The sequence below is a fragment of the Lepus europaeus genome, chromosome 10, assembly GCF_033115175.1.
Source record: "Lepus europaeus isolate LE1 chromosome 10, mLepTim1.pri, whole genome shotgun sequence".
In the NCBI taxonomy this organism is placed as follows: domain Eukaryota; kingdom Metazoa; phylum Chordata; class Mammalia; order Lagomorpha; family Leporidae; genus Lepus; species Lepus europaeus.
In genome coordinates, this window is record NC_084836.1 from 115,835,031 (window position 1) to 116,115,602 (window position 280,572).

At 59.7% G+C, this 280,572-nt stretch overlaps 2 protein-coding genes and 1 long non-coding RNA gene across 5 annotated transcripts in view; all 3 read right to left on the reverse strand.

The window, feature by feature from the left end:
• Window positions 1-59,481: 59,481 nt before the first annotated feature.
• Window positions 59,482-67,944, reverse strand: LOC133769139 (uncharacterized). Of its 2 annotated transcripts, XR_009867109.1 has the most exons (4): window positions 67,596-67,944; window positions 61,199-61,344; window positions 60,250-60,723; window positions 59,482-60,148 (listed from the first exon to the last, which is right to left on the reverse strand). It is a non-coding gene; the product is annotated as an uncharacterized LOC133769139 (long non-coding RNA). The 2 variants fall into 2 exon arrangements; XR_009867108.1 differs by lacking the exon at window positions 67,596-67,944 and having other exon boundaries at window positions 61,199-61,429.
• A 35,725-nt stretch (window positions 67,945-103,669) lies between these two features.
• NFATC2 (nuclear factor of activated T cells 2) lies at window positions 103,670-223,148 on the reverse strand. The gene is made up of 10 exons (XM_062204365.1): window positions 223,019-223,148; window positions 205,252-206,266; window positions 200,004-200,175; window positions 169,055-169,257; window positions 167,774-167,946; window positions 156,727-156,867; window positions 142,411-142,466; window positions 141,886-142,012; window positions 139,259-139,948; window positions 103,670-106,109 (listed from the first exon to the last, which is right to left on the reverse strand). The coding sequence occupies exons 1-10, from the start codon at window positions 223,146-223,148 to the stop codon at window positions 106,054-106,056; spliced, it is 2,763 nt and encodes a 920-aa protein (XP_062060349.1). The 3' UTR covers window positions 103,670-106,053.
• A 44,833-nt stretch (window positions 223,149-267,981) lies between these two features.
• The window catches only part of ATP9A (ATPase phospholipid transporting 9A (putative)), a 132,452-nt gene continuing 119,861 nt past the window's right edge, over window positions 267,982-280,572 (reverse strand). For both annotated transcript variants that reach the window (XM_062204366.1, XM_062204367.1), the window contains exons 24-28: window positions 278,077-278,141; window positions 276,854-276,962; window positions 276,013-276,070; window positions 274,221-274,424; window positions 267,982-271,428 (exon numbers count right to left, since the gene is read on the reverse strand). In XM_062204366.1, coding sequence (XP_062060350.1) covers window positions 271,292-271,428; window positions 274,221-274,424; window positions 276,013-276,070; window positions 276,854-276,962; window positions 278,077-278,141 — 573 coding nt within the window. In that variant the 3' untranslated portion in view covers window positions 267,982-271,291. The remainder of the gene's footprint in view (window positions 271,429-274,220; window positions 274,425-276,012; window positions 276,071-276,853; window positions 276,963-278,076; window positions 278,142-280,572) is intronic.

The following is a 280,572-nucleotide window of genomic DNA, read 5'->3' on the forward strand; positions in this document are numbered from 1 at the left end:
GTGGGTGCAGCGCCATCCTCTGTTGCTTTCCCAGGCACATCAGCAGGGAGCTGGATCGGAAGTGGAGCGGCTGGGACTCGAACTGTCAGTCTGAAATGGGATGCATTGCAAACAGCATGTTAACCCTGTGCACAGGGCCAGCCTCCGCCTGTCTGGTCTTGGAGCTCTCTCTGTCCTAACAGCTATGTGCTGCATCTCCCGCAGGTTTAAATTTTCATTCCCTGATGACTAAACACGCTGAGCATGTTTGCACAAACGTTCTGGCCATCTAATTGTTTGAAATGTCTTCAAGACTTTTGCTCATCTCATTACTGATCTTCTATCTTCTTATTGACTTGCGAGAGTTCGTTATGCAAAGATATTTCAGCAGTCATGGTTCAATATTCAAGGCTCATGGAAGATGGAATTAAAAGATCAATTTTGGGAGCAAACAAATTTGGAATCTATGCAAATGAGGAATCTCCAAAAAGTTCATGCAAAATGCATATTATGAAAAAACTGTAGATTTCAAAATTTTTGCACCAAAATTAGCTTTTTAAAACTCCTTTAAAATTCCATGAACCTTTTGAAGTTCCCTTGTGTGCTGTGGCTACAAGTCCAGCCTCAGAGGTTTGCATCATGAAGCGCTCCTGCTGGCCGGTCCTCATGAAGCGCTCCTGCTGGCCAGTCCCTTGCCTTTATATCTTCATTGGGTCTTCCCGTGAGCAGGTTTTGATTAGGATTTATCCTTTTTTTTCCTTGATGGTTGGGACTTTTGTGCCACATTTTAAAAACACGCTGTGCACCTGCTATGTGGGTAATTGGAAAGCGTGTGGGCGACCGGCCCCCCTGAGGGCAGCAGTAGCTTGCCAGGCCGGGGAGACACAACCGTCCTGGGCTCCATCTGGCGTTGGGCGGCTGCCTCCCCACCTCGGTCTCCTGTTAGTGCCAGGCCTGAGGCGGCTGCAGGGCCGTGTCCCGGGTGTGAGTGTGTGCACTGGGGGCGGGGGTGGCTCTTTTCTTTGCCTAAAGACGATAAGGAAAAGGAACACAGGGTCTGTATGCCTGCAGGTGCAGCGTCGCCAGACGCCGACTCGGGCCGATCTGCTTGGGAAGTGCTGCTTCATAAATATTGAGCCGTGCCGCCACCCCCTGCGCACGCTGCCGGCGGCTACTTCCTAGAGACGAATTTGGAGCCGCGCAGTAATTACCCCCTGGAAATGTTCATTCGAGTCGGAGAGCGGATTAAATAATGAATAGGAATGTCATTTAGTCCTTCCAATTTAGAACCCTGAGCTCATTCATTTTCTGGATGAAATTGAACGCCGAGAGCGACAGGGAGAAAGACAACGTGGGGACAGAATGAGAAGAGGGTGGGCGCCTCTGGCTGTGTGCCCTTGGTGGGGGCAGGGGCTCTGGCAGGGGCCCCGAGCCCCATGGGAGGCCTGCGGGGACGAGGCGGGCACGGTGGGGACATGTCTGCAGGTGCCTTTGTCCTTGCTCCCGAGGTTCACCATTTCTCCCTTTTTGACATCTTTTCCCCTAGAGAAAAATTGTGAACTGCAAAAGAGCATTCAAGAAAGAAAGTGCATCCGATGTGCTGCTACCCCAAAGCAACCGCCCACCCTGCCCCAGCACGCGCCCCTCCCCCAGCCCCTCTTCGCCACCGAGCGCTTCGTTCTGAAACACGAGTTCAGACCCAGACCGGAGCACAAACACCGTGGTGGTCCCTGCCGTGGGTGTCGGTTCACCCTGAGGACCCAGGACAAGAGAATTTCCGGCCAGGGCCGCGTGGACTTGAGGAGAGCGAGCTCCCTGGGTTCTTGGAGTCCTGCCTCCTATGTCAGGCACCCCCGGTGCCCGGCAGGACACCTGGCCCAGTGCTGGCCCCCAGGAGCACAGGCCACTTTGCACGCCTGCGTCCAGTCCTTAATGACGGCAGCCCAGAGCGCACATGGGTGCTCGTGGTGCGCAGGCACGTGCCCAGAGCTTCCACCTGTGCGCCGCCCCCTTGAGAGCTGGTTCTTCGGGGAGCTGAGGGCGTGTCCCTGGAGCTGGCCTTCTGGGAGGTGTCTGCCCCGAGAACCCGGCTTTCGTGCTGGGGAACCTGGGTGTGCGCCCAGAGCCGTCGCTTCCTGGCTGTGTGACTGCAGGTGCACCCCTCGGCCTCTCTGAGCCTCCGTCTCAGCAGGTGTAAAAAGGCCCCATGAACAGTACCCACCTTGTAGGGAGGTCAGAAGAATCCGGTGAAATAAATCGGGACCTATCAAAGAGAAAGTGGTTCAGAACTCGCTGTGTGACCTCGAACTAGCCATTTCACCTCTGGGCCTTAGTCTCCTCATCTGGAAGATGGGAGAGGTGTACTGGCAATGTAAATGAGAAACGCCATGGGAAGAGTTGAGCCCAGAGCCTGATACACTACAGGAGCTCAAGGGTTACTATTATTCTCTTAAAAAGCACTATCTGTCTAGCTCCTACTTCTCCTTCAAAACCCATCCAAAGGGTCACTGCCTCCAGATGGCTTCCTTGATTTCTCTAACTTCTTCTACCTTCCTGTAATATGTACTATCCTCCACTGGGGACTTCCTAAGCTGCCTTGTCTGTCTGTCTTTTTTTTTAAACTTATCTGGTTACCCCTCCCATGCCCCCGACTCTTGGAAGGCAGAGATCACCCACTCAGCACTGCTCCAGTGTCTACAAAGCGTTCGTGGCGTGAGGCCCAGGTTGGAGCAGTGTGCAGAGATGGTGGGGCAGCCAGACGGAGGGCAGGGGCTTGTATTGAGTCATCACCAAGGGGCGACGGCGGCAGAAGCTCGTGGAGCTAATAGCCACTGTTATAAATGCCAACTCTGGTAATGTTTAGCCAATCTGTCTTCTTCTGACTTGATTCAGAATTGGACGGGAGGGAAAGACATTTGTCTGGGTGACTCCAAGCTAAGAGACCGTAATGATGCCCGGGAACCGTGTCGCTGCAGGTCGTCAGTGTGCAGGGAGAGATGGCACCAGGCAGAGGCAGGCCAGGGCAGGGCTGGGGGCACCGGGTTCTGTCAGCGCTCCTGAGCTCCGAGTGCTCCATACCCCTAGGATGAACCCGATGGCGGTACGGTTCACGTACAACACGGCACACTCACGGACCTGCGCAGAGTGGACCCCGGGGAGCCACCACCCTGGGCAGTACACAGAAGGCGCCCTTGGTCCCAGGACGATGCGCCTCGCACCCTTTGTGGTCAACCTGCCCCCGCCCTGGGCAACTCCTGGCACCCGCTCTGTCCGTCACTCCATGCTGGCTTTGCCGGCTTCAGGATTCCATAGAAATGGAATCGGAGTGTGGGCTTCGGCACCTGGCTTGTTTTGCTTTGCAGAAGTGAGATCTGTCCCATCAACGTGCAATCGCTTTTCCGGATAAGGCACTCAAGCTGGAGTCTGTCCGAGAGCTGACGAGGAGGCCCTGTCCCTGCCTGCCTCCCCTCGTGGTGCTGGCCGAGTGAATGACACCGCCGGTCCTAACCGCCATGATGAGCCTTTCCCGCGCTCGTGAGCATTTGCTTTATAAAGGTTTGTCTCTCGTCACAACCTTGATCTCGGGTGGCTACCATCGTTCCCAATTCAGAGGGAGGCAGCTGAGGCTCAGAGAGGCTGAGCACATGAGCTCACGCCACACAGCGGAGGAGGAAGAGAGCCAGGGTTTGAATGCAGGACAGCAACCTCAGGAACGATGCCTGCCGCTCCAGGGCCCCGTGGGGGTGTAGGCGTGGTCTGTACCCCGCGGATCCCCCTTACAGCCCCTGTCCCGCGGTGTCAGAGTTGACCATTTCCCTGCCTCCCCCGGCGGCCAGGGCTCTTAGTTCTTAAGGACAGAGTCCGTTCTTGCCACTGAAGCTGGAAGTGGCAACTTGCAGGAGATCGGGTAACGCACTGACTCTCCAGGGGTCCGGAGTCGGCTGGGGACTGCGGCCCCCAGGATAGAGCTGAGGGGTCTTCAGTACCCTGGCTCTGCTGTCCCAGAGAGATGCACACCCTCCCCTGGGAGACATCCTCTGCACCTGCCTTCAGCTGCTTGTGTCTGAATGGAGGTGTGCCATGACACTGATTGGTGGGTCCCATGTCACGTGACTAGACCCTGGAAGCCAGGGATGCTGGGAGAATGAGTTTCCCGAGCAAGGGAAAAGTATTCCCAAGGAGCAGAGCAGCCAGAAAAGACAAGTGCCCAGCGCGCTTCTTAGAGCGCGACTTCTCCCGGCCGGGGGAGAGAACCGATTTATCTCTGTACCCTCAGCGCCTTGAGCAAGGCCGATACGCTGTAATCAGTGGGCGGTGCGTGGTCACGTGGTCGGTGAGTGAACGGGAATGGGCGCTGACTTTGGATCCGACACGGGGCAGACCTCCACACCTCCTGGTGCGTGTGTGGAAGACGATTCTCTGATGTTTCAGCCACAACTCCGGGAACTGATGGTGACTCAAGCAAGGCACGTGTTTCCAAGACTCAGGGTGTGGAGAGCCCCTCTCTGCAGGAGGCAGCCCCCAGGGCTGATGTGGGCGTGGAGGGGGGGAGCCAAGCCATGTACTCCACGTACCCCAACTGCAGGTCAGGGCTATAGGGAGGCAGTGTCGGCCCGAGGTCGGCTCTGTGCCCAGCCCTGGGTCAGGGGTCAGGAGCTGGGGAGAGGTGGGGCTGCCGCTGACCACTCCTGTGCTCTGGGAATGCTGTGCTCTGACTCAAATCCTACATCAACCCTTTGAGGTGAAGGACTGACACTTGGGTTTTATAGATGGAGAAATTGAGTTTCCGAGGGACCAGTTGTTTGAACAACTTGCCTTCTGTGGCTTTGTGGTTTCCTAACTCTGACTTTTACAATACTTATTTGAGAGGTAGAGAGAACACTCCTGGTCACTAGGTCACCCTCCAGGTGCCCACAGCGGCTGTGGAGCTGGAGCTGGAAACTCAATCCGGGTCTCTCATATGGTGGCAGGGACCCAGCTTTCTGAGCCATCGCTTGTGGCCTGCCAGGGTCCCTATTCTAGCAGGAAGCTAGAATCCGGAGCCAGAGCTGGGCGCCGGAGCCAGGTTCTCCATGTGGGAAGCAGGCATCTTAATGGGCAGCTGAACCCCTAAGGCCAAACACGCCGCTGGCCTTCCGTCCACTGCTGGGGCTTTTGATCGAAACCTTCTCTACCCCACAGCCGCGGCTGGGTTCCAGCGAGCCCCCTAGCCTCAGCGTCCCTGTCTCAGCACTAGAGCTAGACACGGTCCTGACCTTCTAGTGTGCGATACTGATTCGGCACCGTGATGCACGGGGACCGCTCCGCATGGTGCCTGACCCGCGGTGAGAGCCTGGCGGCATCAGTCGTGCCAGCATGAGCTTGGAGAGCATCGCACTTTCTCCCCGGAGTCTCCACCTGCGTCAAAACCACGTGACCGTGTTTCCGGGGGTCAGTTTCTGGGTGCCCTGTTGCGGTCCAGGGAGCAGCAGGTCTCTCCTTTCAGCAACACCGACCCGACTTGATGGCTGAGTTTGTGATCAGCCTTGAAGGAGAGCAGCGGGGCTCCTGCAGTGTTGTCCTGCTTGTGAGCACCGCGGGCCGGCTCTCGGTTCTTGTTTATCCATGTAGGTTTTAGAATCAGCTTAGCAATGCCTAGAAAGACTTTTCTGGAATTTGGTTTTGGTTGACTTGAAACTGCAACTCCAAGTGCAGAGAATCCCACTGCGGTGAGCCCGAGTCTGCTGCCTGGCCTTCACGTGTTTGGATCTTTGACCGGTGTTGTCTTAGTTTTCGGTGTGCAAATCCCTCACGTGCCTGCTGGACGTATACCTCGGTGTATCGGGTCGTGGGTGCCGTTGCAAGTGGCATTTTTGAAACACTCTCGGTTGCACTTGTTCACTGGCTGGCATGGGGGAGCTGCGCTGGCTTTTGCACGTGGCCCTTGTCTCCTATGGCCTTGCTGAGTTCACTTAGTTCTAGGAGCTCCGTGATCATTTCATTGGGCTTTCTACATAAACGATAAAATTGTGTGTAAACAGGGACAGTTTCCAAGACGTGTGCCATGTATGTATGTATGTATGTATGTATGTATTTGCCTTACTGGTTTGGTTAGGATGGCCAACAGGATGTCTAATGGGAGCAGTGAGAGAAGAATCCCCTCCTGGCACTGCGTCTTAGAAGGGAGACGGTCTCTCTCCACTGAGCACATCAGCTCTGGGTTTTGTATCTGTGCCCCTGCTAGATTAAGGGAGTTCCCTTCTGTTCCTAGTTTGCTGGGAGTTTTCAGTTGTGAATGAATGTGGGGCTTTTGCTGTGTCTGTTGTGTTCCTGTTTTTTTAGATTGTTAGCGTGGTAAATTACATCACTCGATATTTGAAAACTAAAATAGTGTTGCATTCTTGGGATAAACCCCACCAGTGGTAATATCCTTTTCAAGTATTTTATATATTGTGTGTCTTTAAAGATCTAATTTATTTATTTGAGAGGCAGTGTTACAGACAAGAGAGACAGAGAGAAAGGTCTTCTAGCCACTGGTTCTCTCCCCAAGTGGCTGCAATGGCCAGAGCTGGGCCGATCCAAAGCCAGGAGCTTCTTCTGGGTTTCCCATACGGGTGCAGGGGCCTTAGAAGGGACATGGTCTCTGCTGCCTTCCCAGGTCGTAAGTAGAGAGCTGGATTGGAAGTGGAGCAGCTGGGACTTGAACCAGCGCCCATGTGGGATGCCAGTGATGCAGGTGGAGGCCTAGCCAACTATTCCATGGTGCTGGCCCTGTATTATGCATCTTTTTTTTTTTTTTTAAGATTTACTTATGGGGCCGGCACTGTGGTGTACCGGGTTAAAGCCCCAGCCTGCAGTGCCAGCATCCCACATGGGTGCTGGTTTGAGTCCCCATTGCTCCACTTCTGATCCAGCTCTCTGCTATGGCCTGGGAAAGCAGTAGGAGATGGCCCAAGTCCTTGGGTCCCTGCACCCATGTGGGAAACTCAGAAGAAGCTCCTGGCTTCGGATCAGCTCAGCTCTGGCCATTGTGGTCATTTAGGGAGTGGAAGACACCCCCCCCCCCCGCTCTGGCTCTACCTCTACCTCTCTCTGTAATGCTGTCTTTCAAATAAATTTGAATTTATTTGAAAGTCATCATTACACAGAGAGGAGGAGAGGCAGAGAGAGGTCTTCCATCTGCTGGTTCACTCCCCAGTTGGCCACAACGGCCGGAGCTATGCCAATCTGAAGCCAGGAGCTTCTTCCAGGTCTCCCACATGGGTGCAGGGACCCAAGGCCTTGGGCCATCCTCTACTGCTTCCCCAGGCAATAGCAGAGAGCTGGATCAGAAGTGGAGCAATGGGGACTCAAACCGGTGCCCACATGGGATGCCGGCGCTGCAGGCAGAGGCTTTACTTGCTGTGCCACAGCGCCGGCCCCTATTATGCATCTTTAATTTTTTTTTTTTTTTTGACAGGCAGAGTGGACAGTGAGAGAGAGAGACAGAGAGAAAGGTCTTCCTTTTGCTGTTGGTTCACCCTCCAATGGCCGCCACAGCTGGCGCACCGCGCTGATCCGATGGCAGGAGCCAGGTGCTTCTCCTGGTCTCCCATGGGGTGCAGGGCCCAAGCACTTGGGCCATCCTCCACTGCCTTCCTGGCCACAGCAGAGAGCTGGCCTGGAAGAGGGGCAACGGGGACAGGATCCGGCGCCCCGACCGGGACTAGAACCCGGTGTGCCGGCGCCGCAGGCGGAGGATTAGCATAGTGAGCCGTGGCGCTGGCCCCCTATTATGCATCTTTAAATTGCATTTGCTGCTCTTCTGTTGAGGATTGCAAACATCTGAGTTTCTGTATGTCTTTGGTTTTGGTGTTAGGGTGATGTTGGACTTACATTTTGCCTTCTATTTTATTTTCTCCTCTTGATGCTACTGTGTAAACTGGGCATTATCTTCTCTCAACGTCCGGGGGAACAAAGCCGCCGGGGCCTGGAGTGTGCGCTCTGTTGGGTCGGTCTGGGGCTGCACACTGAGCATGTTTAACAGGTCAGAGGGAGGTTCTGCTGCTTCTTGCGTGGCCTCTGCGGTGGGGAAAGCCCTCTGTTTCCTTCCAGACACTGCTCACTTGTTGCCTTCTCCTCTGTTTCTTGGCCATCTTTGAGAGACTCGTCAATTTTATGGCTCCGTTCAAAAATCGGCTTTGGCTTCATGGTCTCCATTTTCTGTTTCTGATTTCATTGATTTTTACTCTATCATTTCCTCTTTTTGCTTACTTTGAGTTTAATTTGATTTTCTACTGAGGAGGGACACTTTGGTTACTGATTCTTCACTTTGTCCTTTCAAATATAAGCGCTTCAACACTATAAATGACCACTGAAGGGTTGCTTTAGCGTTTTCCACAGATCTTGACATTTTCGTTTTCATCCAGCCCATATACTATTTTTTTAAAGAGTTATTTATTTATTCAGAAGTCAGAGTTACACAGAGGAGACGCAGAGAGAGAGGGAGGGAGGGAGGTCTTCCATCTGCTGGTTCACTCCCCAATGGGCCACAATGGCCGGAACTGCGCCGATCCGGAGCCAGGAGCTTCTTCCGGGTCTCCCACGTGGGTGTAGGTGCCCAAGGACTTGGGCCATCTTTCACTGCTTTCCCAGGCCATAGCACAGAGCTGGATCAGAAGTGGAGCAGCCAGGACTCGAACCAGCATCCATATGGGATGCCGACGCTTCAGGCCAGGGCATTAACCCACTGTGCCACAGCGCCAGCCCCAGCCCATATACTTCTAGTTTCCCTTGTGGTTTCCTCCTGAGTCGCAATGAATTAATTAAATGTTATTTCAAATATTTGGGGGACTTTCCAGATACCTTTCTCTTATTGGTTTCTGCTCAAATTATGTAGCGACCAGGACTAAACTTGGTTTGGTTACCAATTGTTCAGGTGTGTTCCGGGGCCCAGGCTATGGCGTGTCTTGGTGAGGGTTTCACACGCGCACTTCAGACAGGTGTGCACTCTGCTCTTGCTGGATGGAGAGTCCAGCAGTGTTGGTTGGATGGGAATCGAGGATGGGAGTGCACAGGAAAGCCAGCTCTGTCGGCAGAGGAGGCACCCACACAAGGCTACGGCCGCTGGAGCCCCGGGTCTGGGGCTGGGTTTCTCAGAGTGGGATGGGCGTGGTGGACGGCCACCGTGGCTTTGGATGCTGCTGTCCCCTAGGGGTTCAAAATCACTATGTGCTTCCAGCCTCTGTCCAGCGTGGAGAGGCATCCACACCCTGGGAATCCACTTTCTAAAGTGGCACATGGCGTGCGTATGGGAGAAACGTGGAACGTTCCATGTCGGGTGCACTGTTTTAACAGGCAGAGATTTTCTGATGTGCACGGCTGTGTAGCTGCTGGGTGGGCCGTGCAGGGAAGGGAAGCGCTCCAGGACTCACACAGGCAAAGGCACCAAGGTCACGCCTGAAGGAGCAAGGTGACCTCCACGCCCTGGCACCCGGCCGACTCCTCCTTCCTCCTGTTCTCTCAGCAGGCGCGGAGAGCGAGAGGGAGGGGAGGGGATGTTATTAAGGCACTTGTGTGTATTCAGTCACCAAGAATAGCCTTCCAATTCTAACTGAAGATAATTGGGGACAGAGCCATGCTCGCGGCTGGCGGGGAGCTGAAGGTCGACCTGCAGAACCCTGGGCTGGGGGGGTGGGGGAGCTGGGGAACCCGGAGAGGGGGCTGGGTTGGCAGAGGGGAGAAGAAAGACTGTCAGCTCAGGCTCTGCTCTGTCCCTGGCTGTGCTGTCAGGCCTGAGTGCAAATCCCACCTGCTGTGTGCCTCAGTTTCCTTATCTATAAAATGAGGGCAACACCATTTTAATCACATTTACAGATGTATTTATTTAAAAGGCAGGGGAGAGAGCAAGCGATGCTCACTGGTTCACTCTCCAAATGCCCACAACAGCCAGGGCTGGTCCAGCCTGAAGCCAGGAGCCAGGAATCCATCCCGATCTCCCGTCTGGGTGGCAGGCTCCCAAGTCCTGGGACCATCTGCTGCTGCCTTCCTGGGTGCAGTGACAGGAGGCTGGATCAGAAGTGGGGCAGCTGGGACTCAAACCAGCGCTCTGGTGGAGCACGCAGGTGTCCAAGCGGCGGCTTAACCTGCACAGCGATGCCCGCCGCGCTCGCATGTCCTGGGAGCACAGCGGGGGGGACTTGGGGAGCAGAGTCTGTGCAGGGTGGTTGGGGGAGCTGTGAGCTCTAGGGCTCACCCGTATGGCTGGTCTGAAGGCAGTGCTAAGAGAGAAGGAAGCACATGGTGTTAAGGAGAAGGCAGCCTCCGGGGCTGGCCTGGCCCTGTGACCTGAGCTCTCTCTTCCTGTGTGTGTTTTTGAGGAATACGGCCAGTGTGTTTGGTTTGGGTTCTCATCGACCCGTAGCTCCCTGTGCGGCCCTGGGAGCGGGGAAGCATGGCTGCCTGGGCCCTGTGTGCTGGGGCGGTGCCAGGCAGCCTGAGTGCTGCTTGTCTTCTGCCATCCTCGCCCCGCCCGGAGAGACATGGCCTTTCCGTGGCAGCTGGGTTTTCCGTGGCCCCTTCCCCACCTTCCCCAGGGTCTTCCCACCTCCCACATAAACCTGAGCCATCTGCGTTCCTGTAGCTTTGAGGACCTCTGACTTCTCTCTGGGGTATTGTGGCTGAGTTCCCTGGTCCTGCCTTTGCTCCCCACCCCCTCAACACCAAGATCACCCTGGGCAGGGCATGTTAGCATTTGTTAACATTTGTGAATAGACAGCTGCTGGCAACTTAGGTCTTATTCTTCACATGCCCCCCAAGGGAGCCCACCATTGAAAGAAACCCCACCGGGAGCCCTTCTGCAAGGCAAATAATTGCCCATGAATTCATTCATTTTACACAGCATATTACAAAGCGGTTGAGCTGCTGGAAGCTGTAGTCTTTCATTAGCAAGATTCAGGGGTGTGGGGGTGGCGTGGGCGGAGTCACCTGCGGAGCCTTAGTCTGGAGCAAAGAGGTAGCAGGTGGAGTCCTTCCACGGCCCTCCCTGGGAAGAGCGCCCCCTAGAGGGGAGCCGCCCTCTACGTAGGTGAACTGTTCTTGAATTGTGGAGTTGTGCACTAAGCGTCCCCTCCTGTGCGGCTCCTTTCACTGGCTCGTCCATGTCGGTGTGTGTGGTAGCGCTGGTTTGTGTCGTATTGCAGCACTCGGTGCACTTGGCTGTAGGTGGGCATCTGGGTGGTTTCCACGAGCGTGATTTTTTTCACGCTTCGGTGCATAGTTTCTGTCAAGGGTGTGTATCTAGGCGTGGAGCGCCTGGGCCCCTGGGTTTGTTTATCTTCCACCTTAGCAGCTCCAGGCAAACAGGGGAGGGTTGCATGTTTCCAGGAGAAGCTTCTAGAACCACAGGTTCCCAGATTCCTCCTCCGACCCAAGAGTTGGTTCCCCTGGAGAAACCAGCATTTTCTTATCAAAACTCAGTGGGATTTCTTTTTTTAAAAAAATATGTTTCTAAAAAATATTTGAGAGGCCAGCATTATGGAATAACTTTTAAGCCACTGCCTGCCATGCCGGCATCCCATATGGGCACCAGTTTGCATCCTGGCTGCTCCACTTCTGATCCAGCTCCCTGCTAATGTGCCTGGGAAGGCAGCGGAGGATGGAGAGGAAGAGAGAGAACCCCCATCTGTGTTTCACTGCCCAAATGCCTGCAGTGGTTGGGACTGGGCAAGGCTGATGAGGGAGCGGGAACTCCATCCAGGGCTCCTTTATGGGAGATGGGGACCCAACCACATTAGCCTTGACGCACCTGCTGGGAGTTCTGCAACCTGGAGGGAGATGGCGCTCGTTTGTGGTTTATGATCTTGGACTCTGTCTGTTCTGGGCCAGCCTGTCTGTTGCCAGTGCTGGGGTGTAAGGGTCATCTTCAGGCCCTGGAATTATTTTATGGGGTTCTCCTAGGGTCCTCCCCTCTGCCTGCTGCCCAGCTCAGCCTCCTGGTATACAAGACTCCGCTGCCAGCACAGCCTCTCTGAGCTCCTAAAACGTGAGCGTCCTCCTGGGGAGTGGCCTGCGACCCCAGTGCCGGGGTTGGAACAGGACCGTGGCCTGTGACCCCAGTGCCGGGGTTGGAACGGGACCGTGGCCTGCGACCCCAGTGCCGGGGTTGGAACAGGACTGCGAAGCAGACACGTGACTGCTGATGCCCCACAGAGCAGTCAGCCCTGGTCCTAAGGTTATCGTTCTGCTGGGCACAGACCTCTTGTTGCTATGGATAAAAATAACTTACAATGGATCTTTCCAGAATCCTGGCTTCAATCAAGAAAAAAATAGATGGATGAGGCTGCATCTCGCCCAGGCCAGTGGTTCTCAAACTCCAGCGGACATCGGAATGCTCTGGAAGGGAAGGCAGGCTCCATGGGGTTTCTGATGCTGCGGGGTGGGGGGGCATGTCACGAGTTCCCAGGGGACACGGATGCTGGGGTCCAGGGACCACATTTGAAAACCACCATCCAGAGCCACAGGCAGGATTCCCTTAGTGTGACTTCCAGGGGTGTTCGCCGTCCACCGACGTGGCTGACAGCCGCTCTGTCCGCCCTCCCCACGGGCTGCAATCCCCCCACTGCCTTGCCTGCGTGGGATGACCTGGGAGCCATCAGCCTCCTCCTCTCTTGGCAGCCATGCCCTGATTTCTGTGACAGTTTGGGATGCGGGGGGACTTTGTCGAGACGTTTCTGTTTCCGGTGTGTGTGTTCTAGACCAGAATAGCTGGTTTCTATAGCTATCGGTCCTCAGGCAGAAGAAAAAGGAAGGAACAGGTGAGCCGGAGCCACGGCTTCTCTTTCTGACGCCGCTGAACCTTGGGTTCCCAGTTCACGCCGGCCCTGCGTGGAGGCCACGGCAAAACAAGAAGAAAGGAGTTTGCTCCTCTGTGTCTCTTTCTGGAGGCCCAGATAGGGAGCAGGGGAGGCCCAGGCAGACCTGGAAGCCGTGACTCCCGGGGTCTGAAACCGCCAGGGACATGGCCTGGCTCGGGGACCATCCTTGGAGGGGGCAGATGACAAACCAGGCATGCTGGCCTCGAAGGGAGGCTTTTGTCTTAATTCTTTGAGCAGAATCCTTTTGAGGTCTGAAGGTTTTGTAGGTTTCCCCGATTGCCTTCCTTTTAGTTTTTACCAGTTGAGTTCATTGGGAGACAGAGAGCTCCCAACTGCTGGTTCACTCCCTGAACGCCGACAAGGGTTTGGGCTGGGCGGAGGCCAAAGCTAAGAGCCAGGAACTCAGTGCACATCTCCCATGTGGGTGCCATGCCCCAACCACTTGAGCCGTCACCGCTGCCTCTGAGGGTCTGTGCCAGCAGGAAGCTGGAAGCCGGGACCCAGAGCTGGGTAGCCACCCCGAGGACTCGGATATGGGGCACTGGCCCTGCCTTGTTTGTGCTACAGGCTGCCCCCTAATCTCCCCGGTGGACACTTCTCCCTCCCCACTTAGGAGCCCATCTTCCCCTTATACCGTTTCCCAGGGAGATTTTCCCCAAGTCCAGAGTTCCCCACAGCAGCAGGTGCAGCATTTCTCTTTAGAACATGTTTTGGAAATGTTCTGCTTCTGACGCTCATGGACTGGAGCTGGGATATAGCATGATCCATCTGTGCACACAATTTCACGTAAGCTTGCGTGCGCCCTCGGTATAACATACTGGACAAATCAAAACATCTTCTAGTAACCCATCACCGCTGGCAGACAAGGCCCCCGCGTAACCGCCAGGGGACACGGAGCAGCACTGAGAGGCTGCCACCCTCTCCGAGCGCCAGGGAAGCAAGACAGCAGCTGGGAAGGCAGCCTGGCCCCCGGTGCCACAGTGGCCACCCCAGTCATGGCGTGGGCGTGTCCATAGGCGAGGTGCGGTTCCAGAGCAACAAATAAGCTCCTTGGAAGTTTGAGGACAGTGGAACCGTCTTCCGCAAAGTGACATCTGTGTGGTGGTCACAGGCGATGCTGGTCCAGGTACGCAGGCTGGGGGCAGGTGTTGTGGCAGAGCGGGTTACGCGTCCCCTGCGACGCCAGCATCCCATGTAAGTGCTGGTTTGAGTCCTGGCTGCTCCACTTCCACTCCGGCTCCCTGCTAATGTGCCTGGGAAAGCAGCAGCAGAGAGCACAAGTGCTTGGGTCCTTGGCACCCATGTGGGCAGCTCGAATCGAGATCTTGGCTCCTGGCTTCAGCCTGACCCAGCCCCAGATGTTGCGGCCATCTGGGGAGTGAGCCAAGAGATGAAAGATCTCTCTTTCCACCTCTCTCTCTCTCTGTAGCTCTGCCTTTCAAATAAATCTTTAAAGACTATAGGCAAGCTGGGGTTAAGGTCTAGGAGTGCATCGTAACCAGGGTTTTGTCAGGGAGGAAGTACGAGTAGACAGGAGAAGGCAAGGGAGACACCAGGGACACCTTGCGCGTCTCCACCTGGAGCACCTGGGCAGGTGCCTTCCCTGCTTTGGGGGAGCCTGGAGGGGGCTGGGCTGTGGGCAGAGAAATCGGCAAAGGAAGCTGAGCCTGGGCAGGCCGCCTTCATGAAGGAAAGGTTTGTTCAGAGTCGTGTTGGAGGGTCAGTCCCAGGCCGGGCAGACCCCATCGGTTCAGCGGCTGGGGAGGGTCTTGTTGCTGGCAGAGGCCCGAGGCAGTGAGGAGCGTCCCCTGGGAAGACAGGACGCGTGTGTCTGTGTCGCCTCCAGCCCTCTCTCTGTAGAGTTGCCAGGATTCACCCACGGGGGCTCCGCTTTAATGACCTGGTCCAACCTAATCACTTCCCAAAGGCCTCTAAGCACCACAGCTGACTTAGCTTTGCACGCTCAGCACCACCAACGTAACGTTTAGACCCCTGCATGAGATGCCTGGGAAGGACCGGCACAGAGAAGTCCAGCACACGCCTGGGTGTGTGACTCCGGGCATAGAGACCCAGTGAGAAGCCTTGGGGGTGCGTGAGGCCTCCTAGGAGCCTCTGCCTTCTCCTTCCCCTTTGGGCCTAGACTCTGATCGACATCCTGAGGTTGGGCCGGGGAAGGGAGTGCAGTCACCCACCCCCCCACCCTGGCCACTGTGTGCAGCAAACCTGCAGGTCCCCATGGGCACATTACCACACCTCCTGGAGCTACCAGCACATTGTATCTTCGGGTGGCGGGGGAGGGGGGCTCAATGGCTATTGGCCGATTGGCTGTCTAGAGTTGTGTGGGGGTCACGTTTCACATTTGTATATTCAATTTGCGGACAGCAAGAAGCCGGTCTGTGTGTGTCATTTGCTTCCCGGCCCTGATGGCACTCAGAAGTCCCGAGTGCGAGGTTGGCACCAAGCCGGAGCGCTTCCAAACGGAGACGCCCGAGGGTGCAGCCGTGGGGTCGTGGCACTGCCTGGCGTGAAAGCTTTGTCACTTGCGTGGCTTCCTAACTCACGTGAGGAAGCGCCGCCCATCTGAAGTTCCAGAGCCTGCAACGTCACGAGGTTTCGGGTGGAAAGAGAAGTCTCTTGTTTTGGGGCCTTGGAGGGTCCTGGCCACTGATCTGGTGGGGTCCTGTGAGATCCTATGGCAGCAAATGTCACTCAGCTGTCGCCACGCACTACTGTGTAGCTGCCCCTCCCACAATTCAGCGGCCACTAAGGATGCCCACATGGCCTTGCCTGCGTGCTGTGGGTTGCCTGACCCATCTGGGCTCCTGTCAGACCAGTGGCTACCCAGAGGTGTGTGTCTCGGGACCGTGGCCAAGGCCGGGAGAGGAAGTCGGGTACACCAGCCCCTGGCTGTGCTGTGTGCGCCCGATCCCACGTGCTGAGCCCAAGGCCGAAGGGTGGGGAAGAGCTCCACGCGGATAGTGGGAGGGTCTGTGTGTGGGGCGGGGCTGGGAGCTGTAAAGGAAAGAATTGCGAACGCCTGTGGCAGCCCGGCCAGGCAGGCCACGATGAACCACTCGCGAGCTGGCAGGTACTGACGCGAGCGTGTGCTGAGTTAACGAGGCCGTGGGTGTGTTCACGCCGTTCATCAGACTTAACGCGGTCTGTCCCACCTTACTGGCGACCTCTGCCCTTCAACCTCGCATTTTTCCATTTCTGAAGGAGGCGTGAGTCCAGGGAGTGACTCCTGTAAGGATGCTGCGAGCGTTGATCACAGGCAACAAGGAATCGTGGGGTCTGTGGCAAAGTGCGGAAGGCAGGGCTGGAGCCGAGAGGGCAGCTCTCCCGTGGTTCCCCGTGGCCGGGTCTCTGCAGTCTCGCGGTGCCAAGGCTAAGATGAGGGACGAAACCCATTGGCACGTGGGAGACGGGCTTCTATAGGCCGCCGCCTTCCTGTCACTTCCGTTCTGGAGTTGGAATTTATGGGGCTGGCGAGAGCTAGGGAGCGCTTCGCTTCCCCTATGCCCACGTGGCACCGAGGGGACGGCGGTTTGTGGACGTCCCTTAGCGGTCCCGGCAGGGGTGAGGGCAGAGCGCTCTGCCGCCCTCACCACCCTATTCCTGCAAAGACCCAGCTCCATTGAAACCACGAGGCATGGTGAGGCTGATTACTGTATTTACGAAAATGACATACAATTAGAGCAGGGTTTCAGGAACAAGGCTGACTCCCCCAGAGAATGCACACTGCAAAGCCCGTTTGAAAAGGACAAAGGCGGCTTTGCACCGAGGGCTCACGCGACTCCTGGCAGGGCCGTTTGGGCCCTTTGTGTTCAGGGGCCGAGTAGAACTTCTTCCTGGGCTCTTTGTTCTTGCCTGCACCCAGACTGTCCCGAGAAGGTCGGGCTTGCTTCCTGGAGGTTGTGGGTGGAGCAGCTGCCCTTCTCGGACCCGAAGTCGGGGCACACGGTTAGCGGAGGCTTTTTGTTGGAGACCAGCAAAGGCAGGTTTGGGAGTGAGAAGGGGACAGGACACTCCCTGGTGGGTGGCCATAGAGTCTCCGGGTCCTCTCCAGGCTGTGTGACCTGCGGCGAGAGGTGTTGGGTGATGTCCTAATGATGGCAGGGTCAGGTGGCTTAGGCGTCTCTCTCTGGCCACTGAGGCTGGTCCATGTGAGAAGCATGGACCAGAGGCCAGTGCACCTCCCTGTTCATAAAATACTGACCTAAGGGCTGACCGCTTTTCCAAGCAGGAACCTGTGGAACATTCACCCCAGCCAGAGCGAGAAAGAACGTTGCTCCTGAAGCCAGGTCCGTCCTTGGCCTCTCGCGAGCCCTCGCCTACATCCCCCTGTGTCTCACCTCTACCCTGGCCTCGGTGTTCATGTGGGCTGACGCGCTGCTGCTCGCACAGCCCGTGACCTTGCACCCTTCCAGATCTTTCCATGACTTGCGTCCTGCTGGGGATGTCATCTGCTTTGCCCGTGTGTCAGCACCTAGTCGCCGAGGTCTGATCGGGGACATTTTTCCCGACGCCCACCCCGTGCAGAATCCGGAGCTTTCTCCTCTTAGCTCACACAGCACGGAACTTCTCAGCAGATGCTACAGTTGGCTGCTGGAGGGTGGGCGGCTGTGTCAGGGGCTCAAAGCAGCAGGGACTTGAAATGGGTGTGTCTGTTTCCTCCCACCTCTCGTTGCAGGTGAGCGGCCTGGGGCTGGCAGGCCCCCGGTGCGACCACTGCCCCAGCATTCCTGGGGCTTGTCTGTGTGGCCCCAGATACCCACCAACACCACAAGGAGACTTGAGCCAGTGCGAGGTGGGAGGGAATGGGGAGCGTGGGGAAAGTTGGGTCTCTTCCTCAAAGGCACCACTGGAAGCCTCCCTCATCCATTCATTCAGCTAATTGAGTGTTTTTCATGGACCAGAAGCTGTTTTGGATACTGGGAATGTAGCAGTGAAAAATGCTAACAAAATCTCTGACCATAGGGAATGCTCTATGGGGTAGAGGAGAGGTGGTGGTAATAAAATAACTACAGCATGTTTGCCAGCTGGTGCGAAGACGACCAGGCAAGAGGGAGCTGACGTCTTAGGAAGCTCCCAGTGCAGAGGGCACTGCGGCCGAGGGAGTTGTTTGCACTTAATATGACAGAGGCATCGCTCAAGGTGGGGAGAGGCGGGCAAGGTTTGGCGAGGATGCAACCCACAATGCAGAAGTTCTGGATTCTTCCTGCAGGTGGCGCACTTGAGCTCATGCACCTGCCACTTGTCCCCTGCAGATGGAGGACGCTGCCCCGGGCTCCAAGGCCCCAGGCTCCAAGTCCCCGGGCTGCAGCCTGGGCATCTCTGGGAGTCGGTGCTTTTTATCTTCCACTGGGGACAATCCGTTTTCCCCAGAGTCTTGTTTCATTTTCCAGGATCGGAGGCTCATTTGTTGCTTGGATTTAAGGCACTCTTGTCACTTCGTTTTTATGTCCTCATTTGAAAGAGCAGGCAGTTCCAATTTGTTATTTTTCTATTTGTTCCCAGATCTGCAGAGTGCTGTGTGTCAGCATCACAGAGCTCCCCAGGTTCTCCATCCCACGTAGCTGCACCTCGCAGCCATCAAACGGCCGTAACGATGCCTGCCTCGTGACAGCCGCATAAAATAGTGCGTGTAATAAATAAGACAGTGTAGACAAGCAAGGCTGCTGGGGCCAGCAAGGGAGAGTACAGGACACGTGTCCCACCAGCGGTTATTTTAGCATACGTCCCAATATTGTATGGGGATTATTTATACTAAGAAGACTATGAATTTTTATACGAAATGCAACTTGATCTTTTTAAAGATTTGTTTATTTGAAAGGCAGAGTGACAGGGAGAGAGAGATCTTTCTTCTGCTGGTTCCCACCCCAAATAGTTACCATGGTTGGGACTGGACCAGGTTGAAGTCAGGGAACCACGGACTCCAGGTCTCCCCTAAACCTGATTTGCACCACATGGGTGGCAGGGCCCCAAGCACTTGGGTCACCATCCACTGCCTCCTCAGGCTCATTGGCAGGGAGCTGGATTGAGAGCAAGGTAGCTGGCACTCTGACGTGAGATGCTGACGTGGCAGGTGGCAACCTGGCTCCCTCTGCCACAGTGCCGGCCCTGTATGGTCTGTGTGTAATCTGAGAATCCGAACATGCACAGTGTACGAGGGCGCGGCATGCAGTCACAGTGTATAGCGACAATGGTGATGAGGGTGAGGACTTTAGTGCCCTCCAACAAGCACCAAGGCCATAGCTGGGGTGAGGGTGGAGTTCACAGGTCTCCTAGAGCCTCTGAGGCCTAGGCCGAGTCTGGGAGGGGTCCACTCATCTGGATGACAAATACTGAGCACGTGTTATGTGCCAGGCTCTGTCCTGGGAGCTAGGGACAAGGCAGTGAGCAAAGCAGATCAAGTGACTCTTAGGAAGTCGTGGGGGAAGTGGGCGGGAGTGGCCTGTCGGGCACAGCTTGGGAGAAAGTACGCAGCAGGAAGGCAGGGCGTGACGCTGGAGATGAAGTCTTGGAGTGGGTACGAGAAGCTGACTGGAGAAGGTGGCAGAAGAGGCCGACGACTGGTGCAAAGGCCCTGCGGTAGATGTGCCTGGTCCCTCAGGGAAACAGGAGGCCAGTGTTGCAGGAGCTGGGTGATGGGGGGAGGGGCACAGTAAGGACTCTGGCTCTTACTCAGGGTGGGAGGGAGCCCCCAGAGGCTGTGACCCACATAGTCTGACCCATGTTCAGTCTCCCAGCTGCTTGTGGGGACAAACTGGGGCTGTCACAGGCAGCCACGCTGTCAGCAGTCAGGTGGAGACAGAGGCCATAGGCACGATTCTCGCCGTCTTTTAATGAACTTTGATTTGAGGGACATGTATGGGGCAGGGGAGGGAGGGGAGGAGAGCACCCACCTGCAGGCTGGAGCCAGGCATTCAGTTCAGATCTCCCATGTGGGTGTCAGGGATACACAACCTTGAGCCGTCGCCCGCAGGCTCCCGGGGTGGGCACCAGCAGGAAGGTGGAGTTGGGGGCCAGAGCCACAGCCCAGAACTCGCCTGCGGGAGGTGGGCGTCTTCTGTCTGAGCCGAGAGGCCAGCGCCTGCCCCCGCTCCTCGATGGTGATGTCACAGCAAACGGCTCAGCCTTGCGGGAGCTTGGCAAGGATTTCACACCCATGAATGGCGACGTTTGCAAACACCTTTTGGAAAATATTAGAGATTGCAGGGTAATTTAAGGTTAATCATTAGCCTTAACCACCTAAACCTAATCTTATTTGTTCCCCATCTGGAAAGAGAAAAGTCATGAATCGCTATAAACAAGTCAGGATGGTTCAGTTCCGTGAGGCGGAGATGGCCTGAGGGCTTCCACACCTTCTCTAGCTCATGTACTGGAGAGACTTCCACGGCAGTCCATACAGGACCATGCCATATTCTTTTTAAAGTTTAATTTACTTGAAAGGCAGAACTACAGCGAGGCAGAGAGAGAGAGGTCTTCCATCCACCGATTCACTCCCCAGATGGCAGGAGCTGTATCGATCGGGAGCCAGGAGCTGCTTCTGGGTCTCCCACTCCCGTGCTATGTTTTTAATGGCTGCATAGTATTCCACATTATGGCTAGAGCACGTTTGTCTGGGTTGATTTATCTGAAGGAGGCTAATGTACCTGTGGCCTTTCACAGAGAAGCAGTGAGGGATGTTCACTAAGATCCATCGGTTCCAAATCCTCGCCGTGTGGCCTTGGACTCGTTTCTCCACCTTTCTGTGCCTCGATTCCCTCCTCCGTCAAGAGGGGGCAGCGTTAAGGGGCGAGAACACAGGTGCAGGAGCAGCTGGCGCGGCGTCGGGCGCTGAGAGTTGTGGTTGTCAGGATCAGTGATCAACACTGGGATGCGTTTTGCCGCCATCAGGAGAACTTCACGCTGCAGCAGTTGTGTGTGGGTTTCCTTGTCTTTGTGGCTCCGGGAGTAGGGTTGGAAAGCCGGCTTTGAAGAGCTAATTCACTGGTAGCGCTTGTTGATCACGGCAATAGTTAGAAGTCCAAGGAGAACAGTTCCCAGGCAGTGCCGTTGCCATGTTGGGGTGGTTTGTTCCCAGCAGTGGCTCTTGGTGGCTTTGGTGCTCTGCTCCGTCCTATAGAGCAGGAGGAGGGGGCAGGTGCGTGCACCCACAGCCGAACACGCAGCCAGGGGCAGAAACAGCAGGTTCCCACCTGCCTGCACGCAGGTGTCTCCCTTGTGGAGAATGTCAGGGCACCGCCCCCAGCAAGATGGGCGGTGTGGCGCTGCTGGTGGGCGGTGCCCCCCCTGCAGTTCACAATTCAAACATCCACCCCATCCCCCACCCCGCCAGCTGCATACAGCCGACCCCTCACGGAGCCCTCGTGTGCAGAAGCAGACCGATTTCGGAGAATGCACGGAGCCCTTTGCAAAGACAAGTGAGCCTTGGCCGCCGAACAGGCAATGGGCCTCACACAGGATGCGCGGCCTTGGGAAGTGAGGGATACAGGCACCACACAGCCGTGGGGCTGGTGGAGGAGGAGGGGTCTGGAGTGCGTTCAGAACGAGCTGGCGCGCTCTCCACTCATGTCCACTTCGCCAGGCTTGCAGAGCGAAGCCCCAGCCTGGGGGCTCGCTGGGTGGGGGGGCACTGGGGTGCACTGGGCTGGTCAGAGGGCGAAGCCCTTGCACGTGGCAGGCACTGACTACTGTACGCAGCCGTCCAGGCCTTTGAGGATCTTATTTTAGAGCCTTGGCCTTGGCTGTCACGTGGCCAATGCAAACGCAGCTGAGAAAGCCCAGAGCCGAGTGTGTGGTCCGGGGGCCTCCCCTGGGCAGCGCTGCTCTCAGCCCGATCAGGAAGGAGCCTGTGTAACCCTCGGCAGCGTTCCTAGAGCCGGGGCCTCCGCTCACTTCTGCCATTGCCTATCACATCGTGGGGACACTGGACGACATCCCAAGCCCTGAGCTGCTGACCGTCGTTTGTCTAGGGGCGGGCGATGGGGCACAGCTGGTGAGGCCGCCACAGGGGATGCCCACGTCCTGGATCACCGTGCTGGCTGCACCTGGCAATCCAGCGCCCTGTTAATGCGCCTGGGGGGCAGCAGTAACTCAAGTCCCTAGCGCTGCTCTGTGCTGCTGTCGCTTTTGGCCGTCAGCCTCAGGGTGTCAAGCAGTGTCCGGTTTCTTCCCAGTCAGCGCCTTCACCCCTGGCTGTGCTGTCTGGCGCTGACACCTTCCACCCCCCCATCCAGCCACCTTTCACAATGACGCTGTCCCGGTCAACAAAGTCCTTCCCAACACCACCCACGGCCCAGGACGCATCCCATCCCAGGAATTGTGCCACAGCCTTATCAGGCCTGGGAACAAGCGTTCGTGTGGCTGCCCCGCCTCTCGTGCCAGGCCACACAGCCCACTACTTCAGCAGGTGCACACTGAGCACCTGTCAGGCTGCCACACTCGTCCAGGTGGGGGCTCTGCGGGAGGGAGCCCTGTGGACTTCCCTGCTTAGAAAGAGCAAGAGCAGCCACTACCCATGCGGGAAGTTTAAGATGGAAAACTTGTTAGCCTGCTCCCCAGGAAGAATTCAATGAACTCTAGTTGTTGTTACGGTTTCTGTTATTAGGATGTCATTATTGGAAAAAACCCCGAGTAGCCTGAGCAGAATGTATCTCTAGGCCAAATCCTGCTACTCTGTTGCAAAGCAAGGGAAGGAAGAGACCAGGAGCTGTGTGGATCGTGGCCCAGGGCTCTCTGCCCCACCTGCTGGCCTCTGGCTTCGGATCCGTGTCACTGTCATACGTGCACACGTGTCCCTGTAGCCGTGGGTCCCCTGTCACCTCCCAGGCTGAGTGCCTCAGGGAGCACAGGGGAGTCCTCAGAATCTGTGCCCTCCTGGGTGGGAGCACCAGGCGGGCCGCTCAAGCAATGCACGTGTCCGTGGCTTCACATGTGCACCGTTCTGAGGTCAGGGTTCAAAGCAGGGCGGCAGGGGAGTCTGACACCAGCCTCTTCCAGCTGGGGGCCGCCCACCCGCGGCTTGGGACCCCTCCCAGCTTCAGCATCTTCCGGCTGCTTCGCTCGCTTGCTCTCTCCATGGGCATGGCCCCCTCTTTGACTCTGCCCCTCTTGCCGTCCTCTCTCAGGGTCCCCGTGGCCACGTTGGCCCCACCCAGACAATCCAGGATCTCGCCACTCTCAAACACTTAACTACATCCAGCTGCAACGCCCTCCTGGGCTTGCGAGTGGCACACCCCCCAGGGATCAAGGTGCCATTGTTCTTCCCGTCCTCAAAGATCAATGAGTACTCAGAGAACAGCAGTGCCGATCCAGAGAGGAGGTGGAACTGCGGCTGCCAGCATCTTAGACAATAGGGTAACGCGGAGAGCATTGAATAAAACGGAGCAGAAGGGGCAGTGGGTCAGAGGGTCTCCATGGCTCCGTCCAGCTCTGAGACCATCTCTAAGGCTGGGAGTGGTCCCCGCTAACCCCGCCCACCTTCCCTAAGGCAGAGAGCTGTCCCCACTCGGGGTCAGGACTTGCTGGTCCCCACTAACCCCGCCCACCTTCTCTAAGGCAGGGAGCAGTCCCCACTAACCCCACCCACCTTCTCTAAGGCAGGGAGCAGTCCCCACTAACCCCGCCCACCCTCTAAGTGTGGGAGTGGTCCCTACTAACCCCACCTACCTTCTCTAAGGCAGGGTGCTGTCCTCACCCCGTCCACCCTCTCTAAGTCTGGGAGTGCTCCCCACTAACCCCGCCCACCACTGCAGGTGACTGGGCTGTCTGCCATCTCTCAGACTCTCCCTTTCCACCTTTGAAATCTTTCTCTGGCCCCCAGGTGATGTTAAAAGTACCGGTGAGTGTCCTCCCTTGCAGGTGCAGGTTCCCGGAGGCCCAGGGCCTTGTGCCACCCCAGTAGTCTTGGGCAGCGCCTGTCTGGGTGCGTTGGGCCTGCAGCGGTGCTGTTGGGTCCCCGGTGTGGTGCTGTGAGTGCGTTCCTGGATCCAGACCTTCCAGAGCAGCTTGGGGAGAGTCCCAGGGGAGGCTTTAAACGAGCTGATCCAGGCTCTCTGTGAGGACGGCGGGGAGAGGGGTTTGCTGCTTTGCACTCGAGGCTTGGCCCCGCCCTGTGTGCCCTGTGCCCTCCCCCACAACCCCCCACGAGCCAGCCCCTCCGGCATCTCCTTGTGCTACTTTCTCTCCAGGCCTCTGCTCTTGCTGTTCTGTCCCTGGAAGGATCTTCCCAGAGTTCTCTGGGGGTCTGGCTCACCTTGTCTGTCTGTTGTTTTTATTATTTAAGATTTATTTATTATTTTGAAAGTCAGAGACACAGAGAGAGGAGAGGCAGAGAGAGAGGTCTTCCATCTGTTGGTTCACTCCCCAGATGGCTGCAATGGCCGAAGCTGCGCTGATCCAAAGCCAGGAACCAGGAGCTTCTTCCAGGTCTCCCCCGTGGGTGCAGGGGCCCAAGGACTTGGGCCATCCTCCACTGCCTTCCCAGGCCACAGCAGAGAGCTAGATCAGAAGTAGAGCAGCCAGATCTCTAACCAGTGCCCATATGGGATGCCAGTGCTTCAGGCCAGGGCGTTAACCCTCTGTGCTACAGCACCGGCCCCTGTTTTTTTAAGTTTTACTTATTTAAAGGCAGAGGTAGAAGGAGAGAAAGTGAGAGATCTTCCACCTGCTGGTTCACTCCCCAGATTGTGGCAATGGCCAGGCTGAAGCCAGGAGCTGCTTCTGGGTCTCCCATATGGGTGCAGGGGCCCAAGCACTTGAGCCATCTTCTTCTGCTTTCCCAGGCACATTAGCAGCAAATCAGATTGGAAGTGGAGCAGCCAGGGCTTGAACTGGTGCCCATATGAGTTGTTGGAGTTGTTGGCACTGTAGGTAGCAGCTTAACCTTCGATGCCACAGCAATGGCCCCTTCCTGGGGTCTTGACGCATGAGTGTCACGTCTGTGTCCTAATTTCATTGCAAACCTGCCAGCAATGGCTCAGGGCCCATCCTAGAGTCCTTGGTTTGACCTAATTGCCGCTTCGAAGGTTCCATCTCCAACTACAGCCCCAGTGAAAGGTACCGGGGGTTAGGGCTTCCTCCCAGGGAACTCAGGAGGACACAGCTGGGCTGTGCGTGGACCGTGCGGCCTGTGGAGCTCCCTGGGGCCTGTCACTCTGCACCCGTGTCTGGTTCTGTCTGCTGAGCATTCGTCACTTCCTGGAGTCCCCTGAGCCAATGATTTACAAAGGTCCCCCACGTATAAGTTGACATCTTCTGCTAGCCACATGGGGAAAGGTAAAAAGAAACACGGCTATGATGTTTTTATTAATCCAACACATCAGCATGTTGTATCCCACACGTCAGCAGCAGGAACATCTTTGATGAGGTTTGGCCTGGCCACGTGTTAGATGCCCAGTGGCCGCGCGTTTCCCGAGTGGGCGGCCCAGCTCTGAGAGTCACGATTTCTCCTGTTCGGTACCACATTTCCCTGTGCCCGCACGTGCGGAGGGCAGGGAGACAGATGGTAACGGAGTTAAATGTGTGATGCGACAGTTGTGCAAGTCAGGAAGGAGAGGATGCAGGGTGCCGGGGACTGCTGGGCAGGGCGGTCAGACAAGGCCAGCAGCCGTGGGCAGGGTGGTCAGACAAGGCCCACAGCTCTGGGCAGGGCGGTCAGACAAGGCCAGCAGCCCTGGGCAGGGCGGTCAGACAAGGCCTTACAGCTCTGGGCAGGGCGGTCAGACAAGGCCTTACAGCTCTGGGCAGAGGCGGTCAGACAAGGCCAGCAGCCCTGGGCAGGGCGGTCAGACAAGGCCTGCAGCCCTGGGCAGGGCGGTCAGACAAGGCCTGCAGCCCTGGGCAGGGCGGTCAGACAAGGCCTTACAGCTCTGGGTAGGGCGGTCAGACAAGGCCCGCAGCTCTGGGTAGGGCGGACAGACAAGGCCTGCAGCCCTGGGCAGGGCGGTCAGTCAAGCCCTTGCAGCCTGGGTAGGGCGGTCAGACAAGGCCCGCAGCCCTGGGTAGAGTGGTCAGACAAGGCCTTGCAGCTCTGGGTAGGGCAGTCAGACAAGGCCTTGCAGCCCTGGGTAGGGCGGTCAGACAAGGCCTTGCAGCCCTGGGTAGGGCGGTCAGACAAGGCCCGCAGCTCTGCGTAGGGCAGTCAGACAAGGCCTTGCAGCTCTGGGTAGGGCGGTCAGACAAGGCCCGCAGCCCTGGGTAGGGCGGTCAGATGAGGCCCGCGGCTCTGGGTAGGGCGGTCAGACGAGGCCCGCGGCTCTGGGTAGGGCGGTCAGACAAGGCCTTGCAGCTCTGGGTAGGGCGGTCAGACAAGGCCCGCAGCCCTGGGTAGGGCGGTCAGACAAGGCCTTGCAGCTCTGGGTAGGGCGGTCAGACAAGGCCCGCAGCCCTGGGTAGGGCGGTCAGACAAGGCCTTGCAGCTCTGGGTAGGGCGGTCAGACAAGGCCCGCAGCCCTGGGTAGGGTGGTCAGACAAGGCCTTGCAGCTCTGGGTAGGGCGGTCAGACAAGGCCTTGCAGCTCTGGGTAGGGCAGTCAGACAAGGCCTGCAGCCCTGGGTACGGCGGACAGACAAGGCCTTGCAGCCCTGGGTAGAGTGGTCAGACAAGGCCTTGCAGCCCTGGCAGGGCGGTCAGACAAGGCCTTGCAGCTCTGAGTAGGGTGGTCAGACAAGGCCTGGCAGCTCTGAGTAGGGCAGTCAGACAAGGCCTTGCCTACTGAGAAGGTGGATTTGAGCCCAAACTTTCAGAAGGCAATGGAGTGGGTTGCGTGGGTCTCTGGGGGGTGACGAGTGCCTGGAGACAGTTCTGGGCCTGACCAGTGTAAGGACCAGCAGGGAGACAGGTGTGGTTACAGCATTGGAGCTGGGAGGGGAGAAACAGGAAATGAGATGGGAGAGTTTGGGGGAGCTCAACCGACTCGGCTTTGAGGGCCTTGTAAGGACTCCGGTGGGAGCCATGGCAGCATGTGAGCAGTATAGGGAAACACCATGGTCAACTGGTATCTTTGAGTGACAGGGAAAAACAGAGATCTTCTGTCCTCTGATTCTACCCTAAACGGCCACAACAACCACGCCTGGGCCAGGCGGAGGCCAAGAGCCAGGAACTCCACCCTGGTCTCGCACATGAATGACAGGACCCAAGCACTTGGCCGTCATCCACTGCCTTCCCAGGCACAGTAGCAGGAAGCAGGCTCATATGCAGAGAACCTGGGACTTGAATGAGCGCTTTGATAAGGATGGCTGCATTGCAGGCGGCAGCTTCACCTGCTGCGCCACAGGGCCAGCTCCTGGGCTGGGGTTTTGATGAGATCGTCCTGCCACGGGCTGACAGGGAGGAGGCCAGTAAGAAAGGAATGGGTCTTGGCCGGCGCCGCAAGGCAGAGGATTAGCCTATTGAGCCGCGGCGCCGGCACACCAGGTTCTAGTCCCGGTTGGGGCGCCGGATTCTATCCCAGTTGCCCCTCTTCCAGTCCAGCTCTCTGCTGTGGCCTGAGAGTGCAGTGGAGGATGGCCCAAGTGCTTGGGCCCTGCACCCCATGGGAGACCAGGAGAAGCACCTGGCTCCTGCCTTCGTATCAGCGTGGTGCACCGGCCGCAGCGCGCCGGCCGCGGCGGCCATGGGAGGGTGAACCAACGGCAAAGGAAGACCTTTCTCTCTCTCTCTCTCTCACTGTCCACTTTGCCTGTCAAAAAAAAAAAGGAATGGGTCTTGGTTTTACGAGGCAAAAAAAGGGGAGAATGTCCCAGGCTATGGAACTCGCTTGTGTGTGGTTGCAGCGGCTGGCAGTGTAATCATTGAGCTGAAAACCAACAACTGGGGTGGGGCGGGCAGCAGCCCCAGTGCGGCCATCCAGCCCCCAGGAGTGTGGTCCTCAGGTTGGTGGGGGGAGCTGGTGCAGGATGGGCAGCTACTGACACACTGGAGGGACCCACAGCAGGTGGCAGGCCCCTCCCACTTGGCCAAGCTGCCCAGAGCCTGGGTTGGCTGCAGGTTGCGGGGGAAACCCCCAGCGTGGTAGGGTGGTAAGGGCCGCAGTCTCGTGCCTGTTTTGTGGAGCCGTTAGAAAGTTTGACCATGAGCAAGCTCCTTGCTTCCCGGCTAGAACACTTCTGGAGGAAGACACGCTTGCAAACCCATGTCATGTTTTACCTTGTACCGCGGAGAGCCCGCCACGCTTGGTTCTGCTTGATTTCTTCGCCCCCACCTTGCCACGTTGTGCTTGAACCATCGTTCAGCTCTCAACTAGGCCTCCACAATCCGATTTCCAGGCTCCACAAGCAGTCCCAAGCCCACACATTATTTATGAATCTAATTTAGCTCATCGGCCGTGCGGCCTTCCTGCTGGCGCCTGCAGTCCAGGATGTCTTTGATCTTGTTTGAGCTTGTTTGTGTGCAGAACTGGCCATGTGTGTGACAGCCCGGAGAAGCCCGGAGCTCAGTAGTCCCTGCTGTGCTATTGGGAAGGACCCCTGACTCCGGGGCTCCATGGGCCCCTCGGGAAGCAGCAGGCTCGGCAGGCCCTGGAAGGGAAGCACTCTTATTCTAAGTGTGCCAGGATGTCAGGGCAGCACTCTGAGCAGAGGGGGACACGACCCCACAGGGCCAAGGTGGAACATGGCTGCAGGGAGAGGGAAGTCACAACGGGTACGGGGCCAGGTGGCCGGCTGAGGCATCCCGCCCAACCCTTCCCCTCCGCTTTTCTGGACGCGGGAGGGGTGTCGCGCCCACCCTGTTGCAGTATGGGAGCTTTCTGAGCAGCCTAGGGGCACTGTGTGCGATCTGCCTGCCAAGGCTTTTCTGGAACGTGCACAATAAAGATGAATGAGCTGCCTGCTGGCAGAGTCTCTGGGAAGAGGGATCTTAGAACTGCCCTGTGTGTTGTAGAGAGTCGTCCGTGATCTCCAGCTGAAACAGGCTATACCGAAGATCTGAGGATTATGCGAGGACTCCAAAGAGGGAGTCAGTCAGCCTGGGGAAGTGATGGAATGTTCTAGCATCCTTTGAGCTCCTTGCGGCTGCCTGAAATGTCAGCCTGAGACCCCCTCGGGGCCAGGCATGGCTGCCTCGTCCTTCTCCTCCCCTCCACCCTGGCCACATTGCAGGGCAGACACTGCCGGACAGGTGACAGGGACACAGAGCAGGGGGCAGGACATGGGGGCTGGTCAGCAGGAGGGGCTGCAGCGGGCAAGAACAGACCCAGCCCTCCGCAGACCCTGGCATCGTCCTCTGTCGGGGTCGTTCTCGGCTGACCGCTCCGAGACAACCTCATCAGGCTCCGTGCTGGAGTCCCAGGTCACTGCAGAAATGGTTCATCGAGCTGTATCCGAGGGGAGACCCAGGCCCTGGGTCCTGGGAAGGGGGTTGTGCAGGAAGCACTGGCAGAGCCATCTTCTCTTAGACCTTGCAAGGGCACCAGGACCGGAAGCTGCAGCAGTCTAGAGGCTGGGGCAGTGCGGTGCAGTGGTCACCAGTGTGGACTCAGTCTGCAGTCCTAACCCCACTGTCCAGCCCCGTAACAGACTGAGACGTGTGAGTCCAGGGAAGCCCGCTGGGAGTTACGAGAGGTTAATAATCCAAGGAATGGGTTGAGCAAACAAAGCACAGAGAGGGCAAGTCACTTGCCAATGCCACTCAGCAGGTGCTTGGCTTCGCCGTGACTTGAACCCAGGCGGTCTGACTCCAGAGTCCACCTGCTTAATGGCCATGCCCTGAAGAGGAGCTTGTAAAAGCACAGCCACCGTTAAGTGGCCTGGGTTAGCAATCCCTGGCCTGAGAACTGTTACTAATCCTGTAATCACCAACGACATGGAGCCCTGAGGGGGCCGTGCTCCCTGGATAAGCCTCCTATCTTTATCCTCCACAGAGGCTGGGTGGACACAAGGGGGTGCAGCCATCACTGAGCGCCTAACCCAGCGCCTGGGAAACAGCACCTGCTCAGACAGGGCCGTTCCCGTCCACCTGCTGTGGCCCCCTGAGCATACAGGACGCACTGGGAGAACGCCATCAGTTGGGGTCTTTGAGGAACTTCACTTGGTGGTAGCCCTGTTTTGTTTTTGTTTTTTTGTTTTTTTTATTTTTTTTTTATTTACTTGAAAGGCAGTCATATAGACAGAGGGAGAGGCGGAGAGATCTTCCATCTGCTAGTTCACTCCCCAGGGCTTGGCCAGGCACAGCTGAGATCCAGGATCTCCATCCGGGTCTCCCATTGGGGGCAGCAGGGAGTGCGGCCACCTTCCGCTGCTTTCCCAGGGAACAGGAAGGGGAGAGCGGGGACACAAACCGGTGCCCACATCAGATACCCACATCACAGGCAGCAGCCTCACCCGCTGTGCCGCTCGGCTTCAAACCTCTGAGCGGGCCGCCTTTGCCGCATGCGGCTGTTTAATGAGAAGGAGACCACACTCGTCAGGTACTGAGCCGGCCCGGAGGCTGCTGGCCGCGGCGCACACGTGCTGAGCCGGCCCAGAGGCTGCAGGCCCGGAGGCTGCTGGCCACCGCGCATGTGCAGACCTGCCCGTCTTCACAGAAAGTTCTATGGGCGACGCGGTCTGACCACGCTGCGCACTGGGAATACGGGCACGAGGCGGGGCCGAGACACTGCCGCTGACCACGCCGCGTGACTGAGCGCTTCATGCATGTGAATATGAACGGAGTCCTCCTGTCCTCACTGGACAGAGGGAGAAACTGAGTCACGCTGAGCCTAAGCGAGCTTGCCAAGGCGGTGGCAGTAGGCAGCCAGCCTGGACGCTGAGGTTGACAGTGCACCCAGACTGTCCGCCCGCCACCTCTGCTTCTCCCCACGAAGAGTGGACTGGGCGGAGGCAGCGCTGTCCTGTCACCCACCGCCCCCACCGTGAAGGCTGCAGCCCGGCGGATTGACCACCAAGGTCCCCTGGGCCCGCTCGGAGGTGACCTCAGACAGCACCATGGGGTCTCGCAGAGAGGGCGCCGCTGGCTTGGGGCCTCAGGCCAAGACCCTCTCTGGCTCTTGCATGTACATTCCACCTCCAGAGTCCATCTCAACCTCATCCTGCCACGGGCAAAGAAGCCACGTCTCTGCCAAGATGGTGGCCGGAGCTTCAGAACCGGCTAGCTGCTTCCGGGCTCTCCTCCCTGCCCTGGGCTCACCTCAGTGCGCTTTCAGAGTAAGTGCAGGGGCCGGAGTTGTGGCTCGGCGGGTCCGAGCCACCGCCTGCGGCTCTGGCACCCCGGATGGTGCTGGTTCAAGTCCCGGCTGCTCTGTGACTGACCCAGCTCCCTGCTGATGTGCCCAAGTGCTTGGGCCCCTGCCACCCTCGCGGGACGTGGGAAACCCGATGGAGTTCCAGGTGCCTTGCTCACCTCCCCCGGCCCGAGGGCACTGCAGCCGTTTGGGAATGGAACCAGCAGATGAAAGATTGTCTCCCCCTCTGTCTCTGTAACTCTGACTTTGAAATGCATAAACAGTCTTTAAAAATAAAGAGAAGTCTGAGCGTGGACCTCCTCTTCTTCACTCCCTCCAGAACCTTCTCGGCACCCTGGATAAGTTCCGAATCCCTAGCCGCACTGCTGGGCCCTGCAGGCCTCCGCCCTCCGCCCTGGCCCAGCCACGCCCACTTCACCTCTGCTCCTCGAACCCGCCAGGCTTGTTCCCACTCCGGGGCCTTCGCTTTTGCTGTTCCCTCCTCCTGGGATGCTTTTCCCTCATCTCTCCACGCACCAAGCTCGTCCTGTTTTTTCCCCCTTAGCACGCATGGCTTTTCTGCCAACAGACCCCCTGCTCACCTAATTAAAAGTGACCACCCAGCCACTCGTCACTCTGTTCCCTTATAAATAAGTCAATCTGACTACTGCATTTATAATGGACGAGCAACGGGGAATAGCCGATGGGAGGGAGGACTTTGTCTATTTCTGACCCGCTTAGTGCGCTGATCTGAATGGGCCTCCCAGAAGCTCTGTGTTGGAACTTAATCCCCAAAGCCAGACTTAATGGGGCTCGGGGTGGGGCCTCTGGGAGGACCAGGATTGGATGAGGTCGTGGGGTCATGCCTTAATGGTTTGGGGAGTGGGCCCCTTGAGGCCATTAGTGGCTCTGTAAGAAGCGGGGAGAGACCTTGGGCTCTTGCTGGCTCTGTGTTGCGACACTGCATGGAGGCCCCCACCAGGGGCTGAGCTGACGCTGGCTCCAGGTTCCGTCTGGGCCTTCCCAGCCCCCAGAACCGTGAGCTAGATATGCTTCTGTTATAGAGCGCTCAGTCTGTGGAGTTCAGTGATGGCGGTGGGCACCAGAGCGCCCCGGGCTGGCAGCTGTGCCGACGAGGGTCTTGTCTGTCGCGCTCATCTCTGAGAAGCAGGGGTGTGGAGTTAGAGCCAGTCGGCATCTGCAGGGTGGATGCATGCACGCGTAGCTCTGGAACCCCCACATCTGTCGATCAGCTCACTGTCCCTTGGTTCAGTGCTTGGGGGAGAGAGGTTCAGGCGTGCTGTACCGAGGTCACTTGGTGCCTTTCTGTGGGATGGGGCGGGAATGCCTGGGTGCTCTCTGACCTAACCTCAGCTAGAACCCGCATTCAGTCCCGTTACCCACCGTGTCTGCCCTGGGCAGTCTCCACCCTGTCTCAGCCTCTGATCCAGCCCTGCCCACCTGTCTTCCCTCCTCCCTCCACGTTAACTCTCTGTCTAGTTACCACCAGTCTGTGCCACACGCCCTGCCCGGCTGACACCTCCTCTCTAGCCTCACACACGAGCTCGGAATTCTTCACTTCATTGTGTCTTGGATGAGCTGTGGAAGACAACGATGAATTCTTCCCAGAGTGCTTGAAAGGACGCACCTACAGAACCGGCTGGGCCTAGAGCTTTTGACGAGGGGGGAAAGATCTTGAAATACCTTTTAATATTTTTCTTGAACATTTTTATTTTTGACAGGCAGAGTTAGAGAGACAGAGAGAAAGGTCTTTTTCCATTGGTTCACCCCCCAAATGGCTTCTACAGCTGGTGCGCTGCACCAATCCGAAGCCAGGAGCCAGGTGCTTCCTCCTGGTCTCCCATGGGGTGCAGGGCCCAAGCACTTGGGCCATCCTCCACTGCACTCCCTGGCCACAGCAGAGAGTTGGCCTGGAAGAGGGGCAACTGGGACAGAATCCGGTGCCCCAACCGGGACTAGAACCCGGTGTGCCGGTGCCGCAGGTGGAGGATTAGCCTAGTGAGCCATGGCGCCGGCCTTGAACATCCTTAATCAAAGTTACTTCAGGGGCCAGAGTGCGTATGCATCCCATGTGAGTGCCAGTTGAAGTCCTGGCTGCTCCACTTCCAATCCAGCTCCCTGCTAATGCACCTGGGAAAGCAGCGGAAGATGGCCCAAGGGCTTGGATCCATACACCTATGTGGGACATCCAGGTGAAGCTTCTGGCTCCTGGCTTTGGGCTGGTCTAGCCCTGGCCATGTGGCCATTTGGGGAGTGAGCCAGTAGATGGAGGATCTCTCACTCTGTCTCTGCCTCTCCCTCTCTGTAACTCTGCCTTTCAAATAAATCAGTAAATCTTTTTAAAAATTATTTCAAAATCTATGCCGTTTCCCATCTGGATCGTTTTGGGTCTCCACACTCTGCCATTCCCCTTAGTCTTGTTTCTTGGCATGTCTGGTGACTTTTGATTGAATGTTGGACATTGTGCATGAGACAAATGAAAGTCCGTGCCTTGCATTTTCATCTCCGTTGTAGGGAGCTGATGTGGGAGGGATCCCTTCCATACAGTCAGGAGCTGAGCTGGGTGCCCTCCTTCAAGGACTCGGCCTGTGATGTTATCCAGGGCCCACTGTCCCTGGCAAGCCCTGAACTCAGTTAGTTGCCTCCCCAGTATTGCAGCACTGCCCCAAAATGTGGTCTGTCTTCAGGCTGTTTTCTAGGACTCCGCCTTGTGCAATTTAAGAACCCAGTAAGGGTCTCGGAGGAGCCACATAGCTCTGGGCTCACTGCTGCGCTTCCTCCTTGCAGGGATGCTGCCCCCGGGGCCTGGTGTGTTGATTCAGCTCTGTGAGATCCTGGGAACTCTGCTGTCTGTCCTGCTGTCAGCCGCTGCCCTCTGCCTGGCCTCTCGAACCCTGTACACAGCAGACGTACGAGGGGAAAGGCAGAAGGTTGGGTTCACCTCCCGCACCTCTCTTTTTTGGGGGAAGTGCTGGCTGTGTCAGTCATGTTTTGAAAGCTTCAGAAGCTGTTTTATTTTTCCTTTTACCTGGCCATGCCAGCTGTTGCTGGTGTGAGCAAGGAACCACTGCCCGTCACCACACCGTGGCCGGGAGCCGCAGCCTGCCAGGATGGTAAATACTGGTCTCTACAGTGCTTTATCCTTGTTGCCAATTTAGTACCTCTGCTTTTCAGGGAATCTGCCCATGCTTCAAGTTTTCCTTTCTCTCTGCTGCCTGTGCAGGGGCCGTGTCTGAGCCACACTTGGCTTAGAGCCCCTGTCCACTGCCCGGTCCTGTGCTGTTCTGCATTGTCTTCCGAGCAGCCGCAGTCGTAGCCGTGGTGCTGTCTGGAGGATTTGCTGTTCACACATTGTCATAGTCCATGTAGCAGTGCAGGTACCATCACTCCCATTTCACAGATGGAAAAGGGGATGCTGGGTATTAGTAAATGAGATGCCTGAGGTCGCCCAGCCACTGGCAGAACTGGCATTTGAGGCCCAGCCCGCCGGGTCGAGCAGCTGCCAAAGTGGAAATGGGGCGGTTCAGCTGGCAGCCCGGTCTGACGGCGTCGTTAGCGCAACTGGGCTGCGTGAGCCCGGCTTCCCCGTCGTCTAAGTCCTTTCATTAACCTCCTCCTCCCCACAGGAACCTCTGATTCTTCTTCCACGGCGATTCCTTCGCGATAACATCTCCTGATCGTTTGGAAGAGAACGGGGCCTCTGACCTCGCCGATGGGTGCTAATAAACGTTTCATCCCCACCTAAGGCAGCTGAGGTCACACAGGTGACATGTGTGGCGCTGGAGTTCAGCCCTGGGCAATGCCACTGATCAGCCAGGGAGCCTAGGGCAGGGCAGGTGGCTTCACCCCGGGGCCTCGCGTTCCCCAGCTGCGGAGTGGGGTAGTGATGACCCCTCCCTCCCCGGGAGTGGCTCAGAGGGGTTTAGCCCGGTGCAGGGCACACAGCGAGTGCTGGATACGCTGGGCGTGTCACCGTCACGGCCGCGTGTGGTTACGAGCCCACTGGCTTAATTCTGAGTGTCGTGGGCGATGGTATTAGCCCGTGCCTCCGGAAGGGGGCGCACGCTCTGCAGATTACAGCTCTGGACCAGCCTTCCCTTCGGTACTGCTGCTCTCTGCAGTGAGGATTTGGTGGCCCCAGCAGCATCGTAGGTTGGTGATGTAGAGAAATGAAACAAGGAGAGCGGGTGAGTGTAGTGGGGCCCTGGTGGCCCGTGGAAGGATCCCGGCCGTGTTCTGTTCTGGCATCTGCCACTGGGAGCTCACAAAGGCCTCGGCTCTGTTTTCCGTTTTGGCATTTGAGATGGCGCTCAGGCTGTGGGGATGCCTGGGTGGCCCTCGCCATCAGCGACGGCTCACGTCTGCTCACGTGGCCCGAGCCTGGCTTCTACCTCTACTGAGAAACGTCACAACTCTCCCTGAGTGCCCCTGGGCGCAATGTTGGTGTCACTTTGCTACTCTGGAGGGGGCCAGTGGGAGGAGCTAGAAGGAGGAACTTGGGAATGGCAAGCTTGGCTCCCACAGGCTCTGCACCCGGTGGGAGGTGGTGCTCCCTGTGCAGGCGGCTGCTCCACGCTGCCTCCCCCGTGCAGGGGGCTCTGCTCCCAGCCCCACACCCGGCTCCTTCCAGCCTCACGGTGAGGCAAGCGGCCAGGCTCCATTTTACCCGGGGGAGCGCGAGCAGTTTGTCCAGGGACACGCAGCTGGGAAGGGCAGGGACCGGGGTCCACCCCTGGGCTGCTCTTCCTGCCGCACGTGGCCTCGCTCTCTGGAAAGCGAAGGTGGCTGTGGGTTAAGGAAAGGGGAGGTCTCCCCCAGCTCTCAGAGGCCACTCGCGCCCTGGGATCCTGCGAAAAGGCCCTGGCTGCCCACTTCCCTCCCGCGGGTCACAACAGCTCCCCATGTTGTGTGCTCAGATGTGTGGGCTGTCGGGGTGTGAGCAGCTCCAGCCCTCGTGTCTGAGCACACAATACAGCGGGCCGCCTCCCCACAGCAGCGAAGCTTTCGGCTTCACCCCTGCAAACCCCTTCTCTCGGCCTCCACACTCTCCCCTGCCTCCCCAGCGAGCACTGTGTGACGCCGCACCTCAGAGCGGCTGGGGGCGCACAGCTCACAGGTGCGGTGGGGCCGTTGTTCTAAAGCTTCTGGCTCTTTCGATGCTATTTTTTTTTTTTTTTGGACAGGCAGAGTGGACAGTAGAGGGAGACAGAGAGAAAGGTCTTCCTTTGCCGTTGGTTCACCCTCCAATGGCCGCCGCGGTAGACGCGCTGCGGCCGGCGCACCACGCTGTTCCGATGGCAGGAGCCAGGTGTTTATCCTGGTCTCCCATGGGGTACAGGGCCCAAGCACTTGGGCCATCCTCCACTGTACTCCCTGGCCACAGCAGAGAGCTGGCCTGGAAGAGGGGCAACCGGGACAGGATCGGTGCCCTGACCGGGACTAGAACCCGGTGTGCCGGCGCCGCAAGGCGGAGGATTAGCCAGTTAAGCCACGGCGCCGGCCCTTTCGATGCTATTTTATCACTTCCGAGTCCCTACCAGAGCCCCTGGCGGAGGGCGGCTATTTTAGGGATGGTGGTGTTTTCTCCTGGGAGATTCGTTTTGCCACCTCTGTGCTGTGTGATCTTAGGCATGAAAAGGACCCCTCGTGTCCTGGAGCAGTGCTCACGGCCCTGGTCCCCTTTCACGCACATCACCGCGTGCGCCAGAGCCCTGCGGAGGACCGGTGTGGTGTGACTGGATCGTCTGATTTTTTTTTTTTTTTTTTAGATTTTTTAATTTATTTGAAAGTCAGAGTTAGATCTTCCATGGGCCGGTTCACTCCCACAACGGCCAGGGCTATAATGGCCAGGTCCGAGCCAGGCCAGGTCCAGGAGCTTCATCTGTGTCTCCCACGTGGGTAGCAGGTGCCCAAATACTTGGGCCATCCTCCACTGCTTTTCCCAGGCAAGGAGCTGGATCAGAAGTAGAGCAGCCAGGACACGAACCAGTGCCCAGATGGGATGATGGCATCGCAGGCATCTTTACCCATGACGCCACAACACCGGCCCCTGATTCACCCATTTTACAGATGATGAAACTGAGGCTGGCAGAGAGGATATCAGAGTTGAGCTCCCCTGATTAAGGTGGGCTGCCGAGGCATTTGTGCAAGGTGACATTCAGTGGTGAAGAACTGGCATGGCCCAGAGAGGGACAGGGACTTGATTGTCACACAGCAGGGTGTGAACCACCATGCTAGCCAGGGCAGTTAGCAGGGGATCCTTTTTCCTGCAGATGGGGGACTTCCTGGGGAAATGTCGCTTTGGCCAAAGCTCGGCCTTCAGTCACACGGCGTCCGTGCGGTTTACATAGCGACGATGGCTTCCTGCTCACTTGCTCTAGTGGGACTTCGGCCTCGGCCACCGTGGGTGGATTTTTGAATGGACTCATTCTTGCTGTGCGGCCACCCTGGGCATCGCAGCGTCTCTGACTTGTACCCGTTAGATGCCAGCAGCACCCCCAGTCCTGGCCATCAAAACCGTGCCCACATTGCCAGATGTCAAGAGTTGGTGGGACAGGGGCTGGCACGGAGGTGTAGCAGGTAAAGCCACCACCTGCAGCGCCGGCTGCCCACCTGGGTGCCGCTTTGAGTCCCTGATGCTCGGGAAAAGGCTGCGGGATCTGCGGGGTCGTCCTTGCGCTCCCTGGGGAGCTCTGCCCTGGCTTCCGGAAGCCCCGAGTCTGTCTCGGATGGGAACAGAGGGCGAACACAACCCCACAGCCTGCCTGCGCGCGAGCCCAGCGGCCCCCACCCTCTGGGCTGCGGGGCTGCTCCTGTGCCTGTTGGGCTCTGACTTTGCAGGGCCCGGATCAAGGCCCCGCAGGGAGGAAGGGGCGGAGTCCGGACCACGTCTGGGGGCAGCAGGGCCTCCACCCAGGGCCTGGGTCACTGCAGGGCGGGCTTTGTGCTCCCTCTACTCCCACTGCTTAAAGGATCCGCCCCCGAGCTGAAGGTGGTCCCCAGGGATCCTCCCCCTGAGCTGACCAGGTCCCCCGGGGCAGCAAGGTTGAAGCACTGCTTGTTTTTTTGTTTTTGTTTTTGTTTTGTGAATCTTAAACACCGGAGGCAAGGGGCAGGCGTCGTGGCAACGTGAGTGGTTTGTGATGAGGGCGTCAGGTGTCCCAGCGGCTCTGTTCTCGACCCAGCTCCCTGTTAGCGTGTCCGCCACGACAGCGGAGGATGACCCAGTGCGGCCCGTGTGACAGCCCCAGGTGCCGTTCTCGGTTCCTGGCTTTGGCCTGGTCCTGGGTGTACAGCCAGGTGGGGAGTGAGCCCGCAGATGGAAGACCTCTCTCTCTCTCTCTCTCTCTCCCTCCCCCTCTCCCCCTCCCCCTCTCCCCCTCCCCCTACCCCTCTCCCTGGGTGTCTCTCTCAGTTACTCTGCCTCCCAAATACCTACACGTGTACATTAATCTTTTTTCCAAAGAGCGGGCAGAGGGCGGGGCGCAGCCTCCCCGCCGCCTTCTCAGGGCTGGCTCTGCCCCACGTGTCAAGAAAGATCCGGAAAACGAGGCCCTGGCCGGGACCCTTCCAGGTGGGGCTTTCACAGCCCCGAGCAGCTCTCCTGATCTGGGACTTCTGGGCCCCGGGGTCGGTCGTGGAAAAGCCAGTTCTCGGACCTCTGCCCCCTCCCCGGGGGACGCCAGCGCCCGAGGCCAGCAGAGCTGCCCATGGCGCAGCTCAACCCTTCCGCGCTGCGGCTGAGCCGCCTGCGGTAGCCTGAGCCGGGGACGTGGGGGTGCGCCTGAGCTTCGGCTTCTGCAGCTGGGGCGGCGTCTCCCTCAGGACGCGGGCCTCGCCGTCCACCCCCGCCGTCGGCCCCCCAGGGCCCCCCAGGGCCCAGCTCTGCCAGGCTTGGAATGCGGCACCGCACCTGTCTCCCCTCCGTCTTCCCGCCCCCACCCAGGCAGCGCTCAGGTGGGGCGGGGTGGGGGGCAGACAAGTCCAAGTGCTGGGGAGCCCAGAGGCAGTGACGGAGTGAGCAGGGTGGGGTGCGGAGGGCGGGGCCGGTGGGGGTGCTGTTCCCTGGGCTGGAACATGGCCGTGAGAGATCAGGCCTGGTGGCAGGCGGGCCTGGTCGCCACGAGGACTTGGGACTTGTGGCCCTTGGGTGCTAGGGGCAAGGGATGATGGGCGTAGAGGCAGGAGGACCGGAGGCCGTGGGCGAAGAGTGGACGCGGAGGGCGGGGCCTGAGCCGAGCCGGGAGCGTCCCAGCTGGAAAGGGGGGGCAGGGGAAGACACAGGGGGAGGAGGGAGTCCGGGTCTCCAGACGGTTCTGGCGTGGCAGGCCCGGCACCCAGGGTGCTCACAGCCCACGTGCCTGGCACACGGTCGGCTGCTGGGTGAACACAGTTGAGCGAGCTGGCGAGCTCTGGTGCTGCCTGGTTACGATGAAAAACACTGGAAACTCAGGGCCGGCGCTGTGGCGCAGCCGGTTGATCTGCAGCCTGTGACGCTGGCATTCCATGGGGGCGCCGGTTCGAGTCCCGGCTGCTCCACTTCCAATCCAGCTCCCTGCTAATGGCCTGGGAAGACAGCAGAAGACGGCGCAAGCGCTTGGGCCCCTGCTACACACATGGGAGACCCGGATGAAGCTCCTGGATCCTGGATGTGGCCTGGCCATTGCCGTCCTGTGGGGAGCGAACCAGCAGATGGAAGAGCTTTCTCTGTCTCTTCTGTAACTCTCTTTTTCAAAGAAATAAATATATCTTTAAAAAACACTAGAAAAACATGTGCGGGTATTTCAAGAAGTTCATGGAAAACGCACGTGAACTTTCAGTTCTGTTTCCGCAAACTTTCTGAAGTGCCCCTGTGTAACCGCAGAAAGTGGTTCAGATATTGATGTGGAGTTGCCAAATAGCAATTCCACTTCCCTCTCTTCCCGAGGGAGCCTGCGCGTGCCTAAGGGGTGAGCAGGCGGCTGCTCGGCCATCTGACACCCAGGCTCTGAATCTCTTGTTCTGCCATCTTCCACTCACGTTTTCTACCTCATGGCACGGTGTGGCTGCTGTAGCTCCTGCCACCACCACTTCATTCCAACCATTGCTTCGTGTCTGCTTGCCTGCCAAGGGTACATGGAAAAGAGCATACACTTCCCTTTAAGGGCATGACGCGAAAGTTGGACACATCACTTTTAGTCCCATACCATTGGGAAGTGCCCAGGTACAAGGCCATGCTCAGGTGCGGGCCAAGTTGCAATTATTTTCGTTCTAAAGATCATGTTCCCAGCTAAAATGTGTGGTTTCTACTTCAGGGAGAGAGGAGAATGAGTTTAGCAGATTTTAACACGTGCTAAATCTGGCCGGGCCCCGAAAGGGTGTTGATGATAAGATCTTCACACGCTGCCGTGGGTGTAAAAGGCTTCGTGGTAATGAAAAGTGCCGTACAGAACCGTTCATCGCTGGTCTCCATCGGCTCCATCTCAGTCGCTCACGGTGTGATGCTGGCCTCAGTCTCTCCATCTGTGTCATGGGTTTGTGGTGAGGAGTAAATGAACACAAAACCTCCCCAGACAGCACCACGTGTCTCGGGGGGGGGGGGGGGGGCAGGTCGCCCCGCTGAGGACCTCTGCTCCAAGGCAGAGGGAAGGCGAGGAAGCTGTCCCCCGGGGACATTTGTGTCTCTTCGGGGAGCAAATCCTGTCTCAGATCGGCCCAAGCACGAGACCCGCCTTCCCTGCTGAGCCTCCGCGGGCCCAGGGGAGCCGCGTGTCCGCTGTGTCCTGCCAGGAGCTTCCCTGGAGGAGGTGGGGACGCCGCGCTGTACGGCAGAGGCCACAGCGGCTGTGGAGCACAGAGAACCGAGGCCGGCGGCGCGGTCCCAGCCCCAGCGCCGCAGGGCAGAGCCCAGGCTCGGACTGACTCTCCGAGCTTCACTCCACGTGGGAGGCTCGGGGGAGCCGCCCGGGTGGGGTCAGGCTGGGAGCTGGGCCAGGTGACTGCAGGGCCTCCAGTGCTCCGAGGGCTGGCCTGAGAGGGAGGCTGTGGGCCACCTGTGCCCACGCCCCCCGTGCCGCCTCCTGTGTCGCTTTCTCCTGGCTGTCACCATCTGGGCAGACCTGCTGCTGGGTTTGCCTATGCTGCAGCGTCTAGACAGGGAAAAAAGAAACAACCTATCCCCCGCTCTGCACCCCGAGTACCCCGGATGTGAGCCGGTGCTTCCCGGTGCAGGGCAGTGAGGCCAAGGCCATGTGCTACATCAGGGTCCCACGCTGCACTTGGGAGCTGCCACCAGCTTCCTGGGAGCGAGGGCCTGTGGCATGGGGCTGTGACTGTCACAGCTGCTGCCGAATGTTCTGGAAGCCGGCAGATCCAGCACGGCCGCTGGGACTCCACGTTCCCGCCAGAGGCAGGTGCACCTGCTTCCCGGGGGCTGCCTAGAGGATCCTCACAACTTCCGGCGGTCGCTGTAAGCAACCAGTGCCCGGTGCCGGTTTCCTTTCTCTCTGGTGTAAGTCGGGCCGCTCTCTCCCTGCCGTTGGTCCCTGATGGCTGAGATCACGCCTGTAACCTGCACGGCACCGACTCCCTGCTATGGAGGAAGGAACTGTGGGAGCCACACTGGTGGGTCAGGGTCAGAGGCACCGTACAAGGCCAACCTCTGTCTTCCGGCTGAGCCTCCCCTGGAGTGAGAGTGTGGTCTGACCCACGTTGGATCTGTAACACATCCGAGCCCCGACCCCATGTGTTTCCTTGTGAGCTTACAAAGCAGTCGTGGTCCTCCCCTGGGGTCTGTCGGGGACAATGGCTGTGACCCCCAACACCCTGCACCTGCACACCAACTCCATCGCGCTGTGGGGTAGGTGACCCGGGCTCCCGACTCTCTCCCTGACGCTGGCACTCAGGCCGCCTCATGTAGCCTTTCCAGATGCATTCTCAGGGAGCCGGATCAGAAGCGGGGCAGCCGGGACTTGAACTGGCTTTTCTATGGGTGTCAGCGCTGCCAGTGGTAACAGCCCCTGCGCCACAACGCAGGTGCCTGCTGTCTGTCCTAACGCCTCCACGTTGCTGTTGTAATGTGGAAATGGCCATGGACAGCAGCCAAGCCAGCAATGGGGCCATCCTCCAATAAAACTTTATCAATCAAAACAGGCAGCCTGATTTACAAACACAAGGCTGTGTTTGCAGACCCTGCGATAGAGTTTTCCTTTGTACAAACACAGTAACTGATGTATCTGCTCTACGATTGATGAGCTGGGGGTGGGGTTTCAGTCTGAGACCACTTACTAATGGTGCTACTAGGAGCATTCTTGTCCAGTTTTAGTAAATGTAAGTCTGTATTTCTGTCACCCTGTCTGTAGGAAATAGCCTCACCTACCCGCCCGAGGGATGGACTCGGGCTCAGAGAGTGCAGGGAAAGCGAGACTTGCTCATCCGTCGTGCAGGGTCGGGTGTCTGACGCGCAGGCACGGCTGGAGCAGTTACACGAGCCGTTTATATCCTAGCGCGCAGGTCCCTTCCCTCATTCCTCACTGGCTGCGGACTATGGGGTGTGCAGTCTTCCCCAGTGTCCCCTCCGTTACAAAGTTACCTTCCTCTTTGCTTCTCTGTGATTTAATTTTGTCCTGGGAGGTGGCCACTCTGTAGCATCCTGTTTGCCTGGTGAGATTCGCTACATCTGCAAGTCAGCGGGCAGCCATTTTCCATTGTGACCCCCAGACCTTTTCTTAGGATGTCTCAGTGGACCTGCTAGGTCAGAAGTTGTGTATCTGCTGCGCTTTGGGAGACACTGCCAAACAGCTCTCTGCTCTCCAAACAGCCCCTGCCTCCACCCCCGGCCAGCAGGGCATGGCATCCGGCGCCTCACCTTGCCAGCGCTTGCTATTTTCACACTGACCTTTCGGGTGGTGTGTGGCGGGATCGCTCTATGGTTTTCATTTGCATTCCCCTGCTACGTCGTGAAGCTGAGGACTTTTCTCCATGTTTTATAACCATTTTGGATATCGCCTCGCTACGGTGCCTGTTCCAATAACATTTTATGCCTTTTATTTGCATAAACTTCTTTCCGTCTTGGTGATAAATCTGGTGCATTCTCTCCTTGGAGAGTGGGGTCTTCCTTCCCACAACCCGAGTCTTCAGGAGCCTGGGTCCTGCACGAGTAGCTTCTTTGCCCTTCATCACGGGGTCTGTGAGATGTTCGCGCAGTCCGAGCTGTTTCAGGTTCACTTCCTTTAAGAAAGTCTGAGCTTGCCTTGCATGTGCAACTGCCTGTTTTAAAATCCAGACACCAAGAAGCTGAAATTGTCGGAGGTCAGGATTACCCTGAGCTCGGAAGGTGGGCCTTTCTGGTTCTCAGACCACGGGAGCACAGAGAAGTGTCCCGGCACACAGTGATGTAATTGGTTGTCACCGAACTTGACCCCACGGACCTGGCCCAGGTTCCTTGGTTCCCCTATCATCTTGCACAGGACCTCGCTCCCTAAGTCACATGGGAGTCAACCATTTTTTTAAAAGATTTATTTGAAAAGCAGAGCTAGGGAGGGGAGGGGAAGGTCTTTCATCCACTGGTTCTCTCCCCACATGGCCCCATCAGCCAGGGCTGGGCCAGGCCAAAGCCAGGAGCCTGGAACTCCACCAGGTCTTCCACATGCGTGGCAGGGCCCGTGCGCTCAAGCCCATTCGGCTATGTTCCCAGATACGTTAGCAGGGAGGGAGCTGGGCTGGAAGTAGAATAGCCAGGACTTGAACCAGTGCGCGTATGCGATGCCAGCATTGCAGGTGGCAGCTCAGCCTGCTACGCCACAGTGCCAGCACCTGCTGGCGTTTCTGGAATAGCATCTCAAAGAAGAGCCCGTTCCGAACACACACGAAAGCTACTTCTACGAGTCCCTTCTCACTTCTCCCTTCCGTGCAGGGTAGGGGCCGGGAAGGCACGTGCTCCTCACCTCCCACGTTCACCCGAGGTGAAGCAAAGCCACCTCCAGTTCAGTGTCACAGCTCTCTGACTCTGGCCCCATCCCCCATCCCCCATGTCTGTCTCTCCCTCCCTCCCCTTGGCTGTTTGGTTTTCCTGCAGCCCCCTCGCCAGCACGCCTCGTGTTGATCGGTACAATCCCCCGGGGTCTGTCGCAGTAGAGGAAGAGCCGAGAGGAAGCTGGTGGGGTCGCCTTCAGAACTGGAGAGGAGGAGGCGGGGCCTGCGCCCACTGCCCCCGCTCTGTCCTTGCCACTCCGGGGCCCTGGGTCCGGGGGAGTCAGTATCATTCTACTTTTCTTTAAAGGGAAGACAAGTTGCTTTCCGAGCAGAGGGGCGTCTCTGTGGTCTTGAAGTAGGGACACTGCCCACAGCTGTCAAGAAGCTCACACTGGAAGCTTCTACCGAGGACTCACGGTAGGGGGCTTAGGGCTCCTGAGAGAGTGCCCCCCCAGGTTCAGGGACTTCCTGGGAGTACGCGGCACCTGGTGCCACCTGTGGCTGTGGCGTACGGCGAGAGGAGATGGGGCACGAACAGCCCAGGGAGAAGTCATGTGAAGCAGAGTCTCGCCCAACACCCCTGGCATTATTCTGCACACCGGGGAGCCCAGCAGGGCCTCTGCACCCAGGGCCTTCTGGGGGCTGATCCCCAGGCACCCCCTCCCCGGCATGTGTCAAAGTTCCCGGAAGGAAAGCAGGGGTTCGGCGTGAATCACAGCGTTCGTGCAAATGGGTTTGGCACAGTGAGTGCCTCTGGTCAGGGCATAGCGGGGCCCCCAAAGCGCCTCCCACCAGATGCTGGCGGAAAGCTGTCCCAGGGAGCGCCTCTTGAGGGGACAGCAGTCGGGCCCGCCATGCTCCTTAGTTCCCGCATTTAAAGTGAGTGAACCCATCCGCCACCCGTGGAAGCCTGACCCTCGGTCCCCATTTGGAGGGAGAGAAAGCAAGGCTGAGAGAGACGGGAGGTCCTGCTCCGAGCTAGTTCGTGATCGCCCCAGGTGGGGACTCTGAGACCACAGCCGTTATCGTAGTACTTAACCACGTGGCAGCCAGCCTTCCTGAGTATGTGTCCTCACCCTGCCAGATGCTGTGTTGTCATTACCCGCGTTTTACAGAACAGAAAACTGGGGGATGGGGCGACTGGAAGCCACGCTGCTCACGCCACGTGGCCGTGGTGGGTGCTGGTAGGTCCAGGCACCGCCAGGACTCCTTTCCGGCCGCTCACTAGGTCTCGCCTGTCTCTGTCGGCCGGCTCTGTGGCAGCCCCAGAACGCACAGGATGGACTGCTTGGAAGGAGCCCTGAGGTTTCTCCGGCCCCACCTCGGATGGAGGAGACCCAGTTGTTGGCGTGGGACAAGGAGGCAGGTGTGCGGACCCTTGCAGCCATCCACAGGGCCCCCCCATGTCACGCACGTGGTGGTCCCACCGCTGTCACCGTCCTGAGGGGACACGCGCCCTGCCCACCCTGGAGGAAGTCGCTGCTTGGGCCCGCGTGCAGCAAGGTGTGCTCAGCGTCCCCCTGCTGATGCGTTCCATGGAGTTCTCATCCATCAGAGCGCCGGGGGTCTGACGGGGCCCTCGGTTCTCCACCCTGCAGCTTCCAAACCGCTGGGTGAGGGGCAGGGAGGGGCTGCCGGCGAGGCCCCCGCAGCCGTGCTGGTGCTGCGGCACCGTCCACCCGGCCCATGTGTCTCCAGTACCTTCGCGGCCCTAACGCACCTGACGCTCTGGCCCCGGCCGCCCACCCTGGGCAGCTTCAGTTTCTGACCCTGTAGCAAGCCCAAGTCGGGGCGCTGCGGTGCCCTGCACTGGGAGGCGGCCCCCACGCCTCAAGGACTGCTTCTGGGCCCGGCCTGTGGCCGTGGACTCTCCTGGAATGTGGGGGAAGGCCTGGTGGACCGGCTCAGCGGAGCCTGGGCCACTCCTGCCTCTGACAGCGCTCTAAGCCCCCTTTCCCCACGTCCTCTTCCAGCTTTGGGTGCAGCTGACCCCACCCCTTTGTCACGTCCTGGGTCCTGATTGGTTTATGGGCCCATTTTCCTGCACAACCATTGGGTCACAGGCGTGCATGTGACCTTGAAGGTCCAATCAGGGGGCGTCTTGTTTGGAGCGGGCTCTGCTCCTGGGAGCGTGGGACGCAGGCCTCTGTGCTGAGGGGTGGTCATGGGTTGGACTGTAGCAACTCAAGCTCACCGAGCCCGGGAGCCTGCTCTGACCCGCGCTTTGCACGAGAAGAGTCCCCAGTGTGGCTGCGTCACTTGCAATAGAAAAGTCCTGTCGCTGCCATGTGCCGTTGTGGGGCCACACTTCCATGTCTGCCCTGGAGCGGACAGTGGCTCTCGTGCCCCTGGCGTCTCGGACGCCCCAGGCCTGTACACTGTGGAAGTCAGGATGAGACTTCTCTCACGGACCGTCCAGTCTCGCGGCCCTCCTCACAGCGGCTTACAAAGGGCAGACGGCAGGTGCCAGCATGCGCACAGGGCCCTGCTGGGCTTTGGTCAAAGGTTCATGGGACAAAAGGGAGGGAGTTTCCTTTAAACACGAGCTGGAGGCATTATGACAAATAGGAGACGGGCCCCAGGCAAGGTATCCGTTACAGCACTTTTGGTTTGGATATGAAAGAAAATTGGCTGCAAACGGCATAGGCCAAGATTTAAAAAAATGCCAGAAGCCACACCCAGAACTTAATGCTTTGGGGCATGAAGAGTGCAGGGGTAGGAGGCTGTTCGGGGACCAAGTGATGCGAGCAAACCTTCCACATCTCTTCACTCACCTGTTGCCCTCAGTCTCCTGCTCTGCCTGGGGGCAAGGTGGTAGCAGAGACCCCCACGTGTTCATCCTCAGGTGGGAGGGAACAGGAAACTGGCCTCTCCTCCTGCCTTGCTGACCCCAGTGCCCATCACAAAACGCACCCTGTGACCAAGGCTTTGGTCATGTGCATCGCCTGTTAGGTTGAGCCCTGTTGCCCAGCTGGTTTCCTAAGACCCCAGGGGCGCACATGAAGAAAGGGGAGTGGCTCCTGGGAACAGATGCGGGCGCTGTCCACCACCCACGGGCAGGAAGATCTGCCGATTCTCACAGCACGCACCCTGAGGGTCGGCCGCTCATCAGCTCCTGTGCTGGAAACTCTGGAGCAAGCGAGAGGCAGGGGAGGTTGCAGCCCAGCGGGCAGGAGAGTGTTTTATCCCTGTGTCCCGTGGGGTGAAGATGCTGCAGGAGCCGGGCAGGAACACCAGTGCCCCAGCCCCAGAGAGAAAAAGCCGGAAGGAGCCCCCTTCTCACGCGAGCTTGCTTAGTGCCGGAGACCACGGGTCTTGTCTGTCTGTTTCTTCATTTTAGCTGTGAAGTTGTAACAGCCCCTGACTCCCAGGGTTGTCCAAGGAGAAAAGATGTAAGAGGAGAGCCCGGGGCCCAGCACTGGCTTCCAAGTGAGAGCTCGGTCAGTACTGTTTGGCTGGGGTGAGGCTGCTGGTACTGATACTGGGTCCATCTGTGTGGCAGTTGCTCCTTGACACAGCAGAGGGTGGGTGGGGAAGCCGCTGAAGTCAGACTGTCTGGTTTTGAACTCGTGTTCTGCTACTTATTAGCTGTTGGCCACTCTAACCTCTCCAGACCTCAGTTTGCACGTCTGGGCAATGGGAATATTTCTGGACTCACAGAGTGAGGTCCTTGGTATGTCTCCATTGTTTCCCATCTTCCAGGCCTTCCTCACTGTCAAGCAAGGATTTGGTTTCTCTTAGCCACCGCTTGACAGCATCTGGCTCAGTGCCCAGTACACGGCAGGTGGTTAAGGGCTGATGCTTTCCTGAAACCGTGAAGAACTGCACAGCTGACATGCGTGATGGGCTGGACTTCGGCTGGGGTGGTGAGCACAGGCCACTCGGCACTTAGGTTGGCCAGGACCCAAGTGCAGCTCTTGCTAACAAAGCAGTCAGCGAACAGGGGCTGAACCAAAGCCATGACTGCTGCATCACCTGGGAGTCCAGACGAGCCTGTGCAGAGCTGGGAGAGCGGCTGTGTGGCATGAGAGGCCCAGGCTCTCTGTCTCAGGCTCTCCTCTCGCAGGAGGGGCCCCGAGGGCTCCCCCTTGTTGCAGGCTGTGGGGTGGTGAAGACGGACGAGGAGCACTCCTCCGCCCTGCGAGCCCAGGTGTGCAGAGCCTCTGATCCGAGCGCCTGTGTGCCCCCCCCAAAGTGGTGAGCAGTCTGTGCCCCAAGAGCAGAGCGCTGTCTCGGGGCTGAGCCCAGGGAGGGGGAGGAGGTGAGCGAGCCCCGGCCTTCGACAGGGTGAGGCAAGTGGGGCAGGTGCTCTGTGGTACCCACATCACCTATGCCTTTGGCCAAGGACAGCCAGGACCCAGGGAATTATGGAAATGAGTGGCCATGGCTGTGTGCCAATAAAGCCTTCCTCCTTCAGGGAGGGTCAAGGCCCATGAGGGCCCCCCTAGCCCCAGCCCGGGCCCTTTGGGATGAGCCCCTTTGCATACAAGGAAGTACAGGCTTGGAGAGGAGGAGGTCCGAGACCTGTCACTCACCTGCTGTGCAGCCAGCACTGGAACTCAGGTCTTGGCGACCACCCAAACTCTTCCTCCTCCACGGAACTGCCTCTCCCCCAGCGCCGACCAAAATAACCCCCACGCGGCCCGCGAATGGGGCGCCGTCCAACGTGATTCATTGCCTGCCTTGCTTCCCGCCACCCCGCGTTTCCTTTCCTGATGCCACGGTGTAGAGCTGAAACAGGCTGGTATTTAAACTTGCCAGTGGCAGATGGGGGTGGGGGTGGCGGTGGGGGCCGTCTTGGCCCCCTAGAGCACGAAGGATGGGAGGCTGGACCCCACCCCCTGGCTGCCGAGGCTGGCAGGAGCCCCCCCAAGGCCAGATGCTCCCCCAGCCTGAAAGGGGAGGGGTGGGGGCGCACGCCCACGTCCCCCGCTTCCCCAGCTCCTGAACCGGTGCTGGAGCAGGCGGGAAGGTATGCTTTTCCTAGCACGTAAATGTCACTTTACTTCTTGCCTTCCTTTTATATCGGCCCGATCAGAAAGTGGCTGCCGTCTCCAAAGGCAGCGTGCCGGTTCCAGCTCCGTAGCAGATGATCCTGACAGCTTGCGTCCTGCCCACCTCTGCGCCCTGCCACCGTCTGGGCCGGGCGCGGGAGAGGGGAGCGGCAGGTGGCCCTCCACCTGCCCGGTGGGCCCTGTGCCACGCAGCCTAGTCTGGGCCCCTCCTGCTGGGACTGGACTCCTGGAATGAATTCAGGCTTGGGGAGTCAGCGGCAGAGGTGCGCGGTTTTTCTTCCAGTCCGGCAGTCAGCAGTGTCCGTGGATTTTTCCTAACCTAGTTGCTTCTAAAAACAGACCCTCAGTTCCCCAAGGGGGCTGCTACCACCTCTGGGTGTGGGTTGTGGGTTTTGGGAGGGGCTGGACTCTTCCCCTCCCCCCAAGTTTTCAGGGGTGGTCTGATTACCTAGGCCTGCCGTTCGGTGCGTTCTTTCTCTGAACCACCTTGGCGCTCCGGGTGTGAACAAGAAACCCTAGCGGGCCGCAAGATCTGGCTTGGGACTTTGATGAGAATTCCTGGATCAAGGGAGTGGGGAGTGCTCTACTGAGAAGTGGCTGGGAGGAGAAAGAGGAACCCGGGAGCTGCCAGCAGGGGGCGTACTGGAAGAGAGGCTGCCTGGCACTCAACCTGGCAGGCGGAAAGGTGGGGGGGAGGGGAAGGAGGGATGGAGCACTCGACCTGGCAGGCGGAAAGGTGGGGGGGGGGGTGGCGTTCTGATGACATCACCTGAGCCCCTGGATCTAGCCGTTCCTGAAGTTACTGCATGCCGGATTTGGGGTCTGTACGCGTGCATAGCGTCAGTTCTATGGCAAGAGTGTCGCCTGATGCCTGTCTTCTGTGGCCCTGGCCGCATAGAGCAGCCTCATCTCCTGTCCCTCGCAGGTCACAGCTCCCTGGGGGGAAAGGAGTGCAGAACATAGACCCGTCTCTTCCCGCCCGTGAGGGTCATCTGGGGATCCCCTAAAGGACACTCAGAGTGTGAGGATCAGAGCTGGACGGAGCTGGCGGCGAGGGGGAGGGGCAGGACTCTGGGACCACCGGGGAAGAAGCCTGATGGCGCTCCCTTGCCTCATGCGGGGGCTTCAGCCCTGCTGGTGGCTGTCAGCAAAGGGCACCACCCTCCTGCTCAGTCACTCCCAGAATCGCGCTGACAGCAATCCTGGATGGAGGGCTGGGGGGAGGGGGCGTCTGCATTGCTCTGTCCCATAGAGGACCCCTGTGGTGTGGCGAGATCTCTAACCCTCCTTGTCTGTAGCATGGGAATAGCAGTGCCACCAGCTTCCAAGGGTGGTCAGAGGGCCTGACATCAGCACCCAGCCCACAGACGTCTGCCAGCGTGGTGGTTCCAGGGATGTGTGAATCCCAGTTCCGTGGGGCTCCTCAGCGTTACACAGAGCTAGAGCAGCAGGTTGACTTCAGGTTGTGTAGGTGCCGATCGGCAAGATGGGCAAAAGCCAGGGCAAGAGGCTCTGGGCACCCAGGAGAGGCGTCCACCCTACAGGTGTATTCAGGGCAGGCTTCCTGGAGCAGGCGGCCGCTGAGCAGCACAGGAGGCCCAGCGAGGGCGGCAGGTATGCCCGCTGCTGTTCCTAGTGGGAGGCGAGGAGCGTGGAGAGGCTTCAAAGCCTGCAGGGAGATACGATGGCAAGGGTCGCGTGGAGCCCGGGGGCAGTGGGAAGTGCTGGGAAGGGGCTGCACAGCAGACTAAGCAGTAGCAGGTCCATGCTGACACTGGGGGGTCGGGGGCAGCAGGATGCATTGCCATGGGGTCCCAGGCCTGGGGGGGACGGCCATCTGGAGGGGTGGGGTCTCAACCCCACAGCGCCAGGGCACCACAGTGCCCTCTGGTCTTCAGCTTCCCTTCGCTGGGATTTGCGATGGACCACACGTGTCTTGTAGCATGGCAGGCTGTCTTCCAGGGTCTCTAAATGCTGATGTCATCTCTCCCCAGATTGGCCTCAGCCGCCTCATCCAGGCGGCCAGACCTGGGCTTGTTCTGCCTCGATCGGCTGTTGTCTCATTTGCAAGTTGTTTCCTTCCCAAATATTGAGCCCAACTCTTAGCCACGGACCTGATTCTCAGGTTCTCCTGGGATCGTGGCAGACGCTTGATCTTCGAGTGGTCCCGGCCCACTTCCCGGGTGCTCACAGAAGCCCGGGGGGGCCAGGCTGGATGAACGGTGCTCGGTTCCGGGACAGCAGACGAAACTTTCCCAGGATCGTGCAGCAAACGCTGCAGTGGGCGTTCAACTCCTGGTCTTTTCCCAAATGAACCTCTGGACAAATCAGACACAGGGAAAAGTTGGAAAGAACACTTTCCGTGTGGTCTCCACCGAGCTCTGTCCATGGCTCACGGCTTACGTCTCCATGGTGCTGTGTCACAGCTAAGGAGGGCGCGCTGGGGCGTGCGAGGCTGTCACGGTCCCCAGCGACATCCTGGGTTGTTTTTTTTTGTTTTTTTTTTTTTTTTGACAGGCAGAGTGGACAGTGAGAGAGAGAGAGAGAGACAGAAAGGTCTTCCTTTTGCCATTGGTTCACCCTCCAATGGCCGCCGTGGCCGGCGCACTGTGCCATTCCAAAGGCAGGAGCCAGGTGCTTCTCCTGGTCTCCCGTGGGGTGCAGGGCCCAAGCACTTGGGCCATCCTCCACTGCACTCCCGGGCCACAGCAGAGAGCTGGCCTGGAAGAGAGGCAGCCGGGACAGAATCCGGTGCCCCGACCGGGACTAGAACCCAGTGTGCCGGCACCGCAGGCGGAGGATTAATCTAGTGAGCCATGGTGCCAGCCCCTGGTCTTGACCTCGGCACCTGTGCATCCGTGACCCCGGATGGCAACCAAAGGCCTCCGCACGCAGGTGCAGCCCCGTGTGCGCGGCACCACAGACGGGGAGCAGGGGAGGGGCTGCCTACCTGAAGGGCACCTGGGGGTCTGTGATGATCAGAGGTGGGAGGAGAGGAAAGGCATTGCCACTTCTCTGCACAGTGAGAGTCCCAGCGGTCCATGGGCAGGCGGCCGTCCAGACACGGGCATCGGGTGTCCTTCCTGTAGTGGACACTGTGGTGACGTGCACAGGGCTGTACCTGTGTCGAGAAGGACTTCCTGTGGTGCGCTCGGCTCACGTGGCCTCCGATTCTGTGGGCTGTCCACGGCCGGCGCCCACAACACTGAGCAAGGGCAGCCCAGCAGCCATCGGGCTTGTACTCACCTTGATGACCCAGGCAGTGTTTTGAAATGTTTATTTTAATTCATTTGAAAGGCAGAGAGAGAGAGACAGACAGACAGACAGACAGGAAGACTCCTGGTTCACTCCCCAAAAACACAATAGCAAGGGCTGGGCTAAGCTAAAGCCTGGAGCCAGGAACTCCATCAGGGGCTAGCCCAGGCCAAAGCCAGGAGCCCAGAACTCAACGTGGGTGTCCCACGTGGACGGCAGGAGCGCAAGAACCTGAGCCATTGTCGGCCGCTTCCCAGGGTGCGCGCCGGGAGGAAGCTGGATCGGCAGCACAGACGGGGCTGGAAGCCAGGCCCTGAGATAAACCGGCGGCCCGTCCCCTGTCACCACAGCACGCACCCGTGACTAAGACAGCGTCACGGTCATCTCGGCGGTAAACACAGCCGAAGCAGCACGTGGGGTGAATATTCAGGAGCCCCCAAGGGTCGCGATCAGGGCGATTGCTCAGAGCTCCGGTCTCCTGCGCGGTGCGGGCAGTGGAGCTGGCCGACTCCAGCCTGCAGCTCCCTCCCTCCTGCTGCCTGGATCTGCCCATGACCGTGGAGCAGCCCCGGGGAAGAGATGGGCGTCTGTCTCCTCGCTCTCAGGACCGGGACACCTGTAGCAACAGGACTGCTTTCCTCGGGTCAGAAGCTCGGAGCCCACAAGGATTCTGTTGGACAGCACCTGTGAGCCCCTTAGCTCTGTGCGCAGCCCTGAGCGCGCTCCTCGGTCCTCCTCAGTCACCCGGGGGGCGGGGGGAGCGGGAGCTGCAGGTGCAGCCACAGGAGCCCCCGACACACAGGTGGTCACAGTTGATAGGGCTTTTTAAAAAGATGGAGTTATTTGGAAAGCAGAGTTATGGAGAAGAGCGATCGATCTTCCATCAACTGCTTCACTCCCTCAGTGGCCTCAACAGCCAAGGCTGGGCCAGGCTGAAACCAGGAGCCTGGAACTCCTTCCGGTCTCTCACGGGGGGTGGCAGGGGCCCAAGCACTTGGGTCGTCTTCTGCCTTCCCAGGTGCATTAGCGGGGAGCTGGATCAGAAGCGGAACAGCCAGGACTTGAACCAGCGCTCATCGGGGATGCTGGCTGTGCCTGGTGCCAGCCCATTGATTTGATTTCTACACACGAGTCAGCTTTGTTTCAGTTAGCCCCGGCTGGGATGGCCTCCCCTGTGTTATAGCAGAATTAACAAGGGTCCAGCAGGGCCACACAGGCAGCTGAGGCCACGTGGATCTATCGGTACGGAGCCAGGCCTGGACACGGGCCCCCACTCTCCCGCCTAGGGTCAGCAGCAGGGCTGGGCCTGCAGGCATCAGTGGGAGTGCTAACTGCAGGTGTGAAAGATAAAAGATGCAAAGAGCTCAATCTGGAGGATAAATTATATCTGAATGCAAAATTTTTAAATCAAAATTAATGCAGAAGGAATCCACGGTTAAGATCCCTGAGGCAAAATAGCACATTTTAACACCAAACCGGATTGTTCTGGTTGGCTTTCTGCTTAGACGCCTGTGCAGCTCAGCATGGCGCCTGAGCCCGCACTGGCTGCGTTCCCCAGCAGGCAGGGGTGGTCGGCGGCCCGAGCGTCCTCCATATGAGGGAGAGGTGCCCCCCCAGATGCCAACCGAGCAGCGGGCTGGATTCTTGCTGGCCTGAGTGAGTGGCCACCTCTGGAGCTGCGAGTGGCCTGCAGCCCCCTCCATGCGCGGGGCCAGTTGGGGAGGGGTGGCAGCCCCCAGATGTCAGGAGCTGCAGTGCTACACAGAGGACCGGGCGTGGCGTGCCACAGGTCCCCCACCGTTGCCGTGGGCAGTGGCTTCCTTTCTCCTTTCCCAGCCTTGCCCAGCTGCTGAGCTTTGAGTGCGGCGTTCTAACCCGCAGGTCACTAGAGATCTAAGCAGAGCAGGCTCTGCAGGGGCCCTGGCCTGCCTGGGTCCGGTTGGGTGACCTCAGTCCCAGCCGTCAGTGGGTGCAGGGGTGGGAGGGGCCCCTGAGACAGGCAGTACCCATCGCGGTGGCCCGTGATCCTGCTGCTGCCCCACCTCGTGGCCTTCTCCCTCCATCCGTGTTTCTCCAAGGAGGAGCCTTAGAGCGCTCAGCACAGGATGACCTGGACCAGGGAAGGCAGGGTTTGTCAAAGTTCACATTCCTGGGCCCTGAGTTGGGCTGTGGGGGTGCGCCCCAGAATCTGCATTTTAACCGTCTGCCCGTGGTCTTAGGTCTCATGCACGCTGGCCTGGCTCGCCCACTGCTGGTGGTGTTAGGGCCGACCCGGCTTGCGAGGCCTCCATGGTTCCCCCGTGGCTTCCTGTAGCCCGTGAGTGGGCTGGCTGAGCTCAGAGCTGATGGAGCTGACCTCAGGGGTCATGAGGGCCTCCTGTTCTCAACTGCGCTCTGAATTCGAGCCTCAACTTCTGAGATGAGCAGAGAAGAGCAGCCGGCAGGGGGATACGGTGTGGGCTTGTGTCAGGACAGGTGAGCAGGGAGAAGGCGTCTCCGTGTTCAAGGTCTCGCTGTTGACCAGGAAGTCCCCCTCGCTCCATTACTTAGGTGCTTTTCTGCCAATTGATCACTTGCCGGGAACAGGTGTGCTAGCCTGGCGGTTAAGATGCCCATGTTCCACATTCAAGTGCCGGGTTCGAGTCCTGGCTCCGGTTCCTGGCGCCAGTGCGGACCCTGGAATGTTGTGGAGCTGGCAGCAGTCATCAGGTCCCTGCACCCACGTGGGGGACCTGGATTCCATTCTCAGCTGCTGGCCCAGCCCCATGGGTGTTTGGGGGGTGAACCAGCAGATGGGAGACGACTTTGTGTCCTTCTGCCACTTCCATAAAAATACAAAGTTGATACTTGCCAGAAATCCAGGAAGGCTAACGACGCACAGCGCGAACTCCACCTTTCCGCCGCCTGCCAGGTGGGTCCCGGTGCCTGCCGAGGCCTTGAGCCCAAAGCCCCAGCTCCATGTTGTACAGGAGGGTGGGATAGGGAGAGGGGCTCAAAACCTGTGTGCGCCAAATGGACACGGCGGTTACCATAAGGAGCGGCGTCCCAGGAGGATGGGAGAGAGGGGGAAAGAGCATCACTTTCCCACTGGGGGCCTGGGCAGCCGGTTCTCATTATCAGTGAATTCTGTGGGAATTCACCTGCTCAGAAAAGCACTTGTCTCCCCCAAAGCGATGCTTGCAATGCAGTCACTAGGGCCCCAAGCAGCGAAACCAACCCGTCACCCTGTGGCGCATGTTCCTGGCCTCCCTTCAAGGCCCTGAACCGAGACAAAGCCCAGCAGCCCTGAAGGATGCAGAATCAGTGTTCCAAACCTCACCTCCGCGCTCCACTGTGCCGCACGGCCTCTGCTGGAACCTTCTGGAAAGAGGAGCAGGAAATCTCCATCGCAGCTGCCTAGTGGCCGAGAGGTAGACTACGGTGCACACAGATAGGCCCGGGGGAGACAGAACGGGTGCCAGCGTGGCAAATGCCCCTGAGTGCGAGTCTGCCATGATGCTGCCCCCTGGTGGGAGGGCAGGTGGCACACATTCGTGGGGGAGGGGTCTCGTTTCCCAGAAGGGAGTGGTGCAGTCTTCCGTGGCTGCCATCCTGTGTCCTGCTCCGTGGCTCTCTGTGAGCCACCTTTCTGTGGCATCCTTGCGTCTTCCGGGGAAAGATTTCCCATGTGGCCCTGGGGCCCTGCTCCTACAGAAATGAGATGAGCAGCTGAGGGAGCTGCCGTGGGCTGTGGTTTAGAGCCAGCAGCCCCGTGTGCAGGCTGAGCCTCCACTTGCTCATCTGTGAAATGGGGGTGCGTCAGCCACTCCCAAAGCTTCAGCACAGGTGCACCCACCTGTGATTCATCCTTGGGGTGTGGGGGGTGGGGGGGCATCCCAGGGGTCCGGGCGCATCTGTGGCTGTCACTGCTCCCCTACCCACATATGGCGGGCTGGCCTGGCAGGCGTGTTGAGGAATTGGAGGGTTCCGACCTTGCCCATGGGCAGCCAGGACTCCACATGCAAAGGCCTGGGGCCTTGAGGGGTTCGGCTGGTGGCAGGAGTGGCAGAGGCTGAGAGGCGGGCACAGGGCTGCACGGGGAGCTGGGCCTGTGCCCCCCTGCTGGGGCCGGAGCACTGAGCCGGCCGCGCCCGCTGCTCACGGCTCACCCAGGTCGTCCTCGGCCTCTGCAGTCAGCGAGCCCTCGGGGACCCCACTTGTCCCACCTGCCATTTCTGCAGTGTTTGCTTTACGTCGGAAGGAAAACTTCCATCCTGCAGGAACCGCTGACTGGTCTAACTGCTTTGTGCCACAGCCTTCTACACGCAGGTCAACCTGCAGCCTCGGGCGGCTTTACCTCGTCAGAGCACGGCCATGGCCATCCGCAGTCCCCAGCTGCCCTCGGGGAAATGCTGGGTAGGAGAGCAGACCACCAGCCACAGCACCATCACGCTCAGCCCTCCCAGGCTGGCTCAGCTCTCAGAGCTGGCGAGGGGCAGCCCTGGGGCCGAATCCTGACTGCAGGGCTCTGGTGCGTGGGACGGTAGATGTTCCCCAGTGCGCTGGGCACTCCTGCCCTGCCTGGAACTGTCCTGGCCCTAAAGGCAGGCGCCCTGTAGCCGGCCGGGGTTTGAGGGACTGGGTCACCTATGAGTGAACTCCCTGTGTCTGGATGACCTCTGTCGCACCCCCAGCACTCACTGTGACTGCATCTGGAGTGAGGATCTTTTTAAAATACGTATTATAAAGATTTATTTGAGAGGTCGGTCTTCTATCAGCTGGTTCATTTCCCAAATGGCCACAATGGCCCAAGCTGGGCCAATCCAAAGCCAGGAGCCTGATCTCCCATGCAGGAGCCCAAGCACTTGAGCCATCCTCCATTGCTTTCCCAGGCCACCAGCAGAGAGCTGGATTGGAAGAGGAGCAGCTGGGACTTGAACTGGCATCCATATGGGATGCCGGCACTGCAGGCAGAGGCTTAGCCCACAACACCACAGCACCAGCCCTTGGAGTGAGGGTCTTTAGGTCAGTCGGGGGTCCTACCCCAATGTGACTGGTCTGTAAGAGATCAGGGTGCAGGGAGACAATGGGTGGCTGTGCGGTGCAGTCCAGGGAGCTGCTGGACTTGGACAAGGGGCCACCTGGGAGGTGCCCCCACATTCTCTGAGCTCAGCTGTCCCCCAACCTGGCAGAGGTGGGTGGGGGTTGCATTCAGAGAGGACCTGCATTTTACACCTCATTGCATTGCTTCTCCACCCCCAGGTAGCTCCAGCTGCCATATGCACCTGTAGAGGGAGAAACTGAGGCACAGAGGGGTGATGGGTCAGGGGTCACCTGGGCTTGTACCACCCAGGTCCGTGGGACTGCAGGACCAGCCCTCTTGGCTGTGGGGCAGGAGTGGAGATGGCCGTGGCCACTCTGTGTCTGTGGGCGTGATGGTACCCCGGCTCCAGGGTGTCCCCATGTCTTGTGTCTCGTGGGCTAGAAACCAAGTCCCCACTGCAGCATCATTGAGAGGTAATTGGGCCATGAGGGCTCCCCCCTCTCTCCCCTCTTCCACCTTTTTCCTCCCCTCCTCCTCTCTCTCCCTCTGCCCCTCTCCCCTACTGTCCCACTCCCTGCATGGGATGACTGGAAGAAGACCCTGACCATGAACTTGGCCATGTCCAGGGCTGAGAGAGAGAAACCGCTGTTCTTTCCAAGCCGCCCAGCCCGTCTGCAGACAGACACGCGGCCGGCAGGGGTCTTCCCAGCAGCCGCTGCACAGAGCTGCACGAGGGGGTCAGGAGAGCCCCTTCCCTGCCTGTCCCAGGATTTCCCCACTTCCTCTCCTTTCCACGGTGTGACCCCCCCAAAGCCACCTGCTGGGAAATCGGCACTCACATGAGCTGAGGGGACGTGGTGTGGCCACCGTGTCCCTGTGTTGTGTTAACATCAGCAGGGTGGGCGCTTGTCCCCTGAGGATGAGTGTAAGAGCCGGGAGTGACACTGCAGGGGAGGGGCGAGGACAGAGCTGGCGCCTGGGCCGGCAGAGCACAGGTGTTTGCTGGTTGGTCTCCCTGTCCCCCGATCTTGGGCAAGGATTCTGTACGCGCAGGGAGAGAGTGAAGCAAAGACAAGAATGGGCTCATGTAGCAGGTGGTCCTCGTTTCTCTCCTGTGGAGCACTCTGGGCTCTCAGAAAGCCAGGCTCCTGCGGGGGTGCACAGGGGAGCATGGGTGGCGGTAAGTGCCGTGAAAAGATGGAGACGGGGCCCTGCTCCTGGGCAGGTGGAGGAGAGAGTCCACGAGGGGCCTGGGGAGGTGACGGCTGAGCCGAGGGTGAATCGTGACAGCCAGCAGCTTGGAAATTCGGGTGAAGAGGGAACAGCAAGTACAAAGGGCCGGGGGCAGGAATGGACTTTGTGTGGCAGAGGGGAGCGCGGAGAATCGGGAGACCAGGAGGAAGCAGGCTCTGAGGCCTCTGTGGGATTCACGCTACCAGCCGTGGCAGCCACTGCACAGAGGGGCCGGGGAGTGTGAGGACCTTCCCAAGACGGGCAGGAGGTCTGGCGTGGGCCAGGCTGCCCCTCTGCCCCCTGTCTTGTCGCCCCCACAGTCTCGGGACTGCTCCCACGGCTGCCCGTGTTCTAGGCACGGGGACAGGTGAGGGTGGCTGCTGACTCCACGGAGCAGACAGGACTCCAAGGGCGGGAAGCGGCCAGGAGCCCCACTGGGGCGGGTGGAGGAGGAATGGCAGGCCCAGGTGCTCAGGCGCAGAGCGGAGGCCGGGCAGAACACACTGAGGACAGTGCTGGCCACTGGGGGGGAGCAGGGGTCAGGGAGCCCAGGTCTTCAGTATCCTAAGGCAGAGGCGGCACTGTGGCCCTCTGCGTTAGGAATGGCACGTGCGCCCTCTTGTGGCAGCTTGGAGAGGCACCTGCATCCTCCTGCCTCTTGGGGGACCCAGGTCTTGGACAGGCAAGAGCCTTGATCCCCTCCTTGCCTCCTGCTGGGTCCTCGGGGCCTGGAAGGGGGTCCATGATGGGGAATGGGCCAACCCCGACTGGGTACTTGCAGGTGCCCTCCTGGGCCCCCTGGGCAGTGCTGGAGGGAGGTTCTGTTCACATGAGGTCATTTGTCCCATGGTACTGGGATGGGAACTGGACCGGACCTGTGCCGGCCTCACAGACACCTCCCTGGATTTGGGGACCATAGGACACTCCCCTAAAGGCTGCACCTGGGGTTCACTGCATTGATCATGAATTATACTTGGATTTTAAAAAACGTTTTATCTTCCATCCACTGGTTCACTCCCCGAATGCCCATATAGTCCAAGACTGAGCCAGGCTGAAACCGGGAGCCAAAAGTGCCATCCAGGTCTCCCATGTGGGTAGGAAGGCACCAAGCACTTGCACCGTCACCTGCTGCTCTCCGGTGCGTTACCTGGCACCTGGATGGGCGGCAGAGGCGGGACTCGATCCCAGGGACGCCCCACGGGATGCAGGCCCCCCAAGGGTGGCTTAACCTGTGTCCCGCCACGTCCCCACCCCTTGACTTGGCTTATTTTTAAAAATCTCAGCTTTGTTTTTGTTTTTGTTTTTTTAAACCTGGGGCTTAAGGGGCGGATGGGTGGAGTCTGGGAGTGGCTGACGTTGGGGGTAAAACGCGCACTCGCTGCCCTGCCCTCTGCTCGTGTCCTTTGGCAGAGGCGGGGAGAGGCCCTCAGGTGGGCAGGGCACTGGGCTCCGGAGGCGCGGAAGAGGCCGCCGTCCGTGTTCCCCGTGGCGTTCCTCTCGGGCGCTGGGAGGGAGCCGTCGGACGATGTTTGTCACCGAAGGGCGTCTGGGCCCTGCTGCCGTGATGCGCGCACGTTTTCCATCTTTGTCTTCCACCTTTGTTGAGCCCTGGGAACCTCTTGCTGGTGACGCCTGCTCGGGGCCTCTCACAGGTGGGGGAGGCCGAGACCTATATTACAGATTTTAAAAAGCCAAACAGGGATATGAGAACCGTGGTAAGTTTTACCTATGTCCCAGTAACGCTGCTCATATGAAATCCAGGGATCCTACCTGTAAGCGTGGCGCCAGACACTGTCGAAGTCTGGTCGGAGGATTCTGACCACATGGCCCACAGCGTCACAGGGCGCCGAGGGGCGGACTCCACCTGGGTGCTGGTTGTGCGCAGACAATGAAGCCTGCGGCGTCTCCCCAGTTCTGAGAGCAGAGACAGGGTGGGGGGCGGCCCCCCTTCAGGGGAGCAGGTACATCTGGAGGCGCCCCGGGGTGGGGCCGGGGGCAGTGGAGAGCAGCTGAGGACAAGGCCACGGTCTCTGGGCTTTGTTCCTCGTGCTGTGGCCCACGTGCTGAGCTTGGCAATGAATCCCCAGGCCTCACCCCACGTTCCGGGGGCTGTGCCCTCACTCACCACCAGTGGTCAGAGTGTGGGCTCTGCGCGTGGGCTCTGTTGCTGCTGCCCCCAGGCTGTGTGGCTCTGGGGGACCTCTCAGCTTCAGGGTGGGGGGATGCCTGTCCCTTCCCCGGTAGCTGCAGGAGTGGGTGGGGTTGTGCAGCCGTCACTGGGGCCGGGCCTGGGAGTGCGTGGCACCCTCACCTGACCCTGCCTGGGCGCCTGGAGGAGGGGACCCGTCCCCGAGGGCTTTCGGGAGCAGAGCAGACTTCCCCAAGGTTTAAATCGCGATGGACGGCCATGCACAATCAGGGATCGGCCTGCTCTCAGCTGAGGCTCCCGGCTCCCAGCTCCCAGCTCCCAGCTCCCAGCTCCCAGCTCCCAGCTCGGCCCCGCGGGCCAGCTCGTCTCCAGCTCACCCCTCCTCCCCTCGCAGCAGCTGCCCCTCTGCAAGGCCTCCTTGTCTCTGCACGGAGCAGGTCGGCCCTCTGTTGCTGGCCTCACTGCCCCACCAGCTGTGCAAACACAGCCGCAATCTGCAGGCCGGCCCCGCCCACCGCCTGTGTTTATAAATAAAGCTTTATTGCAACCCAGTTGGGACGGCTGATTTACTTGTTGCTACCCAGCTGCAGCGTTGTCAGGTGATGGAGATGGCGGCAGGCTGACGATTTTATCCAGGGCAGAGACCACCAAGGGGCTGGTCAAAGGTCACCCGCTGTCTGATCTGGCCGCTGCTGGGACCGGGCCGTGGGCCCGGCCTGGAGGTACAGAGGCGCCTGGTGACTCCTGCAGGTGGCCAGGAAGCTCCAAACCAGGTGGCTGAGACCATCACACGCTCCTTACAGGCCCAGTGCTGTGAGCAGGGCCCACCCTGGGGGCGTGTGGAGGGCAGGGGGCAGGAGGGACACTGCCCCAATGCGGCCATCTGGGCCCACAATGGCACGCCTGCCCGACTTGTCACCCAGAGCCATGCCTCTGGCCTCTGTGTGAGAGCTGCGGGCCTGTAAATATTGGCATTTGCAGCTCAAGTATCATGCAGGCTGCACAGCTCCGCGGGCTGCCGAACGGAGGTCCCTGACACTCTGCCCGGTTTGAAATCACCACGAGTCTGGTGCGTACACGTGGCTCAGGCCAAGTTCAAGGGCCTCCATGTGGGGGCAGCCAAGGCTGAGTGTCAGCCTGGTGTCAGCCAGGAGGCTGCAGGGGGAGTCCAGGAGGCTGGCGGCTGGCGGTGGCGGGCACAGCAGGGGCGGAGTGAGCCGCAGCCCAGCGCGAGGCCTGAGATGCCCGCTGGGTTTGTCTCTGCAGACCCCAGCAGGCGGGCGGTGCCGGCTTCACCGAGGCCCCACCTGCCCCGCAGCCCACACACTCTCGTCTTTGAAGCCTCCTCACCAGCGCACCCCAATATCGCTTCTCCAGACTTCTAGGAATTCCTAATCCCATCAAGTTGACCCCGCAAAATTAACCCTCAGACACCCGGAGCTACAGATGCCCCGGTAAACCAACCCCCCACCCCTACAAGGTGCAAGGCCGCACTCAGGGTGTGTGCTGTACAGCCCCGGACGCTGGAAGTCACAGGAACAGGCTTCAGACTCGGACGGGTCCGGCCCTGAGCTCTTCACGCTGCCTTGCTCAGCCTCAGTGTATCCATCTGGCAAATGGGGAGGCTGAAGCTCACTGTGAACTGTGACGGCCTCAAGGCCGGGGGCTCCAGGGCTGAGCTGGGAGCAGAGAGCTGGGAGTGACGGGGTGTGGGGGTGCCGGGGCAGCCATGTGTGCAGCTGAGCGCTATTAGGGGCCGGCAGGTGGCCCGTCTAGGAAGCAGGTTCGTTCCTCGTGTGCCACCTGGCACCCTTCCCTCGGATGGACTTGGCACAGGCTGAGTGCGGTGGAATACGCACACAGCGTAGAGCCCGGCGTTTGACAGTGGCAGGCCGTGATGGGAAGGTGATCGGTCGTTCAGGAGGGCGGGCTCACACCGAGCTGGGCAGGAGGAAGATTCCAGGGTGCTCCGGGCAAGCTGTGAAGAGCAGCCGGAACGGGGGCTGGGAGTGAGGCCTGTGGCTTGGCCCCCCAGAGGCCACTCGGTGAAGTCTGGAGATGTTTGGGCCTTAAGGTTGGGGAGGTGCCACAGGTGCAGCAGTGCACAGGGTGGCCCTGCACCAGGACATGTGCGGTCCACAGGGCCAGCAGGGCCCACGTTGAGGCCTCTCGGCAGGGCAGAGCAGAGAACAGACGTGCAAATGGCCTGTTGCCACTGGAGGCAGTGTTGGAAGGGCAGCTTTTGGGGAGTGCTGAGGGCAGAGGAGCACTGCCCCACCCACTGCTGTCACCAGGGCCTGCGATTGGTGAGCGCCGAGGAAGGGGCGGGCCCATCAGCCAGCCTGGCTGCCTAGGGGTCAGGAGCTGGTCCTGGGGGACAGACAGCCTGGGGCCGTCCAGGGGCAGCACGGTGCACACTCTGGCATCAGCCGCCTCGCTCGCCGCCTGCTGATATCTGGGGCCCCCTGGGTCCCAAGGCCACGTGTGCCAGACAAACTTGAAGGATGAGCTTTGGCCCCGTCTCAGCACTGCTGCGGGACAAGGCGCCACCGTGGCCTCAATCAGTGCCGGGTCCACGGCCGAGAAGCCCAGATGGCCACAGCGGACTCGGCTCAGGGTCTCACAGGCTCCCAGCAAGGTGCGGGCTGGGCTGAGCTCTTGCCTGGGAGCGGGGAGAAGGGGCCCCATCCAGGCACATGCAGGCTGTGGGCAGAACCCGGCTCCTGTGGCCACGGGGCTGTGGCCCCGTTCCCCTGCTGGGCGTCCTCAGACGCTGCTCTCTGCCCAGGCCTGCTGGGCGCCCGTCCTCAGGGGCCACTCCACCCCTAGCCCCCAGCCCCTTTCTCCGGCTTCTTCCCCGTCAGCCAGGGCTGTTCCCTGCTTCCCTGAACCATCAGCTGTGGCATCTGATGTAGACCGGGACCGGGGTCCCCTCAGCTTCACGGGCCTGGCTGTGAGGGGTTGGGGGGCAGCCTCGGGGGCCGTGCACAGCCCCTTGCCCAAGACCTGAGGAAGAGCGAGATCTTGACACAGCCTCCCATTCGCGCCACGACCTCAGCCGCCGGCTCAGGTCGCACTGCCGCAGGCGGCTCAGGCGGAGCCAGGTGCTGGGGCCTGGGCTCCGCTCTGCTTGGCTCCACCTTCCTGGCCTCGGTTCCAGTCCCGGCCTGGACTTCCCAAGGACGCCTGGCCCAGGGTTTCTGCCTGGCTCTGTGTGGCCTCGCGCCCAGCAGGTGCACGCTGCTCCCTGGCTGGGTGGCGGCTCCGCTCCATGAGGTTACCAGGGACCTTCTTCATCCCCACGTCCGTCATCCCTGGCTACACAGCAAAGCACCCCAGGCTGAGTGGCCTGGAGCAGCGCACGCCTGCTGTGGCCTGGTCTTGGGGGTCCCCTGCGTTGGGCCTCCTGGGGGGCTGCAGCGCCATCTCAAGGCCGCGTTGTGGAAGGATCTGCCTCCGGGTTCACGCGGCCGCTTCCGTGCCGTACAGCTTACGGGATTGAGGGTCTCGGCTCCTTGCTGGCTGTTGCTGGCCTCCGTTCCTGGCCTGGGGCCCCTCCCATGTGTGCCCTGCACCCCCAAAGCCAGCAAGCCAAGAAAGAGACAGTCACTCAGTCCAGACAAAACAGAAGTCACAGTCCCTTGGGTATTCTTGGCAGTGACGTCATCACTTTTGCCCCGTCCTGTTGGTCAGCAGCGAGTCTGGAGCTGCAGCCACCTTGGCAGGAGTCGCCAGCATGTGAGTGCCGGGAGGGACCTTGTCAGGGCCAGGGTCAGACGCTGCCCCCCACAGTAGCACCCTTGGGGACCCCCGGGGCCCCTGACAGCGACGGCCTGGCTGTCACTAGCACCTCCCGGCGGCGGGGTATGGGGAGAGCCGGCAGGGGTGCCCCTCCTTTCAACGCACAACCCAGACCTTGCAGGGGCCTCTTCGTGTGCCCCGCACTGGCCAGCCCCAGCAGTCTCCCCCGCTCCCGGGCCCTGCCTTGGGGGCTGGGGTCAGGGCTCGCGCTCCCCTTGTACTGCGTGGGCAGCAGCCTTGCCTTCCTTGGCCGCAGGCTTCCCCGGGGTGCTGGGCGCCGGGCAGGGTATCTAGAACCTGCTGTACGGCTTGGGTAGATACTGAGTGGCCCGTGCGGCGCGTATGAAGTGTTGTCCAGGGAAGTGTGTGAGCGTAGACAGACTCCACCCAGAACAGCATCAGGACTGGCCCCTGCCTCTTCAGTGGCAGATTTTACACTCAAAGACAGCCCGTCACCGTCTCACACCCCGCGCTTTCTTACCACCTAAAGGAGCCCGGTTCCCTCCCCTCGGACGTGGGCCAGTCTTGGGGATTGGCTTCGAGTCCCTAGAATGTGCCAGGAGGACTGCCCTGTGCCTCTCCAGGTCACAGTCTGTCCTCCGTCCGGGGGACCGTCTGTCTGGGGACACTCGCCCTGGGAAGCTGGCCACCGGGCTGTGAGGACGTTCCCGTAGCCCACATGGACCAGAGCCACCGTGCTGCCGCCAGCCCTGGGAAGGAACAGGCCCTCAGACGGGCCAGCCCCAGACGTCCTGGAGCAGAGACAAGCTGTGCCAGTGTGTCCTGCCCGCCCGCATTCCTGCCCCACAGCATCAGCGAGCAGAATAAACGGTTGTTTCATGCTCCTGGTATTTGGGGTAATGTGCTACACAGCCACAGCAACCGGAGCTGCGTCCCTGGGGTGGTGACATTTAAGCAGCGCCTTCGAAGATGACGAAGCATCAGCCAGGCAGAGAGAATGGAGGGGTGCAGGGGGAGGGGGCGCCGTGCAGGGGAAGAACCTTCCAGGTGGAGGAAATGGCCTGGGCAAAGGCCCTGGGGCAGGCGCGAGCTCTGTGATTGCAAGAGCAGGCCAGCCTGCGCGGCTGAGCTCAGACCCTGGTGGTTGGTGGTGCGGCCCAGGCGGCGAACTTCAACTGTTCGTCTTCCCCGGGGCGGGAGGGAGAGGGGAGGAGTGCGATCTGAAATGGGCTTTGCTTTTTCTAGAGTCCTGGAAGCTCAGAGTGGAGGGATGATGGCAGGGGCAGGGGCAGGAGAGGGGACGTGGCCGTGGAATGATCTACCCAAGGCCACGTGATTGACAGTGTGGCCATGGCCGTGGCTGGAGAGGGAAGTGGCCTGATTTGGAAGCAGGGACAAGGGAGGAAGACCCGAGGTTCTGAAGAGGAGAAAGGGTCAGGAGGCAGCAGTGTCCCCCTCGCGGGCTAACACTGCCGTTGTCAGACAGCTGCCCGAGCCTCGCCCTGGTCGGCGCTCACGGCGGCTGCGGCTGGCTGAGCGCTGTCCCGTGCAACGTGGCAGACAAGGCAAACCCCTGCTCAGATCCCATCACTCAGAGACACTGTGACTCACGTGTGGGCCCCGAGACCAGAGCCACCTCTCAGGCCAGCGTCCCCAGGGTCAGGACATTGGGGCAGTGTCTGGGGGCCGGCAGGGGCAGGTGCCGGTTGAAGAATCTAGGAGTCGGTGACAGAGGTGGAAGACGTAACTGCCGTGACGTGCTGAAGCGGCTTACACAGATGACGTCACTGTCCTCCTGGGGACACGGGCGGAATGTTAGTGGTCACCTCCGTGTCCCGGGAGGAAGTACACCGGATGCCTGCCCAACATGCCCCACACTGGACGGGCTGGAGGCAGGATTCGAACTCGGGTCGCTGATTCTCTAGCTGGGTGCCTCCGTTCTGCTCAGATCTGCCTGGAGTCACCGTGGCCACAGGTTGGGGCCACCTGGGACACTGCAGCCCTTGCTGGTGGATGGGTACCTGGTGAGAAGGAAGTAACCAGCAGGTGCTCATTGAGTGCCCAGGTCTTAGCTCTGTTCTTAGCGTCTGTGCCACCCTGAAGGCGCTGTCCCTTTTAGAAGGTTTCAGAGGACCAGTGCTGTGTACATGTGTGTGTGCACGCGTCTGTGTGTGTGTGCACGCGTCTTCCACCTCCTCTCGGAAACCCACAGACTTGGACCTCACTCTCTGTCTACGCTGAGTCCGGTTCCTCTCCACAGTCCCCAGATCCATCTCCCATGGGTGCCAGAAGCAGAGGCGCCTGGCTGTGGCCGGCGGACTGAGGGAGGCTTCCCATGGATCCCCCGCCCAGCATCCTCGGGGTTGCCCTCCAGTCTGGTGCAGAGGCCAGAGTGAAATCATCGACGCCGCAGTGCGGGAACTCCCCTCCGTGCTGTCTGTGGCCAGAAGTGTCTCACTCCCGGCCCTCCGTGTCCTGATGAAGTCAGGCGGCCTGGGCTGGGGATTCTGTGACAGGTAATTGCCTTGCGGACTGACGCAGGCAAAACAAATCTTTCTGGAGCCTGGAGCCCGGGGAATGTGCACTGCTGCGGGGCCACCACGAGGGGGCAGCAGTGAGGCTGCCACGGGAGCCAGCGGCCGCCACTTGGGTTTCCTGTTCCATAGGGCCCTAGCGCGCGCGCGCACACACACACACACACACACACGGGGAGGACTGGGGTGCTGAAGGCGGGGTGCATCTGGCTGTACCTGATTTCTAACTCCAGGGCCATGAGAGAGGGGGCTGGGCGGGCCTGGGTCGCGGGCACCACCCTCCTCAGGCCCTGGGGCGGCGCAGCCTAGCGTGTGGTTTCCACGCTCACGCAGAGAGCAGATCCGGCAATCTCAGGGCCCCCTGCCAGGGCGGCGGTGAGTCACTCTTTCCGATAGGCGTCCCCTGCCCGTCTGCTCCCTGGAGCTGTGGTTGCTCTGGGTGGGGGCACAGAGCCTGTCCTTGGGGGGGGGGGGGTCAGCCCCAAAGCCTGGGGTTGAGGGAGCCGGCTCCTTCCCTCTGGCCAGGAGAGAGTAGAGCAGGGGGACCCCCTGCCCCGCCCCGCCAGTCCTGACCAAAGAAACCAAATGTGATCATTGAACAGTAGGGCCTCTCCATTCACCAAGAGGATAAAAGCCACGTTCCCACAAGGCCCTAGGTAGCAAAGCCCTACCTGGCACACACGGGAATGCTGGCCTCTGTCTGTGGGTCACCTCCTCAGGGAAGCCCCCCAGGACCACACTGTCTGAGACGCTGTCCTCATAGCGGTCTCCTAAGCTCTGGCGCTGTGGCGTGTGTGAGTGCGCGGTGCACAGCCACGTACTGTTTGCCTGTTGGCTGCTGTTTCCCCCGCTGAGACACTGTTCCCGTGGGAGCTGGGGTTCTGGCCGTCTCCTTGGCTGTTACATCCTCAAGCCTGGAACACAGCCGGGGTGAAGGTGTGGATGAGGGTTGGGCACGCAGCACGTAATCCGAGAGAAAGTCAGAATCGAGGCTGGGTCGTGGGGACCATGGTGCCAAGTCGTTTGCTTCAGGCTGGGGAGGAACCGAGGTGCCCGTCTTGCCCCCTGGGGGAGGTGAGATTTGATGAAACTTTCCGTGCTGGGAGAGCGGTGCGCCAAGGGAGGGTGTTAGGTCTGGCTGTTTGAACCCCAGCCTGCTCCTTCCTTGCCTGGCCACCCAGGGGAGTGAGCCGGCCCTCTGAGCCCGTCTCCACACTGGAGCTGGAGCCGACACTGCTAACCGCCTCACAGAAACATCCGGAGTGGGCAGGGTTCGGGTCACACAGCCGACCCGTCTGACCCCCAAGCCAGGCTCTCAGCATTCCTGCAGTCGTAGCTTTAGGAGGGCTCTGCTGTGTGAGGGGCTGTGTGCTCTAGGGCAGGTTGCTTACCCTCTCTGGGCCCAGCAGCTTCCCATGGACATGAGAACCCCGGGTCCTCCCAGCTCCCCGCGTTGCATGCGGGTGGTGCAGGCCGCTGGGGCTTCCCCCCGTCTGCTCTTCTCCCTTAGATCTTCATCTAGCTCCTAGGAATCTCGGTAGCTTGGATTGAAAGCAAGAAAAAAGGATCTAGTTAGCGGGTCAAGAAGCGAAGACCCGAAGTAGCTAAGTGTGTGTTGTGTCCTCGGGACCCAGGGGCCCTGCGGATCCCGGCTTTGTGTCCCCCAAGGAGAGGGGTCCAGAGAGCTCAGTCCCCACCCTGCTGAGCCAGAGCAACCTGTGCTCACCAGTGCCCTCTGGTGGTGGTGAGGACACCGGCCGTGATGCAGGGCTGGGTTTGGCACTGGGACTGACCCCTCCCCCCAAGGGAATCCCAGAGTTCTGAGATGATGGGAGTGGGAGGGAGGAAGCAGGGGCTGAGGGGCGTCACTGGTTTATCAAAAATGGGAGAGGTGTTTGGGCACCTCCGGGGCCCTGGAGGTGATGGAGTAGCCCGGCGGTCAGCTCACCTCGGGGGCCGCGTAGTGGACAGCCCAGGCTCTGCAGGCTGCCCGCCCACTGCTGGAGCATCAGGGCAGCCGCGGACCAGAAGCCGAGGCCACGCGTGGCTGGGCTCCACGACAGCCTTGTTTAAAAGCACCGCCGGCCAGCCCCGGGCCACAGTGTGCCGACCGTGGGGACAGCCAGACGAGGCCGCCCTCCCACCGTGGTCAACTAGGGGCTCACGTGCGGCTTCGTGCACTGGTGCCCTCCTCAGGGTAACTGGTCTCTGGCTATGCTCACCGCTGCCGCGCTCCGTGAGTGGGGAGCTGTTTGTTGTTCTGCTACTGCACTCTCGCCGGGCCAGCGGGGGCTCCATCAGAGGTCTCCTGATTGCTCATTCTCCGGTGAGTCCCTGCCGCTTCCCGTGCTGGGTGGACACGTGCACATGCATGCTGAGTTAGACATACGTGCACACATGCTGAGGAATGTGCCAGATTGTAAACGTGAAGCTGCCCATGTCCTGCGCCCAGGGCTGGCAACGGTTCTGTTTCAGATCGTATCTGCTGGCCTCGTCCACGGAGACCCGTCACTTCCTGTGGTTCGGGAGCACCTCCTCCAGGCTGGCCGCAGGCTTGCGATACAAGGCCCAAGCTGGCATCAGATTTTCCACTAGACGGGCTGCATTCCCCAGGGGCCAGCTTAGAGAGGTTCTCACTCTCAGAGCGTCAGTCAAGGGCAGGACTGCGGCAAGAAACCGCGGGCTGATGTGGAACTGGGGCGCTGGGGCCCAGGGCCCAGGGCGTCCTCCCAGCCTCATCGGGAAGGTATTTTTTCAAACCTTCAAGCCTAATTGAGATGATGAGCAGCACTTGTAGGTGTTCCGTCCAGGCTCCCAGATACGAGCTTTGAAAACGATGAGGCAATGGAAACGGGCTCGGGTTATTCTAGTTACGATCCATGAAACGAGACTCGGCTCCTGTGGTCGCCCCAGGATTCGAGGAGAGCGCGAACCAGTGGGAAGGGTTGATCATAGGGATTTGACCTTGAACTTCCCTGGGAGCCGGTCCCCCATTCTGAACATGAGGCAGCATGGCCAAGTTGGCCACCAGGAAGGAGGGGTGGGTGACGGGGTGGGGGCGGCCGGGAGCCTCATCCGTGTCTCCCACCTCCCAACGTGCATCTCTGAGGACCGCCGGGGCGGTGGGGCCAGAAGAAAGGTGGCGGCCTTCATCACGCAGCTGAGCGGGTCTCTGCCCCATGAGAGACGCTGGTGGCAGTGCACAGGCCCTGCAGGCCCACGAGGTGAGCCAGGTGATGAGCGCCCACCTGGAGGAGCTGGACCCGCGTGCCTGGCACCACCTGCCACATGTGACAAGGCCCATGCTAACCAGAAACCCCGCTGGCTAGGGAGCCCTGGGGATTCCAACTCAGCCAGGCTGACGCAACGCCAATCCCGGTTACAGCAAAAGACACAGCAGTGAACGAACCAGCCAGAGCACTTATTAGAAGTGTCACGCCCTTGTCAGTTTATATTTATTTATTTTTAAATTTATTTGAAAAACTTAGGCAGAGGCAGAGAGAGAGGTCTTCCATCTGTTGGCTCGCTTCCCATTGGCTGCAACAGCCAGAGCTGTACTGATCTGAAGCCAGGAGCCAGGAGCTTCTTCCGGGTCTCCCACATGGGTGCTACTGCTTTTCTAGGCCACAGCAGAGAGCTGGATCAGAAGTGGAGCAGCTGGGACTCGGTGTCCATATGGGATGCCAGCACCACAGAGGCTTAGCCTACTGTGCCACAGTGCTGGCCCCTCCCCTGTCAGTTGAAATGTGGACATTTGGAATATCCAAAAGGAAAAGTTGCAGTGTGGTAGGAGAGGTTTGGGAATCAGAAAACTTGGACTCAACTCTCCAGCTGTGTGGCCTAGAATAAGTCACTGAACCTCTCTGAGGTGGCAAATGATGAGGTGTGGGAGAGCGTGCAGAGGCCTGGTCAGTAGGTGTTCCTGGGACGACAGTGCCACAGACGGCCTGGTGGCCTGGCGCCCTCCCGGGGGCAGGTGGAGGGGGCGGATGAGGAAGGGGAGCCCAGAGAGGTGACAAGTGGCCAGGCTAAGATTCCGTGAGGATATGATGGCCCTGGCGACCCCTGCTTCCCAGCCCAGGTCGGCGCCAGATGCCCCTTCCCCTGCACCTGCCGTCTTTACTCCCCACAGACTAGGTAGGCGCTGCAGCTGTCCCATTTGCCAGATGAGAAAGTTGAGGGCCACAGAGGTTATGCAAGGGAGCTGCAAAAGTTTCATGGACAGCATGCGTTATCCTTAAACTCCGTGTTTCCCGGACTCTGAAGTCCCCTCCTGTGACTTCGCTGGGGCCACGTGGGGAGAATGCAGGGAGCTGGGTGGAAGCCAGGCAGGTGTCTGGCCTTGCGGCTGACCCCGGCTAACGTAGCCTCACCCCACATCCGAGTGCCGGGGTTCGATTCCCAGCCCCGGCTCCTCGCTCCAGCTTCCCGCTGTTGCAGACTTAGGCAGGCAGCCGTGATGTGCCAGGAGTCGCTTCTTGCCACCCACGTGGGAGACCTGCATTGAGCTCCTGGCTCCCGGCTCCTAGCTCCAGCCCTCCCCCGGGGGAGGGGGATGAACCTGCAGGCAGGAGCTCTGTGTCTACCCCACCTCCCAAATGAATCAACATTTCTGAAAGTCAGGTCCGAGGCGCCCCCACTGGAATTGGGTGGGGCGGAGGCTCTGCTGCCCTGGGGAGTCCCTGGGGTCCCCGCGGGGCTCTGCGTGGGAGCTGGGATCTGCTGAGTCCATTCCTGGAGGTGGGCAGGTGTGGGTTTTAGGTCCCGGAAGCAGCACTGACCAGGCATGGCCACCAGGGTGGGCCCGGGTTCCGAGGAAGAGCAAAGCAGCTTGGGGGATCCCAGCCCTGGCCAGGGCAGCACCGGGAGGCCCCCTTGGCAGCCGAGCGTGCGGCCTGGGTCCCGGCTCCCCACAAACGCGCATGAGTCACCGCGGGCAGGCCAGCCTGCTCCGCCCGGGACGCGCCGTTCCGTGGGGACCACACTCCGCTGAGAGCGGGGCCAGGCCGGCAGCAGGCGTGGAAAAACGCTGCGGCGGGGTCCACCCGGGGCCCTGGGCTGAGACCGCATTCCCACGTTCCCCCGGCCTCCTGCCAGCCGAGAGGCAATCGCTACGGTGGTGAAAAAAATGCCGAGGGAGCACTTTCGGAGCAGCCGGGCCCAGATGTCAGAACTGCTGCTCTCGCCCTCGGGCCATCAGCACGCTCTCGGGTGACACTGAAAGGACCCGAGTGCCGGCCTGGCCCCCCGTCGCTTCTCCGATGCCCCCCACATGACGCAGGCACCGTGCCCACCTCCGTTGGCCCTGGGGAAAAGCCAGTCCCTCACACGGCCTTTTCACCACAGCTCCTCTTCATTACCATCTTGGGGCTGGACCCACCCTCTTCCTGCTTTGCAGGAGGGGAAACTGAGGCCTGGGAGCAGATGGCTTGGCTGAGGTATAGAGGGTAGACCCCACTGTGAGTTTCACACTGCATGTGCCGGCACTACCAAGCCCTCTGGGATCCTTGCAGGGTCACCGGGAAGGGGGGACACCCACCAATCCCACTTGCATCGGAGCCCAGCTGGGGAGCTGGTGCTCACCCCATCCTGTAGCACCCATCCCTGCCGTGTGCCCTGGACCTGGGTTTCCCACTAATGTGGAGGAGCCAGCAGGAGGATGCAATGCCACGGCCTAGGTCAGCTTCCAGTGGCTGAACATAAATGAGCTAAGACGTAAAGACTCCATGGGGGCCGGCGCCGTGGCTCAACAGGCTAATCCTCCACCTTGCGGCGCCAGCACACCAGGTTCTAGTCCCGGTTGCCCCTGTTCCAGGCCAGCTCTCTGCTATGGCCCAGGAAGGCAGTGGAGGATGGCCCAGGTCCTTGGGCCCTGCACCCCATGGGAGACCAGGAGAAGCACCTGGCTCCTGGCTTCGGATCAGCGTGATGCACCGACCGCAGTGCGCCGGCCGCAGCGGCCATTGGAGGGTGAACCAATGGCAAAAAGGAAGACCTTTCTCTTTGTCTCTCTGTCTCTCTCTCACTGTCCACTCTGCCTGTCAAAAAAAAAACAAAAAAACAAAAAACAAAGACTCCATGGGAAAGAAAGAAGGTTCATACATGCGCAAGCAGCTCTGTGATCTGCATGTCGTGTGTGACCCGTATGTTCTAGGCGTCGTTTTTAACACAAGCGTCCTCAGTATCTACAGTGTAGTTGGTCCCAGGACCTCCCCACGCACGGCTCCCAGAATCCCCAGACGCTCCAGCCCGGTGTGCAGTGGCACAGTTTTGCCTGGAGCCTACCCAAGCCCCCACCACAGAGACTTTTTAAAACATCTCTGGGTGAGTTACAGCGCCCAGAACAACCAGAGGGCAGTGCACCTGCTGGTGAGGCCGACTGTTTGCAAGGGGGAAATCCACCCGCTCATTACAGGTGCAAGTTTGTTATCCTTGGGGGGTGGAGCCCATGGGCCGACCTGTGCCACACCCGTCCTGTCCCACACAGACACAGTGTGGCCACCGGGACAGGGCCTTGCTCTGTCTCTATCCGTGGGAAGAAAGAAGTGACTCTGGAGAAATGAGAACTATTTCCAACTCTCAATGGAAACTCGCTTCTGCCAGCTGCGGCGAAGCAAATCACATTGGGTTTCTGCTGCCCTCTGCAGACGGCGTCTCCTGGGAATGGGCTGTTCTCTGAAATCAGACGCCAGGCCCGCCGCCCCTGACATCACCGGGGCTCTCGGTGTCCCGTCGCGCCGCTGCGGATGTATGGATGCCGGGGCTGCCAGCGCTGACGGAGGACGCCGCATACTTGTGGGCTGTGGTCGCTGCTGGGCGCTCACATCACTGATGCTGCAGGCCCCTGCCATGGCTGCTGGCCAGGCTGTGCGTCGAATGTGTGCTGCATCAGTCCCCGGGGTGTTTTTGTGCTCTGATCTCAGGTAGTTGGGTGAGTTACCAGGAGGTCGTGGTGACCACGGAGACCAGTGTGTTCTCCGCCCCAAGTGATGGCTGGCAATACCTGACGCTATCTCGTTTTCCAATTATTTGAAAGGCAGAGAGAGTTCCCATCCACTGGCCCAACCCCCAAATATGCCCACAACAGCCAGGGCTGAGCCAGGCAAAAACTGGGAGCTCTGGACTCCATCTAGGTCTCCTGCCAGGGTGGCTGGGACCCAGGTACTTGCGCCATCACCTGCTGCCTCCCCGGATGTGCGCTCGCAGGAGACACTCTGCTGCGGGATGCAGGCCCCTTCACGGCTGGGCCAAGTGCCTGCCACAGGAGACCGGTCTGATCGGTCCACCAGGGGGACGCAGGTGCAAAGATGCTTCCGCCCTCTAGTGGCTGGGGGACGCCGCTACAGCCTGCAGTGCCCAGGACCGAACACCCACCATGCCGAGGTGGGGAGTGCCTTCTCTAGGCTGGCTTGCCTGTTAAAGTGCCTACTATGCGCCAGGTTCGGTTGGGTCCTCAAGAAAAGACTAAGACTGGGGCTGTTCCGCAGTTTCCTCATCTGTAAAGTGGGGCTTGTCGCAGGCGCCTCCCTGTGGGGTTATGAGGGTGCGATGAGAGGGCTGTGTTCAGCGCCGGGATCCTAAATGCTCATGCAGGTGCTCGGTGAGGGTCAGTGGCGCGCAGCCCCTCATCTGCTCTTGCCATCCTCGCCGGGAGTCGCCGAGAGTCACCGGGAGTGGCCTCGGCTCCCACCCCTTGGTGTCATCTCTGCCGTTCACTCTGCCAGTGCCTGGCGTGGTGTGGGAAAGGATAGAGACAGAGGGCCTGGGGGAAGTGGCTTGACGGAGGGCGGTCCCCAACAGAACCGGGGAGGGCACAGGTGCGGCTCGGGGCCCTACAGCTTCCAGGCTGCCAGGCTGAACCCGGGTGGGGTACGTTTCTATCCTGCCTAGCACCTTCATGGCTGGCCCAGGTCCCGGCTCCCTTCTGAGCCCGAGCGAGGTTTTTTCTTCTGATGCCAGCTGCTTCTGATGTTGGCCAGTTCCCAGGGGACAGGCCTGGGGTTCAAGGTGTCCGCTCTCCACCTGAGTGAGTGATGAGCCTCTCGGTTCGAGGTAAAAATTGGCGTAAGCCAAGAAAGAACAAGCACAGGCCCGTGTAGCCCAAAAGCTGGGGTGTGGCTGGATTCGGGGCACCATCTCTGGGGCGCTATCCCTTGATCTCCCGCTCTGGTTTCCTTGCCTGGGGCTACATCCCTAGGCGAGTTCTTCCCAAGTACAGGCTAAGCCTCCCCACCCGCAACTCTGGACTCCTGGGTCCAGGACCTCAGCTGAAGGGCAGTCTCCCCCACCAATGGTTCCTGCAGAATTCCTAAGGTTAACTCTGATTGGTCTATCTTGGCTCATGCATCCATTCCTGAACCAATCCCTGTAGCCAAGGGCATATGGAGTTTTGATTGGCTGGGCCTGGGTCAGGGGACTCCTCTTTGGTATGGAACGGGGGTAACTCTGCCCGTGCAGCCTAGGTGGAGGCTGGAGGAGGAGGTCCCCAGGTGACAGCCAGGGCGCTGCTGCCCAAAGGCGTCAGCCCCGGCAACAGATGTCCAGCACCGTTGCTGTGGGCGCAGCCCGAGGGCTTCAGCTCCTTTCTAGTTCAGCCAAACGCTGGTTCACGCCATCCTCTCTGGGGAGCAGACAGCAGCCCCGGGATGCTCTGGCACATGGGGCTTCCTCAGGGAAGACAGGGGCCCTGGGGGAGAGCGGCCTGCTTTACATGTGTCCCCCAAAACCCATCTGGGGACACGATCCCCAAACCCACATGTAGGTGGTGGTTGGAGGCGGGGCCTGGGGAAGTCGTTAGGGTTGGGGGAGTCGAGGGGTGGAGCCCCAGGGTGGGGTTCACTGACTTCACAAGGAGAGGAAGAGACCAGAGCCGGTCCGCTCCCGGGCCTCTCCACGAGGCGCCCCTGTCGCATGGTGCCTTTGTCGGCTCTCAGACCTGCAGCTTCCAGAACCGTAGGCGTGGAGCCCTGTCCCACGTGACTCACGCTCAGGCATCCTGTCCCAGCGGCAGCAAACAGACAAGGACTGTCCCGTCCAGCAGGGCCCAGCAGCGTCCCAGGCCCCAGCTGCCTGCAGACCCTGCGCCCCTCCGGCTGCCCTGTCACCTGGGAGAGGAGAGCTCTTCCCAGGCCTGCCCTGGCCTTTCGTGGGGTGAGAGCCCCTTGCACGACACCCACCCAGACCTGGGCAGACTCACGAAGGTGGCCCCGTGAAGCAAGTTCAGCATAAACCCCGGCAGCAGCCTGCAGGGGCGGGCGTGGGCACGGTGCCACTGCTTTGCAGAGCTGTTTAAAGGGACACGTCCAACCGTTCTGTGAGATGCTTCCACATTTCCTCCAAAGTGATCTGCTTTAAAATAAGGATAGTAGGGGCTGGCGCTGTGGCGCAGCAGGTTAACACCGTGGCCTGAGTGCCGGCATCCCATATGGGTGCTGGTTCAAGACCTGGCTGCTTCACTTCCAATCCAGCTCTCTGCTATGACCTGGGAAAGCAGTGGAAGATGGCCCAACTCCTTGGGCCTCTGCACCCATGTGGGAGACCTGGAAGAGGCTCCTGGCTCCTGGCTTCAGATTGGCACAGCTCTGGCCATCGCAGCCAACTGGGGAGTGAACCATCGAATAGAGGACCTCTCTCTCTCTCTCTCTCTCTCTCTCTCTCTCTCTCTCTCTCTGCCTCTCCTCTAATAAAATAAGGACAGTGGCAATGACTATCTTTCTTTTAAAGATGGTTTATTTATTTGAAAGTCGGTTACACAGAGGGAGAGATAGAAAAAAAAAATCTTCCATCTGCTGGTTCACTCCCTGGGTGGCCACAACAGCTGGGGCCAGCCAGGTCAAAGTTTCTTCCAGGTCTCCCATGTGGGTGCAGTGGCCCAAGCACGTGGGCCAGCCTCTGCTGCTTTCCCAGGCCACAGCAGAGAGCTGGATCGGAAGTGGAGCAGCTGGGGCTTGAACCGGTGCCCATAAGGGAAGCTGGCATTGCCGCACCACAGCGCCGGCCTTGACAATGACTTTCTGATCTTTCTCCTTCTCCAGCGTCTAAAGGACCAACTCTGAGAACATCTCTGCCAAGGGTCGTGCAGTAAAAACGACTTTGTGGAATGCTGACCTTGCACAGAAGGTGTGGGGCAGCCGTGCCATGGGAACAGCAGCGGGTCACGGCTCGTCTCCCACGTGCGGGCACGGCTCCTGTGCCCATCGTACAGATGGCAACACGGCAGCCCTGGGGGGTGCAGTCACTTGGCTAGTGATGCTCACAGAGCGGAGGGCTCCATTTGCCTCCAGGTCTGGGGCCCGGGCCGCGCACGCTGTGGGAGGCTCAGGCTCCCGAGCGCCTTGTCCTCAGGTGACCTCACCCTCCTCGGCGGCTGGAAGGCCGCACCGGAGGACGCTGGCTTCGGCCGCCCGCAGTGGCCGTGTTTCATGGCTGCTCGCTGTCCCGTGGGTGGAGCCCAAGACCCGTGCTGCTAAACGAGGACTCTCCGGAGGTTCCTGCCGCTGCCGCCGAGGCCCTGTGGGCTTGCGGCCCTCCAAGGCGCTTCGCCTGTGCAGAATTCAGAGCCAATGACATCCAGCGCGACGTGACCCATTGGAGGGGTGGGGTCTGCCCAGGCCTGGCAGACACACAGCCGGCGAGGGCGCTGTTTTCAATGATGCTTCATTTTGATCAAACCAGGAAAACGCATGAGTGCCTGGAAGGCTGTTTGCTGGCGCTCGCCGCGGCGCTGCCCTGCCTCTGATCTGCCCATCACGTACACACAAGGGTTGGCCCCACTAGAGGGATGTGTGGCAAGCTCGCCCCTGCCCCCACCTCCCCCACCCCCACCCCGGGCCCAGAGAGCAGTTTTCTTTGCCTTCACAATTGCTGTAATGAACGCTGACACAGCAGAGCCAGGCCTGTTTTCTCTGTTGCTCCCGGCCTCTGCGTCGTTAAGGCAGAGCTTCGGCTTCTGGTGTAGTCTAAACATCCAGACTGCACAGCTGCACTCGTAAAAGTGTCAGGGGAAGAGTCCCCGCCGCGGATGTCCATGTAACGTCGAGTACCGTCTGTCTGGTCTCACGAGCGATAACGGGACAGAGAACGCAGCCAGGCTAAGCCTGAGGTGTATCGTTATCCTGTCATTTACAAAGCTCACTCGCGACTGCGCCACTCCGGTTCTGCCATCCTCAGCGTGTGGCTCTGTCCTCAAGGCTGTCTCAGGGTTCAGGGTGGCTGCTGCAGCTCCAGCCCCCCCATCCACATGCTGGGCTGGCGGTCAGAAGAAGCTGAGGAGCCATGCGGTCCTCACGGCTTCCTCTGTACAGAGCCTGCCTCTTGTTCCTCATTAAAGCCCCTTTTATCTGTATAGACCAAACCATAGTCTCAGGCTGTGTGACTGCATCTAGCTGCAAGGGATGCTGGGAAACGTGGTCTTCAGTCTTTGGCTGGCAGTCGGCCGTCCTGGTTGCCTTCGGCGATGTCCCCAGGAACGAGCTCTGAGCACCCATCACCGTGCCGGGGGTCCAGGGCTCTGCTGCCTCTGTTATTTCGTTCACCTCCGAGACTTCGTTCCTTGGGACAAACTTCCTTCTCCCAGGAGGGCTGCCATCCAGGGCTAAACGGAAGGGACTCATTGAGGTTGGCTCAGCAAAACCTCGGGAGCCTTGTGGGTTCTTGGGAGAGCCCCTCCAAGCTGTGCCCCAGATCCTGCTAAGCTTGCAGGAAGCCCCACAGCTGAGAGCCTGGCAGTGCCCACCCCCCACGGACCGTGCACCTGCCTTTACCCCGCCTCCCCGCAGAACAGCCTCCCAGGGCTCGCTCGGAAACAGTGGCTCGGCCAACCTCTCAGCTCTACTGCCATCCACCTGGCCGGTCTTCTCTCCCTTCACTTCTGGCCCACGGCTGCCTTCTGTTCTAGAGGTCGCGGGGGGAGAGCGTGGCCCCGGGAGCCTAGCTGAGCTGCCCCTGTGGCTTGGGTCCATCCCACAGTAGAAGCAGGTGGACAGCGGAATTGGGCCTCAGCGCTTTCCTAGCAAGCAAGAGGAAGGAGTCGGTGGGGCCAGGGGACCAGGGGAGTGGTCTTGGGCTAAAGCGGTGATTCTCAATGGGGTACAGCGTGGCCCCTGGGGGAGAGTGGCAATCTCTGGTGACATTCTGGTTGTCGCGGCTCAGCGGCAGGTGGGAGTGTTGGCAGTGTCTTGTGGTAGAGGCCAGGATGCTGCTGAACACAGTGGTCACAGGACCGGTCCCTGCGGCCAAGAACTGTCCCACCCCAAGTGTCGGTGTTGAAGCGGGGAGTCCCTGGCTTAAAGGCACTGGCCGTGAGCAGCGTCACCATCAGGGGCAGGTGCTCTGAGGGCTAAAGGTTGGATTCGGATTCCGGCATGGCCCCCTGGCAGTTGCGTTGTTCAGGACGAGCGGCTGACCTCGCTCGCCGCCTGCACACCTGCGGTATTGTCCCTGGGATAACCCCTGCCAAGTTCGGTGTGCCATCCCCGCCACCCGGAGCTCTCCGAGGTGCAGAGCATGGCAGAGAGGAGCCACAGTGATGTGTAAATGACTTCCGTGCCAAGGTTTAGACACCGTAAATCCTGTCCCCCACTAGGAGGAAGGCACAGCTCGCGTGTGTGGCTGGGAGGAGAAGCTGGGCAGTGCTGTTCCCTGCAGGATGTGAGGCTGCCCCAGAGGAAGCACATGCCAGCCCCTGGGGTTGTACCTGAGCCGCTGGCAGGAGGCGGGGGAGCCCACGCCCCTCACAGCTATTCCTGGCTCCAGACAGCACCGCACTGTAGATGAGGTGAGCTTGGGCCAGGCCTCTCCTCCACCAGAGTTCTTGTGTTTGGCCCCACCCACAAGGAACCGCGTGGACCCTTTGGGAAGGGCAGTCGGGATGGAAGATGCAGCAAGAAGTGGGGCCCGAGCAGAAGCACCTGGGGTAGGTTCAGGGCCAGGTGGCCAGCGTGGGCAGGTGCAGGGTGAGGAAGCAAGGGGAGCATGGGGGTGGGGGGCAGGTGGACCAACCTGGCCCGTACAGAGCGCCGTCCTGTTGGTGCGAGAGGCTGCTGACACGGTTTGAGCAAAGGAGGGACAGGACTTGCTTTGTTCTTACAGAGTCCTTCCACTGTCATGTAAGGCCGCCTGGGGAGGGGGCGCTTGGAGACAGAGAGGGGGCACCTGGGATAGGGAGGTTATCAGGGAACAAGCAGCACTTAGGGTGACTCTGAGAGTCTGGGCCTGAGCAGTTGTCAGTGGTTGGGTGGTCGTGAAAGAGATGCCAAGTCCCACCCCCGGCACCTGTGAGGGTGAACTTAGCCCGGAAAAGGGCCGATGTAGTGAAGTTAAAGATCCCAGGATGAGATCACCCTGGATGGCGCTTGGGCCCTAAACCCAGGGACAGGTGTCCTTGTGGGAAAGGAGGGGGCCCGAAGACACCCCGGGGAGGGCCCGTGAAGGTGGAGGCAGAGGCTGCAGGGACTCCTGAGGCTGGGAGAGCCCTGGAGCGCTCTCCCCTGGTCGGTCCGCTTCCCACCACGGTGACACACGCCCGAGAGAAGCCGCGGTGACGGCACCAGGTTCCGGTCCCAGCTCAAGCAGGTCCCACTGGTTGTGCCGTCTGGTGAGACCAGCGGTGGCCGTGGTAGAGTGAGTGGAGGCGCACCCTGTGGCGAGCTGGGAAGGAGAGAGGGAGAGGTGGTGCAGGCATCGCCCCCCCCGAGAGGGAGCACCTGTGTCTGCCTCTCCAAGACTCCGGCATGAGGGCTCCTCCCTCCCTCCCTCCCAACACGTCCCGTCCCTCCCCAAGACCCCACCTTCAGACACCTCGACTGGACTTTGTGTCTACCCTTGATCCATTCGCCATTGATAAGACTTTGGGGCCCAAGCTTTTAACACACGGACTTCAGGGCATTCCCAGGCTCACCCCCAAACCTTAGCGCCCCCTTCAAGCCCCGAGAAGACCCACCTGGTGCCACCTCCCACGGGGGTGTTTTAAGCCCCCTGGGTGTGGTACCTTGCACTGCGGCCCGACTGGGAGACAGATAGGAATGGAATGATGGTGTCACTGCTCACTGGAACAGAGCCTGGAGGGGGGAGGAGGGGGAGGGGGAGGGGAGGGGGAGGGGAGGGGAGGGGGGAGGGGAGGCATTTGAGGATCAGGTTAGGGAGCAGCAGAAGCTGGAGAGCCAGGGGCCGAGAGGGGGGTACCCAGTCCCTGTTGCACCCTGTGATGAGCAATTAGGGCCTCTGGGGTTTCCGGAGCAGCCCACATGCCAGCCGCTGGCCTTGTGTTCTGCTTCCCTTCAGTGCTGGGGTGAGAGGGAGGAGCTCTGGGCTGGGGGTCAGGGGCCTCTGCACCTGCTCTGCTGGTGCCTACCTGTGTGACCTGGGGCTGGGAATGCGTGTGTAGCCCAAAAGCCACCCGCCAGCATGGCAGGAGGCTGAGAGAAGCCTCCCCTGGGACACTGGGCCCCTTGGGACTTCTCAGCGACTCAGTAAGCACCCTCACTGCTCTCGGACCCCAAGACAGAGCGCCCGTGTCTCCCCGCCCTCCACAGGAGTCCCCCGCCTGTGACCCCGTGTAGGGAAGGAAAGTTGCACGCAGCCTGAGGAAACTGCCCGTGGCGGACGCGTGTGAGTGTGGACGCGTGCTGCAGGGCTGCCGGTGACACGGGGAGAGCAGGCGTGCAGGAGTCACGAGCCACAGCGCGGCCGTAAAGCGGAGTGCGTGCGCGTGTGCGTCCAGGTCGACTGCGCCTGTTGCGACTTCTTGGCACCCACCCCTGCCTCCTTCCTTGCCTTCCGTTTTCTGTGGGCGTCCAACCCCTACTGATGCAGCTGCCGGGAAACATGTGGGCTCCCATGGGCCTCAGCCAGGGCCCAGCAAGCTCCGACCCAGAAGGCCTTGAGGGCCCTGTGGCGCCCACCACAGAGCGGCAGCTCGCTGTTTTGCAGGAAAGTAGCCATGGCTGACGCAAAGCAAACAGGTGCAGCTGTGTTCCAATACCACTGTGCTGTGGGCGCAGGCACTGGGCCGGAGCTGGCCCCCGGGCGGTGGTGCCCACCCCAGTCTAAGGCACTGACAACGCTACGCACATCAGCGGTCAGTGTGGAACCCCTGTCTGGAGGCCGTCGGCGCCAAGTATGGAGTTCCTGGTCCCATGTGTGTGGAGGAAGAGCTGGGAGGGGCCCAAAGCAGGGGACGCTCGCGCTGAGAGCCAAGGGCAGCAGAGACAGCCGCAGGGGCAGCGTGGGCACGGGACCGCGGGCATGCAGCCAGAGTCAGGAGAGCCGGTGTTCTGGGAGCAGGAAGGGGCCTGCGCACCTGGAGCAGAGGGTGGGGGGCAGGAGGCGGCCCCAGGGCCTGCTGCCCGGGCAGGGGTTAGTAGAGGCTCTGATGAGCGATCCTGTGACTCGGGCATGGAGAGCGTCCTGAGCGTCCCATGGCCACTGTACCCGGGGCGCTGGCTGGGCAGTCGTGACCCTGAGGCAGCCGGGGCAGCGTCGGCACAGCGACTCTGCTGTCCTGCTGAGAGCAGTATGTGCACGCCGGGCAGTGAGGCATGAGTGATTCTACCTACAGGTTAGAGGCGCTGGGGTTTGTGGGTGTTTTCAAAAAGTTATTTATTTGAATGACAGAGAGAGAGAGAGAATCTTCCACCTGCTGGTTCACTTCCCAAACAGCCACAACAGCCAGGGCTGGGCCAGGCCAAAGCCAGGAGGCAAGAATTCCATCCGGACCTCCCACGTGGGTGTGGGGGCCCAAGCACCTGGGCCGCCTGCTACTGCTTTCTCGGTGCATTAGCAGGGAGCTGGATTGGAAGTGGAGCAGCCAGGACTGGAACACAGCTCCCATGTGGGACGCCCAGGTCACAGGCAGCGACTTTACTGGCTGCACCACAGTGCCGGCCCCTACTGTTGGGTTTAAGATTGAGTTTGTACAGTATCTAGAAGCACAGTAAAACTTCATCCAATAACTTAGACGTTTGCACTTAGAACAACACTAGACAGCGAATACGGACGAGGGGAGCACCCCGGCGTCCGAGCGCCGGCCCGCGCCTGCCCCCAGCGCTTCGCCGAGCTGATGTAGCCAGTGCTGGGCCCGCTGCTCGGAGAAACGAGAGAAGCAGAAGCCAGGCGCAGAGCAGGATGTGGGGAGTGTGGCGCTGGCCCCCGTCCAGGCCCTTCCTCCCCGACCCAGATGTGCGGGAGGAAGGGGCTGTGTGACTTGTTTGCACTCAGTTCAGTCCATCAAGCGGCTGGGCGGCCATCAGCAGCGCCTGGGCTCCAGCACAGTGTTTGCTTTGGCTCCAGGCCTCACCTTGAAGGTGAGGTTTGGTGGGGGCCGGGCTCCGAGCTGGCTCCCTTGGGTCATCCTGTGGGCCTGTGAGCACGACCAAAGCTCGTTTTCTACTCTGAAAACAATCAGGTTCTTTCCCCCTCTTATTTACTTTCTCATTTCAAGTCCCATTTAGCAAGGGCCAGGCCCTGACTCAGTCCTTCCCCGGGCCCCTGGCAGAGGCCACGGGAGCCGAGCCGGCTAATCTCCGGGAGCCATGTTTATGACCTGCTGGTTTTCCTGCCAGGGGATGGGAGCCTCGGCTCGGGATCAGCCACACCAGCTCAGCTTTTCCCAAGGGCTCCAAGGCTCCTGGAGCTTGTGGGGGAGGGGAGCTGTGCCCTCTCCAGGCCCTGGGTGGTGGTGGTGCCAGCCAGACCCTCCAGTGCGTCTGTCGCCCCCAGAGGACGGCCCGTGCCCGTGGCCCGCAGTGAGCAGAAGGGGACTGAGAGAAGGACTGAGAGGGGACTCCTGCAGCTTTGCCACCTGCCCCACAGCAGCCCGAGGGATGATGTCACTCCAGAGAGGGGTGGAGCTTGTGTATGCAGGGACGGGACCATTCTGAAACTTTCCCTAGTGTGGTCGCTCAGCGTGTGGGCAGGGCAAAGAAGGGGCTGGGGGACTTGGTTTTGGCTGTGCTTGGGTACAAACGTGAGCTCCAGCTCTGCCAGCGGCTGTGGGTGATGCTCAACACCTCCTTAGGCCTCGGTTTTCCCTCTCTGTGTAATGGGTTGGCAGGAGATGATGAAGGTGAACACACCTGAACGAGCCAGCACACATAGCACATCCACCGGCCACCAGCGTGGGGCCTTGACACTGACCACCCTGGGTCTGGCACTGCGCCTGGCGTCAGAGATACAAAAATAAGGGCGTATGGTCTGCATCCCGGGAGGAACACTGGCTCCCTGGCTCCTCTCGCTTTTCTCTGCAGGGGTGGGCACCTGCCCGAGCCCAGGGGGAGGTGACACGGGGAAGGCACAGTCGGCACTGTGGGACTCTCCATGGCTCCTCACCTGCTCAGGAAAAACAGTCTTCCCCATGGCCGCAAGGCCTGGGGCTTCTTGCCCTGGGGCCCTTCTGGCCTCGTCCCCACCCGCTCGGCCTCCTGCTCCTTGAGCAAAGCCGTGCACCTGCACCGCAGGGCCGGGCGCTTGCTGGTGCCACTTCCAAGAAGATTCCCGGATGTACACGTGGCGCCCGCCCTTCCTCTCTCGGGCTGCCCAGCGAGGCCTCTGCTGACCCTCAGCCCTCCCACCCCCTCTGCTCTTCAAGTGCCTCAGCCTCCCTGGCACCTTCCGTGACCTCTGTGTGTCTCTTCTGTGACCTCTGTGTGTCTCTTCCGTGACCTCTGTGTGTGTTTCTCTAGAGTCAGCTCCACCAGACGAGGGCTCGCTGCCTCCTTGGCCGCTACCGTGTCAGCAGCACATTTCACACCATTGCCAGGTGCACAAATGTTTACTGGAGGGATGGGTGGATGGATGGACAGACAGGTGGACAGATGGAGGGATGGATGTATGGACAGATGGATGGACAGATGGCCAGAGGGATGAACAGACAGCCGGAGGGATGGACAGATGGACAGACAGAAGGATAGACGGAAGACAAATGAACAGGTGGAGGGATGGATGACTGGGTAGATGAATGGACAGATGGACAGATGGAGGTATGGATGAATGGACAGACGGATGGATGGACAGGCGGCTGGAGGGGTGGACAGATGGACGGACAGAAGGATAGACAGAAGACAAATGGATGGGTGGAGGGGTGGACAGATGGACGGACAGAAGGATAGACGGAAGACAAATGGACGGCCGGAGGGATGGACAGATGGACGGACAGAAGCATAGACGGAAGACAAATGGACGGCTGGAGGGATGGACGCACGAATATGCGGGTGGCTGGGTGGCAGATGCTGGGCAAAGCGGTGACCGAGTCAGAATCTCCTGGCAGCCGTTGGCTTTTCTCAGGAGAAGCTGGCTGGCTCTGTGGTGTCTGGAGCAGCCCCACGGCCCTGCCTTCTGCACCTGCTGTGCAGGCCCCCACAAGCCTCTGTTTCCCCGTCTGTAAATGGGTTTAGTGACGGCCTGGTGGACTATGCTAGGGACTAGGATTCAGTGGCTTCTCGGCGCCATTGGCCTGGCCCACGGCGGTCCCTCGGTGATGCCGCTGGTTATAGCTGTCACTCGGGGCTGTGTCTAGAGGGGGAGGCGGGCGAGGCACCAGAGCACGTTCAGCTTCTTGGGAGATTCGGGAGCACGCCCTGCTGAGGGGGAGCCCAGAGCGCAGGCTTTGGGATCCCACCTGGGAGTGGTCCCAACCCATGCACGTTGCAGCTGTGATTTGGGGCGTGTGGCGGGGGTTCGTGCAGCCTCGGTCACCTGCTCAGTGGCTGAGATAAGGACAGAGCGGGCCGCACAAGCTGGGGCGAAGTTTAGGTGGGGTGACCCCGGGGTGGGGGGTGCCTGGTGCACAGAAGTGCTCAATGCTGCACATGGGGTCCCAACTCGGCCTGATGCCTCCTGCTCTGTGGTGTCACAGACAGCTTTGTCCTCCCCTGGATTAGCTCCTGCCCTCTGGATTCCAGGGGGGCTGTGGCCTCCTAGAATAAGCGACACCTGCAGCAGCCACACTTGGCCAAACGACCAATTCGGGCCACGGGCTATGAGGAGGTGTGGGAGGGGTGGGGGTGTGGGAGGGGTGGGAGGTGCTGGAGGGTGTGGGGGGGTATGGAGAGGGTGCGGGGTGTGGGGGGAAGTGTAGGGGGAGGGGAGGTGCGGGGGGTACAGGGAGGGGTGGGAAATGCTGGGGGGTGCAGGGGGGTATGGGAAGGAGCAGGGGGGTACAGGGAGGGGTGGGGGCAGCCGCCAGGCCCGACCCTTGCAAGGAGGTCGTGCAGCAGCCACTCCTTGTGTGCGGGCTGAGATGATGGCCCAGGAGATTTGATGCTGAGTCTCCGTGGGCCTTCTGGGGAAGCATCTGGAAAGGAGCAGAGCCACAGAGGAAGGGAGCCTCGGTCCCCCTCGCCCAGAGCTCCGTGTCCACCTGCTCATCTGGGACAGCTCCGGCCCAGGACGCAGATGGAGTCCAGGGAAGTTGGAAACCACAGACACCCTCCGCAGGGCGCCTGGGGGCAGGGCTGCCCCTCGCACTGACCCCTCCTGAGCCTTGCATGGTTTCTGAAGATGGAAGCAAGGTGTGGGGCAGCTGGGGGCTCTGCCACTTCTGGCTGAGTGCCCCTGGGTGATGTGCATACCCTCTCTGAGCCTCAACCTGCTCATCTGTGATGTGGAGGCCGTGGAAGGTAGCTTCCTCGCAGGGTGCCGAGAGGACGGCCTGACAGCTGGTGCAGGTGGGGCACTCTGCTCTGCGCAGTCTCACTCGCTCGTGGAGTGGGTTGAACCCCCTACTTGCTTCCTGTTGCTGCTGTGACGTGCCCACAGCACTAAAGGTCCGAAACCACACAGTTCTGCCGTCTCACGGTTCCGGAGGCCAGAAGTCTGCCATCAAGGGTGGCGGGCCTGCCGCTCCTGGAGGCCCCGGGGGCAATCTGTGTCCGGGTTTCCAGCCTCCGGAGGCCTCTGCGTTTCCTGCCTGCTGCCTCCCGCTGCTCGCTCTCTGGCTCTCTCGCTCTCTACCACACCCCTGCTCTGCTCGGTGACGTCACCAGGATGGAGAGGCATCCATCACGTCCCCTCTGCACATACGCACTCCCTTCCCTGTGGACGTGACCCAGAGTTGGGTCCTCTGGTGCCAGCATCCCACTTCTCAGGACTTGGTCACACAGGCACACTCGAGGCAAGGAAGGCTGGGAAATGCACTTAGTATCATGGGAATTTCAAAGTGGGGGAGATAATCAGAAACGGGAAAAGCCATTTCAGCGCACGCTGTGGCTTGAGTCTTCGGGTCACACGGTTCTACCGGGTGGCAAATGTGACGGACACGCCAGAGTGACAAGTAGAAAGCCACCCTACAGGCTTTGGGGAAGAATAAGTTGAAAAGTGTTCAGCGAAGAAAGTTGACAATCCAGACTTGTCATCTGCCTGGATGCCAGATGGTGATAAAGACCTGGCTTCCACCTTCTGAGGGTAAAAGATTTTTAACTGGGATTCTTGAGCAGCTAAACAAAACAGTGGCACTTGTAGACATTCAAGAATTTGAATGTTCACACTGGACATACTCTATATGAGAGAATGGCCTGGGGATGTATGTGCATTTCACACAAGGGAATCCAAGAAAGACGGCATGACTATTTTTAAAGGGGTGGTTGACAGTTACATGGAAGATGCCAAGGATCCTAGAAAGACACTTGGAGGTGTCTGCTCTGAGTAGTGCGGCTGGAGCTGGGCCAGGCTGAAGCCAGGGGTCTAAGAATTCCATCCAGGTCTCCCACGTGGGTGCAGGGGGCCGAGCACGTGGGCCATCTCCTGCTGCTTTCCCAGGTGCATTAGCAGGGAGCTGGATCAGAAGCGGAGCAGCCAGGACCAGAGCCAGTGCTCATATGAGATGCTGGGATCGCACGTGGCAACTTAAACCTGCTTAGCCACCATGCCAACCCCTATTGCTAACGCTTTAGAAACTGGTTCAAGTGTGAAAACACTCAGCTCCATAGTCATGGCCTGGAGGTGAGGAATGTGAGTGTGACATCCATAGCCAGGGTGGAGCCCACCCGCTGCACCTGCTCCACCTGCTGTGTTGAGTCTCCCTCCCACCCCCAGGAAGGTCGGAACTTGGCAGACACAACCTTGCAAAGGGGAACCCCCACGCTTCCGGGGAAGTCACTGGGCTCCCTCCTCCTCTGGCAGGTGGTGAGAGTCGGTGACGGGGCAATGGGGCTTCAGAGGAGTCCCTGGCGTGGCGGGTGGCATTCCCAGGAGGGCACTTTGGCCATTTGCAGAAGCCTCGTCCAGGCCCGGCATCTCCTCTGGGTCCCCAGAAGACAGAACTCCAGCTCTGGGGACTTTTCCACCCTGGAGCCCTGGCACCCCTACCCGGGAGTGCTGGCTTCAGCCCCTGCCAGGGTTCCAGGCCCCACCTCCACGGGCCACATCTCTGTGGCTGTGCCGTGAGTCACAGTGGCTGGCTGGGCGTCTCTGCTATCTTGGGGAACCGGAGATCCCCCTTAATTCCCTCCAGCTGTGTCTCTGCAGGACTGAGGTCACCCATCCTGGCGCAAGGGAAGAGCAGAACTTGTTGTGTCTTCGTTTCATTCAAATGGTTTGGATGACGACGCACTCAATTTCTTCTCTCTTTCTTTTTAAACCAGGGCACCGTCTGGGAGTCACTTTTGATTAGACGCTGACCTCAGAAATATGCTTGCGTCATTTTGAAAACATCTCCCAGCGCCGCAGAAATGCGCTCTGCCGGGGAAGGGACATGGGGTGGCCAGCGCTGGGCGTGGGCTCTGCTGATGCCTGGGCAAGGGCTGCCCAGGGCCCCCCGGGGGGTTGCTGGCCTGAACCAGAGCTCAGGTGCTGTCCCTGCCCCCCGCCCCAGATATGTGTAGTGACCTGAGGCTCAGGCTAGGACCACCACCACCATCATCACTATCACCATCATCAGCCTCGATGACTTTGCCAACAGCAGCAGCCAATGTTGTCAGGTGCTTGCACTTCCAGGCTGTGAGTTTTCCGGGAGCGCCACACTAACAGGTGCTCAGGAGGTCAGGGTGTGAGGTCAGACCTTTGACCCACTGGTGGGTGGAGCCAGGGCTCCCACAGGGTAGGAATCCCCTGGGTAGTCGTCTGCGGGTGAATACACCGTGCTGGGTCAGCACCCGGCTCTGGGTGGACATCTGCAGGTGGCTACACTGTGCCGGGTCGTGTCGGGGCCCTGGGTGGCATGGCTGCGGACCCCTGGGTGGTTGTTTGCGGGAGGATACATCATGCTGGGTCAGCGGCATCTGGGCTGAGCTTCCCTGACCCACGGTCAGAAACTTGGTCTGTTCCAAAGCTTCCCGAGCATGGACGTGGTGCCGCGAGTGAAAATCCCACCGTGACGTTTCGTTCCGTGCACGGAAGCATTCGGAGACTCGTACAGAATTACCTCCCGGCTCCGCATGGAGGCCACCTGGGCCCCACTCCCAGGACCTCTCATGACGTGGATGCAAATGCTCCCAAATCCGACAAGGTCCCGGATCTGACCTTCTGGCCACGGGCATTTCAGACGAGGGGTTCCTGTGCTCACTCCCTGCCGTAGCAGTGCCCACAAACTGGTGACTTGAAGCAACAGAGACTTGTTCCATCACCATCCGGAGGCAGGGAGCCCGAAGGCAAGGTGTCAGCCGGGCCCTGCGCCCTCGGAAAGCTGCCCGGGGTGCCTTTGCTGGCCTCTGGCAGCTCTGGCGGGGTGGGGGAGGGGCTTAGCTTGTGGCTGCAGAACCCCAACCTCTGCCTTCCCGGGCCTGGTCCTAGCCTGCTTGTCCGCCTCCTACACGGACACTTGGCCTGGCGTCACGCCCCCCCACCCCCTCCAGCCGTCCAGGATGTGCTCATCCTGAGGTCTTGGTTGCATCTGCTAAGATCTTGTTCCAAACAAGGTCACCTCACAGCTTCCCAGCGGTGTGCGTCTGGCAAGGCAGAACGGTGCGGGGCAGGGGTGGGGGTCATCACCATTGAGCACACCGCGGTTAGCAGGGGCCGTTCCCCCGGGATGGGGGAGCCCCTGGAGAATAGAAACCGTGTCTTCATTCATTCATCCTGCAGACGTGGGTGGCGCTCTACCGTGCTCCAGGCGCCCAGTGGGAACTCAACAGATCCAGGGCCTGCAAGGGGAAGCAGAGACTCCGGTACGCTCTGGGGGCAGGGCTGTACAGGCAGCGAGCGAGAGGCGAGACGCGTGGGCGGGCGTGGGCAGGCGTGGGCGGAGGACATGGTCAGAGAAGGCCTCTCTGGGAGTGTGCGTCCGGGCCCCTAGAAGGCCCAGGCCCAGGGAGAGCCCGCCTTGTGTCCTTTGCAGTCTCTGTGGGCCAGTGCCCAGCACGAAGCCCACCCAGACACAGGCATACTGCCTGAGGAGTCCCCCCCAGGGGGCAGAGGGGTCCCCAACTCAGGCGCCCATGGATGAAGGACGTGGGTCATGGGTAATGGGACAGCGCAGGGCAGGCGATGGCCAGCTGGAGAACACGGGCCCAGCAAAGGGACAGCGGCCTCTCAGCTCTGACTCCTAGTCCCTGGGGAGCACGTGGGTGAGTGTGGCCAGATCCTCCAGTGCTTTTAAAGCAAATGGAAATCAAACACTTTGGTGAAGAGATGTGAATTTCAAGTGGCTTAAAAATAATTAAGAAAAGGAAATAACACTGTGTACAGAACAAAACCTCTCTGTGGGCCAGGTACAGCCTGAGGGTAGAGCTCGCAGCCTTTGGGTCGGGGATGGGTGGGGCCGAGTGCAGTCCACGTGGAGAGGGCCCCTGGGGAGAAGAGCCTGGGTGGGGGGCAGCTGAGGAACTGAGCGGTTGGGGTAGCGTAGCGGGAGCCTGAGCCAGAACCCTGCTTACCCCGGAGGGGTCTTGGCAGCCTGGATAGTAAGGGTCTCTTCCCCAGGGAGGAGGCAAGCTGTCCAGCCCTCTGCCTGCCTATCTCTCGCTCGCTCTCTCTCTCTCTCTCTCTCTCAAGATTGATTTATTTATCTGAAAAGTAGAGTTGGAGAGACGTCTTCCATCCTCTGTTCTCTCCCCAAATGGCGGCAACCATTGGAGCTGGGCCAATCTGGAGCCAGGAGCTTCTTGCAGGTCTCCCACATGGGTGCAGGTGTCCAAGGATTTAGACCACCACTTGCTGCCTTTTTAAAACAAAAATTTTATTTATTTATTTATTTGAGAGGTAGAGTTACAGACAAAGGGAGAAACAGAGAGCAAGGTCTTCCATCGCTGGTTCACTCCCCAAATGGCCACAATAGCCGGAGCTGGGCCAATCCAGAGCCAGGAGCTTCTTCCGGGTCTCCCATGCAGGTGCAGGGATCCAAGCACTTGGGCCATCTTCCACTGCCCTCCCAGGCACACTAGCAGGGAGCTGGATCAGAAGTAGAGCAGCCGGGCCTCAAACTGTGCCCAAGTGGGACGGTGGCACGGCGTGCAGAGGCTTCACCTGCCACAGCACAGCACCGGCCTCTGCTTGCTGCTGCCTCGCAGGGGGAGCAGTAACAAAGCCGGAACTGGAGGTGGAGCTGGGACTCGCTCACAGGCGCTCCAGCGTGGGGTGTGGGCATCCCAGGCAGCGTCTTCAGTGCGCTGCCAGGTGCCAGCCCCTCCCCTGTGTGTCCAGCAGTGCAGGGCAGGGGCAGAGGTCCAGTGGGGGGACACGGGTCGGGGGTCACATGACAAATGTCCCACCTCAATCTAATGAGGTTAGGTCAGGAGGGCTTCCTGGAAGAAGTGACCAGAGCTGAGCTCAGAGGACCCATGGAATTGTCCTAAAGGCACCGGAATCATTCGGAGCTTGTGCAGGGAGTGGACTGCTGGTGTGTGCTGTCGGGAACGGGCTGTCGGGAGCGGGCTCGAGGGGCTGGTGTGGCCATCTGGCGAGAGAGGACAGGAGTGGCCCTTGGCATGGGCTGTGACCACGAAAATGCAGAGAGATGTAGGCAGGGTCCTGAGACTCCATGCAGCCGAGAAGACTAAGCCATAGCATTGCATCCCCTCCTGGAGAGAGAAGTGCCTGGCGTCAGAGACGACCCAGGTCAGAAACGAGACATGTGGCCTGGGGGTTTCGGAGACCCTCGGAACGCCACACTTCTTAGCTGTGTGATCCTGGGCAAGTTCTTAACCTCTCTGTGCCTCGGTTGCCTTGTATACAAGCCGATGATGACAACAGAGTCCCGGCACCGAGCTGCGGCTTGGCCAATGCTCCCAGAACCTCGCAGTGCGTGGCCCTGGCCCCGGCCAGGAGCTGCCGGAGCGCGTCCGAGCAACGTGCCCAGAGGTTCACAGTGTGCCCGGCGTCTTTCTGGTTCATCATATGAGGGACATTTATTGTGAAAAAAACAAAACGACACCCCCGTGCTCAGTACCCACCACAGAAACCTCGCGGACTTCCTGCACTTTGACAGCTCTGGGTTCGCCGTGATTACACAGGGCCGTGAGCGTCCTGCTCTCTCCAGGGTTTGTGAGCCGAACGATTCTCCCTGGCAGAGTCCCGTGCACGTCAGCTGTCGTCCAGGCCAGAGCTAGCGGCTTCCTCAGGACTGAGCCCGCAGTGCAGGACCTGACTTGGCCTGGGGGCTGCTGGGGGCTCCCACACCCTCCTGATCCAGCCAATGGCCTGAGATCCGCTGGCCTGGGCCAGGGGCCAGGGAGCGGCAGAGAAGCAGGCGGTGGGGGGTGGAGGCGCTGCTCCTGCATGGGGTTAGCCGGGATCCCCAGATCCCAAGCCCAGACCCAGCATCCCCAGCTGGGCTCCGGCTCCTTCCTCTAGGGGGCAGTGGGGCTCCACCAGGAGCGCCTTCCTCCATCTTCCCCAGGGCCAGGAAAAGCTTCTGGGCTCCAGGTTCAAGAAGGGCAGTTTCTGGACTCCCTTGGCCTGGGCTGGGTCAGGTGTGCGGGGCGGGGGCCCGGGGTGGGCGCTCAGTAGGAAGGGGCGGTGTTGTGCTGCGGGAGCTCCGGGCCATTCCTGACAGCTCTGGCCCGGGCGGCCCGGCTTCTCCAGGGGGACCGCCAAGGCTCGGGACATGCGCCGAGATGTGTATCTCCACGCTGGTGTTCGGGGCTCCGTACAGGGTTCCAGACCCTCAGAAACAATGCTCCTGGGTGAACCCATCCCCCCACCCACCCAGGCAGCCAACAGGCAGCTCCTCCATCGGTTCACTGCCAGCTGCGGTTGCAGCTCACAGAATCCCCGCTCTTTGTGAACCAGAGGAGACATTGAAGGTCTCCTGGCTCAGCACACCAGGCAGGGCGTCCCCAGCCTTAGCCCAAGCGATGTTCTGCTCCAAAGGCTCCCGTGGGCCGCGGCCTCTGCTACCTCTTCTGAGCCAGCCACCATGCTCCTCGGTATCCTAGGGTCTCTGAGATGTCCTGCTGCAAAATGGCAAATAGGCTTTGAACTTGAACTTGAACGTCCAAAGACCGTGATCATAACCTACTGCCCCTCCCCCCCCCCCCCCCCTCTGTGGGGCCTGCTAAGGAAGCATAAAATGCAGCGCCGGGCGGAAGGGCTGATTTAATCAAACCTATTCATGTGACAAAGGGGAAGCCAAAGCCCCAGGAGGTGTCACTGCCCCAAGAAGCAGTGGGGCCCTGTAGGCAGAAAGTGGCTGCTAGACCAGGAGACCGGCAGGGTTTGCAGCCTGGCTGTGCCACCTGCCGCAAGCCCCAGGAGGCACTGCTCTGCTTGCAGCCTGAATTTCCGGGTCTGTGAAATGGAGACGGTGCCTGCACTCACCTTGCGTAGACGCACCCACGGCGCTGCCGGGCAGGAGTCGAGGGAAGACCAGACGCTGTTTGTGCTGGTTTCCTTGGGTTGCCATGACGGATCGCCGCAAACAGAACGGCTTACCACAACACAGGGGTTTTTGTTTTTTGAGAGGCAGAGAGAGACCGATAGAGCCTCCTGTTCTCCGGTTCATTCCCCAAGTGCCTGCAGAGACCCCTGGATGGGGCCAAAGCCAGGGGCGCCGGGAATGCGACCCAGGTCTCCCCCATGGGTGGCAGGAACCCGACTACCTGGGCCACCATGACGGCTCCCTGGGTCTGTGTTATAGGAAGCTGGAACCAGGAGCTGGAAGTGGGACTAGAACCCAGGCACTCGGATGTGGGGTGCGGCTACTTAACCACCAGGCCAAACGCCTTCCCCCTGTGCGAATCCAGAGCTCAGAAGCCCCAAGGCCCCGTGTCTGCAGGAGAATCTGCCGCTCATCCTTTCCAGCTCTGGAGCTGCCCCGCCCCTGGGCTCCCGCGCGCTGACCTCTGCCTCCAGCAAAGGCCCTGTGGCCACACCGAATCCACCTGTGTGACCCAGGGTCCGCTCCCCACCTCAGAGTCCCGTGCTCACTCCCATCTGCGCAGTCTGCTTTTCCTGGTAAGGCGTGACAAAGCCACAGGGCCTGGGCCGGGGACCTGGACGTCTTCGGGGACAGTTCTCCCGCTGGCTGCGCTGTTCCTGTGACAGCGCCCTCGGGGCCCTGTGCACGTCCCACTGCGCGGGGTTCTGTCTGTGGCCACGGCCTTGACCCCAAAGGAGGGATTTAGTTCTCATTGGGATTCTGTTGGACAAACTATAGGAGAAAGTTTGTGCCCCCCAACACCCCCAAGGACGCGGAGGCAGGAGGAAGCTTTTTAAAGGCAAAAAAGGGCGAAATTCATTCAAGCTGCTTGCACGTAAAGTTCCCAAGGGCAGAGCAGGTGTCACCCTGTCTGGGTTGTGGGCGCTGTTCAAGATCCACTCTGCCACGGAAATCAGCACCTGCCTGCAGGGTGCGCAGGGCGCAAGGTGTGCTCTCTGGATGCCTGTGCGCCCTTCCCCCAGCTGTGACAGCCAAAGTGCCGGGAGGGTGGGGCAGGAAGCCCCTCCACTGGGAACTGTTGTGCAAGGAAAGGAAGTTCACAAGAAACTCGGGAGGTGAGGCCACGGAGGCTGGGTAGCCCCGGGGGCTGCACACAGTGGGCAATCAGGCAGCCCGTGGGGGCTCTGATGCTGCGGTCACTTCTGAGCAGGTCGCAGGCAGAGAACGAGGGACACAGTGAGCACGCAGGGCCTGAGATCTGTCCACCGGCACTGTCCGGGGTGAGGGAAGACTGGAGTCTCCATGGAATCAAAGCTCCGGGCTCGGCTGTGTGTGAGCGGGCAAGATGACCCGCGTGGCACCTGGCGGGGCGGTGGGTCCCTGTGGGAGCTGCCAGGGACTGGGGGGCAAGGCTGAAGCAGGCGAAGGCAGGCAGCACCATGTCCTGAGCCCCGAGGGCAAGGCCAGGGCCGCAGGAAGCAGGGCGGACGGTACGGCCCAGTGCTGGTGCGCGGGCCGCTGGGGAAGGAAGGAGAGTCAGGAGCCCAGTGCTGCAATGTGGGGGGCGCCTGCGGCCTTGGCCTGGGCAGCAGGGCGTGAAGGTGCTGGGGCTGCACCAGAGGACAAGGCCAGAGAAGAGATCACTAGCTCTCCCTGGAGCCTCGGCAGGGAGGGGCGGAGGGAGGCAGGCATCCACCAACAGCAGGTGACAACCCCAGGCCAGAGGAAGGGGCAGCCGCAGGGAGGTCTCCGGACTGGGGACTGGCGGTCGACACCTCTGGCTGGTGGGTGTGGAACAGCAGCTCCAGGTGGGCGGGGCCAGGTCGAGGGTGACCCCAGGACTCCTGAGTCATTTCGGAAGTCAGGGTTGGATTTGAGCTTCAGAGCCGTCACCACCAGTGGCGTGGGACCTGGGTGAGAGGCATGAGGTGGTCAGAAGGCAGGCGGGCTGGCCCTTCAGTGCCCACGGGGTCACCTTGATTCACCTGCTTGGCGGAGAGGCCGGTGGCAATGACAATCGTCACACAGGCCGCAGAGTCTGAGAGCTGCTCTGGCAAGCACAGCTTGGGGTGGGCACTTGGCCCCGCAGCCAAGACGCTGCTGGGAACCCCCACACCCCACATCGGGGCGCCAGCTCCCAGCCCCTGCCGGTGCACACCCTAGGAGGTCCCTGGCCCTCACGTGGGACAGTGAGTTCCTGGTGCTCAGTTTGTACCCTGCGGGGACGCAGCTACTGTAGGCACTGGGGGACTGAGCGAGCGGACTGGAGCTCTCTTTCCCTTTCAACAAATAATTGTTTTCAAGTACAAGTTCTCGGAGACGGACTGGGCTTCTTTCTCGACTTCTCGTGCTCGTTGCTAGACCTCGCTGTGTCGTTTGGTTTCCGTTGCTCTGTAACACCTCACCCCCGAACCTGGCTGCCTAATACACCCCACAGTTACGCTCGGATCTCGTCTGCGGGCCAGGGGTCCCCGGCTCAGGGACCCTCACAGGCCGTGGTCAGCGGTCGGCCGGGAGCCCTCAGTACAATGAGGCTCTCCTGGGGCGGGGCCCACTTCCAGGAAGGCTCAGTGGCTGTGGAAGGGACTCGGCTCCTTCTCAGGCCGTGGCCTGCACGCTCAGCTCCCCACGTGAGGTCTACCGGCCGTGTCGCTGGCCTCCGACGGGGCGGCTGGCTTCAGAGGGTGACAGGAGATAGAGCAAGACGGAGCTGGCCAGACACGGCGCGGCCATCCGCCGTCTCCTCTCAGCACTGACACCCCTCCCTTCTGCCAATTTCTAGTCACAAAAAGCAAATCCCTCGGTCCAGATCACATGAGGGCCTGAATACCAGCTGCCGCGGCAAATTCCCTGAGAGACAGGACACCCATGGGGCCTGCATGGGAGGCCGTGTGAGCGTGAAATCGGTGGGAGTGCACAAAGCGCCTTGAGCAGCACCTGCGCTGTGGTGTTTATTGAGCACTTAGTACATCGCACGCCAGATACCAGCGCAGCAAACAGGACAGCCACGGTCCCCAGCCCTGGCACCTGACGGTCACTTCAGGGTGCTCTGGGGTCTGGAGAGACTGCCCCACGGGCTTGGCAGAGCCGAAAGCTGCAAAATGAGTAGAAGTGTTTACGCAAGAAGTGCTCGGTGTGTTCTAGGTGCTGGGGAGAGGGACCATGGTGAGTGGGTGGGGCTGAGGGCGTCAGGAGAGGAATCGGTGCGGAGTTAACAAGGTGCAGACTGGCAAGGTATTATCAGGTCCAGATCTGGGACCCAAGTCCAGCCCGAGAGCAGCAGAGAGCCATCGATGAGAGCGAAGGGAGGGAGTGACCGCTCTGCTTGTTAGAGAATCAACAATGGCAGCTGGACGGCCGGAGACCGGCCCAGCCACGCCCAGCCACGCCCAGCCACACCAGGGCGAGCCTGGGTGCGGCTCTCCTGGTTTTCTCTCCTGCAGTAGCTCCTGTGTGTCAGGCACAGAGTAAGGCTTTTGGGAGGCGTTTGTGAAACGAGTGACTAAGGCACACATGGTGGCGGCCAGGGGTGGGCGTGGCCCGTCCTGGTGGGGAGGTGGTGGCGGCCAGGAGTGGGTGTAGCCAGTCCTGGTGGGGAGGCGTCTGTGTGGCTGGAGTTGTCAAGATTGCCTGTAGCTGGTGACAGGAAATGCAAACTCTTGTCCCGTTAGTGCTTTAAGATTCTCTGTGGCTGGTGCAGGCGCTGGCTGCCTGTGTCCAGGTGGGTCTTTGTCACCGCCCCTTGGCAGGCCACAGGGGAAGCAGCTGAGGGGTGCTGACCAAAAATGCACCAGATTCCCAGAGGGTCAGTTAGTGCCTGCTTGGGGAGGGAGCAGGGGAGATGCCTTGACTGGAGCCCAGAGCTGTCAGATCTGAAGGCAGAGACTTTGGGGGGGGACGGGTGAGCCTGGCTCTGTCCCAGGAAGGGGGAGGGGTGGGGTGGCAGTCACCCAGGGATGGAGCAAAGCAGAGCTGGAGTGGGGGCAGGTGCCGTGAATGGCAGCAGCGCTCAGCAGGCCCCTTCCAGATGATTCCACCCCCCCGGAACGAGCGGCAAGGGCATCAGGAGAGCGTGAGGGTGGTGGAGGGGGCGCCGGGGGTTCAGGGAGAGAGGCAGAGGCGTGGAAGAGGCGTCGGGAAGAGCGGAGAGCAGGGGACAAGGAGAAAGGGAGCTGGCAGGAGCCGCCTCTGGGGTCAGGTACTACAGACAGGAGCTGCGAAGTGTGGTGGGGGTGGGGTGGGGGCTGAGCAAGGGAGCAGTGGAGGGCGAGGCCACAGTGGGGGGGAGGGGCATGTGGAGGGCAATGCCACGGGGGTGGTGCTGAGCGAGGGAGCAGTGGAGGGTGAGGCCAGGACTCCCCAAGGGGCCGGGAGCATCAGCCTCACCTGAGCCCACTAGAAACACAAGGTCTCCATCAGCCTCAGACGCCCTCCAGGTGCACCTCGCTAAGTGGGGGGAGGGGTTGGGGGAGGGGAACATGAGATGGAAGTTGCCTGTGCCAGGACCCTCAAGTGGATGGGCCCCCCCGAGGTGCCGACATCCCCGAGGAATGAGGAGGAGAGCTGGGGCATGGCCCGGCCGGGGCTCTGGGGCACAGGCAGCCGCCCCAATCCCTGGGAGCAGGTGCGATTCCTAATCGCGGGCAGGGCGATGAGCCAGGTGTGTCGAAAGTGCTCCTGGGAGTTCCCTGGGCCTTCAGAGGAGGAGGTGAGTCGGCTGAACCAGGAGGTGAGAGCAGTGAGGGGCCCACCGGCCCGCCTGCTCCCTGTATAGACTTCTGCCCACTGGAACTGGATGCTCGCGAGTGGGTGTCGCTGTGAGTTGTGGTGAGGGTCACTGGGGCCTCGAGCTTCTGCGTGAACACCCAAGGCAGGGGTGTTCACGGTGAGCGGAGATGCAGAGGGCGGGGGGAGCAGGGAGGAGGGTTCTTCGTGGGGGTAGAGGGTGACTTGTGAGTGACATGAGCTCGTTCTTGGGGGAGGCTGCAAGCCCTGGGGGCTGGGCAGCCAGAGGCCGGGGATCCCACGCCCTGGCTCTGAGCCCCGGCCCACCCCTGGCCAGTGCTGGCCACTCTCAGAGCCTGGGAAGTGTCCATGGGGGTAGATCTCAGAACTTTATGTCCTCGGCCCTCTGGAGCCTGGAGCCTAGGCTGGGGTTCCAGGCCTGGGGTGAGGCAGGGAAATGAGAACGCGGGCTCCTGCTGGCCTGGCCGCAGGTGCAGCTGGGGAGAGCCAGATGGCGAGGGGTGGAGCCAGAGCAGCCTCAGGGCACCTGGCTTCCCTGCACAAACCCCTCCTTCCCCATCTCCCTGGGGCCGGTCACGTTTTATGCTGGCAGGTGAGGGGCAGCTGCACGCAGTGCCATCGCCCACCTGTCCCCCAGGGGCTGCTGGTCCCCAGCTCTGGGCACTGTACAGGCAGGAGGGCCCCGGGCAGCCGGGGACAGAGCACAGCCTGGCAGTGCCAGTGCTCTGGGGATGCACGGGGTTGACTGCCGCCTGCAGCAAGGAGCTCCGGCTCTTTCTAGAAGACAGGCGTTTGGGAAGGAATAAATGGAGCCGCATGGGAGAGAAGGAAGCTCGCTCTCGAGTCCGAGTCCGTTGTTCACTTTTTTAAAAAGTGTGAAGCTTCCCATACGTCCCGGGGACTCCGTTCTAGGGGTGCTGTGTCTGAGAGTTAGGCACGCAGTGACCGGGGCCTGCTGGTGCGGAGCGAGGACGAGCACTGTGTGTCCTGCTGGACTTGGCAGGTTTGGCGGACAGATGGGGATGGTGAGAGAGAGCGAGCCTGCTGGGCGTGCGTGTGTCGGGGCAGGTGCAGGTAGAGCCCACAGGACGCCTGATCTCTGTCGAAGGACATTTGATCTGAGACCCGAAGGATGTGGAAGGACCAGCAGGTGCGTGGGAGTCGGGTCAGAGCTTCAGGTGTTAGGGAGAGCAGAGACGGGCGGGAGGAACTCGGGGAAGACTTAGGAGAGAGAGGCGGGGCCACAGTTGAGTCTGGAGAGGTGTGAGGCGCCTGGCCTGCGCGCCCGGTTTTATGTGGAGGGCAGCCCTGGGCGGGGCAGCAGGCAGGAGCCGGGTAGGAGCCCAGGTCTCAGGGGCTCAGCCTGGCAGCTCTGTGAGGGGGAGGGGCCCTTCTGCCATCCAGGCAGGTGGGATGGGCTTCCGAGACTGCCACCATGACCCCCGGGGCAAGAGAGATGGGGACTGCGGAGACCCAGGGCTCCTGCCAGGTTTCTGACCAAGCCGCTGCTCTGCAGCTGTTGTCAGAGCTGATGTGCATGGTGGGGGGGTCGGGAATGAGGGGGCAGCTTGGGGTCAGACCCCGTGTCTGTCAAAGTGGGCAGTGGCAGGTGACCTGGAGCGTGCGCCTGGGAGGCGTGTGCGCTGTGTCAAGATGGTCCAGTGACTGCTCCCCCGCCCCCCGCCCCAGAACTGCCCCATAGATGGCCTTAGGGGCAGAGAGCGCTTCCTCCGGACCCCGTGCACAGCCTCGGGTGCTCTGAGCCAGTGGAAGGCGCAGGCAGTGTGTTTGGGGGGCAGGGGTTCAGTACAGTCTTCCCCTAGCACCTTGCTGCAAAGGGCAGGGGCCCCGATTCCCTGATGAGGACTGATAAGGGCGGCAGGCAGCTTGGGCTGTCGGGCACTTTGTGTCCTGAAGCCAGTGCAGGGTTCAGGCTGGGGCTCGGGCTGGTCACGGAGCTGCACCAGGAGGCCGGGCACCAAGGCCCAGCGCTGGAGGCAGTTTGTCCTCTACCGCAGGGAGGCGTGGGCTTCACCGGGCTCTGCACGCATGCGTTCCTTGAAAGTCCTTCCTTGGGGTTCTGTGATCCTCCTCGGGGGCCCTGCCTGATCCAGGCTGTTTGATATTGGGGTGATTGCCAGATGAGAGCTTGTTATTGGGGTGACTGCCTGATCCAGACTCTTTGCTACTGGGGTGACTGATGAGACTGTGTGTTGCCCAGCCTGGTCCTCCACGGAGCCTGTTTCTTTCCAGACTGTGACCCTGAGAGGCGGGGCAGAAGTCGACAGTGCTGTTTCCTCCCACAAGCCCTACTGCTCCTTGGGTTCCTGCTCTAAGATCCAGTTAGAGTCAGACCCCACTGTGGGAGAAGCCGGTTTTCTTCCAGGCCCCTGCCTGAGCTCAGAGCTGAGTCTGTTACACGGTGGCTATGAGGTCAGCAGCTGATAGCTACGAGGCACTGTGCACCTGCCCTCATGCGACATGGGGGGCCCCGAGGCCTGGGCTCTGTGTTCACGGCCAGCGGCTCACGCACAAAGGGGGAACACAGCCCCTTTTACCTTGGTCCTCTGCTCAAGACGATTCTGGTTTTTTGTTTTTGTTTTTTTCCAGAAGGCACAGGCTTTTCAGAGAGTGAATGACAGACAGGTGTGCATGGCTGTGGAAAGCATTTTAGGGGTGCAGAGTGGCCTCTAGTGGGTGTGTGTGGCCCTGGCGGCTGAATTTCTGTGATTTGACTCACTGGCGAGTCGGCTGGCAGCACCACTCTGCTGGCCCCACCTCCCACGGTGCTAGAAAGATTAAAACCACAGCAGCCGTCGTGGGGAGCAACCTGCTGACAGGGGTGCCCTGCTGGGATGGGCCTCGCCCCTGCGGTGAGAGTTCTGGAGCTCCTGGGGGCAGCCAAATGGGAGGGACGGGGCCCCAGCTGATCCCACCACAGAGGGACTCAGGACATCCCAGGGGTCCCTTCCAGCCACAACCATGGGGTCACCTGCACACATGATACTGCTGGCTCCAGGCTCGGGCAGGGGCCCTCAGACATTCCCAGGAAGGCATCCCAGGTGTGGGGCTGAGATGGGGTGGGTTCCCAAAGCCTGGCCTGGGCAGGGGCTCTTCCTGGGGATCGGGGGGCAGGGGAAGCTCGGACTTGCGAAGGCTTCGCCAGCAGCAGTTTCTTGCACACTGCTAGGGGCTTCGGCTCTAGCTGAGGAGCGGGGAGGCACCGTGTTAAGGCGGAAGGAGGCCGGAAAGCCACAGTCCTCTGGCTCTCGAGTTCTGCTTGTGGGCTCAATGGTGAAGGTGTTTTGTTTTTGCTTTGACCTTGAAATTTTTGCAAGACGCTCAAAACAAATAGAACGTCTGCCTTCCAAGTGAGCGGCTGGCCCCGTTAGCTGCAAGCCCCCTGGGACGGTCTGATGGCCGGCTAAGGTCGATACGATCAGCCAGCTTACGCAGGCGGGCTAGGCCAGAGACGCAGCAGAGCTGTGATGCAGAGAATCAAGCAAACGCAGGTTGAGCTGTGGTTCTGTCTCCTCTGAGACAGGGCAGCACCTCCTGGGCCGGTGGGGGTGTGGGCACGTAGTAGGTCCACAGCCATGAACATTCCCTGCCATAGGGACCCAACTGCCAAGAAGGTGCCCCAGGGTCCCCAAGCACAGCAGAAAAGGTGCACACCAAAGTTGCTTCCAACCGTTTTATTGCTAAACTATCATGATACAAGCCGTATAAAAATACTTTACATATAGCAAAAATAAACTGCATTAAACTGGAGATTAAAAACGTTTTGCATAGGAATGTGATGTACTCAAACTCGTCTAACAGTCAGGATTTTCCAAAGCTAAGCCTTCAGCACTGCCCTTTGGAGAGACTTGGGTCTACTGGAGCACCCCACTAGAACTCCCCACGCCTCCTTGCCTCTGAGGGCTGTGGAGGTGATGGGGTGAGTAAGGCTCTGTCCCCAGGGTTCTGGGAGGCTGCGCCTCTGATCACGCCAGCCAGGCCCATCAGACACTGACCGAACCCCCAGCACGTGTCCTGCTCTTGCCCCTTGCCCTCCGCCTCCTGTCCCCCGCTCTCACCCATCCAGTCGGCTGCTTTGGTCCCAAAAGACTTCACGCCCACACCCTACGCTTAGGAGACCCCCATGAAGCTGTGCTGGGTCCCCCAAGAGCCACCTCTCCAGGAGAGGAGTTTGGGAACACGTGACACGGCCCCCATCCCCACCCCAGCCACTTGGTAAAGGAACCACATGAAATTAACATGGTTGCTCTGTGGACCCGGAGGCCTCTGGGCTGTGAACAAAATGGAGCAAGTGGAGATCGTGTGCGTTTGTCTTTTTCCTTACATGGAAATAAACAGATCCAGCCTCACTGTAGTCCAGAGTGAGTGACAGTCAGAATACCCGGGCTTCCGATCTGCGTGACAGCTCCCACCAGCTCGCTGGGCAGACGTCTCGGCTGCTGGACGTGAACGAGCTGCGGGCCGGGCCGCCTGGGTGTGAGAAGGCGTCCGCTCCGCCCACCACGGGCTGTGTGTGCCGGATCGCCCTGCGGGCAGCCAGCGATACCAGGACTGGTCAGCCCTCGAGGACGCGGGTCGGCCTGGGCAGCGGCTTTGCCAGAACGTCCTTCGAGCCTCGGGATGGCAGGCTGGGCTTTGTTGCTGGTTTTTTTTGTTTGTTTGTTAATTGAAGTCCCGCTCTGGGTTGCTTGTCTTGGTGGGGAGCGGTCTGGAGGCCTCACAGAACGATTCCGTCGGTGACGAGACCCAGACTTGGGGCTGAAGAGGCGAGGAAAAGCTGGTCCCGGAGCCGCCCGGCCGGCCGCCCCCGTCCTGGCCACTCCTGCCGGGAAGGTGGCGCCGGGCTCTGCGGCGGGATGGACTGTTTGCTTTTGGTTTCCTGGAATGATCAGCAAATGTTTCAAGAATACATCATTTCTCTTAAGGAAAAAAAAATCCATATATGTAAAAAGAGACATTTAAAAAGACTTCTGACCATTTATAAATATTTTCTAATTCCAATAAGGGTGTGATATTCTGAGGATAGATAAAAAGCAAAAAAAAAAAAAAAACAATACAGGTAAGAAAATAAATTTTAATAAGATACTAATTAATTTGGATTGCTATATATTACGAAGCAGCAGTATTTTTGTACAATACAGGAAGACTTGCAGACTGGAAATATACTCCATTCGGCAACGTGGCAGACCTGCCCGAGGGCTACCTATTTACACGAACTTGGACGCTGCGAGTGCAAACCTCGACGTAACCGAGCCCTTCTCCCGGACGTGTGACACACAACACACACCCCTCCTCTCCTGAGACCCCTGATGGCCGGCCTCGCGCCGTGGACGGCCTCGTGGCCTCTTCGCGAACTGAGCAATCACTCCCGGCAACACTGCCTCCTGGCATGTGCAACTCCTCCAACTTCCTGATAGCCGTCTCCTTCACGTTCCTTAACCCGTTCGTCTCAGCGCTGTGGCTTCTTCCTTTCCTTGGCTCTTTGGTAGAGCCGGGGATGAAAGCGCTTCCTGTACTATCGCGTCGCGACGTGGCAACAGAGGTGTTCGTCCGTGGGTGTGTGACACACCCCCAGACACACACGTCCGTCCGTGTGCAGGAGCTGGGGCAGCTGCAGGCCCCACACGCTCACCCGGGTAGGAGACAGACGGAAATCGCACCCGGAGGACAATGGAGCTGAGCGGTGTGCTACAATAGCAGGAAGGCACTTGGGTGAGACTCTGAGATAACAGAGGAAGGGCCCGATCCCCTCAAGTGCGGGACCCGGCCCCGAGCCAGGTCAAGTGCAAACAGATCGCCTGCCACGTGGGAGGCTCTCCTCCCCGGTGAAGCCAGCACTGGTGCAGAGAAAGTTCCCAAGGTCAGAGCCGCGCCTGCAGGGACTCGCTTGGCTGGCTGCGCGCTGGCGTTCTGTGTGCTGACAGAGAGAGGTTCTCAACTCCACGCTCGGGGCAGGGGGACGGAAGCTGCCCCGGTTCATGGGGGAAATCAATGCCAGATGGTAACCAGAGGCGACGCACGAGCGAGCGCACAGGCCCAGCTCTCAGGTTCACCGCTGAGTGAGCTGGGCAGGGAAGCCAGACTTGGGAGACCCGGCCTGGGCCCCTGGGCAGCGGGCTGAGCGAGCTCCCTGCGTCTTTGGAAGCGGGCTGAGCGTTTCCTGGGTGCCACAGGTGACGGGAGAGGAAGCCCCAGCTTATCCTGGAGGGTGTGGGATTCAGACCTCGGAGCACAGCTGCGCTCAGAAAATTCACCTGCTGGGAACTCAGTTTTGTTTGCAAAAACTGCCCCAGTGGAGGAAGACTCGAGGACCAGGAGTGAGCTCAGTGGCGAGAAATACTAGGGAGAAATAACGTACAAAAGGTTTTCAAAAAAAAGGTGTATTATGGAGGGGGGGACTATGCACAGATTAACTTTTTTTTTTTTGTGGTGAAATTTAGGATTGCATTTCCACGTAGCGCACAGGTGGTCTGTGCAGAACTCAGTCCGTGGTAGCGTGGCTTCCATTAGGACACACCTGCTGGGGACACGGCTGCAGCGCCAACACTTGAGGGGGAGGGGGAGTCCAGCAAAAATGACCACTGAGTATTGGGGCCAATACTGAACTTTCCTGACCTGCCTTAGGTTGGTGGTGGAGAGGGAAGCGGCCCCTCCTGTCTGTCTGTCTGTCTCTCTCTCTCTATGGAAATCCACTTAACGAAGCACTTGGGTCCTTTTTCCTTAACAAAAACACTTGCACTTTTTTTTTTATTGCTTTCGCCCTTCTGCCAATTCCTCAAAATCCCACGCACGAGCTGCGTGGGGGAAAATACCCCGGCTCTCTGGCTGCTAGGAAGAAGGCAGGCAGGGCCCCTGGGGACGAGGTTGCTGGTGGCCTCAGCCAGGGCCTGGCTCCCGGGAACCAGGGACATGCCTGGGTCTGCGGAAACCACACGCCCGCTGCCCATGGGCTGAGGGGCAGTTGGCTAGGAGGGCGTCACCCCAGTCGCCTTCGTCGGCTTTCCGAAGCAGAGCAAAAAAAGAAGCTAACAAACTTGTACACATCATAACTTAATCCCGAGACGCTGTAACGGGTGGTCCCGGCTGGGAAGGCAGTTTTGTTCCGGAAGGAGGAAATTCAGGACTAAAGCTTTCGCGGAGGCATGAACAGGGCCAGCCCTAAGGACCATGGTGTGTGTGTGTGTGTGTGTGTGTGTATCGAGGACTTGGGACCCGCGGGCCGTGTTCCTGCAATGTGCTCGCCCTGGGAGAGGCACGGGGGCGTGAAAGCGAGAGCTGGGGTTTTACTGGAGCCTCCGTCTGTCCCCAGCGTGTCAACCCAGGCTCTAGCCACTCAGGTCGCAGGCGAGCTGCAGGGCCCCGCTCGGTCCGAACGTCGCTTTGGTTGGCAGGCAGGCACTTAACAGCTGGCTGGGACGCCGACACGTTCAGCCGGGGATGCTCCCGGGGATTTGAAGCGAAGATGCAAAGAGCAGGCGCTGGTGTCGGCAGAGGCGGGCGGCCAGCTCCCGCGGGCGGCCTCCGGGGCCGGGAGCCGGGCAGCAGAGGGCGCGGGGTGGGCAGCGGAGGGCTCCGAGGGGTCCGCTGTGGAAGGCGCGCTGCGGTGACGGCTGCTTTTACGTCTGGTCGCTGGCGGGAGGTCCTGAAAACTCCTTCCTGATAATCTCGTTAACTAGGAGAGAAAGGAAGGAGAGGGGCACGTGAGAGGTGCCGGCCGCCCACAGGCGCGCTCCAGTCTTCACGGAGCTGCCCTTTAGGGCACACGCGGACTCCCTGGGTTCACGCAGCGGGCGGTGTGTAGCACAACACGTGCCTCCCCTTCGGGGTCTCTGTTTCTGGACGGCAGTATTTTGTGCAACAGCTCTGCTAGTGAAAATCATTCCACTGGCAACCTGTGCACCTCTCTGGCAGAAATGGCTCCGGGCCAGGGGCAGGGGGCAGGATTCAGTCACTTCCCACCGCGCCCCCCCCACTCCCCGTATCTTATCTGATGCACTTGAGGCTCTCAAGGGCCAAATGACTGCCGTGACTACAGCACCCAGAAAACACCTGTTCTGCGGTGACACAAGCAGGCTCCCCGAAACCCGCGTATGCAGTTCTGACAAAGCCCGACCCGCCGTCCATTTAAACAGAATTCCTCTGGCGTGGGCACAACCGGGAGTCTTGTCCCCCCCCCCCGAGCGCCCCCTAGAGGTAGGTGTACGGGGCCCGCCCCCGACCTCCTGGAGTCTGCGCTCAGAGCTGCGTGGGGGGCGAGCGGCGAAAAGCTTCCTTCCCTGTGCTTGGAAATGGCAAGTTGCCAGCAGCGCCACATCGCCCCAGAGGCGGGCTGGGCACGTTCCCGAGATGGGGGGCTGCGCAGTGCGGCCTGGGAGAGGAGGGCGACCCTGCGGGGGTCCCACCCAAGGCAGGTCATGAACCCGTTTCCTGGTTCTGCTGCTGCCTTTGATGCAAAACTGGCAGTGAGGGCGGAGTGTTAACGTTCCCCCAAGTGGGGCAGCTGCTGCAGCAGCCAGGCTGGGCTCCTACCTCCCTCGCTCAGGGAGTGTGTGGCTTCATCACTGGGCCTCAGTTTTCTCACCTGTAAAATGGGGCTCATAATGGCGCATACCTTCTAGGGCTTCTCAAGGACTCTAAGCGCGCAGGCACCGTGCCTGGGGGACGTGTGCAGTGGCTGTGCCGACCCAGCGCATCCTACTTGGGACCTGGTGCCATGCTTTGTGCCCGCAGGTCCAGCCCAGCTCACTGCTGCTCAGTGCGTTCCGAGAGCACGCGCAAGGGGAGGCAGAGCGTCTGGGTTCCAGCGTCAGCCAGCCATGCTTAGGATCCCACCTGTCACTTCCCCGCCTGCAAGACTGCGCCTTGGGGACAGAGCTGTGCCTCCGGTGGTGGCCTATCTGTAAACAGTACCTCCCTCCGGGTTGTTGAGGGGCTTGGATCAGATACCGCCAGCAGAGACGTGGCCAGAGAGGGTGACACAGTTAGACCACGCAGACAGAGGTCCCTCGGTTCAATGGCCCGGCGCTGCTTGGGCACAGCCTGTGTCCAGGTACCCATGGACACCCAGGGAACCCCCCCCCCCCCCGATGCCAGTTGGTGCTCGTATGCAGAGGGACTGAACACAGACTGCCAGGAGCAGGCGGGAACCGGGCGGCTTCACGCGGCGTTTTTCAAAGCCCGGATTCTGCAGGGCTTCCTGTTTTCTCGGTGTAGGAAGCGAGAGGAGTGGATCCTTGATGGAAACTTTCCACAGCCTCAGCTTTCCAAAAATAGCGGAGGCAGAGCCGCTGGCACCGCAGCCCTGGCCCAGGGGTCGCTTCCCTTCTCAGAACAGGGGGGCGGGGAGGTTGGGAAAGGTGCCCAGCGAGTGGCTTGTCACCCACCCCCACCCAGGGTGACGTCTCTGCAGGTGGAGTGCGGAGTGGCTCTCGCACTCGGTGCATTTGGACCTCACGGGGTGGGGGTGGGGGTGGGGGTGGGGGGGAGCCTTCTCTTTCGGAAACCTCAGCGCCTGCTCTCTTGGCTGAGGGCAGGGAGAAAGTTCAACGGCAGAAAGGCCTGCAGGGCCTGGCTGCGAGCCTGGGCCCCAGGTACGGAGAGTTGCAGGGTAGGGGTGGTGTGTCTGCCCGGCCACTTCAGCTGGGTCTAATCTCCTGTTGCAGACTCGGGTGTCGGGGAGAAGAGGGGGCATAAGTGCCCTCCGAACCCAGTCCACGACATTCACCAGGCCCTCCTGCCCCCGGCCCTGTCCCTCCCCCTCCATCTCTGCCCCCCTCTGCCCCTTCCACGGGCCCAGCAGCTCCCCAGGACCTGCCCCACCTCAAGCAAAGCCCCCAGGTCCCCCCTGGCCCGGCCCCTGGGACCCTCAGCCCCTTCCCACAGTGGTTCCTGCAGCTCTCACACCCCTGGTTGCCTCCTGTGTCGTTGTCCTCGCCCTGAGTTCTCAAGCATGCCCACAGCCCGGGATGCAGCGGGTGCCGAATGCATGCGGCCTGGCCCGAGTCACGTGGTGACGGGCAGCTCTGCTCCTGTCCCCCCCGCCACCCCTCCCCCCGACAGGCAGGCTGCTGCCCTGCGCTTGTCCTCTCGTTCGGGAGGGAGGGGCTGCTCATGTTGACCGAGAGCCGGGTGCTGGGTCCCGTTCAATGCCAGGGCATCCGTTCTCACGTCAGCCCTAATAATCTACTCCCCACCCAGACTTTATCAATGGAAAAATAGAGACAGGAAGGGGGATTAGGGGCCCTGGGTTCAAATTCTAACCTGGATACTAAACGGCCACGAACCGGTAAAAGACTTTGTTAGGAAGTTGGGTGTTCATCACCCTTCCTCCGAGGTCCCCGAATCCCGGCTCCTGTGGGGGTCAGGGCACGGAGAGGCAGCCTCAACCTGGTTAACAGCAGAGAGGTTACACGGCGAGCGGCCAGAGCAGCTGAGCCGGTGTTCCGTCTGCCCGGCGCTCCTGCCCTCTCCTCCCTGCGGGCCCACGGGGAGGCGGCCGTGAGTGTGTCTGCGACCTCGGGGGTGGGGGGGTTTCCTAAGCCCACGCTGAAGTCTGAGGCCGGAAAGGAACGAGGGCAGAGGTTAAGACGACAGAGAGCACACCCTTCTCACAAGTCTAGAGAAACCCGTGTGCTTCACGCAGACGACATTTAGAGGGGACTTCAGAAAGCTCACGGGCAATGGAGTGGACGCATCGCTTTGGTGCACGGTTGGAAATCCAGGCCCTAGTTTCCTGTTACATTTTCCGTGAACTCTGCGGAGCCCTGGTATACAGAGAGCGCTGTTACAGCTCTGGGAATGTTCCAGAAAAGATGGCCGCAGGCCCAAGAGGAGGACAAGCCGGGGGCAGCCATTGTTCTCTGTAAGTTTTGAGCTTTGGGGCTCTGTGGCCTCTTTCCCTGCTCCCAGGCGTCACAGCAGCCACAGATGATGGATAAGCACACAGGCCTGGGTGTGTTCTAATAAAACTTTATTGACCCAGACAGGCTGGGGGCCAGGTGGGGCCCATGGACAGTGGAAGGAGGGCGTTCTCTGTCCCTGCTTTTGAGGGGTCGCAGGGGGCATTCCAAGAACCTGGACGTGACCGCTAGGCAGCCTGATGGGCTGACTCCCTTCTGAATTGGGGCTCAGAGGTCCCCATGCCTCGGCCTGCAGCAGGCGGGAGGGGCCAGGCCCAGTCCTGCTTCTCCTGTAGCTGACAGCGCCTTGCTATCAAGACTGGCAAGCTTGGGGAGGGACAGGAGGGGACCCGAAGGCACCTGCCGGGCTCTCTGCGATGCCCCGGGGCCGAGGCCAGCCTTCCCCAGGAGCAGCGGCCGTGCTGGCTCGCGTAAGACTCGCGGCAGAGGCCACGGTGCTCCTGGGGCCCTGCTGCTTCCTTGCTAAGCAACCTTCTGGCCTTTGTCTTCCCCAGCTATCTCCGCGAGCTCCAGGGAGAAGAGCCTTCCAGAAGGACCAGGCCAGTGAAAGCAACCAAACTCCCTTAGCAGGTCTGTAGCCCAAAGCGGCCGTGTGGATGTTCACGGGGTCACATGACAGCGACTCCCCTCCCTGCTGGTGACCTTTAGGGGGGGAGGGGAGGCCAGAGCCCTGACCTGGGCTCATTGAAAAGGCCTCCCCTTGGACAGTGAGGCAATCAGGCCCCAAGGCTGGGAGTACAGCCCGGGGTAGGTACATGGCCCGTGTGTGCTGCGATTCTCGCCTTTTGATGATCCCTGTTGGAAAATGCACTGGGCCAAGTCCTGGCAGTTCTGTACCATCAGCGTGGTGCTGTCCAGGACTTCCGGGCCTGGAAGGAAACCACTTTCCCCAGCAGAGGGACCGTTCAATACTAGTGGCGCTGCCGGGGGACCGCAGAGCGAGTTTCAATGTTCCTCTAAGGACTTCATCCCCCAAGAGCCCTGTGCTGAGCTGAGCCCTGCAGTCTTCCCAGGCAGCCCACCTCCCACAGCGGGGCTCCCCTGAGCACACAGTGAGAAAACCAGAGCTCCAGGCTCAGTTTCAGAGTAGCAAATTAATGTCATCAAAAACACACGACAACGGGGCACTGCCGGTTAAGCCGCCGGCGTCACAGGCTGAGTTCGGGCTCCTGGCCCACTGCAGCTGTCTCGGGAGTGAACCAGCAAATCTTTCCCTCTGCAACTTTGCCATTCAAGGAAATCTTTTTTTTACAAAAAGCAGCACACTACGAGAAAGCCCCTGGTTGGACGGGAAGTTACCTACGCTTGGGGTGTGTCCTTCAGAGTGGGCGTGGTTTTCTGACCTCCCTGCCCACTCTGGGGCCCTGTGCACCACCCCCACCCACGCGGGACACACAAAGCCCAGAGGAGCAGGCCCGTGCAGGCCTGGGACGGGGCCGGCCCCGGAGAGCATGCAATTCCCCAGTGCCTCCCCCGCTCCGCGCCCCACCCCAGCCTTGCTCCGACCTCCCAGATGGAGAAACAGCGATGTCCCCACAGGGAGCCGGCCCGTAGGAGCAGAGCGGGCTCTTTGGATTGTAGAGGTTTTGTTTTTTTGTACTAAAATTAAAACACTCAGACACACAGCTGGGAGACAAAAGGAGAAGCAAGAGATCCCAATTACCTTCGACTTTGATTTCTTGGATCAAAGATCAGTCATTCTGTTTCATAAAATGTTTTGTATCCAGCTAAGGTGTGTGTCTATCAGCTCTGAAAAAGATTTGCAAAACCATTTTTGAGAAGAAAAAAAAAATCACCTTTGATCTCTATCATGCTTCCGACTCCTGCCCTCATCCTCCATTGCTTGGTGACCTCCAGCCACCAGAGACCCGAGACAGCGCCGCCCCCCACCCTGCCCCCAAGATGGGTGAGCAGGACACCAGGATTGTGTGCGTGAGTCCCTGAGCTGGGCCGGGGGGCTCTGCTGCAGGTGGGTCAGGGGCTTGGAGTCCTGGCCAGCTCCAGAGGTTAAAACAACAAAGCTGGCTTCTGCTCCCACCAGGAGAAAGAGAATTTCCTCGGGGACCTCCTCCCATGCCATCTTCCTGCGGGCTCCTCCTGTGCAGGAGATCTGGCCGTAGCGGTCACGTACACTCGGAAGACTGCACATTTCCTTCTGGGAAGTTTTGCTAACAATGCAAAAACATTGTTTTTATAGCCCCTGTCCAGCCGGCAGTAGGAAAGGACCAGGCCTGAGGCCGGGAGCCACGCGCTCATCGTCCATCGCCCGTTTCAAATAACAGCAGATTCCTCTACGTGCGACGCCGACAGCTGTCAACACAGCGGTCTCGTCCGCCCCCTTTGAACAACCTGATCCCATGCTGCGTCGCGCGTGCCGGATACAGAACCGGTCTCGGGGTTCAGTTTCTTACGGGGCGTGCCGTGGCCGCCCTGGAACCTCGGTGGCCAGGGAGAGACCCTCCGGGAATGACTCTAGCAGCGCCCCGGTTGGCACCATGCATTTCAGGCCAGTCCCTGAGCGCGAAGACCCACGCTCCAAAACCCCAGGTGCTCCGTGGTGGCTCCCGCCTTTTGCTTTGCTCCAAATCCCGTCCTGTCCCTACAAGCACCAAACTCCCCGTTACCCCATCCCAGCAGGCCTGACCTCGGGGCTCAGACACGGATCTACCCCGACAGCCCACGCCCAACACGGACAGAACCAGCCTCCGCGTCCTCACTGCAAGCAACGCAGGGCTGCTCGCTCTCGCCCCTCCTTCCAGCCACAGAGCGCACACCAGCGCCCGTGTCAGGAAACTAGCAGGCTCCCCGGCCCCCGTCCTGGCGCTCCCACGGGAACCTAAGTTGTCCCAGGGACAAAGAGCACCCGAGACTTTTTCATTTTATCTGTTCGCACTCACGGAGCGAACAACATGCAGAGTATCAGCGTCATATCCGGTCTGACGTCACAGCCCAGGTGGAACCAGGGGCCCAGGCTCTCAACACCGTCCACCTAGAACCAGGGTTCCTTCTGCAGACCTCCACCCAGCGAGCCGCCTGGTGCTCAGTGTCGGGGCCCCCGGTGAGCCCCGCACTGTCACACAGCAAGAACCTGACCTCTGCCTGCGGCGCGTGGAGGCGCGGCTTCCTGTTTACTCGTGGAGTTTCGCTCTGTGTGCTTTGCGGGTGCAAAGAAGCACCCAGGGCTGAGGGCAGCCGCCTCCCCAGGTTTCATCCTCACAGCCGTCCTCGGGGGGAGGCTGTGTGACTCCCGCTCCCAGCTCAAGGTCGAGAGGCAGCCAGAGGGTGACTTGTCCAGTCCCAAACCTGGGCACTGGGCAGAGCTGCCTGTGGCAAGGGTTCCCCAACTTGAAGGACCTGTAGCCTGCCCCTGGGGCTCTGTGACCTTGCAGAGGAGCACCGGAAGCTTCTGGAACAAAAGCCGTCCACCAGTGCCTTTGCATAGGTCTCACAGCTTCTTGCCGAACCCCAGCCTCCTTGGCCCTGGGATGGGGGTGAGGATATTCCAAGGGCAAGGCTGCGGTGAGACAGGCCAGCGAGCTCAGTGATCATGAGAACCGGCCCCGGGAGGGAGGGACAGGACGGGACGGGAAGGTCCACTCTAGTAACCAGGACACCACCTCTGGTCCTGCCTGGTCCTACAGGGAGTGAGCACCCAGCCGTGGGACAGGGAGGGCGTGAAAGAGGACCCGGAACTGTGCCCTTCGGGTGCGGCCTGCAAATCCTCAGCCACGGGACACCTCTGTCCTGAAGCTCGCTGCCCACTGTGGGGTCACTCACGAGGCCACCGCTGGAGACCCAGACAGCTGCGGGTGAACACGCCCCACCTGCCCTGGCACTGAAGGATACCCAGGGTCCCAGAGTGGAAGTGGCGCTCTGATGTGCTGAGTCAGGCCGACGGTTCCCCGACAGCACCCGGGGCAACCAGCAGCCTCTCCAGACCATGGCAGCGCGGCCGCCATCCCGCCCGCCAGGGTCCCAGACCTCCAGGAGGACCTGGGCGCATCGGTGGTCCAGCTCGGACGAGCATGGACACTGGCCGAAGGCCTCCATGGTGACGGCCAGGTCCCTCCCTGGGGCAGGACATGCTCCCACCTGCACCGCTTGGCCAAGCCGACAGGCCTTCCGGGAAGAAACAATTGGTGGTTTTCTCCTAAGCCAAGCTGCTCTGAAAGGAAGGACTATGAGCATGCAAAGTCGGAGGAGACTGGCTCCTGCCAGCGCACAGCCACCACCGGCAAGACAGGAAAGCACCCCGACCCGACCCCAGCGGGTTTCCTGGTCCTGCCTGCTCATGGCAGCCTTGACCCCAAACCTGCTGAGCAGCAAGAGCTGCTGCAAAAAACCTCACTGCCTTTTAAAAAAAAAAAGCAGAAGGCCTGCACTTGTTACTACATCGCGCTGAGGTTCAGGAAAGAAACAGTAAGCCAAACCCACAAGTCGGCCTGTGACCACAAATGAGATGATAAAGTAAATAACTAATTGCTTGAGAAGCTGCCGCTCTCCCTGGAGGCTGGAAGGTGGGAGGCTGGAGCCGCATCTCTCCTGACAGCTGAGGCCGCGGATCCCCGCCTCGCCGCAGACAAGGGCTGGGCCAGCCGCGGGAGGCAGGTGAGACCTGCAGGGGCACGAGCTTCCCATCCTTCCCTCGGGTCACAGAACTTCCGGCCTGGCTTCCCGCAGCCTTCCCTTGGAACCCCAGCTGGGCACCTGCTGTCTGGGTGTGTGCTGGGTCTCCCGGCCCAGTCGCCAACTCCCCCACCCGTCAATTACCTTCCGGCGCATTCCGTGTCTTCCCTCAGCTCCCAGCACAGCCCCTGGTTCAGGACCCCCACGGGCTAACGAAGCCCCACTTATGCGCAGCTCCCTGGTCCCCTGTGACACCCCCTGATGTGGCTTTTGTACTCTAAGTCATGAATTTCCCAGAAAAGGTTTGAGTCACACCTCGGACTCACGGCAGGAGAAGCCGCCGCCTGCCTGGAGAGACGCTGCGGGGATTGGACAAACCCCTCCCTGTGGCAGCCACAGGCGGGCACTGCAGGCCCAGGACGAAAGGCCGCGGGGGTTGACCGGCAAGGAGCACTCGTGTGACACTGCACCAGGTGTCCCTAAGGGACAGTGACCTATCACGTGGTCGACTCTTCCCGTGACAGTCCTTGCTGTCGACCAAACTGTGCCCCGGTCCGTACCCTGAAACAGTACCCCACATTGTGACGGCATGGGGAGGGGGCCTCAGGATGGGATCGGTGCCCTCCGGGGAGCGGACACCAGGCCAAGTGCTCTCATACCAGGACGGCGAGCAGGCGGCCACCTGCTACTGCAAATGGCCCTCCCAAGGCTGACGGCACTGGCACCTGCTCTTGCCCGCAGCCTCCAGCACTAGGGGAGACCTCGGCCTATGCTGTTCTGTCTGTGGCCTGAGCTAAGACCCTCAAGGCACTGTGTTGCCCATGACATTTCTCTCGTGGGTCCCAGTCTATGCCCGTGTGGGAGGCACCTGCCAGTGACACTGTCACAGCTAAGTGAGCTGCCCAGTATCCCACAGCCAGCTGGGCCCACCTCCGCCCTCTGCAGTCCGACTCCAGGCTGGTGGGGGGGGGGGGGCTTCTTTCTCCACATCTCAATCCCCAACTCCCGCCTGGGTCCTCAGCTCCCGGCAGAGCTCACAAAGCCAGCCCCTGCGGGTGGGGGCCAAGCAGAGCAGCAGGGGGCTCCCATGTGGGGCCGTGTCCACTGCACCCCTTGTCCATCAAAGGTGGGCAACAGCTGTCACTGAGTTCAGGTGTCCGAGGGAATCGGCGACCAGCCTGTACCAGGTGCCTCCAGCAGGGCTGGGCACGCGGCGGCGCTCTGGCCGTGAGGTTCATCGAGTGAACCCAGACTGCTCTGTGTCCTTGGGCCTCCGTTTCCTCGCTGGTATCACGGAGGACACCCGTGTTTGCAGCTGCTGCTGCTCTTTGGTGGTGACGATGGGGTCCTAGGCCAGCACCCACAGCGCCCAGAGGCCGTGCAGCTCCGGGCTGCGCCGATGTCAGGTCAGGCCAGCCTCCACCCCAGCACTTTCACCACGCAGCTATTTCTGCATGCTCAGAGTGGGTGGGGCTGAGGTCAGCTGAGCTGCCGGCAGGACTTTCCACATCCTGCAGAGACGGGCCCCCTCCCAGCCCTCGCTGCGCCCACCACGCCGGGCCGGCGCCACGCCCAGCAGCGCTCTGACTCACCCACCCTCTCTGCAAACGAGGCCTCCGGAAGCCAGCGCGGCGGCAGCCACCTTCTGAGCAGGGCTTTGGGGTTTACGAGAAAGCGCGGTGCCAGGCCGCGTCCCAAGCTGTCCCCGGCTCTCGGGATGAGTAAACGCGGCGGCTCCGAGGCTGGTTCCCAGTGAGGGGCAGAGGTGCTGATCGGGAGGGGAGCGGGGTGCGGGCAGAGCGGGCACGGGGGAGGGCAGCTCAACTTGCAGCCAGGAGGGCCCAGGCTCCGACGTGGAGCGGAGCTGCTGGCCCCGAGCCAGCCTCTGGGAGACGACCTCACCACCCACCAGTGACCTCCCGGCACCCAGACCAGCGGCCTGCTTGTCCTTGTCCTCCCCCAAGGATGCCTTCCAGAGCCCCAAGTCCACGGAGGCCCCAGAGCGTGGTGCCATGGGGGAGGGGGAGGAGGAGGTGCCACATGCAGGGAAAGGTGGCAGGGGCCAAGGTCACGCCAGAGTGCCTGCAGAGCCGCGTGCCGGCCCCGAGCCTCTACACAGCACTTCCCATGCTGCCTCACCAGCACAGCGACAAGCATGGGCTGGGGTCCCCAGGGGCTCGGCCTCTGCGGGCCAGAGACAGACAGAGACCCTGGGCTGTGGGGTGCCATGGGGAGCAGTCTCGCTCTTCTGGGAGGGGAGGCCCGGCTTGGGCTACCGTGAGCCCGCCTCTTGAAGCCCATCACAGAGCACTGCCAACCCTCTGCTGGCAGTAAGAGCCCCGGGAAGCCAGGACCAGCTCTGCTGTGGGATCCTGTGTCTCTCCAGGGCCTAGGACAGAGCCTGGCAGCTGGGGGGCTCAGAAGACTCTTTGAGGAGCGGTGATTGAGGGCAAGGGGGAAACCCACCCTCCCCAGCTACTGCATTGAGCCAGGAATTCTCACACCTGGGTGTGGCTTCCACCTGCCTCCAGATGGCCTGAGACCCTGGCTGGAAGGTCATGGCTGGTGGGCGGCCGAGGGGGCAGCAGTGGGGCCGAGGAAGGCCCGGCCACGGGGAGGCTCGGCGGAGGAAGGGGTGCTCTGCTCGCACTCCGCTCGCTCCCAGCCCCTATGGCCACAGAGGCTGAGGGGTGGTCAGAATCAACAGCACTGGCCTGGACTGGCAGGGCGGGGCAGGGTGGAGGTGGGCAGGGGAAGAGACTGGGGGCAGGGGTGCAGGAGGAAGCATCTCGGGGCAGCTGTGGGGCACGAGAGAAGACACAGGCTCGCGTAGGGGCCTCAGGGGCGGGGTGGCCGCTGCGTCTCCACAGCTGGCTCCTTTTCCGCAGAAGCCAGGACAGGGGCCACCCATGCGCACGACTTGTCCCCCAGGCCTGTGGGAGCCCATCTGAGCGACGAGCCTGTAGGGGACAGCTGCAGGGAACAAGCTGCTGGGGAACTGGGGGAGTGGAAGGGGGTGGAGCCTCCCTGGTCCCAGCCTGGAGCTGCACGGTCATCGGCAGAGGGAGGTCACGCTGGGACACTGCCGGGCACCCCATCTCCTCCTAGCCCCATATCCCAGGAGGCCCACACATCCGGGGCACCCAGGCAGGTACATTAAACCACTCAGCCCAATGTGAAAGAGAAATCGTTTGTCAAACGGCCCCAGACAAGACGACGGCATGGGCCAGGGAGCTCGAGATGCTTGCTGATGGCAAGGGCAGCCTTCCAACCAAGGCCCTGGCTGCTGCACGCCCCAACCACCCATCCGCTGAGGCTGCCACACTGCAGGGGGCGGGGAGGGGCGGGCTACAGGTGTGTCCAAGACCACATGGCAGGGCTGGAAGTGACGGGGAGCCCAAGGAGAGGCAGATGGCCTCGAGCAGGCTTTGGAAAACCCTCACAAAAATAACACTGCAGTGTCCATTCACCGACTGAATGAGCCAGAAATCTGAGCTGAAGTGGATTGGAAAATCCACACAGTTCTGTGGAGCCTGCTGAGCACGCTCTAACGTGTGTGAGAAAGCCATGGGGAAACAGCCAAGACACTCCCAACAGCAAGCTGTGTCTGAACCTGCCAGACACTGGGCCTTTCCACAAAGCCACTGTCACCAAGACAGCCTGTGTGATGCCCCAGAGACGCACGCCATCATCGTGTGCCAATTTAAAAGCGACAGCGCATCATCGGCTGAACACAGACTGGCAGCTTGTGGAACAGAAGCGCTGGAAGAGACCACGCTACTATGGAAAACTGTGGAGCCCAGGCTGGTGGGGAGAGGGTGGACTTCCCGTGGGATGGCGGGGGACAGCCGGCTGGCCGCCACACAGAGAATGCTGAGCCCGGGACCAGAGTCTGCGGAAGTTGACACACTGGGTGTGCAGGAAGACAGCAGCGAAGAACCTTGCTCCGACACGGGGAGGATAGCGCTTTCCAAAACCAGTGCTTCCAGCTGGAGGGAGCCCAGGACCCCCGGAGGGTGGAAAAGCAGGTGTGGGGCCCCACACCCAGCGTCCATGATAGAGCAGGTCTGGGCGAGACCAGGCAATCTACACGTCTCACGAGCTCCATCCTGGGGACACGGATGCTGCCAGCTGGGTGGCACATTTGAATGGCCACATCCTAAACCACGCTCGAAAACCCCTCACCTTCAGGAAATAAATTTAACTACAATGAAAAGTTTCTCTTCAGGAGCCAGCATTGTGGTGTAGCTGGTTAGGCCACTGCTGGCAGGGCTAGCATCCCATACGGGCACAGGTTCGAGTCCCGGCTGCTCCACTTCCGATCCAGCTCCAGCCAATGTGCCTGGGAAGGCAGTGGATGACAGCCCAAGAACGGGGTTCCCGTCACGCATGTGGGAGACCCAGATGGAGTTCCAGGCTCCGGGTTTCTGTGTGGCCCAGCCCTGGCTATCGTGGGCACTGGGGAGAGAAACAGTAGATGGAAGACTTCTCTGTCTCTCCCTCTGTCGCCACCTTTCGATGAAACCATTTTTCTTTTTCTGGAAGTTCCTAGTTCGTACCCACCAGCTAACAAACAAGCCGCCCATCTGACAGCATCAAACGTGAGGACGCCTCGCTGACGGGCGCGTGGCTGGCGACCACTGCTCAGGAAACTTGGTGGCGTCCACGGAAGGGAACGTGAGCAGCGCGCGTCTCCTGTGTGCCCATACCAGGAGACAATGTTCCAGGCAGCACTGTCACCCCCAGACGTCACCGCCGCCGGAGGGACGGGTGTGCCCTACATGTGACGTCACACAGCAGAGAACAGGGAGGAATCACAGCAGTGGCCACCGTGACGCACGGAGAGGCTCTGCTCCCGTCAACCTCTTGGGCACGCGGAACTCACTGGGAATGAACTCCGCGCTGAACCAGGAAGACAAGGAAGGGACACACACAGAATGCCAGGCAGCAGCCACTCTCGGTGGAAAAGAGGATACGTCCCAACGTCCAGGCACCGAGCGCCATGGCAGGGACCGTCACGGGGGAGAGACAAGCTGCCCCCGAGGGCCGCCAAGGCATCCGAGCTGCGCCCTGTGGAGCACCAGTGCACAGGAGATAGCAGGGCAGGATGGTAGGTGACGACCCTGCGGCAGCCAGAGGAGGGGAGGGCAGAGCCCGCAGGACCGATGGCTGCTTTCTCGGCCAGGAAGCGCCCGGCACCGCACGGAGACCCGGAGCAGCCTGGATCGGTCCCAGCCTCTGCGCCCTCCCTGGGCTCAGGGTCACGCTGACCGGTTCAGGGCGCAATGGAAAATCTGAACACTGGAGTGTGGTAGGAAAGACTTCTCCGTTTTTAGGTGTGCGAATGGTATCAGGGAAAAGAGTTCTTAAAGTCATCTTTTAGAGAAACAGAACCGAAGGTTTGCAGATACCATGTTTTTAAAAAGATAGAAGAGCTGGAGCTGGGGCTGGCGCTGTGGCACAGCGGGTAAAGCGGCTGCCTGTGATGCCGGCATCCCATATGGGCGCTGGTTCGAGTCCCGGCTGCTCCACTTCCACTCCAGCTCCCTGCTAATGGCCTGGGACAAGCAACAGAAGATGGTCCAAGTATTTGGGCCCCTGCACCCTCATGGGGGACCCGGATGAATCTCCTGGCTCCTGGCTTCCCCCAGCCCAGGCCCAGCTGTTGTGGTCATTTGGAGAGAGAGCCAGCAGATGGAGGATCTCTCTCTCTCTCTCTGTCTCTGTCTCTGTGTCTTCCTCTCTCTGTAACTCTAATAAATAAGTCTTTTTTTTTTTTGACAGGCAGAGTGGACAGTGAGAGAGTGAGAGAGAGAGAGAGAGAGAGAGAGAGAGAGAGAGAGAGACAGAGAGAAAGGTCTTCCTTTGCCGTTGGTTCACCCTCCAATGGCCGCCGCGGCTGGCGCACTGCGGCTGGCGCATCGCGCTGATCCAATGGCAGGAGCCAGGTGCTTCTCCTGGTCTCCCATGGGGTGCAGGGCCCAAGCACTTGGGCCATCCTCCACTGCACTCCCAGGCCACAGCAGAGAGCTGGCCTGGAAGAGGGGCAACCGGGACAGAATCCGGCGCCCAGACTGGGACTAGAACCCAGTGTGCCGATGCCTCAAGGCGGAGGATTAGCCTGTTGAGCCGTGGCGCCGGCCTAATAAATAAGTCTTAAAAAGAAAAATACAGAAGCACTAAAGGTCCTGGATTGTGTTTTCCCTTACACCTGGGGGCAGCCCAGCATGCACTGCCCCACGTCCACGTCCACTCACAAAAGCAACGTAGAGGGAGGAAAGCACGGAGAAAGGGAAGGGAGGGGAGAGAAGGTGGGCGGGCGTGGCCCCTGGCTCTGTGGGACCCTATGGGGCTGGTCTGTGCACCCCTTCTGGGATCAGCCTGCCCGTGCACGCAGCAGGCACCTGGCACTCGTGGGGCAGCACCCGCCCAGCACCTGCCCGTGTGCCTGGCTGGCAGCAGACGCCCACGAATGCAGAGGCTGGGGGTGGGGGTGGTCGTGGCAGCTGGCACCACGAGCGGGTCTAAGGAATCCATGGCGTTAATCCACTCGGCGGTTGACAGGAGGGGGCGGTGGTATTCCCATCGTGCAGCTCAGCAAATCAAGGCTCTGAATGGGCCTGACCCATTTCACAGCCATCTGCTGGGAGAGCAACGGTTAAACCCAGGCCCACCCTGGACTCCGGCCCTGCCGACAGAGGTTCGCTTTACAGGAAAGACAGAAGCTTTTTGTTCAGGCCGAAAGCGATCCGAGCTAACCGCTGGCGCTGCAGGGGGGCCTGGGGAAGCTGCTGCTTCCGGCTGGGCACCCTGGCTGCTGCGTGGCCGACCACGTCTGGCCACGGTGCAGGCCACGGGCCAGGGCACCGCATCAAGGCTCTGAGACCACTTTTCCGCTTGGCACACAGTAGGCACTCAGCAAACGCGCCGGCAGAACGGCCTGAGGTCCAGGGAACGGGCCAGGGTCCCAAACGTTTGCCCGGTGAGAGGCCCGTGCCGGGGAGCTCCTGTTTGAAACGTAAAGCGCCCGCGGGAGGGGCCCTGGTCCTAGCCTGGGCTCCATCCCAGCAGGAAACTGCTTCTCTCCCTGCAGCCCCTGGGCCCACCACAGCTGTGCTCTCGGAGGGGACCCTCGGCGGCTAAGTGACCAGGGGACATGAACTCTCTCTACAGTTCACAGAGCAGCCAAGAGGCCACCCTGGGTGCACCCTCTGCAGCAGGGCGCCCCAGCATCACACAGCTGGTGACCGGGTGGGGACCAAAGGGGTGGTCCCTGAGGAGCATCCTCAGAGCTTAATCCCCAAACAGAACGGATGGCCTGGTGGCACGGAGGCAGCTGGGGTCCCTTTCCCCATGGGAGCAGCGGTTGCACAGGAGCAGGGAGCTCATGGATTTCTCAGAACCCCGGCAGCCGGGAAAACACAGCAGGTTTCTGTCTTCCACCCCCAGAAACTGCCGGCAGCCACAGCAGGAGGGAGGCCCAGCCGCGCAGGGGCGCAAACACCGCAGCTGTCTACCCAGGGAAGCCCTGGCCGCCCCTGTGCCCGATCCTGGGCAGCCCCAGGCCCCGCGTGCTCCCAGCCAGCCGGGCCCAGGGGATGCTATCTGTAGGAGGAGCGGGGAGGTGGACCGCAGCAATCAGAACAGGGTGCGTGTGCCAGCCGGGCTGGCCTCTTGGCATGGGAAGGGGTGGCAATCCCGCGGGTCCCCCTGCAGAGGGAGCACGAGTGTCCAAGGTGCGCCGAGCCAAGCACAACAGAGCAAGGGGGCCCGGGGGGAGGAGCACGTGGAGCAGCCGCTGGGCTGCGAGCTGAGGCTGCCCCGCCCTCCAGGCAGCCTCTCCTGGTTTCACAATCCTCTCCATGGCATTCAGTTTTGCTGTCACAACAACCTCGGGATGGCCCAGTGCTAGGAGCACTGCTGGCTGTAGACGAGAAACCCTTGTGCTAGTGGCCCCGGCGGCCAGCGCGTTTCCGAGGGCTACAGAGGCCCCGAGCATCCGCCCGGGCGAGTCCACTGCACATTCCGAGAGCTTAGCCCGGAGCTTCTAACCCTGCAGGCTTCCAGGCATCCCTCCGAGCGGAGAGAATGCTCAACACCAGGCCAGGACCCAGGCTGCGGCCCCCGCTTACAGGCTACTGGGCCCAGCTCACAGATGCTGTCGAGTTTAGTGGCACTCCTGAATTCCAGACACACAGGGTGACTTTCTAAAAATTCCATCTGTCAATTCATCAATCAGCTGTGTGACCTTGAGCGAGTTACCTAACCTCTCTGGGCTACACACTGTGCACAGGGATCCTAACGGTGCTTCCCTCAGGGGCTGCAGTCTTAGAAGAGTGCCCCGGGTGTGACACACCCCTCGGCAGAACCAGCCGGCTTCTGCTTCTAACCCTGGCACCGGATACCAGCCTCAGGGTCCCCTCAGGACCAGACACCTGCTCTTCGCGTTTGTCTCGGTTCCTCCTGAGTGACGCACGCGCACTGCATGGAAGAAGGAAAGCCAGGGCCTAAAACCACCGCAGGAGCCTTCCTTCGGTGCGGGCCCGGCCACTCGCCGTCCCTCAAGCGGCTGCATCCCGAGCAGGCACTCGGTCGTTCTAGTCTCCCGCCACCTGTTAGACTGCCGTCCACACCCCAGGCTGAGCAGGCTGTCGGGATGGACCCAGCCAGGGTCCCTGTAGACAGACGGGGCTCGTTCTGGTTTAAGCAAATGGCCTTCCACTGTGTCCAGTGACCAGGGGGAGCAAGAGCTCCGGAAGTCACAGTGTGGCGTAAACCAGCCAGCCCGACCCCACGCGTGTGCCGAATCAAGGCGGAGGGACAGAGCCTGAGAGGCGGGGACTCGGGGGCAAGGGGCGTGTGCCGTGATTTCACCGTGGGGTTTTCCCAAGCTGCCCTCCAAAGAGGCTCCCCCCACGCCCAGGCCCCCAGCGCCGTCTGAGGGCACGCACGCCACCCCGGCTCAGAGCTCCACACCGCACCGCGCCAGCCTCCCCGCCTTTCTCTCTTGCCAACGTTGCCCATCTCCCAGGAGGAACAGTTAGCGCTGGTCTGCACCCGGCCCACACCCAGCACAGAAGATGCTGCTCGGATGGCAAGGTCTAGAGCCAGAGAAGGGAGCAGGAGTTTGGAAAATCAGAGAGACAGCCAAGGGACTTGGCTCCCAAGGGTGCCAAGGGGAGGGGAGGCTGCCCACTGAGGCTGGGAGGGCGCAGCCCCTGGCTCCTCCCCCTGCCAGGAACAAAGGGCCCATCACTTCTGGTCCCTGTCGCCTGGGAACCAGGCAGTGGTCGGAAGGGACAGAGACCACGATCTCTTCACGATGGAAGACGACAAAGAGGAAGAAGAGGAGGCAGGGTTGCCCCCGGAGCGCTGTGTGGCCAGCGCCGGGAGATGCGCTTTCTGGGCATCGCTCCCCAGAAACTCCAGGCACTGCTGCCATCTCCATTTTAGAGACGGGGAAGCTGGGGCCGCAGACGGGACACGGCTCACCTGCGGCCCCGGCCCCTGGTTCCACAGGCAGCGCACTGAGAGGGGGCCTGGGAAGGGGGCAGGGCTCTCCCAACACCCAACGCAGACCGAGCCTGAGAGAGGGTCTAGGAGGCGGGCGGAGAGAGGGGTGCCTGCAGCGAGCGCCAAGCGTCTGGCGTCTCGTCCCGTGGGGGAGGGGACGGGGCCTGGTCTGAGACATTGACCCCTGCCCTTTGCAGATCGGCTCAAGGTCATTCCTCACACACTCTGGCCTTGACCCACTCTGCTCAGTGGCCTCCAACACCCCACCCCCACCCACGTGCCGCCCTCACAGGGGTGCACGGGGATGCTGACGGGTCCTCGCTCTTCTGAGGTGCTCCTTAAGCGGGAGGCACCACGGGCATCCTGTCCCTGCCCAGCCGGCAGACACACAGCCCGAACTACCACCTGCCACCTCCTGCCAGCACTTCCCCGGCCCCCCAGAATACAATGCAGGCTCAGGGAGCTCTCTGTGCTCCGGCTTGCCCCGCCCCCAGAGCCTCCCTTCCACCCGCCCCACCCGCCGTGACTCTTAGCTGCACACAAACCACGTTTCTCCCAACCCCGGCCCTTTGCACCTGCCAGTCCTCTGCCTGGAACCCCTCCCTCTCCCCTCCCCATTCAGGTCTCAGATCGAAAGTGGCTTCCCTGCAAGGCTGTCCCTGACCACAGCCGTCCAGATCACCCGTGCACCCACCTGAACCTCTCACTGAGTGCTTGATCCGGGTGCCCAGCTCCCCCTCCACAGCAGGTTTGTCTGGGGGAGGGCCCCAAGACCTCCCAGCGCCCGGCACAAAGCCCAGCACACAGCAGGTGCTCAGTGCAAATCTGTTCCATGAATGAATGAATGAGCAAATGAATGAACAAGCGCCAGTTGCTAAGCAACACAGGTGTGACAGCTCCCGAGTAGGTGCCCGAGATGTCCAGCCCCGCTGGCCGGGCGCTAACGGTGCCTGCAGCCCACAGGCCTGCAACAGCCTCCTCATTACTCCCGGGGCACCCGACGGCCTCTTTCACACCCGCCTCACTCGGGGCCACCGGCAAGACCGGGAAAAAGCTTCCTCTGACAACACCCACTCACTGGCGTCTTCTGAGCCTGGAACCTCCCCCCGGGGCGGTGCACAGGATGTCGTGCGAAATCGCCGGCTAACCAAAGCAAGCCTTTCTCCAGAATGAACACCCATCCCCCCACGCACGTGGCTGGGTCCCTGCTCTACATCACACAGCTGGGGCTTCCACCAGCACTGGGCACTGAGTCCACCAGATGCTGGTTCCCAACCAGGGGCAGTTCATCCCCCCGGGGCATGTTGGGAAGTGTCTGGGACATCTGGGTATCACAGCTGGAGGCGATGCTGGTGGTGTCGGTGGGCAGAGGCCCGCCACACACAGACGGCGCCCACAGGGGACAATGACAGCGCCGAGGCTGATGGGCTTTGTTCAGGCACACGGGCGGTGAGAAGACGTGCCGAGATTCCCCGGTGCACCCGGAAGACGAGGGCTCCTTGGCTTTGGAGAGGATCAGCAGTGACTGGATTTGTGAGGCCTCTTCCTTGTTTTAAATGGTTTTTATACTACTTATTACCAGGGCTGGCGCTGTGGAGTAGCAGGTAAAGCCGCCGCCTGCAGTGCCGGCATCCCATATGGGCGCCTGTTAAGAGTCCCGGCCGCTCCACTTCCGATCCAGCTCTCTGCTGTGGCCCGGGAAAGCAGCAGAAGATGGCCCAAGTCCTTGAGCCCCTGCACCCACGTGGGAGACCCGGAAGAAGCTCCTGGCTCCTGGCTTAGAATCAGCCCAGCTCTGGCCATTGTGGCCATTTGGGGAGTGAACTAGCAGATGGAGGACCTCTCTCTCTGCCTCTGCCTTTCAAATAATAAATGGATTTTTTAAAAAAAAACTTGTCACCATGCCGACAGCATCATTTGTGTTCTAAGTATCCTAATGCCTATTTGGCAAGCTGTTCATTTCCGCAGCAGGGGGTGGGCTCTGTGAAGGCAGGGACCGTGCCACGTGTGCCCCTGTAGCCTGGACACTAAAGAACACAGAATACCCAGCCTGCTGTGGGAGCCACTCGCCAGCGCAAGGATGCCCTTGCTCCTCTCTGCTGCCTTCTCTCCTCGTCCAGGAGCCACCCCAGTGCAGACAGGAGCACCCCTCTTAGACCGGGGCGGGGGCGGGGAGTAAGGCACAGCCTGGCTCCTGGCAGCCCGAGGCCAGCACGCCCGCCGCGGACTGCCGGTGCCGCTGCCTGTGTTGTCACACGAGAAGGAAGTCCTCTGTCTGGTGAAGCCATTGTCCCCTTGGGTGCTGGTCACAGTGGCCTTCGAGAGGACCTTCTCCTGCCTGGCAAGCTCCATTTGCTCCGACAGCCCACTTCAAGGCCACACGACGCAGTGGGGACCAGCTCAGGCCCTCCCAGGAGCCCCTGCGCCATCTTCCCCTTGGCACGCTCTGGGGAGACCCTTCCCTGCCTGCTCATCTGAGCAGGCTGCTACGACAGAGGGAGGGAGGAGAGGAAGCCATATTATTTAGATCCGCCAAATGACAAAGACAAAGGAACTACCCATAAAAGCCCATTACAATCTGAAAACCTCAATTATACTTCCATCTATGAGCTCATAATAGCAACAAAAAACAAAAAAAAACCCACAACAAACAAAACACAAGCAACCCCAACTGATCCCCACCGGAGGATGCTCATGAACTAACTTATTATTACTTTTAAAGCTGGCAAATAAAGCCAAAGAATCAAGCATTCATGATGTGCTTCCTATATGAATTCTGCCATTGTGACTCCAGGAAAGTTTCCCTTTATAGAACTTTTCCAGGCACCAGAAGAGGAAGGGACGGCGGGGTCAGAGCGCAGCATCACGTTCGCAGCTGGTGCACCACAGACTCGCGGGCGACAGGCACGGCGGACACCGCGGCGGGCATCGCAGAGGGGCGGCGCCACCTGTGACGCGACCGTGCCGGGAACGACCGAGCCTGAACAGAGACTCCCTGAGCGACGGCGGAGGACAGAGGGACTCGCTAGGCCTCACCTCGGGGCCATGCCCGGAAAGTCAGGCCATGTACAATCTCTTTTTCTCAACCGCTTGACTGCAAAATACTCCTCCAAATAATACGAATCAACCCCCCCCCCAAATGTTTTCGTATTTAATCAAAGATGATCTAGGTTGCAACAGACTTCAAGACCAAGGCACCTACCTACAAGGCATCTTGATGCAAACCAACCCTAAAATAATAAAAACAAATGAAAAATGCCCGAGATACTTATGAAACCATTGGAAGTTTAAACATTAAATATCTTAGGATTTTAAAAAATATTACAGGGGTGGTGTCGTGGCATAGCAGCTAAAGCTGGCACGTGCAATGCTGGAATCCCATACGGGCGCCAGTTCAAGTCCCAGTCCAGCTCCCTGTTACTGCCCTGAGCAAAGCAGTGAGATGGCCCCAGTGTTTGGGTCCCTGCCACCCACGTGGGACTCTCAGAATAAGTTCCGGAGCTTTGGCCTGGCCCAGCCCCAGCCACTGCAGCCATCTGGGGAGTGAACCAGCGGATAGAAGATCTCTCTTTAACTCTGACTTTCAAGTAAATAAATAAATGGATCTTTATTTGTTTTAAAAAAGGAAATGTTAGTAATTTCCACAGGTGCTACTGGTGTCACATTTTCAGAGTCCCTTTAGAGATACACACACGAGATGATACCATGTTCAGGATTTGCTTTGAAATGTTACTGTGTAATGGAGACAGAGGATGGAGCTGTAGAAGAAACCAGGTTGGCCGTGAGTCGGTAAAAGTTGAAGCTGACTGCTCTGTATTTAAAATACATATACAGGCATTCAAAATACTTCTCTTTAAAAAAAAGATTTATTTATTTATGTAAAAGAGTTACAGAGAGAGAGGGAGAGACAGACAGACAGACACATACACACACAGAGATCTTCTATCCACTGGTTCACTTCCCAAATGGCCGCAACAGCCAGGGCTGGGCCAGACCGAAGCCAGGAGCCTAGGACTTCATCCAGGTCTCCCATGTGGGTGCAGGAGCCCAAGGCTTGAGCCTTGTGCCATTGCTTTACCAGGCACATTAGCAGGGAGCTGGATCGGAAGTGGAGCAGCAGGGACTCGAACCAGCGCCCATGAGATGCCAGCCCTGTGGATGGTGGCTCAACTCACTGCACTATAGCATCGGCCCCCTCAAAATATTTCTTAATAGAATTTTTATACCTTACCCGTACTTAGAAACCTTCCCTAGCCACAAGGAGAAGGAAGGGAGACAAACAGGGAGTGGACACTTTCAGTCATGGTCAGCGCAGGGCTTGAGTTGGGGCAGGCGTGGACTGGCACCTCCGTGACAAAGCTCACCAATGCCTACCAGGTGCAGACAGCAAGCCCGACTGAGCGTGCTGGCCAAGTCCAAGAGGGACGACAGAAGCAACATGGTGGCAGGTGACGGGGCCCCTCTGCTCACCATCACAACCTAGCAAGGAGGACAGGCATGTGCCGCAAGCCCCGTCTGTCCTCCTGGCCAGCCCTGCTCTGACTCCAGGCAGCTGACATGCAAAACACGGGGCCCAAGGTAGCCAGACCCTTGGAGTTTCTAGGGAAAGCCGGAAATCCATATTTTTACGGTGCAATCCCCTGGTTTTTAAATGCTGGCATCTAATCCAGATATTTTTTAAAAACGCAGTGTGGGTGGGCCAAGCACAATATCTACAGGCTAGGCACAGCCGTGGAGCACCAGCTGGCCGCCCCTCCCAAGGGCAAAGGCAGACCACAACTGGATCCATCTGCTTGGAGTGGAAAGGGCGCTTTAATCAATTTCGGGTCAATTCTTTTCTAGGCGTCCAATAAAGCTCGGAATTCGTAAGACGCCATGTACGTCCAGAAATCTATAAGAACCGGCTGCAGAACATCTCACGGGCGTGCTCTGCGCCGCCCGCTTATGCAACAGAATCTCCACTCCATCCAGAGTTTTGGAAATTCACAACCCGGGAGTGTCCTCTCCGCTTTCCCGGGCTAGTGGAACTAACAGGCGTCAGATGGAACCCATTTGTTGGTGTGCACACGCCTGGGCCTCCAGTCCCAAATGCAACAGAAGATCCTGCCTTCCAACCAAGCCGGGGTCCCAGCGACACCCTAACCTGGCTGGGGAGGGCCCCGCTTCCACGACCTGGTCTCCCAGAGATGGGGTTTCGAGGCAGTTTAAAGGGACAAGACCGGAGCTACCCCACACCTGACAGCGGGGGCGTCACGCCCGAGGACCAGGGCTCCTTGAAACGCGACCTGCGTTCGTCTGACTTCACCTGGAGGAGGAGGAGGGCGTGCTGGATGGGCAAAGCAGGCCCCAGACACACAGCCACTACGTGACCAGATCCCGGTCCGTAACAAATTAAAGAGGTGTCAAAAATGCAGCGGGGAAGAGCCAAGTGCATGGTTTCGCCATCCTCAGAACAAAGCCCCTCTTTTCACTCTCGAAGCGTAGAAGCTGCAAGAAAATCCGTGGTAGAGCTGAATAGAGAGCGGGACTCTTCCGAGGGTGCACACGCAGGCAGCGACACCCAAGTCCAAATCCAGCTCGCCAAAGAGGGTTCAGTGTGTGTGTCCGTGTGTCCACGGGGGGTGGATGTGTGTCCACGTGTGAGACGTGTGTGTATCCATGTGTGATGTGTGCATGTGTCCGCGTCCCTGTGAGGCATGTCTGTCCATGTGTGAGATGTGTACATGTCTGGGCATCCATGTGCGACATGTGCGTCCATGTGTGATGTGTCTATGTATGAGATATGTGTGCCCGTGTGTGGTGTCCGTGTGTCCATATATGACATGTGTGGATGGATGTCTATGTGTCCATGTGATGTGTGTGCATGTGTCCATGTGTGATGTGTCCATGTCCATGTGTGAGATGTATGTCCACGTGTCCGTGACATGTGTGCATGTGTTCACGTGTGGTGTATGTCCATGTGAGATGTGCGTATTCATGTGTGATGTGTGTGTCCATGTGTGAGATATGTGTGTGCCCGTGTGTCCATGACATGTGTGTGGATGTGTGTGTCCATGTGTGATGTGTATGCATGTGTGTCCCTGTGTGAGATGTGTACTTTTTTGGGAGAGCGAAGCTTTGCCATTTGTCCAGAATGGGCTCCGTGACGGAGGAGACAGTGGGGAGTGCAGGGAAAATCTAGATTACAGACTCAGTGGCCACCCGTTGGACTCCAGCCTCAGGTAACGGAGTCATTTTCCCATTCTACCTTTCTAGAAAAACAGGTGATAGGGAGCCCTGATACTGGGATGTATGTGTCCACATAAACTAATTTAAATATCCCAAAGCCCTAGCTTTTCCTGGGCTGTGGCCCAGCCTGAGCAAAGACACACTGCAACCTACGATCCCGCACACGACGCCCATCGAACAGCACCCCCACTCGCTACATCGTCCTGAGGTCGGCTAAGTCCCAGCATGCCCGACACACCACAGCCACGGAGGCGGGGGACTGAGCCTCAGCACCCACGCCCCATGCCCACGCCCCAGGACAGAAAGAGAAGGGCCTTTGACGCTGCTCCGGATCTCCGCTTCACCCAGCACCGAGCTCCCTCCGCGGGATGCTCACTTCCTGCCGCAGGGGAACGGCGAGGACTCAGGAGGAGACGCGGGGCTGGGGGTGGGGGCGGGGGTGGCTGCGAGACCGGCGGCTGCCAGGGGGTGGCGTGTCTCTCAGCCCTCTTCACCGAGCTGCGGGTCAGATGTGGCTGTGGAATGCAGGCCGGGTGGACGGCATGTCTGGGAAGGGACTTTCTTGTGGTTTGGTGGCTTCTGACCTCCCAATGCAAGCGCGCATTCCTCTGGGAACATCTGCTGTGCAGAGGCTCCCGGCACGGCCGTGGATTTCCAAGTCAGCTGGAAGGTCGCCCCTTACGTAAGCCAGCGACTCGGAGCACGCGGCCGGGCGATGCAGGGACGGCGACGTGGCCTCTGGGGTTCTCAGGGGGACAAGACAGGGACCCGCTGGGGACAGAAGCCTGCGTGATGCCGACCCTCGGAGAAGGACACAGACCTGCCAAGGGCCCAGCCGAGAGATGAGCAAACATCGTGGGCACATCTGCAGGCAAGCACGGTGCCTGGACTTTAGAATTTCCTAACGAGATGCTCCCCTTGGTCGCGTTAATGGGAGGGAGCCCGACAGGATGCTAAGAATCCAGCCCAAGTCAGCTTCACAGTCCCTCCACGTGGCCCCTTCTGCCTGGCCTGGAATTGGCCACGCTGCTGCTCTCGGGGATACGTCAGCTGGTACTGCCCGCCCACGCCAGGGACCGGGACACTGCTTTCGGGGATGCTCCAGAGTTCACCTGTACGATAACCCTGAGGGTGGCAGCCATTAGCCTAAGTCACCCAAGAGAGAGGCGGAGCGGCCAGGCTGAAATCCAGAGGGACAACCCAGAAGCAGGCCCCAGAGTGAGACGGGTCCCAGCCCTGAGAACAGGCCCCCGTCTGCCATGCGACAGGTGAGCAAAGCCGTCTGCCACTGCTGCCACAGCCAGGGGTATCCAAGTTCCCTTCTGCAGGGGGGGCTGCGTGCGTAATTTGCTCCCTTTTGTAGACGAAAGGGGGAGGGGACACACATACTTAGTGGCTTCCCCAGACGTTCCAAGACCACAATTGGATGCAGTAACTGGGGACAGAACACAGCCCCACAGGAACATGCCCATGACAAACTTCCACCTTGTCACACACAGAAGCACTCTCCGGCACATCATAGTCGTCAGCATCCCTAGGCTCGCACCGTGGGCCACTATCAAGTAAAACGAGGGTCAGTGAACACTAGCACGATGACACCCGGACGGTCGACCTGGTAGCTGAGTGACTGACGGGAGGGTAGCACCAACAGCAAGGACACGCTGGGAGGAGAGATGACTCAGGTGCCCAGAGCTCCTCAGAGCAGCACGCCATCGAAGCCTCGTGAACTGTTCCTGGAATTTTCCGTTTCATATTTTTGCACTGAGGTTAACCTAGAGAACCTGAAACTGCACAAAGCAAACTCACGATAAAAGGGAGATGGTGGGATCTGCACGCGCAGATTTGATTACAGAAGGAAACTCAGAGTACTTTCTCGGGGTGGATGCTACCGGCCCCCCACCCCCACCCCGTGGGAGGGACAGGCCTGGTTCCCTTGGAGCGGGTGAGCAAGCCCCAGGTGCCGAGGGCCTGGCACACAAACAGATGCACAGCGCGTCTACTGCACACAGCTGTCACAGGTGTGCTGACGAGGGAACGGCTGTCCAAAAAGGGTCGGGGAGGAGAGCTAGCAAGAATGAAAACGAGGCTGGGAAGTAAAACTCCAGAAATCTAAGGAAAACCAGTATCAGCTTGAAGAGCAGAAACAGGGAGGGCATTTTCCTGGACACCTTTTTACGTGGCTTCCAAAACCTATGAGGAAGTTTCAGAAAGCCTGGGAGAAAAATGGAGTTAAAACAGATGCACAACTTCCATGAACTGGTTAGCCTTGTAGCGACATACTGCCAACATAAAACACATTGTAGATACATCTTTAAATGAACATTTAAAAACATACAGGGACTTCTGTTGGTGCTGGCTACAGGGGCCGTGTGAATTTAATGCAGTGTTGGTGGTTGCCAGGGGTTTCTGGCCCATCAATTTGTAGCCCCACACAACAACACCTGCGCTGAGCTCTCCAGGTGCCCACAGCCTCTGGGTGGCTCAGCCTGGCAACCACCTGGCCTGGTTCTCATTAGAACCAGGAGATCCTGCAGTCCCCCCACTGTCAGCACCAGGAGACCCAGCCTGTGGGAGCCACTGTGGCAGCCGGGCTCACGGGCAGTGGCTAGGCCTTCACACACCTCCCCAAACAGCAGCCGCTTTGTCACACACAGACCTGCTGTGGGCACTGTGCAGCCCCAGTGGAAGATCCTGACCTGCTGGACAAAGCGAGACCAGCCTCAGGACACGTCTGCACCCCTCCGTTCCTCCCCACTTCCTGTGCCTGGGAGGGTGGGCCTCTGTCAGCTCTTCTCTTGTCTGTTTCCCACATGCGGGGTGACGCCAGCCTCTGGGTAGCCAGCCCTGGCCCTTCTGCCAACGGCACAGCTTAGCACAAACATGGGCCATGTCCAGCCCTAGCCAGGGACCCCACAGCAGGGGACACACCCACAGGAGTCCTCCCTGCATCTCCCAGTGCAGATCAACGCCTGGGGGAGAGGGCTTGGGCGTGCCCTGGGTGCTGCCCACGTGGATGAGATCGGGGCATGCGGGTGAGGGGGTCCATCTCCAAAGACCGCACAGCCGATTTTTCCTTCTTCCTATGCAAACCTCTTTGAAAAATCTGAGTCACGTTCTAGAAGAAGGCAATTTAATTCCTAAACAAATAAAAACAGAGCTAATATTGATCAGGGGTTCCTTGTGCCACGCCCAGCATCCAACAGGTGTCAACTCCACCGTGGGCACGGCAGAGGAGCAGGTCCCTCCGCCCATCTCCAGGTCACAGGGGAAAGCAGGCTAATCGCTTGCCCACGGCCACACAGCCAGGGGTGGAGCTGGCACGCAAAGCTGACGTGTTAGGTCTAAGGGAGGCGTGTTGGGGGATACTGAGGAGTGGGGACAACGGGAGGAACAGACGAGAAAAGCCTGGGGACCGGCCGCTGCACCACACCCGTTTCTGCAGCCGGGCTGAAGCTGAGCCGCTGGGCAAGCCAAGGCAGTCGCCGCCATGGAACGTTCCACGTGGGGGTGACGGGGTCAGCTCTGCCCAGGGCACAGAGGAAGCTGCTCCCTGCCACAGTCTCCACTCTGCCATCGGCGCCCGACGTGAATGACGCCTGTCAGCTGCACATCAGCTCCCTCTCTGGGGCTCTTCCCGTCTGCTCTTCATCTAGAATATTCCCATCAAACACAGACCCAAGTGTGGAAATGGCAATCATAGGGCTGAGCGAAGATCAGAAGGCACAGAGACCTGGTGGTGGGCAGGGCCGTCACCGTCGGGCTCTTGTGAGCCTGTAAATATTCACTGTTGACAACCTTTTTGAGCCAAGTGCAAATATGAATGCATTGTTCACGGCTTGTGAGCATCTGAGTGGGAGGGAGTTTCAGGGGTGAGAACCGGCTGTAGATTTCAGCTGCTGGCCTGAGCGAGGTGGGACAGGTGACGCCCAAACGTGTTGCTCCCCACCCCCCCAGCTCTGCTACACAGATCCCTGCAAACAAGACACATTCCTGAGAGGTGGGGGCCGGCCTCAGGCTCCCAAGACATAAAAGACCTAACACCGAGACCACCCCCGCCGACTCCCACGTGCTGTCCTGGGGGTAGGGGGTGTGAATTGGCACAGCCACTCTGGGAGACCCACACCCCACAGCAATGGCTCTGTGTGGGCACCAGGACGTGCACCAGTCTCTACGTGCACCAGAGACCGCAGGACGTGCCCCGGCTGGAGCGACGGGGAACAGGGGGACCGAGGGGTGTCACAGCCTGGGGCGGGCAGAAAGGAGCCAGCGGCGAGCGGGCAGCCCCAGTGACAGGCAAGTGCTGCCCCCGTGGACGACACAGAGGGACCCAGCCAGGGCTCTGGGGGCTGACAAGATCCTGTTGTCGTGCACGTGGGGAGCCCACTCTGAAACACGAGGGTGCTTTCAAAGGTGTAGGGAAGACAGAACAAAAAGACAGGTTTAGTTGAGCACACAGGCGTGCTTGTTTGAAACCCTTGTGGGAAAGGCGTCTTCAAAGAATCCATGGAAAATGCTTACAGCGAACAGGCGGGCACGGAGTCTGACTTTTTGCACCAATATGAGCCTGTCTTTTGATCTCACTTCTCCGTGAACTCTTTGAAGCCCCCGTATGCACAGAGCACGCGGGATCCCGAACGTATGCAGACCTCAACGCTCACTCACTGCGGTTCAGGAACGAACACTCTGATGCCTCCCGAGAAACCCAGGGCCAACAATCGCCCTGATGCGAGCCGAGCGCCACGAGCCCTCCCAACACGTCCACACTCGCTCACCGTCCCAGCCGGCCCCACGGGGCCTCCGGCCAGCACTCAGACCGCGTCCTGGCCTCTGTACGTTTCCAGAGTGGTGGGTCAAGGATCTCCCACGAAGCCCACGCCATGCTCCCACCCTACACCCCCGGTCTAGACTGAGGATGGGGGGAGCCTGCGGCAGATGGGTGGTGAGGCGGCCCGGGGACCTCCGAGCCCCAGCTCCCCTGTGGAGTCACCGACACCCAGGGTCTGACTGGGGGTCTCGTCTGAGCCCACTTTCCCGGGCCTCTGCGCTGGCTGCCTGCACCCCGCTCTTCACTCCAGCAGCAGTGGGAACAACGGCGGATGTGACGTGCGTGCAGCGGCAGTGGGGACACTGACAGCGCTGGCGTCTCCCCTCAGCTCCGACACCCGCAGCAGCGAGAGGACGGTGAGCGCCCGGGCTGTGACCCACGCCACCGCTCCGGGCTTGTTCCTCACAGCCCGCCCTGTCTGACCTGCCGCACACCCGCCGTGGTCCTACAGACAGATGAACGCTCTCCCTCCTGCCATCTCTCGCCTCCCCCGGGCCACTTTCCAAAGGCAGCCGGGCGCCCTCTCTTGGAAGGGAAATCCAGTCATCCCCGGGGGCTGGAACGCGGCTGACGGCCAACCTGGCACCCGGGAGCCACCAGCACCTGCTGCGCCCCTTCCCTCCGACCTCTGACCTCAACCTCACTGTGCAGCCCCTCCTGTCTGCCAGGCCTTGGGGGCAGCCCCATCCCCATCCCGCCCCCTCTAGCTCCTACTGTGTAATTTTGCCGGTTTGCCTGCTGCCCGCCATGCTGGAGTCCACCCCATCCCAACAAAAGTCGCCACGAGAGCAGGGCTCCTGCTGGACTCGGTCCCTGGCGTGTCCCTAAGTCGCAGGGCAGCGCCCGGCATAGGAGATATCGCGGAGTGAGGGGATGGGGGGTCAGGGACAGAGAAGACAACAGAGAGGAGGGGCTAGGAGCTGCTGGAGACCCCCAGGGACCACTGGGGCTTCAGAACAGGAGGCTGTCACAGCAGGGGACAAGAGCGCACAGAATAGGTGCGGGTGCGACAAGAGCTGTAAGAAAACACCCGAGCAGGGGTGGGAGCACCGGGCCCTGCAGCAGCACTCATTCTGCCCAGAGACCGAAAATGCCTCCAGCCGGAGTGGAGAGAGGGAAGGAGAGAGGGAGGGAGGGAGGGAGAGAGGGAGGGAGGGAGGGAGGGAGGGAGAGAGGGAGAGAGGGAGAGAGGGAGAGAGGGAGAGAGGGCCCGGGGTGGGGGGCGGCATCCCTGTGCACACAGGCTGGCGGGCCGGGGAGCAGGCACCCCGGCAAGGGAGCCAAGCAGGATCCCAGACAAGACCCTTGGGGTCACACGCAGGTCTGGGAAGAGGGTACCAGATAGCGGGGGCTTCTCAGATCCTGGGGAGGGGTGTGGCCAGCGCCCAGGATGACCATTTGCTTTCTTGTGCTACAGAGAGAGAGGGCTGGAGTCCACTGCCCCACTTCCTTCTCCAGCTGCAGACCCAACTCCCAGCTCTGCCACACTTTCAGAATCCCAAGGCGAATCCATGGCAGGTCAGAAATGGCCGCCCCGGATGCACGCCCCACTGCAGCCGAGCCTGAGCCCCATGGGAGAGCCCCGCCCCTGCCCTTGAACAAGACAGGCCTCGGTGTCTCCCATCAGAGCAATGGCCCGGAGGGTCCAGTGTCAGAAGCACACACAAGACAGCAAACACACGTCTGAAAGCCACGTGCGCAGAGGGGACACTGGAGATGTCCCACAGGTCCAAGGATCTGTGAGCAGGGCCCGAGATGCCAGCAACCGGAGGCCACGCCGTGCCCACGGCAGCCTGGGGCTACAGCAAGGTGCGGAGTGGAGTAACTGCCATGTGGAACGGCCAGGACGGCCTCCCCGGGGGAGAGGCCCAGGCTGGGCAGAGCCAGGCAGACAAGGCCGGTCCAGCACCAAACATGAACCGGTGCACACTGCTGCCCATGGGCGCCACACCTGCAGAAATTCTTCCACTCCCCCATCATGCTGCGGCCCCAAGTGATGTGAGGGATGGAGCCACACTGGAATTCAGGACCCCACATCTGCAGGGCCCTCAGTCATGTGCGGGAATGGGGCAGGCTCCAGGCCCACCTCGTCACCCAGTTCCCAGCAGGGCTGCAGCCTGGCCTGTAGTCCAGTCCCTTTGGGAAGGCCACGGCCTCAGAGACATTTGCCACCCATAGGCCCCGGGAAAGTGCTGAGAGGTCCCACAAGCGTGGTTTTTTTGTTTTTGTTTTTGTTTTTTTGTTTTTTTGACAGGCAGAATTAAACAGTGAGAAAGAGACAGACAGAGAGAAAGGTCTTCCTTTCGTTGGTTCACCCCCAAAATGGCTGCTACGGCCAGCGCGCTGCGCCAATCCGAAGCCAGGAGCCAGGTGCTTCCTCCTGGTCTCCCATGCAGGTGCAGGGCCCAAAGACTTGGGCCATCCTCCACTGCACTCCCGGGCCACAGCAGAGAGCTGGCCTGGAAGAGGGGCAACCGGGATAGAATCCGGCGCCCCAACCGGGACTAGAACCAGGTGTGCCGGCGCCGCAAGGCAGAGGATTAGCCTGTTGAGCCACGGCGCCGGCCCAAGGAGTGTTTTTTTAAAACTTTATTCAGCCCAACTTCTCTCACTTTTTGAAGCCATGAAAGCTTCCATCAGAGGGCAGCTCCTAAAGCCGTGGGGTGGGGATGGGGTGGGGGTCACCCGGAACCCCCTTCAGGTCCCCCCAGCGGCAGCAGCAGCAGCAGCCGTGCCATGTGCAGTCCTCTAAGAGGCCCGAGAGCCAGCAGGGGGCGGGCCCATGCCCAGGGGGCTACCACACCTGGCCGCCTCCCGCACAACAGCACAGTGCTGTGGCCAAAGCCCACCTCGGACCCACGGGGACATCATGGCTCCCAACACAGGCGCTCACTACTCGCCTTCAGCATGGGGTCAGGGACAGGGAGCTAACCTACCAGTCCCTGGGAAGTGACCTGGGCACTCATTTATTTATAAAGCGCCTCACCTGTAACACGACCGCACCCCACACATGGACAGGGTCCGGTCTCAGCCGCATGGCACATGTCCACACCACTGGGCCCTGTGCATCACGTGTCCGCCATGCAGGTCAGCCCCCTTGAGGATGGGACCTGAGCCGTGCCTCACCCATCCCCGGGGCAGAGGGTCCAGCACAGGGGCCCGGACTCCACGCGAGACATCTGGGATCGGATTATCAATCATTAACGAAGGCGGCCTTGTGAGGCACCGGGCAATAGTAACCTACAGGAAGCAGCCCCAGAGATGTCAGCCTGCTGAGTTCAGGGGAGGTCTCCGAAGGATCGTTTTACTGGAGATAAGGCATGGAATCTTCTAGAAGTCACAGAGCCCCAGGTAGCCTGGCTCCTCAAGACTTTGCACCAGAGGGTTTTCCTGTCACTCAAGTACCCGAGAGGCAGGAACCCGCCCACTCCCCACAACCTCCGAGGCCTTGCTCGTATTTCCCGCTGCTTGGCTGGCTTCCTGGGAGTTAATTTTCGTAACCGAGGTTCTGGGGTACAGGCGAACACCTCTAATTTGAAAATGTGCAGTGCTGCAAAAGCCAAAACTTTGGACACTGACACACCTGATGCTCTAAAGCCTTCAGAGGCTGGAGCACTGTGGGATTTAGATTAGGGAAGCTCAATAGGTGAGCTCTCCACACATACTCTCAAACCCCAAAACCTGGCGATCTGAAACACGTCGGGCCCGAGTGCTTCAGACGAGGGGTGCCCAGCCTGTGTGCCGGGTGCCACCACCTGCAGACGAGGGGTGCCCAGCCTATGTGCCGGGTGCCACCACCTGCAGACGAGGGGTGCCCAGCCTGTGTGCCGGGTGCCACCACCTGCAGATGAGGGGTGCCCAGCCTGTGTGCCGGGTGCCACCACCTGCAGAGCACAAGGCAGGAGCTCGGGATGGTTCTTTTTCCCATTAGAACGCACAGCTCTGTGCTGGCTTCCAGAGTCCCCGAGAGGAGCTGCAGCACCCACCCCGCCCTCTGTGCCCCAGCCGCACCTGGCCGGTGCCAGGGGAGTCTGCCCAGAACAAACAGCCCTCCTTCCCTGAGACGCAGACCCGAGGCCACATCACAGCCGCTCCACGACGACCCCCAGGCAGGGCCCTCTGCCCACAGACTGGGGCACCCACGGACCCACACAAAGACCTCTTGCATCGTCCGCTTGGCCCAGCGGCCCCATCAGCTGGGCTCACCATGGCGGGCGCCCACCTCTCCCATCCGTGTGCTCTGTCCAGCAGCACGCGGCCGAGCCCCACCCACAGCCTGCCGGCAAGCCCCCATTCATGCGGCCCAAGCCCCTTCTCAATGAACGCTCTTCTTCCGCCCCGCCCCTCCCCAGCACACACAAGAGCACTACAGAGCGGGGGTTTCTCCGCCGGAACAATGGGAGCTCGGCTTTCCTGTCCTCAGCCTAAATCTGGCCATCGGAAGGGGAGTGGGAGCCGTTAAAGGGACCAAGTTCATGACCCAGGGGTCTGTCCTGGGGCTACAACCGCCCTGGCTGGCTTTCCCTTTCAGGGCAGTGGGAGGTGGGATCTAATGCTACTACCCACCCCAGCAGCTCCCACCGGGAAATGAGACTGGCAGGACATTCAAGGCCATCTTACTCACACCCCGGAAGTCCCAACGAGGGCCCTGAGGAACACACCTGGGCCACGTGGGGCCCTCCCGGCCGCGGAGAAGAGGGAGACTCTTACCGTCATCCAGGTAGGTCTGGTCCAGGTTCTGTTCCTGCTTGATCGTCACTCCCGCAGGCAGGACTTCCTTTTGGTCGCTGACCGGCGGTCCGTTTTTGGCAGCTCTTTGACTCGTGGCATTCTGCTGCTGAATGACCGTGGGGTAGGAGGCCGGGCTCAGCCTCTGACCTTGACCGGCGGGGGGCGGGCCGGGCCTGGCGGGGCCGGGCGCGAAGTTCTCGCAGTACATGATGTGCTGGAACTCTTGGTGGCTCCCGCAGCGCAGCGGCTGGTTGGTGGGCGAGTAGTGGATCACCGGCGAGGCCTGCTGGTTGGCGGGCGCAGGGTGCAACAGGGCCGAGCCCTGGCCCTGGGAGCCGGCGTGCACCAGCACCGAGCGGTGCGTGTCCGCGAGGGACAGGGGTGCGGCCATGAGGGCTGGCTGCTGGTAGCCCAGCAGGCTGGGGCTCAAGCTCTTGCTCCGCTGGTAGAGGACGGCCGCCGGGTTCTGCTGCTGGTAGCGGGCGTCAGGGGACGGGAGCCCCGAGCGGAACTGCTGGCAGGGGGCCATGGTGGTCACCAGGCAGGAGGGGGACTCGGCCACCATCGGGTGCTGCGGGTAGTAAGGCTGGCTCCCCAGGCCTCCGTGGGCGGGGCTGCAGATCAGAGTGGGGTCGTACTCATCGGTGGGCTCTGTCTTGATGGCTGGGACTGTGAGGAGAGAAAAGCATACGGGGGCAGGAATGGCCGTGAGCCGCAGACGCCGGAGTCCACACAGCTGGGCTGCGTCCCTAGGAGCCCTGGGCGGGCACCTTAGGTCAGAAGTTCTACCCTTCCGGTACGGGACAGGTGGCTGGGGGTCTGGCTCAGTCCTGGCTGGGACGTGGACAGGCTGTGTCCCCAGCAAGGGCTCAGCAGCGGGTGTGTGACCTGAGATCCCACGGGACCCAGGCTTGCTCGGCCACACATCGCCACAGATAACAAGATGCACAGTGCATGTTGGGGGGGTCTTATCGATGACCTGAACCCCTAGCCACCCAAAACACACACAAACACACACACTCACACACTCACACACACACACACACACACACACACCAGCCCCTCCCCAGGAGGATCTCTGTCTACTCTGTTCACTGTTGGGTCCTCTGGGCCCAGAACAGCACCTGGAACCTAAGTGGCTGTTGGTCATTTTCCAGGCAAAGCAACCATCACACAGCGACTCAGGCCTCAGTTTCCTAACCTGTCCCCTGGTAGAGAGGTCCCTTCCCCATGGCCGGGGGCGGCGCACAGGGAGGCTGTGGCCACCTCAGCGTTTCTTCTGACACCTGCGGCGCTGTTCCCTCCCCACCCCTCTGCACCAAGCTGCAGAACCGGGGATCGATCTCCACCCCCTGGGGTAACAGATCAAGGTCACTGTCAGGGCTGCAACCCAGCCCTGGGGCAGGAAGCAGCAAGGACAGCACCCCGCCGACTGCGGCCACAGGAGCCGGTTCCCAGGGTGCCATTCAAACACCGGCACCCAGGCCGCTGGCCCCCCTGGGGGACAGTGCACCCGCTCAGGCCTGCTCAGCCGGACTACAGCCACGGCTGGCCCAGGAGGTTCTCACTGCCACAATGACAGCAGAGCCGGAGTGCCATGAAACATAACTGAAGGGCCCTGCATGCCCAGGGGACATGACATCAGCTGAGCTGCTGTCTCGAGTCCCCCAGTCATTTCCTCCAAGTTTTGGGCCCTGTGAGGCCTGGGTGACCTGACCACCTGCTCCTGTGTCCCAGCTCCAACACAAACCTGCAGTGCCCTCCAGGAAGCCACGCCTACCAAGGCCAGGCCACCAGACCGTTCCCTGGGTTCAAGGCTCCCAGCCAGCCCGAGGCTCTGTGTGCCATGGTCAGAGGTCAGGATCCAAGCCCGCCTGGGTGACTGGCTTGGATCCCAGGTCTCCAGTCCTGGCAAGGGGACGAACAGGTGCTTCTTGGCCTGCCCCCCAAGGGCCAGCTCAAAGCAGCAACTTGGATTGAAAGCCACACCTCCCCGGCCACCCCTGCCCATCTCCTCTTAGCCCTTATCCCAGTCCAGTGTGGCACTGGTACTCCCGAGTAGGCCAGCTCCACGGGAGCAGGGATCACCTGTGTTTTGCTCACTGCTGGGTCAGCCAGCCCAGAACAGTGCCCGGGACACACTGTTCTAAACAAAGCAGCGAGAGACACTCATCACTCTTCTTGCAAGGGCAGGGCTTTGTGGGAACGAGACCTGTGGCCTGGTTGCCCCCAACCCCTGGTGCTACCGAAAGCCTTTGCGGGCTTGAGGGCAAATGCACCTGCTAGTCCTGGCAGGGGCAGGTCTCAGGACAGGTGTCGTCCATGTAGCCACCTGCTGCTGCCCACGTCTGTGTGTGACCCCTCCCCCGAAGGCAGACAGATGACAGACTAATGACAATAGTCGCTAACATCACCCACATCACCGTCCCAGGCACTGCGCGAGTATCTCATGTGCATTTCATTTCTGCAACTCTGAGAAGGTCTGACAGACGAGGGAACGGGCTCAGAGGTTGCGTCTCCTGTCCGCCGTGGCCCGGCTGGAGCAGCCCGTGGGGGTTCCAGGCGCTGCCCACTGGACACGGACGCGCTGGCTGGGCGGACCTTACCTGGGTGGTAGGTAAAGTGCTGAGGCTGGCTTCGTTTCCTCTTCCCGTTGATGACGTAGAAGTTCACCTTTACAGACGTGCGGACGTGCTTGTTCCGATACTCGGGGATCTCGACAAAAAGCATGTTCTGGAAGGAAGCAGGGGTCGCGGACTCAACCAGATTCCTACACAGGCCCTGGGCACGTGCAGACCGCCCTTCTAACGGGAGGGTCTCGACACGCTCCTGGGCACACAGGCCACGTGCAACGGAGGGGAGTGGAACTCTGCATTGCAGCATCCACTAAGCTGTCATAGACGCCAATCAGAAGGCCTGGCGCTCGAGTGACCTCTAACTCACTCGGCGGAGGTCCAGGGTCAGGTCTAAAACACAGGGGACTGTGATGCAGGAAGGGGGGAGGGGGAGGGGAGCGGGAGGGGAAGAAGGGAGAAAGGATGGGGGGAGGGAAGGGAGGGGAGGGGAGGGCAGGGAGACAGCTGGGCTCGTGAGCATGAGCTGTCTGCGGGTCAGCTTGCCCGCGCGCTTACAGGCTGGCTCTTGTCCTTATCCACCGTAGCTTCCATCTCCCAAACTTGCTGCCCATCTGGAAAAATAAGAGAACAGCAGGCTTTGAAAGAACCATTAGAAACCAGAGAGCAAAGACAAAGGCTCCCCCACTTCTGCACATCTGGGTTTATGGGCTGTAAACCTTCAGCCAGGTGTGCGCACGAGCAGTGCATAGTCCCTTCTCCAGAAGCAAGGAATGTTGACAGCAGAAAACCGGGCAGCCATAGAAAAATGAGATCAAAAATACTGCCTGGAATCCTCCAAAGCTATTTACAGAAGGCCCTGGTCGCTCCAGGACTGCCACAGGGACCCCATTTCCGGTCCCGAGTGGCCCAGCTGTGCCTTCTCCATTGTGTGAGAAGGCAGGTCGCCGGGACAGTCCATCTGCCCCAAGTCCACAGGGGACCCGGCCACTTAGACAGTGTCCCGGGCCCTGAGTCACCACGGAGAGCGGCGACACCTTCCCGGCATCACGACAGCAGCACCGTGAGCTCTCCCGCCCGGGAGCAGAGCGCTGCTCCCCCACCGGGGCCAACAGCGTGGGCCAAACCAAACTCTGCATCTGCACAAAATACATTTCCCCTGCTGACCACCTACACTGGCCGCCGGGGCGCTCCCAGCTGAAACAAATCATTTCCACAAGGACTTCCAGGGTGTTCGGTGGAACACTGAGTCTGAGGGATATTAAATGGCTTTTTGAGAAGGGGAAAATTCTTCAAGCTAATAAGCATTTGGAAAACGCTGAGTCAAAGTCAAGTGGGTTTCCTGTCTACAGGACTTAGAGCTTCAGCCCGCCCGCATGCGCAGTCACTCCCCGGCGCGCCCAAGGACCCCTCCCCGCCTCGGAAGTGTAGCCACTTGCATTCATTGTGATGGCTCAGATCTGAGCCCAGAAAGCCTTGGCTCTTAAGCCTCACTCCAAGAACTCTGGGCTCCAAGCACTGGGAGGATGACCAGTACAGAACCCGTCTCCTAGCTCAGTCACCAGCCAAGTCTGCCATTGCCACCAGGGCTAATGCTGTCTGGATGGCCAGAGCCGGAGCTCTCTGCAGCCATCAGGGCTGGCAGTCTCCGCCCTGCGGTTCTGGCAGGTGGGAATCCTGAAATGACTAAGCGGGGTCGAGGGAGGAATGGTGGATGCCCCGCCTCTCCCTGCAGTGTGGTCCCTGTGGGAGGGACCAGCGTGCGTCCATCACTGCCGCCCAGCGCGTGGCAGGGGCCGAGCACACAATCAGGTCTGCACATCCGGCGGCAGCGGCTGTCACAGGCGCAGAGGGCACAAGAAAGGATGAAGAGATCGGACGTCAGGGCACGGGAACCTTGGTCGCGCTGCCCTGGGTGGTTTCGGGGTGCAGAGCTCTGCACAGATCTCGACCTGCGTCCCCAGGCTGGGGCCCCAGCACAAAGTGCATTTCTATTCTCTCCCCGCAATGTGGGCTCCACACCAGAAGAGCAGGTGAGGAAGTCACGGAGGGAAGCGAAGCCGAGGTGACCGCTGGCTCCCGGCGGCCTTCCTCAGCTTGTCGCTGGCTGGCCTCAAGTCTGCCACCCACGGCACCGGCATCACTGTTCTCTGGGCCCAGGCCAGAGCCCCTGCTCTGAGAAAAGACGGGCCGATTCCAGACGCTCCTGAGCGCGAGGGGCGAGCTCGGGGTGAGTGAGCAGGAAGCAGCAGGCTGCCCCCCCAGGTCCCCCCCAGCTCCCAGCCCTGACCCAGGCAAGGCACGGGGTGCGCCAAGCGGCACCGTGATGACAAGGATCCCCTGGGACGGGAGTCTCTGGCAGACTCTTCACCAGGTCCAAGGAGCCAACAGAGACAGGAGGGAGACTCCCCATCTCTGGTGGGCGAACGGACTAAACAAGACTCCACCAGCCACAGCTTGGGAATTCCCGTACACCAGCACTTGGGGGCACCCCGAGAAATCAGCCGGCCCAGCACTGTCAGACGGGGAAACTGAGGCCTGGAGAAGGAAGGACAAGGGTGCACAGACACGCGGTGCAGTTACTGAGTCACTGCCAATGGCGCAGGTGCCGCCAAGGTTGCTAAGCAGCAGTCTGACTGCCAGCTCCTGCTGGGCGGAGCCAGGTCCCAGTGGGTGGGACAAAGTCCTGCAGGGCTGCTCACACCCTTCCCTGCCCCCTGGGCACCCAGCGCAGCGCTGAAGCTCCGCCGCGGCCCTGAGGCTGGCACGCCTGGCTCCCGCTCTCCTTCCCACCCTTGGGGTGCTGGTCTCACCCCAGCACTTCCGAGCACTCGCCACCGCCACTCGTGTCAGCCCCTCGAAAGTGGGGACCGCTCTCGGCCTCACACGAGCCTAGGTTCGAGGTCTGCCCTTGCCCTCATCCCAGGGTGAGGCCAGAGACACAAGCACAGGCCACGCACACAGCGGGGATGGGGGAGTCCGAGCTGAGCCCTGGAGGCCTGGCTCCACAGCCCGCGGTCCTTACGCCATGGACACTGCCCTCCCCAGAGCTCCAGCCCAAGAAAACGACCCTCGGGGCAGCACTGGCTTGGGACACGCACAGTAGGGCAGCAGGGGCCCCGCAGGTCTGGGCCAGGGAGGGGAGGCTGCAGTGGGCAGGAGGATCCGGCCACTCCAGGGCTGCCTCCTCCCCCTCCGTGTCCTGCAGCACAGCCGCCTTCCCCTCGCTGTCCCCGCAGCAGCTGGCATGTCACTGCTGTGCACCCCAAACCTTGGAGCAAACACACCCGGCTTTAAACCCAGTTGCCCTAGTCTGCTGTGTGACCTTGGATCAGGTACAGTCCCTCTCTGTGCCTCTAACCACAAACATGGAAGTAACCACAGTTCCCCTAACTCCTAGGGTGGCTCGGAGGGTTACCTGAGACCTGAGACATGTGGAGGCGGCAGTGTGTGACAGCCCGGCAGGGTCGCGGGTATGGCGTGATCTAGCAGCGACAGATCACCCACTCACCAGCTTTTCATCACTTTCACGCGTGTGTGCCACAATATGCTGATCTTTAAAACCAGAAAATAAAGCTCTGACAGCAATCATGACTACTTCTGCCTGCAGGTCTGGGCTGGGTGGGGCAGGACTGAGCAGGGGACAATGACTGTTAAGTGACATGGGGACACTGCGTGTGTGTGTGTCTGTGTGTATCTCTGTGTGCGTGTGTCTGTGTATGCATGTGTCTGTGTGTGCGTGTGTGTGTGTGCGTGCGTGTGTATGTGTGTCTCTGTGTGTGTACGTGTGTGTATGCATGTGTGTGTGTCTGTGTGTGCATGCGTGTATATGTCTCTGTGTCTGTGTGTGTGTGCGTGTGTGTCTCTGTGTGTGTGTCTCTGTGTGTGTCTGTCTGTGTCTGTGTCTGTGTGTTTTCTTTCAGAAACGGCTCTTTTCACCACAGTTTGAAAGAGAGACCTCATGGGAATGAGACATCAAAGCCTAAACCAAGCCAGAGCCAGGCACATGCTGAGATGTCGGAGGGCAAAGGGCAGCTTGGCGCACGCGGCCCGGGTGTGCGCTCAGCAGGGAACAGGCCAGCGAGGGGAGGGAGAGCAGGCGGCCCTGGTCCTCCGGGATTTTACCCAGCACGTGGACGATGCGCTCGGGGCTGGCGCCCAGGAGCACTGTGAGAAGCAGCTCCAGGCCTTTGTCCTGGGCTCCGCCTCCTCCTCCCACCCCACACCTGCAGGGCGCACCCAGGAAACATGGGAATGCCATCCTCTGAACCACGCTCCCATAGGGCTTCTAGAATCTTCTGTCCAGGTTCAGGTCCAGCTGTCACCGTTGGTCAGCTGTGTGGCCTCTGAGTAGCTAGACCACTCTGTGCCTCAGTTTCCCTCACAGGCACAACAGCCACGTTGGTATCACTGAGGTCAGAGAGCTATGAGATTGAAGAGGCTGTCGTGCGGCACGCTCGGCCACAGGCCCCACCACGGCCAGCGTCACCACTGTCAAGGCTGCTGCAGAAGGGACTTGAGCACCGGGGAGCCGGATGTCCACCGGCCTCAGTGGTCGCCTCTAGGGATCCAGAAGGGCCGGGCGCCCTGCCCCAAGCACCCTGGCGAGCGGCAAAGCTTTTTGTTCAGCTCATCGCGTGGCACTCCCCATGCAGATAAACCAAATGGGCAGGCGGCTGGTGGACTTCATCGTGAGCCACCTCGAGTTAGTTACACAGCACCAGGCGTCCCTGGTACAGAGCAGGAGCTGCCCCCAGCGACAGGCGGATGTGCGTTTTCCTCCATGCTGGAAGTGTGCAGACCAGGACAGCCACCAGCCCTGGTCCTAGCCCCGGGGTCTGCAGCCACAGACTAACCAACTCACAGCAAAAATGATGGAATATTACTCAGCCACGAAAAGGAAGAAATCCTGACATGTGCAACAAAAATGGATGCAAGCAGAGATCACTATGTGAAGTGAAATAAACCAGACCCAAAAAGATAAAGGTCACATTTTCTCTGATGGCTAACACGCAGTGTAACACAGAGAGCAGCACAATTACGTATGTTGTCGTAAACGCCGCATCACTGAACCATGCCATGTAAGAGACGACACACTCTCCTTTCCCACGTTAAAAAAGAGAACGGGGAGGGGACAGGACGACTCGGGGTATTAGCAATGTGATGTTCTTAATTTGGGTGTTGCTTATGCGTGGGATCAGAGGACCAAAAGATTTATCTGTATGCTTGTGAGCACTTCTTGGTTTGTATTCTGTATTTCAATGAAATGTTTTTAAAAATTTAGTTAAAAAAATGGGTCTGTGCCAAATACTACAAACTGTTTTTCTTGCTACTTTCCCTCAACAACAGTGTAACCACCACTGCGGTAACATTTACAGGTGTTAGGGCGGCAGGTGATCCGCTGGTTTGAAGTGCACAGAAGAGGGTGTGTGCAGGTGCAGGCCGTATGCCAGCCCCGCCCTCCTTCACAGAAGGGACCAGAGCTTCCACGGATTTTGTATTCATGGTGCAGGTGGGGGGTGGGGCCCTAGCACCCATCCCCCACACGTTCCAAGGGACCATCTGTGATGCGTCTGCCTCTGCTTCGAGACTCTGTGCTCCGAGCCATTTGTGCGGTTTTACTTCCGGGGTCAGGAGCGGCGACGCCTTCAGGGCTCCCATCACTGACTCAAGAAACAGGTGGCACTAGGAGGGACTCTCATTTGTCTGCTTTTAAAAAATAAAATAAAATAAAATCTTGGAGCGGCCATTTGGCATGCTGACTAAAACCTCTGGGGACACCGGCAGCCCAGATCTGAGCACCTGCTGGGAGTCCAGGCTCCTCTGTTTCCAATCCAGCGTCCTGCTAATGCGCACCCTGGTGTCAGCCTGGCTCAACTCTGGCTGTTGTATCTGAGGAATGAATCAAAGGATGGAAGGTCTCCCTCCATCTCTCTGTCTCTTTCAGATGAAAAAATAAAATAAACACATAAAAAGCACAAATAAAGTCTTTTTCTCAAGGAAAAGTGCCGTATAACTACCTGCTCACTCGCCAGCCTCCCTGGAGCCCTCCAGAGCCGTACCCGCAGCAGAGGCGGCCGGGGCAGGGTGGGGTGGGGTGGGGTGAGGAGCCGGGCAAAGCAGGCGGCTGCGGGATGAGCCACACTCACACCTCCGCCCTCCAGGGCCCCATGCAGGGAGGCAGGGCCTGATGTGTCCCCTGGGGACCCAGGAGACATGAACTTGAGGCTCCTCCTCTCTGCAGGGCTGGGGACCCTGCTGTCTTGCAGCTCCCTGTCCCTGGCCTGGCTGAGGCCGCGGTGGCCTCTCTGTCCCTGCTACAGCCTCCAGGCCTTGGCACCTGCTGGCCCTGCCTCCTGAGAGCTTTCTGCAGACCCTGCCCACCCCACAAGCTGAGCTCAGCGAAGCCCCCTGAGCCTTCTCCCTCCACTTCCTACTCCGCCATCCACCCCAAATGTCATTTTAGTTGACGACTGGCTCTCGGTCCCCGCCTCCCCCACTCGGAGCAGGGCCACACCTGTCTCTTCTCCATCCCAGCAGCACAGCACCTAGAAAGTGGCTCCTAAATACAGGCTGAAGGTGAACACACCGGCCTCGGGACCCCCTGCTGTGTTGCCTACAGCCAGAGCTGGGGAGACTTGGGACACCCACCGGTCCCTCCAGCAAAGGGCTCCCACCAGCAGGCACCACGGGGCCCCTCCTGGAGGAAGCTCCTGATGGGAACCAGACACAGCCCAAGGAACTCAGCCCCCTGGGCACTCCCAGGGCCCCCAGGGAACAGAACTGAGCTGCCAGGTCGGGGGCTCCATTGCAGGGAAGGGTGTGGCTGGGGGGCGGGGGACCTCCTGCAGCCTAAGTCAGCCTGGAGGGGAGGGAGCAGCTGCCTTGGGCAAAGAGCCTGGCTCTAGAGGGGACTCAGCGACTGTAGGGAAGAAAAATGGCACGGGGGCGTGGCTGAGCCAGCACAGCTTCACCACCATCACCCACCCCTGCCCGGCAGTGCTGCGGGGTCCTCCAGACCCGAGGCCTCTGCACTCCAGCGGCCGCTCCTGGGGAGCACTCGTTAACCACGCGTGCGGGAGGCAGGGTCCTGGCTCGGGTGGGGCCGGAGTCCGGGCGGTCAGCCGTATGGTGCAGGGAGAAAGGCCAGTCCCCGCCACCAGCACCGGGGGCTGAGCACCCACCGGGCTCCAGGCACAGGGAGAGAATGGGAGCTCGCGTTAGGAGAGCAGGCGTGACGCTGGCCAGGCCTGGCTGGGACTTGGAAGCTTGGCTAAACGCAGATGGCTAAAGGATTTCGGCCTGCTCTTCCAGAAGAATGTGTCCTCGGGGGAGCCAGGCTTAATGAGCCCAACAGACTTGGGGATCGAGTCGCCCCCTCAGCTTAGGGTTCCAGCGTCGGAAAATGACGCCAAGCGTTCACACTCACTGCGATCTGGTGGGGGGGCTTTCCCCCACCCCCTGCTGCCCGCTGGGCTTGAAATCAGAGATGACCCCCTAAAATCTATACAAAAATGTGGCCCCACAGGACGCCCCCAGACAACCGGGGCACGGCTCACTCGCCTGTCCACTCCACGTGTGGGCCCCTACCCCACACCGCCCCAACCCATCCTTCACACCAGAGAGCGCCCCCGCCCCTTCGAGAACGAACCCGAGCTCCTCGCCCGGCCCCCTGGCAGGTGTCCCGTCTGCTCTCACTTCCCCAAATGCCCTACGCTCAGCTCCACACCAGGGCCTTGTCACTGGGTGGATCCTCCAGCCTGCGATGCCCTTCCCACGGCCCAGGGTCGCTCCTTCCTGCCTGGCGGGAGCTTTGCTCAAAGCCACCTCCTCAGGGAAGTCCTCCCTGACCTCCCTCCAGGGAGTGTTGGATTTAACCAATAAAAACACAGGGCATCCGGTTAAATCTGGATTTCAGAAAACAGCGAGGACTTGTATACTACGGGTCTGTGTCAGACTCCTGCCATCGCACGGGGCTTAGTCACACCAATGAAACTCACTGTGGGACGCACACTTAACCAGGGGCCCTGCACTCCCCACCCCCAGGGCTGCAAACCCTTGGCTCGCCTCGCCCACCCTGGCGTCACTGTCTCCATAGCTTTTTCCCCATCGCAAAGCTTGACTGCTCACCCCCAAAGGCACAGGTCCCCTGTGTCTGCACATGGCAGGTGCTCAGGGGGGACCCGGGGACAAGGTGCCAGGGCAGCAGGGCATGCCTGATCAAGGCCCACTCTTGCTGGAAGCCATCGGCAGAGCTTCTGGTCCCCAGCCCCAGCGGCCCTCCTCAGTGCCCGGCGTCATCGCCACACGGTGGCCCTGGAAACCAGGAAGCTGGGGTTTGGGGCCCAGCCCTGGACTGACAAGCTCTGTCACCTCAAGGAAGTGCATCGACCACACGGTGTGACTCAGCTTCCCCGTCTGTAAAATGGGGGTGGGGGAGAGGAGACAGCGCACCAGGCTCCCCCCACCCCGCGAGCCGACACCTGTGGGCTGTCACCTGCCCCAGACAGGGCCATTCTCCCAGACGAACTGGGCTCACCGGAAGGAGACGCCTGGGTGCCGTGAGCTCTCTGATGGCCAGCAGTCCAGGTGAGGCTGCTCAGGCTGCAGGCCAAGCCAGGGGGACCCAAAGCCCGGTCTCTGAAAACCACAGACAGGCCGCTCGCTGGCACCCAGCACGATTTCTGGCAGTGGGCATGCGCACACCCAGGTTCTCCAAAAGCCCGCTCGTCGGTGGTCTCGCTCGCAGGCACCCACACATGACCGACTGCAGGAGCCTGTCGCTCAAAAGCCTCTTCACTCAGGCGAGCAGAGAGCCAGGGTTGCTGGACACACAGCTCTCTGCAAACAAGACCGTGTCATAGCACCCCCGCCCCCGCCCCCGCCGCAGCCCAGCCTCGGTTCCCCCGGGGCGAGCTGCGTGCCCGGCCAGCCTGTGCGTAAAGGGTGGGCTGCAGCCCGGGGGGCCGAGGACACTGGACGTGAGTCACCCAGGCCAAAGGCCGGCAGGGCCTTAGTCATGGCCCTGCCCCGCCTGGAGTCGGACATCTCCCAGGGGAAGCCCGGTCTGGAGGCTCCCAGACCACGGCCATTGTGTTTAGGGGCTGCCACTCGGGCCCGAGCCAGGCCGGGGAGAGAAACAGGTGCAAGCAGGCAGCATGTGCACCGAGAAGGTTCCAACGTTTCCAAGATACGAAATGCATGGAAAAATCCTTAACTTAGCAGAAAAAAAAAAAAAAAAACATTCAAAGCATATGCATTTATATTTATTAAACAAAGCTCAAAATACCACCTTTGGGAACCTCCAAGTAATGAGGTGACTCATGCCAGCCAGGACACGGTGACTCAGTGGAAATCAGGGAACTCCTCCACCCACGCCTCCTTCTGAAAAATCAATCCACCCTCGCGACAGGTGACAGGAGGCTCTGCCGGCGGCCGCGCCAAGACAATCAGCCAACAAAACAAAACACCAGTCCTCTTCAAACAATTTCGGTTTCAAAGCTGAGTAACCCCGGGCAGGCCAGGCTCCAGCCTACGCCCCCACAGGACACACAGAGCCAGGGAGCGACTTGGCCAGGGCCAGGGGCCCGCATTAAGAAGGATTTACCCGCTGAAAAATTCCAAAACCCTGTGTCATGTGGGGGAACCTTCCAAAACACTGGGTCCCGCCCAGGCGCGGCGAGTCGCCCGGTGCCATGGCAACCCGGTTTCCGCTGCCACATCACTTTTATTTTTGTGTCCTTAGATTTTTTCCTGTTTTGCAATGTTTTGCTGGGACCCCCAACTCCGCCTGAGGCCTGGTGGCCGGGGGCCAGGGCTCCAGCTGAAGTCAGGAACAGCCTGGCCTCCCCGCGTGAACTCTGCCTGCAAGGTTACACATTTTTTAAATTTCAGAGAACACAGAAATGGCTTTTCAGCAATGCCTGAGGAAGACAAACAAGAAAGATCCTAATTGTTCTGTTTGCCTGCTCTGTGACGTGGCCATAGAAACTATTCTGGAGGTGATGAGAAATGATAGATGCTGGGGTCCTGCTGTCACCGACAGCGGGGCGACTCGGGGCTCCTGGTTTAACCCGTGAGCCTCGGTTTTCACAACTGTAAAATAGGTAGACTGCTGCCCGCCTCTCAGGGCCACAGGGACAACTAAGGAGGTTATGTTCAGGGGCCAGCGTGGTGGCACAGGGGGTAGTCCACTGCTCGTGACACCAGCATCCCACACGGGCACCAGTTCGTGTCCCAGCTGCTCCCCTTCCGCTCCAGCTCCCTGCTGGTGGCCTGGGAAAAGCAGTGAACAATGGCTCTGGTCTTTGGGCCCCTGCCACCCATGTAGGAGACCTGGAAGAAGCTCCTGGGTCCTGGCTTCGATCTGGCCTGCACTGGCCGCTGTGGCCATCTGGGGAGTGAACCGGCAGATGGGAGATCTCTGTGATTCTTTCAAAATAAATAAATAAGTCTTTGTTTAAAGAAAAAAAAAAGAGGGTAGGTTCCTCCAAAGATACAAACGAGCTCCCACTAGGTACCAAGGACTGGTCTAGGGCTGAGAATCCAGCAGTAAAACCAAGTCCCTGCTGTCAGGGAACTAAGAGTCCCGCACGGGAGGTCGGAGAAGCAGGACAAGTGCAGCGGTGCTGAGTGTTACCAAGACAACTGAGCAGGGCAAGGGGACAGAGCTGACAGGACGGCTGATCAAGGAGGGCCCCCTGGAGGAGGTGACTTCTGAGCTGAGACGTCAAACAGCAGGGCTGGCGTTGTGGTGCAGCAGGTTAAGCTGCTGGCTGGGACACCCACAGCCACGTCAGAGCGCCTGTCCGAGCCCTGGCTACTTTGCTCTAACCCAGCTCCCTGCTAATCTGGCTGGGAAAGCTGTGCAAGATGTCCCAAGTGCTTGGGCCCCTGCCACCCATTGGGGGAGATCCAGATGGGGTTCCTGGCTCCCAGTTTTGGCCTGGCCCAGCTCTGGCTATTGCAGCCATCTGGGGGAGTGAACCAGCAGACGGGAGATCTCTCCTCCTCCCTCTGTCGCCCCTTCAAATAACTAAGTAAATCTTAGAAAGAATGGGGGGGTGGGGGCAGTGCTGTGGTACAGAGGGTTAAGCCACTGCCTGTGACACCAGCGTCCCACATGAACTCCTGTTCCAAGTCCCAGCTGCTCCGCTTCCGGTCCAGCTCCCTGCTAATCTGGCTGGGAAAGGGCCAAAGGCTTGGGCCCCTGCACCCACGTAGGGGACCTGCATGGAGTTCTAGGATCTTGGCTTCAGCCTGGCCCAGCCCTGGCTGTTGCAGTCATTTGGGGAGCGAACCAGGGGGTGGAAGATGTCCCTCTCTCTCTAACTCTGCCTTTCAAATAAAGAAATAAATCTTTAGAAAAAAAAAAAGACTAAGGGGCCGCAGTCTTGTGAAGCGAAGCCAGGCCCACGGACAGGCACGCATACGTGCACTGCGCGGTACGTACGCTGTATTTTAGTAAAATGCTCAGAAAACGAGAGCGCTCGGAGAGGAACGGAGGCCCGGGTGTCTGAGGACAGATGCTAGGCCGGGGAGCAAGGGGAGGGGTGGAGGCTGGGAGCCGAGCGAGCGGCCGAGGCCAGATCACACAGGCTCTGCGAGTCGTGAAAAGACTTAAAATAGAAGTAAAAATAATAGAATAGCCGTTATTATTACTGCTGCTATAAATAAGACAGCACTTTCCAAAACACGAGGCCCGCTGCTCGCGGGAGCCCCGCGCTGGCCTCTCCTGCTGCTTTTCCACCGGTCTCCAATTTGTCATCTCGCTGCAGCACGAGCTGCCAAGTCCGTTTTCGTCCACGGCTATAAAAAGCCCGCTGGAGCGGGCGGTGCCGATGACCCAACGCGGGCCTAAGATTAGCCCAGGAGGCTGTCACCTTCCCTTAATGTGAGCAGCAGCTGGGATTCCCCTTGCCTGGAAAACTTCAAGTGTTCCACCCGCCCCGCGGCGCCCCTGCTGGCCACGGTGGCCATGGAGATGGGAACGGGGATGCGTTTTGGAAAAAAAGAAGTTGAGCAACAGGGATTCCCCCTGCTGAAGGCGGCTGGGCCGGGCCAAGCGCTCCCGAGGTCAAAAGAGCAGGACAGGCTCCTGCAAGTGCAAGGGGTCCCCTTCCCAGACCCCCTCCCCCTCCCCCACACTTCTCCAGCACCAGGCTCAAACCCACCGCCCTGAGAAGGCTGAGGCCAATCAGCGCTGGGCTGGTCTTTGCCCGAGCAGTCCAGGTCTCAGCCTGCGGCTGCACGGACCAGCTGTGCAGTGCGCCCTGGGTCTCTGAGCGTCTCTGTGCTCGGAGGCCCACCATACAGAGCGGGAGGGCAGTAGCTGTCGCCAGGAACCCAATCAGCCCCTCGCATCGGGCGCGCAGAGGGAGACCTGGCCCACCGCTTCTCGTTACTACGGTTGGTGGCCTTCAGCCTCTCTCGGTTGCACGGCGTACGTTTGGCTCCCCTTGGTCTTTGCACAGCCAAAACCCAACAACAGCAAAAGCTAACGTTTATGAGCCTGCTCTGCCGTGCCGCACACAGAGAGCCCGACCTGGAAGATCTCAGCCATCGCCTGCCCTCGCAGGGTAGGGACATCCTGCAGGGCATTGTACAGACGGAAAGGCTGGGTCAAGGGGGCGGAGCGACCCACGCTGGCGGCCATGGCGACTAAACACAGAGCAGGACTCGAACTCGGGCCTTCTGATGGTAGCAGCATGGCTGGCCAGGGCCGGGCCTGAGCAGGGATGGCGCTGGGAGCCCAGACAACCAATGCTCATTGCTCCCTGGTGTAATCTCATTTTACAAAGAGGGAAACTGAGGCGCAGGGAGACTGAACAACGGGACGGGGCTGGACACTGCCTGTGGACGTGTCCCCAGCCCCCGACAGAGACCGAGCTGTCCACCTGGTTTGGGAGGAGGCCGGGCAGAGGCAAGGGGCCCACCCACAGACATCCCGGGAGCTGTCGCCGCAACCTCCTATGATGCTCAGCTCTCCAGAGCCGAGGCCAGCTCTGCCTTTTCTTCCCTTCGAGAGGCAAATGTGCGAAACGTCTCGAGAAATGGAAAGAACGGAAGCAACTGAGCGCCACTCATCCATTCATTCATTCATTTACCAATTCACACAACAGATGCTTCACTGATACCTCTGGGCAGCACCGAAGAGTGTGAGTTCCCAGGACACTTGGCAGCGGCTGGCTCTGAGCCACTGCGCCTGCGGCAGGGCCCCGCCCCAGCCCTTCCCTGCAAGGCTGTGTCAACCTGGATGGCGGCGGCAAGGTGTTTGCCCCTCGACAGCATCTTCCCTTTGCCATCTGCGGGCTTCCTGGGGAAGCCAGCAGGAAGCCAGCCACGCAGCTTCGTGGTCTACAGAGGCAGCAAAGCCGGAGAGGCTCTGTCCACTTGGTCACTGCCATTGCACGCCTCCCTCCTGCTCAGGAACTTCCCGTGAGTCCCCATCACCTCACCCCTGCCCAGGCCAACCCAAAGCCATGTCTGTCCCCGGCGCTGGGAGACCCCACCCTGGCTGCTCATCCAAGTGCATTTCCTGGTGCCGATCAGCCTCTCTGCCTCTCGAGAGTCTAGCAAGTCCTTCCCACAGAGAGCACCGCACAGGGGCCACCACTGGGGACAGTGAGCCTCTCCCCAAGTGCACAGAGATATTCAGAACGGCCCACGGCCCTGGACTCCACTGCACCACACACGGCCTGAACGCTAGGAATGGCGAGGGAGGAGAGGATTCACTGAGCACTAACTGCACCAGGCACTGTCACACGTGCTCAACACGCGAGGAGGCAACCTCACGGCCGCCCTAGGAAGCAGGACTGGCATCACCCTCATCACACGGACGAGGCAGCCCTGTCCTGCGACCTGCCCAAGGCCACAGCTTCAGAAAGCAATGGCATCAGGTTCCCAGCACAAGCAGCCAGGGTTGAAAGCTCAAGTTCCTATCTCCTGGACAAAAGCAGCACAGTTTGCTCCCCACCGAGAGGCTTCTCACAGCAGACAGCTGGAAGCCAACAGAGGGGTCGGCTCAGGAAAGCACCCACAGGACAGCACGCAGTGCACCTGCTTGAAATCGGGTCCTCAAAGAATATTCAAAACTTGGACAAATGCCAGTGATGTGCCACCATTCACAAAACAAGACTCAAGTATGGATACAAGATTTCAGCGTAAGCCAGGCCTGTGCTGGCTGGGTTGGCCCTTTGAGGCAAAGCAGGGAGGGACCGGGCCTCTGCTCCCCTCCACAGGTGACACCACTTGGGCCTGACCTGGTGGGAAGCGCGGGTGGAGGACCCACAGGACCTCAGGCTCCCACTCTGCCCCTCCCTGCTTGGAACCTCTAACCTGCAGACTAGTGCTTTTCCACCAGGGGCAGTCTTGCCCCCGGGGCACATTTCTCAGTGCTGGGAGACACTTTTGGTGACCCCCACCTGAGCAGTGCCACCGGCACCAGGTGGGGAGAGGCCAGGGGCGGTGTCACAACAAGGCTTCAGCCCACGATGCCCACAACAGAATTACCCAGGGTCAGTTGTGGGCATAGCAAAGTCAAGATTGTAACCCAGGACAGTGAGGGGCAGCGCGTGCCCACTGAACCACCATTTTGGTTGCCCTTCCTTTGTGATAAGAGAAAAAAGTTTACAAAGTTGGCCTTGCTATTAGGGAAAAAATAATTTTAAAAAAAGTTGAGGGGGATAGACAACCATCAGAATTACCCAGGGTCAGTTAAATACATTACAGCCCATCCTGCAGTGGTCAAGACCCAGGGAACAAAAGAGCTGGGTATAAAATTCTACACCGTGGGATCTACCGATGGGTACGAAAAGAGACAGCCACTTCTGCACAGCTCCAGAGGACAGAGAGAGAGCTCAGAAAGCCACTGACCGGTGGTCTTCTCAGTAAACACGACTTTGGACTCGGCCGTAAAGTTCTGTCCCGTGAGGATCATCTGCTGGCCCCCGTAGACCAGGCAGCTGTCGGTGTCTTGTCTCTCCACCATGGGCAGCTCATGGGCGGATCGCTGGGCTGAGGGGAAGAGAAAAAGAAAGGCAGTACGGTGAAGGGGGGGTCTGGTCCGAGGAGGTGGGTGGCAATTCAGCTGCAGCTACCCATGTCCGCCCACCACCTGTTGTCATGGCAACTGCAGAGCTGTCCCATGGATGACAAACCCTACGTTCCCATAAAAGCGCCCCAAGTGACCCCAGCTCATTTCATTTTAATGACACATTTTGTTTTCAAGAATCAAGGAACAAATGCTTGTTCCCAGGGAGGCCTTTTTTTTTTTTTTTTTTTTTTTTTTTAATGAGATGGGCTAATTGAAATTTTTGTACGGTTTCCTTTCAGTGTTTTCTCTCTCTCCATTCAGCGTCAGCACTACACGTGCTCAACTTCAGCCCTGCTCCTGGAAGGCTTCGGACATGCTCACTTCAGAATTCATCTGTGACCTGAACGGCCTGCAAGCCGGCACGGTCGGCACCCCCACGGGCTCATCGCCAGAACCCTCCCTCCCTCCCTCCCTCACTCTGCTCCGGCCATGGTCTCTGAACCACCTGGCACTCTCCAACCCTTGAGCACCTGCGTGTGCGAGTCCCACGTGGCTCTCCCCTCCTGGCTGCTTCCCCAAGAGGCGCCCTTAACCCTATCCCCTCCGCCTCCACCTCCCACCCCCAGACACAACAGCAGGACCAGCCCCGTGTGTCCCTCTTTGCAGCCTTTATCCTGTTGCGAGCGGTTTATCTTCTGTCCTCTCTCCCACCACACACTCACTACAAGGGGAGCCCCAGGAGGGAGGGGGCCTGCTTGGTGCACTGCCTGCTGTGAGCCCAGCGCGGGGACCTGCGCCTGGGACGCCGTAGGAGGAGCACAGGAGGGCGGGCGCTGGAATCAGATCTATAGTAGGTGCTCGGTATCTGAAAGACGGAAGCACAGGGCAGCTTCGTGCTGCCCACGTCACCAGACTGGTGCACAGACGCTCACGGCACCCCTCGCAGGAAGGAAGTATGAAAATTACTCACACTCGACTGCAGAGAAAACTAAAGCTGAGACTGGCGGCTGCCACTTGGCTCAGGGCGCACGGCAAGGCCTGGCCTGGACCCCGGCACCCAGCCCTGCCCAGCCCTGAGCCCCGTCACTTAGCCACCCTCCCCATCCGCGGGGCAGGCATGCTGCAGGGACGCTGGAGACCCTCCCCAGGCACCTTCTCAGGCCGGGCAAGTGAGGCACAGGTCCCAGTCCCAGCCCCGGCCCCGCCCCCAGAGCAGGGGCCTGGAGGCGGGGCTGCCCCGAGTGAGTCACTTTGAGCTGCTGGCTTTCCTCCCAGAGCTCAGGGAACTGGGCCGAGGGCCAGCCCTGCTCATGCCAGGGGCCTGCGGGCCTCCCTACCCGGGAGCCGAGGCAGCAGCTGCGGGAGGCCCAATGCGACCCCTCCGCTCCAGGCCTGCCTGGGCTCCGGGTGGCCTGGCAGCCCCCTCCGGCTGCCCTGGGCTGCTGGGCCACGTTGGCGGAGCAGATACGTCGCGCACCAGCCCAGAGGCTCCCTCACTCTTCACCTGGACACTGCAACCCGGCTGCTGCCCACCCGTGCCGCTGCGAGGGGTGTGGGCTCTGGGTCCACGCCGAGGCTGCCCCAGCAGCTGCCCAGGGCTCCCACGGGGGCTCCCACGGGGGCTCCGTGATGAGGCCTTGCCTTCAGCATGGGGGCTGGGGGTGGCATCCTAGCTGGGCTGCCACAGATGGAGACTGGCAGTGCAGACAGCAGCCGCAGGTCCCAGCTTTGGATGAAGCTGGGGGGTCGCCGGGGCTTGGGGCCCGGGAGGGGGGGGGTGGCCAGAGCCACGCCTCCCATTTTACAGGTGGAAAGCTTGAGTCATCGCTACTGGGCGAGCCGGCCGAGGGCTCGCAGCCAGCGGGCCGGGGACGGGACGGGCTGTGAGCTCCCAGCGCGGGGCGGGCGGCTGCTGGGTGAATCACTGCTCGCTGCGCTCCCTGCAAAGCCTGGGATTCAACCCCTGCCAGCCTGGCACTGCCCACCCCTCACCCGGAGGAGAACTTGTTTTTCATGAAAATTTAAAGAGACAGAACCGAGAGGGGCGAGGGCGAAGTCGGGTTCCCTATCTGCTTTTATCCAACTCCAACAGCTCTGGAGTTCTGCGTGTGGCGGGCTGAGCGCGGGCCCTCGGCAGCTTGCTTTTCAGCTCTCAGCTGGCTGTCACGGGCACCGCCAGGCAGGGCCCACGGCGCTGTCACCATAGGAGGACACCCTGACGGGCTGCTTGGGCTGTGGGGTCAGGAAGCCTGCACCCGCCACCTCCCTGCTGTGTGGCCCGGGGCAAGTCACTGCACCTCTCTGAGTCGCAGCACCGGCCCTCCCCGCGGTGCAGGAGCTCCCCTGCAGAAATACGAAGGCATTTCAGCAGCCCCTGGGAGCATGGGATTAAGAGAGAACCTCATTTTGGTGCAGAAGGTTTTGCGATCCATGCACAGTTGGGTTTTTTCCCCTCCATGGAACCTGAGCCATACCCCAAGTCTGCAGACCCAAGTTTGCAGACCCCGGCGGCCACGGTTTCTCGAAGTGTTCCCCAGGTCGTCTACTGGAGGAGGACTTGATAAAAATGCAGACGCCCAGGCCACACCCACCGGGCCCCCACACTTAGGCACATTTGCATCTGAACAAACCTTCTAGGTGACTTACTACACACACACACACACACACTCACACACGCACACACGTGTTTAAGAGGCCACCTGAGGACAGGGGATCTCCTCTGGGCAGGCCCCAGTCCCAGGAGAGCCCCGGGGCAAAGCAAAGGAATCCAATTAGCCTCTGAAAGAGGAACTGCAGAGGCCAACCGCAGCAAAAGGACCCCCACCCCCCTCCCACTTCTCAGTCGCTCTGCTGCTAACGGGGGTGACACATCCAGGACTGGGGGGGTTCCCTCAGGAAAACCACTGGGACCCCTAGGCCTGTGTCCGCCCCCTGTCCCCCCCACGTTAGCCCCCACCGACTCTCCCTCTTTGCTCCTCTGGAGACCCCCAGCCAATCCGCACCCTTGGCCTACAGGTTTCTAACCAGACCCTGAGCAAGCCTGGGTTCCAAAGCCATCTTGGTGGGCTTGCGTTTGGCCTGGGGGGTGGGAGATGGGGATTGGGGGGCAGCAGCGGCCTCAAGCCAGCGATCTCCCAGGAATGCCCTCCAGGCCCCAGCTTCTGGCCCATCAGAAAGCGACTTGGGCTCTGGTATTTTACGAGCTCTGACCCACAGGGCGCTGTCGGCTTATCCAGCCTGCGAGCTGACTTTCACTGGCGGCAGAGCAGCAGCGCCTGCGAGGGGCCAAGAACCACAATCCACAGAGCGTGCCCAGAAGCGAGGCAGGAGAGGCGGGTGGGAAACTCATTTCAGCAGAGCAGGGGTGGGCGCACAAGGCGTGCAGCATCCAGCACACGGCCATCGCAGCTTTGTCCGTTCGTCTGTGTTCACACGGATGCACTGGGAGGTGACCTGGGGTCCTGGATGAGCAAAGACGCTGCAATGTGGCCGCCCAAGTTCAAAGCCCAGCTCAGTGACACCTGGGCGCTGGGGCATTGGCCAAGTCTCAGGACCTCTCCATGTCTCCCGTCTCCTCTCTGGATGGAGAAGCAGTGCGGCCAAACACCCCCGCCCAGGGCCGCCTGCAGGTGCACAGAGGCCATGCACATGAAGGGCCAGCATCACTGGCACCCAGGAAGTGTTTTTGTTGCTGAACCCCTGAGTCCACAAAGCAGGGGTGATCCCCATCGTAGAGCCGGGGACACGGAGCTTGGCACAGGGGGTGGGGGTGGTTCCTGAGGGCTCACAGCGGCACACCCGGTGTTGGGGGGATCTGGACTCAGACCCCAGAACTCCACAGCCCCTACTGCTACCCGAGACAGACCCTGTGGGCAAGCCAGCAGCTGGCCCAGGTCATCGCTCTGGCGCCACACCAGCGCAGCGCCCTGGCCGCTGGAAGGCCCTGTCTCTGTATCGGGTCTCCGTCCTTGGCTGCGAGCCTGGCCCAGTAAGACCAGCTCGGCCCAGGATGTGGTGCTGACTAGGGCCTCACCTGGGAGGGGCCACGGGCAGCGATCGGGTCCTCGCCTCCACACTGGATGTCCCTGGATCTTCCCTGGGAGGTGTGTGGGGTGGGGTGGGGTGGCAAGGGGACACCCAATTCTCCCATCTCGTGGGGTTGGTCTCCATGAGGGGCACAGGAAGGTGGCTTGGGGTGGGCAAATGCACAGATCTGCAGTGCATGCAACCACCTTTTAGCTGTGGAACTCAGGGACCTCGGCTTACTCACACGGGAAATGGGGCAGCAGTAGCCACCCCGTGACATGTCACGTCCTGGCCCATCCATCCTCAGAGCACAGGTGCAAGGTGGGCGCTCTCGCTTTCTCTCCTGGCCAGACTGACACTCTACCGCCCACAACATGCCAAGGGGCAGCATCCTCCGGAGAATTCCCCGACACCTGCACGGAACCTGACCTCCCCACCGGATGAGCTCCCTGGCCGCCAGGGGACCCAGCGACTGGGGTTGCGCCACGGGGCCCCTGCACTTCCGGAGACCCGGCTGCTCCAGGCTGCGCTCCACCGGGGCAGCACGGGCGCCTCGCTCACTGCTCACCGGGCACAGGCCGGTGCTCAGGGACCAGCCCCCAGCATGGCCTCTCGAGGTTATCATGAGGATGGAGATGAGCGAAGAGTGCCTCAGAAAGTTGGTGGGAAATGGAGTTACCAGGGAAGTTGGTTTTGGGGCAAAAATCTTTGAAATTGATCATGGTGTTTTTTTAAATAATACGCATTTCCCATGAACTTTCTGAAAACCCCTCATAGGCATGGATTTCAAAAGTTTTTGACCAGGACTGGCGTTGTGGAGTAGTGGGTAAAGCTGCCACCTGTGACACCGGCATCCCACCTGAGCACAGGTTCAAGTCCCGGCTGCTCCTCTTCCAATCCAGCTCTCTGCTGTGGCCTGGGAAAGCAATGGAGGATGGCCCAAGTGCTTGAGCCCCTGTACCCATGCAGGAGACCTGGAAGAAGCTCCTGACTCCTGGCATCAGCCTGGCCCAGTCCAGCCCATTGCAACCATTTGGGAAGTAAACCAGCAGATGGAGGGTCTCTCTCTCTCTCTCTCTCTCTCTCTCTCTCTAACTCTGCCTTTCAAATAAATAAAACAAATCTTTAAAAAAAAATGAGTTTGGCACAGCGGGTGTAGCCCCTTTCCGGTCACGGGACGACAGGCAACGTGTTCCGCTTCTGAGTGCCTCAGTCTTCCCGTCTGTAAAATGGGAGCACAGACCCCGCCCCTCTGTAACTCGGCAGCAGAGACCCCGCCCGTGGTGCTCCTCCACGGACTCAGGACAACACAGCAGGAGCGGGATGCGGCAGGCGGTGGATACCTGCTGCTTTCCTCCACCCTGCTGTCCTCTGCATTTCGTGTCTTCCTTGGTCCAGTGCTATGTGCTGGGCACTGTGCTAAACAGTTAAAAACAAGAAATCACTTCATGCCCGTCTCCCACCTGGAGCCCAGGGCCCCCCACTGCACTCGGGGTGAAACGCAAAGTCCTGAGCTTGGAGACCTCCCTCCCCATGGCCCTCACCTGCTCCACACTGTCTCCCTGGCTGCCTTGCTGTTCCCCGCCACAGGGCCTTTGCACTTGCTGCAGCCTGCCCTCGGCCCCTCCTGCCACCCCACCCCCCCGACCCAGGTTAACCTGCCACCTTCAGAGGGACTCCCCGGTCACCACGACAGGGTCACTGCCCCTTCACCCCCAAGCCACCGACGCACGGTCCTCGTCTCCACCACTTCGCTCTGTATCAAACGCCACCCTCGCTCGCTTGCTATTTCCGTCTTCCCACTAGAACGTGGCCTCCATGAGAGCAGGTGCTGGCCTTGCTCGTGGCTGCTCCCTCAGTGCCTCGGTGGAGCGCGTCTGTCACTCTCCAAGCACGGTTCTAGTGGCAGCAACGCCCGTGAGGAGGCCCCCGAGGAGGGCGCAGGCGGGATCCGCACACGGCGGGAACCAGGGAACCCAACAAGCTCGTGTGCGCTGCCGGGCCTCGCTGCTGGCCTCGCTGCGGCTCCAGGCGTGGCCACCGTCTCCCTCCCGAGCTGTCCTGGGACAGCGCAGTGGGGCCCAGAGGGAGGGTCGGCACCGCTGAGGGTTTTCAAAGCTCCGGCATCAGGAGGCGGGAGGTGGGACAATGCAACCGACTCGCCAGGGGGAACCGGCGGTGCCTGACCCGGCCTCATTCCCGCATGAGCACCCTGAGGTCGTCACCCTGAGCCAACGTTTCTAGAAGAACCTGCAGACAGATGCCAACCCCAAGGCCCATACCCTGACCGTCAGCCTTCAAGCCACAAGCCACCAACAGCAAAGACCATCCCTGCACAAGTCTCCCACGGACCCGCTGTGCACCGTGTACGGAGCCCCAGCAACGCACGAGATGGCAACAGGCCTCTCCCCACAGCAGACACACGGCCCACGGCATGGGAAGATGGGGTCGTGCCATCAGCGTTCAATTAAAAGCACGTGAGACCCCACCGTAGGCTGGCTGCGAGAGCTGCAGTGGAGACGTCCCTGGTTCCAACTACGAGCGAGGGTGCGGCACCTGCCTATGCCCTGGTCAAGGGCAAGACGACCCGGAACGTGCATCGGCGCCCACACACTCACCGTGACCCAGGGGTTCACCCAAACAGGCACGGTCACAGCAGCTGCGTCCCTAACACCAGACCACGAGACCGACCTGGCCGCCTGCCACAGCCACACAGCGCGACACAGGAGTGGAGCCACAGGGCCACAGCTCGGCCCCCAGGGGCACGCAGTGTGCAGTTCCATTCCACCACGTTCTTGGGCGTGGACAGCTAGCAACAGTGATAGAAATCAGAACAGCGGCTGCCTGTGTGTGTGGCACTGGGGCGGAGGCCCACGGGGGAACCTCTGGCGTGAAGGAACTCTCCTGTTCTGAGTGCTGGTTACAAAAGTACATGCAATTGTCAAAACTCACTGACCAAACACAATCTGTGCAACCCGCTGCATCTTAATTACAGTTCAGAGAGAGCACGTGGGTCAGAGACAGAGAGAGAAAGAGAGAGGGACAGAGAGAGACAGAGAGACAGAGCGCGAGCAGGTGAGCCACTGCGGACCTCTGAAAAGTCCTGTGCCCGGGGCCAGTCTCGAGGGTGGGTCCCGGGCATCAGCGTCCCTTCCCTAAGCCCCCTAGTGGTTCTATCACACAGCCCCCTTGGAGAGCCTGTCACCTGGTGGAGGGGACAGTGTGGACAAAGGCCGTGGGGAGCGGAGAGCGGGCAGCCAGGGGCCAGCTGCAGAGATGGAGGGGGCGGAGGCTGTGGCTCCCTCCCCCACACCGCACACCCAGCCCATCCCAGGGGTCCTGGATGGGAGGGGGTGCGACAAGCTCACCCTTGCCAGGGACAGAGCAGCATGCACAGCGACACGGAGGAGGCAGGCACAGGGAGAGCCAGGCGAGAGCTGAGTGAGGCGGGGACAGCTGCTCCAGCAGAGCCGCCGGATCCGGGAGGCGACAAGCACCGCCCCCAAGGGTGGTCATCAGCTGGGACCCCGTGGGACGCTGACTCCAGGAGGAAGCAGGGGCTGGCGTGGCCACCTCTGGAAGCTGGGGTGGGAGCGGGGAACCAGCAGGAACCCGGGGCAGGACACCCAGCTCGGGCGGGCGACAAGGCCAGGCAGCCCGCAGCCACCTCTCGAGGTGCTGGGGAAGCAAGGCCGCTCCTGCAGGGCCCCGGCTCTGCTCCCCAGAATGTCCTCTGCCAAGGTGGGAAGGGGCACAGGCAGCACCCCGTTGGGGGAGTCCGTGGAAGGATCCAAGCAGCCCTCCCTGGCGCTCGGGGAACACCAGCAGGGCCCCCTCAGTAACAAGACCCCGGGCGGGAGCCGCCGGGGAGCCCAGCCCATCCACGCCAGTGAGCCTGCACCTCGAGCAGGCAGTGTGGACAAACGTTAGGAAGCTGCGTGTCCAGCAAAGCCAGGCGGGACCGCTCATCGCTGCTTCCTGCTTCTCCCTGCCAGCATCAGAGACGAGATGCAAAAGCCACCTCCGCCGTGACTAAGGCAGCCCGGGGGTAAGAAGCAGCCCACTCACGGATTCATCCATAAATATTTACGTTACCATCCTGTGTCACTACACGCTAGCGACTGATGCCACCACACTCAGGACGTCTCCCCACGCAGTCCACAGTAAGTCGAGCAGTCGGTAAATATTTGTGAAGGGGCCGGCATTTGTGGCACGGCGGGTAAAGCCGCCGCCTGCATCCCTCCATGGTTCGAGTCCCGGCTGCTCCACTTCTGATCCAGCACCCTGCTACTTCACCTGGGAAAACCGTGCAAGATGGCCCAAGTGCTTGGGCCCCTGCACCCACATGGGGGACCAGGATGAAGCTCCTGGCTCCTGGCTTCGTCCTGGCCGAGCCCTGGCCGCTGCAGCCATCTGGGGAGGGAGCCAGCGGACGGAAGACCTATTTCCACCCCACCTCACCCTAGCCTTTCTCTCTGTAACTCTGCCCTTCAAATAAATAAACCTTCAAAACAAACAAACAAATAAATAAAGTGGCGCCACCAGGCACTGGTCTAGAAAAACAGAACAAAGGAGGAGACAGAAACCACGGCGGGAGGCGAGGGACGACCAGCAGCTCAGTGTGGCGTTACCACGGTGGGTGGTGCGACAGAAACCAAAAGGAGAAGGTGCTGCCCGGAACGAGGAAGCTGGAGCCTCGGCCTCCTCCCTGCCCACACAGCGGCTGAATCACTCGGCCGAGAAAGCCTCAGCTTCCTGATCTGCCAGCCGAGGGGCTGAAGCAGCCAAACGCCCGCTGCAAGAAAAGCATCAGGATTTGCAGGGTCGAGACGGCTTCCCAACGCCTCTAAGAGCCAGCAGGACGCGCGTGTGGCTCAGCGGGGAGCCTCCGAGTCTCAGATCGCCGCCACCAGCTAAGTCGACTCGAGGAACCAAAGAACCAGAGGACACAGGCTTGTATCAAGCATGGACCACAGCCCTGCCCCGGGGATCGAGCCACTGGCCAGCAAGGGCGGTACCGTCTCTGCTCAAACCCCACCCCCACCCCGATCGGTGATCAAGAGCCAAGCTCTCTCCCAAAAACATCTTGAGGTGTTCAAAACCAAAGCCAAGGCGGGACAGTGGCCACGAGCAGCATTTGGGGAACCGGTGAGGCCCGCCGAGCTGGGCAGGGCAGCACTCACTGCACGCAGCGCCCGGATCTTCGTGCTGCGAGCCATGCGGATACGGCTCCAGAGCATCCTACAAAGGTTCACATGCAGGAGGCGTGGTCCCCAGTGGTGGTGGCACTGGGAGGTGGCAGAACCTTGAAGAAGTGGGATCAATGCACGTGGCCAACCACCTGGGAAGGGGTGCACGCTGGGCTCACTGAGTGAGCCAGTGCCAGCGACAGGCAGTCAGCAGACAGCACCAGCCTGGAGCCTGAATCTCTCCGGATTCCCGTCCTACTCCGCCACTTCCTGCCGGGATGCACCTGCTAGGCTGCAGCCCAGGGCCCTCACCAGAGGCCGAACGAATGGGGCTGTCCAATCTTAGGCTTTCAGGCTCTACAACTGCGAGCTCAATAAACCTCCGGCTTATACAGGACCCTGCTGTGGGCATCTGGGGAGAGCAGTGGGACAGGCACGCAGGCTCCCGAGAGCACACACAAGCACCAGCTCAGCCTGCACCCTGACTGGCAGAGCCCCTCAGCTCATTTCCCAAGACCCAGAGAAGGGTACACCCCGCCGCCCTGCAGGCGTCCAACCCGCGAGGGCCCTGCTACCTCTATTCTCTCCTGGAGCAGTCACAGACAGCAGGGTGGGTGGAGGATGTTCCTCCCCCTCCTCAAACTCCACCCAGCCCCCTTCTCTCCTTCCTGTCACCTCTGCGGGAAGCTGACTTTGACAGTTACAGTAAAACGTCCAGTAAAAACAGAAAAAAAAAATTCTGAACCATCAGTTTTAACCTGGAACATGATAACAGCACAAAACATTCTTAGGAAAGAGAACTCCAAAGTAACAAACAGTTTTTGTTTCTAGAACAACGCTAACGTCTTTCTCCTGTATGCTTTTTAACTCCTACGCTTTCAAACACTGAGCAGACAGTAAGCCTCGTCACATCGAATTACAGAAACTAAGAACAAAACTGTTGCAAGAGGTGCCGAGGTGTGAACGCAAGGCTGTTGCTATTCTGAAACCTGGTGGGAATGAGCCAGGCTTCTCGCAGAACCTTCCCGAAGGGCCTGTCTCGGCCACTCCTTTCCGGATCCTGAAGAGCTGCTGCAACCTTCCAGCCCTTTACTTGGGCATCTGCAGCCTTGCCAGACCGGAAGCTCGGCGAGCGTGGAGAGGAGTCTCACTCCTCTGCAGACCCCCCACAGCCAGCACAGCCCCCGAGCCCTGACCCTCGCAAACCGAGGGCGTGGCGTGGTACAGCTGCAAGAGCCATCAATCAGCCAAGGCTCCGACACCTGCCCTCCGGCTTCTGGTCATGGACACCACTTACTCCCTCTTCATCTGTACAGTGGGCACAGTGTCACCAGCAGTGCCAGGAGCCGCTGTGAATATTCCATGAGCTCCTGCACACGGAGCGCTTGGCACAGCCACTCACAGACTCATTTATAAACGTCGCAAATCTTCTCGACAAAGCCGTGAGCTACTCGCTAGCTGTATGATTTTTTTAAACTTCCTGTAAGGCCACAAAACCCTCCACAAGTCGACAGAAGCAGAGAGAAAACCCTTACGTGGCCCTTGGGCCAGCTTATACCCTGGGGGTCCCGTGGACGCTCGCTGGCCACCCTGGGCGCCCTGCTCTGCCCAGCGTGGGAGCTCACGGACGGGATGCTTTGCACAAGAGGACCCAGCCCAGCACCCGACTTACAGCACTCGATGGGGTTGGACGCCGTCTGCAAGGAGACGATCCTGCCGCTGGCCTCGGGGATGTGCACCCGGAACACGAGCCTCACCCGCGTGTTCTTCCTGCCGATGTCCGTCTCGCCCTTGCGCAGCTCGATGTCGGCGTTGCGGAGTTTCAGGATCCCCGCACAGTCGATGCTGCCGGGAGATGGACAGCCCCGTTTATAAGGGACCCCCTTAACGAGCAGGATCGATCCGCCACAGACCCAGCTTGGGCAGCTGGCAGCCACAGGGGGACACCGCAGTACGCCGAGGTGGCGTAAAACCACCTTCCAAAGCAACTAGAGAGGTTCCCCAGGGGGAAGGTGCCTCTCTGGGGAGGCTTCTCGTCCCAACTCCTCTACTCTCAAAAGCATCTGAAAACGCCCAGCGTGAAGCTAGCTGGTGGACTGCACGGTGGCGGAGGGCAGCGGATCTACAGGAAGTCCCCGGCTTGGGCAGGGGACCCTGGCTGGGTGAGAAACCTCCGGGTGAGCAGGAAGTGCGTGCTGGGGGGTTAAAACAAAAGAGGCCAAGGCCGGCGCTGGGTCTCGGTGGCCCAGGACAAGCCGAGAGTGACGAGGCAGAGATGGAAGCCAGGGACACCACAGTGCACGCGGACACGGCTCAGGAGTTCTGTGCAGGATTCTCGCATTTTCCTGTTGTGTTTGGCTTTATTTTTTCATAAAAAGGCTTTTTAACCCCAGAATATATGTGCAGCATTTCCTAAATGTTAGCCATAACCATGTTAGCTTTCTGAGCATGGCCATTCTTCATAGTTAATAATTTCTCTAGGTCAAGTGAATTTTTTTAATGTAATGGAATTTGAACCAACAGAATTCAACAATTTTTATTTTTTCTTCAGCATTGATTGAAAGTATTTTCATATAAAACTTTCTAAACAGGGACTAGTGCTGTGGCACAGGGGGTAAAGTCATCGCCTACAACGCTGGCATCCCACATGGGCATCCCACATGGGCGCTGGTTCGAGTCCCGGCTGCTCCACTTTTGGTCCAGCTCTCTGCTGTGGCCTGAGAAAGCAGTAGAAGACGGCACAAGTGCTTGGGCCCCTGCACCCGTGTGGGAGACCCAGAAGAAGTTCCTGGCTTCAGCGTGGCCCAACCCCAGCTGCTGCAGCCATCTGGGAAGTGAGGTAGCCAATGGGGAACAGAAAGTTCTAAAGCAGAGATCACCACGGGCACTCACAGACCAGAGCCGCTGCCGAGGAGCCCGGACTTCCCTCCCCAGCCCCATCCCCGGCCCTTACGTGGCCCTCATGTTGTTCTTAGGCTCCAGCGGGATCTCCAGGACTTTGGTGTTGCCCACGATCTTCTCGTAGCTGGTGGTGGTGACGGTTTTCCCCGTGATCCGGTGCACCTGGTAGAAGGCGTGCGGCTTGAGAATGCGCTCGTCGGCCGTCCCGATGAAGATCTGCAGCCCCAGGGGCTTGTTCTCCATGTAGCCATGCAGCTGCGGGGACAAGACAGCAGAGTGGTGCACATGCAGGGCGACATACACGCCGCGCGCGGGCAGCAGCCAGGGCACGGCCGCCGTACTGTCCGGAGGAGGCCGTGATGGCCGGCCAGAGGCACTGCCCTGGTAAGTTACAGGGATCCCTGCTGAAAACAGGTTATTCAGCAGCCGTGGGAAGGAATGCCGTAGATCAGAACGGCACTCATGGAGAAAGAGCTAGAAGTGATGAGGCTGGGTACCAGCCAGGATGGAAAGGACAAACTCAGAACTCAGCAACGGCCGCCCAGGACGAGAGGAAGGAAGAATTTCCTTCTTAAAGGACAATCAGCTGACAAAGAAAGTTTGAGTTTAAAATAAAAAAATAAATACATCATCTGAGTCAAGACAACCAAAGACCAGAGGAAAACATGGGCCACATCTCGACAGGTAAAAGACAAACCAAGAAAAGCACCTCCAGGCGAGTGAGGGGGAGACAAGAGGCCCGGCCACCCCACTCGAGATCGAGCCTCCACGCCCAGCGCTCTCCTGATGCTCATACCCGAGTCTTCCTCACAACTAAACTGTCCCCTCTTAGAAGGTAGGGGTGCTTGTCTATTTCACTGGTCACACAGTCTCCAGCAGCTGGACTGATGCCTGGCAGGTGGTGGTCATTCGAGGATATTGTTTGCTGAATGAATTAATAAAGTCATCCAACAGAAAAATGGGCAAGACATTTGAACAGGTGATTGAGAGAAAAATCACAGATCACCACTACAGAAAATATTTTCAGTTTGACTTCTAAACAGAAAAATTCAAATTACACAGATATGAAACAGAAGTTCTCACCCATCAGATGGACACTCATTTTAAGATAGAGGTCTATGAACTGGCCCAGAATGATCTAGAACACAGAAAAGCACTGTGTAGGAAACTACACGCAGCATGAGGAGGCAACTTATAAACAATAAGAATACTTTCCATCCATCCACTGACACATACTTATATGCAACAGGAAAAGGTGTGGAAGGATGTGCTCCAAACTGACAACATAAGGATCGCCTCTAGGGATGGAGGAGCAGCTCCAGATTGAGAAGGTGGTCAAAGAGCACTGTGAGTTTGCAACCCATGGGGAATTTAATACTGGTATTGAAAATACACATTTAGGGAGCCAGCACTAGGGAGCAGTGGGCTAAGCCTCTGCCTGTGGCACTGGCATCCCATAAGGGCACAGGTTCGTGTCCCAGCTGCTCCACTCCTGATCCACCCTCTGCTATGGCCTGGAAAAGCAGTGGAAGATGGCCCAAGTGCTTGGGACCCTGCACCCATGTGGGAGACCTGGAAGAAGCTCCTGGCTTTGGATCAGCTCAGTTCTGGCCATTGCGGCCATTTAGGGGGTAAACCAGGGGATGGAAGATCTTTTTGTCTCTCACCCTCTGCCTATAACTTTACATCTCAAGTAAATAAATTCTTTTTAAAAAATACACATTTAGAGGTGGGCATTTTGGTCCAACAGGTAAAGCCACCGTCTGAGATGCCCACAGCCCATATCAAAGTGCCTGGGAGCAAATCCCGCCTCCGTTTCTGATCCAGCTTCCTGCTACTGCAGCTCAGAGGCAGCAGGTGACGGCCCCAGGACTCGGATCCCTGCACCCATATGAGAAACCAGGATGGAGTTCCTGGCTCCTGGCTTTGGCCTGGCCCAGCCCTGGATGCTGTCACATTTGGGGAGTGAACCAATGGATGAGAGATATTCATTAATTTTTAAAACTTAAAAAATAGGCTGGCGCCATGGCTTAACAGGCTAATCCTCCGCCTTGCGGCGCCGGCACACCAGGTTCTAGTCCTGGTTGGGGCGCCATTCTATCCCGGTTGCCCCTCTTCCAGGCCAGCTCTCTGCTATGGCCCAGGAAGGCAGTGGAGGATGGCCCAAGTGCTTGGGCCCTGCACCCGCATGGGAGACCAGGAGAAGCACCTGGCTCCTGTCTTCGGATCAGCGCAATGCGCCGGCCGCAGCAGCCATTGGAGGGTGAACCAACGGCAAAAAGGAAGACCTTTCTCTCTGTCTCTCTCTCTCACTATCCACTCTGCCTGTTAAAAAAAAAAAAAAAAACTTAAAAAATAAAAATACTCATTTATATAACAAAAGACAAAAGGGTGCTGAGATTGGATGATTGGCTCCTCTCTCGTCACTCCCCAGTGAAGACCCACCCGCAATTCATGTCCCCTCTCCAGTGCCTCCACCCTCTCTCTGCCGACAGAGGGGAGCCGTAACCGGTGAACACTCACCAAGATCTCCCCCAACTCTGCAGCTCGACCTCAGCGGGCTCTGCTGCCACGCTGGATCTGATACAGGAGCTACCAGACACACGACTGCATTCCTTAGACCAAGGGAATTGAAAACACCACTTCCCAGCTGTGCTAGCCGCATGTCGCGAGGGGCTACCATGAGCAGCAGCACCTGTCCATCATCGCAGAGCCTTCCACGGGACAAGGCTGGTCTGGGGCGATGGGGCCCGTGTCCCCTTCTAGAAACTCTGCAGAGAGAGAGGCTGGCCGTGGGGCGGGCGTTCACAGTTTCACCATCTGCCAGGCTGACACCCACGACATTTGCCTAAGTTTCTGATACACACCCAGGCGACAGCCTTGGGCAAAGGTGGGAACCCAAGTCAGAGCAGCCCCACTCTCGGTGACAAGAATCAAAGGAGAAAGGGATTTTCTTGGTGCTGGTTCTGCTTTGTATTCAGACCCACATCTCCTCTCCTGGGTCGAGCAGGAGGAGGTGGAGAACACGGGTTCACAGAGCACGGAGAGGCAGCGCGGGCAGGGGAGAGAGCGAGCCCATACCCTGAGCTGCTTCCTTCTCCCCAACAGCCGGGCAGAAATGGCAAGTGGGGCAGACGCCTGGCTACCAGCCAGGGAACATGAGCAGAGGAGGCCGATCACACCCCCAGAGCTCGACCTGAACCCCACCCCTGCTGGCCTCTCCCTGGACGCACGGTCTGAGCTTCCATCTGCTCTCACGGCCGCACCCTTCAGCTTCCCGGTCTTCACAGAGCAGCTCAACCACCTCGCAACCATGCACACCAGATCTGGAACTAACTCCCTTGCTCACAACCCTCCAAAGGCTTCCGGGAGCCTCGGAATAAAATCTGGACTTGGGGCCGTGGCCTAGGAGCCCAGCCCCCGCCTGCTTCTCTCTCTACCCTGTGAAGCTCCGGCCCACACCAGCGCTGCTTCTGTTCCCAGAATGCACCAAGCTCTTCTGACCTCAGGCCCTTTGCACAGATCGTCGCTTCTGTCTGCAAGACTCTCAGGAGTATATGTACTCTTCCGACCGTCAGGGTTTTCCCTGAGTGCACTCTTTGCACGCCCTGTGTCTCAGCCTTGCGAGAACCAGCTGCGAAACACTCAGGCGTCTTATGAGCCAGCTGACACTTTGGTCCCTCTGCCATGACCACTGCCAGCCGTGGTGGGAATATCGGTGTCCCCCGCTGGATGCTGAGCTCCTACGAGCACACCTCTGGGACAACTGACCCATCGCCATCGGAAACCTCCTTGCTGTGTAACTGCTTCTCTGATCAGTACCTCTCCCAAGCGAACACAGACTCCCCGACAGTGGGAGCCACGTGCGCCGTGCTCAGTGAACACCTCTTCAGTCAACAACACCGCAGCAGCAGCAGCACAAGCCTCCCTCCTGCCAAGTGCTGCAGGAACACATCACAACAATTCTACGTCGGAGGGGCCTCCTCTTACTCCCACTATACAGATGAACAAACTGAGGGCTGCAAAACCCAGGCAACTTGTCCCACCCAGGACCCAGCAAGGAAGGGGACCCTGACTCTCAGGCTCCACGCCCACGCCCGGATCCACCACCCTCCCCACGCCTCAGGGTCTGCTGGACTCACAGCTGCTCTCCGACCACGACAGGTGCTCAAAGAAAACCTCCACGCATGCTGAACTCTAAGAGCCCTGGCTGCGGGGGAGGGTGGAGGAGGTGGGGGAGAGAAAGGAAAAGAGGAAAGCAACCAAAACAAACCAAAACGGCTGCTCCGTAAGAGAAAAACCCTCTAGGAAAGTCCGGAGCAGCCCTCTGGGTTCAAGGGCAGTCCCTGGTTGCACTGGCCGCGCTCACCATCGGAGCACCTGGACAACCTCGCCCCTTCCTCTCCCCAGGCAATGCCAGGGAGGGGTGCGGCGCAGCAGAGAGAAGCGCCTTTGTCGCTGTGGGTCAGAGGACACTGAAGTTCCTCCGCTCTGCTGCTCCTTGAAGATTTATTAGGGCTGCTGTTGTAGCACAGTGGGTAAAGCCATCGCCTGCAGCGTCAGCATCCAGTATGGGCACCAGTTCAAGTCCCGGGCATACCCAGGAGGCTCTGCTTCCTGCGGCCAACAGAGCCACTGTGTTCCCCAGACAGTGGACGAGGTCCCGGGGCCTCTCTAGGGGGCACCGAGCAGAGGTGCCCGGGCCCCACGCTGCAGCCTGACGCTGCACCCTGTCTGGCAGAGCCCCGTGAGCAACGGCGGCCCTGGGGGGAGGTGTCCCCGGCCGGCTCAGCTCCCTCTCCTTACGGGGTACAACAGGCGAGGGTTGGACATGTGTTGACCTTGGAGAGATTAAATCAGGCTCAGGGACAACCCACTGCTGCGGGGACTTATCGAAGTCAAAGCGGTCGGGCAGTTTCGACTGAGCGCCATCGCGAGGCAGGGGAGCCGCGAGAGGAAGCATCGTAAGTGGGGACGCCCGTCCTCTCAGCCGCGCCCTGGGTCCGCGATATGGGGCTGACTTTCTGGTGCGATGTGCCAGGCAAACTCTCTCGAATTTTCCCAAAATCAAACTCGGACCATCTTAAGAAATTTTTTTTTGTAGAATTTAGAATATTAGGAAATTAGTCTCACCCTCAAAGAAGAGAAAAGTCCCCGGGGAACTCTTTCAGGGTCATTCCCGCAGGCCACGTGGCTCGTGGGGAGAGGTGGGTTCACGCACACAGGAGCACGCACACGCATGTGCACACATGCGCACACATCTCAGACTTGGCCTTCCTGGGGACAAAAGTCACGGCAGGTACCTGCACCCCAGTCCCACCCCTCACACACACACCAGGCCGAGCCTGCCCACCATCTGCCGTCTCACACATCGCCCAATGCCGGTGACGACAACGCCAGCAGAAACCCCAATTCCTGACGGCCCCCTCTGCCGCCCCCACACTGGATCCCCCGCACGCACCCATCGAATCTTCCATCGTTCCACCCGCCTGCCTCATCACAGGGGCTCTGCCTCCGGCCCCCTCCCCACTCCAGCTGCTCCTCTGCTCGCACCCCCCCCTCCCCCGCCCCAACCCCCACCCTCACACCTTGCTCAGCCCAAAACGCCAAAAGTCCTTAACCTGACCCAGAAGACCCTACGTCTCTCTCCCTCCCATCCTGCCTTCCTTCCTCAATGTCTCCAGTGTCTTCACAGGAGCTAGGCACGCGCCAGGTGAGGTACCCCCTCCACACCCCTCTCTAGGTCCACAGAGCTCGTCCCTGTCTTCACGCAAACCTGTCCTCTGGGGACCCCCATCAGGGAGAGACCCCGCCCCAGACCGCTCCACCCAGGGCAGCACCCACAGCTTCCCACCCTGCACTCCTCCTGCGCCATCCACCTGTCGTCCAGCACATGTCGCAGTGGATGCTTGTCTGCCTCCCTCACGGGGACATGGGCCCTGGGGGACAGCAATGCACCTGCCTTGTTCACTGTGGTGAGAACCCCACACACATGTATGTGGTGTGAGCACCCCCAGGAGGGTGGTGTGCTCGGGGGGACCAGGGTGAGCGGCTTTCTTCTCTGCAGATGCACCCCTTGCCCCTGAGAGCTGCGATGCCACCCGGCCACCTGGGCCAGCAGTGACCACTGCGCCCCAGGGCAGTCTCGCTGGGCCTGGACAGGACTCGCCGGGTCAGACACGTGGTAACCAGGCTGCCCTGTTCCCAGCAGAGGGGACGCACTCCAGGGCACGAGGAAAAGGGGCGCGTGGATCTGCTTTGCCATCCGCACTGGGATGCCACCAGCCGGAGGCGCCTGGGCTCCAGCCAGAGAGCCCCAGCGAGAGCTGTGCACGGAGAGGGGCACGTTTTGCAGTCATGCGGGGAACTGTCAAAAGAGAATGAAGTGTTTTGCACAAACTTGAAAACACCACCAGTCCGTTCCTCTCAGCATTCTAAATTAGGAATCGAGTCATTCTCCATCTCTCACATCCCTGGGAATTAAAAGCAGACGCTTCTACCGCACAGCAAGCACGCGCTCCGGAGAGGCCTGATGCCCCAAACATGCTAGATTTGTTTCCAATTACCATGGCCGTGCTGGAAACCCCAAGGAAGCCCTGGGCACGGCCCAGCAGCCCAGTGGGGTTCAGGACCCGATGCAGCACCCCCAGGCACCCAACCACAGCTCCCCAGAGGTCCTGGAGGAAGGAAACGAGGTCATCTGACCCCTTCCCTTGTGGCTGGAGCCAGCGACTTTCTCTGCTCTCGGGCTTCAGCCTCTGGACAACCCGGCCAGAGCACCAGCTGCTGGGGCCCGGGCAGGCACGGCTGAGTCACTCGGGACAGGAGGCAGGAAGTCCCGGCCGGCGGCACGCACACCTCCTCCCCGTCAGCCTTTGGCTGGGGCCGCCTTTGTCTTGCTTAGTTCTGAAGAAGCCACAGGAGCGCTCAAGTCTTCTCTGTGCGCTCTCCTGGCACAGAGACGGCACAAGGCACGGCCAAGACATCCTAGCAAGGCCGGCGCTGTGGTGTAGCAGGCTAAACCTCCACCTGCGGTGCCGGCATCCCACACGGGCAGCAGTTCAGACCCAACTGCTCCACTTCCCATCCCTGTTAATGCATCTGGGAAAGCAGTGGAAGATGGCCCAAGTGCTTGGGCCCCTGCACCTGCATGGGAGACCTGGCAGAAGCTCCTGGCTCCTGGCTTCAGCCTGCCTAGCCCCAGCCATTGTGGCCATTTGGGGAGTGAACCATTGGATGGAAGACCTCTCTCTCCATCTCTCCCTCCATCTGTCTATAACTCTATCTCTCAAATAAATAAATAAAATCTTTACCAAAAAAAAAAAAAAGCCAAGTTTATCCTGACTTCAGGACCTTTGCACGTGCTGTTCCCATGGGCTAGAATTTCCTCCCGGAGTCCTCCCATGGTCCACGTCTAAATGCAGGGCCTTCTCCGGGTGTCCTGGCTGAAGCAGAGCCCTCCAGCCTCACTCGGCGACCCTCCTGGTCAGGGTACGGCCTCATCACTGGTGCACTTTTTCCCCACCCCTGGAACGGAAGTGCGGCCGTCACTGTGCTCCAGCACCTTCCACAGTGGCTGGCGGACAGGAGATGTTCAATAAATATTTGCCGACTAAACAAATGGGGAGAGTCTCAGGTTCCGACAGGGTCAACATGTCGCCGTGACTCATCCCCGGCCCCCGAGAAAGGAGGCTTGTTCATGTCTGGGGAAGCCCTGGGCCTGCAGTCGCTGCCCGCGCTCGCCGCCGTCCGAGCCAGGCTGCAGGAATGTGTCTCCCGTGAAAGGGACCAGTGAGCCCCGGCCAACAGGGCTGGAAAAAAGTTGAGCATCCCGGGACTGAGTCGAGAGTATGGCGACTTGGCAGCCGTGTGGAGACGAGGGAGAAGTGAGGCACCAGTGACATCCACCCCCCGCGGCTCCAGGGTTCTCCTGGAGACCAGTCGCCCAGGGCACAGGGCAAAGGCATCCTTTGCAAGCCCTTCCCTGGGGGTCTCTCACTCAGGGCGCTAGCCGGGCATGGGAGCACAAACATCCACCATGTGTCCAGTCTCCCCCAGCTCAGGGAGATGGGGAAGGGGAGAGGATGGAACTCGTAGGAGGGAGCAACTGGGGAGCCAAGGGAGCTTACAGAGACCTCACAGGATCATGTGCCCCAATGGAACCCGGCACTGCAGCCTGCCGGAGGCCCCAAGGACACCGGGGCTGTCACCCAGCACCAGCCCCAGGACAGACCCCTCGGGACGCTGCCGGACCCCCTGCTGTGCAGCTCAGCTTCCCTAAGTGACCCCCCGGGGTGGGGGGGACGGATGCCACTCCCCTCTCACTGCTGCTTAGATGGGGGAAACAGAGATGCCTGGCTCGGGAGTGGAGGGCCGTTCCCGCCACGTCCCCGCCCCAGCCCCCAGCCCAGCCCGAAGGCTGCGCAGGTCTCCCTGGACCCAGACCAAAAATTCTGAGTCACTTTTGCCACGAGGTGGGAAACGGGAGAAGGCAGACGCGGCGCGGACCTTTCCGCGCACTATTTTGGGATTTTAAGATCCAATTTCTTGGGTTTCAAAGCGGGGGATTTTGCAGGGCTCTCTGCCCGACTCCGGGGCTCTGAGCACGGCCAGACGGCGCTGGGACGGCCCGCGTCCTGACCTGGGGCGGGCCGGGCCCTGGCCGAGCCGCAGACGGCAGCACGCGGGAACAAGGAGCCCGTTCTTGTGCGGACGCGGCGGGCCCGGCTTCCACAAACACGGAGCTCGCGGCCCAGCCAGCCTGACTCACGGCGGCTCCCGGCTCCGCGTCCACTCAGCAGGGTGGCCCTCGGGGACACCGCCAGCTGCCCCACAGCCTCATCAGTGCCGCCCTAGGCGACAGTGACTCTGTCCCCCTGCGCCGCTCGGACCCAATTCCTGCTGCTGGACGTGAGACAGCGTGCTCACCGCTCTGCAGCCGGGAAGCCCACGGCCTGGTCGGGGTGCCTCCTCTGGGCGGCCCTTCCCACCACAGGTCCATGGAGGGGCGGGAGGAGAGGTCAACCTCAGCCTGTTCCCAGGAGCCCCCCTCCCACAGTAATGACCAGCCCCCAGACCTAATCACCTCTTAAAGGGACAGCTCTCACCACAGATGCAGGGGTGACCTCGTGGCTCAGCTGCCTGCACCGTGGCATCCCGCAGCAGGACGCTGGTTCCACTCCCGGCTCCTCTGCTTCCGACCAGAGTCCCCGGGCCCCTGCACCCATGGGGGAGACCCGGATGGAGTTCCCGACTCCTGGTTTCTGCCTGGCCCAGCCCTGGCTACTACAGGCGTTTGAGGAGTGAACCAATGAATGGAAGGTATCTCTCTCTCGCTTGTTCACTCTCACCCTATCTCTCTCTGCCACTCTGCTTTTCAGATAAATTAATAATAATAATAATAATAACCCCACCACTTTTGCATTGGGTATTCCGTGTGCAGCGTGAGCACTGGGGGACGCATGGAAACCATCGCAGACGGCTTAAGGGGGAAGAGACCAGAAATCAGGAGTCCCCAGCCTCGCCTCTGTCACCGCTGGCTGATGGCTGGCATGGGGGCCACGTTCTCCCTGTGCATTGTGGGATGTCTACCAGCATCCCTGGCCACCAACCGGCCCAGTCCAGGGGCCAGCCATCCCCACAGCGGGGAGAGCCACTGGGACACCACGTGAGCCTGTGTGCAGGGACCCGGCCCTCGTCCCATCACGTGACGGGCTCCCGGCAGCTCCTCAGAGCCCACCCCTCAACACCTCCCGCCTGGCCGGCTGCACCCACCCCTCACTGATCTCTCCGCCCACCCTAAAAGGTTCAAGAATCAGATCCCATCTCTCCCACACATAAACGGACTGGTGGTGGCTTTCTGGTGCAGAGAACCGAGTCAAAGCCTGGGGCCTGCCCAGTCCCAGGGCACCCGATTCCCTCCTCTCTCTCGGCTTCTCTCCGACGTGGCTCGCCTTGTCCACTGCAGTCACACTCACACCCCTGTCATCATCAGGAGCTGAGCCCACCTGCCTCAGGGCCTTTGCACTTGCTCTTCTAGCTGTGAGGCTCCTCCCAGGTTCTCACCTCTCTGGCTCCTTAAAATCACTTGAAAATCAACGTAAATGAACTCACCCTGGAGAGGACCCCCGACGGACACCAGAAGTGACAGGCAGTCCGCACCTTCTCAGTACTCTACGGTGAGCGCATCTCACCTTCATTATAAGAAAACAACTTGCCGGAAAGCCCTAATAGGCACCAGGAGCCCTGTGCCCTGAGGCCCCGCCCCGCCTCTGCAGCTCCCTGGAAGCCATTCTTTCCAGAAAGTTCTGAAGGCTTAGGGTGCCCACGGGACTTTATAGACGAGGAAGACAAGGGCAGGTTCCCTTGCTCTTTGACTCTAGATAAAGCACCTACTGTGTGCTGGCCACGGTGCTCTGGGCACTGAGACACGCGGGGCTGGCTGCAGGGGGGGCTGGCGTTCTGTGTCGGGGTACAGGCACTCAACAGAGGATTGCTGGGGTCCCCAGGGACCATGGCAGGGCACCCCCTGAACTCTCCCATCTCCCTGTCACCAGGACAGGCTTAATGCCCACCTCTGGACCACAGGCCGTGGGAAATCAGATACATTTCAAGGGCAGGTGCCGTGTGCAGCAGCCTACACCACCTCCTGGGACACCCGCGTCCCATCTCAGGAGCGCCTGGTTCAAGTCCCGGCCGCTCCGCTTCCGATGCAGCTTCCTGCTCATGTGCCCAGAAAGCAGCAGAGGTATCTGGGTCCCTGCTACCCACGTGGGAGACCTGAACTGAGTTCCAGGCTCTTGGCTTTGGGCTAAGCCATCACCTGCGACGCCAGCATCCCACGGGACGCCAGCATCCCACGGGACGCCAGCATCCCACATGGGCTCCTGTTCACATCCTGGCTGCTCCACTTCCGCTCCAGCTCCCTGCTGTTGCACCTGGGGAAGCAGCAGAGGACGGCCCAGTGCTTGGGCCCCTGCACCCACGTGGGAGACCCGGATGGAGTTTCAGGCTCCTGGCTTTGGTCTGGCCCAGCCCGGCCATTGCGACCATTTGGGGGGTAAACTAGAAGATGTAAGACCTTGCGCACGCTCTCTCTCTCTCTCTCTCTAACTCTGAAGCAAACAGCCACGTTACTAAGTTTGGCCAAGGAGATCTAAGCAGAAATCTACGGAGTTGCAGGAGGGTTCCTGATGCGAACAGGCTGAGCCAGGAAGCAGGCTCCTTTTGCCCTGTGTCCCTTCCGCTTTGGGATTCCACCGTGTGGAATACAGGTGTGAGAGCTGCAGCCCCAGCAACCATGTTGGACCATGAGGGGACCCCAACAGAATAGGAACTGGGTAGGAGCCCAGATTCCTGCTGACGTCACAGCACTCCCGTCTACTCTCTCCAGGAGATAAAACCTCTCGGGTGCCCGAGCAATCGTTATTTTGGGATTTCTGTCAGATGCAGCTTAGCCCATCAGAAAGGCCCCGGCTGTGACCTCAGGCGCCCGGGGCCTCTGCACCTCGGGGGCCGCAGCTCAGACAAACTCTCCGGCGAGCACGTCTGCTTCCCAAAGGCTCCATGGAGAACCGCGTCTGGGAGAAGCCGGAAGGGAGAGGGAGTGCGACAAGAGCTGCCCTGGACACGAGGTCAGAGGCGCGGGTGGGCGCTCAGACACAGCCCGCGGCCACACCCGGGCCGCCCGCCTCCTCTGGCCTCACACCCCGCAGCTGCTCCCAGGAGGGCGGGCAGCGGGGCTGCCGCGCGGGGATGGCGAGCGCACGCTAGAAATAAAACTCTGCTTACTTTCTGTCTGGTTCCCGAACTGCTTTTTCCTGCATCGGAGGTGCCAGGCCTGGCAGCTCCGTACGAACCTTCAATTCGAGTCAACAAATATTTGTTGAGCGCTGCCTATGTGCCCAAGGAGCCGCGCTAGGGGACACGTGTGCGGCAGGGGCGCGATCACGCACCAGCAGCGCCCCGCAGTCTGCCCGGGACCGGGCGCTGCTCTGAGCACCGCTGTCCCCCGCCCCTAGAGCTTAGGCAACCGGTTCAAGGTCACACAGCCTTGTGCCGTGGGCAGAAGAAAGCACCGCCCCCAAACGGCCCCAACAGCGACCCCCAAATCTCAGCGGCTCTCCCGCCGGCGAGTCCCCACTACATCTTTCTCTTTATAACATACTTTGCGCCTTTACTCAGAGAGACCTGTTACAGAAGCAGCTTTCTAACACGACCACACAGGGGAACAGGGTGACCAGGGGACCCCAGAGGCGTGCAGAGACACCAGAACACGGAGGCGCCGCTATGGCCACCGCAAACATGAGACAGGCAGATGGAGTCACACGGAATTCACCCACGGCCCTGTCCCCAGGGAGGCCGAGGGGTGGGGTGGGGGGAGCCCCGGGGTGGGATGGGTTAAGGAAACACCGAGGTCAGTGCCCACACAGGTGCCCAGCAAACCTTGGCTGAAGGGTTTGCACAGGCCTGCACGAGGACAGAGACCCAGAGACCCAGGCGGCGACCCAGAGACCCAGGCGGCGACCCCATGTTCAGAGAATTCAGCAGTCTCAGGGCGGGCGCGGGGCGGGCAGTTCCAAGCCCGACGCCCACTCCTGCGTGCCTGGGTCTGCGTCCCAGCCTGGGCTCGGGGCTCCGGGCTCCTGCTCACGCCCCACCCCCCAAGGCAGCAGCTGATGGCCTAAGCAGCTGGGCTCCTGGCTCCCGTGTGGGAGACCCTGATGGAGCTCCTGACTCCTGGCTGCTGTGGCTGCTCGAGGCATTTGCAGAGGGAACTAACGGAAGCTCTCTCTCCCTCTCTCTCTCCCTCCTTTTTCAAATAATTTTATTTTTTAAGATTCCATTTAGATATTTGAAAGCAGAACAACAGAAGGAGAAGGAAAAAGGGGAGGGAGGAAGAGATGGGGGAGGGGGAGCCAAGAGCTCCATCCTGGTCTCCCACGCAGGTGCAGGGGCCCAAGGACTTGGTCCGTCTTCTGCTGCTTTCCCAGACGCATTAGCAGGGAGCTGGACTAGAAATGGAGCAGCTGGGACTCGAACTGGGGCTGTCATATGGGATGCTGCAACCCACACAGCAGCTTAACACAGTGGGCCACAAGGTCAGGCGCAAATCATTTTTTAAAAATCAAGCAACATGGGGCCAGTGCTGTGGCATAGCGGAAAAAGCTGCCACCTGCAGTGCCGGCATCTCACATGGGTGCCGGTTCAAGTCTCGGCTGCTCTACTTCTGATCCAGCTCTCTGCCGTGGCCTGGGAAAGCTGTAGATGATGGCCCAAGTGCTTGGGACCCTGCACCCACATGGGAGACCCTGAAGAAGCTCCTGACCTCTTAACTCCGGATCAGTGCAGCTCCGGCCGTTGCAGCCAATTGGGGAGTGAACCAGCAGATGGAAGACCTCTCTGTCTCTGTCTCTGTCTCTCTCTCTCTCTCTCTGCCTCTCCTTCTCTCTGTGTGTGACTCTTTCAAATACATAAATAATTTTTAAAAAATCAAGCAATACATGAAGATGTGACGCATTTTCCTGAAACTGAAAGTAGCATCCCTGGGGCAGCCACGCCACAGCCTCTCCATTGCCCTTGCCCTGTGTGTGTGCCCACAGGGGTGCAGGGGTACAGGGGTGGGGCCCACAGATCTCCAAGGGGAAGCTTGCTCTGCGGGGTCTGCCAGGCCCAGGGGTGGGGAACGTACCCACCAAGGCCCCCGCACACAGAGCTGGGGACAGAAGTGCTGTGGCCTGCGGTGTGACCTACCACTCCACCCGACGGAGACAGGGAGCGCCAATAACCTCAGCAGCACAGACTGTAGCAAAACCCAGGACGTGTCAAGACTCGACAGTCTGCTCTCAGGAGCCCGTGCTCCTGCATGGACAGGGGTCTCTGTGCACATCTGTCTGCCCAAGCTCTCCACTCGGTCTCCCACGCACAGTGAGAACTGACCCCACACACACACACACACACACACGGCCCCAGCCCCGCTCCCCGGGCAAGGGAATGCAGATGGTGCTGTGGCCACACTGCTGCTGCTGCTGCTGTCCCCTGCACCTGCTGGCAGAGCCACAGCCATCCCTGCACGCCCGCTTCCCGGGGTCTGACCGGGGCCCGAAGACCCTGCAGGAGCCTGGCTTCCAGAAGACAGGCGGAGGAGCGTGCAGCCTGGACGGGCGTGTGTGCGTGCGTGCGTGTGGTGGGCGCTGGCAATGCCACAGGCATCCATCATCCTCGTGCTGAAAAGTGTGAAAACAAACAACAAAACCTGGCAGCTCCACGGACGCGAAGCAAGCCCCAGCCTCTCTCTGCACTTCCCCTTCCGGCGAAGATAAGGGGCCGAGGGGGCAGCGGCCGCCCACCCAGGCCCGCTCACACCAGCCACGGGCGCCCTGCCAGCGCCTCGGTGGGACGGATGGACGGGCAGGAGGCGGCCGCGGCTCCGCGCCAGGCCACTTGGCGGAGGTTGAAGGCTCACGCGAGAGCGGGGAGGAAGTGGCGCCTGTCGAGGGGCGTGATACAGCCGGGAGCTCGCCTTTCAACTGCCTCCAAGGGAGCGGCCGCCGACCCCCTCGAGGCCGGGCCGCTCCTTTCATGTCCCCCCTGGGCCCCCACCCTCACCCGGCCTAGTGCTGCAATTCACAGCTTGGGAGCAGAGTCTCAGACGGGTGCGTGCGACCGTGAGCCGGCCAGGCCAGGCACGGCAAGCCAAGTGGCTTCTGCCAAGTCACCGAAACCATCTGGGCCGGGCTGTCGCCATCAGGAAACCAGAAGAGGTCCCTAAGCAGTGGAGCCCAGCGGTTCAGGGTAGGGGGTCGGCAACCCAAGGTCAAGGCCCAACTGCGGGGCCCTCAGAGCCCCGAGTACTGGGGAGGAGTACTTAGTCACTTTGCGGAAGCACCAGCCCCCCAGACCTGGGCCAGGAGAGGCGGTGCCAGCAAACACTGCCCAGGAGGGATGACCCAGAGCGGCTGAGGGAGCTGCCCTCAGTGCCCCGCTCAGGCCGGACACAGCTAGAAATCAAACGCAAGGCCAGCGGCTTCCCCTGCCACTGTTTTCCCACTACACCGGTTCCGGTTTCCTCTCGGTTTAAAAAGCTTCCTTTCAAGGGCAAAGCGGGCACCAGCAGCGGCAGCTCGCTCACCCCTCACCGCTCCTTCTGTCTGCCTTTGTGTGGTGGCCCCAGGGCCTTTGCCCCCGCTGCTACTCCCATTCCTGAGTTCTTAGAGCAGCAGCCTGCCCTGGCCGGGCGTTGAGCACGGCTCTAGCCTGAACCCTAAGGCTAACAACCTGCAGCACGTGAGGGGGTGGGCACAGCAGCCACCGGTCCTCGAGGCCCCCGCCCCGTCATCTCACCTCCCCCGGCACGAGGGCCAGGCTGAGAAGCCAGGTTGGCCAGCAGGAGCAGGCGGACAGAAAGGGGAGTGAGGCTTGCGCCAGGAGGGACACTGGACCTGCTAAGGATCAGCCTGGCGCAGCGCCACCTCTGGGCTTCCACTTGCAAGTCTCGCGGGAGCCAGGAAAGACCAGTGCCACCAGGAGACCCACAGGCCGTCCTGACCTCGACCCCACATGGCAGTGCCCGCCTCCTGCGAGCCCTCCACGCCAGGGACAAGGCCAGCATGGCTCGCGGCGGACACACAGTCACCCGCTCAGCCTGGCGCCCCCAGCCTGCAGATGGGCCTGTGCTTAGGGAGCCTGGAGTTTGCGGGTCTGGGGCACGCGGCCTTGCTCGCTATCATAAATGTGGCGTTCAAGTTCATCACCTCCAGTGTTTGAGAGCGGGAGCAGCAGCCCAGGCCCCTGCACGGGGGAGTCCGGCACGAGTCACCACCCCTCTCACTTGACAAAAAGGCGACAGCATGGGCAGGGGTCGGACTTCGCCCTTGGAAGGATCTTTTCCATATTAAAATCAATAAAAGCACTTGCACTTGGACCCGAGAGTCAGCAGGCTCGGGGCTCATTTTCCCAAGTGTTCCCCAGAGCAGGTTCCAAACCCCAGCCTTGGGCCACCAGCAGGTCCCACAGGGGCCAGGTGATGGATGAGGACAAGCACGTGGGGCCTGAGTGGGCCTGGGTGAGCTGGGGAGCCAGGCCTGGCCTAAGGGAAGGGCTGCCCGGCCGGGGCCATGCGGAAGCAGGCCCAGGGTGGCCAGCTCTCCCCATGGTTGACAGCAGCTCAGAATTCAACGGTGTGAGAGACACCTTCTTGTTTGGAAACACTAGTGACCACGCCCACTGCTGTGGAAAACCTGGTGTGGATGGCACCGAGCTCTCCCCCTCCGCGTGCTCTGACCTCTGCACAGCCCCCACCCACTTCCTGAAGCCGGGGACATTTTCCCCTCCACATCCTGCAGCGCCCACTCAAACGTCACCTCCCCCGGGGAGCTGCCGGGATTCCCAGGGGCGGAGTGAGCAGCTGGACTCTCTCCATCACGGCACTTATCTCCCTGCTGCAGCTCTCATCTCTGTAACAGGGAAGCATCAATCACACGGGCTGGAGACATCCGGCCTGGCCTCTGCTTAGGGCTCTGTGGTCAACCTCCGTTCCCTGCCCACTTTACCAGCACAGGGGGGTCAAGTGACCTGCCCAGTGGCACACAGTAAGCAGCAGAGGCAGGATTAACACCCAGGCCATCGGCCTCCCTGCCCCCTGGGACCTCAGCCCCTACTGCACCCAACTCCGTGCAGACCGAGAGCTCCCAGGAGCCAGGGGCCATCTGCATTTCTCCTCCCAGCCGGGCACGCAGCCGGCCATGCACTGGTGGAACCTGAATCCCAGGGTGCCCGGGCGTGAGAATCCACGCTGCTCTCAGCCGCTCACCGAGGTTTTGCAGGAAGACTCAAGAGTTGATGACAAGCACCCCCCCGCCTCCCCACCGAGAAATGCCAAGTCCATCCAGCCCTCGGGGACTGTCACAAGCCAGGACTCATGCCCAGGTCCCCCCCACCGAGTCACGGCACCTGCCACTCACACTTCCCTTGATGGGGCCAATCGCCAAGGCTGTGCCCCCACACTCCTGGCTCCCCAGCCACAAGCCGGGGCTCAAAGCCAAGGAGCGCCGAGGCCAGACTGCCCGCCCCCCAGCAGAATAGAAACGCGGTAAGAAAAAGCAAGTGAGAGCCAGGGCGCTGGGTATGCACGAGACACAGAGCTCCCCTGGAGACACAGGCGGGGCCGCGTGCAAAGATTGTCCCTTTCTGCACAAGATTCTGCTACCTTTCCTCCCCTCCTCAGACCACTTGGTGGAGACCCCTCGCAGGCACGAAAGCCCCTCCCTGCCCCTCACGGCTTAGCCCCCTCCCCTGGTGCTGGGCGAGCACCCCCTGGGCTCCTGCAGGGGCAGCTGGGAGGAGGGGTGGCGGGTGCAGGAAGGCCGTGGGGCGCCATCCCCACAGGGGAGGCACGCTCTGCACACAATTGACAAGCCTGCTGCCTTGTTCGCAGGCGCGCCCAGGACCCCCGGGCCCAGCGCAGCCCTGAAAGCCTCGGTTCAAGGTTAAAGTTGGACACACGCAAGGCTCAAGCCCCCAGGGAGCCCGGAGCTCAGCAACAAGGCTCTCTTTGACTGAAAACCACAGGGGAACACCCACAGCCTGCTTCTTGATTAAAAAAGGAAAGTGAAAAATAAGAGTTTTTTTTTTTTTTTTTTTTTTTTGCCCCTTCTTCTGAATCATTAGAAAACTAACTTACACCCCTTCCACCAAGTCACGGCTTCCGTGTGCCCCAGGGCGGCCCGAGTCCTGCCGGCCATGGACGCGAGGGCTGGTGCACTGAACCGGGGTCTCAGAACCACTGTCACTTCCTCCCTCCGCCTCCCCCGACACGGGAAAGCCACCAAGGAGCCACCCGCCACAGCACATCCATCCCCCGGGCCCCCAAGAGGCAGCCAGCTAACCGACTCCCCCAAGGAACGGGGTTGGGGGGGCTGTGCACACAGCAAAGCGCCTACTGTGTGACAGGCACCGCATTTGGGGCTGGGGACCGCACGCCGACAGAGATGATGAACAGATGGGGGCACGGGGTGGACGAACAGGTGAGCGGACAGCAGAGAGGAAGGAAGGAGGTGGCCTGAGGCTGTGCCACAAGGAGGGCCAGAGGGCGGCAGGGGAGGGGTGGCTCTTTTCACAGACATCAGGGGAAGCGTCTGAGGAGGTGACAACTGAGCTGACCCTCGAGGGAGGCGGGGAAAAGAGCCATGTGGTTAGCCAGGGGAACTGAATAGTGAGTGCAAAGGCCCTGAGGCAGGGGCTACACAGAATGTTGGAGGGGCGGCAGGGAAGGGGGGTGTACAGAGGCACACGACGATCAGGGCCTCGCAGGTCACAGGCAGATGTGCACACAGCGTCCAGGGAGACCCTGGAGCGGTCAGAGCAAGGCGGTGGTGTGGGGTGAGCTACATGTGCGACAGATTGGACAAAGGGAGTAAGGGAGGTGGAAAAGCAGCCGGAGGCTGCAGCTGCCAGAGGGCAGGGGGTAAAAAACGCTGGGCCAGGGGCCGCCCGAGCCCCTCGCCTCGCTGGCACAGCAGCGAGGGCCTGCGCGGGACGCCGACGGTGATGGAGAGGGCAGAGTGTGGCCGAGGTGGAGGGAAGGGGGCGTGGGGGGGACAGGGAGGAGTCAGCCGTGGCCCCACCTCCCGCCCCCTGCTCGGGGTCTGACTGGCCACGCTGGCGGAGTGAGGCTGGACGGGGCCCCACGCGCTGGGTCAACCGCACGTCCTCGACCCCGGCTCGGGCGCTCAGGCTGTGGCTCTGCTGGTGTAGCCATTGCAGCAACTTGGTACTCTGTAGTTTGTGTAGATCACTGGGAATTTTTATGACATTGGACGTAATGTGGTTGCATCCAGCTTCCTCCAGCATTGTCAAAAGGCAATGAGAGAGAGAGAGAGAGAGAGAGAGAGAGAGAGAGAGAGAGAGAGAACGCGCTCCCATCTACTGGTTCACTCTCCCAACACCCACAACGTCTGGAGCTGGAGCCCACGCTGGGGCTCCCGTGGGAGCGGAGGGGTCCAGCCCCCGGAGCGCTCGCCTGCGGGCTGCCGGGGTCAGCGTTAGCAGGAGCCTGGGTCTCGAGCAGAGCCAGGGCTGGAACTCACGTACGCGGACAGCGGACCCGGGCACCTTAACCCACGCCGTCACCGCCTGGCCCAACAGCCACCCCTGTGGCAATCTCTGTAACGCGCACCATCCCGCTGAGCCAAGCCTCGACCTGGCCCTTGGCCAACAGATACCGACAGCGCCCACCGAGGCCGCAGGATGGCGCTGGGCGAGACGCGTTCGGCTTGTGGGAGCCCTGGCAGCCGTGGGGAACCGACCCAGCATCGGCGCAGTCATGCCACTCGCTAAGTCCCCTTCCAGCCCCCCTGGCCCAGGCTTCCCAGCTCGGGAGAGGAGGGGTAGGGGGTAGGGGGGAAGAGCGGGGTGGGGGGGAAAGAGGCGCCAGCTTCTAGTCCCTGAAGAAACCGACCCTGCGGCTGGAAGTTAGGGAAGAGACGCTGGAGCGAGCAGCACGGAGCCCAGGGCCCCTCCGCAGGTGATACCTGTTCTGTCCCTGAGGCTCAGAGCCCTGGAGGTGTGGAGCTGGGAGGGACACAGCTCAGAGAGCAGCCTGTGGGCTGGGGACGTGCGGCGGTCACGTGGGGGAGGGCGGGCCAGTGAGCAGCAGGGAGCAGGGGCTCCAGGCCTGGCAGCAGCACCCCCCACCCCACCTCACTGCTGCACCCCTCGCTCGGGGCCAGGCAGGGGGCGTGAAGGAGCTGAGCAGCCAGGCCCTGGCCCGTGCCACCAAGGCCGTAGCTAAAGACACCGCGGGGCAGGGCCTTGTTCTCTGCTGGAGAGCTGTGCACTGTGGCCGCTGCTGCCTGCTGGCCCCCGGTGCCCTGGCAGGTGCACGTCAGAACACTGTCTTAATAAACACACACCTATGAATGAAGCCCTGGGTGTACAGTGCCTTCACGCAGTGCACAGCCCATGCCACTGTACCAACCGACACCCAGAAGAGCTCCCTGAGCTGTGAGTTAGGGTTCTCTGCCTCCATTCTCCGGTCTTACAAAGGGCACTGAAAGGCCACAGCAAAGCTCACATCCACGTGAAACCACGTCCACTGTCGACCCCTAACTCCTCAGTCAGATCCAGCTGGCTCCTCCCTCGGCACTGCCTCAGGACCTTAGCACACGCCTTCCCTCTGCCATGACACCTCCCCCAGGATGGTGACACAGCTTACTCGCTCCCTGCACTCCAAATCCTGTTTAAACGTTGCCTCCTCAGGAAGTTCTTCTGCAAAAAGCATCCTGGCCATGCTACAGTCACCTCCGTGCCATTCTCTCTTCTCACTGCCGTCTCTGGCCGCCCGGCAGAGCCAAGACTGATGCTCATTCTGTGCCTGCCAGCCCCCTGAAATCAGAGCCGCTATCCACCTGCGCAGTCCCCACCTCCTCGTGCCAGCAGTGCCCTGTCCCAGAAAGGACCAGACGACAGCCAAGCTTCCGGCTCTGCCGGCCATGGCCCCTGGCGAGAGCCCTGCCTCCCTGGAGTGCCACAGAAGCCCTGCGTGTGGCCGTGAGCCAATCACACTCTGTTGGGAAAAGCAGGTAGCTGGCAGCACTCAGCTGCACTGTTTGAGGACTCCTGTCCTAGAAAAACGCACCTCACGCTCCCCGGCACACAGAGGCCACCTAGGGACTGAGTTCAATGCAGATCTCGACTGCAGGCTGCGGTGCGGCCCGGGAACCTGGGTTTGTAACGAGCTGCCTGCCAAGAGATGCGGGGACCAAACTGAGCGGGGAGTACCAAGCACAGCACCCAGCACGTGGCAGAAGCCCACTCAGCACTTGTGGAACAAACACAAGGTAAGAGAGGGGGACACGTGGCACAGCTGGGGAGGCCATGGCTAAAGGCACCCACCTCCACGCTGGGGTGGTTGGCTCCAGCGCCGGCTGCTCCCCACACCTGGCCCAGCTCCCTGCTGATGTGCCTGGGGAGCAGCGGACGATGGCTCGAGGGCTTGAGTCCCTGCCACCCACATGGAGACCAGGATGGAGTTCCTGCTCTCTGGCTTTGGCCTGGGCTAACCCTGACTGTTGTGGGTATTTGGGGAGTGAACCAGCGGAGAGAAGAGCTCTCTGTCCGGGCCTCCCTGTCACTCTGCCTCCCAAACAAACACAAGATGTGGGGGCCGGCACTGCAGCATAGCAGGTAAAGCTGCCGCCTGCAGTGCTGGCATCCAAGGCAGGCGCCGGTTCGAGTCCCGGCTGCTCCACTTCCGATCCAGCTCTCTGCTATAGCCTGGGAAAGCAGAAGAAGATGGCCCAAGTGCTTGGGCCCCTGCACCTGCATGGGAGACCCAAAAGAAGCTCCTGGCTCCTGGCTTCAGATCAGCCCAGCTGTGGCCATTGTGTCCATTTGGGGAGTGAACGAGCAGATGGAAGACCTCTCTCTGTTCTCTGTAACTCTACCTCTCAAATAAATAAATAAAATCTTAGCCGGCGCCGTGGCTCAACAGGCTAATCCTCCGCCTTGCGGCGCCGGCACACCGGGTTCTAGTCCCGGTCGGGGCACCGGATCCTGTCCCGGTTGCCCCTCTTCCAGGCCAGCTCTCTGCTGTGGCCAGGGAGTGCAGTGGAGGATGGCCCAAGTGTTTGGGCTCTGCACCCCATGGGAGACCAGGATAAGCACCTGGCTCCTGCCATCGGAACAGCGCGGTGCGCCGGCCGCAGCGCGCTACCACGGCGGCCATTAGAGGGTGAACCAACGGCAAAGGAAGACCTTTCTCTCTGTCTCTCTCTCTCTCACTGTCCACTCTGCCTGTCAAAAAAAATAAATAAATAAATAAATAAATAAAATCTTAAATAAATAAAATTAAAAAGAAAAAGTCAGAATTCTACTTCCCATTTTTATTGCCACATTTTGGCCAGGACACACGACCGCTCGTGGATGGCTCGGTTCTATCCTCAGTGTATCACCCTCTGATGGCGGAGAGACGGACAGACGGACGGATATGTCTGCCACAAGGCAGGCGGGAGCCGGCGGCCCAGTCAGTGCCGCTCAGCCTGAGTCAGGGGAAGCCACGCTGGGGAGAAGCCCGCCCCATTCAGGTTCCAACAACGGCGTCACCGGAACAGCCGTGCCACTTCCATCGTCACCGTCCCACAGGGAGGAGCACTCGTTCAACACGAACCCGAGCTTCTGTGTGGTTAAATACACGACGTGAGAGCTCAGCCCGGCCTCGCTTTCCAGGGGAGAGGTCACAAGGTCACACTGCAACACCCTGGCCACGTGCTGGCCACTTACCATGCCGGGGGCATTCCGTCAAGTCCTTTACAGACGGCCACACAGCTCGGGCAGGGCGTGCTGGGCAGACCGCAAGGAAGGAGGCCCCGGGCCCCGGGCCCCGGGCGTGGGGAGGCCGCCCAGGGCCAAGCCCTGTGTGCAGCTCGTATCTTTTGAACTCGGCACTAAGTGAGCACATCTCCTCCCTCAGAATCAACTCCTCAGAGAGACCAGAGCTGCATGCCGTGAGGACTACACCAGGGAGCACTTCACACACGCACACATCTCACAGACGTCTGTAGGAGCCCTCAAAGGCAAGGAGTACCCCCCGCAAAGTCCCTGGTAGTGACCCTGCTGGGTCACAGTCATGCCCCTCGTGTGGTGAGACCAGCTCGGGCCCAGGGCCATCAAGCAGGTTCCGTGCCCATCCCAACGCAGGCACGATCATCATGGTCTACACTCAGAGCCAATCCGCTCAGAGCACGCAGACGTCTCCGAGCCACGTGTGGGTGGCTCACGCCTCCCCCCAGGTCCCTCTCACCCCCAGGCATGCTCGGGAGGTGTCCACAGAAGCCCACGGCCATGCACCTGCCCCACAAGCCAGTGACTGCTCTGCCTGCAGCCGGGTGGGGCCAGACACGGGGAGAGAAGGGAGCCACGTGGGTGGGCAGATGCCAACGAGCAGCGAGGCCCCAGTGACAGCCCTGGGAGCCACCTGGAAAATCCCCTGCAGGTCCCCAAAGCTTTCTACTTCCTCTCTGCAGGTTACGTGGGTCAGAGCGTGGGTTTCCGGGCTAGACCCACCTGGCCGTGGCTCAGCTGCCTCCTGTGAGCCCTTCGGCAAGTGACTCAACCTCTCTGTGTCTCCCAGTACCGCCAAACAGTAGCAGGAGAACTGGATCCACCCAAAATGATGGTGAGCACCCAAACAATGCCCAACCTCACTCGGCAGCCGGGGAGCCTGATGCAGACACGAAATCACCGGCGATAGAGCCGGCTGTGCGAGGAGGGCAGGAGCGGGTACCAGGAACCTCCACGGCACACGGGAAGAAAACAGAGAGAAAGCCACGGGAGCAGGCCCTGCCCCCCCCCCGCCTCCCCGAGGGAGGGCAGCGTGGTTTCCGACGTGCTGCCCTGCATTATCTCAACAACGGCCGTACGGTAAGCAGCCAAGGAGAGACACACAGAATCGCAGGAGATACACACACACACACACACACACATAGAAATACACGCTGCAGGGTCGGCGCAGCGGGCTGAAGCCCCAGCCTGCAGAGCCCGCATCCCATATGGGCGCCGGTTTGAGACCTGGCTGCTCCACTTCCAATCCAGCTCTCTGCTATGGCCTGGGAGAGCAGTGGAAGATGGCCCAGGTCCTCGGGCCCCTGCACCCATGTGGGAGACCCGGAAGAAGCCTCCTGGCTCCAGGGCGGCCACAGCCAGCTTCCCTGAGCGTGGGCTCGAGGACTGTATGGCAGACAAGCGCGGGCCAACGTGCCCAACTGACACGCTTCTTGTCTGACTCCACCGGCTCTGCCCACATAACCCCCCCCCCAACTCCGCCTTTCTAATAAACGAACCTATGAATGAATCAATAAAGCGGCAGTGCCAAAGCGAACGACCACCGGCACCACCTTGCTCCTAGCGACCTGCTCCTCCCACTCCACAGGGCGGCGGAGCTGGGGGCCCGCGGCAGGGCCATGGCTGCCGGCGGGATGGCCATGCCCACACCACGCCCTGGCTCACCAGCCTCGCTGTCTAGGCAATGGGCGTGGGGGCTCTGAGGAGGGCGCCCTCACGCGTGGCTCTCATCCTGACATCCCAGGGGGCCAGAACCGCCTGTGGGACCGGCCAAGCCTCTTCGCCACGAGGCCGCTCTCAGAACGTCGTGGAGATGAGACACTAGGCTTACTCGGTGAAAGACGTTTTTGAACTTGTGCCTCGCTTTGCCATCACACACACTTCCCGGACTTTTCCACGCCCCTGGCTATGCTACTGATGGTTGCCGGAAATACACGGTTCCTGCCTCGGCGTCTGCTTGGGGAACGGTTCTCTCTCGGAGGTTCTGGCCAGCGATTGCAGGAACGTGTCTCCGAGGCTTGCTCAGGACAATCTGTCTCCTGGGGTGGAGTGCCCGAGTGCCTGGTGTGACCGCGAGTCGGCACACGCTCCCTGCACCAGCGCCGCCCCGGGAGCCCCCTCTCCTCCCCACCTGCACCCCAGGCTGCAGGTCACGCATGAGGCCACTTGGGCTGGATTCCACCCTCCCACAGGCTTCTGAGTTAAATCAGCAAGAGCCTAGCGTGGCCGGGGAGCAGGCGGTGAAGACGGTGGCGAGAACGGCGCCTCCTCGAGGGTCCCCACTCCACCCCCGCCTCCTGCAAATGGAAAGGCCGGAGCGGGTTGCTCCTAAAATGAGCCCTACTCCCCGAACAGGAGGAGGCTCAGCAGGGATCCACAGGGCCCCAGCCTCCAAAAGCTACACGCCCACCTTGGGGGGGGGGGCACCTGCTTAGGGATCACTCAGAGACCCCAGCCTCCCCACTCGCAAAACACACCCCCAGTGCAGCCAGGGCTCATCCTAACCCTCCCAGGGGCAGCCCCACACACCAGCCCCCTTTCCCCTGCCCTGGCTATCCCCTGGCCTGGAGCCCCTGCCCCAGCTCCCCCACCGCCCTCTGCTTTGCCTAGAGGAAACCTCCCCGGGAGGTGGCCGCCTGCCCTGCCAGGCCCACTCCTCCCAACTGTGGGTTTTCCCCCCAACGGGACCTAACCACACTTCCAACCCGCCTGCAATTCTCCCATGTATGAGCCGTATCACATCTCTCCCTCCAGCCAGAATGTCAGTGTCGAGGGGTCACAAGGCTGCTCCCAGCACCCGGCAGGGGCTTGGGAAATGAATCAATGAAGTGGTGAACAAATGAACCCGCTCAGATCACTCTGCTGCTGCCCCGTCCCCAGACTGGAGGCACCGATGGCCGCACCTCTCTCTCCTCGCTGAGCCTTCCAGAGGCGCCAGCACGCCAGCCCCGGTCAAAGGCAAATCCCCATCAGCAAGGCCCACTTCCTGCCTTCAGCGCACAACAGGGGCTGCAGTGGCTGCTGGCCAAGTGGACGCCGGCGCCCTGCTCACGGCCACGGCTGCGCCCCGCCTGGGAGCAGAAAACCCTGGCCGGCTGCTCTCCTCCCTCGCTCAGCGGTGAGTCACGGGCGGCGACAGAACAGTGCTGCTCTGTGACCTGCTTTAGGGGACGAAAGCCGGGAGCCTCTCCCAGCCTGCCCCGGCCGGGGCTACCTGGACACGCAGGCACGGCCCCCACCCCTCGCCCTGAGAAACCTGCTCCTGTCACCCAGGACAAACAGAACCCAGCTTCTGCACCCATGAGGAATCCCTCCTGGAGGAAACCCCCCGTCGTCTGTCCATCTGTCTGAACAGCTGGACGGATCCAGAATGTTCTCTTCGAGTGAGTCATGCTGTGGCTACTCTAGCTGAAAGGATGCCCTTGGATCATTCTTCTCTTTGCAAACAGGTCCCAGAGATGTGGCAAAATGCCCCTATGAGGACGCACAAATGGGACAAGGGCCCCGCTGGGGCAGCTCTGTGCAGGAGAGGGCACAGGGGCTCGGAGGCGGCCAGCAAGGACACGAGGCCCTCGCTGCTGGTGCTGCGCCACCCGCTAAGCTGGGCACATCAACCTCACGTGGCCGCCGGGAAAGGTAGTTGCACGCCCAGGGCCCCCGCACCCCACACCCCGGCCCTTTCAAGAGGAGCCCAGCAGCTCCCTCTCTCTAAGGCCTGTAGTCCAGGGTCCGCCAGGTGCACTGAGACACCCTGACTCCCCCAGGGGAGCCCCAGCGGTGCTCCAGAGCTCACGGGCTCTGAGCGAGGGCAGCCTGGACCCAGTGTGGATGGCACACAGAAATCCCAGCACCTGGGTTTGAGTTCCAGCTCCATGCCCAATTCCAGCTTCCGGCCGATGGACGGCCTGGGAGGCGGCAGGTGATGGCCCAAGTGGGAGACACAGACCAAGCTGTCCTGGTTGCTCTTGGGAAAACAAGTGTCCAGCCAGGAAAACCAGAGCTGCACCCACAGACCCCAGGACACAGTCTGCGGGGACCCAAGAGTGACCGCCTCCCGGGGCCAGGCGCCCGTGCTCTCCGCCATGCCCCTCCCCACTCACTTGCTCCCTGGCCACGCCCCCCCCCCCCCCACTAGCTATCGCTCCTGGTATTTGGCCGACCCAGCCATTTCCCTTCCCAGCCCGAAGCCCATGGGCTTGCCCCTGGGGCCCCTTGTGTCCACTCCCTCCTGGTTCTGCCCTCGGCCCACAGAGGGGGCAGGCTCTTCCACCCACCGGCGAGCCAGCCACCCAGCTGCCTCCTGGCCTCCCACTGCTGCCTTCTGCCTCCAACAGCAGCCCTGGGTCGTTCACCAGCCTTGCCACAGCCTAACGTCCCTCCTTCCTCCCTAAGGCCTCTAGTCCAGTCCCCAGGGAGAAGCTGGTGTGATCTCAGAACTGCTCCCCTACTCAAAGTCCATCCCTCCCCTCCCCGCACTGGGATAAAATCCTGTCCACCCCGCGGTAACTCAGACACACATCAAGTTCTTCCCGCCACAGGGCCTTTGCACCTGCTGTGCTCAGTACACAGGATGCTCCCACCACCTAGCACCTGCTCAGAGTCCCAGCCAATGAGCCACCCCCTCAGTATAAGGTAGAACTTCCAAGTACCACCTCTCAGCATGGTTTGTCATGTAGGATCTGTAACCCCCAAATTCTAAGTCCAATGGATAAGCTCCTTAATCAGCCTTCATGTCTCCCCGACTCCACACACGTATTCCAGGCCGCCCTCATCTGGCCTCCGTGGTCTAACAACATCCCAGCATGGGCTCACCAGCCGCCCTGCCCTCCCTTCCCCTGGGGGCAGCTGCTGAACTCCATCAGGTTGGGGGTCTATCACCCCTAGCAGCTGGCCCTGTGCCTGTGCCCCGTAGGACCTCCACAAGCAGCCCCTACAGGAATGAGTCATGAGATCAAGAGCATTTAAGGTTTGCAACAAACTTTCTTCTGAGATCAAGTGACAATAAAAAAAAAAAAAAGGAGAGAAACAGCTGAGCATGCATATGTTTTCAGATCTTTAATTTTATATCAAAGGAGAGAGAATGAAATGATCTTGTATTCATTTCCTTTTTATATAAAGAGCAACTCGAAACCACTGAGCACAAAAAAAAAAAAAAAAACCCGAAGCTCTACAGTTCGGCAAAGAAAAAAGAGAAGGGCGGGGCCCCAGCCCTGGGGAGGGGAGAAGCAACTGCGGTGGGGCCCAAAATAGCACCAGCTGTGGAGACGGCAGGGATGGGGCGAGGCTCGGCGGCATCCAGGCAGCTCCAGGGAGTGAGACGGGCCGGCCGCTGAGGCTGCCGCCCGCCAGCCCAGCCGACAGCAGCAGTCACCTCCACATCACCACTGTTTCTCAAAGCACTTCTTTTTAAAAAAAACTGGCTTTCCTGGGGCCGGCGCTGTGGTGTAGTGGGTAAAGCCACCGCCTGCAACACTGGCATCCCATATGGGCGCTGGTTCAAGTCCCGGCTGCTCCACTTCCGATTCAGCTCTCTGCTATGGCCTGGGAAAGCAGTGGAAGATGGCCCAAGTCCTTGGGCCCCTGCACCCACATGGGAGACCTGGATGAAGCTCCTGGCTCCTGGCTCTGGCTTGGCCTGGCACTAGCCACTGTGGCCATCTGGGGAGTGAGCCAGCAGACAGGAGATCTCGCCCCATCTCTGTAACTCTTTCAAGATAACCTGGCTTTCCTGGCCAAGAACCAGGGAAGAGAACACACCCATCCCAGGGACTCTGAGACAGCCCCCACCTGGCCTCTCCCCACCCCAGAGCAGCTGGAATGGGGTTTTGTCACAGCCTCCATCAGATCATGTTTCTTTCCCGTGTCTCACGTCTCCAGAATAGAAGCCCAACTATCTCCCATGGCCACTCAGGTCCTACATCCTCTGGCCCCTCCCCATGTCTCTCCCCTGCCTGTCTCCCCTCTCTCCTCAGCTCTTCATGTTCCTCTGACCTAGTTCCCTCTGCCACTGGGCATTTGCACATGCCAGCCCCTCTTGTCCATCCTCAGCCCCAGCCTCTTCCTCAGAGAAATCTTAGCTGATGTTCCTCCCCCATTGTTGCCAACTCCTCTGTTTTGCGAGTACCAGACACTTCTTCACGTCACTTGCCACAGCTGTCCCTCTCCTGTCTGCAGGGCTGTTTAGTAAACCGTGTGCTCTGTGCAAAAGAGGCTGTAACTTCATTCTTTTTCCTACTTGCTTCTCGGCATTGCAGGCACTGCACGGCACAGACGCAGCAGGTGCTCCACAAACAGCTGCAGAGCAGGTGCACCTGCTGATCCTCAAGTCCAGTTCTCTGAGGCTTCACACCATATCTTGGGGGTCTCCTCAAGCAGCCCCTTTCTCTAACCTGCTTTGAAAAACTTTCTCTCTCTTCCTGTGAAAACTCTGATTCAAACATGCACTCTCACAGCACCCTCCAAGCCAGGACTGAGCACGCTTCGTGACCCTGCCACAAGAAGCCAAGTTCGGGTGTGACAAGTAGCTGGTAATGGACCACCCTCCCACCCCAACAACTGTAAGAACACGCAAGGCAACTGGTTTCTGACATTGGACAGCAGGCGACATAAGACCAGTCCCTGAGGGAAAGAAAGCACACAAGGTGAGCCCAGGGTCATGGCAGCTCACTGCCTCGGGCAGCTTCCCTTCCACACGCAGAGAGTGGGGCATCAGCACAGCGTGGCGGTCCTGCTGAGCACAGGAGGTGGAGTCCAGCACACCGGGCCATAGAAGCAGCTGGAATTGGCAGGGCAGGCATCAGAGAGGAGAAAGGTGCTCAGGGAGCCTCCAGTCCGGGGCCAAGGTGGGGCTGTGTGAGCACAGAGGAAGACTAGCACATGACAGAGACTGGAACAGAGCAGGGCTGGCACAGAGGGGGAAAGTACCTACAATGCCAAAGTACTAAAACACGCATGTGAGAGCAACAGGTATCTGTCTTAGAGTAAGGGCTACCCCAAACCTGCCTGGGTAGGGCCTAGAACCAATCCTCAATCCGAGTCACGGCTAAGAGAGCTCAAAGGCTGAGCCCCAGCAAGGTGTAGACACACATGGGCTTTCCAGAGATCTACATATAAAATCAACATGAGCTCACAGTGCCCAGCCCATAACTGACCCGCCTGCAGAAGAAGGTAACACAATGCAGTGTCTCTGCACCGTTTCCACAATGTCAGAACACAGCCGACAATCACAAGACAGCCAAGAAAGGAGAAAGTGGCCCACGGTCAAGAAAAAATATATACCCATGAAGAGCCGCAGAGTCCAACGTGGCTGCAGGGCGGGATTTAGAAAGAGCCACGTCTCAGGTTTCTCAAAGCCCCAAATGTTGTCACAGATGTCCTCCACCGGGGAGAACAGCAAAACAACTGTGGTGGTTTGTGGGCTCGGGGATTTTTGTTTTGTTGCTTGGTTTAAGGTCTATTCAGGTTATGTGGTTTCTAATTAAGTTGTCTGGGAAATGTTCAAGAATTTGCATCATTAAGAATCACTGAAGGCAGTTCTGAGGCACACTGGGGACTAAGAACCTGTTCCTCTCATAGAATACTTTCACTTAAAGGCAAAAAGCTGCATTAACTTCATGACATTGAAGGTTCAGGTTGGCTGGTTCAGACTACTACACAATTAAGAAAACTACTTCAGGGAGCCAGCGCTGTGGCCTAGCAAGTAAAGCTGCTGCCTGCAGTGCCGGCATCCCAAATGGGTGCTGATTTGAGTCCCAGCTGTTCCACTTCTGATCCAGCTCTCTGCTATGGCCTGGGAAAGCAGTGGAAGACGGCCCAAGTCCTGAGCCCCTACACCTGCATGGGAGACCCAGAAGAAGCTCCTCATTTCGGGTTGGCCCCGCTCCAGCCACTGCACCCATTTGGGGAGTGAATCAGCAGATAGAAGACCCTTCTCTCTCCCCTTCTCTCTCAGTGTAACTGACTTTCAAATAAATAAATAAATCTTAAAAAAAAAAAACTACTTCAACTCTAATCTGGAGGGGAAAAAAGTACACCTCTCTACTTATTTAAAAAAAAAAAAACCTGAGGTTAAATCAAAAGCCATAGATATAAAAGATATTAAGAAAAAACAGGAGGAAACGCTCAGGGTATAAAGTAAACATCTTTTAAAAAATCCGAATGCAAACTACAAGTATTCAGATGTGTAGTGGTGGAGGCTGCCCTGTGGGTGAGTAGGAAAAAGACAACAGATAATACCTCAGCGTGCTTATAACAGTTATTTCAGGTGGCCATGTGCAGTTTTAACTTATTTTTCTGTTTCACAAGCGCCTCCTGTTTTCCCTCAATGATCTCTTGCCTGAAACTGAAAATTATGGCTTCGGAAACCTGTGAACACAGAAAGCTCAGCATGACCCCAGAGCTCCTCCATGGCCAGACAGGGGAACGAGATCCTGCCCAGGAGTGCCATGTCTACCTTTGTCCAGCCAGGAAGACTTTCTCCTCTGGTCTCTGAGCAGCTGCACTCATTTCTGGTACCAATTCAAGCTCAAGGGCCCCCTCCCTCAGAGCAGGGAGAGGCCGAGACACTCACCACAGCCTGGCATGTGACAGCTCGGCCAGCTTGGCAGAAGTAATCACCTAGCCACAGACACAGCACACAAAAGGAGAAGAGCTCAAGTCCTTACCTGAACCACGGGGTGGCCTCCAGTTGGAGCTTTGACGGCCCCTCGGCTGCCCTCCGTCTCATAGTGGGCCCGGTGGTGTGGCTTGGGCTGCACCTCAATCCGTAGCTCATAGGAGCCGGACTGGCTGGAGAGTGGCCACTCCAGTGGAGGGAGGGACGCAGTCACTGGGATGCTGAAGGAGGAAATGCAGTCAGTGGTGTGTACAACAAACCAGAATCCATCAGCCTGTACAATAAATGTAAACGGCCCCTTTTCTGAAATCGCATCTGGTGGACCTAAGAACAAGATGATGGGCGTTCAGGAGTCACATGTTCTCAGAGATCTTTGCTCTCTCTTCCATCTGACTAATATGACCACATCTCAATCAATGACGCCTCTTTCACTCTGTGTTAGTTACAGCATGCTTCCAACAGCATCACCTCCCACCTCTCAAAAGCAAGGATGTTTCCTCTTCCAGAGGAGCAAGTATGGGAGAAGCAACATGGGGCTGAGCTGGAAAGCAAGAGGCCCACAGGTGTCACAAACAACATGCAACTTCAAGGAAGAACTTTATTCTCTCCTCCACAATCCCCCATCACCACCTGGCAAGTGGACCAGACCGCATCTGCGGGCCAGTACAGCTCTTGGCTCTACATCTGAAACCTCATTAAAAGTCTATGTGAGGCAGCAGGTAAGATGCTCTTGGGACACCTACCTCTGTATTAGAGCAGTGAGATCAAGTCCATGGTCAGCTTCCAATTCCAGCTACCTGTTAGTGTACACCCTGGTGGGTAGCAGGTGATGGCTCAAGTACTTGAGTCCCCACCACCCAGGTGGGAGACCTGAATTGATTGCTGGGCTCCTTTTGTAAGCCTGGCCCAGCCCCTGCTGTTGTGGGCATTTGGGAATCAGTGGATGGAAGATCTCTGCATTTGTCTCTCTTTCAAATAATATTTATTGATTTACAGCACATTTTTGGGAAAGGCCACTACCAGTCACAGTCACTACTTAACAGGTCAAGTGCTGAACATCTAACCACAGAGAGATGTCTGATTTTGGTACAGGCAAGACCAATCTCTCAGACCTGAACCACACATCACTACAATAACTGGAGTTACACCCAAGTTCAAGCTCCAGTCCACCCACCTGGGCGACTGAGCAAACACCTCTGCCTCCCTGGGTGAAATGGGGATGCTGAGACCCCACAAAGAGCCGAGTACAACAAGTACCCGACAAACATGAACTAGAATTACTCCTTCCTGCAACGTATTGTCCATTTCAAACAGATTTCCTATCACTACCTGGCTTAGCCACAGTGTCAGATGTACCCATCTGCACGTTGGAAGCTGTCAGTCTTTGGGGACAGGCACTGGTCTACCCAGCCTATAGGACAGGGACTGGATGTGGGTCTGGAATTTTGCCACTGAAGAACTGACTGAGGCTTTGAAGATCTGTCTACACCACCCCTTCGGTGTCTCAGAGCCACACCCCCAAAGCACAGAGCAAGATGGGATCCAACTCGTGCCCCCAGCTCCACACCTCCACACTGCCTATTATCCCACTCCTGTACTTAAAACGGCCTAAGAAATTCTCTCACTGGTGGGTAGAGGGATGTGCGGGTGGGCAGATGGACATTCCAAAGAACATGTGAGTGAGTGATCGGCTTCATTTCAAGGAAGCCCTGTGTAGTCAGAGTCACCTTGCAGCTGCGAGTGTGTGGGGTTGTGTCACCTTGTCCTGATCGGCCACAAGTGGCAGAAGTTATTAATCCAAATGTCCTCTCTCCCTTGGCTCAGAGCCGCCGGGTGCAGCCGTGATCGGCGGGGCGTGGTACCGTGCAGCCGTCACCACGGAGGCAGCTCCATCTCCTCGCCAGCAGGGCCTGGGATCCTCACTCACCTGTGCCTCTCTGCTGCCTGACGCCCATCTCCCCTCCAGTCCCTGAGCACCCAGGGGGCCTTTAATTCTACCTTGGCCTCTGTCCCAAGCGGCCTTCGGGATTCTGCCTGCAGCCAGCGCCTCAGTGGCAAACACTCTTATTTGTTCCACATATGCAAGGTACAATTTTTAAGTCTGAAAACAAGATTCCTAAAAGAGTCTTAGCCTGGAGGCGGTGCTGTGGCATTGTGGGTAAAGCCACTGCCTGCAGTGCTGGCATCCCATATGGGGTTCAAGTCCCAGCTGCTCCACTTCCAATCCAGGTCTCTGCTGTGGCCTGGGAAGGCAGTAGAAGATGGCCCAAGACCTTGGGCCCCGCCCCGACGTGGGAGACCCAGAAGAAGCTCCTGGCTCAGGATAGGCCCAGCCCCAGCCATTGCAGCCATCTGGGGAGTGAACCAGCAGAAAGAAGACCTCTCTCTCTCTCTCTCTCTCTCTCTACCTCTGCCTCTGCCTCTGCCTCTGCCTCTGCCTCTCTGCAACTCTGCCTTTCAGATAAAATAAATCAAATATTTAAAAAAAAAAGTCTTAGTCCTGTATTAATATCTTTTGAAGTATCAAAAACTAGTAGGAGGCCCAGTGGGTTCACCCAGGTTTCCACTTACAATGTTGCCTGCCTCTGAAGAGGGGATTCCACTATGAAATGCAATCTTAAGAATGGTGCCTGGGGGCCGGCGCCGTGGCTCAACAGGCTAATCCTCCGCCTTGCGGCGCCGGCACACCGGGTTCTAGTCCCGGTCGGGGCACCGATCCTGTCCCGGTTGCCCCTCTTCCAGGCCAGCTCTCTGCTGTGGCCAAGGAGTGCAGTGGAGGATGGCCCAAGTGTTTGGGCTCTGCACCCCATGGGAGACCAGGATAAGCACCTGGCTCCTGCCATCGGAACAGCGCAGTGCGCCGGCCGCAGCGCGCTACCGCGGCGGCCATTGGAGGGTGAACCAACGGCAAAGGAAGACCTTTCTCTCTGTCTCTCTCTCTCTCTCACTGTCTACTCTGCCTGTCAAAAATTAAAAAAAAAAGAAAAAGAAAAAAAAGAATGGTGCCTGGGGCCAGTGCTATGGCATAGCAGGTAAAGCCGCCCACTTGCAGCGCCAGAATCCCATGTGGGCGCCGATTCTAGTCCCGGCTTCTCCGCTTCTGATTCAGCTCTCTGCTGTGGCCTGGGAAAAGCAGTAGAAGATGGCCCAAGTCTTTGGGCCCCTGCACCCACGTGGGAGACCCGGAAGAAGCTCCTGGCTCCTGGCTTCGGATCAGCGCAGCTCTGGCTGTTGTGGCCACTTGGGGAGTGAACCAGCGGATGGAAGACCTCTCTCTCTCTCTCTCTCTGCCTCTCCTTCTCTCTCTCTCTCTCTCTGTAACTCTGACTTTCAAATAAATATTAAAAAAAAAAAAAAAAGAATGGCACCATCACCTAAGAAACCAATGGAAGATGGCCCAAGTGCTTGGGCCCCTGCCACCCACATGGAAGACCCGGATGAAGCTACTTGCCTTGGCCTGGTCCAGCCCCAGCCATTGTGGCCATCTGGGAGGTGAACCAACAAATGGATTATCAAGTGCTCATTTGTTCTCTCTCCCTCTCCCCTGGCAACTCTGACTTTCAAATAAATAAAAAGAACGGAGCCATGGAAGCCAGCGTCCAACTCTGCACCTGAACCCAGCCCCCCGCGGAGTCGTGCCCACACCTGAGCTGAGCGGGACAAGAGGCTTCCCCAAACTCCTGCCCTCTCCACCTTACAGAACATTCCTGCAAACTCACTGGCCAGCACCTGCCAGAGACTAAAGGACGCTCGCGTTCGGATGGAGCTCAGGCTGCCGGAGCAGGAAGGGTTTTATAAGCAGCCGAGTCTCAGACAAACGCAGCACAACCCCACTGCATACGTGTTTGCTTTCACCTGCCTGAAATACACAGGGACAGGGGTGGGGGAGGAGACAGTGACGCATGGACGAAGGGCGACGGCGCAGGTCTCCAGCGCCCCTCCTGGCAGAACAGGGGACAAAGGACCTGCTCCCGCCTCTGCACAGCCCCTTCCCGTCACCGAAATGAACGTAGAAAACAGCGAGCCAGGCTGGCGAGGGCATTCATGAAATGACAGGCACAGCGCATCACTCAGCGACACCCTGACTGTGGCGGCCATCACAGCACCCCAGTGACCGCGAGCTCTGTCTCCCCAGACAGGGCTCGCCGGGAGGCAGCCCTTTGCAGAGCGGCTCCCCGATCTCAATGGCGGCCACTCCTTTCCTGATATCTTGCTTTGTGCGGAGAGTTGGCAGGTTTCTCCTAACCCCTGAAAGTAACACCAACAGGCAAGGACTACCGCTACCCTGGAAGTGAACCAAAGCCAGAGAGAGGCTCAGTAAAAATGAGTGACGGATCAGTGAGGCCTGCCTGGGCCTGGCATCAAAAAACGGTGCTTGATGAGAAAGAGTCCGGATTGATTAGCAATGTCTGCACGGGCACAGCGCAAGACTGACGGCAGCAACGGCAGTCCTGAGACAGCCGGCAGCCCGCCTGCTGCTGCCTGCTCAACTTGCCCAGATTTTAAGCTCCGGGGAGACTGTGGCTGCAGATTTTGTCTAGGGCCGCCAAACCCCCAGGCACAGCACTGACATGCCAACAAACACCGAGAAGGCAGAGTCACTTAGGAAGGCTCGCTGCACGCACCCTGGGACGTCAGCTCCCTGGCGGCCGAAAGCTTGACCTGTTGAGCTCACCACGAGCCCCCCAGTATCTATCACAGAAGCTGCACACAGTAGGTGCCTCCTGCATGCTTGCTAAGAGACTGAAAGGATGTGAGGGGTCATATGAGCAAGTGCATCAATGGGGGAACTGAGTCAGGAACACTCAATACCCACCTTACAGGCAAGCAAAGTGCAGCTGGGAGCAGTCAACTTCCCTCTCAGGCTACAAGTGGCAAATCCGGACTTAAATCCAGACTACCTGACTAAATTCCATGCTGAACACCAAGAAACAGTCTCTTAAAACTAACCACAAGGGGCCGGCGCTGTGACGTAGTAGGCCAAGCCTCCACCTGCAGCGCTGGCATCCCATATGGGTACAAGTTCAAGTCCCAGCTGCTCCACTTCCGATCCAGCTCTCTGCTGTGGCCTGGGAAAGCAGCAGAAGATGGCCCAAGTGCTTGGGCCCCTGCACCCACGTGGGAGACCCGGAAGAAGCTCCTGGCTCCTGGCTCTGGTCCAGCCCAGCTCTGGCCATTGCAGCCATCTGGGGAGTGAACCAGCGGATGGAAGACCTTTCTCTCTGTCTGTAACTCTGCCTCTCAAATAAATAAATAAAGACCAGGCACACACTTGTGGCTTCCCAGGCTCCACTCACCTGCAGATGGGGATGGCAGGCACCAACTGCTTGGGCCAGGTGGGCGGCACCAGCAAGATGGACTCGGGCGCCGAGTTCCTCCTCTCCTCCTGCTCGCAGGGCCCCAGGAACTCCATGGCCGGGTAGATGTGGCGGGGCAGGCCGGCCTTGGCCTGGGCGGTGGACACGGGCGACGGGTCAGGGCTGGTCTTCCACATCTTCGGGGGAACCCCGCAAGGCGCGTCCCCGGCGAGGCTGCTCAGGGCATCCATGAGGACGGCAGAGCCGGCCGTGGGGGGGTAGCCCGCGGGGGCGCCGTCGTCCCGGGGCTGCGGCGAGGGGCTCCGGGAGCGCTGGGGTGAGGCTCCGGGCAGCGGGGCAGCCGCGGCCTCGGCGCACGAATGCCTCCTCTTGGCACCAGGTGACGAGGAGCGGGAGGCCGGACGGGGCGCGGGCGAGTGGCGGCCCAGGCAGCTGTCCTCGGCGAGGCTGGCTCGAGGTGACATTATTGGCGACGTTCTGGGGGAATAATGGGTAGGGATGTTTTGAAAGTGGGGACACAGGTCGTCCGGCCCGCCGCCGTTATTGGGCGAGACGCAGGGCGAGGTGTAGGGGGAGAAGGTGTCGGAAATGAAGCTGGCGGATGAGCCACTGCTCGCAGGGCTCAAGCAAAGCGGCTCGCGGTAGCCCTCGAAGCCAGGCACGGGCAAGGTGAACCTCGGGCCGGCGGCCGCCCCCACCAGCGGCTGCTCTGGCAGAAGGCCGGCGGCGTCTCTCGCGCGGAGGGAACCCCCTGCCTGCATCAGTTCGTGGGACGGAGTGATCTCGATCCGAGGGCTCGGGCCCGAGGCCCGTGCTGGCTGGGCCGGGCTCAGAAAGTTCTGGGGCCCTACCCTATCCGGCTCTGCGAACCGGCCAGGGGGCTCGCCAGAGAGACTGGCGAGGGGGCTGTACGGCTTGAGGCCGCAGTCCAAGACATCACCGGGGTATTCGAGTCCGGAGGGTGGGCTGCCGGCCTTATGTGCACTCGTTTCTTCTGGAAAGAGAAGGGGGAGGGGTCTCTTTAAGCCTCTCAAACAGCACTCCCGAGGCAGAGCCGTCACAGGTCAGCTTTTGTCCCCTGTCTCTGTCCTTCCGTCCCCACCGCACCGACCCCCGAGCTACAAGCATCCGCCCCTCACCACGAGGAAAGCACGGGTGCCTCGGCGGCCCCAGGGTCTCCCGATGACAGAGACCAAGGAGAACTGACGCCCACCCGGACCGCGCCACGCAGGCCGGGCTCCGAGGACGAGTGGGGCTAGGACCTCCCCACTCTGGCTCAAACGCAACTCTGAGAAGACGCGTGGCTGACCTCACAGTGTAGACGGCACTCCCACACTCCGGCGCCTGGAACAATACTCACCCCACCCCGCCCCGCCCCGCCATGCAGGACACACTGACAGCCCTGCTGCCTGGGCTGCCCGATGCCAACGCTGGTCACGACCCGCACACCAGTCTCCTAGCCCACCCGTGGGCCGTGACCCCGAAACACACTCATCTCCTACTCTACAAGTACAAGACGGCCGCGGGACCCCGAGGGACGCTGCACCGGCCACAGCGTCCTGTGTGGCACTGAACGTGAACTGCAGAGGCTCACGCCCAAGCACGAGCAGCCGCACCCTCACCCCGACCTGCGCCCCAGCTGTGCCATTTCACAGATGAGGGGACCGAGGCCCCAGGCAGGAAAGAGATTCACCCACAGACACAGAATGAGCATGTTTGGAAGTCTTGCCCGGGGGTCACTCGGCCCCCAGAAAGCAGGGCCAGGTGACAGAGGCCCCCAGACCAGCAAAGCAGTGGCTTCACTGGTGTCGCTTTGTCGTCTCAGTGGGCATCCACTTCGAGCTTGTGCTGCCAGCTCAGCAGGACCGAGCACTGGAGGACGCTGCTCAGGTGTACTGCTCCACGCCACCCGCCTGAGGACATGGCCACCCGCCCCCCACAGAGTCCACCCCCCACGCCCGGCCCTGCCTCGGTGGACGGCCGTCCCGCGAAGCCTGCACGGGTCCGGGCACATGGGGCTGTGGGGGACCGAGTGTCTGCTCCCGGCACTCGTCACCTGACTGTGTCTCCACAGCCCCACTCTGTGGTGACCCTGCTCTCTCCATCAGCCGCGGGGCTCAGCCGGGCTCTCGTCCCACCCAGCAGCACATCCTCGCTGCTCTGTCACCAAACCAAAACACATCTGCCCCTGTCCGATGAGTCCACCCCGCTCTGAGCCACCTGGAGTGTCACTGTCACCATCACCCTGGTCCATCCATTTCCACACTTGCCCCCTGCAGCACGGTCCCCACGCAGCCACCTCTGAAAATGTCCATTTTCAAAATCCACCACAAAAACTTCCTCTTCAAATAGGACCTAGGAGTCGGCAAGACCTCCATCCCAAGACCCCCACCTGTCCCCAGAGGCCACGTCGCACCTCTGCTACCCTGCCTGATCCTCCAGCCCCAGTATCCTGGAGTGTGCCCCGCCCTCCGCCTGGAATCTTCCTCCCAGGCTCTTCCTGCGGCTACTTCCTGTTGGCTTCCGTGCACCTGCTCAGCCATCGGTCACCACGCTTGTCCCCACCCCTCCTGGCTTCCCTACACTCACACCTGCTGAATCTCAGCCTGCTACGCCAGACGAGGCAAACCATGGCCCAGGAGCCCCCAGTCCACCCTGCGGACTGTGTCAGTAAAGTTTTGTGGGCACACAGCACACCTGTTTGTTCCCCCAGGCTCTGTGGCCGCAGCTGCACCCCTGCAGCGGAGCCGTAGCTGCCACGCGAGAGGCAAACGTTCGCTCCCTGGCCCTTTATGCAAGTCGGTGACTGCACTCCCGGGCTCAGATCCGCGGCTCTCGCGGTTCAGCATTGTTTGCCAAGCACCTACCACAGCGCCTGGCACTCACAGGCCCTCCATCAGCAGAGGCCGAGCGAATGAGCAAGCCAGAGTCGTGACTGAGGGCCTGACGGGCCAGACCCAGAGCCTCTTCCTGAGGCCTCGCGACCCGCTCCCATCTCGGGGGGCCTGGGGCCGCTCGGGCAGGCTTCCACCTCCTCTTGTCCGCTCTGTCCAGCTCGGCCGACCAGGCGGGAGCCACAGAGCGCCCCGCTTCAGGAGAAAACCCCAAAACTGGCTTCCCACAGCTCCCCCGGGGAAGATAAAGGACCCCCTCCACTGCTCAGCCCCGCCGGGTCCTGCCTGCTCGTCTGGCCTTGCCTCTCTCTGCTCTCTCACCTCTCCCTCCTCTGGACTCTACACTTTTGGAAAGCACCAGGTTCCTTCCTGCCTCAGGGCCTTTGCACCTCCTGTGGCCTCTGCCTCAACGGCTCCGCCCCCAGGCACACTAAGATCTGAGCCTAAAGGTGGATGAGCAGAAGTTCCAGGGAGGGTGACTGGGCACCGTCCGTCTACATCTCAAACACCCGCGCCCTGGGAGCCAGCTCAGCCACGCCGAGACACTGCTCCTGCCGCTCACGCTCACCGTGCAGAAGGGAGCACCCCCGAGACCGATCCCTGCAGCCCTCCGTGAGCCCCCAGGACTGCAAACGACCTCGAGTCCACCTACAGCGACTGGCAAGCTGCTGCTGCTGAGTTCACACGGCCATAAAAAGGCCTGGAAAGCGCCCGCTGCGTGGAGACCAGCGATGCTGAGGTTTGGTTTTAAAGGAGAAAGCGAGACGCACACAGCACGCAGTGTACAACCAGGCGAGAGGGCTCTGTGCACATGGCACACGGCCGGCGTGGTCTCTGCCAGGTATCGGTCCCGGTGACTACCCCTCCAGGGAGGGGACCGTGCACGGCAGACGGGGGCCTGCCTGACTTCTGGACTATGGAGCGAGACGTAATTCCCCAAAGACGCTATTCCACTTTGTAAGTGGTGGTGGGAGTGACGTAACCTGATAATGTGGTAATGAAACCCTGGTTTACGAAGCAGGAAATTGAGATCCTGGTCCTCCCCCACCACTAACCAGCCGTGCGGCTTTGGAAAAGTCGCCGCCCACCCCCGTCCTCGGCAGGGACTGGAGCAGACCCCGGGCTTGCTCCTGCCTCCGAAATCTCTCAAGGTTAGTTGCTGGGGCCTGGAGATCTTGTGAAGCTGACAACATCAACTTGGACTTGAACTTGTGCGTGCGCACACACACACACACGCAGCCACACGCCTTCCCAGTGGGTCACAGAGCATCAACTTTCAATCTAGGAAGAGATCCACAGCAAATCCACGCCTGACCGCATTCTGAGTGTCCACTGCCCTGTGACCCAGCAGAACCAGGCACCCAAAGTCTCTTGGCCGAACCCCAGCCTTATCAGAAATGCCGCATTGCGCGTTATGGGGAGCAGGCCCCGGGGGCCGACGGGTACGGCCGGGAAATGCAGCCACGCAGACACCCGCAGCTCCCGCTGCCCGGCGGGCCTGAGAACAGAAAGCCCGGCTTTGCTGAGCTTAACAGGATTTAAGGCATTTACGCTGCTTTCCATCCAGCCCGGCGGCGTCTCTCTCTCTCTTTCCCTAAGACCTTGCTGTGCGGCAAACAGGGGAGCTGGAAGCAATGAATCATTGTCATTTCACTCAGTCCCGGGCACTGGGCAGCAGATTCCCCGAACAGCATGCCGGTAAAACGCTCCCTCAGTAGGTGGGATTCCCTGTCTCCGCCACCTCGCGGAGAGCCGGCTCCGTCGCAGTCGCCGCCGCGTCCACGCAGCACTGGGTGAAGCCACTTTCAGCTGAGAAGCCCACAACCTCCTCAGGAGGGCTTCCAGAAAGTTCCTTTCCTGACCACCTGCACGGTCCTTGTGCTGGCCCTGCACCAACAGTCAATATTATTTACTTAATATTTCTATTGACATTTGCTCACATGAATCTCTTTTTTATTTTGCAAGGAAACTTGACACCGCTACCACAAATGGAAAATCAGTGTCACCTCTCTAAATAGAAGGTAGGGTAGAAATAGAAGAAAAAATAAAAGGTGCTAAATTCAAGTGAGCCACAGTGGCTGGCCCTGGCACGGAGCCGGGGCTCACTGCCCCCGCCCTGGGGGCCTTTGGTATCAAGGCATCACTCACCGTACAGACGCGGGGTCTGAGGACTCCTACCTCATGTTAAACATGATTGCTGCCCCCACCACGCTCAAGACACACAGCTCTGCCATGGCCGCACAGGGTCTGCTGCGTCAGAGCCAGGAGGTGGGAGATGGAAGAGCAAATGTTAGAAAGAAAGGAGTGGGGGCTGGAGCTGTGGCACAGCAGGTGAAGCTGCCACCTGCGATGCTGGAATCCCATATGAGTGCTGTCTGAGCCCTGGCTGCTCCACTTCTGATCCAGCTCCCTGCTAACGCACCTGGGAAGGCAATGGAAGATGGCCCGAGTGCTTTAGCCCCTGCACCTGTGTAGGAGACCCAGTTGGAATTCCAGGCTCCTGGCTGGAACCCTAGCCCTGGCCCTAAATGAGACTCACAGTGCTATGCTTGCCAGCCCTGCCCAGCACGCACGGCCAGTGTGTGGCAGACGCCCAGAGACCGCTGCCAGCACCACCCACAACCGCATCGAACCTGGAACAATACAGAGACGGCCCCAGCAGGTAACCAGGCTGTCCCCACGTGGCCTCCAGGGGTGCCACTGCCACCACCCCCCTTTCATCAGGATCTGGGGGGCGGTGCTTGTCTAGGTCCCCTGAGTGTTGGAGGAGCTCTCTGGCCACTCTCAGAAAGCACAGGAAAAGACTGTGGGGGAGGCTGGGCCAGGCCCCCTATGCAGAGGGCTCCGTCAGCGGGGGGAGGCGAGCCCGGTGCAGCAGACCCCCACCCCCGGCCGCAGGACCTGGGGAAACTCCACTGCCTGGTGTCGTGTGGGGGCAGGGCGGATGCTGTTGGTGATGACACCAACCCGAGGATTCATTCAACCCACAAAAAGCCCACAGCACAGAGCAGTCTCACTACCCAGGGCCTCCTGGGTCACTACTGGCACTATTATTGAAAGAATGACCTTTAAGTGAAAATTCTGCCTTTCACCTACTATAGAAGAAGAAAAGGACCTGGTCAGCATTTCAATGACTCTTTTTCACCGCAGTTCTAGGGGCCCACAGAGAATGTGTGGTGCAGTGGGTTAAGCCACTGCTCCTCCCATAGGAGCGCTGGTTTGCGTCCCGGCTGCCCCACTTCTGATCCAGCTCCCTGCTGATGCGCCTGGGAAAGCAGGCCCAGTGCTTGGGCCCCGGCACCCACGTGGGAGCCCTGGATGGAGCTCCAGGCTGTTAGCTTCTGCCTGGTCCAGCCTTGGCCACTGTGGCCATTCGGATGGAAGATCTCTCTCTCTCTCTCTCTCTCTCTCTCTCTCTCTCTCCAACTCCACCTTTCAAGTAAATCAATAAATCTTCAAGGAAGCAAACACAGGGAGCGGGGAGACCACGCAGCCACGCCCCTCCTTCCACCTTTTGCACGTCTCCCGCAGGCTCCCGGGGAGCGCATCCACCGGACCCTACTAAGGTGTGAGTGACTCAGCAGGAGACCGTGGTCTGACCTCACCCGTCTACACCGCTCACTCTGCTCATCTGCCCCGCGTTCCTGCACTTGTCCCCAGAACCGCAGGAGGGAGGTTCAGAGAGGTCGCAGGGCTCCTGAGTGGCAGAGCCGGGACTCAGGCTCAGGCAACCTGCTCCCTGCCCCCCTCAGCCACCGCTGAGCCCCGCTTCTCACGCAAGGGGCTCTCTCCTAGAGCTGACACTTCGACTCCCACGCAGGGATGGCTGGAGCCGCACCTTTCACCCAGGACGCAGGTCACCCCCGACAACCGCAGACGCTGGCTCCTTCCTTCTGGAATGTTCCCAATCCCTCCGTTCGCCCCAGAACTGAGTCAAGGATTATTTTAAAATCGCACACGGGCCGGCGCGGTGGTCTCTGCCAGCGCCTTCTCCTCCCGCGGGCCTGCCGCCCGCCCTCACAGACGCTCACATAGCCAAGTCTGAAGCAGCCGCCGACAGATCACTTTTGAAAACGGGAACAGCGAGCGAACATCTTCTCCAATGAGAAGTGCAGGCGGGTGGAATTTTCGGGAAGCAGAATAGAGTGACCAAAATAGAAACCCAGCAGGGCAACTTACACCGGGGCGGCAAAGTTAACTGGTGCCTTCAGGTTTGAATGCTGGGAAAAGAGAAGGCAGGGCTAGGCCTGGAAACGGATGCCCCTCAGACAGGCCATGGAGCCACAGAGCCATGGCCCATCCCTGTCCAAGGTGGTCAGCCAGCCCCGCACGCCATGAGCTCACGGCCAGAGGTGCTGTGAGTTCCGGGTCCTGGGCTTGAGACATCACAGTCTATCACCATGGCAACACTCAGGATGCCACCACCTGGCCCCACAGATCTGCAGCCAAAGAGAGGGGCTGCAGGGACCACGCACCGGAGGGGGTGGGCGGGCTGCTTTCTCCTCTGGCGGCTTGCACAGCCCACAGGACAGACTCTCTCTACGAAGCCACAAGACCGCCTTCCACCCAGCCACAGTTCCAAAGCACCCCCGAGGCCCCCAGATGCAGCGTCACGCACATCACGCACACGGGCGCCGTGAGAACAGGATTCCCCACCAGTGAATCAGGGACACCACTAATGACAGAGACGCGGGCTGGCCCGCCTGCACTCAGAGGTGACACACGCGGGCACAGCGCCTGCATGTCGAGAAATTCCTCCCGGATAAATCAGGCGCACAAGTGCCAGGAAGACGAGGCGGGGCGCTCGCCATCCTGGCTCGGCCACGCGAGAGCCCTGGACAAGGCCACCTTGAATGCTCCGGTCTTTGCTGACCCTGTCCCAGCAAAGACAGCTGTCTGCCTCCTCCAGACACGCTCAAACGCAGGGCTCAGTCGCCCTGCCCAAATCGGCCGCCATGAGGCCAGGCGCCGGGGACACAGGCCCCGGACGATCCGCAAGCAATGAGCCTTACAGACGGGCTGCTGGCAGCGCCCTGTGCAAAAACACTCGCGCCCACACGCTGACGTGGGAGGGCGGGCAGACGCATGCAACCTGTAACCCGCAGGCCTCAAGGTCACCTTGGAGATGGAGGCAGCAGGGCTGGGGCTTCCAGTAGATGCAGCCTTGTCTGCCTGGAGGGACCCTCCCGTCGCTGGGCTGAAGCCGCCTCACAGGGCCTTCCTGCCTTGCAGAACCCCAGACTGCTCCACCTGTTTTTATTCACTCCACCTGGTGACGGTCCCTGTGCCACCAGCTTTTGCGTGCACTGTCTCTCTCTCAGGCAGGAGGGCTGTCTCCAACATCTCTCCTACACCTAGAGAAACTGAGGCACAGGTGCAGACACCCCCAAGATGACAAAAATAGGGGCAAAGCCGGATTCAAACCCAGGCGTCGAGGCCAGCGCTGTGGTACAGCGGGTAAAGCCACCGCCCGCAGTGCCGGCATCCCATATGGGCGCCGGTTCCAGTCCCAGCTGCTCCTCTTCGATCCTGCTCTCTGCTGTGGCCTGGGAAAGCAGTAGAAGATGGCCCAAGGGCTCTGGCCCCTGCACCCACGTGGAGACCCAGAAGAAGCTCCTGGCTCCTGGCTTTGGATCAGCCCAGCTCCACTGTGGTGGACATTTGGGGAGTGAACCAGAAATGGAGGACCCTCCCTCCCTCTCTCTGACTCTGCCTTTCAAGTAAATAAATATATCTTAAAAACAAAACAACAACAAAAAAAAAAAAAAACACGAAAAAACGAGAGGTCACTTGCGCACAACACAATGCACCAGTGCTTCGTGTCCGTCGCCTGCCCTTTTGTGGGGAAACACAACTTGGGACACACAACGTTCCCATCCCCCTGCTGGGCTCCCCCGTGATCCCACCCAGGAGCCACCACTTGCCGGACTCCTCTCCCCACAGGCTGAACCTGAGTGACCTTGACCCTCACACAAACACAAATCCGCAGGCCGGGCGCGTGGCGCTGCGTTCGCTCAACAGTAAGTCAGCGACAGCCTCAGCAGGTGCAGGAGCCGTTTCCATCTTATTACCACGGAGCAGCTCGCGGCAGGGACACACCGGAAGCCTGATCCAGCCGGCCTGCCGTCTCTCCAGACGGCCCCTCGAGGCCGGACTTGTGATGGAGGGGCCTGTGTCTAAAGCGCATGACAGACAGCAGGATCCAGCTGGCTTCCCCCCAAAAGCAGAAGGAAAGAGCTGGGCAGAAGAATGAGCCAGAAATAGGTTTCAGATGGCCTTGTTGTCATACTGGCCAGCACAGCCCCTTCCCTTCTCATCCCCTAAGAGCCCCAGCCAGGAGCCCTGGTCACCCTGACACCAGCCCCCCCGGCGGGCGTCCCCCTGTGGCCTGCAGAGCCCAGCGCCAGGCTGCGTTCGGTCAACTTTGGAGTCAAGTGCAGGCTTCCCCTCGGAGGGGGGGAGGGGGCGGCCCAGGCAGCCCTGGCCTGGGGCAGAGATTTACCATCCACACCTGCTGGGGCCTTCATTGACACTTTTCTCCAGGGGATTTCACTTCTGTGTCCTGTGTTCGTGGGGGTGGGCACACGTGCAGGGGGGTGGGGGCCTGGCAGCCCCTGGCCATTAAGACATTCCTCCCTGTCCAGCACAACACAGCGCATGTCCCGGACCTGCAGCCCCCCTTCTGGGGACCACTCGCATCCACAGCCCCTTCCCGCGGCTGTCACAGAACTCTGCAGGCACCGGGACCTGGGGGCCCTGCCCGCCGGGGGAACACGGCCGCCTCGGCAGGCAGGCCCTAGCAGGTCTGCTTTCATAAGGACTCTGACAAATCCCAGCTCTGCGGGCTGCTTTCTTGCCTCCAGAAAGCTCACCCAAGCGCGGCTCCATGAACATTCACACGGGAAGGGCCGGCTTCTCCAAACGCAGTTTATGAACTCACACAGGCCCAGGAAGAAAAATGCGCTTTCACAAATCCGCGGATTGAAAGGTCGAGAGGAGCCCCACGTGCCAACTCGGGTAAAGCAGCCTACGGTCTCCCCTGGCTTGCTTCTTTTTGCAGGGGGCAAAAAGAAAAACCAAGGGCCCTGCAGAGAAACTGGGGACAGAGGGACAGGTTAAGAAGACACCACTGGGATCCACCTGGCAAGACCCAGATGGCCCGTGTCTTCAGCAAGAGCTTGCCAAGAACAGGGACCGGCGGGGCTCTCGGAGACGGGAGAGACGCAGCGGTCAGTCTGACCACACACAGCGGACGACTCTCGCTTGCATCTCGATTCAGACAAAAGCGTGTGAAACACCAGTTGTGAGAGCAGCCAGAAACCCAGCCGCTGGCTCTGTTATTGAGTCATTTCAGTTGGAATAACAGCATTGGTGTTTTCTCAAGAGTCCTTATCTTCGAGAGACAGGCAGACTATTAACAAAATATCATGCCATCTGGAATTCGATTCAAAGTAACCAGAGGTGGGGTGGGCAGCATGTGTGGGCTGGAAGGGAGGGAGGAAGACGCCTTGCTGGAGCTGGGTGACCAGGGCTCATCAGGGCACAGCACCATCTCCACTTTTTGCATATTCGGGGGAAGTTCACAAGTTCAGGGGGAGAGTCAAAGGCAGTTCCTCCACCAGGCTCTGCTCCAGGTAAGCAGGCAGACAGCTCCTGGGCCAGCCCAGGAAGGACCCCAGGGCCACTCCCCCATTGACTGACTCCCTGAGCTCGGTTTGAGAACAATCAGCAAAAACCTAACCTCGAATCAACCCAGGGAAGCTGGGTTTAGCCAGAGCCTGTGGCTATTTCCTGTGCTGGGGAGGGAGGGAGGAGGAAGTCCCCTGTGGGAGGGGCCACAGCAGCCCCTCCCTCCCAATGCATTTTCAGCGCTGTGCCTTCCTGGCCATGGCTCAGGCAGTCCCATGGGACCAGGATGTGGCACCTGGGGAGCCCCTGCATCCCGGGGAGAGGCAGCCCCAGGGAACCTCCCAACCATGGAATCTGGACAACGGAGGACATTTTTGTAGCCAGCCCAGTTCTAGGAGGGAGGGGCAGAGGAGAGGTTCTGCAGTCAGATGGGAACAGGCACAGGATCAGACAACTTGCTGCTGGGTGGACTCAAGCCCGCCACCAATCTACCCCGCCAACCCCCCAGCCAGCATGCGCCTTCACTCCCTGCCCACCCTCTCCTAAGGTCCGGGACCCAGCAGAGACCAAGGCCAAGACCCTGGCCTATAAGCAAGCAGAGCCTGCAGAAATTCAGGAGGGTTGGAGTTCTCAGAGCTGGCTGCCATGGCCATTGTCACCGCACCTCCACGTCACCCCCACTACCCGTGCCTGATCACATGGCCTCCCGGGAATGTCACGTGCGCCTGAGCAATGGACGCCGTCTTCACTGGTCCCATTTCACAGATGAGAAAACGCGAGCCCAGAGAACCGAATCACCCGTCCCGCGGCCCACGGCAAAGGAACGGCCCAACTTCTCATCCATCTGTTCGGCAAATACGTGCCGTGTGTTTGCTACGTGCCAGGCAGCTCTGCTCAGCCAAGGTCAGCCAAGGCAGCACATTCAGCCAAGATTTTCTGATTTCAGACCTGGTGCTCTGACTTGCTGAGCCAGTGAGGTGGCGGGAAGCAGTGGCCTCCACCGGGACGGGGAAAGAGAGAGAAAGCAGCGGGACCCCCTTCGCATCCTCGTTGTTCATCTCTCCTTTTTCTGGAAGAGGATGATCCCATCAGGGGAGCAGCAAGCCCACAGTCTGCATTGGCATCCACACGAGGAGCGAGCGCCACGACACTGGCTCTGCCTGGGTGCGGGGCGCCTTCTGGCTGTACACTGCAGAGCGTGGGGGATCCCAAGTGCCCTGTCCTCCCCCCACTTTCTAAGGCAGGACTCCCAGCCAAGTGAACTCACCCCCCAAGAGGCTAAACATTGGCCAGGGTGCAGCCGGGGAGAGGGTGGCGCTGAGGCAGGATTGAGACACGGACGCCGCCCAGGCTGCCTTCTCCAAATTGACTGAACCGGCCACCTTGCAGGGCCAGCGAGCTTGGGGAACCAAGCTGACACCATGGCCACGGGCGTTCAGAGCGGCTGCTCCCCATCCAAACCCACGCCTCCTTCCACCGGGAGCCAGCACACGCTGCGTTCCGCAGTGAAGACTAAGGCCACCTCAGTCCCCTTTCCTCTGCCTCCCGACGCGAGCTGCGCTCAACTCCAGCCCCACTTCACCTTTCCAGCTGCACCTGGAGACATTATTTGCCCAAACCAGGCTTACGGAGGCCCGTCCTTAACTCCACACAGACGGCAACGTCTCTGAAAGCCGCGTGTGTTTAGCGAACCTGCTTGCTTACTCTAGGCCTCTATTTTTAGAAAGCACCAAAAAAAAAAAAAACCCACCAGATATTGTATCACAGCACCTCATTTGTCCCTATTTGTTTACCAGGCTGTGTGCCATAATGGCCTGGGGGCGGGGCAGAAAGGGGCAGGGACCACAGCTAATTCATCTCTCGACACCCGCTTGGCCTGGCACAAAACCAGCATTCAGTGTGTTGCTGAAAGCACTGGTTTTCATTACCCCTGCGGGGTCCCGAGCAGGTGCTCCTCGGTTGAAACCCGGAGGGCTCCCAAGACGTGGCATGAAATGCACACGGTGGGGGAGGCGGGGGACCGGGCACAGGGGACGGGCGATGCAGGAGCTACAGCTGCCATCAGCTTTCCCGAGGGCTGCAGTCCCAGAGCTTGAAGGATCCAGGAATGGACTCTACAAGGCAGCCAGCGGCCATCAGCGGGAGGCCGCTCCCCACCCCGAAGGGCCACGGTGGGCAGCTCGGGCCTTCCCCTCCCAGGAGGCGAAGGGGGCACACATGGGGTGTCTCAGGGCAGACCAGAAGGCAGCAGTCCCACCACATCCGTCCCCAAGCGGTACGCAGGAGAGCCGGCACCTCTGGGCCGCCAGGGATCCCAGCAGGATCCGAGTCGGCAGTATGCACCAGCGGACCACGAGGCTCGACTTCCAGGCTGCCTGGAGATGGCCAGAGCGTCTCCACCTCCGAGCATGGCCCTGGCTGTCACCCCACTGGGAGAGAGAGGCTACTTCGCACATCTCTAGGCAAATGTATTTGAAAGAGGAGGCGGACAATTTCTTAGCAAGATGCCATTCCCCAAGGCTGACTCCAGTAGAAACAAATTCCCAAGGACACAGCGGAGACAGCCCTCAAGTGAGGGCTCCAGGGTGGGCGTCCGGCCCGGCAGCGAGGCCCTCGTCCCGCACGGGAGACCGGGGCTGATTCTCAGCGCTGGCTCCTGACTCCGGCTTCTGGCCGACACAGACCCTGGAGGCAGCGGCTGGGTTCCTGCTGCACAAGCGGGAGCCCTGGGTTGTGTCCCCAACTCCCAGCGTTGTTGCGGGCATCCGAGGAGGGAGCGCGTGAATGAGCGCACGCACTCTCTCTCAAATGAACGAACAGAATTATTAAAAAGCAGCAGCTCCACACAAAGGCACCCGGGGGTTCTCTCACAACTTTACAACCCAGAATGCCCAGGGCTTCCCGAACCACCCTGGGCATAGAGGGACAGAGACCAACATCCCTCAGGAACGTTGCTGGGAAAACCTTACCATACCCAACAGACGCCACCGTAACGACCAAGTGGGGCTCACAGCACGAATGTCTCAACATTAGAAAATCTGTATAAGCCGACATATTAATAGGTCCAAGAGGAAAAAAATAATTTCTCCATAGATGTCAAGAAACTTTTGATGTGATTAAACTTCCGTGCCTAAAAAACTTTCAAGGAAACAGGAACGGATGAAAGGATACACCTCCTTAGCGTACTATACATCTTGAGCAGGTGCGTGGCCTACAAGATAAGGTGTCCACGTGCCATATCTGACAGCCTCGGGTTCAACACCAGATGCGGCTCCAGGCTCCACCTTCTTGCTTAAAGCAGACCCGGGGAGGTGGTGACGGCGACACAAGTACCCGGGTTTATGCTGCCACGCGGGAGAAATCAACCGAGTTCCTGGCTCCTGGCTTTGACTCCTGCTGGGGCTGTTGTGGGCATTTGAGGAGTAAGCAAAAGCAGAAAAGAGCTCTCTCCCCTCACTCTGTGTCTCTCTCTGACAATAATAATAATAATAATAATAATACATGCACACATCTCAATCCTAAAGCGAACACTAAGGGCCGGTGTCGTGGCATAGCCAGTAAAGCCATCGCCTATGATGTCAGCATCCCTTACAGGCACCGGTTCAAGACCCGGCTGCTCCACTTCCAATCCAGCTCCCTGCTAACAAGCCCGAGAAAGCAGAGGAAGACGGCCCAAGTGCTTGGAGCCCTGCACCCACGTGGGAGACCCAGAAGCAGCTCCTGGCCCAACCCTGACCCTTGCAGCCATTTGGGCAGCGAAACAGCAGACAGAAGATATGTCTCTCCCTCTCCTCAACTCTGCCCTTCAAATAAAGAAAAAAAATTTTTAATTAAAGAATAAAAATAAAGCCAGCACTAGAGGTACTCCTGCGAGAGCCAAGACGACGCCAAGGACGCCTGCTGTCCCTACAGAGGCGCCTGTTGGACAATGCAACAGACAAGGGATCCCAATGGAGGCTGTCGCTCAGCAAAGGCAGGAGCTCAGCCGTACCCCTCCCAGGTAGGCCAGGACCTGACACGGTAGGTGCTCAACATCACATGCACGAGCACCTCTCTCTCTTTTTTTTTTTTTTTTTTTTGACAGGCAGAGTGCACAGAGAGAGAGAGACAGAGAGAAGGGTCTTGCTTTTCCGTTGGTTCACCCCCCAACGGCCACTCCGGCTGGCATACTGCAGCCAGTGCACTGCGCTCATCCGAAGCCAGGAGCCAGGTGCTTCTCCTGGTCTCCCATGCCGGTGCAGGGCCCAAGGACTTGGGCCACAGCAGGGAGCTGGACAGGAAGAGGAGCGACCAGGACAGAATCCACCGCCCCAACCGGGACTAGAACCCCGGGGGTGCCGGCGCCGCAGGCGGAGGATTAGCCTTGTGAGCCACGCGAGCACCTCTCTTAACATAAGCAAGGGTCTGATCCAGCACAAGGGACCGACCGGACCCTGTGTTCGTGGAGTTGAGCGAGTTCACGCACCGCAGGCGGACCTAGCCCCAGGAGGGCGGGGCTCTCCTCCCAGGCCTCCTCCACGTAGGCAGAGGCCCCACTGGTAAACGCGTTCAGTCGCAGCCGTGCCCTGGCCGCAGGCCCCTGCCAGCTGCTGCACATGTGTCTCTCATCAGGGAAGGGCGCGGACCCCTCCCACTGCGGCTCCGCGCGGCGCCAGGCGCTGAAGCTCCTATTTCAGCTCTGCCATTTGCCAGCTCTGCTTGCTTGGGGAAGTTACTTCACCTCTCTGTGCCCCTCTCTGTGCGGGCGGAGATAACAGAACCCACTGTAGGCTTCGGGGGCCCAGTCCCACAACATGGGGCTCTCCCCAGAACTCCCTCAGCACCCCCACCAGAGCAGACCAGGACGTCTGTCCCCACGAGCAGTGTCTGCGGCCCCTCGCTCGTGCCCAGCTCACGGCATCACCAGCTCACGGCATCACCAAGAGCCAACCCCACAACAAAGCCAGGCCAGGGCTGGCCCCAGAGACTTCCATCTGCAGAAGCTGAGGGAGTGGGTGCTGTGCACCCCTGGGCGGGCCAGACCCACACCTGCGCCATCTTCCAGCAGCCTCTCCAAGCCACAGCTTCCTTTCTCTTCCTGAGCGCCCACTGTCTGAGCCCCCCAAGTGCCGGCACGGTCCCTGTGTCACTAGCAGATGACTCCAGAGTGAACTCTCTGCTCTCGGGGTTTCTCGAAGAACTTTCTTCCAAAGACCCCGGTCTGGCTGGAAACCCGATCTCAGCCAGGTGCTCACAGCCCACGTCAGCAGTGAGAAACCACGCCCTCCCCACTAATGAGGGGGCGCTGCTGCGCTGTGCGCTTCCTCCCAAGAACCCAGAGCTCTATTTTAATCACGAGAAGAATCTCAGAAAAACCCTGCATTACAACGATACAGCAAAAGGACCACGGGGGAAAAAGAAAAGTAAATTTATTCTGATGCAAAAAAAGGTTTGCAAATCTTTCCACCATCTGTATTTTTCCAGGAGCTTCTGAACGCCGCTCCCTCACAGGGATTTCAGATTCTTTTGCACCGAAGAAACTTTTAATTCCACTTTTCCATGAACTTTTTTGAAGAACTGGCCTCCACCTCCTCCGTAATCCTCACAACTGTCAAGGACTTTGCAAACCTGAACAAAGTATGGATTTTAAAAATCATGTGCCGACACTGGTTGTTAATCACAAGTGCCCCACGCCGGCGTGAGAATTCATATGAGGAATGGGAGCAGCGTGTGTGGAAGCTGTGTCCTATCTTTGTAACATTTCTGTAAATACGGGGCTGTTCCAAACAATAAAGTTTATTAAAAAAAAAAAAAAGATTCCGGAGTTCTCACTGTGGTCATTTAGATACCCATCTCATGGCCACCAAGCCCCGCTTGCCAAGAAAAACGGTAGAAGGACCTCCCACCAGATTCAGCTCGGGAGCTATTTCCTGGAAATCCCCACCCCTGCCAAAAAAAAAAAGTTAACTTTTTGCAAATCTGGGAGCGGTGTAAGTATTAATTTCCTCCAAACACAACTTTAATCTTAATGAACAGAGAGACCACTGATGTCAGCACGGAGAGTCTGCAGATTCCTAATTGTATTTTTTCAAAGTAGATCTCCAGACTGGGAGTCCAGAAGACTGATCCCCCTTCCGGCTAATTATTTCCATCCCCAGCCCAAAGACAAGTTTGCTAGCCATTACCACCTGCCCTCATCCAAGTGAGGGCAAGAGCCGACGACGTGGGGCAAGCCCCGCACCTAACGTGGCCAGCGAGGACAGGTAACTGCGGCTCCATCCCTCCGCCGGACCCAGCGGCTCCCGGCAGGAGGGCGCCACCTCCCCACCGTGCGGAGCGCAGCCCCACCCCCTCCCCCACGCAGTCAGGCCCCGCGTGCGTTTGGAAGTCGCCGGCAGGTTCCCCGGAGCGGCGCCGGCCACCAGCACCGGCTGGCCCGGGCTGTCAAAACCAGGAAGCCTGCTTAAGTTTTCTGCTGTTTGGTTTTTTCCAGAACAACCTGCTAACCAGAAAAATACCGCGCGGTTGCGCCTGTGACCTCCTCCTCCCCCCGCCCGCTGCAGGCGGAGCGCGGCCCCAGCCTCGGGAAGTCCCCGGCCCCGGCCCCCGCGCGGGAGGGCAGCTGAAGCCCAGCCACACACAGCCTTCAGCCCGAAATAGCGCCAGCTCCTCTTCCTGAATGCACACCTCCCACCCACCCTTTTGGGCCTGGGGCTGGACGATCCCCCAGACACAGCAGCAGCGGCAGCAGCATCCGCCCAGGAGGCCGCGGGCGCCACCGCACATCAAAGTCAGCCCTGGCCGCTTCTTGCTCAGTTTCCACACCAAGTCCCCAGCACGCGCTGCTCGCACGCGGCGGCAGCGCGGGAGGGGAGGGGAAGCGACCTCCCCTGGCCCCCAGTAACCCCTATCTGCCTCGGCCCATCCCCAGCTCCACGCAGCTTCCTCGCCGCCTCCCTCCGGAGCGAGCAAAGCCCTCCCCGGTCCTCTGCCGGCCACTCCCAGGCAAGGAGCCTGCAGCCCCCACCCTCCCTGGCACCTGCCGCCTTCGGCTTCGAACCCGACGTGCGGCCGCCGGAGCCTCCTCCCCTCCCTCTCACCTGCGGAGGGCACCGCCCTCCAAGCCCCCCCGAGGAAGGGTCGCACCTGGAGCAAAACAGGGCCCCCTCCGAGCCCACGCCCCAGGCCCCAGGCCCACGCCCCTGCCTGGGCTCCGAGGCCGGGCCGGGGGAACCGCCACGGACCTTCGATGGGATTCAAATAGTCATAGTCGAAGAGGATGGAGAAGTCGAACTCTTCCTGGGGGCTGCCCCCGGGCTCGGGGCCCGAGGCGTCCCCGCCGTCGGGGTCCGGCTGCGGCTCCGCGGCGTCCATGGCGCGCGAGGCGGCGGTCGGGAGGCGAGGCCGGGCGCAGTCGGCCCCTCGCCCGCGGCGGCACCCGGCGGCGCGGCGGTCGGGCGATGGGGGTCGCTCTCCTCGTGGTGACGCACGCGGGGCCCGCGGATGGCGCGCCTGGCGCAGCGGGACCTGGACGCGCCGGGGGAGCGCAGCGGCGGCGGCGGCGGCGGCGCGGGCTTCCTGCTCCGGGAGGCACCTGTTGCAGCCCCGGGCGAGGAGGCGGGGACAGCGCGGCCGGGCCGGCGAGGGCGGGGCCGCCACCCGAGGGCCCGGGGCGGGGGGAGGGGCGCGCGGCGCTGGCCGCGGGGGAGGAAGGAGCCGCCCGCCGGCCTCGGCGCACCGCCCCGGCCCCGCGCTGTGCCACCGTCGGGCGCTGGGGCGGGCGGCCGCTGCCTCCCACCCTGCCCCGGGAGCGCTGAGCACCTTGCCCGGCCCAGGTTCCAAACAAGAAAGCGACTGCCGCTGGTGGGTTTGCCCTAGGAACTAAGGAACCCTTTCCTTTTCCCGGGCGCGCCCACTCCCTCTACTGCAGCCCCAGGTCTCCAGGTGCCTCCGTGTGCCCGCAGCTGTGGCCTGATTTTCACGCCCCTGAACTCAACCTCCCAGGGCCTAGGAAGGAAATGCAGGTGCGCGGACAGCACGAGCCCCACCCTCACACCCAGCCCTCAGCAGCTCCCAGGGTTGCTGGGTTCTGGTAGTGGGAGAGGCGTCAAGGAGACTGGCAAACAGAGTATCCTTAGGACAGAGGCTGGGGGTGGGGGAGCGCGGGGTTCCGGGCAGGCCACCCAGACTGCGCCTGGCTGATGGGAAGCCCTGAGGGGAGAGTGTTCTCTCTAGAACCCACAGAAAGGGCAAGCCCCCCCCCCGGGGGGGGGCGGGGCAGCAGGGCTGCTGGGAGGTTGACAGGTAAAGGGGACACCTGGATGCTTGCTCAGAGGGCAGCAGCTTCTCAGGCCCCTCCCTGGAGTCCAGGCTGGGGGTTGGGTATTTTTAATCAAGCACCTAAGGTGCATGTTACACACAGGTACAAACACTACAGAAGAACCCAGTACTACCCCCCCCCATAAACGGACTCGGGGGGGGGGGGGGAGATTGGGACGGGGCCTCCAGGGCTCAGGAGAGCAGCGGAAGAAGCCTTCCTCGGGCTTTCAGACAATGCTCCACTGGCAGGTGCAGCGGATCGAGGGGACACGCCTACAGCCCCACGCGCTCCACGGCTGCATCTCCAGGGACCAGACTCCTTCCCCGTGTTCCCGGGAGGATGGGGAGGAAGCGTGTGTCCGGAAGAGGAAGGAGGAGGGCAGAGGGTGTGCATCTTCCACGGAGCCACCTCTGCTGCACGTAGGGGTTTGTGCAAAGCCGTCAATCATCACTCGTCCTACAAGCCTGTACTGAGCACCTGTCAGGAACCTGGCCCTGCTGCGGGGGCAGGGAGGCAGCTATTGCAAAGCAGTCTCTGCCCTCGTTGGAGCTTAGGCACAGCTAGGAATTGGCTCTTCAAACTGCACTTAGAGCAGTGGGCCTTTTTTATTTATTTGAGAGGTAGAGTTACAGACAGTAAGCGGGAGAGACAGAGGGAAAGGTCTTCCACTGGTTCACTCCCCAAATGGCTGCAGTAGCTGGAGCTGCGCAGATCCAAAACCAGGAGCCAGGAGCTTCTTTGGGGTCTCCCACGTGGGTGCAGTGGCCAAGGTCTTGGGCCATCTTCTGATGTTTTCCCAGGCCATAGCAGAGAGCTGGATCAGAAGTGGAGCAGCTAAGACTCGAACTGGCGTCCGTATGGGATGCTGCGCCACAGCGCTGGCCCCAGACCAGTGGATCTTAATCCAGGTTGTATATTGCAATCCCCTGGGGGCTGGCACTGTGGTGCGGTGGGTCAAGCCGCTGCCTGCAACGCTGGCATCCCATATAGACACTAGTGGGTAGTGGGCTTTCTGGCTGCTCCAATTCTGATCCAGCTCCTTGCTAACGGCCTGGGAAGGTAGTGGAGGATTACCCAAGTGCTTGGGCCCACACACTGTGGGAAACCCAGAGACAGCTCCTGGCTTCAGCCTGGCTCAGTCCTAGCTGTTGTGGCCACGTGGGGAGTGAACCAGTGGATGATAGGTCGCTCTCTCTCTCTCTCAATCTCTCTCAATTACTCTGCCTTTCAAGTAAATTAAAAAAAAAAAAAAATCACCTGGCAAGCTGCTAAAACATTCAAATCCCTGGGCCCCACCAGACAACAATGTCATCAGGAGGTTTGAGGGCGGGCCCGACCCTAGGCAGGTGCTCCCACTGTGCTCCTGTTTAGGGTCAAACTCCACCCGAGGCCCCTGCGCCTCACTGGCACTCATTTCACAGGCGTGAAAAGCACTTGTGGTTGCCGGAGCCTGAGGAAATCCCCTAACCATAAGCAGAGCTTCCCTGTGTTACCCAACAAGGCCCCGGGGAGCGACTGATCATTTAGGTCGGGGAGAGCGTCAGGATCCAGACGCGCGCGGACGGTTATAGTCCAGGAGCCAGGTTCTCCTGGGCCCTTATGACAGGGGTCCCAGGGCCCAAGCCAGAAATGCGCTCAGCGCCAAGGAAGGGAACCAGCCTTTCCTTCTGCTGGAGAAAAGGAGAATAGCTAGTACTACCACCACTCCACACACACGTGAACACACACACGTGTGCACACACACATGCACGTACACACGCATCCTTCTGTAGAAAAGGCAAAAAGCTAGTACCACCACTCCACACACGCGTGCACACTCACATGCGCACACACACACACGTGCACATGCCCTCCCCCTACCCCCAGCAGTGATTAAATGCCTGTTACCCGGTGGACATCGGCTGACTGCCTACCCAGCAACGTCCTCCTCCCCCCCCCCCAGATGACAACCCCCCAGTGTGTTCCCTTCGGAGAAGACTTTGAACTTCATCTCAATAGAACTGTCGACAGCTGTTCCTCCCTCCCCTGACAAAGTCTGGATGAATGACCCCGTCTTGGCAATTAGAGAATTAGATCTCCACCAGCCCACGTGAGCTACTAAGGCAGGGGCCGTGGCTGCCTCATTCACCATGGATTAATGTGTACAGTAGATGGCTGGATGGGTGGATGGCTGGATGGATGAGTGGGTGGACGGATGGATGGGTGGGTGGATGGCTGGATGGGTGGGTGGATGGATGGATGGGTGGGTGGGTGGATGGATGGATGGGTGGGTGGATGGATGGATGGGTGGGTGGGTGGATGGATGGATGGGTGGGTGGGTGGATGCATGCATAGATGTATGGGCGAGTGGGTGGGTGAATGGGTGGATAGTGTTTGGATGACTGAGGTGTGAATGGATAGATGTATATGATATGTGGATGAATGGATGGATATGTGGATGGGTGTATAGATGGATGGCTGGGTGGCTGGCTGGCTGGCTGGACAGATGGATGGGTACATGGAAGGAAGGGGGGAAGGATGGATGTGTGAATGGACGGAGGAGTGGATGGATGGATGGACAGATGGATGCATGGATATGTAGATGGGTGGATGTGTGGGTAGATGGATAGATGTGTGGATGGGTGGATGTGTGGATAGGTGAGTGGGTGGACAGATGCACGGGGAAAGTTTGATTCTCCTGTGTGTCTAAATTTCTCTTGAAGGATCCTCCTCCCTCAGGATTACTCTGAATTGAAAGGGTTAAACTAATACAGGGAAGATCACTTTACAACTAATTATTCAATGCTCCAAAAACTCCAGCCTTGAGCAGATGGTTTGGGACATACTAAACAAGACTCCAGCTTCCCTACTTGTCCCTGTCTCTGAACAGTGGACGTCCTTCCAATGCTTCTAGAATTTGAAGTCTGCACCAAAGCACCCAGAGTTCTTTTTAAAAGAAGGTGTTCACAGGGCCAGTGCTGTGGCGCAGTGGGTTAACGCCCTGGCCTGAAGCGCCGGCATCCCATATGGGCGCTGGTTCGAGTCCCGGCTGCTCCACTTCCAATCCAGCCCTCTGCTATGGCCTGGGAAAGCAGTAGAAGATGGCCCCGGTCCTTGGGCCCCTGCACTCGCATAGGAGACCTGGAAAAGCTCCTGGCTCCTGGCTTCAGATCGGCACAGCTCCGGCCATTGCAACCAACTGGGGAGTGAACCAGCAGATGGAAGACCTCTCTCTCCCTCTGCCTCTCCTCTCTCTGTGTAACTCTGACTTTCAAATAAAATAAATAAATCTTAAAAAAAAAATAAAAGAAAGAAAAGGAAGGAAGGAGTTCGGATGAGGCGCTGGCCCACAGAAGCACTGCAGCAGCAGAGGCCGTGAGGAGCTTTTCTGGGTAGAGTCTGCCTGGAAGGATGGAGGGCGGGGAGGGGAGGCACATTTTCAGACCCAAAGTAAACCATCTGTGCTCTTAGGAACCAGGGCCAGCTGCAGATACGTGCCCTCTATGCCCCAGGCTGGGGTGAGACGGAGGCCTTGCAGGCACACTCAGGTCAGCCTCCTCTCTGCCCTGAGCTGACCTCCCTGCAAAGGCCGCGGCCCTTCCTCTCCCACAGAGGGGCAATGGGGAAGTGGTGAAGCTACTGAGAGCTGGAATCTTCTAGCATGCATTGGTGCTGTGCGACCCTGGCCCAGGAATGCAACACAAGTCAAGAAGCATTTACCAGGGTCGGCGCTGTGGCATAGTGGGTTAATCCTCCGCCCGTGGTGCTGGCATCCCATATGAGTGCCAGCTCTAGTCCTGGCTGCTCCTCTTCCAGTCCAGCTCTCTGCTATGGCCTGGGAAAGCAGTGGAACATGGCCCAGGTGCTTGGGCCCCTGCACCCACGTGGGAGACCCAGAAGAAGCTCCTGGCTCCTGGCTTCAGATGGGCCCAGCTCCAGCCATTGTGGCCATCTGGGGAGTGAACCAGCAGATGGAAGACCTGTCCATCTCTCCCTCTCACTGTCTGTAACTCTGCCTCTCAAATGAATAAATAAAAATCTTTAATTAAAAAGAAGCATTTACCGCAATGAATAACGAGAAACGAAGGGAGAAGGTATTACAGAGCCTCCGTCACAGAACCTGACGCACACAGGGAGTTCCCGCAGACTCCCCAGGGAGGTGAGGTTCATGCTGGGACTGTCAGGTTGAGAGGAAGTTAGCCAGGGAATAGCCAGGGAATGAAGTGACAGACAGGTGGGCACGTGAGTGCAAAGCCCTGAGGCGGCAGGGAGTTTGAAGCATGGGAGGACCTGGAAGAAGACTGGAGCGGCAGGTGCACACAGGGCGGGGATATTTGTCCATTTTCTCCAATGCAGTTTCTAGGGTTGCCAGATTCAGCAAATAAAAATACAAGACACCAATTAGATATTCATTTTAGATAACAAATGCGTTCTTATGACAAGTAGCTCTCACATATTATATAGGGCATGCTTAAACTAAAAAGCTATTCTCTGTTTGAATGCAACTTAACTTCCACTGGGTAGCCTGTATTTTCAAATGGCAACCCTGGCTGCATCCCCAGATCCTTGCAGCGTGCCTGGCACGTGCTAGCCCTCGCTAAGTCATGGCCAGCAGAGCTCCGGCCCAAGAGACCCTCAGTAAATGAAACCACATCACAGGAGGACCCCGGCCCCCTCTCTACTCCACTGGGAGACACACAGGGAGGGCCTGGAAACCGGCGGCGTCCTGCACATTTGTGGCCAGGCCTCCAGCCTGCTTCTAAAAGCTGCCATCATTGGCCGGCGCCGTGGCTTAACAGGCTAATCCTCCACCTTGCGGCGCCAGCACACCAGGTTCTAGTCCCAGTTGGGGCGCCGGATTCTATCCCGGTTGCCCCTCTTCCAGGCCAGCTCTCTGCTATGGCCCAGGAGGGCAGTGGAGGATGGCCCAAGTCCTTGGGCCCTGCACCCGCATGGGAGACCAGGAGAAGCACCTGGCTCCTGGCTTCAGATCAGTGAGATGCGCCGGCCGCAGCGGCCATTGGAGGGTGAACCAATGGCAAAAAGGAAGACCTTTCTCTCTGTCTCTCTCTCACTGTCCACTCTGTCTGTCAAAAAAAAAAAAAAAAAGCTGCCATCATCTTAGCATAGTACTTCATCTGCTTCAGTGGCTTCAGGAACATTCGGCCTGCCCGTGAGTTTTTTAAATTTTTAATGAAAAGATGAGAGACTGTTCGCTGTATAGGAACATCTTCAGTATTAATAGGAACTATGTCCTTGGGGTCCCCAGTAACCAGTCCAGCAGATGGGAATCCTCCCACCCCTTCCACGCTGACCTTCCCACAGGCATGAAGGCAGAAACGGATGGCCAGGGCCACGTGATCTTGCGCTACAATAAAAACAGCCCAGAACTGGGAGACCCAGGATCCAATCTGAGTTCTTGCTCTAACTCACCCTGTGACCTTTAAGTAAGACGCCTAGCTGACTTCCTGCACCTCGGTTTCTCCATCTTTAGGATGGGAGGGGGCAGAATTAGATAATTCCTGAGCCCCCACGCCAGTATTCAAGGATTCTCTCATGCTAACATGTTCACCTGAGTGGCAGACAGGGCCCGGGTAAGACAAGCAGACAGCGCCCGAACCTGGGGGAGCCTGCCCACAGAAGGCACCTGCACTCGGCTTAATGCGCCGCCACTGCCACCGCCACCTTTAAAGTCCTAATCATTGTTGAACAAGGAATGGTAGACGCCGTCTCATGTCACACCCTCGTCACCAACCCCACATCCTGACAGCCCCTGATACAATAAAACACAGCTCGCAAACGGCAGGCCCTGAACCGTTCCGAGCGAGATCTGAGAAGGGCGAGCCTCTCCAGGAGACCCCGGAAACAACCTGAGCACGCCCAGGGGTTCAGGATGCACGGCCACTCTCCATGTTGCTGCTGTAATTTACAAATGAGTGCGTTTGACTTCCACAGGGCCGGCAGTGGGTGAGACAAGAGGGACGAAATCCAAGAGGGTGCCCCAGAATTCAGGGGTCAGATAACCTAGATTTGCATGCAGTGTTTGAAAGAACCAAACCAAAACGGACCCAGAAATTCCAAGGTGAACAAACTCCTACAGCGCCAACAAAGGCAGGCGCCAGAGCAGCGCCGCCGTGCGGTGAAGATGGGAACCCGAGAACAGCGGGGACATGAGCCTCCTGTTGATTCTTACTTATCTTAGTTTATCATGGATTTTTGGCATTCATTTGTGTGGTTAAACTATTACATAAAACCATAACTTGTCTTGGTGACTGAGGTTTTTAACTTCCCTCCCGTCCCCGACACTCCTGCAGAGCCGTGGTTGGGAATCGGCTCTTAGCACTCAGGAACAGGAAGACGGTTTCAAGCCCGACTGTCACGTGCATCTCCCGTCTCCCACACGACGGTTGAAAGCCTGGACAGCACTGCCCAGCTGAGAGCAGGCTGCTCTCCAGGAGGGGAGGGCAGCAAAGGCAGTCAGCGAAATCCGCCGCCCGCGGGGCAGACGCCAGCGGTTGGCCGGCACCTCTCCCGGGAGAGCCAGAACCGAGATCCAGGTGTGCACTGGGGGAAGCGACACCCTGTACAGCCATGGTGAAGGGCACAGGTTCACAGAAGCCTGGCCAACCAGCCCACAGGCATCTCCTGTCTGGCCTGCCCCGTCGTTTTAATAGGCACTCACTTTTAAATTGGAAGATCTCGTGTAAATACCAAAATTCCCAATTCTTCCTAAAAAGTGGGGGATCCGGCCACAGCAGGCCCTTAATCCTGTTTGGGCCAATCATCCGGAGCAGAGTCGGGCTGTGCCTGGGGCCAGTGCTGCGGCTCTGTCCCCTCGGCACCTGCTGGCTTCAGCAGCACAGGAGCTCAGGACCTGAGCTTCCCGCCGGGTCCCTGCGCACCTCCTTGGTCCTGGCTTCACTTCTCCTCTGGGTGCCTCCCTTCCTTGGACAGTCTGCAGCCCACACCCGACACACGGATCCATGCTTAGGACAGCGTAATCCGCAGAGTGGCCCGTCCCTTCAACTCCTGTCCCATCAGCTGCCCTCCCTCGCCAGGGGGCTGCAGCGTCCGTCTGTGCCATCAGGACAGGCAGCAGATGGGGTGATTCTAAGCAGACTAAGCACTGGGGTGGTCTCTGCCCTCCCCCAACTCCTGACCACCTCACCTCGTGGGTCACCCACAGCCCACTGTCACCACCGGGTCACCCAGGCTGTCCTCCTCCAGGACCACAGCCCAGGGTCATGCTTCTCCTCTCTCTCACCATAGTCCGTGAAGATTTGAACACCCTTGTCTATTTCATAATCTTTTTCTTAAGATTGATTTTATTTATTTTGAAAGTCAGAGTTACAGAGATTTCCCCATCCACTGTTTTACTCCCCACATGGCTGCAATAGCCAGGGCTGGGCCACACCAAAGCCAGGGGCTTCATCCGGGTCTCCCATGTGGGTACAGAGGCCCGAGCACTTGGGGCATCCTCTACTGCTTTTCCCAGGCCATTTGCAGGGGCTGGATCAGAAATGGAGCAGCTGGGACTTGAACCTGCACCTATATGGGATGCTGGCATCACAGATGGCAGCTTTACCTGCTACACCACAATGCCGGCCCCCATTTCATCATCTTTGAAGTCGGGGCATGATGAGGGCACAGGTGAGCTCATCTTGGAGACCTCAGGGTTATGCCTTTGCAGCCCCCATCAGCCCAGCCAAACCCTGGAGGGCATCCCCTCCTCCCAAAGAGCACAAAGCAGCCGCTGGGCTCTGTCCCCTCGGCACCTCGCCAAGGCCATCACCAGGCTGGCATGTGAGTGACCATCCCCCCAGCTTCACCGCACCTCTGACTTTCCTGTGCCAAGAGCACCCAGCACTGTCACAAAGCCCCTGCCTGGACTCGTCGGTTTGAGAGACAGGAGTCGGTCGTCTGGAACCCACAGAAAAGACCCCTTGGTTTGGTGGGAAATGGATTTCTCCCCTTCAGGAAGGACTTTTGAGGGTCAGTTGGCTGCAGGAAAGCAATAGCTTGAATCTGAAATAATAAAATGATAGTAAACATGGCAACACAGAGCGACCCCGTGGCCTCTGCTGAGGACCTGGCCACGGCCCGCCTCGAGCCACCGAGCAGCCCCGCGAGAAGGAGCCCAGTGCACACAGCGGGCGAAAGTCCCAGGTGCGCCCTGCTCCTCACGCTGGGTCATGCCAGTCCTGCGTTCCTAAGACATTTTCGGATGAGACAGAACATGAAGAGAAAAGGCCATGACTCCCAGCAGAAGCAGAGGGTGGAGGGGGAGTGACATGCGGACTGAGGGGACTCTCGCCCCCGGTGGCTCACGTGTTCACGGAATGAACGGCTCTACTTCCCAGTGCCCGAGCTGCCGAGAACCCCTAGGTAACCTCAGGGCTCCAGGGAACAGAGTTTGAGAAACTGGACAGGGAGGCACTGCTTCTGATGCCCCCTCCTGCCCTGAACCGGCCCCAGCGACAGCGCCCTCCTGCCCGGTCCACCCTCGTGGGCTCTCACCCCATCCCAGCAGCCACTCCTCCCTGGCTCACCTCACTGCGGGGTCAGGGACCCTGTACAAAGGCAAATGGGACCACACACACACCACTGCTGTGCCTGGTGGCTCCTCACCGCGCCGAGAAGGAACTTCAGGGCTCTTAGGAGATCCCTGCGACCCTGGCCTGACCTGCTTCTGCGGTCTCGTCTCCGGCCACCCCACCCGCGTGGGGCTCCTGCTCTCCACGGAACACTCCACGTACCCCCTCTCCTCGGGGCCTCTGCACACACGGTTCCACCCCGCCCTGTGCTCTTCCCGGAGACGTTTCAGAGCGATCCCTCGCCATTCAGGCATCAACAGAAAGAAGACATCTTAGAGGGGAAGGGGCGCCCAGTCTGAAGCAGTGACCCCACCGTCACCCCCAACAGAGACACAGGGCCGGCTTTGCATTCATGGATTCAACCAGCCACAGAGGCAGAATAATCGGGGGCGGGGGGAGCATGGAAATCGGGTCTGGACTGGAGATGCGCAGTCTTTTAAAAGTGGCCATTATTCCCCCAAACAGCAAGGTAACACAAAGATTTGCCCGGCATTTGCACTGCACAATCGTCCCGGGTATAAGCGATCTGGACCCGACTCAAGGGTGGGGAACCTTGTCGCTGCCAAGGGCCGTGTAGATATTTTTAACATCAATCGTGGGCCGTACAAGATGACCCACCTGCCAATTCGTCTGCTATAGATTTACTGAATTTTGAGTTCTGCCTGCAGTCGCCTTGGCAGGGGCCTGATGATCTCGTGGGCTTTAAATGATGTTCCCCACCCCTGATTTCAATGTACAGTCACGTGTCACTTAATGGCAAGGGGATGTTCTGAGAAACACGCTGTGAGCTGATGGGGCTGTTGGGCGAGCCTCGCGGGGTATCCTCACACAGGCCGCACTGGCTGTGACATCACTGGGAGTATGGTCACCATCTGCACGCGGCCCGTCGTGGCCTGGACCACTGTTATGCACACAGAAGGACATGAGGGACCTGGGCATCCACAGATGTGGAATCCGTGGGGGGTCCTGAACCCACGCTCCAGGGAGACTATGTTCAAGTGCAACCCAAACACCTGCGACTGGGACCCTACTTGGAAACGGAGCCTTTGCAGATGTAATCACGTTAAGACAAGGTCACAGCAGAGCTAAGAGGTCCAATCCCATGACTGTGGTCTCCATCACAAGAGGTGAGAACACACTCAGACCCAGGGAGGCAGCCGTGCACAGAGCAGGGAGAGGAGTGACGTGTTCACAAGCCACAGCCTGCCAAGGAGATCCAGGACCCACGAGAAGCTGGGAGAGACAAGGCAGGTTCTCCCCAGCACCTGCACAAGGAGTACGGCCCTCATTCACAGCACCTTGACTTCTGGCTTCTAACTTTGAAAGTGGCCAGGGAATGCATTTCTTCTGTTGGAAGCCACCCGAAGAGTAGCCACAGCAAATGAACACACTCAGCACACCCCCATCTCACACACACACACACACACACACCCCAGGTCATTCGCAACTCCGTTCTCCTCTTCAGTCCCCAGCAGTTGAGACTGGGAGAGATCATACTGGACACTTCTTAGGTCACCACCCAGCACACAGGCTCATGTCGGGCAGAGTCTGCATCTGTTTTGTCTGCGGCTCCGCCCCCGACATCCTGGACACTGGCCAGCACACGGCAGGTGCCCTGAAACTGCTGATGCCTTGAAGAGGAGCTGGGAACTGGCTGGGCCTTCCAGCAAGGTGTGTCCACACAGGAGGACTGGCACAGGTGCGGGCACGGGGCAGACTGGGCGCGTGGGCGTGTGGGAATGAGAACAGCAGGTGGGGCAATGGTGCTGGGAACCTGTGCCAAGAGTCTCAGGCCATGGGGCCCTGGACAAATCCACTGTGACAGACAGAGCCAGAGAGGGGCTGATGAGGCTGCTGGGAACCACTGAGCAGCCCGGAAGTCAAGTTCAAGGGGAGAGAGGACCCCCGGGCCGGGTTTGCGGGGAGCCGGGCCCCTCCTCTCGGGCTCACATCCTGCAGCTGCAGGCAGAGCAGACAGGACCACAGAGCCCTTAGAAGCCAGGCCTTTCAGTGCCCATTGTAGACATTTATTCAAATGTCACACTGCGCCCCATAAAGATGTACAATTAAAAGAAAAAGAGGAGCAGGATTCCTAAAGGGGAGGGCCACAGGAGGGAGGGAGGTTGGGGGAGGAAGCCACAACAATACAAAAGTTGCACTTTGTAAATTCACATTTATGAAATAAAAAATAAAAAAAAGAAAAAGAATTTTTTTTTCCAAAAAAAATCTAAGCTTTGGAGCTCAGCTGGACCCAGTTCTGCCCCTCACGATGCCTTGACCACGCCCATCTTGGTTTTTCTCTCAAAGGAAGGTCACACTCCCTCGAGGCTGGGTTGTGGGACAGAACATGGCGACCTCCGCACAGTGGTCGGCCACACAGCCCCCGTCCTGCAGGGAAAAGACGACCACTCGCTGCTGCTGTCACAGCCCAGTGCACGGCATGCATGTGTGTGCCAAACCCAGGTGCAAAACCTCCCACAGACTGAGCCCAGCCAAGCGCCACGCTCTCTCCCTGATAACTGGGGAGAAGGACAGGGCCGAGTGAGGAGCCACGTGGCTTCTCTTGCCGAGGTGCCTGGTACACAGCTGGGCTCAGTTAGTGACAGTCACCGGGGTTGCTGTGGCGTGCTGTCACCACTGGGGGCTTCCTGGTCCAGTCTAGGGAGGAGATGTGAGGGTCAAAGGCCACGGTCATTGCTAAAGGAGGCAGAAGAGAGGGTGTCAGGGGAAGGGCACAGGGCATCAGGGTCCCCTCCACGCTGCGGCTTTTTTTTAAAAAGATGTTTTATTTATTTATTTATTTGACAGGCAGAGTTACAGACAGTGAGAGAGAGAGAGAGAGAGAGAGAGAGGTCTTCCTTCCGTTGGTTCACTCCCCAGATGGCTGCAATGGACGGAGCTGCACCAATCCAAAGCCAGGAGCCAGGTGCCTCCTCCTGGTCTCCCATGCGGGTGCAGGGGCCCAAGCACTTGGGCCATCCTCCACTGCCCTCCCAGGCCACAGCAGAGAGCTGGACTGGAAGAGGAGCAACCGGGACTAGAACCCGGCGCCCCTATGGGAGGCTGGCGCCGCAGGTGGAGGATTAACCTAGTGCACCAGGGCACTGGCCCCCACGCTGCAGCTTTAACAAGTCAGACCCCTCCCCTCCTGAGCACTGGTCATTCGTCCACTCATTTGTCCACCTACCCACCCACTTGACCAAAAGCGTTACTGAGCACCTTCTAGGTGCCGCATGTTTCCTGGCTCCGGGGACATAGATGATTCCTATCAGTGTGACCAGCACAAGAATGAGCCAGCACGAGACAGAGCCCAGGGACTCCACGGAGCCCCCAGCGCAGCCCGGGCAGCCAGCCTCAAATTCCTCTGCTAGCAAAGGAACCAGAGGGACCCAAGTGAGGACCCGACTGCTCTTTCCAGGTAAGGTACAAAATCCTCACTCACCTAGGCGTTGTGAGAAAACGCCGGAGCGAGCACTTGGGAACTGGTTTGAGCGGCGATTTGGGGGGGGGGGGGGGGCAGGGAGTAAATGTTAATAAATTATATAATAATGATAGCACCTGCTTACTGATGGGCGGGTTGTTTATTCAAAGACTGAAAACTTCCATGGATTATTAAATACTTGATGCTCCAACCCCTCCAAGGACCTCTCCTGCCTGGGACCCTCCCCACAATTCAGCAACTAAGGAGCTGAAGCCTGGCCCAGCAGGGGGTTGTCTGGGGACCCTGCCCCCACTGCTCCGGTGGTTTATATCCAGATTCTGCATTCATTAAACTACCGTGGGTTACATTTCGGTCACCCATGGGGAAACTGAGGCACGGGACAGTGGAATGACTTGCACCAGGTCACACGGCCAGCAAGTGGCAGAGCCAGGATTTGCACCTCTGACCTGAGGCCCATGGGCAACTCAGAAACAGGAAACCTGTCCCTGGCCTCTGGAAGTTCAGTTCCAACGTCTCCAGAAACAGGTGCCTCTCCCTGAAGTCCTAGAAGAGGAGGGGCCTGGGGGGGGGCGAAGGGTGGGGGCCGTCCAGGTAGCCAGGGAAAGCCTGGCCCAGAGAAGGGGGCCCGCAGAGCGGGTCTCTGCTCTGTGAACACAGAACACACGCTGCTTTCGGTCCCCCGTGCTGGCTGGCTGGGGAAGGGGGACCTTGTGCCTTCACTCCCCCGGGGCAAGCCGAGGCTAGGACTCCCCCCCACCCCGGTGTACAGATCAGTGACTGCCTCAGTTTCCCCATCTCTAACAGTGACGCCTCCACCCTCCTTGTCCTCCCAGAGGCCCCCCCATTCCCTTCCAGCTCATGTCAAGGATCAATGTGGGGTTGGGGAAACAGCCCAGCCCCGGGGTCTGGTCCCACCACGGTCACCTCATCTGTCAAAGGCCATGGTTAAAATATGAGGATGGGGCCCACTGTTGTGGTGCAGTGGATTCATCCCATATTGGAGTGCAGGTTCGAGTCCCGGCTGCTCCACTTCCCATGCAGCTCTCTGCTAATGACCTGGGAAAGCAGCAGAAGGTGGCCCAGGTGCCTGGGCCCCTGCCACCCACATGGGATAGTGGGATGGAGCTCTGGGCTCCTGTCTCAGTCTGGCCCAGACCTGGTTGTTGGGGCCATTTGGGGAGTGAACCAGTGAATGGAAGATCTCTCTCTCTCTCCCCTCTTCCCCATCACTCTTTCAAATAAATAAATATAAATACCTTTTTTAAAAAAATAGGAAAGCGACAGTGAGATTCAGAATGTGTGGTTGAGAACCTGGGTTCCATTTCAGGCTCCGCCACACCCTTACTGGCTAACTCTTGGCTGGTTACTGTCCCTCTCCATGCCTCACGCCACCTCCATGAAGGAGATGGGGATTGCAGCACCCGTCACAGACGTTTGCCATGAGGACTAAGGAACTCAGCGCAGGGTGGGTGTTTGGCACAGCAGTTCAAATGAGCCTGCGGACATCAGCAGCCTTCGCAGGAGTGCCGGGTTTGCAGCCCAGCTCCTCTGCTTCCAACCCAGCTTCCTGGTAGTGCGCGCCCTGAGCAGCAACAGGTGATGGTTCAAGTGTTAGATCCCTGCCACCCCAGGAAAGACCAGGACTGAGTTCTGGGCCCCTGGCCTTGACCTGGCTTGGGTGCAGCTGTTGTAAGCATTTGGGGGAGTGAAGGAGGCAATAGAAGATCCCTCTCTCTCTCTCTCCTGCCTCTGTGCCTTTCAAATAAACCAATTAAAAAATACCTCAATGCCATTGGCCTCCTTGTCCACAGGTTCCATCCGACAGACTCGACAAAGCTGAAAACACCTCATCGTCACTGAACACCTGCAGGCGTCTTGCGTGTCGCTGTCCCCGGGACAACACCGCACGGCCACTGTTTCCGGATTCGCACAGCATCTGCCTCCTGCTAGGGGTTCTAAGTCATCCAGAGACGAGACCAAGCACACAGGAGGATGTGCACAGGTTCTGTGCAAACTCTAGGTCATGTTACAGAAGGGGCGTGCGACCCGCCCCAAGGAGAGGGAGCAGCCGTGTTTATAAAACACGCAGAGCCCAGCTGAGTCATTTGCTCTGACAGCAACCGGGTGCTCACTGCACACCAACTGCTGAGCGACCTCAGACAAAGCTGGATCTGCCAGTCCTCAACGGCCACATGATGATAGCATTTCGTGCGGGTTCACCACACGCTAAGCACAGAGCGAAGCATTTTGCGAGTGTGATTTCATTCGCTTGAGATAGCCCGATGAAATCCACGCTGTGATTATGCTTACTGACAAACGAAGAAATTGCGCTTCCCAAGCCATGATCTTAACCCAGCCTGTGTCATGCCGAAGCTCCCATAAGTTACAAAGTAGCCTGGGAACTGCAGGGTACCCCAGCTCTCCGAACGACGGCTGTGGATTTCAGCTTCGGCACGACATCAGCTATGGCCCTGCATCTCTCAACTCCACCAACTGCAGTCCTGCAGTCCCCATTCCTTGGGCATTGACTGTGAACAAGACGTTGTCCTGTGGAGTCCCCCAACAACAGCGGCTCCATTTTCCAGATGCAGAAACTGAGGCCCGGAGAGGTCACGTCACGTCACCGTTGCAATGTGGCCGAGCAGAAATCCTAATCCAAGCAGAAGGCAGGGAGCATGGGCCTGGGAGGTTTGTTTATTCCTGAAATACTTTCCACGGTCTCCCTCAGATAACACTGAACACACCTCTCCTGAGCTGCGTCTCCCCCAGGGCATTTCTCCCCTGTAAATATTTCTATTCTCCTCTAACGACCCCGCCCTCTGCCTGCACACTGGGGGGTCTCTGTCCCGAATCCCCCGGGGCTCGCGTGTGAAAGGGGCACTCAGCATCCTCCCAGGAGACCCCTGTGCAGGGCACGGACGAAGTCCTAGGATCGGCCGCTCCGAGCCAGCTGCGCTGGATGCTGGGAATGGCTTCTGTGTGCCTGCTTCGCCCTGCCACGTGTGTTTCCCAGGGAGCAACCTGCTACCCCTGCCTCCCACATGTGCACGTGCACACACACACACACAGAGGCGTCCACTCACTCCCGAGTGTGTGCACACAGACACAGGCGTCCACTCACTCCCAAGTGTGTGCACACACACACAGGCGTCCACTCACTCCCGAGTGCGCACACACACACACAGGCGTCCACTCACTCCCGAGTGTGCACACACACACACAGGCGTCCACTCACTCCCGAGTGCACACACACAGAGACACAGGCGTCCACTCACTCCCGAGTGTGCACACACACACACAGGCGTCCACTCACTCCCGAGTGCACACACACACACACAGGCGTCCACTCACTCCCGAGTGTGCACACACACACAGGCGTCCACTCACTCCTGAGTGTGCACACACACACAGGCGTCCACTCCCGAGTGTGCACACACACACAGGCTTCCACTCACTCCTGAGTGTGCACACACACACAGGCATCCACTCACTCCCGAGTGCACACACACACAGGCGTCCACTCACTCCCGAGTGCACACACACACAGGCTTCCACTCACTCCCGAGTGCGCACACACACACACACAGGCGTCCACTCACTCCCGAGTGCACGCACACACACACACAGGTGTCCACTCACTCCCGAGTGCGCGCACACACACACACAGGCGTCCGCTCACTCCCGAGTGCATGCGCACACACACACACACAGGCGTCCACTCACTCCCGAGTGCCCGCACACACACACACACACACAGGCGTCCACTCACTCCCGAGTGCGCGCACACACACACACACAGACGTCCACTCACTCCCGAGTGCGCGCACACACACACAGACACACACAGGCGTCCACTCACACCCGAGTGTGCACACACACAAACAGGCGTCCACTCACTCCCGAGTGCGCACACACACACACAGGCGTCCACTCACTCCCGAGTGTGCACACACACACAGGCGTCCACTCACACCCGGGTGCGCACACACACACACAGGCGTCCACTCACTCCCAAGTGCGCACACACACACACACAGGCGTCCACTCACTCCCGAGTGCCCGCACACACACACACAGGCGTCCACTCACTCCCGAGTGCACACACACACAGACGTCCACTCACACCCGAGTGCCCACACACACACACACACAAACTCCACACCAGGACGGAGGACAAGTTCATAAATCGGGAGCGGAGGCTGAGCAGTCGCGGTCAAACTCCGAGGCTGCGTGAGATCACACAGTGAAACGGAAGCCCCATTTCGCTGCTGGGTTCTCTCCCTGCCTCCTTCCAAATACAGCCACAGGCGGCATGACTGTGCCCGGCCCCGCCCACCCCGCCGCCACCCCCACCCGAACTTCAAACACTCGGTTTCAGTATGTTTCACAGTAAAAGCCATCTCGCGTCCTTAATATACGTGTCGCCTGTCTGAGAGCGTCACTTTTACAGACGATGCCAGATCAGTAATTTTTTTGGTCATTATGTCATGGGCTTGGTGGGTCACAGAGGACAGGATAAACTGGTACCAGTTAAAGCGTCCAAAGTGCTGGCACCATCTTGCTTTCAAAAACGCAACTCAGCTGAAAATATGTCATTAAGATCCGCAGCGGCAAAGCACACCATTTACCTAACCCAAGGCACTTGGCTTCAGTCTGGCTTTCAAAAAGGAAAAAAAAAAAAAAGGCCCTCAGGTTTATTTACTGAAATTGTCATTTCTTCCCCCCTAGGACTTTAATCAGCCACGCAGAGCACAAAACCTACATTCAACTCTGAGTTTATGACACGAGGCTAACTCCTCCTACGCGAATTAATTTCGCTTAACTCTTGCAGCCCTGCCCACTGGGCAGTGCCCCCGCCCCCCGCGCAGGGCTCCAGCCTCTGAAGCCACAGGGGCACCGCGGCGACTTCACCGTCCCAGCCCGGTGCTGCGCGGCGCCGCCGAGACCCCTCCACAGTGCCCACCCCACGGGGTCGTCCACGGGAACCCTCGGATCTAAGATCCAGGCAGGCTGAGTCCAGGGCTAACCCCAAGAGGAGGGGGGCAGCGGGAGAAACACAGAAGTAATCAGGTCACAGACCAAGCTGATGGTACGCTGCACTTTAAAGGGAGAGCCAGCCGGGAGGACTTTCTCCACCAGGCGCGTCCAGAAACCGCGCGGGACGAGTCTCCCCTACCGTACTGGCCGCACAGGAAAGCGCCCAGCCTGTCTGCTTAAAAGTCCAAGCGCAGCTAACTGACCGTGATGGTCACAAGCAAAAGAACATGCAGCTGCCTGGCGTGTGCTGTCCCCAAGCCGAGCGCCGAAACGGTTAAGCAGCCAGCGGTTAGCAGCCAGGATCCTCCCGGGGTCCCGCCGAGGAACGTCCTCCCCAAGGCTCGCCAGGGAATCCCGCCTTGGACACGTCCCTGCCCCGCGCAGAGTCGTCTGGCGGCGGCTTCCCGACCTCTCCCTCCCCCGGCCGGCCCGGGCGCGGGCGCCGGCGCCGCTCCTCCGGCCGCTCTACCTGTGCGCCCCTGGGGCAGCGGGGTCCCGGGGGGCCCGGGGCACCCACCCCCTGGCCGGAGCCGGAAGCGCCCGCCCGGGACGCGAGTCGGCCGAGTGGGCTGGGGGCGCGAGGGGGAAAAGGCTGGAAGGGCCGCGCGTCCGTTACCTTGGTCCACGGACCCCATGGTGCGGAGGGGATGGCACAGCCCCAGTCTGAACGCAGCCTCTCTCTGCATCTGGAGGGGCTGGGGGCTCGGCGCGTGGGGCACGGGGGTCTGGGTGCGGAGAGCGGCAGCCGGGGGGCGCCGTCTCGGCCGCAGCGCGCCCGCGGGAGCCTCCAGCGGCCCGGGGGCTGCGCGCCTCCCGGCTCCCGGCGCGGCGGAGTCGGCGCGGCTCCGCGCTCCGGCTTACTCCAGAGGCAGCGCGACTTCCTTCCCCGCGCTCCGTGTTTATAGGCTTTCAATGCAGTAAAATAACGGGATTCCCTCACTGTTTCCTCCTGTTTACCCAGCGCCATGGAAACCGCTGGATCCCGTCCATCTCCAAAACGAAGGGCTTTCCTGCAACCTTCACACTCAGGAATCCATGACGTCGCCTCCTCCGCGGCCAGCCAGCTCCGTGGCTCCCTCGGCCGCCAGCACAAGTCCCTGATTGTTCGCGAGAAAAGTCGGGGAGCGGCAGCGCGACGCGGGCGACGCCGACGAGAGGGGGTGGCGGCGCGCGAGTGTCCAGGGCGGCCCCGCGTGAGGCGCCGCGGGTGGCTGCGCGGGAGGACGCCACGTCGTGCCCCCACCCCGTTTTCCAAGGGCTGCCCAGGGCTCCCAGCCGTACCCCGAGTCGTGGAGCGCCCCCGCCCCGCCCCCCCCCACCTGCCCAGGGCCCCTCCCCGCCCCCTCTGCCCAGAGGCTTGTGTGTTCAGGGATGCTGGATAGGAGGAAGAGAAGGAGGAGGAAGGAAAAGAAATAAATAACGGTGCCTGTGTCAACGCTCCAACTTGAAGATATTTTTTCTCAAAGGGTTTATTTTTAGATTCATTTAGGGAATCCAGGGTTTCCAGGGATGCTCCGCAGCCTCCAGCAGTAATGAAATGGCCAAAGCGACGCCGAAACCAGGCAACCCATGTGTTTACACACGCTGTGCACAAACAGGAAAATAAAGGGAGGGATGTCGTGAACTCCGTGGCCCCAGGAGAAGGTCCCCGGGAGCCGCGCGTGGCTCCCTCCATGGGACACGGCGGGGGGGGGGGGGGGGGGGGGAGGCGTGCGTGGGGAGGTGGAGGGAGAGGTGCAGCTGGCGAGATGCCTTCCCTGGAATTCAGCTCCCGTGCCACTCCACCTGCGAGCAGGGCGGGGGGCATTGCAGGCCCCCGATAAAGCCCACTTTGCAAATGCACTTTATGAGACCCCGTGGTGAGCTCTGCTCAAACCGTGGGCAGCAGCCAGGGCCGGTGACTCATCGCCTCCCCGCACTCTCTCACACGCAGACCTGAACTTCCAGACGCACAGAGAGGCAGCTGGCTCCTACCGTGGGACCACTGTCTTCTCCACGCCTCTCCCCACGGTCATCCTGCAGGACCCCTCCTGCTGGAGACACCAGCCCCCCACCCTGGCTCCACAGCCTGGTGGCCTCCAGCAGGCGAGCTTGGGTGGTGCTGTCCCTCGGAGAGCCGACACTGTCTGTCCACCTACTGTGCGCCGAGCAATTGCAGCAGATATCCGAGCGGCTGGACTCCCTGCAGCACCCCTACAAGCCGGGGATGCTCTGTGCCACTTTCCCAAAGGGAAATCGAGGCACACAGCAGGCAGGTGGCTCACGTGCCAGCTTGCTCAGCCAATCCTGGGGGGTATACCCCACTCCCCAAGGCCTCTTTCCCCAAGCCTCCTGAAGCCACAGCGGGGCGACCAGCTGTCCTGGGCTGCCTGGCACCGAGAGAGTTCCCAGGATGCTGAGTTTTCAGTTGTAGAGCCAAGGACGTCCCAGGCAAATTGGGCCAGGTTGGTCACCCTAGACACCAAAGAAGTTCAGGTTCCTCTTGCCAATAGCCAGACGCCAAGGGAAACGTGCGAACCACTATCTTCTGAAGGCAGCCAGCACACTTAGCGATCCCAGGACTGGCGTCCCCAACTCAGTGTAGGCCCTGAGCTTGGGTCCTCTCTACTTCTAAATACTCACCAGCCCCCTGCAGGTGATCCAGAGGTTCAGTCCCGCGCTGTCCAATATGGCAGCGCCAGCCACACGTAACCCTTAAAATGCAAAGTCAGCACTCAGCAGCTAAACCGAAGGTTGGCCCAGCCCTTCAGCTGCACACACTGCATTTGCATTCCTCTAGAAAGTTCTCTCGGGCAGCCAGGCGACCTCAGAGGCTGCGGAAAGCTGAGGCTCTAAAACCAGGCTCCGGCTCATGGACCAACTGTGCAAAATGACTTGTTGTCAGGATTCCACGAGCTGACTCCATTGAGGGGCTGAGAGCAGTCAGGCTTACAGCCAACGCTACCAATACGTGTCTAAAAAGTACCTTCGAGGCCCGGCTGCTCCACTTCCGATCCAGCTCCCTGCTGACGCACCTGGGAAAGCAGCAGAGGATGGCCCAAGTACTTGGGCCCCTGCCACCCACATGGGAGACCTGGATGAAGTACCTGGCTCCTGGCTTCCATCTGGCCCAGCCCTGGCCGTTGCAGCCATTTGAGGAGTGAACCAGCAGATGGAAGGTTGCTCACTCTCTGTCTGTAACTCCACCTTACGAATTAATAATTAAAAAAAAGTGGAGAAGTGTGTAGCGATTAGGGCAAGAATAAGCCTCTTCCACTCTGTCTTCCTGCCCGTCACCCCCAGGCCGTGTCCAGCAAGCTCTTGGGCAAGATCGAATGCCTTCCACGCTCCCCCCGCCCCCAGCTTGCTGCTGTGAGCCCCAGTTACAGATGAGTAAACTGAGGTTCTGGGAGTTGGTGTTCAGATGGCTGGCAACGGGGGCCATGTCTTCAGCAGCACAGCCCCTGCCAGCCCAGGCCTCCGGAGCTGAGGTCCTAGGGGCCAGAGCGAGGCAGGAAGCCTGGCTGGCGGGCTCATTATCAGGCTAATTTTAGACTGGGTCCCACCCAACGCGGGCCTGGGAGGCGAGGCCCCCTCTTGCAGGTGCCCGGTGCTGCGGCGCGGGCACGCCTTCTGGAACTCGGGAGAGTCAGCATTGGCCGAGGTTTTATGGAACACTCTCTTTGTTAAGCGTTTTTCCCTTTTAAAGCACATTAATACTACGAGGGCTGGAGCCCCCGCAGTCGCAGCTGAGTCACCTAATTTGCCCTCCTGGGCTGCAGCTCTCTGAGTCTTAGTTTAGCCACTGCTCCGTTCCTGAGACAATTTCTTTCCTCTCCCAGTGCCAGAGCAAGAACTATTTTGTCCTTTTGAACCGAACCACCCACTGTTTTTCGCTTCTCTCGAGCACTCTCCCCCTTTCTAAGGGATGCTCCAAGGGGGGTGGGTGGGGAGCTTCCGCCCACTAAATTATCCACGAAACTCCCAAAAATAGAGTCCCTCAGCTGGGGTGGGAACGCGCCAGCCTGGGAGGAAAAAGCAGAAGAGGAGCTAAATCCAAGCAAATACAAGACGGCCAGGTGGCCGAGGACGGGGCGGCCCGGGAGCCTGCAGACAGCTGCACTGGCCGCGGCCCTGAACCACCGGGGGAGCCTCTTATTAGACCCCCGTCCGCGCTCCGAAGCCTCGAAGCCTCCTACATAGGGAAGGCAGGTATCTCTGAGAGACCCCCCACCATGGCTGCCGCCTCCAACCAGCAGGGTTTAAAGGGCCCCAGGCCAGGGAGGGGAGGGAGGGCACCTCGCCCGCCACCTCGCTGCCGTGAGAGCCCACGTGTCACCTCGGCACCTGCAGCTCACCCTGATCCTCGACCCCTCTCTGGCTGAGATGTACGGGGCCGTCGGGGATGGGGCCACATTTCCATGCCTGTCTCCAGTGCCAAAAGTAGGCCCCCCGCCTCCCCGGGCATACGAGCCCAGGACGGTGAGGTGTGCTGACCGATCCAGCCACTCCTGCAGCACCTGCTGTGTGCGGTGCTGGCTCGCTGGACGCTCTGTGCGGAGCGGCACAGGGAGCTCATACAGCTCACCCGAGGCCACACAGCACAAGGAGCAGCAGCGGTGGGAGCCGAGCCCCAGCCACATGACTCCGGCACTTATGACCGTGCCCAGGAGGCTACGCTGTCTCTCGAGTGTTTTCTCAGGGGCCTGAGAACTTCCGGCTGAAGACTGGCTCCTTCCCCGGGCTCATTCCGGAGCCTGGCTCTGGCTGTGTGGCCAGGGTAGGGTAGGGCCCTGCCTCCAACATGAAGCCAGGGGAGCAGCGGTGCGCGTGGGCAGTAAATGCTGGCGACATCCGCAGAGGGTGCGCGCAGGACGGCCCAAGGGGCTTTGAGCAGCGGCCTCCGACCTCGGGGCTGCCCGTGCCGGAACCTGAGGCTTGCCATCTTGCTTTGTCTTCTCTGTCCACGGCCACACCCGACAGCCCTCCCAGCCCCCAACAGCTCCTCCAGGGCACCTCTTGGCTCCACCTACTCTGCCCCTCCCCACAGCTGCAGTGCCAGCCAGGACCTACACACACATACCACAGCCACACCCTGGGGGCCCCCACAGCCTCCTGGCCGCCTTCCTGTCCAGTGGTTCCCCCAAGGTCCACTGTCTCGTGCACAAGCTATCTACCAGACTAAAGGGGACATCTGACCCACCGGTGACAGTCGCCTGCAGGATAAGGCCCAAATCCATGTGTGGCCATGGAGAGGCTGACCTTGACCTCTGGGCTGCTGCTCTGCTGAGACACCCAGCGCTCCTAACCTCTCTGTGTCCCCCCCATTTCTGGGCCCCACCCCCACCCCGCCGCCAGGCTGCTCTCTGCACATCCACCGGCCTCCTCATCCTGGCCTGGCTAGCATTTCCTCCCAAAGCCTCTGCTTTCTCATCTCTGAAATGGGACCATACCCACTTCTTAGGATCTGATATCATCGTGTCTGCTGGAGCTCTGGGCGTGGCACCTGGACTCAGGGAACGCTCAACGGTGGTGGCTACCTCGGCTGTGTGTAAGCACCAAGATCGATCAGACAGATCTTCACAGAAGAAAACGCAAACCCCTCACCATGGCTGACGCCGGCAGCCCGAGCAGACGGCCGAGAGGGGCTGCATCATGGCCGATGTGTGGCTCTGCCCTGTGCTCCCCCCCACCCCGCCACTTGGGGGCGAGCCAGTGCTGTGTCACCAGGCCTCGCGGGCAGCCGTCTGCAGCCTTGGAAGCCACAGCCACGGCTTTCTGGGGAAGGCCTTGAGCCTGGAGAAGCCACAGAGACTGCGAGGTGACAAACACGCGCTGCTCCAGCCCGTTAGGTTTGGGGGACGCAACAGAGGGGCCGGCTCCGCCCACCTCTTGGTCTCTGGGGGCCGCCCCTGCTCCGGCCCCTGTGGTCCCTGACCCCTTCATCCCTGCATCTCCGTCCCTGGCTTCTTTTTCTGTCCTGAGTTTTATGTATTGACTGCAGGGACAGAGCGCTCCTGTGTGCCATTTCGCTCCCCAGATGCCCACAGTGGCCAGGACTGGGCCAGGCTGAAGCTGGGAGCCAGGAACTCTGTCCAGGCCTTCCACGGATGTGGCAGGAACCCAATCATGTGAGCTGTTCCCTTTGCATCCTGGGGTCTGCACCCACAGGGAGCTGGAGTCAGGAACACCGCTGGGCGTCTGACCCGGGCACTCTGATGCGGGCTGTGGGCATCGTAGCCCAACACCAGCCCCCACCTACGGCTGGCCTCCGGCATCCTCTCCGCTGCCTGTGCCAGCCTGGCCGGAACTGTCACCCCTGCAGCTGGATGCTCAGCCCCGCCCTCCCAGTCTGTACCACGCATCAAGCACTCGCACACGCGACATGAGTCGAGTGCCTTCGCCGGTGTGGGCTCCAGCTCCCCTGCCGCCTGCCCGCAGCACCAGCACGGCACGGGCAGGGCCTTCAGCACTGCTGGGTTCTCGGCATCTGCACGGTGCCTGGCCTACAACGGGGCTTCCAAAATGTTTGTTGAGTGAATAACAGAATAGCACATGGCCTCAGTGGTTTGTTTGCTTGCTTGCTTCTGACTCACCTCCCCGCCAGACTAGAAAAATAGGGGCCTGTCTGACTTGGGGCTTGGCACCGTATCCGGAACGGGAGGGCACCCGTCTGGGTCCCCCCTCCCACCCACCGAGCGATGCTACGGCAGACTCTCCCATCCCCCCCGCACCGACCCCTCTGGGCCCCACAGGTCTCCACGATGAAGCTCACTATCAGCCTCATTTTGCAAATGGGGAAACTGAGGCATGCAGCCCCACAGGCACCAAACAGCAAAAGGCAGGACAGGGGCAACCTGGCCCCACAGCCACACTCCTAGGTCCTGTCAATGTTTGTTGAGCGAATAACTGATGGCAGGCGTGCCCGGCCACCTGCTCGGCTGGGGAGGGGGGAGGCCCCTCCACAGTTACGTGGCTGGGGAGGTGGGTGCGGTGCACAGCTGGGGCTGGCAGGGGGGAAGGAGCGGGGACACCTTCCCCATCGCTTGGGCGCAGAGGGTTCATCTCCTCGGGAAAGAATGCCTCGTTCCACGGCTGTGGCCACGCGGGTGCAAGGGTCCCCGGCCTGGCTGGCCGCAGGAGACATTGTCTTGCTCCCCACAGCCTCCCTGGTCCCTCCTGGAAGCTCTCATGACTGCCTGTTCCCAAAATAACCCGCAGCGCGGCTTTTTCCAGCTCAGAAGTGCTGAATCGCGCTGCCTCCCCATCAGCCGCTGGCTGCCACCAAGCGCCTTGGAATCCCAGGGTCCCCCAGGCCGGAATGTGACCCAACAGGGAGGTTTCCGAGGCATTTGGAGAGAGCCCCACGCTCCCCGCCAGCTCCAGGGCTGCTGACGGCAAGTTTCCCCCGGGCCGAGGGCCGGGAGGGGCTGGGCAGCACTCGGAGCGCCCCAGCCTCGAGGCCTGGCCGATTTTCCTAGAAGCTGTGGAGCGAGCGCGGCGCGGCGCACGAGGGAGCCAACTCCTGCCCGTGGAAGGGGGAGAAAGAGGGGCGCAGGGCATCGCCTTCGCATCTTTGCGAGAACAAAGCTTAAAGCACCGAGGGTAGGCTGGCGCGCCACGGCTCACTAGGCTAATCCTCCACCTGCGGCGCCGGCACACCGGGTTCTAGTCCCGGTCGGGGCACCGATCCTGTCCTGGTTGCCCCTCTTCCAGGCCAGCTCTCTGCTGTGGCCCGGGAGTGCAGTGGAGGATGGCCCAAGTGCTTGGGCCCTGCACCCCATGGGGGACCAGGGGAAGCACCTGGCTCCTGGCTTCGGATCAGCGCGGTGCACTGGCCGCAGCGGCCATTGGAGGGTGAACCAACGGTAAAGGAAGACCTTTCTCTCTGTCTCTCTCTCACTGTCCACTCTGCCTGTCAAAAATAAATAAATAAATAAATAAAGCACCGAGGGTTTCATCTGTCAACAGGGAGGACCGAGGTGCCAGTCACTGGAATTTTAAAATCAAATGGGCGAACCTGCTCCTGTTTATTCATGCAACAAACATTGCTGCACACCCAGCACACCCCGGGCCCTGGGGGTGCAGTTGTGCCAAACAGTGGGAGAAGCCACTCTGGGGAGCTCTCCGTCCTGCAGGGGGACCGAGAGTAAACGTCCACAGAGAGAGGACGCTGGTGAGTGGGACGCGCCAAGGGATCCGCGTAACTGGGGGCGAGGGGTCGCAGAGGAACAGGGAAGGAGCCCGTTGTAGCCAGGGCGGTGCAGGAGGCTTCCCCGCAGAGGTGATCCTGAGCGGAGCCAAGGCCACCGGCCATGCTGCCAGCCAGGGAAACCCACGGCGAGCAGCGGGAACGGCATGTGCAAAGGCCCCGGGGCAGGCAAGCTGCTGCCTTTGGAAATCTCATTCTTTCACGCATTTGACAAGTGTTCCGGGCACTGCTCTGTGGCCCTGCACTTGATGAAGGGGTACAGCGGGAAAACAAGACCAGCGGTGCCTGTCTTTAAGGGGCTCTCTGTGCAATTTTCTCCTCTGCAAAATTGGCAGGTACAATAGCAACCCCCACCCCCCACCCCGGCTGTTGTGAGAGTCAAGCGAGTGCACGTGTGCAATGGGTGTGTAGTAAGAGCCCAAGGCTCCAGGAGTACAGCCACCCGGGTGCACCCCTCGACCTCGCAGCCGCGCTGGGAAGCCCACGGCACCCACCCACTCCCAGTAGCTTCGGCAGGCACCCAGGATCACAGCGAGCCCAGGAAGACGTCCTAGCAGCTCCAAGCCCTCCTGGGCACCCAGAGGAGGGTGCACCTGCAGGGTGGGTGCCCTGACACAGGCAGGGGCCCCCCATGCGGTGTCCTGGGTGGGGTGGGGCGGGGCCCAGGTGCATCACATGTCCAGCCCAGGAAGCCGGCCTGGGCCCCGCATGGACATGGGAGCCACAGTGGGCGCCCCGCAGGAGCCGAAGCCCCAGCTTCCCAAGGACGTGTTCCGGGCCTCCCGCAGCTCCTCTGCGCTTGTCCAAATATTCCTCTGCCGAGCCGTCCCTGATTTTCCATTAAAAAAAGTATTTTTGGACTCCCAGCAACAATGAGCAAGTGTTACAAAAGAGGCAAGGCCTTCCAAGGTAAACAGAGCCCATCCCCGGGCCTGGCCGCAGAGCAGGGGAGCCACGCCGCCTGGGCCAGGGCCCCTGTGTTCTGAGCTGCGGTCTGGCCTGGGAGTCGGCCCAGGGGCTGCCGGCACCACGGAGAGCACAGACGGTGCCCTTGCTCTGCAGGGTGCCCCCGGCCAGCAGGTGCCAGGCTTGCCCCGCCCCTCCCTCTCTCAGGTCCATCGGTCCGCCAATCAGCATGCCTCTGTGAGGCCCTGTGCTGGGCCCAACACAGCACAGAGAAGACACAGCCTCGGGCCTGGGGGAGCCAGGGCCCGGCCAGGGGCAGAGGTGGTCATGGATCAACCCACTCGTGCCGGGCACAGGCGAGGGCCGAGGGGAGAGAGGCCACGGGGCAGCACTGGGACCTGGTTTCCACACTGCAGCACTTAGGGCTCCTCGTATGCCAATGGGGACACCAGTGGATGTCCAGGTCAGGGACACGCCCAGGGAGAAGTGCAGAAACACCATCACCGTTCAAGGACTCCGCGGAGGGGGCTGGCGCCAGCACCCCCCAGGGAAGTGCCCGAGTTGGAGCTCCAGCTCCCTGTGGGGCAGCAGGGACGGCCCAAGCACTCGAGTCCCCACAGCCGGCACGGGACCCTGGGCTGGGTCCCTGGTTCCCTGCTTCTGCCTGGCCCAGCCCTGCCTATCTCAGGAATCTGGGAGTAAACCGGCACATGGGAGAGCTCTCTGTCCTTCTCTCTCTGCCTTTCAAATGAGTGAAAAGAAATAAAGTCAGTATTTGCTGGAAGAATGAGTGAACGCCGGCTTGCACGAGTGAGAACGCGGCCAGGAGGAGGGAGGGAAGGGGGGAGGGGGGCGAGGCAGCAGTGCCCGGGTTAGTGCTCTGTGGCTGCACACCCAGTCCCTCTAAAACCCAGCGTCTTACAACAACGTAGCATCTCCAAGCCCTGTGAATTTGGGGGGGGGGGGGTCAGCAGTTCCCAAGGGTCCTGCCCGGTGCTGGAATGAACCATCCAGCCAGGGCTGAGTGACGCGGTGGCCGGATGGGTGCTGGCCGCGGGCATGGCCTAAGTTGCTCCAGGGTGCTTGCGACGCGGCAGCTGGCTCTCCCCAGAGGAGTGACACCGAAGCTGGCAGAACCAGAGTCTGACTGGTCATGGACGTCACTGTTGCTTCCACCACCGCCTACTCCTTAGACGTGAGGCCCGACGTCTGCTTCCCGCTCCAGGGCGAAAGAAACAGGCTCCACTCTGCCCTCTGAGGGGTGGAGCCAAAGAACCCGCAGGTGCAATTCAGACTCATGACCATGGCCAGAGACGCCCTAGACAGAGCAGAGGACCCGGCCTCGCTACCCCGGCCTGGGAGCGCTAGTGGTGGAAGCCCGTGTGCGGCACCCGGAATGGTCCACACGCACCTGCAGGAGAGCAGCCAGCTCACCAGGCGTCTGGGCAGCAAGGGGATGGCGTCGTGGGCCGAAGGGCCGCACAGATGTTCTGTGTTTCCACTGCAGCTACGGCCAAAACGGAGGGAGCCGTGCACTCAAAATGCGCATGTTGTCATTTTATGTGAATTTTAATTTTTAAAATATCAGCGTCCAGGGCCGGCGTTGCAGTGTAGTGGGTTAAGTCCCCGTCTGGGACGCCAGCATCTCGTATGGGTGCCAGTTCGAGACCCAGCAGCTCCACCTCCAGTCCAGCTCTCTGCTGTGACCTGGGAAGGCAGCAGAGGATGGCCCAGGTCCTTGGGCCCCTGCACCCCCATGGGAGACCTGGATGAAGTTCCAGGCTCCTGGCTTCGGGTTGGCCCAGCCCTAGCTGTTGCAGCCATCTGGGGAGAGAACTAACAGATGGAAGATCTTTCCTTCCTCTCTCTCTCTCTCTGTAACTCTGCCTTTCAAATAAGTAAATAAATCTTTAAAATAAAATGCCAGCTTCTGGACACTAACCGTCCCTACAATTCTTTGGAATCTGTCAGGGTTGACAGACTTCTGTCAAAACTGGCCCAGTGCCCATTTTGTGAATAAAGTTTTATTGGAACAGAGCTGCACACATCTGTTCACAAATCACGCGAGGTCACATTCACGCCCCAGCGGGTGGCGCAAGGGGTGGGCAACCGGCAAAGCCAAGTGGTTCAGGGGAAACCTGGGAGCTGGGGGCGACTTTGCCCGCCCCTGAGGTCAGGGCCAACTCACAACAGCGTCTTCATCTCTTACCTGCAAATGGCCGTGGAGCCCCGCTCACACGTGCGTGCGGTGACAGCTGCCAGCCACAGGCCTGTGTGGGAAGATCCGAGTCCTCCCCAAAGATCCCCTTTGGGAACCAGTCTCCTCAGCAGGGCGTGTGAGCCCCCTCTTTCACGCCCAGAGCCCCACCCAGCAGCACCCAGCGGCGGCGGCACCCTGGAACTGTGGCTCCCTAAACCCACCCTTTCCCTCCCTCCCTACCTCCTCTGTCCCCTTCCTCTCCCCTCAGTTTGACTCAGTTTGCCGGCAGCCGAGCAGCCTAACAAAGCTGCACAGTAACTGGCTTCCAGAGCAAAGCTCGTGAAAACCCAAGAGGCGGAGCCCGCAGAGGAGAGGTTGCAGGGAGTCAGCTGCCTGCGCCAGCCTCTCCCCGGACCCGGACCCCACGAGCTCAGCGCAGGAAGCCACAGGAGACCGGGCCAGGGTCTCCACCCGGACAGACTGCGCAGGGACCTGAGCGTGGGTGGGGGCTTTCGCTGTGACCAGCTGGGACACCCCCCTGCCAAGGCCCTCTCTATACTCACTGATCTTGTCCCGGCCCCTCCCTCTTCTCCCAGAAACAGTGAATTCGGGGATCAGATCACGCAGTGCCAGAGTGTACCCCAGCTCTTGGGACAGACATGGCGCAGCCAATCAGCATCCTGAGTGCTTGGCTCAGGCCGGTGAGAGTCCGCCCTCGGACTGAAGTTTAACTGTTAGGAAAGAGAGGCCCCACCTGCAGCCCCGTCTCCTCCCAAGGTGGGGGGGGGGGAGGTGGCCGGACTCGCTGTCCTGGTCAGCTTGTTGCCAGCGGCCTGCAGAGCGGGGATCGGACGGAGCTGTCACAGAGGAATGCAGGCGTCATGGTGGCCGGAGACCCTGGGCTGCCCCAAGTCCAGCTGCACCTGAGGTCACAGGAGCTCCAGGCTGCTTCTCACGCCTCTGAAAACGCTTCTTTTTCAGTTAAGCCACTCTGAATGGGATGCTGCCCCCCCCCCCAGCTCCTGGGATACAGGCGAACAGAGACGTTGCCCCGGCCAGCAGCCACCGCCAGGAGGAAAGGGGACCGACACACGCACAGGACGGAACCAAGGGAGACGTCTGGAGATGGACCTGGAGCTTTGATCACACCATTCCTGAGACCCACCTTCCCGCCGAAGTGCCTAGGAGTCCAACAGCATACTCTGTGGGCTGAAGCCAGCTGGCGTCAGGCCGCACTTTCTTGCAGCCAGAAGTGTCCTTGAGGGAGACAGACTAGGTGTGCCAAGGCTCCTGCCCGGGTCTGAGGGACACAGCAGGGGCTCCCAGACCCACTGCTCCGTGTCTCCGCTTTCTCACTGCTGGCCCCGTGCAGGGCTGGCTGGGACCCCCGGGGCAGCGGACACTGGCTGTGCTGCTGCGGCACAGGGAGTCCCGACGCACAGTCAGCTTACCCTCTGGACAAAACAGCCCGCCAGTGTCCCGCTGGGCGTCCTGCCCCTTCCTCCCTCGGGCTGTGCACCTGGGAGGGACTTCCGCCCCAGCTTCAAGTTGGGTCACACAGGGTGAGCAGGTGCAATGCCAGTTAGGACACCACCTCCCGGGTCATAGCACGTGGCTCCGGCTCCCGGCTCCGGCTTCCTACCGATGCAGACCCTGGGAGGCAGCAGCGGTGGCTCAAGTACCTGGGGCCCTGCTGCCGCGTGGAGAGCCGGGCTGAGTTCCCAGCTTCCACTTTGGCTGGGTCCAGTCCTAGGCACCACAGGCATTTGGAGAGCGCACCAGCATGTGGGAGCACCCTCCTGTGCCCTCTCCCCCCTCCTCCCTCAGATAACTCAACTAAAGCTTGGTCATGTGCCCACGGCCTAAGCCAATCAGCTCATCGAATTCCCCTGACCGCAGTGACTGGCTCAGAGGTGAGCACCGGACAGCCAGGAGTCCTGGTCACCCTGACACCAGCCCCCCCGGCGGGCGTCCCCCTGTGGCCTGCAGAGCCCAGCGCCAGGCTGCGTTCGGTCAACTTTGGAGTCAAGTGCAGGCTTCCCCTCGGAGTGGGGGAGGGGGCGGCCCAGGCAGCCCTGGCCTGGGGCAGAGATTTACCATCCACACCTGCTGCGGCCTTCATTGACACTTTTCTCCAGGGGATTTCACTTCTGTGTCCTGTGTTCGTGGGGGTGGGCACACGTGCAGGGGGTGTGGGGCCTGGCAGCCCTTGGCCATTAAGACATTCCTCCCCGTCCAGCACAACACAGCACATGTCCCGGACCTGCAGCCCCCTTCTAGGGACCACTTGCATCCACAGCCCCTTCCCGCGGGCTGTCACAGAACTCTGCAGGCACCGGGACCTGGGGGCCCTGCCCGCCGGGGGAACACGGCCTCCTCGGCAGGCAGGCCCTAGCAGGTCTGTTTTCATAAGGACTCTGACAAATCCCAGCTCTGCGGGTCGCTTTCTTCCCTCCAGAAAGCTCACCCAAGCACGGCTCCATGAACTCACCAGGCCCACGAAGGACAATGCGCTTTCACAAACCCTCCTCCTGCCTCCTCCCCAGAGCACTACTCCGGGAGGCAGGCGAACCGCGAGCCCCATTTACAGATGAGCACACTGAGGCCCCCGGGCCTGAGGACTCACCTGGCTTCCACAGCTACACGGGCAGGGCTGTGTTTCCCATCAGGCCTGGGTTCCGGCAGGGGGCCCGGCAAGCAGCTGCTTTGCTGAGCTGGATGGAGGCGGGAGTTCTGAGTCACTGCGTGGCGGTGAGGGGGGGGGAGTCCAGCCAGGGGAAGGGGGCGGCTGTGGAGCCGGCAGAGCTCAGAGCGTGCGGCCGAGGCAGCCCGGGCACCTGGGGCAGGTGCACAACCTCCGGCTCCCTCCGCCGCAGGCTCGCCCCGGCCCCTCTCCCGAAGAGCTCCTTGCTCTCAACTTCTGTTCTGCTGTGGGTTTTGTTGTTTAAAAGCTTTTTCCTTTGTTGTTACCGCTTAAAAAAAAAATAAGTAAATACAGCAAAGCTACCCAGCAAACATCTGGAAAGCTTTGCAGAGAACGGCATCCCGCAAAAGGCCCCTCCCCGCAGTGAGCAGGCAGCGCCCGCGGGGTGCACGCCCTCCCCAAAATGCTCTCGGAGGAGGCGCCAGGCCCTGTCCTCCCAGGGGGTCTGTCCCTCCCACATCACCCCACCTCCACCTGCAGCCCTGACCCAGCGTCTCGGGCCCAGCCCACCCTGCACCCAGCCCGCCCGGCTCAGGGCTCTCTGCCACTCCAGCAGCCACTGCCCTGTCTCACACTGGCACCCGGCTTCTCCGGACGTCACAGAGCCTCTTGCTCCCCTCACCCCCAACTCCTGCTGACTGGCCGACTCCCACAGCGATGCCCAGGCGTTCAACATGCCTGCTGTCCCAGCATCTGGCTTCTCCTCCTTTAGGGTCACCCTCCCCTTGCTAGTTCCCTGGGGAGCCAGGGGACCACCCCTCCCCCACCTGAGTCCCTATGGTTTGGGGGCTGCCCTCAAGGCCAAGCCCAGAAGGAGGCTGCTCAACTCAGTCTGGGCAGATAAGTGTGTGAGCTTCCCCTGACCACAGTCCTTGGCTGGAACCACTAAGAAAGAGGCGTGTTCTTGCTCTCTCGCTAGGCTGGGACAATGCAGGAGTCGCTGAGGGCCATCTTGCCACCATGAGAAGTCAGCTCAAGGGAAAGGAGACTTCGAGATCAAGCATTTTAAGCTCCTGGATGCAGCCATGCCTGAAGCGAGCTACTCTTTAGAAACGTGTGCCTATACATTCCTAATGGTTGGGTCTGTGAAAGCTGCAGCCGTGGCTCAGCTGATACAAGTTGCAAGTCTTTCTCCCCCTCCTGCGTGGGACTCAGAGCACAGCAGGCGGTCCAGCAGCAACTGATGACAGGGCTGCTCTCCACCTGCCATGCACCGCGCACAGTGCCAACTCTCCTAGCTCAGTGCCATCTGTCCTTCAAGTCCCTCTCCACTATTATGCCCAGAAAGATCTTCCCCAATACTCCCTCCTCTGCCCCCCAAAATTAGCTGTTCCCATAATACCTGAGCCTTATAACACCCAGGTCTTCTTTCACAATGTGCCTACAGTTAGCAATTGCACTATAGTTCGTAAAGTTAAGTGTTCTGCCACCCATGTTGTGGCACAGTGGGTTAAGCCACTGCCTGCGACACTGGCATCCCATAAGGGCATGGGTGCTCGGTGCCCAGGTGCTCGGGCCCCTGCACCCACGTGGGAAACCCAGATGGAGTTCTAAGCTCCTGGCTTTGGCCTGACCCAGCCCTGACCATTGCAGCCATTTGGGGGTGAACCAGTGGATGGAAGAGATCTCTCTCTCCCTCTCTCCTCCCCCTCCCTGTCAAATACATAAATCATGTTTTAACATTAAGTAATCTATCTCCCTTCAAAACCGCGAAGCCACCAGACCAGACGTTGTCTAATGTGCCACTGAGTTCTCAGGGAGCAGCTGGGAGCCTGGCTCAGTGAGTGGCCACCAGCTCAGGACTTAGGAGCGCACGTCTCGCCGGGTGGCCACTTGAGTGAGACTGCATAGCCACTGTCTTATTCGTGCCGGGTCTGTGGACAGAGAGCTCCAGGGAGAAGCAGTGAGCTCCCTTGGCCCTTGGCATCTCACACTCGATCAGAGAGCACAGCACAATTTACAACTCGTTGCCAGAGCCCCTCGCCACGCCCTGCAGCCAATGTCAGATCTCACACACTTAATGAACTCCATGCTTGGAATATGTGGCCTGGAACCTCTGATTTACGCCGCTGTTAAACCCACGGTGCCTGCGGAGCCCTGGAGGGCAACGTGCGTTTGCGCCCAGAGAAGGGGCTTTTTTCCCCGAGACGTTAATTTACCCTGAGGCATATGAATGTTCCCTAAAGCATTATTTCAATTGCAATATTTCTTTCAGCACCTCAAATTCAGTTACCACGGGTTGGGTTACGCGTGAGCCCAGCTGTGTGACCGTTGACAGCTCCACGCAGGCAGAGCAGAGCGGACTCGGCTCCAGGACTCAGCCTGCCCTTGATCCACGTCAACGTGGCCATGGGCTGAGCACAGTGAATTTTTTTCCAATTCAGCCACCATCTTAATTATGCACTGGCTGCTACCACCTGGCGCTTCTTCTCCAGGCTGGCGGCTGGCTTGGGCACACTGAGACGAGTGCTGTGCGGTGGCTGAGCCACCTGGCAGGGTGACTGACACAGCAGCCTCTGACCACATCCTAGACAGAGCCGAGGTGTGGCAGCCCACGCCGGGGCCTGCAGCGCCTTCAGCCTCCCTGGGCTAGACTGTCGGCCAACTTTGATTGGTCATCATCCATTCCCCCTCACCGGTGATTGGCTTAGCTATGGCCGTGTACCCCAGTACCGGCCAATGAGATGTAGGAGGAGGTCCAGGCAGGAGAGCGTGCCCTCGCTCTGCTAAAGCTCTGTGGGACTCCGAGAGTCACCTCCTGCCCTCATTTGACAGTAGGAGCTGAAGCCTGGAGAGGGGACAGAGGTTACGGGAGAGGTCCCACCTGCAGGGGCCGAACATCATCTGACCAAGCATCCATTTGCCCTCAAAGGTCCCTCCTCCCCACGCCTGTCAATCAGAACACTTGGCCAGGGACCCACGCTCCGCCCATCAGATTCTCGCAGGTTAGGCAAGGTGGGGGCGGGGGAGCAAAAGGTAATAAAACCCCACGTCCTGGCAATAAACTGCCCTCCCGCTTCCTGGGTTTTACTTCGCCAGTGCGGAGTTCTGTCACAAGCGCCCACAGGGCTGTAACTGACACAGGCTGCGTGTGAGCACCACGGCACATACATCACATTTATTTCTCCCAACAGAGCAGCAGTGAGGGCCCGGGCCCTCGTGCACACAGACACAGGCATGTACCCATTTCACAGATGACAAAGCTGAGGCTCAGAGAGCAACCTGTGCCCAGCACCTCCCGTTACTAAGTTGCCAGGCCTGGAACTTGTTCTCCCCATCTGTCAGAGGGGCTCAATCCCACTCGGCCCACGAGGTTCTGGCGAGGACCCGAGGGGCTAAGCAAGGGGGACGCACCCAGCACACAGCACCCACAGTCCCACTGGGAAGCTTCAGGCTCCCAGAAGCCTCTTCGCTGGACCCAGGGACATTCCCTGGACAACAAAGGCGGTTTTCCTCCGGACTGACACCACCGCTGCCGGAAGCCACAGGCCAGACTCGAAGAAAGAAACCCATTGTGTGGGGGACAGGTCACGTGGCCTGGGGTGAGCACCACATCCTCAAATTCTCTGGCCACGGAATCAGGGGCCCTGAGATTTGCAGCCTTCAATAGGATGCACAGTGCGTCCACTCTCCAAGCTGCCTAAAGGTCAGAGGTCAGCTGCGGGGCTGAACAAGTGTCCTATCAGGCAACAATAGGCCCTCTTGGCCTCAGCGGCATGGCTGCCATCGCACTGCATTCTCGTCCAGAATCTCTGAACCCTTCCCGCCACAGGACATTTGCACATGCTGTTTCTGCCGCCTGGGATACCCTCTTCTCACATCTGAGACTGCTGGCTCCTCTCAAAAGGTGGGCGGCCCAAGGATGTCCACCACGACCGCTCCCCACCCTGCCACCTGCCACCCTCTGCTCCGTCTCCCTAGTGGCCGCTGAGTTAACGCCATTCATCATGCGATGCGATTGCCTTGTTTGTCTACTTGATTCATTCACTGAACGCGCACCACCTGCCACCTCGTCCACGTCACCAGAAGAGCAAATAAGTCAAACCCCATCGTCACAGAGCGGCTCAGGGCTCCAGACAGACCCAGCCAGGAGAGGGGCTGCCACCGCGGATGGGGGGGCGGGGAAAGGAGGGGGAGGACGCTTACTTGTCTCTGTCCCCCGGGACACAGGCTGCGTTGTCAGGAATGTGACCTCATCACACCCCCAGGAGGAAGCTGCCTGGCACCCAGCAGGTGCACACTACAGGTGCACCCAGTGGACGTCCCTGGTGCCTCCAGACAGCACAGGGCTGATGGGGGTGTGGGGCCCATAGCCCGTCTGAGCTGGGCTCTGCTGGTGATTAAAGGTGGGGACAGCCACTGTGATGGCAGCTCGAGAAAGTGGCAAGTCTCCGGGAATTGAGGCGGGCCGGAGGTGACAGACCTGGGGACGGAGGGATGCAAGACCCACGGATGCTCCCTCGGTGTCGGCGTCGGCGTCTCTCCAGCCCCCGGGCTCAGCTCAGCAGAGAGACAGACGCGAGGCTGCTCCTCGAAGCTGACCCAGAGGACGGCTCTGAGCCCCAGAACCTCAGACCGGGCTCCCACCGGCGCCTCACCGCTCACCTGCAGGTTGTGTGACCCTGAGCAACTCACCGCACGCCTCCAAGCCACATGGGAGGACAAGACAGTGAAAGATCCCGCGTCAAAAAGATTCCACGTTAAAAATGTTGTCAGATTTCAAAACTAAAAAAAATAATTTGTAGATGAGCTACAGCTGCAGTTGAACCAAGAACCCCTCCCCCCACTCCAACCCAGACTGAGAGATGGTGCGGTGCAAGTGACCACCACAGTGCCACACCGCACCGCACCGCACCCGTGCTGACGACGCTGACGCGGGGGCGGGCGCTCAGCGCGGTCCAGATGCCAAGGGAAGCCCGTATCCTGGATCCCAGTGCTGAGTTCCAGCTCGGCCCCACTTCCAATTCCAGCTTCCGGGACGTGGGAGGCTCAGCTGGAGCTCCGGACTCCGGGTTTTGGCCTGGCCCAGCCTTGGCTCTTGTACTTGGGGGAGTAAATTGTAGATGGGGGATCTCCCTCTCCCTCCCTCTCTTCGTGCCTTTCAAACAGATTTTTTACGAACTGATTATTGACAATAAAGAGGCCTGATAGACACAGGTGGTGAACATTTTGCAAATCCCCTATCCAACAACGGGCCTGCACGCTCGGGAGTCAGCCGTAAGAAAACCTCCTAATTCTCCAAATGGGCAACAGACACGAGCGCTTCAGCAAGGAGGCCACAGAGCGGGCAGAGAGCAGCACACGGGAAGTCGGTCCTGAGCCCAAGCGCTGCGGGCCCAGGCAGCCCCCGCTGCGCACCTGCACGGCCCCGCCAAAGCGCACGGAGGCGGGACTTCAAAGATGAGACTATTCCGCTGCAAAAAATGATGAAACTCAGGAACAGCTTTGCACATGCGTGTTTTCCATGAGCTTCGGAAGCGCCCTGGTGTTAGGACGGCTGAAACGATACCGTCACAACAGCGAGGGCGGCGAGGGCAGAAGACGGTGAGGAGCCACGGGGACGCCCGGACAGGCGGCGTGCTGCAGCTGCTCAGGGGCTTAGGTTGCCAGGAGAGATATAAATTATGTACCAAAATTCTCTCCAGGGGCCGGGGCTGGGGCGTAGCGGGTAAAGCCGCCGCCTGCGGTGCCAGCATCCCTTATGGGCACTGGTTCTAGTCCTGGCTGCTCCACTTCTAATCCAGCTCTCTGCTGTGGCCTGGGAAAGCAGTAGAAGATGGCCCAAGTGCTTGGGCCCCTGCACCCGCGTGGGAGACCCGGAAGAAGCTCCCAGCTCCTGGCTTCGGATCGGCACAGTTCCTGCCTCTGTGACCAACTGAGGAGTGAACCGGCAGATGGAAGACCTCTCTCTCTCTCTCTCTCTCTCTCTCTCTCTGCCTCTCCTTCTCTCTGTAACTCTTTCAAATAAAATAAATCTTTAAAAGAAAAAAATTCACTCTGAACATAACTCAGGACTGCCCATTTGCTGTAGCAATTAAGACACAGCTTCCCATCCCATTGCCTGCGGGTGCTCACCCTGGGAAGCAGCGGTGACTCGGATCCCTGCCACCCACATGGGAGACCCAGATGGGGTTCTGGGCCCCCGGCTTTGGCCTCTTCCAGCTCCAGCCGTTGTGGGGAACTGCAGGGTGAAGCAGTGGCTGGAAGTCCTCTCTCTCTCCCTCCCTATTGGATAAAGGTAATGAAAAATCAAAGCACACAAGTTCACGGCGTTTGGTAAACCTACAGTTGAACACCCATCGCCCCCAGAAGAGACCCAGCCCCACTCCTTCCCTGGCCCAGCAACAGTGAGTGGGCAGGTGAATGAATGGGCGTACCACAGTTTGTCTACCAGTTTCTCTTGCCGCTCAGCCCATGGGGGTGGCGGATGTTTCTACTTCTGGGCTCTCAGAAGGCCGCCTGTGTCACCAGCAGCGAGCTCTCATTTCCCTGAGGTTCAGACCCAGAAGTGGGATTGCTGGGTGGGGCCAACCTTCCCATCAGCCCTCTGAGCAGCAGCCCCCAACAGCACCGCATGGGGCTTCCGACTTTCCCACCTCCCCCCACTTAGCCTTTTTAACTTTTCAAAAATGTTTATTTCTTTGAAAGAGCAACAGGGGCGAGGGAGAACTGGAGGGAAGGGAAGGGGAGAGAGAGAGAGAGAGACAGATCCGTCTTCCACCGGCCAGTTCACTTCTCCAGTGGCCCCCAAAGCCGGGGCTGTTCAGACTGAAGCAAGAGCCTGGATTCCATTCGAGACCCCATGCGGCTGGTGGGGCCCAGGTACTTGGGCCGCCCTCTACTGGCTTCCCAGGCACATTAGCAGGAAGCTGCGTCAGAAGTGGAGCTTCTGGGATTCGAACTGGCGCTCCTGTATGGGATGCCGGCGTTGTGAGTGGCAGCTTAACCCACGGCGCCACCCTGCCAGCCCCAATCCCGACACTTTCTTCTGACTGGAGCCACATCTCACTGTGACTGCGGGCAGCTGCTCAGACAACGACTCGGACACTCCCTCTGTGACCTCAGGGGTGGCCTCTCAGCCGTAACCCTACAAAGCAAGTCATCAGCTGCACACCGATGGCCACGTTTTGTAGCTGCACACACGCTATGCCCACGTTTTGTTTACATGAAAACAGAAGAGGACGCCCTAAAGGACTGGATGAACACGAAGACGCATGAAATGAGGGGTGCAAGCAACAAAAGGAAGCACAAAGAATCCAGCGTCTTCGGCCAGCTGTGCTGTGTGCCTTTCACAGAAGGTGGGTGTACCTGCTCAGGCAGCCCCAGTGCACCGCACACGCGTGCCAGTGACAGACATGATGGAAGGCCAAGTCCTCCATGGGGCCACACACCTTTCCCCTCTGCAGTGTGGGGACCCCGATGCCCAGCCCAGCACATGCTCCCCTCTGGCTTTGCAAACAGAGTTTCAGTTGTCACCAGGGGGCCCAGGAAGGCTCCATCTCCCAGCTGCTGGCTCCAAGCCAGCTGTGGCCACTGGTTGCCTGCCTACGATTTCTGCAGAAATACTGTGTGGGAGCGGTGGGACGTCTCCTTCAGGAGAGAGGACCCAAGCTTCAGACATGAGGGCTGGAGCTCCAGCAGCCATTCTGGACCTTGAGGGTAAGGGTCAGGGGAGTGGAGAGCTGAAGGCTTGTTGTCTGAGGACATCCAAGCCACGCAGCTCCCCAGGCCCCCGGTTACTGTGGCTGCCTTTTATCGGGAGCCGGGGGTGTGTGACTTCTATCTCATTTCAACTACACCGTTGAGAAGTTCCTGGATGCTTTTTCTCACAGACACATCCTCTGCCAACATTCAGCCACTCGGCAAGACTGGGCTCACAAAGGCAGAGCACCTGTTCACCCTGGAAAAGGTGCGTGAAGATGGCGCTGGAGCCTGCCCCCTGCCCCAAACTCCAGCCAGAGGGCGACCAAAGTGTTGGGCAAAAGCCTTTACACTCGGGAGACACAGCTCCCTCCACCCGCATCCCCCGGCACGGAGAACAGCTCCCACTTCCCAGAGGCCTCACTGCTGACCCTCATAGCTGGCCTTGGCACTCCCAGGAACAGGCGAGGCGTGGAAGCTCCGAGAATGGAAGCTCCTGGCCCCACAGCCCTCAGCTAGGAAGTTAGGGACCTGGCACTCAGACCCGGTCTGAGCCAATGCCAGCTGGGCCCGGCCACACACACCCTCCCCCATCGTGGCATCTCAGCACCCCCACCCCCACGTCCCAGCAGAGCCCAGCAGGGAGGCAGGGCGTCGGCTCTGAGTCTCCCTCCAGCCCAAGGCAGCCCCCCTGAGATCGCCTCCGGGCAGGTCTGCATAAGCCAGCCCGGGTGCTTGGATGTTTTCTGGCCCGGGTTTCCCTAATTCTGGTGGTGATGAGCTGCCTGATAAAATTATGCTAAGTTATGTGCATAAAGAGTAGCAGCTTCGACTCCCATTCCTGGCCCGGGCTTTGAAGAATTCCTGTGCCATTTCCAGCATAATCAACTCACCTCTTTCCTGGGGCCTGATTAGCTGTCGGAGCCCACTGGAGCCCCCACCGCCAGCCCCACGCGAATCGACAGGGCTCTGGATGTCGTTAGCTACTCCAATTGCCTTTTTAAAAATCTGTTTCACATCAAAGGACAAATGAGAACGCGGATTTGCCCATCTTTAAGACACTAACTACATTCTTTGCCACAGCTGTTATTATTCTTCCTTTCTTCGGCAGGAATCGAAGCCAGCCTGGGTTCCCGCAGTCCACGGCAGCTCGAGGCTCCGTCTTGGAAATCTGACCCCAGTGGGCACATTCGGGAAACGTGGCGGCTTCGAACATGACCCAGTTCATTTTTTTCTACCTACTCTTCCTGCGGCCGCGCCTGCGGGCTCCCACCGCCGGCTCCTCTGCCAGTGCCCGTCCCCCACCCCCCATGGTACAGGGCTGAACGCAGACCCTTCGCTCTCCCTAGCAACAAGCAACTGCCCCCGAGGACGGGCCGTTTCTGCCCGTCACTGGTCGGTCAGCATGGCCAATGCGTGCACGAGCAGACTGGAGGGCCAGGCACGGCAGTGGCTGGGTTCTGGTGCGTGGGTGTTCACCCGAGCCTTTTGGCACACCAGGCAGGGCTGGGTCAGCGACGAAAGGGAGGAGGGAGGGAGAAAAATGGGGTCTCCGACTCAGCTCAGGTGCAGGGGCCCCTCCAATCACACCTGCCTGATGCTGCAGGTGCTATGGGGCTCCCGGGCCTGCAGTCCTGTCCATCTCCTGAGCTCCCTCGCTCACCTGCAGCCATGCACCCCTGCAACACGCCCAGCCCCCCCCCACCCCAGGGCCTTTACACGTCCCCCCGCCTGAATGCCACTGCCTCGGACCTCTCCACGGCTCCCTCCTCTCATGCCTCAGGACCCTTCTCTCACTCCCATCACTTGCTCCGCCCCCTCCTTCCCTGGCTGTCCCCCTGCCTCTGGTTAGCAGGCCTCACCTCCTGTGGCCATCAGGGTCTGTGTGTGGGCTCTCTCTCCCGCTCACACATATACAAGAGGACAGCCACTAGGAGGGCAGGAGCTCTGCCTGTCTGCTCTCTGCCATCCCTCTGGCCCCAAGCAGGTGCACGGGGGTGGGCGTCTGGCACAGGGGCTAACATGTTGCTTGGGAGCCTCCCCCTCCACATGCGAGTGTGTGGGTTCTCATTCGAGTCTCAGCCCTGCTTCCAATGCCAGCTTCCTGCTCACGGACACCTTGGGAGGCAGCGGGCACCGACGCCAGGGCTTGGGTTCCTGCCAACCTCCATGGGAGACCCAGATCAAGTTCAGGCTCCTGGCTCTGGCCTGGCGGGGCTCTGGCTGTTGTGGGCATTTGGAGAGTGAACCATTGGATGGAAGATCTGTCTCTTTCTGTGTCTGCTTTGCAAAAAAAAAAAAAAAAAAAAAAAAAAAAATTTAAATAACACGAATTTAAAATATTTTTAAAGAAGTGCTTAGTAACTATTTGGTGAACTGAATGAAAACGTTAGCACATTGTACCTGCCCTCACCCCACCTCTTTTTCTTCTGGGCTCCAGTCTTTGTCACAAAATAAATGAATAAAAAATATTCCTGGGTTTATCTGGACCCAATAAAACACAAAACGTATGCCTTGTAAGTCTCACGAAAATGGAGAGCGGAGGCTTAGGACACGGCGTCCTGAGCGTGCGCAGACAGACCTGCAGGCTGAGACCCCAGACACAGCCCTGGGACGCCGCCAACCTCGCACGTGATCGAGTTACCCCGAGGTTAGGGGGAGCCCAGGGCCGGATCAGAAGTCGCCGTGGAAAGCAGAGAGCGGCCCTCAGAAAATACGCTGTGGAGGGTGTTCATGCCCACGGCGGGGGCGGGGAGGAGCCCCAGGGCAGGGCGGGCAGCCGCCCCCCCCCCCCAAGACTCTGGGTGAAAACCGATCTGGGAATGCGTGATCCTCCAAAAATCCGCCGGCCCCGAAGTGCTTCGGTTACCCCTCCGACCACAGCCACATGGAGAATGAAATTAAACCCCACGGAAAGATCTGACTTTCTGAACATTATGCAATGTTTGGGTGAAAAAAAAAAAAAAAAACCTGGGTGTGTGGGGGGGAGGATATCAGGAAAAAAACTCATCTTTTTCCCAGAGCTGAGCAGAGCTATTTCGAGCTTTTAATGATACATTTCACCATCCCTGCATGGGGAGCTCTGCGAGGCGCGAAGGCGGGGCTGCGCGGTTATGTAACCATTTCAAGTAGGAAATTAGCAAGTCCTGAATGAATTCTGTTACTGTGCTGCCTGCTGGAAACTTCGCAGTTCTATTTTGAGGTGAGCAAGTCCATCATTTATAGAACGCCTCACAAACACCGCAGCCTTCCGCGTCACCCCGCGGCGCTCCATGACAAAAACAGGTAAAGGGCTCGGGGCCTAGGAACATCGCGTCTCGACAAACCTTATTAGCCGCCCCGGGGAGCTGCCAATCTTTCAAAAATGCAAATATCCAAGATCAAATAAATATTCATCGCCCACGCCCTCCCCCCTTCTCTTTCTTAAACCAAGTCCAGCAAATAGTCTGGGCAACAGCATGAAAAGAAATGTCTGTTTTTAACGGAGCCCTTGGCCATGAAATAAATTCTTGAAGCTATGAAAGCAACGTCTTGAAACTCGGGGCACTTGGGCAGGCCGGCCGGGTGCTTGTTGAAAACAGGAAACCGGGTCGTCTTGCAGTCTTCCAGGTCCCCCTAGTGGCCTGGCTGGGGACGGGGACAGCGTCATGGCACCCGCAGTGCCAGCCCTTGAGTTCCCCGCAAGCCTCTGCCCCGATGCACCGCACCCTTTGTCCAGGGACGCCACGGCCTGGGGAAACCAGCAAATTGCGATGGCCTTTCTCACCGAGGACCAGGGCTGACCATCTCCGTGACAGCCATGGAGCAGAAATGAGAAGGGCACGCTGCAAAGGGCCACAGAGTCGACCTGCTGGACACACACCTGCTTCCCCAACCCTCTGCAAATGAAGACAGCTGGTCAACCCACAGGGTCCCATCCAACGAGGATCTCCCAGCTCCAGCTCTCTGGACATTTGCAGTCAAATCTGTCTTTGGTGTGGGGGCTGTGCGTATGGCTGGGGTTCAGCCCCAGCCTTGGCCTCCACCCACTAGATATCAGGTGTACCCCAGCCCCCAATTGTAATACCCAAAAGTGTCTCCAGATATTGCCACGTGTCCCCAAATGGGACAAAACTTCAGCTAGATTGAATTCATAAAACATGAAGTCTCCCGCTTCCTGCACTGCAGCTTAAAAACTTTTTTTTTTTTTGCCTAAAACACGAGTGACTGCATCCCTAAATCTCCTATTCTTTGATTTAAAAGAAAAAGGAGTTGGCATCATGGTGCAACAGGTTAAACCTTGGCCTGCAAAGCCAGCATCCCGTATGAGCTCTGATTCGAGTCCCACCTGCTCTAAATCTGATCCAGCTCCCGGCTACTGCACCTGGGAAGGCAGTAGCTGATGCCCCACATGCTTGGGCCCCTGCACCCACCCGGGAGACCCAGAGGAAGCTCCTGGCTCCTGGTTTTGGCCCGATCCAGCCCCAGTCGTTGCACATTTGGGGAGGGAACCAGCAGACAGAAGATCTCCGTGTGCCCTCCCTTCCTATACCTCTGCCTTTCAAGTAAAACAAATAAATCATAAAGAGCGAGAGATTGCAAAGTCGCCAAGAAGTATGTGCGTAAATACAGCACAAAGCTTTCTGATTCTCCCCTCCCATCTCTACGAACCCCTTTCTGAAATCCTGACCACTCTACAGAACAGGAAGTGACTTGCACTGATCTGTGTCTTCCTGTCTACAGAAATCTAAAATCACCTTCTGAACGGGAAGAAACGTTCTTCACGTTTCCTGTACTGCATGATAGGCACAACACGAGAGGGTGCGACCCCCGAGTCCTCGCCTGGACCCCGAATTCCTCTTTCCGTGCAGATTCAAACGAGCCCCAGAGGCAGAAGGAACACAAGCTTTATTGGGCACAGCAACAGGCCACGCTGGCCAACAATGAACGTGGGGACCTCGGAAACACCAGAGACCATGCGCGCGTCATCACGGGCTGAGAACTCGGGTCAGCTGGAGTTGCTGGTCCATGAGCGCTTCCCTCTGATCAGAAGCCACGTCCTGGGGGCAGGGTTGCAAGGAGGATTACAGACAGACAGACAGACCTGCTAAGGAGCACATCGCAGCTCCCGATGAGCTCAAGGCGACATTGCAATCAGCCACAAGCTCTTCGCAGATACCACCCCCGCCCCCCGCCCCGCCCCACTCCCCCAGACACAATATTCACCCACACTGCCCAGCCACCTTCACAGACCACACCTCCAACCCTGGCACAGGTGCACAGGTGCCTGGCTTCGGAGCGAGCAAGCGAGGCGTGGGCACTCCAGGCAAGGAGGACCAGTGCACGCTCAGTTCCACTCCACAACAGAACGCGGGCTCCCCCCCCCCCAGGAAGGGATGGATGTAATGAATGGAAATATTCAGAGTATATGTAAACAACAAAAAGCTGTACATCAAAAGAAAGGGGCAGAAATCAAACCTGTTGTATTTACAAAGCTTCTTGTGTATTTTTAAAACAAAAACAGACCTGGGAGTACAGGAATTTTAATGCAATGAAAACCAAGCATTTCTTAAAAAAGAAAAAATAAAACTCCAGATCCTTCAAAAAGTTTGGGGAAAATGAAATTGAAATATGAATTTATTCTGGTGCAAAAAAGGGTAGAAATCTATGCAAGTTCTTTCAGCATATGCATTTTTCATTATCTTTTTCAAATCTTCACATGCATGCATTTCAACCCTGTTTGATGCACCTTCTCATTTAATTCCAGGTCCCATGGACGTACTGAAGCACACACACACTTCAAACACACAAAAGGGTTCCAGAGTAAAACAGCCGATAGATGTTTGCTTGAAACAGGATGGGGCAGAGGCTGCCTGCGGCTCATTCGCCATCCCCCGGGGATTTCAAATGCTGCCTGCAGAGCCAAGAGCACGTGCCCGTGTGCACCCCAGCAAAAACAAGACAAGCATCAAGACAAAGGTCTGCAGAAAAAACCAACAGGCACTAACGTGTCATTTCCAATGAGCACACAACGGAAAATACATCGGGGCACCGTAAGTTAAGCCACTGCTTCTGACGCTAGCATCCCACTTTGCAGTGTCCGTTGGAGTCCCAGTTGCTCTGCTTCCGATCCAGCTCCCTGCTCATGCGCCTGGGAAAGCAGCCGAGGATGGGCTGAGTTCTAGACAGCCCTAGAGGGCTCTGGTACCCAGGAGGAGACCTGGAAGAAGCTCCTGGCTCCTGGTTTCAGCCTGGCCCAGCCCTGGCTGCTGTGGCCATTTGGGGAGTGAACCAGCAGATGGAAGACCTCTCTGTCTGTCTGTCTGTCTGTCTCTCTCTCTCTCTCTCTGACACTCTGCCTTTCAAATAAATAAATGAATAAATCTTTAAAAAAAAAAAATAGTATCGTCAGTACATCCGAAATGTTCAGCAGTGAACGAAGTAAAGAAATGTTGGAGAAGAGCTGACGGCATGGAAGACGACGGCTCGCTCACCTGGGCCTGGGACGTGGCTACTTCAGTTCATGGCAACACGACATTCAAATTTACTCTGGCGCAAAAACAAGTTTGGAAATCCATGCATGGACTTTTCACAATGTGCTTTTTTCCCATGAACTTTCTAACGATCTGCTGGAAACACCTGTAAGTTCCCGCCGAGCATCCCCCATGACCCTCCTGCGTGGGCCATCCTGCGTCGGTGCCAGCGCCAGGCTCAGGGCTGGCTAATTCAGAGCAGAATGGCTCTTTCACACGCTGACCTCCAAGGACACAGAAACATTGAGCACGGCTCTCTCTGCTGCCTTTGAAACGACCCACTTAGGAGCGCTCAGGGAAGGAGGCAGAATCGCTCACCCCCTCTGCAACTCTGGACAAAGACCCCACTCCTAAGCCACCAGCCGCTCGGGCCGAATCAGGGAGAACGCTCCGTGATGGCAGAATCTTACAACACCAGGGCCTTCAAAAGGTTCATGGAAAAACAGACTTAGAAGTTTATTTTGGTGCAAAGAAATTTCAAAATGGGCATTTTCCACGAACTTTTCAAAGACCACTTGTGGATATGTTATCCTTAGCCGATGTCTCAGCACCTGCCACCTGCTGTTACTTTGGGAGGATTTTAAAAGGGCAACGCAAAACACCGGGAGCATACCGGGAGCATTCCAAAAGCAAGGGGCTCTCCGGGAGTGAGTCTCAGCATCCGGACCTGAAGGTGACGCATTCATACGGAATTAACCACACGTCCCAGACATTGGCCGCTCTCAGCCCTTAAGACCCAGCGACTGAACCCTCCACGGCGTGCACACGTGGCTTCGGCAAGAAAACCCAAGCATGCCTCGCCCTGCCACGTCCAGGGCTTGCAAACTCCCTCCCTCCGACAGCAGCAGCTGCAGCTACAGGAAACACACACGCATGCATGCAGTCCACCCCGGTGGGCAGAGTCCCGGCCACCGGCTGCCTTTCGGCGAGTCCCCCTGAAAGCCGCAGGCAGTGGAAGAGATCCGGGGCCCGCGGCTGCAGCCTGGGCCCCCGCCCCGGGCTCCTTGCTTCCAGAGTGGCCACCGTGAGTGGCAGCAGGGCAAGACGCCTCCGCCTCTGTCCGTCCACCCGCAATAATCCCCCCTAACAGGAAACAGACTTCTGTGCAGGAGCAGCCCCGGCCCCCTGACCTTTCCGCCTCGCGCCCAGCGGATCTGAGTCACATCTGCCGCGTTGTCTAGAGAATTAGCCGAGTCTCTTATCACGCTGTCGACACGTCTCGGGGCCGCTCAGCGCCCGCTTCCTGCCGAAGACGTCGGGGCTGTCCTCGGAGAGCCACTGGCTCCGTCCTTGTCCCAGCAAAGCACCATCGCGCCTCAGAGGTCCTCTTACGAAGTGGCAGGGAAGTGCTGCTGGCTCCGAGGAGGCCGGCTCGAGGAGGCCGGCTCGGCTCCCGCCCCTCTGCTCCACGCGTCGCACGCTCCCGGAACGCACGCGGCTGTGGGGCGGGAGGCTGCCCCGACGCTCGGCATCTCCACGTGGACACAGCTGTGCGCGTCGCTTCGCACCAGGTGGCACTGTTTTTGTTTCTCCCCCAAACCTACGCCAAGAGCTTTCTATTTTTCAGACACCACTTTTTAAGAGAAAAACTTAAATGAATACCTATACATTAGGCTGTTTAAAAAAAAAAAATCAGAACACAAGCTTTCTACAACCTCCAACTAGACAGAAACTTTTATCACATGATGACAAGATTCAAGTCGTAACGAAGCCCGCACAGGGACCATCTCAGTCTCAGCTGAGCCCTGTGGTGGCCCATCCACATTCGCTCGCCTAGGAACCAGGGAACCGGGGATGCGGTGGGGGCCCTCTTAGGAACCTCCCTCCGTCTGGGCGGTGCCAGGCCCCGGTTGGGGTGGAGCCTCGGCACACCAAGAACCGCACGTGTCAGCAATTACTGCAAAATCCACGATGGTGGTTAACAGAGATGGAACTCGAACTCAGGCCATCAGGAAAGCGCAGAGCCCGGGGCCCCTCGGCCGGCACACAGCCTAGGACGTGAGCTTCGAGTAGCTGGGCGGGGAGAAGCGCCTTCGCAGGTACTTGAGCACGTAGAGCGGCAGACAGCTGACCAGCGTGATGACCGACACCTTCCACAGGAATGACAGCGTGGCGATGAAGTATACGTCTGCAACCGAACAGGCCCCGCGTCAGCAGGCTGCCAGGGTCCGCAGGTGCAGCCACCGCGGCGGGCCCGGGTCCCTAAGCTCAGGCGGCACGGCACACATGGCGGGTGACCGTGGGGGCGGGGCGGGGGTACCGGTGTCTGGATTGGGATTGGGAATCTGACCGTCAGAATCTCTCTTTTTCTACACTCTGGCCAGGAGGCAAATGCAAAGGCCAGCCTCCCAGCGACTCTCCCTCTGTCTCAGGAAACCAGGAGCCAGGTCTGAGGCCGGGGCAAGGGGGCTGAGGGGGCCTTGACCTGAGCCAGGGCACTCGGTTTTCTGCCGCAGAGGGCGAGCCGCGGAGTTCCCAGGTGTTCTCAAGACTGGGGGGTGGGGGGGAGAGAGACTTGTGGTTTGCAAGCCAGCAGGGGCCGGGGCTTGAGCAGGGATGTGGAAATGCACCTGTTGTTTAGTAAGCACCTGCTAAGCATCAGGCCCAAGGCTCAGGCCCGTGCACTTTCCCACCAGCCCTGCCCCAGGCAACATGCCCGCTCCGGCCCAGCCCTGAAGCACATAGTAGGTGCTTGCTGAGCCTCGCTGGGGAGCCTGGGGACGAGCGGGAACGTCGCACGGGGCCACCTCCCACTGGAGCACTGCCTTCCCTCTACCGAGGCTTCACGAGAGCTTGGGAGCTGGAGCGAGAGCTGCGGGCGGAGACACCGGCATGGCGAGGCGCCTTCTCAGCACCCCGGAGACGCTGCCACGTGAGCACCTTCTCAGCACCCCAGAGACGCCGCCACGTGAGCACCTTCTCAGCGCCCCGGAGGTTCCTAGACCTTCATTCCCCCCATCCACCTCCTCCGTGACATCTTAGAGTTCCTTTCTTTTTTATTTATTTGAAAAGCAAAGTGACATAGAGAGAAGGAGAGACAGAAGGAAGTCTTCCATCCACTGGGTCACCCCCAAATGCCCACAGCACCTGGGGCTGGACCAGGGCACAGCCAGGGACCTGGAAGTCCATCCGGGTCTCCCACATGGGTGGTGCGGACTCAACTCTGAGCCGCCATCACTTGCCGCCTCCCAGGCTGCACACGAGCAGGAGGCCGGGATGGAAGCAGAGGAGCTGGGACCTGAACCAGGCGCTCTGGGGGACGCTGGCACCTCACGAGGAGGCCATAACGCTGCCCGCCCCGTGACACTGCATACAGAGTAGGATACTCACACCCCAACCGAGACCGATTCTGGCTCCCTTGGTGGCAGGAGCCACTCACCCCCACGGCAAAGAAGCAGGGTCCAGCCACAAAGGCTACGCCACAGCCCTGCCCGAGAACCCACGGCTCCCCAGGGGGAGCTGGTGGCTGGGGAACGGCTCCCCCCAGTGGGGGGAGGGGTCCACCTGTAGCCTGAGCACAGCTGAGCCCCTGACAGCCTTGGAGCCAGCCCCCCCCCCCCCCCCCGCCTCAGCTGATGTGGCAGGAGAGGAAGGAGAGGGGTGCTAAAGCTAACAGGGCTCTCTGCTGCCTCCCCGTCTGGAAGCGTCTGTGCCCAGAGAAGCCCGAGTTTGCCCTGGGCTGGGACCCAGAGTCCTGCAAGATGCTCACATGCTGGGCGCTCAGGCAGCCAGGCACCAACGGGAACTGGGGCTCACAGCAGTAGCAGGGGGTCAGCACCCAGGGGTGGGGGGTCGGCAGAGAGCGATGTGGCCACGCCCAAGTGAGGGGTCCCCCAGAGGAGAACACCCAGGCTGAGGAGGCCCAGCTGTGGGCCTTTTCCTCCGGCCAGGGTGGGGGTGGGGCCCGGAGCAGCAGACTTTATCCCGAGAGATACAGGGTGCAGAGGAGCTGGGTCAGTAGCAGCCACAGAGGCAGCCCGACGGGCAGGGTGCTTCGCCACGGCCTGCGCGTCAACCCGCTGTCTAGACTGCACGCTGATGACCACCTCCTGAACAGAGCGGTCAGCAGTGTGATGGGCAGCCGACCAGGCTACGGCCAGCTCCACTGAGTTTCTGGCTCCTGGCTCTGGCCTGGCCCAGCTCTGGCCACTGCAGCTGTTTAGGGAGTGACCCAGCAGATGGAAGATCCATCTCTCTCTCTTTCTCTGCCCGTCACTGCCTTTCAAATAAAATAAATACATCCTGGAATGTTTTGAGTTAGGAACTCTTCCTAGCCCCCACCAGCCTGAGGCGGGGGATGGGACCCCGATCCCACACGTGCTCTGCTGCAGAGGCTGGGGGCGTCACATGCGTTTACAACTTTGGACATCCTGGGTCACGGCGGGTCTAGGGGACAAAGGCCCACCTCAGACCAAGGGGCATCTGCTGGGAGCGCACCTGCCACCCTCAGCCCTCTGCACTGCCCGAGGACCGCAGTAAGGAGGTGGGGGTGGGGCAGGCACTGCGGCACAGGGAGCTAAGTGCCACCTGCAATGCTGGCATCCCGTATCTGAGCACGAGTTCGAGTCCTCGCTGCTCCACTTCTGGTCCAGCTCCCCGCTAATGCGCTTGGGAAAGCAGCAGAGGATGGCCCAGGTGCTTAAACCCCTGCACCCACATAGAAGACCCAGATGGAGCTCCTGGCCCCTGGCTTCGGCCTGGCCCAGCCTTGGCTGTTGTGACCATGTGGGAAGAGAACCAGCGGATGGAAGATCTGTGTGTCTGTTGTTCTGCTTTTCAGAGAAATAAATAAAACTCTTAACAAAGGAAGAAAACAGGGGCAGTTCAGTGCCCAAGACTGCTGGGCAAGGAGCCCGGGCGCGAGCGCTGGGGAAGCTGCCGTCCCTCCCGGGGGGCGGGGCTCCCGCACAGGGGTCTTACCGATGAACTCATGGAGGAACACCAGGGAGGCGATGTAGCAGGCCAGGCTGAGCAGCTCGGCCACCGTCATGAGCCAGTGCCAGGTCTGGATGGTGAGCGCCACCATGAGCAGCTCGGTGAGGATGAGCGACGTGAAGGAGATGGCTACGATGTGCACAAACTCCGACTCGAACAGCAGCAGTGCCCCGTACATGATGGTGCTCCCTGCGAACGCCAGGGAGGCGTGACCCGCTGGCCGCGGCCGCCGCAGCCCGCACGGACACGCGAGAGCCATCGCTCATCACAGGCGAGCTGCACTTGATGGCGGGGTGAGGCCCGGGTCTGACCTCACGGGAGAGTTGACGACAGGCAAGGAGGAGGGGAGAAAACATTAAGGAGGCAGGGGCGGGGCTGACTGGCAGGTGTGGATGGGAGAAATCAACACGTAACCGTCACTGAAAACATGACAGATGGCCAGTCACCAGCGAGGCCTTGGAAGCAGGTAAATCCCTGGAGGCCAGAGTGGAAGCGGCTGCTGGGGGCAGGGAGGGCTCCGGGTGCGGAGTTCTGGGTGCGTAGGGTGAGAAGCGCGAGTGCAGGTGACCATACCGCTGCCGGACGCTTCACAGCAGCTGCCACGGTGGACACAGCTGTGCCGGGAGTGGAGGGGGCGTGGGCGGAGCCCACCATGCCCCTGCGTCACAGGTCCGAGCAGAGAATGGCTCATGGGGGCCAGGGACACAGCAGCCCGAGGAGGCACTTAGGGGAGCACCCGGGGCCCTGTTAGGGTGACAGCCACCTTTCACAAGAGGGACGGGGGGGTCTGTGGCGACCACTATTGTCGACTGCTGTCCACTTGCAAGCGGGGCTGCATTTTTTAACCAGCTGCCTGCAACACACTTCGATAGACTTCTTAAAAACACCAACAAAAAAATCTTGGTGACAATTTAACTTCCGCCAATAAATTCAATGCTCCCTCAACTTTTTAGACACAAAGCCCAACAGTGAATAACATCAGGAATGAGCCCAAGTCCAGGCTTAGTTGTAAATTACATATGTGCACCTGTCTGGAGATGCAGAGATGTGCCAACGCGCACATTATGAAACAGGCACAGAAACAAATACTGCAGAGTGAGGAAAAATACACACGGCCGCTCGGGCAGTGTCTCCTTCTCCACCAGGTCACCTGACACACCGCCTCCGGTGGTGCCTACCGCGCGACCTCACTCGGGGACAGCCCGGAGACGCCCCAGGAGCCACCCCTCTCTTGCTCCACTTCCACAGGTTTCAGTTAGGACAGGATGAGGAGCCCTGACCCCAAACGCTCGGGACCGGAAGTGTTCTCCACCTGTGACTTTTCCAGACTTGGGAGATGACGAGATGCCTTGGGGACAGGACCCAATGCCAAACCCAAAATCCACTCAGGTTTCCCAGCCCTCCTCCCCGCCACGCACGCACACACGCTGATGGCGACTTCAGACCGCGGCCTAGCTTGCCCGTATCTTGGCGGCAGCCTGGCCCATGAGGCCAGGTGCGCAGTGTCCCGCTGTGCCATCCCTGCAGGGCTCAGGTTCGGATTTCCGGCGTCAGAGTTCAGATTTGTGGAACAGGGATGCCCAGCGTGTGCCAGCTACCCTCACTAAGTGGACAGCGCCCGCATGCAGCTGCCTGTCCCTGCGTGAGTGCCTGCTTCTGCGGGACACCAGGACACGCTGCCACCCTCCTGATGCTGGGGCCCACTCCAGGTTCCTCGGCTCACGGGCTCTGGGGGAAAGGGACGCCCACGACGGCAGGTGGCTTTGCCCGTCCTTACCTTGGTAGATGCTGATCAGAACCCAGATTAAGAAAGTCTTGTAGGACAGCGGCCGCCCCTAAACGAGACACAGAGGAGCAGAGCAGGTGACCGTGCGCCGCTCATGGCGTCCACCGCTGCCTTCCTGTCCCCGGCCCACTGAGCGCGCGAGGCAGCTGCCTGCCCTGACCCCCGCGGTGGTGCGCACGCGTGACTACGCCACGGAAACTAGGGGTACTGCTCTTGAAGGGAACTGCCATTCCATGGGAGTAAATCTGCCCTCGAATAAAATAAGCAGTGACGGAGAACACGTGTAGAGCAGATGTAAGTGGCAGCCGCAAGGCGGGACTCTCCGGGCTCTAAGAGCCGTCCCTTGGCTTCCCGGTCACATGACAGCAGTTTGACGCTCTGCGTGTGCATGTATTGTGGTTTTAACTCAGGACACGGGGCCTGGCGCTGTTGTACAGCAGGTTAACCAAACACTTGTGACGCCGGCATCCGTGTGAGCACTGGTTCGCATCCCGGCTGTTCCACTTCCCATCCAGCTTCCTGCTAGTGGCCTGGGAAAAGCCATGGAAGGTGGCCCGAGTCCTTGGTCCCCTGCCACCCACACGGGATGTCTGGATAAGGCTCTGGCTTTGGCCATCTGAGAAGTGAACCAGTGGACGTGAGGTCTCTCTAGTCTCTGTAACTCTGCCTTTCAGAAAAATAAATCTTTCCAAAAATAAAAAAATGACAAACTCCTACACCTTTCCCCATAATAAGAAAGTCACCAGTTCTGCATGAGACAAGGAGGGGGAGGGGAGGGCAGGGCAGGGCAGGGGAGGGGAGGGGAGGGGAGCAGCAGTAGCAGCTGTCAAACCTTGAGGAGGTCCTTGTAGAGCTCAGGGTAGAGCATGGCGACGTCGGACTTGACGTCCTTGTCCAGGACCAAGGAGAATACGGGAAACATGGTGTAAATGGTGGAGTACCTGCGACAGGGACATCGCCAGCGGTCAGCCCAGCCCTGGGGTCAGGGCCATCCACCCCGCCGGCCTCAGGAGCCCAGTTCCTGCTCATTCCTCCACTGACTGTTGGCAGGGCGCTTGGCACGTGCCAGGGCTGGCTTCTTGCCCTGGAGGCTCGGGCAAAAACCAGGCAGAAACGGCCTCGAGAGTGCCCGTGCGGCCGTGAGCTGCTCCCCAGCAAGGGGGCAAGCTCTCACACATGGACAACGCCGAGGAGGACACACTCGGCTGCATTTCAGAGAGGGTGGCCGAGGAGCAGGCCATGGGCAGCAGGCGGCAGCCCAGGCAGAAGGCACAGCCAGGGCCAAGGCCCTGGGGGCGGGGGTGGCCATCACACCCAACAGAAAGGAGGCTTGGCTGGCCGGGGCTGAGGGCAGCGGCCAAGAGGAGGACCCAGAGGGAAGATGGGGCCGGATCACGGCAGGCGCAGCCGGATCACAGCAGGTCACAGGAGGCACTGCCTGGGGACCCTGACTACCTTCTGGCATGTTCCCTCCCTCTGCAAGGACCCAGCTGAGGACTCTGTGTTTGCACTGAGAAGCAGCAGCACTCACTGGGAAGCCTCACCCTGGGACAGCTGGGCTGCAGTGCGTCTGTGCACATGGCCCGCGAGAGCAGGCTCTGTCTGTGCACACGGCCCGCGAGAGCAGGCTCTGTCTGTCTGTGCACACGGCCCACGAGAGCAGGCTCTGTCTGTGCACACGGCCCACGACAGCAGGTTCTGTCTGTGCACATGGCCCGCGAGAGCAGGCTCTGTCTGTGCACACGGCCTGCGACAGCGAGCTCTGGCCTGCCGTGAGCACCGACAGCAGGGCGTTCTGCGGTCCTCAGCAGTGGCCGAGAGGGCATCTTCAGACCCCTTCCCTTTTCCGAGGACCCAGGTGGCATCGTGAACCCTGTCTTGCTCTCGCAGCGGCAACACCTCCGGCCTCGCGTGGAGAGCTCTGGACCATACGGCGCGACTCCATCCCCCACCTGCGTCCCCAGGGGCCCCCGAGTTCCCTGCGTGGGGTCTGCTCTCACGGCGGCACTCGCGAGCAGTCCCATGAAACGCTCCCGCCTCACCCGGCTTGCTTACCCGATGATGAGGAATCCTTGGTAGAGGGGGACAGAGGCGAAGTAGAACACGGAGGAGAAGACGGCCTGTGCGGGAGGGGAGGGCGTCAGCAGGAGCCCGGCCGGAGCCCCGGCGTGCCTGCGAGGGAGACAGCGGCCGGCACTCCCCTGCCCCACACCCACGCTGCCGGCACGCCGTGACCAGTGCTCCCTGGGCGCCAGCGCCTGTCGTTCTCACCGCACCCCTGGGAAGGATCGATGCCATCATCACCCCCATTACACAGATGAGGAAACTGAGGCCCTTGCAAGGCAGGCGTCCCGCCCAAGAGCGCTCGGCTCACGGGTGACACTTGGGGAATCCAGCTCCGGCGTCCACGTGACAGCCCCAGGCTCTGCACGTGACCTCAGCAGAGCTCCAGAAGAGTCCACGAGACCGAGACCTGACATCGCCAGGTGTCACGCGAGGGGAACCTGAGCCGGCACTCGGCCCGCGGACCCCCCGCGCCCACACTCCTAATGTGCGCCGGTGAGCGGGCGGCACCTGATAGAAACAGACGTGGCACGGCGGCCTCCGGTCTCCACGCCAGGTTCTCGGCGGGGACAGCAGCGGCGCCGTATCTGGGGATACGTCTGCAGGAGCACGTGATGCACAGGCCACCCTTGCAGGTGGACAGGGGCAGTGAGAACACAGACCAGCCCTCCCTGAAGATCCACCTCCGGATTCGGAAACAACAGGACCGGCAGCGGAGGGCAGCCCGGGGATCCAATGAGGCTCCCTGCCCTCTGCCAGCTCCTTCTTGGGCGCCCACGGGGGAGCTCGGACGTCTCCACGCTCGTTTCTACTCTGTGTAAAACCAAAGCGATGGAGCCGGCACTGTGGCGGAGTGGACTAAGCCTCTGCCTGTGGCATCAGCATCCCATGTGGGCGCCGGTTCAAGTCCTGGCTGCTCCACTTCCGATCCCGCTCACTGCTATGGCCTGGGAAAGCAGCAGAAGATGGCCGGGGTCCTTGGACCCCTGCACCCTCTTGGGAGACTCAGAAGAAGCTCCTGGCTCCTGACTTTGAATTGGCCCAGTTCTGTCATTGTGGCCACTTGGGGAGTGAACCAGCGGACGGAAGACCTCTCTGTCTGTAACTCCGCCTTTCAAATAAAATCAACAAAACAAAGCGAGGCCGGGCACAAGCATCACCGAAAGCCTGTTCCTGTGGCCGGAGCCACCACCCCGTCCCCTGCAGTGGACACGGCGGGCAGGTGCCACCTGGCACACGGCCGGCCACGAGCAGCCCGGGGCCTGACTGGCAGCAATGGTGGCACCAGGAAAGCCACCTCTGCAGCACAGGACTCCCCACCCAGGCTGCACCACAGCACAGGAGGCAATCTACAAACGTCAAAACCTTGGAGGCGGGGCCGGCTCCATGCCACAGTAGGTTAATCCTCCGCCAGCAGCGCTGGCATCCCATATGGTCGCCAGTTCGAAACCCGGCTGCTCCTCTTCCAATTCAGCTCTCTGCTGTGGCCTGGGACAGCAGTAGAAGATGGCCCAAGTCCTTGGGCCCCTGCACCCACATGGGAGACCTGGAAGAAGCTCCTGGCTCCTGGCTTCGGATCGGCTCAGCTCCGGCCGTTGCGGCCATTTGGGGGACTGAACCAACAGACGGAAGACCTCTCTCTCAGTGTCTGTAACTCATCTCTCTCAAATAAATAAATAAAATCTTAAAAAAAAAAAAAAAAAAAAAAAAAGCCCTGGAGAACTGTTTTTGTTTCCAAATAAAACACATCAGGAGCTCCTTCCTGACGCTGACGGTAAATCCTGCATCCCGACAGCAGCACCCAGGACGGGGAGCGCTGTGCACAGCGGGTTAAGCCGCCACTTGGGGTGCGTGCACCCCGGTTCGAGTCGCCGCTCCTCTGCTCCCACTCCAGCTCCCGGGAGGCAGCAGATGACGCCGTGAGTCCTTGGGCCCCTCCCACCCACGGGGGACCTGGCTGGAGCTCCGTGAGTCCTTGGGGCCCTCCCACCCACGGGGGACCTGGCTGGAGCTCCGGGCTCCAGGCTTCAGCCTGGCCCAGCCCTGCCTGCTGCAGGCATTTGGCCTTTGAGGAGCCAGCAGGTGGAAGGTGTCTGTCACTCTTTCAAGGATATGTAAATAAACAAATATTTAAAAATTAACTCTCCCTACGAAGAAGGGCACTGGGGGAAAACTGGAACAGTGTGCCTGAGTCTACGGGGCCTGAGGCAGCTCCATCGGGGGCTTGCTCCCCACGGCCATTTCAGCACAGCGGAGATGGGACGCAGACGGGGACGTGGGTGGATGGGGAGGGATGCAGGCGGCCGCGGCACCGAGAGCAAGGCCTCGCTCCAGTGCTCTCCCCAGCCCTGCAGAGGTCAGCTTGCCGGCCGGGACCAGCTGATCCTCTCACAGTCACTGAAACCACAGCAGGCCCCAGTTCAATCGACGAATTAGCATAAATTAAACGTACAGATGTGGGCTAAGGAACCGCGCCAGCTGTTTGGC

Coding starts and splice junctions, on each gene's coding strand:
- NFATC2 (XM_062204365.1), bottom strand. CDS start 223,148: ATGGACGCCGCGGAGCCGCAGCCGGACCCCGACGGCGGGGACGCCTCG. Junction 142,467..156,726: donor GTTTACTGAGAAGACCACCG/GTCAGTGGCTTT, acceptor TTATTTTTCCAG/ATGGGCAGCAAGTTTGGGAG. Junction 142,013..142,410: donor ATAAGGACAAGAGCCAGCCT/GTAAGCGCGCGG, acceptor GCTTCCTTCCAG/AACATGCTTTTTGTCGAGAT.